The 288358-nt window shown below is 39.2% G+C and overlaps 6 protein-coding genes across 10 annotated transcripts; 3 read left to right on the forward strand and 3 right to left on the reverse strand.

Annotated features, from left to right (window-relative positions):
• Positions 1 to 3456: 3456 nt before the first annotated feature.
• LOC132385199 (galactosylgalactosylxylosylprotein 3-beta-glucuronosyltransferase 1-like) lies at positions 3457 to 19988 on the forward strand. The gene is made up of 4 exons (XM_059957096.1): positions 3457 to 4553; positions 6810 to 6811; positions 8881 to 9395; positions 19588 to 19988. Exons 1-4 carry the CDS (start codon positions 4438 to 4440, stop codon positions 19900 to 19902), a joined length of 948 nt encoding a protein of 315 aa, XP_059813079.1. The 5' UTR covers positions 3457 to 4437; the 3' UTR covers positions 19903 to 19988.
• Positions 19989 to 49950: 29962 nt separating this feature from the next.
• Positions 49951 to 140738, reverse strand: LOC132385201 (beta-galactosidase-1-like protein 2). Of its 2 annotated transcripts, none has more exons than XM_059957103.1 (19): positions 140608 to 140738; positions 116061 to 116258; positions 115709 to 115777; positions 112460 to 112555; positions 107898 to 108006; positions 105997 to 106089; positions 105007 to 105088; positions 104368 to 104429; positions 88254 to 88335; positions 85688 to 85825; positions 80730 to 80810; positions 78720 to 78826; positions 74404 to 74550; positions 69909 to 69980; positions 65979 to 66057; positions 57811 to 57898; positions 56099 to 56210; positions 52605 to 52721; positions 49951 to 51585 (listed from the first exon to the last, which is right to left on the reverse strand). In XM_059957103.1, coding segments are annotated over exons 1-19 (1818 nt in total). In that variant the 5' UTR covers positions 140610 to 140738; the 3' UTR covers positions 49951 to 51501. The 2 variants fall into 2 exon arrangements, with proteins under 2 accessions (XP_059813086.1, XP_059813084.1); XM_059957101.1 differs by lacking the exon at positions 140608 to 140738 and adding an exon at positions 131854 to 132051.
• LOC132385202 (uncharacterized) lies at positions 97657 to 100590 on the forward strand. Its single transcript, XM_059957104.1, has 2 exons — positions 97657 to 99241; positions 99520 to 100590. Exon 1 carries the CDS (start codon positions 97711 to 97713, stop codon positions 98806 to 98808), a length of 1098 nt encoding a protein of 365 aa, XP_059813087.1. The 5' UTR covers positions 97657 to 97710; the 3' UTR covers positions 98809 to 99241; positions 99520 to 100590.
• jhy (junctional cadherin complex regulator) lies at positions 140699 to 208303 on the forward strand. Of its 4 annotated transcripts, XM_059957099.1 has the most exons (10): positions 140737 to 140749; positions 146707 to 146858; positions 149419 to 149954; positions 160951 to 162004; positions 181628 to 181744; positions 184277 to 185073; positions 188227 to 188518; positions 198602 to 198692; positions 199376 to 199512; positions 204556 to 208303. In XM_059957099.1, the coding sequence occupies exons 3-10, from the start codon at positions 149581 to 149583 to the stop codon at positions 204766 to 204768; spliced, it is 3075 nt and encodes a 1024-aa protein (XP_059813082.1). In that variant the 5' UTR covers positions 140737 to 140749; positions 146707 to 146858; positions 149419 to 149580; the 3' UTR covers positions 204769 to 208303. The 4 variants fall into 4 exon arrangements, with proteins under 4 accessions (XP_059813081.1, XP_059813082.1, XP_059813080.1 ...); XM_059957098.1 differs by lacking the exon at positions 146707 to 146858 and having other exon boundaries at positions 140699 to 140749; XM_059957097.1 differs by lacking the exons at positions 140737 to 140749; positions 146707 to 146858 and adding an exon at positions 140929 to 141075.
• Positions 208304 to 226651: 18348 nt separating this feature from the next.
• On the reverse strand, positions 226652 to 231277 carry bsx (brain-specific homeobox). Its single transcript, XM_059957318.1, has 3 exons — positions 231016 to 231277; positions 228002 to 228195; positions 226652 to 226909 (listed from the first exon to the last, which is right to left on the reverse strand). The coding sequence occupies exons 1-3, from the start codon at positions 231275 to 231277 to the stop codon at positions 226652 to 226654; spliced, it is 714 nt and encodes a 237-aa protein (XP_059813301.1).
• A 13585-nt stretch (positions 231278 to 244862) lies between these two features.
• On the reverse strand, positions 244863 to 251643 carry lim2.1 (lens intrinsic membrane protein 2.1). The gene is made up of 4 exons (XM_059957319.1): positions 251466 to 251643; positions 249605 to 249754; positions 249371 to 249505; positions 244863 to 244924 (listed from the first exon to the last, which is right to left on the reverse strand). The coding sequence occupies exons 1-4, from the start codon at positions 251638 to 251640 to the stop codon at positions 244863 to 244865; spliced, it is 522 nt and encodes a 173-aa protein (XP_059813302.1). The 5' UTR covers positions 251641 to 251643.
• Between the last annotated feature and the right edge of the window lie 36715 nt (positions 251644 to 288358).

Here is a 288358-nt window from a genome sequence, read left to right on the forward strand (position 1 = left end):
AGAGAGAGATAGAGAGATAGAGAGAGAGAGAGAGAGAGAGAGAGAGAGAGAGAGAGAGAGAGAGAGAGAGAGAGAGAGAGAGAGAGAGAGAGAGAGAGAACAACCCACATGCGTAGACAACTGCACATGTGCTGACAACAGATTAATTTGTAGTGCTGGAGGGGAATTCATTGCTCGAAAAGAAATAGATCCGTACATTATATTTCCTCTTCCTTTAGATTAATGCAACATTATAGATAGAATGATACATCTCGCGATGCAGTCAGACGCATCATCAGTGATGAAACCAGGCTGTTTCAGATCTTTCAACATCAGACACCCTCGCCAGGATTGATCAGGCCTAGACTTGTGTCTGAGTAGCATTCTGCCACGGATCACTCCTCCCGATCCACAGCCAATTCAATCCTTGCTCTGCTGCCTCTATGGTGTTCCTGATGGCTTTCCTCTTCTGGGCTCCTGAGATGTTCATCTAACAGTCAGCTAGGCAGAGGAATTGACCAGCAAACCCTCTGCAGGCCACCTCTATGGGCATACAGTGTGTCCGCCACCCCTTAATGCAGCACTCTATCAAGTTTTGGTACTTTGTCTTCTTCCTTTCATAGGTCTCCTCCATCCGGTCTTCCCAGGGAATGGTCAGCTCCAACGTGACCACCTGTCTAAATGACTGACAGCAGCACTAAGTCTGGCCTAAGCATGGTCGAGGAGATGTGCTCAGGGAATCTGAGTTGTTTCTCTAGGTCCACTCTCAAAAAACTTTACATGTACAAAACATCCACTTTCCCTTTCATAAACCCATATTTTAAATAAACATGCTTTCACAATGACAGTCCATAACTAACTTCACAGTTCTAAAGATTCAGTCTTTTGGGTGGCACTTTGCTTCTTTCAGGATAGCGCCTCTGGGCCTGTGGAAAGGCACCAAGTTTGGTAGGTGTCTTGTCTAAGACAATGTTCTTGGTTTCTGATGTCTCGCAGACCATTCTCACTCAGCACTTTACCAAGGCTCTGGAGGTGCTCTTCATCATTCTTGCCAGGCATGATAATGTCATCAAGGTAACATTGTGTTCCTGGAGCACTTGTTCCATTGCTCTTTGCCAAGTTGCTGGAGCTGATGAAACACCAAAGGTGAGACAATTATACTGGAACAGTCCCTTGTGAGTGTTGATTGTGAGGAACTTCCTGCTTGACTCCTCAATCTCCATTTGCAGATAGGCTTGTGTTATCAATCTTTGAAAACCTCTCCCCATCTGCCAAATCTGCAAGGATGTCTTCTATTCGTGGCAGGGGATATACATGCACAGTATACAGCATAGGGTTGATGTTCACCTTGAAACCCCCACATATGCGAACGGCTCCAGCCTTCCCTTTCTTGATCACCAGGACAATGGATATGGTCCAATCGCTCCACTCAGCTTTGGAGAGAATTCCAGATGCCTCCAAGCTCTCTACTTTAGGATGTAGTGTGTAAGGCACTGGACACGCTTTGTGGAATCTTGGTGTTGCTCTTGCATTTAATTCAATTCTGGCCTTACTGCCTTTGAGATTACCGATTCTCCCTCTCAAACACCTTCTCGTTTGCATTAAGCAGCTGTGCCAATCTCTGGTTAGCTACCATTTGGGCTGCCATTGCCTGTTGATGCCACACTGAGAGCCTTGACTGAGTGCCAGTCTAGTTGGATTTTTCTCAACCATTCATGTCCAAAAAGTGCTGGCCCTCCACTTTTCAATGCATAAAGCTCTAACTGTTGTGTTTGGCCTCCATTTGTCACATTTACTTTCAGTCTGCCTTTGGGAGACACTTTTTTGCCTGTGTTAGACCTTAGCATCACTGAAGTCTTCTCTAGCGGTATCTTAGAAAACAGTCTATTATAGTCAGCCTCTGGAGCTGACCCTGTATCCAGCTCCATTTTCGGTTTTACATCAGACATCTATTGTGATCCATATAATGCGATCTGCTTCAGTAATACTTTGCCCAGTTCTAGGCATGACAGCTCACCTTTGTCAGACTCTATGTTGTCCGATTCTGTTTTACATTCGGTAACTTTATGCATTTGCATAGTTTTGTGTTTGACTTTCACTCAATTGTGCTTTTTGTCTGCCTTGCACACTCTCTCTGGTCTGTGACACTTTTTGCACACTTTTTCTTTGAACCAACAGTCATTTGCATGATGGCAGGATTTACCACATCGATGACTTTTTGACATCTTGCACCATTCAGGAAACATTTTGTGCATTTCCCTTTTAACCTCCTTGTCTGTAGTTCTGCCGCATCCTTTGCTGCAGTCTCTAAAGATATTGCAATGGTCAATGCCTAATCTAAGGTTAGGTCTCTTTTGACCAGTAGCCTCATTTGGGTGCTTTGAATATGCATGCCACGTACAAGCCTGTTCCTTAATGCATCACAAAGTCCATCTCTAAAGTCACAGTACTGGGAAAGTTTGCGCAGTCCTGCAATATATTCAGTAAAGCTTTCACATTTTGACTGGTTCCTTTTGTAACATCCAAATTTCTCAGTTAATACCATCAGTTCAGGCCTCAAGTGATTTTGTAAAATTGTAACAATTTTGTCGAACGTCTTGCTTGCTGGCTTTTCAGGGGCGACTAAGTTATGTAAGAGACTGTGCGTTCTTGGGTCCATTAAGCTAAGTGTAGGGTCTTTCTTTCACTCCTCCAAAGTTCAATCCTCTCAATATACAACTCCCAACCTTCATTAGTGCTATCAAATTCCTCAACTTTCCTGACTGAAGCTATCGCCATGTTATTTTCACTTTAAATTCAGCGCATCTTTCACCGTTACTGTGCACTGTACTCACGCCTTTGTTAGCGTCTGTGAAGGCCTTCTCTGTACTGCTTAACTTCCGCTGTTTCGTCCCGTAACTATCGGTGCAGTTGGTGATACTTTCTGACATTCTGGTTCATACTTGTCAGCAAGTTGCTGTGTCTGTGCACAACTACATATCAATTAAATAAAAGCATGCATGCGTGAGATGGCTTTAATTGGTGTATTCAGGGAAAGAGAGAGAGAACAATGAGCATGCGTAGACAACAGCACATATGCAGACAACAGGTCAATATGTAGTTCTGGGGGTCGGGGGGGGGTGCTGATCATTGCTCTAACAGGAATAGATCCATACATTACAACTTGGCCTGAAATGTCAATTTTTTATTTATTTCCATAGATGCTGCCTGATCTGCTGAGTTCCTCCAGCATTTTGTTTATGTTGTGTCCCACTCTGCTGCCACCCTTTGCCTCAAAGCTTGATCAAATGGTACTTCAACACCATGGTGTATGATCTGCTATACTGTATTTGTGTCCTACCATTCATGTTGTTACGAACCCCGTAACTGGGTGTCTTACCAGCAAAGATAGAAGTGTCCGTTGGAGTCTGGTGATACTATTTTCAACAGTATTTATTAGTAAAAATACACAAAAATAATATCAATGCAAATATACAGATAATATACGTCATCAATACTAAACCTAAAAGTGCGGGTATAATAATAATCAATAAGAAATAAGCTCTATCATTGTCTATGGGATAATGAATTGTCATATGTGAGTATAAAGTTCAGTTCAATTCATACAGGCTGAGGTAGTTGTTGGTCGATGTGTTGTAATTGTTGGAGAGAGAGAGAGAGAGCAAACAGTAACAGCTATTGTCTTGCATACCTTCCTTTATGATCTTGATCCATTGATGTGTTGTTGTGGCCATTCATTTATGACCCCTCCGTCCTTTAGCTAGACCATTCTTCCGTGGTGGACTCGTCACCCAGGCAAAGGGTGGACACACACACAGGCCCCCACTGGTCTCTCTACAGAACACTGTGAGTTAAAATTTACCGACCCTTCGTTCGGATTCCGATCTCCCACTCTGTCTCGTGGGGGATTCTGATGCTTACTAGCATTCCTCCTGGTGCATCTGAGGGGTGTTTCCCCAGACCCCACTTTTATCCCCACTCACGGGGTCTCAGGTGTCAATCAGGTTGGGATGATGTAACCCATCAAACCAACCTACTCTGGTTGCCCCCTGAGGGGTTTCAATGAATAGAACAGTACCAAGTAAACAATCCTTCTCCAAAAGACAATAGCAGTCATCAATGGTTCCGTCCCTCTTTTGTTAGTAGGAGACATTCCACCTTAGCTGGGCCTCTCTCTCATTAACTTTCAGGAGCTGTTTATCAATAACAACTGTCCTGGCAGCTTTCCTGTGACTCTCTCACTTCCTTGATAACAGCATCGGAATAGTAGCGATTTGCGATTCTCCAAAAGGGGGCGCCTGGGTGACTCTGCACCCTTCTGCCCATCAGAGTTGATAATCCTTCGTAACAATGTATAGAATAGGAATTTCTTGTGTGGAATATCTGTTGAATATCATGTGGCTCTGAATCTTTGGGTTTCGTGTTAGGTGATGAAGAAATGTTGGACTAGCCCTGGAGATGCCGAAGAGACGAGACATCCTCGCAATTGTATTGATTGTTTTACCATGGACGCTGCTTATAACTGTCTGGCACCAGAACACTGTTTCACCACTGCTGACACTGCGAAAAGGTAAGTGATGATCTGACCAAAATGGACAGAGCAATTTTAAAATCGACTGTTTATTCATTTCCATGGATGCTGCCTGACCTGCTGAGATCCTCCAGTATTTTGTGTGTGTTGCAGAAGATACAAAAAGCCTGTAAGCAAGTACCATCATGTTTAAGATCTTCTACCCTGCTGTTAAAAGGCTGATTGGTTCCCTAATATGATAAGATGGACACTTGTCCTCATAGTCTACCATGTTATGACCTTGCACCTTATTATCTACCTACCTGGCACTTTCTTTACAGCTGTGACACTTTATTCTGCATTCTTTTTTTGCTTTGCCTTGTACTATCTCAGCGCACTGATGCAATGAAGTGATCTGGATGAACAGCTGTAATGTTGAATCAGGGTCAAAGGACTGGCAAGTGAGATAGAAAACACCAACTGCAAATAAGTATTTACTCACAAAAACAGTAATAATTGAACCAAACGTTCATGTTCTCCAAGTTACAGAAACTACAAAGCTGAATATTCAATAGACATACTTACTTAAAAGCGTGCACAGAAGATACCTTCCCACTGGTCATGTGCACCACTTCCCTTAAACAAGAGAGAAAGGACCTCCCACATGCGCTCTCCAGATAGCCAGAATATTTGAAACGGAACACCAAGCAGCTAACCAATGGGAAAAGCAGCTGCAGTTTCTAAACTAGCCAATCACAACAAAGCAACTTTTGACAATCAGCATAAGCCGCACCCCCCACAGTACAACAGTATACAAAGCAAGCTTTACACGTATCCTGATATACCTGACAATAGTAAACTAGTTTACCAACTTACATTTCCCAGATATGGGCCCCTCTATCACCAGATCAATATCTGACTGCAATCTATTTTATCAACTAATAATGTTCCAGTTCTCAAAATCATTTGACAAAAATAGTGAAGAAAATCAGCACTAATTGCAATCCTTGAGGGATCCCACTACTCACTAGTGACTGAAATCATTACTGCTGCTTACAGGTTATGTGAGACCTCTATAGATTCCTAGCTGCCTTGAATCAGAATCAGAATCAGGTTTATTATCACCGGCATGTGATGTGAAATTTGTTAACTTAGCAGCAGCAGTTCAATGCAATACATAATCTAGCAGAGAGAAAAATAATAATAATAATAAATAAAATAAAGCATAATTAATAAACAAGTAAATCAATTTCGTATATTGAATAGATTTTTTAAAATGTGCAAAAACAGAAATACTGTATATTTTTTTAAAAAGTGATGTAGTGTCCGAAGCTGCAATGTCCATTTAGGAATCGGATGGCAGAGGGGAAGAAGCTGTTCCTGAATTGCTGAGTATGATTTATGAGCCTTTATTTATGAGTCTTTCATAATGAAAACTCAGCTTTATCAAGGTACATAGGACCAAGAATTTGTTGCAATGAATTTAGAGAAACAATAAATGGCCACTTAATTCCACGGGTGCGGGTTACTCAGTACTTACAGGTCCCAAATATCTGCACAATATCAGCAGGTTATCTTTTGTTTAGTCCCTAGCTCTGTGGTCCTGATAGTTCACAATGTGCTTCTACATTGCACATGGACACTTATCCACTGAGTAAATTATATTTAATACTTCAGTAAACGGTTGATCCCTCCAGCATGGATTATATGAAAATACTAGGATGCTTTGGGACACATCATCTGTGATGTAACCTAGGGTCATCGGATGTTTCAGGTCTTTCAACATCAGACTCCTTCACACAGGGTTGATCAGGCCCCAGCTTGTGTCCCAGCAGCATTGGTCCACAGGGTCACACCTTCATAGCTTCTGGAGGCTCAATCAGCAGCCTCTGTGATGGTCCTAATGGCTCTCCTCTTTGCAGCCTCTGTAATTCCAAGGAGAGAGTAGGTTCTCCAGCCAGAAAATCCTCTACACCCCACCTCTATAGGCTCATATCATGCCTGCCATCCCTGCCTCTGGCACTGCTCTACCAGCTCCTGGTATTAGACTTTCTTATACTCAAATTCCTTCCCAATTCAGTCTTCCGAGGGCACTGTCAGTTCTGACATGACCACCTGCTTTGAGGTTTCTGACAGAATGACCATGTCAGGCCTCAGGAATGATGACAAAATGATGAAGTCAGGGAACTTTAGTTGCTTGCCAAAATCAACTTCCAGTTGCCAGTCAGATGCAGTGACGACCAAGCCTGCTGGTGATCTGGACTGAGGCTGTGGTTGGTCTCCAGCTTTGACAAAGGCTATGGGCTTTCTGGGTTGGCAGAAGTACCTACTGTTGTTAATGGCCAAGGAGATATTTTCTCCCACTGCACCTGGTCATGGTGCCAGCAGTAGCGGCCTTCTCCCAGAGCTTTTAAACGCAGCTGAGGATGTGCTCCAGTGTCCCTCAGCCAGGCAGAGAAGACATGATGGTGTCTCACCTTTGTCCCAAGCAAAAAAAGTTCTCTGGACTAGGCATGATGTTGTTGTTCTCACCATCTCCCTCCCACTACCTCTCTCCCCTCTCCCTCCCTCTCTCTCCTCCCTCTCCCTCTCTCCTCCTTCTCCCTCTCCCCCTCCTTCTCCCTCTCTCTCCCCTCCCCCTCTCACCCTCTGCTCTCTCCCTCTCCCTCTCCCTCTCTCTCCCCTGTCTTCTCTTAATTTATTATCACAGGAAAGGTTGAAAATCACAACAAAAAGCAAAATCGGACAGAAAAAGTAACTCTGAAATCAAACAGGAATATTGAAAATACTCTGTAGATCAAGGCCGAAAAACAACTTGGAATTTAATTTTACTAACATATAACTACCTTTTATTTTGCAATTAAACAGCAATATTGATAATGTTATAGATTTAACCAAATTGATTGTGTTTCAGTCAATGTTTTTAGATAATCAAAATGAGAGTAATCATATTTGTCTAATTTTTAAGTATGTGCATTCCTAATGCTCAGGTTTACAATGGTAATACTCAGTTTATTATCCTCATTATTTATTCTTGAGGGTTAATTTTTGAATGAGTCTTTCAACCGATAAGATCAAAACTTTGCTAAGATATTCAATACTGCACCTGTTCAACAGTCACATTCTCCCATTCTCCATTCTGAGAATTCTCATTCTATAAAGTCTCATTAGCACTCAACTTTTATTAAGATGAATAAAGGAATTCATATCTGCCTGGAACAGTCTAAGTCAGGCATGAATCACTGGAAGCTCCAAGCTGCATGTTAAAGATGGATAACGTAATTGCCTGGGAGTACTGGATAATGAGAGTTGACAACTAGTGTTGGTGATGGGAAGAGCTGCTATATTTTTGGACATACTGTACAGTATGTAATATGAACAAACGCTTTACGATTTTTGCAGCATTAAAGCAAATGGGATACTCCATAAATTAACATACTTTAAACATGTTTGTGCTTTTATAAACAAATAATAATCCTTTGCCGGTGAAATCAGACTCTCACTCCAGCACTAGGTGGCACATTTTCAGCTTACCTATTTTATCCATGGTCTTTGATCAAGGTCTAAAACACTTGGTCTTATAAATGTCTTTAATAATGCTCTGTAACTAATCCCTGTGAACTACATGCAGCCCGAGGTAATTTCCTCCAACTTTTTTGATCCCCTCCTTCTTTTGGGCAGTTCTCAATCTCCAGTCAAGTCCTTGGTTGCAAAGTGAAACAGATAGAAGTGAGCTTGGTGCAAAATGACTATGACAAATCTACACACTTGGCCAAATATAGATTTCAACACTTTGGACTGTAAATGCATTGAACGCGTCATTGAATGTCCTCTTGGCTCTGCTCCTAACTTTCTTCATTTTGGGTCTGAGAATCATGTCATCTGCCCTGTGCCCGCATTGAGTACATCATCCGAACTGTAATGATATCATATAATTGACTGCATTCTGCAATGTCAAGAGCACCAACTTTGATGTGTTATTAACACAACATCCTATCTAATTGTCTGGCTGTATATAGATTTTAAAATGAAAAGTGCAGATTTTCTCAGTGTATCTGGTGACAATACCAAATCAATTAGTCGTTCTTTTGTGTACAATAGCAATTTCTATGGGTAACTATCTTCTAATAATAATTAATTGGATGATGTACAGTGATAAATTTGGCTTGTTAAATACTATATAAATCCAGTTGTAGTCAATGTTGTGATATCATCTTGCATAGTGGCATACCACAGATTTTTAGATGCAATGAAGTAGTAGAGTGCCATCTAGTGTTGGAGTGAGAGCTCGATTTCCCTGGTAAAGGAATTGGATACCTGGACAAATATCATTTTCTGCAAATGTAGGCAAGCAAAACTATGTTGGTGAACTTGTGTCATTTTTCTTTCAGATGATGGGAGTGAGGTTGGCAACCGTCGAGATTTTGGTCAGTCATCAGACTCCAAGGAATATTGCCCATCAGATAAGGATATTGTGGAGGTGATCAGAACAGAGTATGTTTACACTCGACCTCCTCCATGGTCAGACATCCTCCCCACAATTCACGTCATCACTCCAACTTACAGTAGGCCTGTACAGAAGGCAGAACTGACGCGAGTCGCTAACACCCTGCTTCATGTGCCCAACCTCCACTGGATAGTGGTGGAGGATTCACAGAGAAGAACCACACTGGTGACCCGACTCCTCAAAGAGACGGGCCTTAACTACACACACTTGAATGTAGAGACACCGCGCAGTTACAAGCTGAGAGGGGATATTCGGGATCCTAGATTTCCGCGTGGCACCATGCAGAGAAACTTGGCACTGAGGTGGTTGCGGGAAATGTTCAATTTGAACAACACCCAACAAGGAATCGTATATTTTGCAGATGATGACAATACATACAGTTTAGAGTTGTTTGAGGAGGTAAGTTGTATCAAAAAGGGTGACAACAATTAGAACAGGTTATAATTTGTGGCCTGAACTTGGATTGTTATACTGTACTTGTTCATCATTAAAGATGAGGATTTCTTGTGGTGTGAGAATATCAATGATGTTACTAATGAACCTAGTATATCATGTTTGCTCTTGATATCCCTTCAATGTTTAGCTGGTAGATTTATGTCCCGATCACCAATCTTTATGTTGTTGGATTATAGAAGGATCTTAATATTGGTTAAAAGTTTTATTGATTGGGAGTTAACTTCTTGATGTTTAGTATATAATTTAGTCACGTATTCACATAAATAGGTAGATTCTGAGAAAGCTGTCATCTTTCATCAAGACTGCTCACTGAATAATGGATTCAGAAATGGTGCCAATGAGAAACGCTGTCTGAATCCTCGAGTTACAGCCTGCAATACTGTGATCCTATTCTCTTCAATAACCCAAAAAGTTTGCATTTGGAATCTCAGATTATTTGCCTCATTTCTCAGTTCCAAACATCAACTCTACAAAAAGCATATGGCTTTTGTGTAAATGGGCTATTTATCCCACCGAGAAGCATTCTTCTCTGCATACACTCTCGGCCTGGGGTGGAAGAGGAAACTTTTGTACAAACAATGGTGATAGGATACCTACTGAATTGAAAAAGATTTCCCAGTATTAGATATGTTTCTATAATGTCTGTATTCACAACCTTAGATATTGAAGGTGATCCAAAAATTGTGTAAATTGATAACAAAGAGACAAAAAAATTCCTGCTCAGGGAGATGGACTGTAAACGTTGAGAAATGTGAACAATATAAATGTGACCAGAGAACAGTAAAAGTGCATAGTGTGAATTAATGTCTTTAAAAATTCTGAAAATCTTGAGGGAGCATGAAGCAATTATCAATAAGCTAGACTGTCTGCAAGACACGTTAGAACTAGTTATATCAAAATTATACAGAGCAATTGTAATATTACTTGCAGTTTTGTTTCCTCGGACTCCTAGAGATTTAAAAGTTCAAAGTAAACTTATTATCGAAGTACATATATGCCACCATATACTATCCTGAGATTCATTTTCTTAAGGACGTTCACAGTAGATACAAAGAAACACAATAGAATCAATGAAAAACCACACACAATCCACAACCAAACAATCAATGTGCAAAAGACAACAAACTGCAAATACAAAAAAACCCAAAAATAATAATAATAAATAAATAAGCAACTAATATCAAGAGCATGAGCTATAGAGTCCTTAAGAGTGAGTCCATTGCTTGTGGAATCAGTTCAGTGTTGGGGTGAGTGAAGTTATCACCTCTGGTTCAAGAGCCTTATGGTCGAGGGGTCATAACTCTTCCTGAACCTAGTGGTGTGGGACTTGAGACTCCTGTGCCTCTTTCTCGATGGCAGCAGCAAGAAGAGAGAATAGCCTGGATGGTGGGGATCCTTGACGATGGATGCTGTTTTCTTGCGACGGTGCTCCTTGAAAATGTGTACAATGGCTTTGCCCGTGGATGGACTGAGCTGTATCCTCTACGTTTAGTAGGTTTTCCTGTTCAAGGGCATCGTCCTTAAGGGTTGGGAACTTGAATTAAAAAAAAATCAATTTACCAACCCTTAAGAGGGAGCATAATGTAGTCTTCAAAATGGTGACACATGTGAGTTAATCACGGCCATGAACAATGAGCTGTGAGTCAGGCAGCAGAAGAATAATATTCATATCTTTTTGAACTAATATTAGTTTTACCCCATTCCCTACACAGCTCCATCTACCACCTGATAATGACTTTCATCAAAGCCAGTTAACGATTGTTGTTGAGAAAGATATGTTAACGCCATTAGATATACTTGCTTTTTCATTAGTAGAGGAGGGAAGGTAGGATTCCTTGGTTAACCACTGGAAACTATGTATTATAATAATTATATGGTTGGTGAATAGAACACGTTTGCCAAAAAAAAACTCTTTTCAGTCTAGGATCTCATGTCCTTGTAAAACATGACATTTTATGGTTTTGCTATAATTAGGAAAGTATCTCGTTATTATATTAGAAACGAATGAATGAAACAGAATGAAGAGTGATGTATGAAGTTAAATGAAATGAGTTACAAAAATTAATTTTAATTGTGTATCTCAGATGATTTAGATTATAATGAACCTGTCCATTTCAGAATATGACACATTATGTGCTCAAGATGTATTTTGTCAACATTTCTCTATTTAAATGTTTAGTTACAAGTACAGTAACCTCAAATGCTTGTATGCTTTGTTCCCTTCAGTATGTTTTATTTATTGTGGAATATTAACAAACTGAAGTTCCACATCAAAGTGGAATATGTAATTTGGTGTCAGCAGCTGAAGGAAGTTCTGTTGTTTCATCTGATAACATGGCATAAAGGTTAAAGAATTGTAATGTTCAATCAGGTTCACAGGTCTGGCAAAGGAGACAGGAAATGCACTGACTTCAAATAGTTATATTAATAATTTATTTAAAAACAGTGTTGGTGCATGGCCAAGTGGTTAAGGTGTTCGTCTAGTGATATGAGGTCGCAAGTTTGAGCCTTGACTGAGGCTGCATGTGTGTCCTTGAGCAAGGCCCTTAACCACACATTGCTCTGCGACGACACCAATGCCAAGCTGTATGGGTCCTAATGCCATTCCCTTGGACAACAACGGTGGAGAGGGGAGGCTTGCAGCTTGGGCAACTGCCGTTCTTCCATAAAAAATACCTCGCCCAGGCTTGCGCCCTGGAAACTTTCCAAGACGCAAATCCATGTTCTATCGAGACTAACGGAGGCCTACGCATTTACAAACAGTAAAAATTCAACCAAACATTCATGTTCCCCAAGTTACAGACAATACAAAGCTGAATACTCAACAAACACACGTATATTCAATAAACATACTTAGTTAAAAGTACGCACAAAGCATACCTTCCCAATGGCCTCGCCTTAAGCAAAGGAAAAAGAAAGAAAGCCTCTTCCATATGCTATTTCATATACCCAGGATATCTGAAACTGGACACCAGGCATCTATCCAATGGGAAAAGCAGCTGCAGCTTCTAAGCTAGCCAATCACAACGGAAGTAACTTTTGACAATCAGAACAAGGCAGGACAGGAAGACAGCCGTTGCTTACTTGCAGATTTAATGCCGTAAAGTGTGCAGCAAAACAAAATTTCTCACTGAGCTACTTAGTCAATCAAAGAAGCTAAGGAAGTATCTGAAGGAATGGAGTGGTTCAAGGGATTTGGGTCAGCATAGCTGAAGGATCTACCACTATTGGTGGGGAAGTTATTCCGGGGGGGGGGTGTAGAGTTCACTGTAAATGTGCAAAGATCTCAAGGAGTATAATATCACAAAGACGGGTGAAGCTATCGAAAATTTTGAAGGTAAAAAGGAGAATTTTTAAATGAGGGCATTGACTGTATTAAATTATGGAGAACAGTAGGTAATCTGAAAGTAGGATTGTGCATGTTACATAAAATCAGGATGAGATATTAAACAGGTCATTCAAGAAGGACATTTGAGGCTGATATTCACAGGACATTTGATAATGCTAAATCAATATTTAGTTCCTATTCCTATTACCCATAAGAAGACAGCAATCACCCAAGAGACTAGCTTTTGTGGTGGGAAGAGTCCCACAATGAGTACACAAATGGATTTCCAAGATTTTATCCACCATCAGTAAATGGACAAATAACATCCCACAAATCAAAATGGTGGGCATCTTGGAACAGTGCTTTTAAAAAGCAGTATTACCATTGGCCTGCTGTTGTGTTGTTCTTTTGTGTGATAGGATTCTTCAGTTTGTCTGGTGCTACGGAGAAATCCCTGATGAGTTGCTGCAGGGCATCTTGTTGATACTTTTCCTGCTGTTGAAATGCAGTTATTCTCATTTTGCATTCTACAGATGGTAGAAAGAATTGAGGAAATCAGTAGATAGATCACCTACTCCAGAACCCCTCATATCTGACCTGTTCTTTAAGTTCAAGCACAGAGTAATGTTGGAGTTAACATTGCCCTACATCACACCACTATGTCCCTCACACATTCTCTTCCCATTTGCTTCATCTGCTTGATTTTCTCTGTTAATATCTATGAACTTATTAACTTTCTTATATCATATACACTCAGCAGCCACTTTACTAGATATACCCGTACACCTATCCATTAATGCAAATATCTAGTCACCCAATCATGTGGCTGCAACTCAATGCATAAAAGCATGCAGACATAGTCAAAAGGTTCAGTCGTTGTTCAAACCAAACATCAACATAGGAAAGAAATGTGATCTAAGTGACTGACTGTTGAATGATTGTTGGTGCCACATGCGGTGGTTTGAGTATTTCAGAAACTGTTGATCTCCTTGGATTTTCATGCACAACAGTTTACAGAGAATGGTGCAAAAAATATAAAACGTCTGATGAATGCTAACTCTGTGGGCAAAAATGCCTTGTTAATAAGAGAGGTCAGAGGAGAATGGCCAGACTGATCCAGCTGACAGGAAGGTGACAGGAACTCAAATAACCACACATTACAACAGTGGTGTGCAGAAAAGCATCTCTAAACATACAGTATGTTGAATTTTGAAGTGGATGTGCTGCAACAGCAGAAGACCACAAACGTACACTCAGTGGCCACTTTATTAGCTACAGGAGGTACATAATGAAGTGACCATTGAGTATATACTTCCTTATGGCAAAGAAATCCATTAAGACTCTGCTACTCACAGAGCTATCCCATTCCTTCAAGAGTTTCCCTGTGACATATTCTCCCCATTTTCCATTTAACAGCTCCCCCAGTCCCACGACACATATACTGATTTACAGTGGCTAATTCACAGGTCTCTGGAAGATGGAGGGAACCCAGAACATCCAGGGCATTTGATAATTCGTTTCTTATTGTCACGCATACCAAGATGCTGAAGAAAAACTTGGTTTTCTATGCCATCTGTGCATATAATTTCAAAACCTAAGTACTCCAAGATAGTGCAAGGAAAAAATAACCACAAAAATAGTGTCACAGTTACAGGGAAAACACACAACCTCTGTATGGATGGGACTAGAGGTCAGGATGTGGCAGCAGCTCTACCGATACCATCCACGGCCTTCCTCCTGCAAACTTTACATATCCAAGCCTGACATAACCAAATCATTATCATTAATCTTTCTCATCATCACTTCTCTTTCTTTTGACCTCCACTTTACCCCTGACTCTCTTCCAGGATTCTCTGTTAAATTTTCCTGTAACAGCTTTATGCAGCATCCACCAAAGGTCATGATGCAAAATCCTCCGCATTCCAACCTAAATCCAGCACTCTGCCGCATAATGCTTCATAGATTCAATCTTATTACTCCATTTTATAATTGCAATCTTTGTCAGCTAATTCTTGATTCAAATGGTCATGTTTTGGTCCATTGCAAGCAACTTTTAAATGTCCCAGAATTATGATGACTCCAAGCAGTGTCTTAGCTCATTGGAAGGTTGAGAGTCAGCAATGTTACCCCAGGGCAAATTTTTTCCAAGTTGACTTTCAGTCTTACATGGCCCATTATGCCTCAACATGAAAAACAATGTTCAGCCCATTACAATAGTAACAGTATGTAATATAGCTGACATAACTCATAATGCTTGATAGCCCACAGTGACAGTATAATGATAAATATGATAATGAGACAGTGACAGATGAAACATATTTCCACCATTTGTCTTTCACAAGCTTTGCATTTAAATTTGCATCTCTGACAGTTATCATGCTCCTTCAAGCATTATTCCAGCCTGGTTATTATTTGGTGATTGATGACAACCAAACAGAAAGTTATAAGGAATTCTAAGCAACTATAAGTTGGAGACCCTTTGACCAGAAGATTGTTCAATCTTGGAAAATGTATAACAGGAGGCCATTCAGCCCATTGTGTCCTTGCTTGTAGAGAATGAGCTCTGACCTATAGCTTCAAGTACACATCCTTGTGTCATTTAATTGGGATGATATTTTTAACCATTCTTTCAGAATCCCAGCAAAAAACAAAATCCTACAGAAAATCCTTATCTCTTCTTGAGTGTTTGACGAAGTGATGCAGCAGAAAGTGTTGTTGCCTCACAGTGCGAGTGACCTTAGTTCCTTTAGTTGCCTATCATGGTAGAACTTGCAAGCAAATGTAACAACTCGAGGAGAATGATGAGGATGTAGGAAAGAGGTGAGAATAATGAATGTTAGATTAGGGCAGGATTTCCCAACCTTGCGTTCATGAACCCCACAGTTAATGGCAGGGGTCCATGACATAAAAAAGGTTGGGAACGCCTGTGTTACATTAATGTGCAGTTAATGGTAAGTACAGACTGAGCGGGAATAAGGGCCTGTCACTGTATTGTATCTTTATATGACACTATGACATTGAAGTCATCGGTCATCTGCTGCTTGAAAAGGCTGCTGGATACAGAAATAAATAGACTTCCCCAATGATTCACATGCACAAAAGGGAAGAGAGAAGGAGGGAGCCTCACAACAAAAGTGGCTTGAGGATGGGTGGGGGGATTTGAAGGGCACTGAAGAGTGAGGAACATGAATTCAAACTGCCAAATGCTTTCCAGAGGTCTGATCTGAGCAGAGGCAGAGGCTCCATAAAGGGGTATTCAGAAGGATCTGCCACTTACTGAAGGCAGCCAAAGACCAGCTGCCCATGATCTTCACTTTATTTTGCCTCTTGTTCCTTCCGGAAAGGAGCTGCAATCCATACACAGCAGTGCATTGCCAGTGGTAGATCTGGGTGATCTAATAGACCATAGCATATGGACTGCACTGTCAGCTGAGCCCAACACATGGTACTTTATTCAGGAAGAAGAAAAGAAGCCTCCCATTCCTGGACATTCTAGTACAATGGAAACCGGAGCCTTGGATACGGTGTCTGTTGGAAACCCACTCACATGGACTTGTACCTCAACAGTATCAGCCACCATTATGCCCCCCAACATAGAACAGTTCTTTCTACTTTGATTAATTGTGTAAAAACTATTTCGGACCTGGGGAGTCTCCCCAAGGAAATAAAACGATTACCCATAACATTTCTACAGAATGGCTACCAGGTGAAGGAAATCAATCAGACCCTTAAATGGACTGATAGAAAAACCAGGAAACCTGCTGCTACTGTCTGTCTTCCCTGTATTTCAACAGTTTCTGGAAGGATCACCAAGAAATACCAGATTAATACCATCCACATATCTGTAAGGAAGCTCAAATCACAGCTTATGTGGGTCAAAGATAACCTGGGACTCAGGCCAGTGAATGCAGAGTGGCATATATCAACCAGACAGGGCACACAATGCAAATCCACATCAAGGAGGTCTATCCATTTGGGTTACCTGGAGAAATCCGCAGTTGTAGAACATTGCATTTGCAATGGTCATAGGACTGACTTCGACGGCACAAAATTACTATGCCGCACCAGTGGCTTTTGGACCGCCTGATGAAGGAAGCCATTGAAATAAAACTAGAGGAGAAGAATTTTAACAAAGATGAAGGTCTCACTCTAAGTAAAAACTGCAATTCCATTGTAAATAAGGTGGGACAGCGGAAACCTGATTGGATGCAGACTAACTGATCAGGAGGGACGGACGATGGCGGTATATATACACCACCAGACTAGACATGCCCAGGGATCATCCCTGATGACAGTGGCGGAGTTTGTCATCGAAACGTTGATTATAATCGATACCTTTACCCGGCTGGAAGCCCAAGAAGAGTTTGTTTGTCATATATGCTGGGAAAGCACTAGATCCTTTTTTAAGAAATAAGCTTTCCTCATCCTCCACATTCTCCATGCAATTGATTGCCTCAGCATCTAATTCACAACAATTCACAAATTTGAAGTTCAATTCAAACTGTTTATACATCCAGACAAGGTTAAAACCACACAGTCTCTAACCAGTTACCTCTGACCAGTCTCTACACATCTCACTGCTGCTAGGAGTGCTCCCTTTAGACCGACAGCCAGCTTTCAGTTGGCTCCATTGCACAATGAGGAAGGCTATGAGTCCTTTAAGCAACTCTTGGGTTCAAGTGGCCTTGGACTGAGTCATCACAGCATAAGCAGCAATAGCTGAGGATGGTTGGCAGAAGGTCCACACCTCTGATCAAGGGTCGGTGAATGTTGCCACCCTGAAGGACACCCTAGGCACCCCTGTTGGACAGCACATTGCTCGAGTGCCACAGGCTTTCTTCAGAATTTCAGTATCTGCAACCATGAGGGCATCAATCAGAGCTTCGGTACGAGAAGCCAAAGCCCTGAATACATTAGTTTGCATGGTTTCTGCCACACTGCACGATGGCTTCCAGTCTGGCGCAGTGACTCTGCGAGTCCAGGCCCGATCTTCAACATGGTTTATTGCAGACCTAACAGTGCTGAACTGAAGCCAGCCACCAGTGTCACACAGAAAGAAATAGTCTCTAAGCTCTGCAATAAACCATGTTATCCCTGTCTTCTTGGCAGAGCCTCTCAGGCACTCTCTCCGGCAGGTCCCACTGAAGCCCTCATTTGGTTCATCCACTCTCCAATGTCATTACCCCTCTGGGTCATGTTCCCAATAACTCATACTGCTTAAATTCTGCTTCTAAAATATCCTCCAAGTGTGCAGCATGTCTGTATCTGAGCTGAAGGCTATGAGCATCAGATCATGTGATGGGTCATTATCCTGCTTTCCTGTCCTAGAGCTTAGGGTCAAGCCAGGTGGGACAGAAAGTTCATAGACAAAAGCATGGGGTCATAAGGTGGGGGGGGGTGACAAAATGAGATGCATACTTACAACATAGATGAAGTGGGTCACAAGAAGGTGAATTAATGTAACACACACAATATGCTGGAGGAACTCAGCAGATCATGTAGCATCTATGGAAGGGAATAAACAGTTAACATTTTGGGCTGAGATCTTTCATCAGGACTCATCAGAGAAACATCATATCACAGACACAACTCAATCGTGCCACCAACAGAAAGTAAAATGAGGCAAAGTCATATTGTTTTAGTGTTGTTAACTGTTGTTAACTCTTGTGAAGATCAGTGCCTCCCACTGCTGAGAAAGACAGTTCCAATGACATAAAGAATGCCTATAAGTCTACATAGCCCAAAACCTATTGAGGACTTGCATAGCTTGGGTCAGGATCTTGGCAATAATACCTCAAAAGATGCATAGAGAGGAAAAACAGCTTAATATATGCAGAAGAATATTAATTTACCAGTAATAGGATTATATATAATTGTTAAAGAATGTACACAATTGGTGTTTGCACTGAGTGCTGATGTGTAAGTGTCCGTATTATTAGTTTAGTATATAAATGTTTGTGGATGAGTGAATGTGTACGTATGTGCTGAAATACATGTACTTTTATGGTGACAATGGAGACTCATCAATCACTAGACTTGTATTCCAGCAATATCGAGTTAATTCCAGTGATGTGATCCTGATGGATCCATGTCAAAGACTGGCTCTCTGTGAATTCCACAAAAATGCAGTGCACTGGCATTTGTAAGTCAGTCACTTTAGAACTTAAAGAGGACTTGATCTTTCCATAGAAAATACTGACACATAAAAATCAGGGGAGTAACAAAGGAATAAAAATAATAAATAGTGAAAATGAATAGAAAGTACATTCTTGTAAAAAACATCAATGTTCTTACTATATTCTTTTTCAGATTCTTTTTCAGGGAGGTAAGTCTAGACCAAGATAATTTAACACTGTGAATTTCAATGAAATGAAACTATTGATCTGCTGAATGGGGAAAATGTTCCTGTTGTAGTTCTCTTACACAAGAGAAAAACAGATATTAAAACACAATACAGCAATTGCTTTGTGCAGCAATATTTAACTAGTTAATGTTCAGCAGCTGGAGGGATCTCAAATGGTTGCTGATTCTGTCACCCGAATTGTTCACTTCATTTTGATGTAGTCTTCTTCATTGGTGGAGTCAGTCTTTGAGACTTCTACTGATCAATAAAACAGATGCCATGTATCTGTTCAATAACTGGCCTAAGAATAATCGATTACACTGAATGGCCAGACTAGCTCCAAACACAAGGCCTTTGGTCCAAGTCCTCAATCTATATTGATTGAGCAGTCATGTCAAATTTGAAGCATAAAATCCTTGTGAAGTAGGTAAAGGGAATAATTGTTTATTTTTCTTTACTTTCAGATGCGCACTACAAGGAAAGTCTCAGTCTGGCCTGTTGCCTTTGTAGGCGGACTCCGCTACGAATCTCCAAAAGTAAACGCAGCAGGAAAGGTTTATGGATGGAAAACAGTGTTTGATCCGCATAGACCCTTTGCCATAGACATGGCAGGGTTTGCAATAAATCTCCGATTAATTCTGCAGAGACCTCAAGCTTACTTTAAGCTGCGTGGAGTCAAGGGAGGTTATCAAGAAAGTAGTCTCCTTCGAGAGTTGGTGACACTCAATGACCTGGAACCTAAAGCAGCCAATTGCACTAAGGTAGCTCTTTTTGTATAAGTCCCAATCTTGATAACAAAAGGAGCACTATATGATGCAATATTCACATCCATGAGGTATTACTATATGGCCAAATGCTTTCTTCTTGAGTTGTTTTGTAGATAAACACAGCATTTTATAGCAAGTCCTGCAGAGAAAGATGCAATGAATAAGTAGTTAAATTTGAATCTTTAAGTGTTGGCACAGGAATAAATTTTGGTCACATCACCGGGAGTGTTATGTTTTGTAACTCCAAAACATTAAACTAATTAAAAGAAAGATACAGCACCAGGAATATGAGTCTAACTTTGTTTCTACTTTAAGCAAAGTGCACATTTATGATGTGGTGGGATAACGATGTATGGTGTTTTTGTACTTTTACATATAACCCACAATGCGTTATGTAAACAACTAATAATGCTTAACCGAACAATATATTTACAATATTACTGAAATATTAAATACACAACAGGGAGAATTTTCTGTCATTCTCGTCTGGAGTCTTGGGATTTTCATACACACTATAGAGAAAAGACTTGACATTTGATCAGGATGAATATAGGGATGGATTTCCATTTTGACCACAGTCACCAACCCAGATACAAAATGTACCAAGATTGTGTTTGTTTTAAGAAGTATTTATATTCCCCCCAACACCGAGTTTCCAAGCAGATTCACTGATCCATGACTAAATCTGCCATGAGCTATCACAGAATAGAGCACTTTAGATCACAGTATCTTTTTCTTTTAACCTTTGCTTTGCAATATTAAAAAGTAACAACTATGCATTTGGCTTAAAAGTACATTTCACACAAGAAATATGTTTTGGGTCAGAATAGTACTGTCTGTGAGAAAGTTAATTTGAACTGACTAAAATAACTTTGAAAACTACACAAAGTAAAGCCAGATAGAATCAATCATTCGTGTAGTCTATTCCCTAGTAAATTGAAACATTGGTCCATTTAAAGGTGTTTAAATGTGTTCATTAATATCCATGCAACAGAAATAATTCAGGTAAATTTTAGAGCCTCCACAAGGACATGAAAGAAGCAGAATCAGAAACGAGGTAATGATAAATTTTATTAGAGAGAGTGACCAGCACCAACTTTTATTATAAAGTCTTTTAAACAAATGCTGAAGACTTCTGGAATCTCAAATGGCACTAACTTCCAAATCATTTGCATTGGTTTGTGTGAGATTCTTAGGAAATATAAAGTCCAGTTGAGTCCTTTAAATAACAGTACAGCTTTCAGAATTGCAGCAAGATCAGGCAGAATAATATTCGCATGGACCAGATGGGGGTAAAGGGCCTGTTTCTATACTTATATGCTCTATGTCTCTAATAGCTAAGGTTATAGACCAGAGTTTCAATCCATGTTTTTATAAAGAGTAGGTTTAACAACCAAGTGACATTTTCTCCTTCTCCCAGAAAGCACTAGAGTTCAGCCTACATGCTTGCAGAAAATGTACTGCTAATGTGTGTAATAATGAGGGTACGTTCTCATGATTGCTCTATAAGTTATTGCTCTATAAATCATTGGATAGCGATTAAAGTACCTCTGGTACCTCATATCAATTTTAACTGTATTAGAATATTTCCCATACAATTGTATCTAATAAATCTTTCGTACAAATTTGTTAATTTCATACAATGCTGCAAAGTCAATACACTCAAGTAATTTAAAGAAATTTTAATGTCTCAGTTAATAAACTTTACCACACACATGGTCTCTGAATACAGAAAATAAATAAATTTGCTATATATAAAATGTAGAAAAGAACCAGTTTCCATTTTTGAACCCCCTTTTTCTGCTTTTCCCAAGTTAGCAAACCCTTCAAAAGGCAAACATGCATAGGTCTTTTCTTTCATATATTCACTGTGTTTCGAGATAATGATCAGTCATAAAGCTGTCTGTTATTTTCTCCATTAGTTATCAAGTTACCCAAGCAAACTTAAGGAAAATGTGTAAACACTAGATTTTGACAGCATTAAATGAAGGAGGGGAGCTTGAAATAACAGTGTCCAGTGCCAGAAGCCCTTGTATAAATTAAAATGATAATTTTTTTTATATGATGTAGAAATCTATAGCTTGAGATGGTAGTGGGAAAGTCAAGAGGGCTGCTATCAAGCACTCTATAATTTGGCACAACAATCCCAAAGCACTTTGCAAGATGCAAGTTAAAGGGTGAGAAAGAAAGCTATAATTTCAAAAATACAATTGAAAATTGTTTTTATTTTTCAGTAAAATCACTTTGCCAATGATCAATTGCTACATTCTCACTCTGAACCTGAAGGGAATGAATTCTGGTAAACACTGCATGGGTTTCCCTTTCTCCCTCTCATTGTATTTATTAAAAACCTTTAATACTTCAAAAAGATTTCTGTCAAGATGGGCTTAGTTAGTTATAATTTAAGTTCGATGTTCAAATTTATTATCGAAGTATGTTTTTTTAAACTGCCCGTTATGCCACTCCATCTCTGTCTGTCCATACCATCACACACAGATATAGAAGGATTCTTCATTGCTCTTTTCCTGATTGGTTAAAAGAAAATTTTTAACCAGTCAGGGTTGTTAGGATTGAGGTGAACCGCTGAACCTGGACCACTATTAGCTTGGCCTTTACCCTTTGACCTGTTTGGCATAGGTGACCCTACCAAGAGCCACAGCACAAGGCTCTGACTCAAGCCAATACTGCACTCTGGGTCAAAGCCTCCAAACCCTCTTGAAGGATCAAAGTATGTATAGCACAAATAACCTTGAGATTCATCTTCTTGCAGGCACCCACAAAACAAAGAAACGCAATAGAATCCATGAAAAAAACACAACCAATGTGCAAAAGAGGACAAATCGTGCAAATAGTAAAAAATAGTAAGCACATAATACATAGAACATGAGCTGCAGAGTACAGGGCAGCCGGGTTAGTTCAGTACTGAGGCGAGTGAAGCCAGTCCAGGCTTACTAAGTTACTTAATTAGTAACTTACTAAGGATACAATGGACTACATACTGTTTAAATGTTATTTGGATTTATTTATGTGCAGCCATAATACTTACAATAGCTTGATATTAATAAAGAACAGAGTCTAACTGTGAAGGGCAAACTCCTAAGGTGCAAGCAAAGATGGGCATTGGTATGAATATGATATGATAGATATCAAATGATTATATGATAGATATGAAGATAGGAGAGTCTCCATTAAGTTTCCATTGAGTTCAAAAGTCAAGAGGTTATGTTGCAACTTTAAAAATCTGTGAGGCCACATCTGGAGTATTGCATACAGATCTGGTCACCCATTATAGGAGGGATGTTGAGGCTTCGGAGAGGGTGCAGGAGAGGTTTACCAGGATGCTGCCTGGTTTAGATGGCGTGTGCTATCATGAGAGGCTGGACAAACTTGGTTTGTTTTCTTTGGAGCGGCGGAGACTGATGGGAGATCTGATGGTGATCTATAAGACTCTGAGAGGAGGCATCGATAGAGTAGACTGGGAGTATCTTTTCCCGAGCGTAGGAATGTCTACTACCCAGAGGGCATCCATTGCAAGTGAGGAGAGAGTAAGTTCAAAGGGGATGTGAGAGGTTAAGTTTTTTTATGCACAGAGGGGTGGATGCCTGGAATGCGCTGCCTGGCCTGGTATGGTGGTAGAGGCAAATACATTTAACAGAAGTTTGGCTAGCACATGAATGTGAGGAAGATAGAGGGATATGGACATTGTGTAGGTAGAAGGAAATAGTTTTTATGTTTTTTTGATTTACTTTTTAGCATTGTGGGACAAAGGGCCTATTCCTGTGCTGTCCTGTTCTATATTCTGTGTTAATAGACTTTCTTTCATCATATTTCAATTCACTGGGCAATGTTTCTGAGCCTGTGTAGAGTGCTTCTCAGTACTGAAGAGAAGGATTTTTAGAATATTGTACAGAGCGAGCGGAAGAAGAAAAATATGGGCAACATATCAACACTGAGGTACTTATCAATAAAAAGCTGCTGAAAAAGGGCTGAATCATTCTGTCACTTGTGCCATCAAGTTTGGACTGTGCATGAACTAAGGTGGGGAGACTTCCTTTGCGTGAAAATGCAAAGTAACAATTAGATAAAGTGAATGACCTATACTATCCATCTTAAAAAGCAGCCTTTACATTTCAGCAAAATATACTTCAGAGACTGGAGTTTCAAAACATATTAGAGAGCAGCCTCCACTTGTGGAAAAGCACCAAAAATAATGAATAAACTAAAAGTATCCATGTCTTTGTATTTTCATTATGATAGAACTTGTCTAAATTGCCTGGATCTGTGGCATTTGATTGGAAGTACCTCTACAAACATATTAGCTATTCCTATTGTGTAAAGTAGAAAGCGACTGAGCCAAATCTCCATCTGTTGTGTATTAACTGATCTCTGCCAATTGGCTCCAGTGTTTAGATATTAGAAAGTTGGCTAGAGTTTCTATTTATATCATTGTATAATGGCAATTGATAAAGGAGCTCATTTGGGAAGGTTTACGTCTGGCAGTGATGTTTACTGCAGGTTAAGATCCACAAATGAAGGATGATGTCTTGGCATGAGTATCCTGCTCAGGGAGAACTCTATGTCCCTTCAGGAGAAGAAAGAAGAAAACTGTTTAAGAAATAGAGAGTGTGATGAAAGAATAAATTTGGATGGTACATGGAAAGGTACAGTTTAGAGGAAATGTACCAAACATAAGCCAAATAGGACCAGCTTAGATGGCCATTTTAGTCAGCATGGATGAGTGTTGGGGCAAAGGAATTGTTTCTGTGTTGTATTATTCTATGATTCTATAATTAAAAATAAAAGAAAAATATCTCGGAGTACTTCCATGGTGCTCATATAGGCATGTCCATCACTGGATGAACTTTCATTTTTGTAAATCCCCATTTGGTCACTTCAGCCAGAAAACCTTTCCTGGAGGGGATATTTTGTAACCTTGGCTCACCTCAGAATTCTAAATCCATTATTAGACCAGAATTCTTGAAGGGAGAAAAGAAATTATAATAACCTTGCATAAAGAACTATAGATAATGTCATCAATTCTAAAGATGTATTTAAAGCACTGTGCAATAAAGTTCAATTTCTGCAGTTCACATCTACAATATAAATCTTAACACCACAGTGATTCACATTGCCAATTTAAAGCATTAAGTACACAACATAGCTCATAGCAACATGGCCTCCATACAAATCCACCATCTCTTCTCAACATTAGCTCACTTTTCAATAATCTTTCCCTCAAACTTCATGTGACTTTTCTGTGTACTGACCCCACCTAAATTCTGCCCCATTCCCACCACCAATTTTCATTCTGATGCTAAGGAGATTTTTATTTGCCCCATGCTATAATTTTCCAAAGAGACAGTGCTGAAATTCTGATATAAGAAAATTATATGATAAACACTTTTGATGAATACATTTCTATTTGTTTCAGCAAGTACGAAGGTAACATTAATAAGTTTCTTTTTCTAGTTTTTCCTGAGATATTTTCCTCATCTTTTATGATGATTCGTAATTAAACATTAAGTTCAGTTTCATTTAAGAAACTCTGTGAATATTCCCAGACTCTAAGAGATAAATACTTAAAAAATGGTTTGGAGAAGTTTTTTCTACAACTGCTCTAATAGAAGGTTTCCAGAAATTTCATCTCTTCTCCTTCAATAAGTGGCCTGGTGTAGCTTTTACTGTTTAAATTCATTTATTTAAAATTCCTGTGAAGTTGCAATGACTTTTGTCTAGTGCAGGGGTTCCCAACCTTTTTTATGCCATGGACCCCTACTATTAACCAAGGTATCCGTGGACCCCAGACTGGGAACCCGTGGTCTAGAGGAATGAATCGGATGAGCAAATCTTTAACTCACTTGTAGGGAGGTGTAAGAGTGAGGCTTTTAAACTGGATATATGTATATCAGCTTGGTTTTGTATCCATTAGATCTTATTTAACCTCTTGTCAAATCTCTCATCCAACAATTTTTCAAGGACTAAAATAAAAATGTGCACTTTGTTTTTTTTTCCCTTTCCACCCTGTGATTGTATGTTTCTCAAATACATGTTATCTCCTGTACCTAAGAGAGTGGCCACTGAATGTAGGTTCAGAGCTTTCTGCTGCTGTAGCCCATCCACTTTAATTTTCAATCTGTTATATGTTCAGAGCTTCCTTTCTGCACGCCACTGTTGGAACTTGTGGTTATTTGAGTTACTGCCACCTTCCTGTCAGTTTGAAAAAGTCTGGCCATTCTCCTCTGACCTCTCTCATTAACAAGGCATTTTCATCCACAGAACTGCCAATCACTGGATGTTTTTTCTGTTTATCACACCATTTTCTGTAAACTCTAGAGACTGTCGTGTATGAAAATTCCAGGAGATCTGCAGTTTCTGAGACACTCAAATCACAGCATCTGGCACCAACAATCATTCCAAGGTGAAAGTCACTTAGATCACATCTCTTCCCCACTCTGATGTTTGGTCTGAACAACAACTGAAATGCTTGGCCATATCTGCACTCTTTTATGCATTGAGCTGCTGTCACATGATTGGCTGATAAAACAATAGCATTAATGAGCAGGTGTACCTCATTAAGTGGCCACTGAATGTACATCTTTACTTCCGTGCTCAAGAGGACAAAGATCCCAGCAAAATGGTTCCAGATTCTGACCAGTGAATGAGTGCTTAAATTCCAATAAAAATGCATATTAATGACTTTAATTAGTTTAGTAATTACAATTAATGAATCTATCCATGCCTGCTAACATTCAGCAGCTGACGTTTTGCGACAGTCATTGGGGTCACTGAGTGCTTTAAGCGAACAGTTGAATGCTGGGTATCTGTGTGCTATGGTTACCTAAGAACAGCAGTATATTCTTGCGATAAAGAAAAATAACCATAAGAATTTGAATGTCTCCCGTTCCCCTCCTCCACCACACCATCTATAAAAAAGTTTGTTCCACACTGGTGGTAGTTAGTTAAGATAACTTTTTTGATTAATTTGCCAGTTAAATGGTTTATGTCATTGTTGGGCCCACTAAAAATGGAAGTAACCCCCGTTCAATGCAAGCAGTGGGTACAACAATTTTAAAGTTCAATTCAAGTTTAATTGTTATTCAACTATACACTGTGTACAGCTAAATGAAACTGTGTCCCTCTGGGGCCAAAGTGCAAAACCCAGTATATGCAGCCACATATACCACATACAAACTCAGTGGCCATTCTATTAGGTACACCTATACATCTGCTCGTTAATGCAAATATCTAATCAGCCAATCATATGGTGGGATCTCAATGTGTAAAAACATGCAGATATGGTCAAGCCATTCAGTTGATTTTCAGACCAAACATCAGAATGGGAAAGAAGTGTGATTTAAGTGACTTTAACTGTGGAACGATTATTGGTGCCAGACAGGGTGATTTGAGTGTCTTAGAAAATGTTGATCTCCTACAATTTTTATGCACAAGTCTCCAGAGTTTGCAAGCAATGGTGGAAAAAAAATAATGGTGAAACAAAAATAATCCAGTGAGTGGTAGTTCTGTGAGCAAAAATTCCTTGTTAATGAGAGAATGGCCAGACTGGTTCAAACTGCCAGGAAGGTGATAGTAAATCAAAGAAACATGCATTACCATTTTCAGCAGAAGAGTATCGCTCAGCGCACATGTTGAGCCTTGAAGTGGATGGACTACAGCAGAAGACCATGAATGTACGCTCGGTGGCCATTTTATTTGGTACAGGATGTGCCTAATAAAATGGCCACTGAAAGTAGTTACGATTGCACATACAGTCACAAAAGAATTATCCCAAGTCCGTGAGTGGCATGGCATGGTTGTTGGTGCATGGGATGTTGTCCTGGAGCCACGTTTCTGCGAGAACAAGTACGTAGTAGTTCCTTATCATGCGCTAGTGCAGCTGCAGACACCAACGAACCTTGGCTGAATTAATTTGAATCAACTGCTTTGAAGCAAGCTACTGTAGCCAAAGGATTTTAAAATGATCTGCTTTGTTTCCAGAGGTTTAGGTATGTAGCATTCTTTGTTGTTTTAAATCAAGAATTATATAATTCCCTAACTGAATCACAAAACAACTCAGATCAAAGCAAGTTCTAATAGCTCGAGAAACTTATTTGACAACTTGAATCTCTGCATGAGGCATTCTATTACCAACAGATTTAACAATCTTCTTGGCTTTGAATTTTTGGCCATCCAGGGTTGCAGGGGAAGGAATTTCTTTCATAAATTCTTCCATTTATGGCCCAGCCAAGAAGATAAACCATTATGTAATGTATCACATTAATTCAGCAAGTAACGGTGCCAAATTATTAATGAAATTATTAACCAAATTATTAATGCTGGAAGCGCCCATAGATCACACAACAGTGAGGTATGAAGCAAGGTGGAAAATTTGGGACAAAGGTCCTTCAATCAAAATGGAAAAATGAGAAATCATGCCTCTTGAAAGCTATCGAGGGGTTAGTACAGAGAACAGAGGGAATGCCTGTGATAGGGTGCAGGCCAAAGTTGTCAATAATGTTTTAAAACTGGCAATTGGAACAAAATGGCACAGAAACAAACTGAAACAAAGATAAGCCACATATATACAAAGAAAGGATTTACCTGAAATTGTTAAAGTCTCTGTTAAGTCCTGAGGGCTGTAATTCTTTCAGCCTACACTCTATCATAGACACCCACCCATGTTCTCTACCTCCCCCTCTTTGCGACTTTAAACATGCTTCTCACTTACCCATTTCTGATTTTGAATCAAAATGCCAACTCAGTTTCTCTCCCCACAAATGCTGCCTGACCTATTAGTACTTCTAGTATTCTCAGATTTTGTTTCAGATTTCCAGGATCTACATTTTTTTGATACAGAACTCAAATATTTAAATTCTATAGGATCACTGCTCACCTTTATTAACTTACAAGGAGTTCCAGATTAAACAGCTCTGATCCTAGAATGCTATCACCGTGTCACAAACCAGAAAAGACAGATCGAATATGATCGGCAACATTTCACTAAACAATTTACAAATGAAAAAAAAATTAGGCAACATGGTTTAATGATCTGGATCTTTCTGCCTGAAATAATGATGGAATTGGTTTCAATCATGATTTTTTTAACAGAGTATTGTACAAAAAGGGTTGGATATATGAATGAAGGAAATAAGCAGTTCAGGCAATGAGTAAAGCAGGGAAGAAATGGCTGAATGATTCAAGTATTATTTAATTCCATCTCATTTTCAGTGGATCCTTGATGTTCAGAAATTCACACAATGTTTCATAAACAACTTAATTAATGCAATCAGTCCTCCCACCACAACTCACAGTTTCTGTATGTATTTCAATAAGAATGGAGATCAAATTGTGCTTTGGAGATTACATTCCTACTGAACATTATGTTATGATGGATGTTATTTGATTCTAAACTTTACTTTTTCTTTTGTTGCTAACAGATATTAGCATGGCATACACGGACTGAGAAACCTGTACTGGTGAATGAAGGGAAAAAAGGTTTCACGGATCCAAATGTTGAAATATAAATGCACAGGTAATAAAAGTTAGCAGAATTCACATCCTTCTTTCTGGGTTTCAGAATTGTCAGCATACTGAGTGAAATACATAATGTAAATGGAATGCGAAGAGTAACAACTTTCATTTATATAGTAACATAGCAAAATATCTGAAGATGCTATTAAACAAAACATGATGTCAAGCCACATACCAAAGTATTAAGGGATTTAACCAAAAGTTTAATCGGAAGAGTTTTAAGGTCTGAAGGAGACAGAGAGAGATGCTTCAGAATCAGTGTTGTTATAGAGTCACAGAAAACTACAGCACAAAAATAGGCTCTTCAGCCCATCTAAGGCATGCTGAACCATTAATCTGTCAAGTCCCTTCGACCTGCACATGGACCACAGTCCTTCATACCCCTCCAATCTGTGTACCTATCCAAATTTTATTTAAATGTTGAAATCGACCCTGCATCCACCAGTTGAGCTGAAAACTTGTTCCACACTCTCTGGTTGAAGAAGCTCTCCTTCATGATCCCCTTATACATTTCATCTTTCACCCTTAACCCATGATCCCTAGTCCTAGTCTCACCTACCCTCAGTGGAAAAAGCCTGCTTGCATTTACCCTCTTTACCCCTCATAATTTTGTACACTGCTATCAAACCTCCACTCACTCTTCTATGTTCCAGTGAATAAAATCCTAACCTATTTAACCTTTCCCTATAACTCAGGTCCTCAAGTCCCAGCAACATCCTTGCAAATTTTCTCCATACTCTTTCAATCGTATTTACATCTTTCCTGTAGGTAGGTGACCAAAACTGGACACAATACTCCAAATTAGGCCTCACCAAAGTCTTATAAAATTTCAACAAAATATCTCAACTCCTGTACTCAATACATTGACTTTTGAAGACCAAAAGCTTTCTTTGCAACCTTATCTACCTGTGATGCCACTTTCAAGGAACTATGGAATTGTATTCCCAAATCCCTTTGTTCCACCACACTCCTCAGTGCCCTACCTCTCACCGTGTAAGATCTACCCTGGTTGCTCCACACCAAAGTGTGGAGCAACCACACTTCACACTTGTCTGTATTAAATACCATCTGTCATATTACAGCCCATTTCACCAGCTGATCTTGATTCGACTGCAAGCTTTGATAGAGTTCCTCACTGTCTACTACACCCCCAATGTTGGTATGATCTGCAAATTTGTTGATCAAGTATACCACATTATCATCCAGATCATTAATATGCAGTGACTATGAAAAGTATTCATTCACCTTGGAAGTTTTCATGTTTTATTGTTTAACAACAACAGAGGATTTAATTTAGCTTTTCTAACAGGAAAAGACTCTTTTGTGCCAAAGTGAAAACACATCTCCGAAAAGTGATCCAAATTAATTACAAATATAAAACCCAAAATAATTGATTGCATGTGTTCATCCCCTTTTGATATGACTCAACAAATGGTGCAGCCAATTGGTTTTAGAAGTCACATAATTAGTTAAATAGATATCTGTTTTTGGAGACCTGTGTGCAGCCAAGGTGTTTCAATTGATTGTAGTAAAAATACACCTGTATCTGCAAGGTCCAACTGATAGTGAGTCAGTATCCTGGCAAAAACTACATTCTGAAGACAAACGAACACTTCAAGCAACTCCATGAAAAGGTTGTTGAACGGCACAAGAAAATTTCTATGTCACTGAATATCCCTTGGAGTACAGTTAAGTCAATCATCAGAAAATGGAAAGAATATGGCACAGCTGTAAATCTGTCTACAGCAGGCCATCTTCAAAAACTGAGTGACTGTTCAAGAAGGGGACTAGTGAGGGAGGCCACCAAGAGACCAATGACAATTCTGGAGGAGTTACAAGCTTCAGTGGCCGAGATAGGAGAGACCATGTATACAACTGTTGCCCGGGTGCTTCACCAGTCGCAGCTTTATGGGAGATTGGCAAAGAGAAAGGTACTGTTGAAAAAAACTCACATGAAATCTCAGCTGGAGTTCGCCAGAAGGCATGTGGAAGACTCTGAACTCAGCTGGAAGAAAGTTCTATGATCTGATAAAACTAAAATTGAGCTTTTTGGCCATCAGACTAAATGCTATGTTTGGCATAAGGGAAACACCGCACGTCATCAAAAACACACTATTCCTAGCATGGCAGTGGATATATCATGCTGTGGGGATGTTTCACTGCAGCAGGCCCTGGAAGGCTTGTGAATGTAAAGGGTAAAATGAATGCAGCAAAATACAGGGAATCCTGGAGGAAAACCTGATGCAGTCTGCAAGAGAACTGTGACTTGGGAGAAGATTTGTTTTCCAGCAAGATGATGACCCCCAAGCGTAAAGGAATGGCTTAAAAACAATGTTAATGTCCTGGGATAGCCAAATCAGAGTCCAGACCTCAATCCAATTGAGAATTTATGGCTGGACTTGAAAATGGCTTTTCACTTATGATCCCCATGCAAACTGACAGAGCTTGAGCAGTTTTGTAAAGAATGGGGGAAAATTGCAGTGTCCAGATGCACAAAGCTGACATAGAGACTCATCCACACAGACACAAGGCTATAATTGCTGCTAAAGGTGCATTTACTAAATACTGACCTGAAGGGGGTGAATACTCATGCAATCAATTATTTTGTGTTTTATTTTTGTAATTGATCTAGATCACTTTGTAGAAATGAGTTTTCAATTGATACAAAATTGTCTTTTTCTGTTGATCAGTGTCAAAAAAGCCAAATTAAACCTACTGTGATTCAATGTTGTAAAACAATAAAACATGAAAATTTCCAAGGGAGGTGAATATGTTTTATAGGCACTGTAGATGACAAACAACAATGGGCCCAGCACTGATCCCTGCAGCACACCAATGGTCACAGGCCTCCAGTCAGCCAGGCAACCATCTACAACTACTCTCTGGCTTCTTCCATGAAGCCAATGTATCATCTAATTCACTACCTCACCTTGAATGACAAGCAACTGAACCTTCTTGAGCAACTTCCCATGCAGGAACTTATCAAAGGCCATGCAGACAACATCCACTGCCTCTTCTTCAGCAACTTTCCTGGTAAATTCCTCAAAAAACTCTGTAGGATTTGTTAGACATGACTTACCATGCATAAAGGCATGTTGACTATCCCTAATCAGTCCATGCCTATCCAAATACTCATATATCCAGCCCTTTAGAATACATTCTAATATCCTTCCCAATACCGATGTCAGGCTCACTGGCCTGTAATTTCCTGGCTTAGTCATACAGCCTTTCTTAAAGAACAAAACAAAGCTGTCCTCCAATCCTCCAGCACCTCACCCGTCGCTAAGGAGATTTTGAATATCTCTGCTAGGCCCCTGCAATTTCTGCATTAACCTCCCACAGGGCCTGAGGGAACACCCTGCTCTGGGGATTAATGCATCCTATTTTGACTTTAGACAGCAAACACTTCCTCCTCTGTAATCTGTATAGGGTCCATGACTTTGCTGCTGCTTTGCCTCACTTCTATTGATCCCGTGTCTGTCTCCTGAGTAAATACAGATGCAAAAAATCCTTTTAAGACCTTCCCCATCTCTTTCAGCTTTACACATAAATGACCACTCTGATCTCCAGGGGACCAATTTTGTCCCTTGCTATCATTTTGCTCTTAATATATCTGTAGAAGTGCTTAGTATTCTCCTTCACCTTGTCTGCTAGAGCAACCTCATGATTTATTTTAGCCTTTTTTTTTCTGAAGTATTCTCTTGTGTTTCTTATACTCAAGTACCTCTATTGTTCTTGCTTGCCTATACCCGTTATGCACCTCATTCTTTTTCTTCATTTGGGCCTCAATATCTTTTGAAAACCAAGATTCCCCAAACCTGTTATCCTTGCCTTCTATCTTGACAGGAACATACAATCTCTGTATTCTCAAAATTTTACTTTCAAAGGAATCCCACTTACCAAGTACGCCTTTACCAGAAAACGACCTGCCCCAAACCACACTTGCCAGATCCTTATGATACCATCAAAATTGGCCATTCACCAATTTAGAATCTCAACCTGAGGACCAGACCCTTGAAACTAATGGCATTAAGGTCACTTGATGCAAATGTTCCCCTACACAAACTTCTGTCACCTACCCTATCTCATTCCCTAATAGGAGATCAAGTATCGCATACTCTCGGAGACTTCTATGTACTAATTCAGGAAACTTTGCTGAACGCATTTGACAAACTCTTTCCCATCCAGCCTTTACACTATTTGGGAGTCCCAGTCAATATATGTAAAGTTAAAATCACCTACTATCAAAAACTTAAATTGCTTGCAATGGTCTGTGATCTCTCTACAAATTTGCTCCTCCAAGTCCTGCAGACTTTTGGGTGTGCTATAATATAATCCCATTAATGTGGCCATATCTTTCTTTTTCCTTAGTTCTACCCAAAAAGCCTCACGAGATGAGCTCTCCAGTCTGTCCTGACTGAGCATCGTGATTGTTTCCCACAATGTCATAATTCCACATGCTGAACCATGCCCTCTGCTCATCTGCTTTTCCTAAAATACTCCTTACATTGAAATATATGCAGCTCCGAACATTAGTCCCACCATGTCAAACCTTTTGATTTTTGACTTTGTATGTGAGCTTAACAACATCTTACCCCACAACCACTAAACTATCTGTTCTGGCACTCTGGTTCCCATCCCTCTGCAACTCTCCCACAAACCTTCCCACTAGGATATTAGTCCCCCTCCAGATCAGGTGCAAACCAAACCTTCTGCACTGCTCCAACCTTCCCTGGAAGAGAGCCCCCAATACTCCAGAAATCTGAAGCCCTTCCTCCTGCAGCATCTCCTTAGCCACATGCTAAACTGTATGATCTTCCTATTTCGGGCCTCACTAGCACATGGCATGGGTGGCAATCGTGAGCTCAAAACCCTGGAGATCCTGTCCTTTAACTTGAAACCAAACTCCCTGAAATCACTTTGCAAGACCTCATCACCCAGCTTACCCATGTCATTGGTACCGATGTGGTCCATGACTTAAGGTTGCTCACTCTCCCACTTCAAGTTGGAAGCTTGATCCGAGATCTGAGATATCCCTGACCCTGGGCAACAAACCATCTGGGAATCTCATTCTTGTCCACAGAACCTCTTTTTGTTCCCCTAACCAATGAATCCCCTTTCACTACAACTCACATCTTCTCCCTCCACCTTTCCTTCTGTGCCACAGAGCCAGTGACCTGACCAGTGTGGCTTTCCTCTGACTGGCCATTCCCCCCCAACAGTATCCAAAGTGGTACACCTAATTGTTGGGGGGGGGGGGGTGGAGAAATGGCAGCAGGGGTACTTTGCACTGGCTGCCTATCCCCTTTCACCCTCCTGATGGTCACCCAGTTACTTGTGTCCTGCAGCTTGGTTGTAACTACATCTCTGTATGTCCTGTCTATCAACCCCTTAGCCTCCCGAATGACCCAGAGTACATCCAGTTCCAGCTCCAACTCCTTAACACGTCTGTTAGAAGCTGCAGCTAGATGCACTTCTCACAGTAGTAGTCATTGGGGACACAGGATGTCCCCCCACCTTCCCACATCCCATAAGACTAGCATTCCTGCCTCCTGTCTGGCATCTTCACTGCTGTAAATGGACAAAAATAAAGAATAATAAACACAAAAATTTAGCTATGGCCTAGCCTCGATGAATCAAAGCCTCAACTCCCCAATGCAACACTAGCCCACTCACACGATGGCCGCTCCCACAATGGCCACTACGTTTAAACCTAACTTATTTAAATTGGCCCTTGTCAAGTGCCTAATTATACGCAGTCCAATGTCTCCTCGGGACTGTGCCGTGCAATATGTGCCGACCGCCCCGGTCGCAACTTTTAAACTCTCTCCCTCTATGCAATCTCATGTATCCTCGGTAACTTCGACGCGCAAAATGTACCGATTTAACACTCGCTTCTTTTAAGCTCCCTCGCTCTCTCCAATCAATCCGGTGCCTCCTCGAGACCGTGGCACGCAAAATGTGCCGATTGCCCTCGCTCGCAAATTTTAAACTCTCACTTCCTCTGCACAATCAAATGTTTCCTTGGGTACCGTGGCGCGCAACATGTGCCGACTCCACGCTCGCTTCTTTTAAATCCTCTCTCCCTCCAAGCAATCCGGTGTCTCCTCGGGACCGGGGCACGCAAAATATGCCGAATGCCCCTGCTCGCTTCTTTTTAAGCTCAGTCTACCTCCAAGCAATTGGTGTCTCCTCGGGACTGTGGCGTGCAAAATGTACCGGCTGCCCCGCTCTCTCTCCCTACAAGCAATCCAATGTCTCCTCAGGAATTGTGGCGCACAATAATGTGCCGAGTACCCCCGCTCACTTCTTTTGAACTCTCTCCCTCGATGCAATCCCAAGTGTCCTCGGTAACTGTTCCGCGCAAAATGTGCCGACTCCACGCACGCTTCGTTTAAACCCTCGCTATCTCCAAGCATTCTGGTGTCTCCTCGGGACCATGGCATGCAAAATGTGCCGAATGCTCCCGCTCGCAACTTTTAAACTCTCTCTCCCTCTACGCAATCGAATGCCTCCTTGGGTACTGCGGCGCGCAAAAATATGCCAACTTCCCTCGCTCCCTTCTTTTAAACACTCTTTTCTCTGATTGTCGTGTCTGGCTCTCTCTCTCTACGCAATCCAATATCTGCTGGAGTCTGTGGCGCGTAAAATATGCCGACTGCCCCAGCTCACAACTTTTTAACTCTCTCCTTCTGCGCAATCCAACGTCTCCTCGGGAACTGTGGCGCGTAAGAAGTGCCGACTGACTCGCTCACTTCCAAACTCTGCCTCTGCGCAGCCCAACGTCTCCTCGGCAACTGGTGCGCAAAATGTGCCGACTGGCCCGCTCACTTCTTTTAAACTCTCCATCTGCGCAATCTGGTGTTTCCTCAGGACGGTGGCGGGCAAAATATGCTATCCCCGCTCGCTTCTTTAAACCTACTCTACCTCTGTGCAATCCGGCGTCTCATCGTAACTGTAGTGCGCAAAATGTACTGTCTCCGCTTGCTTGTTTTAAAATCGCTCTCCCTCCACTCAATACTGTGTCTCCGTAAGATTGTTCTTATAGATGTTGTTATAATCTTGGTTAATAGACAAGATAGAGCTGTTTTTTCCGTTGACCATCATATCAGTAACTTTGTACGTTAGTCACTGGTTAGAATGTGGATCTAATACAGGTTTCCCCAGGGTTTTTCCAGGGCCAAAACTAACGATGGTCGGTGGCAAATTACCCCTGATGTGTCATTTGATTTCTTAACTGGAGCTCAAATGGACCCGATTCAGCCATTGTTTACATTTTAGGTCAGGGCTCGTTAGATGTCAGAATGCCAAAAATAAAATTAAGGATTTGGGATCAGCCAACAAATATGGGATTGAGGTGGAAGATCAGCAATAACTTTCTGAAGGAACAGCGTGCTTGAAGCGCCAAATGACTTATTTTTGCTTCTTAAATAAGAATGAAATTTGATATAGGACAGCAAGGGCTGTTGTGTTTGTGGATGAAAAGCACATTGGTGAATATAAGTGACACAAATGAATGCTGTTGTTCACTATTTCAGCGGATCTGTTATATCTGTCCACTGGACTGCCAAGAGATTAAATACTTCGTTCATTTTTTCTGCAGTCTCTGATCAACCTATTATTTCACAGGATTTAAAGCTCATTCGCAAGCATTTTCATTCAACTTATTTGCCTTTTTTTTCTTGCAGATGAATTGACCTTAAATCAGGCTAAAATCTGATTGCCCTATTCCTTCACCACACATACAATGGATTTAATGGTAGTGGTTTACTTTTAGCAAAAGCAAAAATTTTAGATGATGTACCTAGCGTAACTGGACAAAGAATAATTAAACTGAAAAAAAAGCACAGAGGAGATCCTTGAGAAATGATCTGTAATAATTGAAGCGTGGACTGCGACGTGTGATTTCACTAGGCAAGGTTCTATGACTTATGACCAAGGATGCTAGATTCCTTTGTATGTGTGAGTATATCCCTGTAAAGTTGGCTCTGTTGCAATGTGTTCTGTTGCATGGGAAGGATGCATGCACTCAGTGTGAATTCTAAACCAGAAATAAACACCAGCCTTAAAAGGCTTCCACAAAGTACAGAAAAGCTGTGAAGAAGACTGGCTTGTAGGAGTGACTTTCTACAAGAAATCCTTTCTACCATTAACCTGAGGATACTTAAAAGAATGTTCTGGTTTACATACCTCGTGAGCCTGTTACTGTTTGTTTATTCTTTACATGTGTACGTATTGTATTCCACCTTCATTTAGACCATGTGAAATTGGACTCAAAGTTTCCACGAGGTGTGTAAAGTTGTCAAACTGTAGTGTTCATCTCCTTTTAGCAAGGGCTCCTTTGAGTCTTGGTAACTTATCAGTCACCACAACTTTAGAGAAAAACACATCCTATTTCTTCACCTTGCTTCCAGTAATGCATATGCATATTCAGAGGGCAACTGCATTCTGAGAGGTGCATACGTGAACCTTGATAACTTTGATCATCTGTGCTAGTTAGCTGAGGGGAAAATGGGTACCAGGGAAAAAAAAATCTGTGACTCAAGTCAGTGATCAAGGAAGGCTACATTCAATGGAATGCAACAAAGATGCCTCCTTTACAGATTAGGGTGACAAATGTACAAATACCTAGTTATGCCATGTAAGTGCCCCCACCTCATATGATATGACCACACTTTTACTGCTATGGCTGCCAGTTTCCCTGCAATTTTTAGTAAGAAAATACAATCCAGATTTAGTGATACCTAGTCTTTTATAGGTTAATATGCACAAGATTTTAGCAGATTCAGCATGAGTTTGATTATATCTCCTGAATATGTTGTTGGAGGGGTGATATTGAAATTGCAAAGGTCATTCTGCTTCAGGATAAATTGATCCTAATCTTGGTGTATAGTATGCATTACACCTTCTTTGCAAAAAAGAATGCAGAGAGCATCTAACCTATAATTTAATAACTGAAAATATGCTTGAAACAGGAAGGCTATTAGTAAGGTCAATTTCTCAAGAAATTATACCGATTTGTAGATAGCGAGTGTCTAATTATTTATCCCACCTAAAAATTATCCTCCAATTTCTCTTATGATGCTTACTGATTAGGGCATGATTTCTATTTCTGTTCAGTTTATATTACTATGGTGCACCTAAATTAGAGGTTGAATGTCAATGAGAGACAAACAGTTTTCCATACCTTTCTTACAGATCCTAATGGTTCCATGAGTGAAATATCACAGCAAGTTTATTTCAGTTTCCTTTCCATCTCCTCCTGATTCAGGGGAGAACATCTGGTCCAATAAACTCTTATTCGAAGTTGTAACATCACTGCATCTGTTACCTGCCTGTCTTCAGTAACTATCGGATATCTGGTGGAAATGGCCTCACAAAATGTATATCAGAATGTTCACTCAAGAGATTGTGAAATGTTTAACTTAGATGGCATGCTGTAACATTTTTGTGTGCATTGATCTAATAATTTCAGTATAGCAATAAAAAGCTGGAAATGCAGGTCAGGCAGCATCTGCGGAAAGAGAAATAGCTAACATTATGGTGAAGGATCTGGGAAGTTCTGCTTCCCTTTTGACAGATGTTGCCTGATCTGTTGATTATCTTTAGCATTTTTTGTCTTTAATTCACATCCCAGCAACTGCCATTATTTGATTTTCATTAACTGTATCATAAAAGCTGTGCAGCAAACGAGTCCAAGTCAGAATCATTGCAAATCTGGTTGAATCAATTGTATTGAAAAGTTTAATTTTGGCTCAAACCCATAAATTGGTGTGTTTTCTTGAAAAAAGTAAAGAATCTTAGCGCAGTATGAAATAAGAACCAATGGACACCTAAAATACTAAGCAATAGGGTGCCACATTAGTTAACAGGTTAATGGTTTAATATGAAATTCCACTTAAATCTGTGTTAACAGGAGCAGTATCATTAGCAATAATGCACAGTACAGTTTTAAGCGTGTCAAGTCTTTTTGATTTTCTTTGCCCTTTGTGTACCAAAATCTAAGAATCAATTACTATTATTTACATTTTATTCAGTAAATAATATATATTTTCTCCCAATAGCAGATTTCTTCCATTCATTTCATGGGGGGAGGGGTTGTATTAATTGTGGCATGTTTAATTCAGCACTGGCTAAGTGTAATCTCCCAGCCTGTTGGCTTGGTAGACTTGAGATTCTCTCATTGTCTCCTTCAACACTAAAGGAGTCCACAGGTGCTGTAAGAAACGACGCTGACTTAGGCTCACACCACACCTCTGGGCAACAGGACTTTCATGTGGCAAGATCTATCATTAGCACCTTAGTGGGAATAGGGGCATCCAGACTTGTACATTTGGATACATTTCCAAGTTAACCAATTATTGTACATTGTAAATAACAACTTACTCCCTTTATAGAGTGCACATATCGAGGATCTTTGTATTCCAGTGTAATCAGTCTGCAGCCTCAGATAATTAATAAACCCATCCAAATGTTACATATTACTGATCATTTCCACTATTGATTTTAGCAATTAGAAAACCACGTGCCACCTATATTTCCAATATGCAATCCAGAATCCTCACTATAATTATGGAACTTGGAAACAATCTCTTAGATTTTAACTGTGAACCAGCTGTGTCTTGTCTTAAAAGAAAATGTGCAGGACAAGAACTGAACCTGTTTTGGTTTTTATGTCTTTGGCTGTCCAAGTGAAACTGCTTACCCAGACCTCAAAACACCGTGGTAAGATTTCCTTGGATTCTGAAAACAACTTACAATAGATATTAGTGCAGGGTTTCTTGTGAGCATTAAACCTTCCAATGTCTACTTAGCAGAAAACCATGGGTGAGGGCACTGTTGTATTACAACAAAACATTTTAAATTAACTTGCTGGACTCCACTGTTATAATTTGGATCATATGACAGCAATAAGCTGGATGAACTCAGCAGCACACAAAAATATTTCAGCACAACCATTTTGATTCAAGGTTATGGATATTTTAGCACCAATAAATCATCAAGGTACATTCTTTCCCCCCCCCCCCAAAAAAAAAGCAAGATATCTCAGCTTATTCAGTCATTGTAACAAATTAACTAAGTGCCAATGGAATCTTGGACTTCATTGCTTTTGTGAAATCTTGTAGACTTTTTACTTTGGTGCAACTAGCAGAACCATTGCCTCTCAGCTCCAATGACCCAGATTCAATTCTGACCTCTGGTTCTGTCTATGTGAAGTTTGCACATTCCCTGTGACTTCATTGATTTCTCTTGGGAGTTCTGTTTCCTCCCACACTCAAAGACACGTGTTGCCAGACTACAAACCCGCAAGAGAACGCAGATGCTGGAATTTGGAGGAAAAAACCTCCAGCGGGTTTTATTTTTGCCTAGGTTAGTATGCTAATTGACCTGGAGATTGTCTCTGGTGTAGAGGTAAGTGATAAAGAGTGTGGGAATTGACAGGAATGTGGAGAGAATAAAATGGTATGAGTATGGAATTAGAGTATGTGGGTGCTTTATGGTTAGTGTGGATCTAAGCTCAAGGGCCTAATTGAGCTTTTCAACTTTATAACTCAAATGCGTGGTTGGTCACACAGGATGGCTAAACAGAAAATCGGTTACTATTTCAGACTGCTGACCTTTAATTAGAACCTTGCTGAAAAACATAGAGGATCAGAGATGTTCTAAAGTAATACTGAAAACATGGCAACAGATAAAATTGAGCAGAGAAATGGTATCCGAGTAAAATGGAACACAGACTGCAATTGTACAAGAATTCAACAGTTGAAGTATATGATTTTTGATGACCAAGAGGAAGAACTAAAACTTTCCATCGAAGGACATAAGACTGAGAAGGATAAAGAGAAGTGTGGGCTAGAACAACTTTGAGAAAGAACTGATCAGGGTTCTTGGGGTGCGGACAAGACCATGCATGTGCATTACGAATGGATCTCAGGATGCAAAGAGAATAGCAATTCAAGAAATAATATCCTTCAACAATAAAGCGTAATCATTGGTGGATCCAATCCTTAAAGCTGGAATTTCATTTGTAAGACTGGAATAACAGAGCTGGAGACAATTTTTAAGAGAAAACACATAGGTCAGTGAGCAAATTTTGATCAACAGCTTATCGGAAACAAGAATGGAAACCAACAAAGGTGAGCAGAGTAAAGAAAACAAATGGAAATTCCACCACACAAAGCAGCAAACCATCTTCGTGGTGGGCATTCGTTCCTGAAAGAAAAGCTGCAGTGAACTTAACAGCAATTAGTTCTCCTCTTCTCCATAGACCTGTTGATTATTTCCAGCATTTGTAATTCAGCAACTGGAGTTATTTTGGACTTTGAGTAACTTTTCAAATTAATTGTATCCTTTCAAGGATAATGCAAGAGAACAGAAAGCCTTTTCATTATGTCATCACTAGGAATTTTATAAGAAATACACTATATACATTAAGCAAACTTTCTTAACGTATTCCCATTATACTAGAAAACATTACATTGTACATTGTTCCTTGTTAAATGAATTGGGTCATATCAAGGTTCTGCTGTACAAAAGTAATTGCTTCTATTTAAACAATAATGAACACCAGGAAAGGCATCTGCACTGGTGCATTTCTTTTCAGGAATACTGTACTTGCCATTTATACATTAAACTATTACCAAGTTTCACAAAATTTCATTAAACTTTAGAGAGGCTATGCAAAAAGGTTTAAGAGTTTTTAAAAAATTTAACATCCACAGACCATTTATTATCCGTAAAATTGCATTTGGAAATTTACTTCCCCGACATACCCTCCCCACATTAACTAATTAGTGTCATAATCAACTTCATCAACTCTTGGCAATAGAAAAGCAAGTCTGGTCTGAATTCCTGCTTTCCATTACTATCTGCTGATCATGTGGCTACAAATTGGAGGACAGGATTAGGTACGGTGTTGAAGTTTCAAAGTTGAAGCCATTGGGCTTCTCATGAGGAATTGCTGTGTGAGTAGGGCACAATAAGGGTTTCCTGCTTTAAAACCAAAGAATATACAAGGTGGGATTGGAGAAGAGAAGTGGGAGATCAAACCCACTCATCAGCAATAACCATCTAAAAAATTTAGTTACAGGTGTGCTAGTGCTCACTCATCACATAATTTTGAGAAATGTGCTTATTCCTCCTGGAGTTGATGAATTTAAATTTTTGCACATACCAGCTTGAAACGATATAAGACCACGGGGATTCCCAACCTGGGGTCAATGGACCACTTGGTTAATGGTAAGGCTCCCTGATATAAAAAGGTTGGGAACCCCTGCACAGCTAAGATGGAGAGAAAAGGAAGAAATGGATGTAGTTCAGAGACCTATGTGAAAGATAATTTAAAATGATAGAATTAAACAACATTAAGTCATAAGGTATTAATTGTGAAATGGCAGAGTAAGGACTTGCATATTGAAGACACAAGAGACTGCTGATGCCAAAATCTGGGAGGGAAGTGTCAACTGTCCATTTCCCTCCATAGATGCTTCCTGACTTGCTGAGTTCCTCCAGTGTTTTGAGTGTGCTCCAATATTTTGAATCAGAAATAATCAGCTTTCAGAATTATCAGGGCAAATTCAGCCTTAGAGACCTGAACTGGTGCAACCCCAGCCTTACAGTAATGTGGCCAACTCTGAAGTGCAACTGGAGATGAGCTACAAATGCTGACTTTACCATCCAAACAACAAACTTTTATTTTTAAATTTAGTTCTACTGCCATATCATGTTATTCACACTGAAGACTCATTAGAAATTCCCCCATTAAAGCTAAAGCTCTCATCATAGGACCCAACATTTAGAACTTCTAGCATAAATATGTGAATCATTCACGTCAGAGGGAAATTAGTTCTTATTTGACACATCATCTCCAGCAGGAGAGATGACCTCAAAAGTGCCATTAGCTTCAGTTGACCACTAGTTTGGTCTAGCAGCATATTTCTTCTTGAGGAACTATTTTAACACGCCAGCTGAAGGATTATCTTGTAAATGCATTACATTGACTGAAGGAGCTGTGGGTGACAGGAAATTAATTACATTTGAGTTCTACAAGTAATTAAGACTGGCTAACATCTTGTACCATTACAGGATGAGTATGTGGGTAGAGTGTAACATTACAGTGACTGATGTTTACACACCTCATGAGGAGCTGGAGCAGAACATGCTACAGTTAATACTGTGGTATCAAATCTAAAATGTGAAGCACAATTTTACTAGATATAATCCTCAACACTTGACAAATGAGTGTTCCTTTTATTCTCTTAGAACTATTAGAATATTGAACAAATATTTCTCTTTATACTTTCTGCTGAATTCTCTAATATGTGCCGCTTGCTACCCTGTTTAATTTATTTCTATTTATAATTTTTTAAAAATGATTAATGATTTTTTAAACAGCAAATCTGAGTAATTTTATCTTGTGATTCAAGTCTGTGCTTGAAAATACATACAGTCCATTGGCAAGGGCAGAGATGATTCCATTACTTACTGTGCTATGCCACCAAACAGAAAATCATCAAGAGATTGTAAGGCAACTGCAATTTGGATAAACATCAAATGCCAACTTTCTGCCTTTTTTTCTGTATTGCTTCATTGCTCTGGTTAAAAAAAAAAAGGGACCTGATGTAATCTGCTGCTTTCAAGGAGACATCACTGGTCAACAATCCTAAAAAAGGATCATGGCAAATCAACCATCTTTCAGTGTTTCATCAGAACAACAGAAGAAGTCAGATGGGAGAATTCACAGGAACATTTATAGCTTTTTTAAAAAATTTCTTTCCAATTGATCTGAACTGGAATTGGAATTGGCTGAATATGTAAAAGTAGCCTTCTAGTTTACACTTGTTTTCTAGGTAACAAGACTACTACATCAACTCTAATATATTGGATTTGCCTTTGCAGTATGTTTAAGCACAAAGGTCACGTTCCCTTGACCAGAGATAGAACTAACTCTGTGACAGTGCGCACCTTACGAGAGTGACACTGTGATACAGCTAGTTACTGTTTGAAAAGCATTGGAGCCAGTTTATCAACATCTTTACCTGAGGTAAGATAATTCATTAATTAGTATATCCAATATTTTCCTTACACTTTTCACTGACATGACCAGATAATTAAGGCAGAAACAAAAGCAAATTAAAACAAGGTGCAAGCAAGTATTAATTATTACTACACAGTAAACTGTACGTGAGAGAGGGGGGAAATGACTGTTGACCAATTTCAGCAGCAGTTTTCAGGGCTTGCTATCAGACAAATCAGTTTTCTGGACAGAGCTTCATAGTACTTGATGGTAAACTGCTTTTCAAGGTACCTGCATGCGAATGATGCAGAGGAATTGGCAAATAAATGCCTGACTCTCACTATGAGGAGAAGTTCACAAAACTGGGCATCATTGGAATAAAAGGAGATATAACTGAAGTATTTCAAGCCATGGTTAATGCCCAGCAGTTTTGAGTGTGAGCGTGTGAAGCAGGGAGAGCAAAAGCAGAAAATGATTTAGTTCAAAACTGAACCAAAGCCTTGCACAGTGCTGGACATGTGCAACAGGCTCCCAATTCAGGGAGAACAGGACATTGATTCCACTGAAGTTTATTCATCACAATAATCTTGCTGACCTCCTTGTTTAAAAAAAAGCAACAGAATATAGAAGGCAGGGTAATTCAAAATAGAAACTACTGAAGTAGCGTTCGCAGATCTCATGTGCTGATGCTGGCTTTAACCAGGACATTGTGTCCCCTTCACACATTCCTTTCCCCCAGTCAGGTCAAATAGATTTGCGGTATGATGGTTCTGACACCAGGATCACGGTTACCTATCAGTTTGAAAATTATTCCTGAGGAACAAGAAGTGATCTGAGAGTCTAATCCATTTACTAGTTTACCTGCCATTCCCCCTGGTGTTTCAGTGAGATGTAGAGAGAATGACAGAGAGCCCTGTCAACAGGTTTCAGCTCAAAACATCAACTGTACCTTTTTCCCCATTGATGCTGAGTTCCTCCAGAATTTTGTGTGTGTTGTAGAGAGAATGGGCTTGAATGTGAAATTTGTTTATTAAAACAAAGGTAAACTAAGTTCTATGATCCAGAATCAACTTGCAGGGCACATAATGCTTCACACCAAACTTATTCAGCTTGCAATACATCTAAAACAATCACAAAGATATACACCATGCACGACAGTTAAAAATAAGATCCACTCCCTTCACTATCATGTTCATCTCGGGGCTCATTAACTATGAGCACACATTTGCTCAGTTTCAACCACACTCAAACTCTTAGCCCTGTAGATTCATTTTTCTAAATGTGATTCACTTTGTTACACATGGGACTGATATTAACCAAGTATAGTCTGTAACCTAACATGAACTCAATAAACCTCAACTCATAATTGGACAAATAGATCCTTGCATTAATAATTTATACACAGACGCCTTGTCAAATTACAAAACAAACGTAGTTGCAAAATAAAAATTCAAAACACAGGAACACTTAGTTGGTCAAGTATCATCTGAAAAGAGAGATCATGAAATCTGAGGAAAACTGTAATTTTTTTTTTCTTCAGGAGGTACTGCTGAATACAGTATTCACATTTTCTGTTTTTATTTCAGATGCCCAGCACCTGCAGTAATTTTGTTTCCAGATTACTACAGGTGGGTCCCCAAGCCTGCAAGCTGCAGCTGAATTTGCAGCTTCTGTTGCCTTCTTGCTTCCACAGCATAGTTTTGTGATGTGCTACACAAATTGATGGAGTCAAATTTTCGATTTACTCCTAAAATGGCCCTCACATTTATGGTCGCTGTGAATTAGAATCACCATGTTAGCCTCTTACTTCTACTCCTCATCACAATTCAAACACTCAGACAAAAGCAAAATACTGCAGATGCTAAAAGTCTGAAATAAAACAGAAAAATAATGGAAATGCTTAGTAGGCCAGACAACATCTGTACAGAGAGAAACAGAGTTAATAATTACAGTTGACTGCCTTCCAACAAAACTGGGAGAATTTAATAATCAATAGGTTTGAAATTAGTGAGAAAAGTGGAAGGACATCTATAACACATTAAAGCTATATTTCTAAAGCATTTCTCTTTCCTGATTCTCAATAAACAACAATTACATCTTGGTTATTGTAAACTATAACATTTACATTTCATATGCACAATCAGTAACGGCAAACATACACTACATGTTAGTCACATTCTTGGCTGTAGTTACCAGATTCTGGTATTCAAAGAGAATAAGACAGACTCAGAGCACCAAACAAGCTGCAATAAATGAATACTACAATCATTTCCTGACACTTTCATTTTAGGAAATTTTTCTTTACACTGTTACCCTAAGTGTTCCCTGTTTTCTTTTTTATTTGAAAACACTTCAAGTTCTCACATTTCACTTTGTTACATTAGCTTTCATATTTTAAGCCAGTAACTTTCAAAACCAAACTGAGCCTCATCCTGCCATTTTCTTTAATACCACCAGGCGGCAAAATAACCATGCAGTTTTGCAGACGGGGCAAAAATACCGTCACAAATCTGTTTTTGATGCTCCACGTAAAAGCTGAAATCATGTTAGTTCTGTTGGATAAAAATTAGATTTGATTAATGCAGCAACTGCAGAGTTGTTTTAGCTGTGTGAGAAAACAAGATTACCAAATAGGCTTCAACCCTGGACTTCAGCTTGGGCTCAGTAGAGGGATTTTAAAATCTAAATGCTCAAGACATACAATGAATGCCAACTTTATTCTAAACCTGCCAGTCACACAATTCCCACTAGAAAAGGTTTCACAATTTTCCCCACACCCAGAATGCCAAAACTGCTACTTCCCTGAGCATTTTTAGGTCACACTGCTGAGAAGGCTGTCCTAATATCAGAATGATTTTTATTTCTATGTAATAAATGTATTTGATTTTTTTCTCCATAGATTGCAACATTTTCTGTCTCTGTAAGGGTTGCACTTTCTTTTGCATGTTAATGTACTGTTGATTGCACACAATTCCTCATCTCGTCATTTTAGTTTAAAAAAAACCCTAAATAAAATCTGACAAAGCAATGCTATCTGCTATAATTGTTGGCAAGCTGATTTTATGACCAATTCTTTGTAGAAAATATCACTGCATGGATTAAATATAATTAAAGCCTGGAACCCAAGTTTCTCAACATTTCAACTGATTTGAAGTAATTGTAGGAGTTTTTTAATTGTATTTATCCAAATTGTTAACGTACAAGGCAAAATGGATTGATTCACTATGATTAACTTTCACCTGCCTAGTTGCTTGCTTCCAACTAATATCAGGTTAATGAAAAAACTCTTCTCAGGCTTCAAGCCAGTTATCGATTTTAACTGGCGTTTCGATGACAAACTGCCATCTTCATCAGTGATGATGCCTGGGTAAGTCAAACCCAGTGGTACTTATACCCCTGTCATCTGTCCCTCCTGATTGGGTGAGAGCTAACCAATCAGGTGTCTGCTCTCCCGCCTTGTTTACACTCACTTTAAGTCATCTGGCGTTTACAGAATTCCCTATCAATACGGAGCAGTGTATATCAGCCAGATGGGATACATGGTGGAAACCCGCATCAAGGAATGTAGGTGTATCTGTTTGGGTTACCCGGAGAAATTAGCGGTAGCAGAACATTGCACTTGCAATGGCCATAGGATTGACTTCGATGGCACAAAGCTACTGTGCCACACTAATGGCTTTTGGGACTGCCCTGTGAAGGAAGCCATTGAAATAATGCTAGAGGAAAAGAATTTTAACAAAGACGAAGGTCCCACTCTAAGAAAGAACTAGAATTCGATTGTAAACAAGAGTGAAAACCTGATTGGATGAGGGTCAACCAATCAGGAGGGATGAACTACTGGGGTATAAATACCACTGGATTAGACTTCCCCAGGCATTATCACTGAAGAAGATGGCAGATTTCGTCATCAAAATGCCGGTTATAAAATTGATACCTGTACCCGTCTTGAAGCCCGAGAAGAGTTTATTCATCATATATGCTGGAAAAGCTCTAGATCCTTTTTTAATATCAGGTTGTTGAAATGATTCAGAATGTTCCTCTGATGGAAGATTAAAGCCTGAATCCCTTAACTGGTGGCTCAGGTTAACAAATAGCATGACACTGTTTGAGTAGAACAGTATTTGCTTCCAACTGTGGATCATGGGACAAGATACCCTACAAGTTTCATTGATCAATGTAGAACAGTTAACAGTTGGTCTTTGGATAAACAGAGCAGAAAGGGACTTTGGATCTTCCTTGCTCATAATGAGCAGTAGTTGAACCAGCTATAGAATCTAACTATATTACCAACTGGATTAGAGCGTAGCACACAACATTTTTGGAGAAAACTTCCACACTACCAGCCTGATCTGCTCTTGTCCAGTAGGAGACAAAGAACCTGAAAAGTCGAATGCCTTTTTTTGTTTTTAATAGTCAGTTTTAAGCTGTCTAGCAGCTTTCAACCTAGTCTCGATTTTCTCATCCATTGAGCAATCGATATCTGGCTCAAGCATAGTGGGAGTGGGGCGGGGAGTATAAAAAGAAATCGATCAGCTCAACACTGAGCTGTCTGCCATGATGTCTGATGCCCAAGTTTATTCACCATCCCACAATTTTCCACATGTAATAAAAAATGCACTTTTTCTCATTAATCTTCCTCAATGACAAATGAATAGATAATTACCAGTACATTAGCATCAATTTGTAATGGCTCGAGTATTCCAAGATAATAAATTTCTAGACGTCAACTAAAAAAAACCTGCTTGAAACAGACCCAGTTTATAGATGTTACTTAAAATAACTGATAGACTTTCTCTTTTTTTTAAAGCTGTAAATCATCTGAGTAAGTTCAAAAAACAAGTGACACTTCTCTTTAGTGACAGTTAATCAGTACTGTTGGACACTATGACTGGCGGCGTTGAAGATTATGACTATTAAGCTTTAGGGCTTGAGGAGAAAAATTCTGGCTTCTCCCACCTCTCCCGCTAATGAAACTGGAGGTCTAAGCTGCAGCCACTCAACTTTATTCTATACACTCTGACTTCCCTCTAAACCTGCAGCATTTGGAAACTACTATACGATGACCTTTGCCTTGGTGAATAAATTTTACATTTGAATCTGTCAGTATTAACAACCTAAATTAGCAACTTAAAGGCCGTGCCAAGTTAAAAACTACTCACAACAGTAATACCCACCAACACAGCCCATGAGAATAGATGTGGACCTCTCTGTCAAAGGTTCAAATGGTTTGTTAACTTCTTTGGTTCTGTCTGCAGAACTTATAAATAATACATGCAGAACATCAGTAATTTAGGCTTACCCATGAGCTGACCCATAAATACAACTTATTTATCTGCACAGCTGAAACCACCCTTTTTCTTCACATTCAGTATAACTTATTTCAGCATTAGGTCTCTTACAGGACCTGGAAGACACCTGATAAAGCTCAACTTTCCCTTTTGCCTCCCATCCCTATTCCAGGAACTAGGGAGAATGAGCTTGAACATTAAAACATTGACAAAACAAACAGGCAGGACAACAAGAAATCAGTGAGATTTAATTCCCTTTGACATCTGTGTTTTGTTCAATTGTGCAAGTTTACAATCTTCCATTAGTTACAGCGCTTCAAGAACATTATGGAACTTGCAGTTACAAATGTTACAGGATCTTGTTTTGATGGACCCAATATCTTCCGGTGGTAGGCATGTAAAATAACATTTAGTGAACCCCCTTAAGTCGTTAAAAGCTGCAAGGATATTAACAGCGTTAGAAAGAAAAAATAATACCAAGAAAATGAAAGGTGAGATCAAAGAACAGTATGTCTTATCAATGCAGTAGTGGAGATAGTGAGAAATGCAGCTTTTAAAGTAATCGAGAAACCATTTAAATGAAGGAAGATGCTGATCTCTGGAGAGTATGGAGGTCAGTTAGGAGAAGTTCAATGAAGCATAGGGCTTCAGATCACTGTCACAAACAAAGCTAATTGCAATTTTGATAAGGCTGATTTCATTGACATTTCTCATGATGGTAAGCATGGTGTGTTATGCCCCTTCACTGCACTGCAATCTACATCACTTTCCAATGCTTCTCCTCAATAAATCAACTTAATAGGAATTGCTCGTGCTTGATTCTGTCCTTAACTATACAATCAGTTTGAATGCAGTCACTTCTCTTTATATCTTTGGGATCAATGCTGGTTTTTGTTTTCTGGGAAGAGCCTGATATTAAAGAGCTTTCCTGGGAATGCTGCAACTACTGGATTCACATGATTTTTTTTCTTTCTGAGTTAGCTAACCAAGAACAATTAACTAGACGTGAAACAGTTCTGATCTCTCTCATATTTGATATCTACCAATGTAGTGCAAGGTGGGCTGTAAACTACTGGTGACATGGTTAGATTTATTGACTAGTTATACTGCTCATAAGCAGCTCAACTGTTACTTTATGACTTGGTTGAGTTCCCTTAATAGCAACAGGGAGAAAATCACACCATTGTTAACAAGCAAAAATAATTATCTACCTGCCAGTTGCTACAAGACCCTATGGCACTGTGCACAACTAATTCACAAGTTTAAGATGTGAGGATAGCTCCTGTATAGCACAAAAACAGTTTGCTACACAATGCTTCCTGAGAAAGCCACAAAGAATTTTAGTGCAATCACCCTGCTTTACAAATTTGTATCCAGTGAATAAAAAGTTCAGTAAAATTAATTATACCCAAACATATTAAATTGATTTTCACCAAATACTATACAAAAAAGTCTTATATTTCTTGATGTTCCACCCTAAGTTGAAACATTTATATATTTATTTCAAACAAGTTAATTCCTCAATTAAAAATCTGACGTAACATTACAAAATACATCAAAAATTTTCGTATTTACTCAGAATAACGTGAATACTTTAAAAGGTGACAATTCTGTTATATTTCTAACCAATTTAACCATAATTTGACCCAGTACATTTCAAAGAAAATTTAATTTCAATATTTAAAATGTAGTGCTGATTAGTCACAGTAACACTTTTCTCCCCTTCATCAGAATATAAAATAAGTCAGGAAGTTACCAAAAATATATTTTTGCTTGTCTTCACACATGTACACTTTGTCCAAGGTCTGGCTGGTCAACAAATTCAATTATTTTTCCAGCTTTACTCTCTTCAAATATTACAATCTAATTTGTAAAAAAAGATAAAATAGTAAAAAAAAACTGGGCAAATAAGGCAGAAGGGTGGATCGTGATGCAGACTTAAATAAAAGACTAATAAAGCATGTCACTTCTTAATGAAAAATCACCTTTGATTTTCTGTCAATAGATCCTGTGCATTAAATTTCCTTTCATTGGACAACACTTAGCAACTCCAAAGACAGGAAAGAGGATTGGTCTGTATTCAACAGCAGCCATTACTGGCTATGATTGGTTACCAACTTGGGCTCTGATAACAGAGCAAAAGCCATAAAGATGTTCCAATTTAAGGCAGCTCTTCCCACTTTTGTTTTTATTGCCCCACACAGAGAAATTTCCATTCTATTTAAAGAATATTCTTTTATTTCACCATTTATACTGCAGATATTTATATCTCAGCATTAGTTTGTACACAGCAAATCCCACAAAAGGCAAAATAAATTATCTAGACTTGGAGGGATTGGCTGAACACAGTTGTAAGTTCAACAGCTGAGAGAACATGAGATTTTTTTGCTGAGCTAGTGTCAAACACCCAAACAGGCTGCGGTTTAACAGTGAACTTGAGAGGCAATGCAGCAGCGTATCAGAATACTAGGTTAAATTGTGCTCTTTAAGTCTCTTAGCCTTCTAGCTCAAAGTGCTACCACTGAGCTAATATCTCTGGCACTGTGCTTCTTCAACACTTCCACAGGGATTAATCAAAGCCTTTTTCACAAAATGCAGAAGGTGCATGAAAATAATACAAAGTTTTTTTTTGTTTTAAAAGTTATTGTTGAAATGTTTTAGCTAAAGGGAAACTGGAATAACCTGATCACCAAATCCTCACATACTTTGAGTTCTGGGCTATTCTGCTCTAAAAACTTAAATGGCAGCGGAAGACAACAAAGTTAGAATCTTGCAATAGGTGTGAAATTTGAATCATCCAATTTCTTGCAAACATGACTCTCAACTGTCACTGCAAAAAGAATCCAACATTTTCAGAAATTGTTGCCATCAGTTTGTCTTACCTCATTGTTGCCATGCTGTATCCATGGAGCAGGCAAGTAAAGTGTCTTTTGTGGCCCTATATCCCAGTAGCGGCCCAAGTTCAATCCATTCACAAACACCACACCTTTTTCCCAGCCCTAAAATGCACATCAGCAGTACATAAGGACTCGGTTGCAGATACTTAAAAAAATGCAAACTGCTTTTGAACTAATGTTGGAGGGTAGTGAACTGAAAAGTACAGAATTACAAAACTTATGTGGCTCACCAGTACTATTTGGATTAGATGGGGGAATTACCTACTGCCCTCACCACCTTTGACTTGTCCACAATCTAAGCACACTGATGTAGTTAAATTTCCCTTGAAAAGCCTTGGCGAGACACTCAATTGCATCAGAATCACCAAAAAGGGCAAATTTGGACTGACCACACAGCATAACTCAAGTGGTGAATTCAGACATGCAAAGGCCACTCACAACAAAGAAATCCTTAACACATTTGAAGACTGGAGTCAAGAGTTATCCCACAGATTAATCCTATATTTGCCTGATATTGCAGATAAGTACACTGTGTGCTGCTCCATCACAATCCCTGGGTAGGTCCTTCCCATTTGCAGGATAGGCCCAGAAAAGAGAATGGAGCAATGGTATACAGATTGGACAGAATAACAGTGGGAGCCCTCAACATGATTCCAGATCCCATGAAGTCTCATGGCACTCGAATAAACAAGGAAACAGCCTCTTGATTCTCCCCAACCATGCTTCTTGAGCAAATATTCCTCCAATTTGAATGACATTTGGAGGAGGAGCACAGAATGTATTCTGGCTGCATGACTTTCATGTCCTTCAACAGTGACTCAGCAACATGGGTTGACAGTGCGTGGACATCGCAGATCAGTGGATGATCAGCGGAAGGAGAAAACTATAAACCTCCACAATCTATAAACTCATAGTCCATCATATCTCTCAAAGGATCACATCTGGATCAAAGGAGGACTGAAGGGCAGGTGAGGGACATCACAAAGTACGTCTTCAATTAAAGAGTCAAGCAGAACCAGCTTACAAATCATGCAACTGACAGGTAAACAAACACACGCATGAGGAATCACATCAAACCTCTGCAGTCCTGCCACAGCCAGCAGTTAATGAAAACAGCTAACAAAATGGGACATTTCTATCTACAATAATGGTGGGGCCCAGCAAAAAGGTGCAAGAGATAAAGCTCAAGCATTCACAACCATACTCAGAGGAAAGTGCTGAGAGAAAGATCTATTTTGGATTCCTTCCAAGATCTCCCCATCAACAAAGTCCTCAGCCAATTTGATTCACTCAATGTCATCTCAAGAAACAGCCAAGAGAACTCCATACTGATAAGGCTGTGGTATCAGAAAATATCCAGGTTCCAGAACTGAAGACTTGCACTGCATAACTAGCTGTTCTTCTAGCCAAGTTGTTCCAATGTAATTATAGCACTGGCATTTATTCAACAATGTAGAAATGTGCCAAGGTATGTCAGGCCCACAAAAAGCAGATCAATTCGAGCCTTATTAACTCCTATCCAATTATCGACACTAAAATCATCAGCAAAGTCATGGAAGATGTAATTGACAATGCTATCAAGCAGCATTTTCTCACCATCAGCTTCTTCATCAACTTTGGTTTCATTCTACCAGGACCACTTAGCCCCAGATTTACAATCTTGCCCAAAAAAGGCACCAAGGAGATGAATTTCAAAAGTGAGGTGTAAGAGACATGGTTGCTGACAAGTGTGGCATCAAGGAGTCCTGATATGACTGAAGACAATGGGCATCAAGGTGGACAAGTTTTCAGTAGTTAGTGCTATGCATCAAGTTGTGTTGTTGGTGGGGAAACATCTTAGCTACCCGGGCAGCACTGTAGCATAATAGTTAGCACAATTGTTTTACAGTACTAGCTGTAAGATCAGGGTTCAATTCCCACCGCCGTCTGTAAGAAATTTGTATGTTCTCCCTGTGACTATGATTCCTCCAGGTCCTCCAGTTTCCTTCCACTTTCCAAAGATGTACTGTTAGGTTTAGTAAGTTGTGGGCATGCTGGTGGTGGAATTGTGGCATACTTGTGGGCTGCCCTCAGCACAATTCTCACTGATTTGATCTGACTCAAATGATGCATTTCACTGTATGCTATGACGTACATTTGACAAATCTTTAAAGCTAATCTTTACTTCTTTCAACCCAAGGACTTAACTGTAGGAGTTCACCTCTGGAAGCATCATACCCTTCCACTGCTTTATCAATTATTTTCTTTCCATCACAAATCAGAAGTAGGGTCGTTCACTCTCAGTTGCATGATTTTCAATTCCATTTCAAATACAGCTCCCTAACAAATCAAACAATGCATGCACATGCATAGGCTCAGGAATTCATATTTCATACTAGGAACTTTCACCTGATATCAGTGATTCATTCAGATCATTCAGTGATTCTATGGGCAGTAGTACTGATCAATATCCTTTGTCAATCATGCTTCCCATCTGCTCAATAATCTCTTTGACCATCTACTATCAGGCAGAAAGTACCGTAGCATCAAGACACAAATTGTTAGGATGGGAAACAGCTTCTTTCCCCAGGCCACAAGTCTACTGAACTCCCTGCTACCTCTCAGGTCTCATCACATATGAAGCGCCAGTAGCTTTATACTGTTTACTTTTTAAACATGTATTATAAATGTACCTTATTATGTGTTAACTTATTTGTACTAATGTTACCTTCCAGCTAGCCTCCTTTTCCTCTCTCCACTTTTTTTTATTCTGGCGTCTTTCCTCTTCAGTTCTGAAGAAGGGTGTCTGCCTGAAACGTTGACTGTTTATTAATTTCCAAAGATGCCGCCTGACCTGTTGAGCCCTCCCAGCATTTTGTGTGTTGTTTTGGATTTCCAGCATCAGCAGACTTTCTCGTGTTTATTACTTGATGTGTTATGTAAAGTATATGCAAGTTATATGTACTGTGCTGTGCATCTTGGTCCAAGGAACGTTGTTTCATTTGGTAGTATACATATGGTTGAATGACAATAAACTGAAACTGAACTTTTCTCCTAGAATGCTAACTTGGACCTAACAGGTTAGACAAGTCCGCAACAACCAATACTAAGCAGGTGTTTTAATGTTACTGGCGAAACACAGACAGGAGGAATGGTATCACATTGGCTTGGCATCTTCAATAAGAATCAGAGACCAAGGTATCCTGATTTCAATATAAGGAAATGTAGGATTTGCACTTTCAGTCCAAGCAAATAGCAGAGGAGCATTACTTAGTTACTGTATAAGACACATCAAAAGATAACTTCAAATTAACTTTAATCTGAATAATGTCATCAATATACCAAAACATCTCCAAGTACCTTCACAAGTTTGAGATTTAGAAGTTGATGCTTTTTCAACTGCTTCATTCAGTCTCAAATTTCATATATAAATCAATAGTCATTCTATAACATACTATCCCAAGCAGGAAGCTATAATTAATAAAACTAATTCTCCTCACCTTGAGTTGTATAAAACTATCATAGGGCAATGACTCCAAGTAGAGTGAGCCATAGAAGAAGGCAGGAAGGACAGGTTTTTCCGGAACACGATTCAGTTTGATAGCTGAGAAACTTCAGTCCAGGGAGACAATAAAAGTGTTATTCCCAATGTTAAGAAATTAACCATTCAATGAATTTAATCCTCTCATATCAGAAACCTTGTGCAGAATTACACTGGCTGATGTCTATAGCCTAAATATTGGATGAAAATGGACCCACAAATTACTTTCTTTACAAAGTATCCGTGCATCTGGGTAATGAGTGAAAGACTAGTTGCTCTGTGAATGCTTTCATGAGTGGAAGAATCTTGAAGTAAAAGGATGAAGGGACATCCACCTAAGATGAGGAGGAATTCCTTCCTTGAAGTCTTTCATGTCTGGAAATGTCGACCCTCCGGAGATGTCATTACGTTGGGGGAGATGGGGGGGGGGGGGGAGGGAGAGGGAGAGAGAGAGAGAGAGAGAGTGAGTGAGTGAGTGAGTGAGTGAGTGAGTGAGTGAGTGAGTGAGAGAGAGAGAGAGAGAGAGAGTGAGTGTGTGTGTGTGTGTATATGTCCACATACACACACATATGCAAGGATAGCATAGCTGAGGCCAGTGAGCTCTTAATTAATCATCAAATGATAACTACGGTCTAGCCCATAATCAATTTGAATGCAATTCACAAACACTAAAGGCTCACTAAAATGGAAACTAATTGAACAGTGTGAGGAGCAAAAATATATCAACACTGATCCAGTGCAGGAGAGCAATGGCTGGCATTGAGAGGATCTGGAGGGTTTAATGTTTGTAGTGTGCAATCAAGGTAAGTCGTCAAGAAATACATAGTGCTGAATACAAAATTCATCTAAACTATATCAGTGATACAAGGAGTAATCTGTGATTTTAATTTACCTGCTGTAAAGACTGTAATAACTTCTCTGGACTATTTTAGTTCTATCTGAACTACAATTACAATCATTCTTGGGTATACTTACTTAAAAACTTATTGAAGCTATGACTTTATAAACTATGTTTCAAATTCAATAAACTGTCGACAACTAAGACAATATTAATATCCAAACACCTTTTGGTTGGTGAGATCGCTCTGCTATGGAGAGGGAAAATGGTTTTCTGCGTTTTGGAGGTGGACGTGGACTGTGGAGTTATGTCTAAATTTTTTTGTATTCTATGTTTTTCACCTGGTCTTTCTTGTTTTTTTTGTGTGTGGGGAGGGGGTTTGGGGGTCGAAGTGCCTGTTCTATTTTTGTTCTTTCTTTTGTGCAGGGAGGAGAGATTTGAGGGTTGATGACCATGCCACTTTTTTCTTTCTTGGTTTCATGGCTATCTGGAGAAGAAGAACTTTGGATGATAAATGAACTTTGTATACTTTGATGATAAATGAACCTTTGAATCTTTGGTCAGGCACCAATATTTTAAATATTTCATGTATGAAATGCTGGGCTATGATAACCTCGGGGTGGGGAACAATGAAAATTCATTATACTTAATGGAGTAAGGGGAGAAAATTCCCACTCTAAATGTTAACCTGCAGAAGCAACAACCGTCTTCATTTCACCCAACACAAATATTTCAAATACCTCCAAAAATTGTAAACCAACTTTACAACATTTGTTTTAAACACAGTGATCAGAGACAGGACAGTTGAAAGCATGATAAATATAATGCCTTACCTCTCAATAAAGTTTGTTTTCATCTCTAGGGGATAGATTATAAAGTCCTTCAAAGGCTGCTTATTGAGAAAGATATCTCCCAGAAGACCTGAAGAAACAATACTCATAAGTGATGCCAAGGGAACAGAACATCTTCAAGTGCCCACACTGTAATCAATTGATTTCATAGCAAACTTTAAAAAATGCACTTACAAAGCATCTTTATCATAGAAAGAACATTACTACATCAAAAATGGATGTCAATCCAGAGGTAATATTAACAGGATGGCTAACACCTCAAAGACGTATGCTTTAAGTAGGATCTTGACAGTAAAGATGAACTTTGAAAGGCAACACACGCAAAATGTTGGAGGAACTCAGCAGGCCAGGCAGCATTTATAGAGAAGAGTAGACAGTCAATGGTTCAGGTGGAGACCCTTCAACAGGACTGGAAAAAGTCAGAGCAAGAAGGTGGGGGGAGGAGAGGAAGAAGTACAAGGTCGTAGGTGAAAGGTGAAACTGGGGGATGTGAGAGGAATGAATTAACGTGTTGGGAAGTTGATTGGTGAGAGAAAGAGAGCTGGAGAAGGGGAAATCTAATGGGAGAGGACAGAAGACCATGGAAGAAAGGCAGAGCACCAGAGGGAGGTGATGGGCAGGTAAGGAGGTGTCAGAGGGAAACAGGAACGGGGAATGGTGAAGGGGAGGAGAGGGTGGGCAATTAGCAGAACTTCAAGAAATCGCTGCTCATGCCATCAGGTTGGAGGTGACCTAGACAGAATGTAAGGTGTCACTCCCCCAACCTTAGTGTGGCCTCTTTGTGGTAATAGCGGGCTGACAGGTTGGAATGGGAATGGGAAATAGAATTGAAATGGGTGGCCACTGGGAAACCCTGCTTTCTGTGGCAGGTGCAGCGAAGGTGCCCAATGTCGCGGACTCCCAATCTATGCTGGGTCTCATCAATGTACAGTAGGCCGCACCAGACACAGTAGATGACCCCAACAGACTCACAGTGAGGTGTCACCTCACCGGGAAGAACTGTTTGCGGCCCTGAAAGGTAGATGGTGTAGGGGCAGGTGTGGCACTTGTTCTGCTTGCAAGGACAAATGCCAAGAGGGAGATCAGTGGGGAGGGACAAGTGGACAAAGGGCAAAGGAAAGAAGGGAAAGAGGTGCTTGATGGTGGGATCACGTTGGATATGGCAGAAGTTAACGGAGAATTATGTACCGGATGTGTAGCCCTGTGGGGCGGTAGGCGACGACAAGAAGAACCTTATCCCTGGTGTGGCGGTGGGTACATGAAATGAAAGAGGTGCAGTTTGAGAGCAGCGTTGATGGTGGAGGAAGCAAAGCTCCTTTCTTTGAAGAAGGGGGGCATCTCATTATTCTGGAATGAAAAGCTTCATTCCAAGAGCAGATGCGGCAGAGACAAAGGAATTGAGAGAAGGGGATGGCATTTTTACAAGCGACAGGACAGGAAAACGCAAAAATTAAGATAGCCGTGAATTAGAATCAGAATCAGGTTTATTATCACCGGCATGTGATGTGAAATTTGTTAACTTAGCAGCAGCAGTTCAATGCAATACATAATCTAGCAGAGTGAAAAAAAATAAATAACGTAAAAATAATAACAATAATTAAACAAATTAAATCAATTACATATATTGATTAGATTTTAAAAAGCTTGCAAAGTAGAAATACTGTATATTTAAAAAAAGTGAGGTAGTGTCCAAAGAGTCAATGTCCATTTAGGAATCGGATGGCAAAAGGGAAGAAGCTCTTCCTGAATTGCTGAGTGTCTGCCTTCAGGCTTCTGTACCTCCTACCTGATGGTAACAGTGAGAAAAGAGCATGCCCTGGGTGCTGGGAGTTCCTTATTAATTGACGCTGTCTTTCTGAGACACTGCTCCCTGAAGATGTCCTGGACACTTTGTAGGCTGGCGCCCAAGATGGAGCTGACTAGATTTACAAGCTTCTGCAGCTTCTTTCGGTCCTGTGCACTAGCCCCTCCATACCAGACAGTGATGCAGCCTGTCAGAATGCTCTCTATGGTACATCTATAGAAGTTTTTGAGTGTATTTGTTGACATGCCAAATCTCTTCAAACTCCTAATAAAGTATAGCCGCTGTCTTACCTTCTTTATAACTACATCAATGTATTGGGACCAGGTTAGATCCTCAGGGATCTTGTCACCCCGGAACTTGAAGTTGCTCACTCTCTCCACTTCTGATACCTCTATGAGGATAGATATGTGTTCCTTTGTCTTACCCTTCTGGAAGTCCACAATCAGCTCTTTTGTCTTATTGACGTTGAGTGCCAGGTTGTTGCTGTGACACCAATCCACTAGATGGTGTAGCGGTGTGCTACACGCAGCGCTAAAATTACGACACGGAGTCGGTAACTGCAGTCGAAGGAAAAAACTTTATTCGAAATCTTCAGCCTCACTTTTAAGCCTCCCTCAACCTGCCCCCCGTGGCGCAGAGGCTCCAAAGCTCTGTGCTCGCAAACCCCCGTAGGCTGTCTAATTGTGAGCCGGTTCGGATGTGCCAGGAAATGGGTCGCCACATAACCACCCCCCCAGAACCGGCGATACACCCCCCAATGTCCACAGTCTGGGCCGGAACCTGCTTGGGAGGTCGGCCTCTGCGCCAAGGTGCCAGAAACTCGGCCGGTTGCGCCAGGTCCACATGGGCCGGTTTGAGGCGGTCCACCGTGAAAACCTCCTCTTTCCCTCCAACGTCCAGCACGAACGTGGACCCGTTGTTCCGGAGCACCATACACGGCCCCTCGTATGGCTGCTGCAGCAGTGGCCGATGTCCGCCCCTTCGTACAAACACAAACTTACAGTTCTGCAGGTCTTTGGGTACGCAGGTCGGGTTCCGCCCGTGCTGTGAAGTGGGTATGGGGGTCAGGTTACCGAGATTCTCGCGTAGTCTGCCCAGGACTGCTGCGGGATCTTCCTTTTGCCCCCGTGGGGCTGGTAGGAACTCCCCGGGGACGACCAGGGGCGCGCCGTATACCAACTCGGCCGACAAGGCGTGCAGGTCGTCCTTGGGCGCTGTGCGGATGCCGAGTAGGACCCAGGGAAGCTCGTCCGCCCAGTTGGCTCCTCGCAGGCAGGCCATGAGGGCCGACTTCAGGTGACGGTGGAAATGCTCCACTAGCCCGTTCGACTGTGGGTGGTAGGCAGTTGTGTGGTGCAGCTGAGTCCCCAAAAGGCTGCCCATAGCTGACCACAGGCTGGAGGTGAACTGGGCGCCTCTGTCGGAGGTAATGTGGGCCGGTAGACCAAAGCGAGATATCCAGGTGGTGATCAGGGCTCGGGCGCAAGAGACCGAGGTGGTGTCGGTGAGCGGGACCGCCTCTGGCCATCTTGTGAACCAGTCAACGATAGTCAGGAGGTGCCGCGCTCCGCACGACACTGGCAGGGGGCCCACGATATCCACATGAATGTGGTTGAAACGCCGGTGGGCGGGATGGAACTGCTGCGGTGGGGCTTTGGTGTGCCACTGCACCTTGGCCGTCTGGCAGTGCATGCACATTTTGGCCCATTCACTGACCTGTTTGCGGAGTCCGTGCCAAACGAACCTGCTGGAAACCATCCGGACAGTCGTCCGGATGGAGGGATGCGCCAAGTTATGAATGGAGTCGAAAACACGGCGCCGGGACGATGGGACGGGGCTGGCCGGTGGTGACGTCACAGAGTAGGGTCCTCTCACCCGGGCCCACGGGGAGGTCCTGGAGCTGCAAACCGGAGACTGCGGTTCTGTAACTCGGAATCTCCTCATCTGCCTGCTGTGCTTCTGCCAGTGCCTCAAAGTCTACCCCTTGGGAAAGGGCATGAACGGTAGGGCGAGAGAGCGCATCAGCCACGACATTGTCCTTACCCGAGACGTGCCGGACATCCATCGTGTATTCAGAGATGTAGGACAGGCGGCGTTGCTGGCGGGATGACCAGGGGTCGGATGCTTTCGTAAACGCAAAGGTAAGCGGTTTGTGGTCCGTGAACGCGGTGAAGTGCCGACCTTCTAGGAAGTACCTGAAATGCCGGATTGCCAGGTAGAGCGCCAACAGTTCCCGGTCGAAAGCACTGTACTTGAGCTCGGGTGGCCGCAGGTGTTTGCTGAAAAACGCCAGGGGTTGCCAGTGACCTGCGATGAGTTGCTCCAGCACCCCACCGACTGCCGTGTTAGATGCGTCCACTGTGAGGGCGGTAGGGGCATCCATTCTGGGATGCATTAGCATTGCGGCGTTCGCCAAAGCTTCCTTCATTTGAACGAAAGCGGCGGCGGACTCCTCGTCCCAGGTAATGTCCTTGCTCGGACCCGACATCAGGGCGAACAGGGGGCGCATGATCCGGGCAGCTGAAGGGGGGAAGCGGTGGTAGAAATTGACCATGCCTACGAATTCCTGAAGGCCTTTGATCGTGGAGGGTCGGGGGAAGTGGCGGACCGCATCTACCTTAGCGGGCAGAGGGGTTGCTCCGTCTTTAGTAATCCTGTGGCCCAGGAAGTCAATGGTATCGAGTCTGAACTGGCATTTAGCGGGGTTGATTGTAAGACCGTACTCACTCAGTCAGGTGCAGAGTTGACAGAGGTGGGACAGATGCTCCTGACGACTGCTGCTGGCTATGAGGATGTCGTCCAAATAGATGAACGCGAAGTCCAGGTCCCGTCCCACCGCGTCCATTAGCCGCTGGAACGTCTGTGCGGCATTCTTCAGGCCGAACGGCATGCGGAGGAACTCGAAAAGGCCAAACGGGGTGATGAGAGCCGTTTTGGGGACGTCGTCAGGATGCATCGGGATTTGATGGTACCCTCGGACGAGGTCTACCTTGGAGAAGATCCGTGCACCGTGCAGGTTTGCTGCAAAGTCCTGAATGTGCGGCACAGGGTAGCGGTCCGGTGTGGTAGCCTCGTTCAGCCTGCGGTAGTCGCCGCATGGTCTCCAGCCTCCCGTCGCTTTGGGCACCATGTGCAGTGGGGAGGCCCATGTGCTGTCGGACCGCCGGATGATCCCCAATTCCTCCATCCTCTGGAACTCCTCCTTCGCCAGTCGGAGCTTGTCTGGGGGAAGCTGCCGAGCGCAGGCGTGGAGGGGTGGTCCCTGGGTCAGGATGTGGTGCTGTACGCCGTGTCGGGGCATGGCTGCTGTGAACTGCGGTGCCAGAACCGATGGGAAATCCGCCAAGACCCTGGTGAAGTCGTTGTTGGACAGCGTGATGGAGCCGAGGTGAGGGGCTGGCAACTGGGCTGCACCCAGGGAGAACGTCTGAAAGGTCTCGGCGTGTACCAGTCTCTTCCTGGGCAGGTCGACCAGTAGGCTGTGAGCCCGCAAAAAATCCGCACCCAGAAGCGTTTGGGCTACGGCGGCCAGTGTAAAGTCCCACGTGAACTGGCTGGAGCCGAACTGTAGCTGCACCTGACGGGTGCCATAGGTCCTTACTGTGCTGCCGTTCACAGCCCTCAGGGGGGGACCCGGTGCCCTGCTGCGGGTGTCGTAACTCGTCGGAGGTAAAACGCTGATCTCGGCACCAGTATCGATCAAAAACCGGCGTCCCGACCTTCTATCCCACACATACAGGAGGCTATCCCGATGGCCAGCCGCCGTAGCCATCAGCGGCGGCTGGCCCTGGCGTCTCCTGGGAACTTGCAGGGCGGGCGACAACGGCGGGCTTCTGCGCCCCACCGCTGGTGGTAGAAGCACCAGTGTTCATTGGGCCGGGGGTTGGCGGGCTCTGCGGCCGGGCCTGGACTGGTTTGCTGCTGGGAGCGTGGCTGGGAGATCCGTGCGATGGACGCCCCGCTCACCTTTTCGGCGTTCCACAGCAAGTCCGCCCGGGCTGCCACCTTCCAGGGGTCACTGAAATCCGCGTCGGACAGCAGCAGGCGTATGTCCTCGGGCAGCTGCTCCAGGAATGCCTGCTCAAACATGAGGGAGGGCTTGTGTCCTCCAGCCAGAGACAATATCTCATTCAATAAAGCCGATGGAGGTCTGTCGCCCAAGCCATCCAGGTGCAGTAAATGGGCAGCCCGCTCGCGCTGTGAGAGTCCGAAAGTCCTGAGGAGCAGGGCTTTGAATTCCGTGTACTTGCCGTCTACCGGGGGCAACTGTACGAACTCCGCTACCTGGGCCGCTGTGTCCTGGTCGAGGGAGCTCACCACGTAGTAGTGGCGGGTGTCTTCTGAGGTGATCTGGCGAACGTGGAATTGGGCTTCGGCTTGCTGGAACCATATGTTCGGTCGCTGTGTCCAGAAACCCGGCAGTTTCAACGAAACCGCATGAACAGAGGCGGCGTCGGTCATTTCTGGTCCAAAAATCGTTTGGACCGTCGGGGTCACCAATTGTAGCGGTGTGCTACATGCAGCGCTAAAATTACGACACGGAGTCGGTAACTGCAGTCGAAGGAAAAACTTTATTCGAAATCTTCAGCCTCACTTTTAAGCCTCCCTCAACCTGCCCCCCGTGGCGCAGAGGCTCCAAAGCTCTGTGCTCGCAAACCCCCGTAGGCTATCTAATTGTGAGCCGGTTCGGATGTGCTAGGAAATGGGTCGCCACAATGGCATATTTTGCTCCTGTAACCCTCTCATCACCATCTGAGATTCTAGCAACAATGGTTGTATCATCAGCAAATTTATAGATGGTATTTGAGCTATGCCTAGCCACACAGACATGTGTATATCGACAGTAGAGCAGTGGACTAAGCACACACCCCTGAGGTGCACCAGTGTTGATCATCAGCGAGGAGGGGAGGATATGTTATCACCAATCCACACAATTGCAGAGGGAGGTACAGAGGCCCAGGTTCTGCAGCTTCTCAATCAGGGTTGTGGGAATGATGGTATTAAATGCTGAGCTATAGTCGATGAACAGCATCCTGACATAGGTGTTTGTGTTGTCCAGGTGGTCTAAAGCCATGTGAAAAGCCATTGAGATTGCGTCTGCCATTGACCTATTGCGGCAATAGGCAAATTGCAATGGTCCAGGTCCTTGCTGAGGCAGGAGTTCAGTCTAGTCATGACCAACCTCTCAAAGCATTTCATCACCGTCGATGTAGTGCTACCAGGTGATAGTCATTAAGGCAGCCCACGTTATTCTTCTTAAGCTTGTGGTATAATGGTTGCCTTTTCGAAGCAAATGGGGACTTCTGCCCATAGCAGAGAAAGGTTGAAAATGTCCTTTAATACTCCCACTAGTTGGTTTGGCACAGGTTTTCAGAGCCCTACCAGGTACTCCATCGGGACCTTCCATCTTGCGAGGGTTCAGTCTTTAAAGACAGCCTAACATCGGCCTCTGAGACAGAGATCTCAGGGTCATCAGGTGTAGCAGGGATCTTCACAGCTGTAGTTGTGTTCTCCTTTTCAAAGCGTGCATAGAAGGTGTTAAGTTCATCTGGTAGTGAAGCATCGCTGCCATTCATGTTTCACTTTGTTGGAAGTAATGTCTTGCAGACCCTGCCAGAGTCGCCATGCATCCGATGTTGCCTCCAACCTCATCCGAAATTGTCTCTTCACCCTTGAAATAGCCCTCCACAAATCATACCTGGTTTTCTGGTACAGTGCTGAGTCAGTAGGTTTATAAAAGATATCAGTGGATAGACAGAGATGGAGCCAGAGAGATTGAGAAAAGTGAGAGAGGTGTCAGAAATGGACAAAGTAAATTTGAGAGTAGGGTGGAAGTTGGAAGCAAAGTTGATGAAGTCGCTGAACTCTGCACTGGTGCAGGAAGCAGCACCGAAGCAGACGTCAATGTAGCATAGGAAGACTTGGGGAGTGATAATGGTCAAACACGAGGCCTTGAAGTTCAGATGGGTTAAAAACTAAATATTTTGCAAGTGATCACGTGAAGTACTCTGTTAACTACCTTAGCTGAAAATAACAATTTATCCTTCTAATACCACCTCGAGCAAACTGAGGCTTGCTCATCCAATTGAAAAATGACCCTCTGGTGCATAACAAGACAGTTATTATCAGAGGGAAAGTCTTCTCATGTCTGAAATTAAATCTAGATAACAATCTAGTTATCTGAGCCCATCAGATATTTGTATTTTTGTTAAACTGCACGATTCTTCTTGGTAGTTAGATTTTATATGTGGGAATTAAAAAGAAATTAATGGAATAGCTTAGGGAATTAGTACATTGTAACCAAGTGCTACACAACACTATGTTGTCAATCGTTTTAGCAAATTACCTTTACGTTGTTCATCAATTTTTATGCCATAGTTCACTCTACCACGGTTTTCCACCAAAAGGCTTAAATTTTGTTTACCCTTGAAGAAAAATAATCCAGTTTTAATAAAGAAACAAGAAAATTTCACAATAAAATTAATTTCTGAAATCATTATGTAAAGTAACTGGGCAATATTAATCTTATTGCAAATTACAATGGAAATAAGCAATTAAAAAAGGGATAATATAAAGCAGGCATAACAGCAATTTAAAAATCACAGAATAGAAGTGGTATATTTCCACAAATGGCCAATTACAACAATAAGACATGTGACCAAATCTCACATTGCTGGAGCTCCACATGCAGATGGAGGAATTGTGGCTTTGGTTTAGCAATAAGACATAGGAGCAGAATTTAGACCTCCGAGGCCACTTTGCTATTTGATCATGCCTGATTTATTTTCCCTCTCAACCCCACTCGTTTGCCTCCTTTCTCACCCCACGAGCTTACATATACACATATCTTTTATCTATAAATATATTTTATTCTGAGGCCCTCTGGTCTTAAGACTACCTCACTACCTGAAACATCCTCTCCACATTTACTCTATCTAGGCCTTTCAATTTTTCCACATGATGTCCACATTTCAAATGTTCTTAAGACTAGGATTTTCCAAAGCCAGCTGGCTGTGTAGAAGGGTCATTCTGTTTTGGGGGTCTCACCACAGTGGGCCAAAATGAAATTCTTAATATAATTAGCTAATGTAGGCATCTCAGACTGGGTTTATTGTAAATCATTTACCTTCTACCAAGATCGTCAAATTAAACACACCACTTGCAAAGTTAGGTGATGCATTTAGCTATAAGGTGTTAGAATCTTCTGCTTCAAATTATTCCCTACGCCAGCCTTCCACTTTGGTCATAATGTGCAATGCCAATGTTTTTGTTTTAAGTCTGAATCCAATTGAAGGTTCCACTAAACAAACAGAGCCCATTCATTCAATTCCAATTACAATGCATGAGTTTACATAAAGATTATATGTTTCAGTTTTTATGTCCTTTGAGATATCAAATATTTCACAACCTACATTCTGGACTTCTTTCAGTGTTACTCTTGAATTTACCATCATAACTGCATCTAAATCATAAGTTGTGCTCCAAATCTTCCTCTTGTGTCAGAGCATAATCTAAGCAAATATTAAAATACAGTACAAAGTACTTCATTGGTTGAGATAGACCAACTTTTAGATGAGAGTAAATCATGTTCAGCTGTTGGAAAAGAACACAACAATTAAAAACACAACAGACGGACAAAGGACAAAATTCACAAATAGGGACAGGGACAGGCACAGAGAGATCAGAGAATATTCATGCAGAGACAAATGAAATGACATAGCAACATTAAGAAAGCATAATGGAGAAAACAAAGCATAAAAATACAAGAACAAGAGAGATTTGACGCACCTTATTTCAGCCACAACTGATTCTTCTGCCTAGTGCTGGGCATTGGACCCCAGGAAAAATGTGAAGACCATTGAGGTAGTGCTGAATCGGGGCAGGGATGAGGGGCTCTGTTTCATCTCCTGCTGATCTGCATTATCAAACAAGGGAAAATCTGCAAGTGCTGGAAATCCGAGCAGCACACACAAAATGCTGTAGGGTTTATGGAAAAGAGTACAGTCAACACTTCAGGCCAAAACCCTTCGGCAGGTCTGGAGATAAAAGCTGAGGAATAGATTCAAAAGGTGGGTGGGTGGGGGGGGAGAAGTTGAACTTGTCGACTTCATCCACTTCACCTCCAACCTTGCCCTCAAATTTACCTGGCCCATTCCAAACACCTCCCTCCCCTTTCTCGATCTCACTGTCTCTATCTCCAGAGACAGCTTATCTACTGATGTCTATTATAAACCCAGAGACTCTCACAGCTACCTGTTATTTGTAAAAACGCCATCCCCTTCTCTCAATTCCTCTGTCTCTGCCGCATCTGTTCTCAGGATGAGGCTTTTCATTCTAGAACAAAGGAGATGCCCTCGGTTTTTCAAAGAAAGGGGCTTCCCTTCCTCCACTATCAATGCTGCCCACAACTGCATCTTTTCCATTTCACGCATGTCTGGTCTTACCCCACCCTCCCACCATCTTACCAGGGCTAGGGTTCCTCTTGTCCTCACCTACCAACCCACCAGCCTCTGCATCCAGCACACAATTCTCTGAAACTTCCGCCACCTCCAATGGGATCCCACCACCAAGCACATCTTTCCCTCCCACCCCATTTTCTGCTTTCCACAGGGATCACTACCTTCATGACTCCCTTGTCCATCTGTCCCTCCCCACTGATCTCCCTCCTAGTACTTATCCTTGCAAACAGAACAAGTGCTACACCTGCTCGTACACCTCCTCCCTCACTGCAATTCAGGGCCCCAAACAGTCCTTCCAGGGACAATTCATCTGTGAGTCTGCTGGGGTCATTTACTGTATCCGGTGCTCCTGGTGTGGCCTCCTGTATATTGGCGAGACCCAACATAGATTGGGAGATCACTTTGCCGAGCACCTACGCTCCATCGGCCAGAAATAGCCGAATCCCCCAATGGCCACCCATTTTAATTCCACTTCCCATTCCGATATGTCCATCCACGGCCTCATCCACTGTTGTGATGAGGCCACATTTAGGTTGGAGGAATAACATCTCATATTCTGTTTGGGTAGTCTCCAGCCTAATGGCATGAACATCAATTTCTCAAATTTCCTGTAATGCCCCCACTCCCCCTCTCCTTCACCATTCCCCATCCCCTTTCCCCTCTCTCACCCTATCTCTTTGCTCGCTCATCACCTCCCTCTGGTGCTCCCACCCCCTTTTCTTTCTTCCATGTTCTTCTGTCTCTTTCACCAACCAACTTCCCAGCTCTTTGCTTCATCCCTCCCCCTTTCAGATTTCACCTATCACCTGGTGTTCCTCTCTCCCCTCCCCCACCTTTTCAATCTACTCCTCAGCTTTGCTTCTCCAGTCCTGCTGAAGGGTTTTGGCCTGTTTACTCTTTTCCTTAGATGCTGCCTGGGCTGCTGAATTCCTCCAGCATTTTGTGTTCAACAGGAGAAGAAAGTTGTTCTCTTTGTAAAAAAAAAGGACATTGTTGATCTAATATAAAACCTTCCTGATTTTTAGGTTCTCAGATCATCTAAGGGCTTAAAAACTAGAGGACATGGAATGCAATAATTTGCAAAATTTCCAAAAGAGATGACAAAGGAAAACCCCTTTCACTCAGCATGTGGTTCAAATCTGAATTCATGTCAGGGATTCAACCATACTGTTCAAAATCAGAACCTGGATCTGTACTTGAAAGGAAAGGGGGAAAAAAGCAATTGTAGGGTCAAAGGGTAGGGGGTGCAACTAGATGAGTGGATCAACTTTGTGCTTGAGCCATTAAAATTCCATGAATCTTCTCCCCATGGAAATTGCTTTATTTATTATGCAAGACTTTCAATTGTCTTATGCATTGTTCATACAGATCAATTCATTACAAAAGTTCATTTAAATAGAACAAAGTAAAACAATAACAAGCTGCAGAATAAAGTATTACAGTTATAGAGAAAGTGCACTGCAGGTAGACAATAAGGTGCAAAGTCAAAAGGGGTAGATTTTGAGATAAAGAGTCCATTTTGTTTCATATTTATCCCCTGGTCTATTGCTTCAGAAAATGATGAACTTGATAATTATCTCATTTGCTGTATACAAACTCCTCTGTCCGTTTGCTCATAACTCAAAGTAAAGGTATCAATGAGCTTTGGATGCCCAGAAGGGATGAAAGGCATGACATGAAAGTGACCTCACCTTCTACTGTAATCAATATTCTTATAATATTGCGATCTTATAGCATGACTTTGTATAGCTGCTACCTTTAAAAGAAATACCCGTTTGTTCCTTGATCTAAAAATATGATATTTTAATGGCATTCACCGTAATGTCTGGGACCATCAATTCCACATTTTTGTAGTCCAGGAATCCAATAGAAAGATCATTAAGGAATACCTGGAAAATGAAATGAACTAAATTATGTAAATAGAAACCAGGAAGCATGGACAATAAACTTCTAACAGAAATGGGACAGAGCAACAAATAGGTGCATGCAAAGTAACAAAATAAACACAACGTGATACCATTTTTCAAGATTTCCCTTAGGTCATAGAATGACCTATCAAATGACCTATCATTCTGCCTATCAAATCTGAAAGCAATTCCCTCAAACTCATTCCTCCACTTATTTCTCCAGTTAACCTATTTTCCCCCCACAAATGCCTCAATTAACTCCTGTCACCTGCATATATGACAAATAATTTACACTAGCCTGTTGATCGACCAGCTAACGCAAGTTTGGGATGTGGGTTCCGCTGGAGTACCCAGAGGAAGTTCCCACTGTCACTGGTAGAACATGCAAACACTACACAGGTTCCACTCGGTACACCTAACCACAGTAAACAGTAGTGATGGTGACAATGCTGGTGATGCTGGCAATTTGTCTTACAAGGTACTGGGCAGAATTATCTGCTCATTATTGTTCAATCTCAATGTAGTATCAGTTTGTAGGTGCCCAAGGCAGAAACTGCAAGTCAATGAAGGTGAATGAGCAAGTGCAACAGGCAGTGAAGAGGGCAAATGGAATGTTGGCCTTTATTAAAAGGGGAATTGAGTACAAGAGCAAGGATGTCCTTTTGCATTTGTACAGGGCTCTGGTGAGACCACACCTGGAATATTGTGTACAGTTTTGGTCTCCAGGTTTAAGGAAGGACATTCTGGCAATTGAGGAAGTGCAGCGTAGATTCACTAGGTTGATTCCTGGGATGGCAGGGCTGTCTTACGCAGAGAGATTGGAGAGATTGGGCTTGTACACACTGGAATTGAGGAGATTGAGAGGGGATCTGATTGAAACGTTTAAGATAATTAAAGGATTTGATAGGATTGAGCCAGGAAATATGTTCCAGATGGTGGGAGAGTCCAGTACCAGAGGGCATGGATTGAGAATAAGAGGTCAGTTATTTAAAACAGAGTTGAGGAAGAGCTTCTTCTCCCAAAGAGTTGTGGAGGTGTGGAATGCACTGCCTCGGAAGACGGTGGAGGCCAATTCTCTGGATGCTTTCAAGAAGTAGCTAGATAGATATCTGATGGATAGGGGAATCAAGGGATATGGAGACAAGGCAGGGACTGGGTATTGATAGTGAATGGTCAGCCATGATCTCAGAATGGCGATGGCGGTGCAGACTTGAGGGGCCGAATGGTCTACTTCTGCACCTATTGTCTATTGTCTATTCTCAGTTACAAAGTCCTCCATCAGGGCCCTGTATTCATTCTCCCTTTATACACCTGACTATTGCTGAGTCATCAGAGAATTTCTGCAGATGACATGGCTCAGTATTGCATCTGAAGTCCAAGGTATACAGGGTAAACAGGAAGGGAGCAAATACCATCCCCCGTGGGGTCCCAGTGCTGCTAGTTGTTGTGTATTTGATATTTCAGTAATATTGTAAATAAATTGTTTGATTAAGCATCCTTTGTTGTTTAAATAATTCATTATGGGTTATACGTAAAAGTGCATACAAACGTAGATTGCATATGTCATCACGTCGTTTCGGACTTGTTTTTCTTTTGAATAGCTTGATGTTTTGGAGTTACATAACAGTGGTGACGAGGAAGTTTTAAACAAACCAGAGATGACTACCTACCTGTTGAAGCACAGCGAGACATTCGAGCAAAAAGTAAAAGCAGAGAAAAACGGTGGAGTAAAAAAAGTGCAGTACTCTTTCTTTGCAAGGGGATAAAGTGGATCAAGTTTAAAAATAAGGCAAGAAATGGACAAATTCAGGGACAAATTCAAGGGTTCATAAACAATGAAGTACCAGGTGATACTGATCATAATTTTTAAAAAAATCAGAATAGGTTGACGACATAGGTTGACTGACACATTTGATTATACAAGAGATAAGGAGCAAACTGATCACTATTTTAAAGCAAATTAAATAGCCAATGAGAAACAAGTACCAATTTTGCAGAGTGCATTAGGTTTAAAGGCATATAGTTTCCTTAGAATTTTGACTGCTCCAACAAAACCAGCCAAAACTAGCTTTGCTGATATCATGAATATAATTGCTGACTGCAAAACAGTTTGGCTTTATAAGCAGAATCAAAAGGAAGCGAAGTTCATTTCAGCTTACGCCACTAAACTGAAGAAGTTGGCTTGAGTATTGTCAGTTCAGTAAAGGGCTTAATGATGAACAGAGAGATCATTTAGTTTGTGGAATCTTACAAGAAAGCACTAAAAATTGGCTCCTAACTGAAGCACGACTTACATTTAAGAGCAGTTGAAATTGCTGTTTCATTGGAAACTGCAGACAGAGTTACAGTCAGGAATGAAAGTGAGGGTGAACAAAATTGCAGCATCTAAACAAAAACCTGCTTGGCCAAATGAACTGTGTTACCCTTGTAGCCGGGGCTCACATACACAAACTAGGACACGTACAAAGAACATGCTGGGCAAACAAAAACAAAATGGACTTTACAGGAAGTGAAAAAGATAAGTTGCAGTTTCAAAAAGAGCACTAATCTACATGCTGTTGATGAAAAATCTGACAATGATGAGAGTGACATGGAACTGAGCAGTCTAGAAATTTAGAATGTGAAAACTAGCAACAGACAAGCAATATGGCTTACACCAGAAGTGAACGTCAAATTAATTAAAATGGAATTGGATGCTGATTCAGCTGTTTCAACCATTCCACAAGATGAGTTTGAACAGCATTTCAAAGATGCTGTACTTAAGCCTGTGGATATCTAACTAAGAACTTGTATTGGAGAAAAAATCATTTCTGTGATCCTTCATAACAGACATTCGTAACAGTGAAATACAACAACCAACAAGTCAAACTGGGCTTATACATGGTAAAAACAGGAGGGCCAACATATGGGGTTGTGAAATGTGGCTTGGTTTTAAGCTGGAAGGGAAATTAAGGTTATTACACGAACTTCTAGTGGGAGTCAAAAAGTTGCTTGTAAACATGGATGCAAAGACCAAAGCCCAGCTGGATGAACGGAAGGCCAAAAAGAAAGGTGTCACAGGAGAGGGTTAGTCAGATGATGTTGTGAATGAAAAAAAAACAAGTCAAAAGATCAGATTGTAAAGGGAGCAATAGAAGGATTAATGAGAAGATACTTCAGTGAACAAAATGTACCTTCCCAAGATCAAAATGCACAAACTAGAAAGAAGAAAAAGGAAAAGAAAAAAGGAGGATTACATAAGTGCTACGGAAACGAAAGAGGATAAACAACACCTAATATAACCATATAACATATAACAATTACAGCACGGAAACAGGCCATCTCGGCCCTTCTAGTCCGTGCCGAACGCTACTCTCACCTAGTCCCACCGGATTTCTCAAGGTATTACACATTCAGAGATACAAGAAACTAGAAGAAAAAGGAAGACAAGAAGTTGAACAGGAGAGAAGCAATGACCAAAGTAGATTCAGTTCCTGCAGTTCCAGAGTTAACTCCTACAACCACCACAGAGGAGGCCCCAGACCCGAGATTGTTTATATAGCCATAAGTCTCAGCTGCCAAGCAGAGTGATCCTCCTCATCAGGAAAGAAGTTATCCCACAAGGGTAAGAAAGCCTCTACAGCAATTAAATCTTTAGGCCTAAATGGGACAATTTAAAATTTACTATGCTATGGATGCCTATATAGCAGTTATTTATTTATTGGGACACAGCACAGATCAGGCTCTTTCAGTCCTTCAAACTGTGTTGCCTAGCAACCCCCGATTTAATCACAGGACAGTTTACAATGACCGATTAACCTACCAACTGATACATCTTTGGACTGTGGGAGGAAACCAGAGTACCTGGAAGAAACCTACATGGTCATGGGGAGAATGTACAAACTCCTTAATGTTAGCGACAGGAAATGAATCCAGGTCGCTGGTACTGTAAAGCTTTGTGCTATTTGGGTCGAAAGATGCAGATTCAAAAAGCAGTGATTTCTGATAATTTTGTGCTAAGGAAGTTATTGTTATATTACAACACTACTTCATGCAAGAAGGCAATGAAGGCAGTCTGGTAGCTGCACTAGTTGTCAGTACTGATTTTGTTCATTTCCAGTCAATCAAAAAAACCCAGCAACGTTCAATGGATGAATTCCTCTGTTGGTAACTATTAGGAACTAATACAGTTTTATAGTACTGTAGTCGGATTGGTAGTGTTCTAATTTGTTCTGCATTTCATTTAGGCACACCATTTGTTACTTGGTTAAATAGCAGTTTTCTTTTTTTTTAAAAAAACATTCTCAACTATTTCCACAAAACTTCAGTTAATTGGGGCAGACACTTACTTCGGTCAAAATGTACTGGTCGCAATGTGTCCCAATTAACTGGAAACCATTGTCTATATAAAATCAGACTTGTTTACCTGTGCTCTGTCACGGACATTCTGGCCAGCATGTAGTACTCCACCACTACTTATTACTGTAGTATATAATGTGTATCCGTAGGACTGCCCACTTCCATTGTTTATTGGCAGGTTCTCCATATTGATTGGTCTTTCACTCCTGATTGGCTACAAAGGCAGATGAATACATAGTAGCTTTAATAAAAACAATCTACATTCAAAATAATAATTTTAGCATAATGAAATCTCCCAAAGCACTGTATTGACATACAGGTGTCCCCTGCTTTATGAAAGTTCACTTTTACCAAAGACCTACATTAGTACCTGTTTTCGCTAACCGAAAGAAATCTGAAGAGGATTTTCACTTTTATGAAAAAGGCGCCTGCTTTAAACTTGTGTTTACCCTGAGAAAGACTACCGTGACCGTGAGGCCTTGCACGGGCAGATGTGTGCACATGCGTGTACGTGCTGATTTTTTTTTTCTACAAATCTGTTTTTGGCTAAATCCCGATTCTGGTAAGTGAAACTACTCTGTACATACATTATTTCTATTTTATGTAGGCTATGTATTTAACATATCATTCCAGTATTTACTATATGTTAGTGTTATTTTAGGTTTTATGTGCTATTTGGTATGATTTGGTAGGTTTTTTTTGGGTCTGGGAACACTCAAAAATTTATGGTAACTGCTTCTTCGCTTTACACCATTTCAGCTTACGAAAGGTTTCATAGGAACGGCCTACTTTCAGACAGCGGGGGAAACCTGTATTATCAAACGAAAATCTGAAACCCATACAGATTGAGAAAAGGGCACAAAGTTCAAAGTATGTATACATTATACAATCTTGAGATTCGTCTCCTTCCAGGCAGTCACAAAACAAAGAAACCCAAAAGAACTCATTTAAAAAAAAAGACCATGAAGCACCCAATGTGCAGAGGGGGAAAAAACAAACCGTGCAAACAAAAGTAAGCAAATAGCCTTCAGAACGAAAGTGAGCCCTCAGACATGAAGCCAGGCAAAGCTGCAGCCAATGCAAGCCACAGCTTCAGTTCAGTGCAGAGCCCGGTAAACACTGCAAAGCAGCGAGCAGAACCGGCCCGACCCTCGCCCCTGGTCCCGACACCCTTCCTTTCCCAAGGCAACGGTTATAGTTATCGAACATCTTAAATGAACAAACAAAACTTCAGAGATATAATTCCCAAGCTCAGCACCAAAGCAATTCCATGGGATTAAAATCTGAAGAAGTGCAAAGGACCAGTATCCAAGATAAAAGAAAGATCTTGAAATATGAAAGCTTGTTAGAAGTTATAGGAATAGCCAAGATCTGGGGCTGGAGGATGGCGGAGAGGTTACAGAGCAACAGAGACATTAAAGCAAGGATGAAACAGGAGCTTCTATAGATCTAAACATTTGCAATTGTTTCAAACCTTTGACTTGTCCGTCATTCGATCCCAAGGGTTAACCAGTAAACCAGTACATTTAAAATATCACACTGAAAACTCAAGAATTTTTTGTAATTGAACCCAATTGGCTTGCATGTTAAGGCCCTTCATGCTGTGGTACTAAGCCAGCTAGAACAGCACACATTCAGTAGGGGAACAAACAGAAACAACCTGAAATAGCTTTACGTCAATCCTCTTCAACAAACCTGGTTAATTGCCAAGTACAAATTGCCAAGTAGCAACAGACAACAAACGCACAAAAACTTTAAAATCACCTGACTTGCTACGTGGTTGAAAACAAAAACAAATGCACTGTAATGTTCCTAATGAGTTGGTTTCTTCATTAATTCTATTGTCCTACTTGATTACAATATCTTTGTATTCTCTTTAGGCCTAAAATTTAGGCATGAATTGACTGATTATCCACAAGATCCTGGGAAGCAGAATTCCAAAAAAATCATGCATTCCAAGTTAAAAAAAAGCCTGACCTCAAACCTGCATAGCTAATACTTTATCCTGAAACTATGGATCTAATACTAAGCTTTCAGCAAGGCAAGATAGTCTCCCAGCAAACAGCCTGACACACTAAAATGATATTGTCTAGAAATTCAACAGCAATATACAACCACATTATACACTGTAAAAAATACATTAATTTCCCCACTCTACATAAATATTTATCATAAATAAGTCTCCAAATGTATAACCAAAGCAAAATTTGGTTATACATTTGGTATATACATTTGGTTTTACTTAATCCACACCACACAAACTGCACTATTTGTCTTGCTGATTGCCTTCTGTACAAGACCGTAAGACACAGGAGCAGAATTAGGCCATTTGGCCCATCGAGCCTCATCTGCCATTCTATCATGGCTGATTTATTGTCCATCTCAACCCCATTCCCCTGCCTAACCAAGAGGCTATAAAACTCTGCTTTAAATATACCAAATGACCTGGCCTCCACAGCTGTCTGTGGCAATGAATTTCACAGATTCACCACTCTCTCGTTAAAGAAATTCCTTCTCATCTCTGTTCTAAGTGGATGCCCCTCTATTCTGGGGCTGTACCCTCTGGTGCTAGACTCATCCAATACGGGAAACATCCTCTCCACATCCACTCTACCTAGGCCTTTCAATATTCAATAGATTTCCCCTCATTCTTCTAAACTTCAGTGATTAAAGCCTTCACTGCTTACTTTGCCTCCATTTCTGATTAATACATTGGCCGATATAACATATCCATCTGTAGACCCTACCAAATTACTTTAAATGTTGATATCTCTTTGCAGCCTCTTTGACCTCCTTACTTTCCCAACAGCTTCCTAATGTTTACAAGCCTGGCTGCATTGCTCAACCAGCCTGTGATGCATTACAATGGATAAAACAAACCACATTTATTGCTGGTAAATGTATTATGTTTCAATGAATCAAGCAAACTATTCACAAAATCAAGGACTTTCTGTTTTGCAAACAAACAGCTGCATTACCAATCATTCAGGTCCTGTATATCCACATATTTAGACTATTCAGTCACCTACATGTTAATTCCTATGAAATATATAGCAATGTGGTCAACTGACTCACAGCAGATAAATGCTACTGGATGTGATGGAAGGTAAGAACTAATCTTAGACTGGGGAATTTAACTTCAGAGCAAATCTAAAAGTGCACATTTCAAGCTTCGTAAAGTTTATTTTTTGTTCCTCTTACATTAGAAAATCCAGACATTAGAAGCTTGAAATATTGATTATATGGTCTGATTTTCAAAGATATAATGCATGTATGTTATGATGTCCCCTAATACTTCCATTGCATTAACTTTCCTCTCAATTTTAGTTTATTCCCCCAAACTGTTCATCATCTGAGAGACCTGGCATACGTTTACATTTTAAAGTGATGTAGTGAGAATGCAATGAAGTTACATGCCAGAGTAAATGTCAGGGCACTTATTAGAAAGTCTCATCTCAGGAGGCACATAGTTCCTATATTTGAAACTCGTTTAGGAAGAACTGATTGGTTAATAGAACACAGAATAGTACAGCACAGGAGCAGACCCTTCGGCCCACAATGTTGTGCTGAATCAGTTAAAAAGTAGATTTGAAAGCCCCATAAACTAATCCCTCCTACCTACACAATGTCCAAATCTCTCCATCTTCCTCACATTGATGTACCTATCTAAATGTTTTTTAAAAGCCTCTAATGTATTTGCTTCTACCACCGTACCAGACAGCACATTCCAGGCATCCACCATTCTCTGAGTAAAAAAACTTACCCTTCACATCCCCTTTGAACCTACCCACTCTCACCTTCAATACAAGATGTCTGGTTTTCCACATTTCTACCCTGGGAAACAGATACCCCCTATCTATCTATGCCTCCTATAATCTTGTAAAATTCTCTGATCTCCCCTCAGCCTCCGCCGTGCCGATGAAAACAATCCAAATTTGTCCAGCCTCTCACGATAGCACATGCCCTCTAAACCAGGCAGCATCCTCTTCTCACTCTCACCAAAGCCTCAAACATCTTTCCTATTGTGGGGCAACCAGAACTGTATGCAATACTCTATATGTGGCCTAACCAGAGTTTTATATAAGTATTTATTTTAAAGCCAAAGCGTGTACAACCTCACCTGTAAGGAACCCAGTGTAAGTGCAATGAACATTCAAATTTCAAGTCTCAGTTTGAAGTGATACTCCATTACGCAAGATGGAAATTAAGTTAAAAGCAACGGTCGCCTCCAACTGGAAAATGCCACCACTTCCAATGTTTATGATCAGGACTGACTTTGTCAAACCTATTAACAACTGCATCTAATGTGTGTCAGCATCACTCACCCTGCACATTTAGGTTTAATGGATGGCTACGTAGTAAACAATAATCAACAAAATGTACCTTTTCTACCTGACCGAGTGCATCCCATAATGAAATGTATTCCTTTGATTGAATAGGAGCATATCGTTGCTTTTTCATCATAGGTGGCATTTCAGGTAATTCTTCACCTGTGAGAAAGTGAGAGAAAATTTTGTCTAATTTTAAAATGCAACCTGTGATCTAACATAATCTATAAAAAGAGAACATATTCTGGCAAAATGCTTGACTTCACCATTAAGGATGCAGTAATATGTCTTAACAGTATGCAGTAAAGACATTGCTTTATGAAGAGAAAATCAAGTTTGACTAAATCATTAGGGTGTAATTAGTAGGGTAAAGAGTGGATTTAGTAACTCAGCATTTTCAAAAAAAAAAAGCACTTGACAAAGCACCATATTAAAAGTAGTTACAGAAATATGGGCTCATGAGGTCCAGTGAAATAGTAATCCAGGTTTGGTTAAGGATGCATAGGAATCAATAATGATCCTTCTGCTTTTCACATGTTCTGTGAATGGCATAGATGAGAAAACAAAATTTTATATGCAACGCACACAAAATGCTGGAGGAACTCAGCAGGTCAGGCAGCATCCATGGAAGAAAGTAAGTAGTCAATGTTCTGCGCCAAGACCCATCTTCAGGACAGTCAGAGGGCAGCAGAGATCACACAGGAGGAGCAGTGAGAGAAGGTTTCACTGAATGTCCAAAGGGAAGATTTAAACTTCTTTGGGGTAGGCATCCCTCAAAGGGACTTTGCAGTAGAGTAGTATATCATAAAAATGAGAAAATCTGCAGACAATGGAAATCCAAAGCAACACACACTAAAATCTGGAGGAACTCGGCGGGTCAGACAGCATCGATGGAAAAGAATAAACAGTCGACATTTCGGGTCAAGAGCCTTCTTCAGGACTTGCATGAACAAGTTTGAAGCACTGGACAATAAGTGTAAGGAAACAGACTACAAGGGATTATGGACAAGTTAAACAAGTTGGCATGAATGGCAAATTTTGAGCAACATGAGAAAACCTGTTTGTTGGAAAGAACAATATGACAGGATACATTTTAAATGATCAAAGATTAGAAAATGCTAATATGTAGTGAAACATTAAGTACAATGAAACATGATGCTGGTTCATGATGTGTAGTAAGTAAATATGCATTAACAGTCAGCACCCAAGAAGGTAAATTGTATTCAAGTTGAATCCTCATAAACAAAAAGGTAGGAAGTCATTCCACGAGGATGATGCAGTATACTAAATAATTAGTCTGTGATATGCAAAAAGTACTGTGATTAGACTGTTGGTGTCAGCATTGTGCAAAAAGCAGCTATAGCATAGAAAAAGTGCAAAATAATTATGCCCCATGCACAGAGTGCTTCTCAGTACAAGCCACCCAATTTCAATTCCTATTGCTGTCTGTAAGGAATTTGCACGTCATCCCTGTGACAGTGTGGGTTTCCTCTAGGTGCTCCGGTTTCCTCCCATAGTCCAAAGATGTACCAGTCAATTGGTCATTGTTTAACCCATGCTTAGGCTAGGGTTAAATCAGTTAATTGCTGGGCATCGCAGCTCAAAGGGCCAGAAGGGCCTACTCCGTGCTGTATCTCAATAAATAAAAATAAATAATGATGTCCAAATTTTCTCTGCTAAAGCTACCTATCTCATACTAGCGACACAGAAAGTCAAGCAGCAATCACTAAGAAAATGGTAAATTGTGGATATTTTATTCCAACATTTCTGGGCATAATTCAGAAACAATTCGGAATTTCTTTGCAATTCATGTTTTAAATAACAAATTTCACTGTTATGTCAATGATCACAGGCAAAGTAAAGGATGTTCTACAGAAATTGCCAGGGTTTTCGGGAACTCAGGAAACCTCTTGTTGAAACATGTACATCTGAATTTGATGATTGAGTTCTTCTCACCCAACATTGAACTGGCTTGTTACTACAGGAAGGAACAAACAAATGCAGTCATAGTTCCACCCCCCCCCCCCAAAAAATGTGTAAATTTCACAAAGTAAAGAGAATTCACCCAAATACTTGCTGTAGAGTTTCCGAATTTGCACGTATTTCTCTGTGTAATCTCCTGCTTCAGACAAGGGTGCATCATAATCTGGAAAAGACCAAAATTAAGGCAAGGTGCAAGAAAATATTGTCTTATTAATTCTAGACTCTATATCAGATAGAGCAATTTCATGTAGTTCACTTCCTTCATAGAACTGGCAGTTCTGCTACAAGTTTATCTGTAATACTAAGTTCTACCTTCTCTCTCCACTCAGGGTCTAACCAGCTGGACATTTCCTGCTGCTCCACATTTCACAGATTTTATATATTCTTCTGTTTATATTCTTTTTCCAATTGCCCTTACTAATCTTTCATCAGCATATCACCACAGCATCCCTGGCCTCACTGTATCAGAGTTGTTCCCTTCATCCTATCCACCTTCCACCCCCAGCACAATCTCTGCTAATTAAAATAACCTGAATACTTTTTCCTAATTCTGACAAAAACATTTCAACTGTTGACTTGTTCTTTTTCCACAGACACTGCCTGTCCTGCTGACCGATTCCAGTGCATTCACTTTTATTTTAGATTTTCTTTTCAGGACTTCTTTTCAGAGCGGGCAGCGGAGTCCGTGGAAGCAGAGTCCTGGGCTTTGGCTAAGTGGGCTTCGGCGTAAGGGGACTTCGGTAAGCTTGTGTGATTGCTCGCTGAGGGGAAGAAGGTAAGGTCGCTAGGTGCTTTTTAGACTTATTCTATTAATCCAGTTCAGGTATGGGGGAGACAGTCAGAGCAGTGGTGTGCTCCGTATGCAGTATGTGGGAGGTCAGGGTCAACACAGTTGTCCCTGATGACCACACCTGCAAAAGGTGCGTCCAGCTGCAGCTCCTATCAGACCGAGTTAGTGAGTTGGAGCAGGAGCTGGATGAACTACGGATCATTCGGGAGGTGGAGGCAGAGATAGATAGGAGTTATCAGGAGGTAGTCACACCAAAAAACCAAGAAGTAGGCAGATGGGTGACGGTCCAGAGAGGCAGGGGGAGCAGGCAGAGAGAGCAGAGCACCCCTGCGGCCATTCCCATTAACAATAAGTATACCGTACTGGATACTGTTGATGGGGATGACCTACCAGGAATGAGTTGTAGTGGTCCTGCCTCTGGCAGAGGTTGAACCCTCAACTAGAAAGGGGAGGAGGGAAGAGAAGAGAGCGATAGTTTTAGGGGACTCTATAGTTAGGGGGGCAGATAGGAGATTTTGTGGGGCAGATCAGGAGTCTCGGATGGTATGTTGCCTCCCTGGTGCTAGGGTCCGGGACATCTCAGATCGGGTGCAGGCTATTCTTGAGAGTGAGGGCATGAACCCAGATGTAGTGGTCCATGTAGGGACCAATGATGTAGGTAAGGTGAGTGAGGGGGTCCTGCTTAGAGAGTTCAGGGAGTTAGGAGTGAAGCTGAAAGGCAGGACCTCCAGGGTGACAATCTCGGGATTGCTACCTGTGCCACGTGCGAGTGAGGCGAAGAATAGAATGATTATGCACATTAATACGAGGCTGAGAGCATGGTGCAGGAAGGAAGGGTTCAGGTTTTTGGATAATTGGTCTTTGTTCCAGGGACATTGGGATCTGTTTCGAAGGGACGGTCTACATCTGAACCAGAGGGGTACTAACATTCTTGCAGGAGTATTTGCCAGTGCTGCTCGGGGGGGTTTAAACTAGATGTGCAGGGGGCAGGGATCCAGATCCAGAGAGTTGGTCAGAACGTGCATGGGGTTAAATGTGTACAAGGTTTGGGTGATCTTGAGAAGGTCATCAAAATTCAGGGTGCAATTTGCCCGATGGAAGTTCAAGGAGCTGGGTTAGGTACAGTAGACAGTGTTTTAAGCAAAGAGAGGAGGAATGGGCTAAGAATTCTATACTTGAATGCGCGTAGTGTCAGAAATAAGACAGATGAGCTTGAAGCTCAGATGAAAATGGGGAACTACGATATTGTTGGGATAACGGAGACATGGCTGCAAGGGGATCAGGCCTGGGAATTGAGTGTACCAGGGTATACGTGCTATCGTAGAGACAGAAATATGGGAAGTGGGGTGGCCCTGTTGGTGAGGAATGAGATTCAGTCCATAGCAAGAGGTGACTTGGGAACAGGGGAAGTAGGGTCTGTGTGGATTGAGCTGAGGAACAGTAAGGGTAAAAAGACCCTAATGGGTGTTGTGTACAGGCCCCCAAACAGTAGCGTGGATATTGGGTACAAGTTGATTAGGGAATTAACATTGGCATGTGCTAAAGGTAATGCAGTCGTTATGGGAGATTTCAACATGCAGGTGGACTGGGAGAATCAGGTAGGTGCTGGACCCCAGGATAGGGAGTTTGTGGAGTGTCTAAGGGATGTATTTTTGGAACAGCTTGTGCTTGAGCCAACCAGGAACGAGGCTATTTTGGACCTGGTGATGTGTAATGACAGGAATTGATAAGTGATCTTGAAGTAAAGGAGCCATTAGGAAGTAGTGATCATAACATGATAAGTTTTTATCTACAATTTGAGAGGGATAGGGGCAGATCAGAGGTGTCAGTGTTGCAATTAAATAAAGAAGACTACGGAGCCATGAGGGCTGAGCTGGCCAAAGTTAAATGGGCAGATGCCCTGGCAGGAAAAACAGTGGATCAGCAGTGGCAGATATTCTTGGGCATAATACAAAAGATGCAAATGCAGTTCATTCCAATGAGAAGGAAGGATTCAAAGAGGGGGAAGGGGCCACAGTGGTTGACAAAGGAAGTCAGAGATTGTATAGCATTAAAGAAAAAGAAGTATGACAGGGCTAAGATGAGTGGGAATACAGATGATTGGGAAAGTTTTAAGGAACAGCAGATCTTAACTAAAAAAGGAATACGGAGAGAAAAAATCAGGTATGAGCTCAGTCTAGCCAGGAATATAAAAGGGGATAGCAAAAGCTTTTTTAGCTATGTGAAGAGAAAGAAGATAGTTAAGAACAATGTTGGCCCCTTGAAGAATGAATTGGGAGAAATTGTTATGGGAAACAGGGAAATGGCAACAGAATTTAATGCATACTTTAGATCTGTCTTCACCAGGGAGGACACAAGCAATCTCCCAGATGTATGGATGGGCCAGGGTCATAAGATATCAGAGGAATTGAGACAGATTGACATTAGGAAAGAAACTGTGATGAGTAGACTGGTAGGACTGAAGGCTAATAAATACCCGGGTCCAGATGGTCTGCATCCGAGGGTTCTAAAAGAGGTGGCTCAGGAAATTGCGGATGCATTGGTAATCATTTTCCAATGTTCCTTAGATTCAGGATCAGTTCCTGAAGATTGGAGAGTGGCTAATGTTGTCCCACTTTTCAAGAAGGGAGGGAAGGAGAAAACGGAGAACTATCGCCCTGTTAGCCTAACGTCAGTCGTGGGGAAGATGCTTGAGTCCATTATTAAGGACGAAATAGTGGCACATCTAGATGGCAGAAATAGGATTAGGCCGAGCCAGCATGGATTTACCAAGGGCAAATCATGCTTGACTAATCTGTTGGAGTTTTTTGAGGGTGTAACAAGGATGTTAGATGAGGGTAAGCCAGTAGATGTTGTGTACCTAGATTTTCAGAAGGCATTCGATAAGGTGCCACATAGGAGATTGGTGAGTAAAATCAGAGCTCATGGCATTGGGGGCAGGGTTTCAACATGGATAGAAAACTGGTTGCCAGATAGAAAGCAAAGGGTAGCAGTGAATGGGTGTTTCTCAGACTGGCTGGAGGTGACTAGTGGGGTACCACAGGGCTCTGTATTGGGACCACAGCTCTTTACGATTTATGTCAATGATTTAGATGAGGGCATTGAAAACTGTATCAGCAAGTTTGCTGACGATACTAAACTGGGTGGCAGTGTGACATGCGAAGAGGACGTTCGGAGAATACAGGGAGACTTGGATAGGCTGAGTGAGTGGGCAGATACTTGGCAGATGTCATTCAATGTGAATAAATGTGAAGTTATCCACTTTGGAAGCTGGAACAAGAGGGCAGAGTATTGTCTGAACGGTGTCGAGTTAGGTAAGGGAGAAATGCAAAGAGACCTAGGAGTCCTAGTTCACCAGTCAATGAAGGTGAATGAGCAAGTGCAACAGGCAGTGAAGAGGGCAAATGGAATGATGGCCTTTGTTACAAGGGGAATTGAATACAAGAGCAAGGATGTTCTTTTGCATTTGTTCAGGGCCCTGGTGAGACCACACCTGGAATATTGTGTACAGTTTTGGTCTCCAGGTTTAAGGAAGGACATTCTGGCAATTGAGGAAGTGGAGCGTAGATTCACTAGGTTGATTCCTGGGATGGCAGGGCTGTCTTACGCAGAGAGATTGGAGAGATTGGGCTTGTACACGCTGGAATTGAGGAGATTGAGAGGGGATCTGATTGAAACATTTAAGATAATTAAAGGATTTGATAGGATTGAGGCAGGAAATATGTTCCAGATGTTGGGAGAGTCCAGTACCAGAGGGCATGGATTGAGAATAAGAGGTCAGTTATTTAAAACAGAGTTGAGGAAGAGCTTCTTCTCCCAGAGAGTTGTGGAGGTGTGGAATGCACTGCCTCGGAAGATGGTGGAGGCCAATTCTCTGGATGCTTTCAAGAAGGAGCTGGATAGATATCTGATGGATAGGGGAATCAAGGGATATGGGGACAAGGCAGGGACTGGGTATTGATAGTGAATGATCAGCCATGATCTCAGAATGGCGGTGCAGACTCGAGGGGCCGAATGGTCTACTTCTGCACCTATTGTCTATTGTCTATTTTCAGCATCTGTGATTTTTTTGATTACCTGTCTTTCAGCCAAAGACTGGCTTAAGCAGTCCAGAACGAATCACAGGCCCCATCTACTGAGTATGACCGAACTGATATCTCCAATTCAAAAAAATCAATTGTGATTCTGATCTCAAAAATGAACAATTGTCATTCCACTGAGAAATCCAATAGCATCTCCCATAAACTTACCATAACTGGTGACATCAGCAATATAGCTGCCAAAATCCTGAGCACCATTCATAAAGCCAAAGTTAGTCCCACCGTGAAACATATAGAGATTGATAGAAACTCCTTTGCTTAAAACAGCCTCAATGGTATTCAATATTCCTGCAGGAGAAATCAAACAAGTCTAAAATCTCTGCACGAGATAAAGATCGGAAGCATACTTTTCAAGACTCAACTACAATCTATTTCTAATGTGCAGAGGGGATTTTGGTACATATTACATGCATAGGAAGCTTAGCATAAAACCTTACATAAAGCCACTGAATTACACAGCAGACATTTGTATAGAAAAACTTATTGAAGGCAGATTGATGGTTGTATTGTTGATTAGACCCAGGCTCACGGCTACCTTCCAATTGGAGCAATGACAGCCTTACCCCATTTATTTATACTTCCATAATCAATGCTTTACTTAATTTTCTTTAATTATTCCTACAAAGCTGTAAATGAGCATGCTGTCTCCAGAGATTTAATACATACCTGCACACCCTAAATCATTTGTTCCCAGGACTTAAAAGCCAACAATTGCTGCTTCTCATCAGTTATTTTCCATTTCTAGCACAATTTACATGTTTTATACATGTAAATCTTGATGGCACCTTGTTCAGATTTCTTGCATGTTGATATTTGCCCAAAACAACTGTCTTTAACGTGAGGTATGTACTAATTGTTTCTTGAAAATATAGCAGTTTAAAACTCACACCATACACAAATCATGAAAGCAAATTAGCAACTTGATAGCAACCGCGGAAAATCTGTTTAAAGTTAACATTAACACAAAGACAGGGAGGAAGAAAGGTTGGGAAATTATTTGTTTAAGAAGGGTCTTTTTGGAAAAAAGGATTGTTTGATCCCATGCCAGTGAGGGATAGCAGATTCCATAAACATCTGTGAAAATGAGAAATTATTGACAAAAATAATTTTGGAAATTGAGCAAGAGTGTCCCCATGTGATTTGGTGGAGGACTTTTTCCAGGAGCCAGTAGTGGAGAGATGAATACTCTCTTTCAGGTCCAATGAAATTCCATAATTCTATTTCAACATATTTCTAGATAGTTCAACTTGTTCTGAGTGGACTCTTGTGTTCTGTCTCTGGCTCGACCCAAGTCCACTCTTGCATAATCCAGATTCACTCTTCAGCTGCATCCGGAGGAACTATCATGCTTCAAGATAAAATGTTACATCAGTTTCCCAACTTCTTTCTCATAAAAGAGCTTGCTGTACTATTTTCTACAGGAGCTATGCAGTTTCCTCTCAACCCCAACCCCCATAACCTGCATAATTTTTACCCCTCAAGTAAAGAGATTAAGCAGTAGTGCCATATTGCTGATAAAAGCACTTGGCAAAGTACAAATTGATACAAGCACTTACAACTCCAAAAAAAGCAGCAGAGTGCAAAACTAGACCAAAAAAAAAAATACCCTCACAGCACCAGACATTGTGGTTTAATTTTGGGAGCAAGTGGGTTTCCTCCAGGTTCTCCACTTTTCTCCCACATCCCCAAAATGTTTGAGCTGTTAAGTTAACTGACATTGTAAATTGCCCCAACTATGAAGGTGATTGGTTGAGTCTGGTGTGGGGGAGTTAATGAGAATATCAGGAGAATAAAGTATGGCTATACTGTATGATCAGTCTGCATGAATGGTTGATAGTGTGGACTAGAAGGGATAAAGATCCCATTTCTGTTGTGCATCCCTCTAACTCAGTGACTTTCTACGTCACATCACCAACTGGATGTAAAGTGATTTAGAATGTCTTGTGTTCGTGAAAGAAGCTACACAAATAAAAATCCTTCCCCGCTTGTTTGCTCTGCCCATGTTATCAGAAAATCTAAAATGCTTCATGCAATCATGCAGAGACAGAGACTGCGGTAATGACACTCAACTCTTCTCTCCTGGAGCAGCTCGAAGGAATTGCATTTGCTCTAGTGACTAAGAATTCCACTAGGATGCACTAAACCATAACTGCTGTACAGGTTTGGGCAAAAATCTCATTTTAAATGTGGTTCTTACCGAGTAAATAACAGATTGCACAAGAAAATAATTCACCTGGGAGCCAAGAGCCAATATGACACATTTTACTTTCCTTGAAATCTGCCAGGAACTTAATGACCAGGGCAAGGATTTGCATGGCCCTTATTGTTTTGACAAATAGGTTGCAGAAAATTCACATAAATCAAAAGCAAACTGAGCAATGGAATTCTTTCATCAACTTCACAAAAACAATTTTTATTACAGACACATGAACCCAGAACAGCAAAAAATAGGCACAGTGAGAGGCTACCTGGCCTCTAAACCCATCCTGCCGTTCAATAGATCATCTGCCCCAGGCCTCTACTTTCCTTCTTTGCCAGGTCCACATGGCTCTCAATTTCCTGATCACTCAAAGATTTATTTATTTCCTCTTTAAATACCTCCAATAATGAACTGTCCACAATCATCTAGGTAGAGAATTCCAGAGAGTGAGAGGAGGGACAGGGCCAGGGAAATTCATTCAAAATACAAGAAAAAATCTCCAACAATTCCATGTACCTTCCCGATAGATGTGATGAGTACTGCCCCAGTGGTCAAACCAGCCACTCCAGTATTCCATTACCATCTTGGGCTTGGCAGGCTAAAAGTAGATGAGAAAAATCTAAATACAAGATCACAATTTAAAAGACATTTTACAAGATATGTAAAATAGGTAAACTAAAATACATAGGCAAAAGTTTTCCCATAGAGCAAGCATTGCTACGGGAGGTCAACTGCTCAGTCTTCCTTCTAATTCTATGATTATTATTCACATTAAAATCTGTTAAATTCTAAAGCTGGGTAGTAATTTGTCCCAGTTTCTTCTTTTAAAATTCGTCGGCTATTTGACTTCTAAAAGCAACATACCACATTCCAAAATATGTTCATTGCGGACACACACATAAACAAAGAACTCCCAGAATTCTAACACACAGCAATTTATTTCCTCTCCGAAACTTCTCCTTGTCCAAGAAACTGAGACCAACTGCAACATCGTTCCTCTTCCATCCTGCATTGTCCAGTAATAATGTACAAGCTACATCCCTGTTGCATCCTTGCTCATTGAGAAGACTGGTCTGTTCTAAAGGCTTTGCTGAAGGAAAGGTGCTTCAGACCTGTAACTATTCTTAATCGTGCTTTGGAAATTGTCATGGGGCGGTGGAAAATCGCAGATCTGGCACATTCTGAATATGCAAAGAGAATGGAACTAATTTATGTTATTTAACACAAATTAGTTCCAATCTAATTGCATATTCAGACAAAATATACAATCATTTGCGCACTAAACACAAGAAACTTTAGCAGCACTACAGAAACGAGATCACGCAAGCTTTCATGCTGCTTTTCTACAAAGGCACTTGCAAAGATGAATAACAATGCACAATTTGAGACCGAGTATTATTTGTCTAATCCTCAATTTCAGTACTGGCACTGATAATCCATTCCATTTTAGTTCTTTAGACCTTGGTCAGATTGAAATTAATTAATTTTATGAATCTTTTATATAACTGGACTCATTTCCCAAAGTGAGCAAACTAGTTACTTCTTTTAAACTTTCTTTAAAAACAATGCAAGGCACTGAACTAAGTTTCCAATTGATTATCCGTCCAAACACAAAATACTGCAGAAGCTGGAAATTTGAAATAAAAATTCAACATAATGGAAGAAGCTCTGATGAAAAGCTATTGATCTGAAACACAACCTATTTGTTTACACACTAAAATGTTGTCTTACTTGCTGAGAATTTTCAAGATTTTCTATTTTTATTGTAAACTATAGTTCAACAAATCAGATAGCCGTTGCCTGTTGAGCAGAGTTTTCAGACTACTGATAGCCCAAAATACGTGGTAGACGTATTGCTGGGGGCAATTAACTCTAGATGTGGAAGGAGAGGGCGGATGTATTAAAAAAAAATCATTCTACGCAGTTTACCATAGAACAGTACAGCACATTGCAGGCCTTCAGCCCACAATGTTGTGCTGACCCTCAAACCCTGCCTCACATATAACCCCCCACCTTAAATTCCTCCATATACCTGTCTAGTAGTCTCTTAAACTTCACTAGTGTGTCTGCCTCCACCACTGACTCAGGCAGTGCATTCCACGCACCAACCACTCTCTGAGTGAAAAACCTTCCTCTAATATCCCCCTTGAACTTCCCTCCCCTTATCTTAAGTTAAGTTTATTTGTGAAAGTTTATCACACCAAATTGTTGAGCTAATTCCAGCAGTCATACTGAGGGAGTGTGCAGTCGAAGTAAAGACAGGTGTGCAGCCTGATAGGTGGGTGGTAAATGGGGCATTGGTTCCTGCCCAAATGTAACAGCAGTCCACTGCTCATCTACGTACTTGCACATACTGAACTTCAAATTGCATAGAAATAAAGTAGCAAGTATAAATTAGGAAAAGGGGATCAGCTGAGTAGCAACTGAGATGATGGATATTCAGCTGGTGGCCTTGAAAAATAGGATGACCCTGGACTGCCTGTAATTGGTCACGAGTGCTGCACCTACATTGCCAATGAGTCTGGGATCATATCCAGCAGAGAGGAAAGTGGGGGGCCAGCTCTGTAAGTTCTACACCCCAGGAGAAGTTTGGTGGTCTTTTGGGGCACCGGGATGCTGTTGGACTACTGTAAAACATGGGGTCATAACTGGTGGGTTGATAATTCTGCGTATTATTGGGTTACCTTTTCTGTATAGTGCTGTGGATGGTGGGGTGGAGATACGATGTCTCTACCAAAGGAGGTAGAAGGAGCTCCTTCTCTCTGCTAGCCTGCAGGTCAACTTTGGACAAGGTGACAAAGTGTAGCACCTGCTTAGCAACAACCCCCCCCCCCCCCCCCCGCAGATCAAGGTCACGTGAAGCCACGAGAGCAGGTGACAGATGGTTGTAGGAGCAGCTGGTGTATGTCACGAGTCCTGATTATGTGAGCACTGACACCAGGGAGACAATCTCTAAAGAGTGTTGATAATGGCAGGGGTCACCCGTCTTGTAATGACACTGCCCAGAAGGTGGCAATGGACAAACCACTTCTGTAGAAAAAATTTACGAAGAATAATCACAGTCTTGCGGGAGTTTCAAGATGGCGACGTAAACATCTGCCTTTTAGGCGCTCTTCATTTTTTAAACTATAATCACCCTTTAATCAAATCTTTTCATCTTTATTACATGGGTTGATACTTACGATTTATTTCTTTTCTAAAATAATACTTGATTTAATCTTTCCAAACTTAAAATGTCTGCACCTAAGAAATCGTCTAAAGAGCCTCTATCTATTGACGCAATTTCTAATCTTCTGGATACTAAACTAGATACTAAACTTGCAAGTTTGGAAAGTAAAATGACAAGTCTGGAAAATAAGCTTACTGCGAAAATGTCTGGGCTCGAAGAAGCCGTTAGATCGTTTGATACCAAGTTACAATCGCAGGCAGCAGATATTGAATGACATGAAGAAAAGTTCGCAGCTCTTGATAAGTTAATTTGTGAAAAAATACGTACAATCCAAACACTGGAGAAGAAGGTACTGTCGACTGCTAAAACAGTAGGGCATTATAAGTTTAAAATCACCGATCTTGAAAACCGATCTCGCAGACAGAATTTGCGAATCATCGGGCTTCCCGAAAATGTTGAATCTGGTGACTTAACTGAATTTTTCTCTAACTTATTATGGGAAGTTTTTGGCGCTGATGTTTTGAAAGCTAAACCTACTATTGATCGTGCCCACAGAGTTTCTTGATTTTCGATCTCGAGAGACAAGCCACGAGCTGTGATTGTTCGCCTCCATTATCCTCGGGAGAAAGAACTTCTAATCCGACTAGCTCGTCAGAAAGGTATGATTTCTTACAGAAGCAACACGTTTCGTATTGTTGAAGATTATTCATTTGAAGTAATGAAAGCAAGAATCGCTTTTAAACCAGTGATGGCAGAGATTCATTCGATTGGATTTAAACAAGCTTTAAGATACCCAGCAAATCTCAGAGTTACGTTGAGTGACGACACTCAGCGCTTTTTTAATACTCCGGAAGATGCGAAGAAATTCGTTGAAGAACATCGATCTTCCAGCATAAGCTGAACTATGTGTTATGTTGAAGAATTTTTGGAGAGAAGATGCCATTTCGTTTTGGGCTTTAACTTATGAAGCTGCGTTATAGCTTTTTACTTTGGTCTGTAGACCCAGTTTTTTTTTTTACTATCATGGTTTATAGATGCTCTTTTAATTTCACTATAATGTCTTTTTTCTTATTTTTTTTTTCTGAATTGGATATACATGTTTATATTCTGTAATAATGATTTCTTTTTTTAAGATGTCGTTTCTTCTTCCCATAAGACTTTGCTTTCCGTAAGCATTCATTTGTTTGCTTGTATTTGAGAATGGGACAAATGTTTTGGATTTTTGGACCCTTTTTTTATATTGTAGTGATTATTGAATCCTTTTTTAATTCTATTTTGATAACCTTTTTTTTTAAACTTTTTTTAATAGATTGGTGAATTTACATTTATATTTTGTAATATGGCTTTTTCAAAATGTCGTTTCTTCTTCCCATAAGTCTTTGCTTTTGAAACGTCATTTTTTTGTATTTGAATATGGAATCTTTTTTTTAAAAGGCATATTACACTGTTTCAAACTTTAACGTCTATCCTTTCTTAATTAATGACCTTTTACTTTATTTTATTACTTTTTTTTTCATTTTGATTGATATATATTCTTTTTTTGCAACCCTGTACTTAAATCTGGGTGTTTTATAATCTCTTTTTATCTTTTCATGGAGTTGCCATCTTGAAATGGGGGTAATATTAGTATTAGTTTGTGCGCCTGCCGCTTGGCTTTTTTTCGTGGGGTTGGGGGAGGGGGTAAGGAGCTTTTTTCACGCTTTTGCTTTTTATTTTTTTGCTTTTAGTTTATGGGCCAACTTTAAATTATTAATATTGTTGAGGTGTCATTTTCTCCGGTTGCTCCTGAATCATTTTTTCTTCTTCCTGAATTATGGGTTATGTGTCTTCTTAACCTTTTATGATATACACAATCAATATTGGCATGACGGATAAGTCTATTAATTTTATCTCTTGGAATACTAATGGTTTAAATCATCCGATTAAACGTAAAAAAATATTTAAAGTATTCCATAGACTGAATGCTAATATTATCTTTGCACAGGAGACCCATATTAGGAGGGAGGATAATCAACACTTTTTTAGGTTCTGGAGGGGCCAACAATTTCACTCGAATTGTACCGCCAAAATTAGGGGTATGTCTATTTTTATAGACCCCTCAATTTCGTTTACACATCATGAAATTATTTCTGACCCACAGGGCAGATTTTTGTTGATTACTGGTTCACTTTTTAATCGAAAAGTGGTTCTACTTAATATTTATGCTCCAAACTTTGACTGCCCTGAATTTTTTAAACGTTTATTTACTTCCCTTCCTAATCTAAATGAATATATGTTGATAATGGGTGGAGATTTTAATTGTTGTCTGAATCCTTTGATGGATAGATCTAAACCTATTCAAACTCTTCCGAATAGATCAGCCTTACTTATTAATTCTTTTATGGTTGATTCGGGAATTACTGAAATATGGCGGTTTATGAACCCTAAAGATAAAGAATTTTCATTTTTTTCACATGTATATCATAGTTATTCTAGAATTGATTATTTCCTTATTGATTATCGTTTATTAACAGATGTTACTGATTGTAAATATGATTCTATTGCCATTTCGGATCATGCACCTTTGAAGTTATCTATCAGGATTTCGGACTCTTCCATTAATACTAGATCTTGGAGACTCAATACTACTTTGCTTCAAGATCCAGAATTTACTACCTTTATAAAACAACAAATTGACTTATTTTTTTCAACAAACTATACCAAACAGATTGACAGAGAAATACTTTGGGACTCTTTCAAGGCTTTTATCCGTGGACAAATTATCTCATATTCCGTTGGTAAAAGAAAACAAAGATATTTAGATATAGCTTTATTGGTGGATAAAATTAAAGAAATTTCTAAGATTTATTCTGTTACTCCTACCAAAGAACTTTATAAGAAGAGAGTTGAGCTTCAAATGGAACATAGCTTATTATTATCTTCTGCAATTGAGAATCAATTAATTAAGACCAGGGCTCAATTTTATATTCATAGTGATCGAACTGGTAAATTGTTAGCTAACCAATTAAAAGCTATTTCGACTAGGCGACAAATTATTAAAATTTGTAAACAAGACGGTAATCTGACTACTGATCATAAAGAAATTAATAATACTTTAAGATTTTTATAAATCTTTATATCAATCAGAATTTGATGGCGATCTGTCCATGATGGATAATTTTTTTTAACAATTTAAATATTCCCAAACTGACAGATGAAGATCGAAGTGTGTTTGATGCTCCTATTTCTATGGCCGAAGTAGGAGAGACTATCTCATCAATGAATTCAGGGAAAGCTCCTGGTCCTGATGGTTATATTATAGAATTTTTTAAAACTTTTTCTTCTTTGCTTTCCCCTTGGTTATGTGAAATCTTTAATGATGCATTTACTAAGAAGAGATTACCTCAGTCTTTTTATGAAGCTACTATCTCTTTAATTCTTAAAAAAGATAAAGATCCTACTTTATGTGCATCTTATCGCCCTATATCGCTATTAAATGTAGACTCTAAGATTCTTACAAAAATTTTAGCTATTAGGTTAGAAAAAGTATTATCACAGATTATTTCAGAAGACCAAACTGGTTTTATTAGGAATCGGTATTCCTTTTTTAATGTTAGAAAATTGATTAATATAATTTATACTTCTTCACCCACAACCTCAGAATGTTATCTCATTAGATGCTGAAAAAGCTTTTGATAGAGTTGAATGGACATACTTATTTAATGCCTTGAAAAATTTTAATTTTAGTTCTAATTTTACATCATGGATTAAATTAATATATTATAAACCTGTTGCTTCTGTTCTTACAAATAATCATAGATCCTCTTTTTTTCAATTATCTCGTGGTACGAGACAAGGTTGTCCCTTAAGTCCTTTATTATTTAATATCGCATTAGAACCTTTAGCCATTGCTATTCGTGAATCTCCTAATATTTTTGGTATTACTCGTGATGAAAAGTTATACAAGTTATCACTTTATGCTGATGACTTGTTGTTATATATTTCTGATCCTGATAGGTCTATTCCCGCTATCCTATCTTTGTCGGTTCAATTTGGTAGTTTTTCTGGTTATAAATTAAATTTGGATAAGAGTGAAATATTTCCTTTAAATGAGCAAACTTTATTGAATGACAGGACACCATTTAAAGTTGTTACTGATAACTTTATTTATTTAGGTATAAAAATTACTAAGAAGTATAAAGATTTATTCAGATTGAATTTTTTACCCATGCTTCATCAAATTCAACAACTTACTACTAGATGGTCTCCTTTATCCTTATCATTAGTTGGTCGGATTAATGCTATTAAAATGATGATTTTACCGAAATTTTTATATTTATTTCAAGCCTTACCAACTTTTATTCCTAAATCTTTCTTCGATAACATTGATTCAAAAATTTCCTCATTTGTGTGGCAAAATAAAAATCCCAGGTTAAGTAAAAGATAGTTACAGAAATCTAAAAAAGATGGTGGTTTAGCTTTACCTAACTTTAGATTTTATTATTGGGCAAATAATATTCGAAACTTAATATATTGGAAACTAGATTTGGATTCACCATTGTGCCCACAGTGGGTAAATTTAGAATGTAATGTTGCACAAGGATATTCTTTATTCTCCATTCTTGGTTCTTCTCTTCTGGTTGATTTAGTTAAACTCAATAAACAGATATCCAATCCTATTGTCAAACACACAATACGAATTTGGTTTCAGTTTCGTAAGTTTTTTACTCTGGTAAAAATTTGTTCTTGATAGCCCTATTTTACTTAACTTCTTTTTTAAACCTTCTTTAACAGATCAAGCTTTTAGCATATGGAAAAGGAAAGGTATAATATGTTTTCGTGATCTCTTTTTTGAAGGTAGTTTGATGTCTTTTGACCAACTTTCCAACAAATTTAATTTACCTAAATCTAATTTTTTTTAGATATTTACAAATTAGAAATTTTTTATATAAAGTTTTACCATCCTTTCCCAATTCAACTTTGATAGACTTTTCAGACAGGATTTTTACCCTGAGTCCTTGTCAGAAAGGATTAGTGGCTTTTATTTATAATAGGATTATGAAGATACAACCAGAAATATCAGGTAGAATTAAACAAGAGTGGGAAAAAGAACTTCAATATATCAACAGAAAAATGGGAAAAAATTTTACAAATGGTTAATTCTTCTTCTATATGTGCTAAACATGCTTTAATACAATTTAAGGCCATACATAGAGCTCATATGTCTAAAGATAAGCTTGCTCGATTCTATTCTTATATTAACCCTCAATGTGACAGATGTCATTCAGATGTGGCCTCATTGACCCATATGTTTTGGTCATGTCCCACTTTACATAACTATTGGAAGGACATATTTGCTACCATTTCCTCAATTTGGAATATTGATTTACAACCTCATTTTATTACTGCAATTTTTGGTATACCAAATGAAGATGATAGTCGACTTTCCCCTTCAATTAGGCGAATGATCGCCTTTGTAACATTAATGGCCAGAAGGTCTATATTACAAAAATGGAAAGAAGTAAACCCTCCTACCACATTTCAGTGGTTTTCTCAAACTATCTCTTGTCTGAGTTTAGAAAAAATTAGAAGTACTATTTTCGATTCATCAATTAAATTTGAAGAAACTTGGGGACCGTTCATTCGACACTTTCATATGAATTAATTTGGCCTCTTCCAGACCTTTTCTCTTTTTATTCTTGTTCTGGTATGGAGTTCCAGAGTTTTTGACACTATCATACTTGTGCTGTCTTTACGACAGTTATTTAGTTTATAATATTTTCGCTTAGTAATTCATTCAATAGTATTTTCTAGTTAGAATTAGAAGTGTTTAAAGTGTATTCATTGCATGTAAAATATATCGGCATGCGATGACGTCACATCCGGTTTCGCCGCGTCTTGTGGGAAAACACCGGTTTGAAATTAGCGCGAGGGTGGGGGCTTTCCACGAGGCTCACCTGAGCACAAGCAGTTTTGCAGGCATGAGAAATCACAGTGAGAGCAACGCTGTAAGTTAATAGATAATCGATATATTGAACTAAGATATTAATGCTGATCCTGTTAGAGGTAACGACGGTAGATAATGTTCATGCTTTCGTTAGTTAAAGAGTCGCGGATAGTTTGCATGGAAGTGTATTTAAAGTAGTCAATGGAGCAGGTAAACTCTCCCTGTATACTGCACCTTAGTGTAATGTAGTTATAGTCACCTTTGCAAGTATTTACACTTGAAATGTGATATTAAGGAAGGAACAAATACTGTATCAATCTTGTATTGTTTTATCAACAGTTTTCACCATATGTTAATGTGAAGAGTGAACAGTAAATGGTTAATCTTACTGCGATCTGGTTCTTATTAACTGTGGTTTATCCGGACGTTAAATTCGGCGTTTCGTTACACCCGAAGGAGAACGTGACAGTGAAAAAGCGGCATTATCAGGTGTTTCAAGTGCTGCAATGTCAGCTCAATCCAGCATCAAGTCGACGCCGCCCAGCGACAGGGGCAGTAAACCGACATCAAGTAAGCCCACCCAGGCGTTATCAGGTGTTCCAAGTGCTGCAATGTCAGCTCGATCCGGGATCAAGTCGATGGCGCCCAGCGACAAGGGCAGTAGAACGACATCAAGTAAGTCCGCACAGGCAAGAGCCAAGGCAGAAGCCGCCAAGGTGCGACTGCATTACGCCAAACAAGAGGCAGTTTTGAAAATGAAACTGGCCACCAAAGAAGCCGAAAGGGCCGCCAGACAAAGAGAAGAGGCTGCCAAAGAAGCCGAAATCCAGAAAGAAAGGGCCGCCAGAGAAGCCGAAGAGGCCGAAACCCAGTTGGAAATGACAAAAATATCGACAGAGTTGCATGTGCTGCAGCTAGAAGGAGAAGGAGAAGCTGCCAGGGTGGAAGCAAAGTACATAGAACAAGCTGAAGGGTCGCGTGATCTGACCGAAGTAAGATCTACTTTAGAAAGGACCAGACTGGAACGCACAAGCGACTATGTACAACATCAAATAGACAGGCAGGCTCGTCTCCCCTCTCCATACGTATTCGATAACTTCCCCAGCTACGAGGAACCTCAGAGAGTCACGATTGCATCACATCCATACGAGGAAGGAAATTTACCCTCACGGCTCCGTGATGAAGTCAAGAATGAAAGAACCGACAACGCTCCTTCACCCCCACAACAGGACGGCGGGGAGGGAGAGGTTCACTCCAGGACAACAATTGTCAGCTCGAACTGTACAGAAGTTTGCGGTCAAACTCAGTCAAGCCGTTCTTGTTCCGAGATCTGCCTCACTGAGGTGTACCCTAAAGAAGCACAACAAGACATTACCAAGCGTAAAGTAACCGACGAGACGCTAGGTCAGTCAGTTTTCGTTCAAACCGAGCACGGAAACAAACTTGCACAATCAGCTCAAGATACCATTTCTTTAAAACCCAAAGACACCAAGGTCTTCAGAGATGAAGCAAATAATGGGGTTGCCCCATTGCCAATCAGAGAACCACGCCAGCGCTCACCAGATAACAAAGAGCAGGCAGTCAAACGGTTCACGTCCTTACGGAAAACCTGGAAAAGGAAACCTGAGATGCAGCAACGCACCCGATTGGCCCACGAGGTACTGTGCACCCTAATGGCAGAGGTCACAGCCATTATAAACGCACAATCATTCCTACCTGTGTCTTCTGACCCAGAAAACCCCTTTATACTTTCGCCATCAACGCTCCTTACGCAGAAGGCAGGAGCACCTCCTCCACCAGGAGACTTCTCAGACAAGAATTTGTACACAAAACAATGGAGACAAGTCCAGGCTCTGGCAAATCAGTTCTGGCCTCGCTGGAGACAAAAATATCTACCCTCGTTGCAACAGAGACAAAAGTGGACAGGACCCCACAGGAATCTGGCCAACGGCCAGAATCACTGCTACATTCCCTAGCGGGGATGGACATGTCAGGAAGATCGAATTGAAGACTACCGACCAAGGCGATGTGAAAATTTACCAAGGGCCAGTTACAGAAGTTATTCTACTTCTACCCAATGACTGATTAAGAGACTAAGTTTTGTACTCTGCTCATTGTGACCTTACGAAGGTCAAGCGGGGAGTGTGCTGTCTTTACGACAGTTATTTAGTTTATAATATTTTCGCTTAGTAATTCATTCAATAGTATTTTCTAGTTAGAATTAGAAGTGTTTAAAGTGTATTCATTGCATGTAAAATATATCGGCATGCGATGACGTCACATCCGGTTTCGCCGCGTCTTGTGGGAAAACACCGGTTTGAAATTAGCGCGAGGGTGGGGGCTTTCCACGAGGCTCACCTGAGCACAAGCAGTTTTGCAGGCATGAGAAATCACAGTGAGAGCAACGCTGTAAGTTAATAGATAATCGATATATTGAACTAAGATATTAATGCTGATCCTGTTAGAGGTAACGACGGTAGATAATGTTCATGCTTTCGTTAGTTAAAGAGTCGCGGATAGTTTGCATGGAAGTGTATTTAAAGTAGTCAATGGAGCAGGTAAACTCTCCCTGTATACTGCACCTTAGTGTAATGTAGTTATAGTCACCTTTGCAAGTATTTACACTTGAAATGTGATATTAAGGAAGGAACAAATACTGTATCAATCTTGTATTGTTTTATCAACAGTTTTCACCATATGTTAATGTGAAGAGTGAACAGTAAATGGTTAATCTTACTGCGATCTGGTTCTTATTAACTGTGGTTTATCCGGACGTTAAATTCGGCGTTTCGTTACACCCGAAGGAGAACGTTACAATACTCATATAAACTGGTATTATTGCCCATGTTAGTTTAGGTTTATTTTTTTTAATATACATTTCTTCGTGCATTTTTACTTTTTTTTTCTTTTGATGACTATTTTTATTCTTTTTCATGTTCAATCAAAATAGGTTTGATTGTTTATTATAAGTTTTTTTTGGTTGATATTTAATAAGATATTGTTATCCTATTATAAATTTAACTTTAAATCTAATGCATTTATAACCTATCTATATTATGTTATGTTTCTCTTTATATATATGAATTTCAATAAAAAGATTGAAAGGAATAATCACAGTCTTGGGACCTTGATCACCTACGTCATGACGACGAGCATCTGCGGGGATTATACTAGCTTGTGACCTGAGTTTCACAGTGTTGCATCTTTCAGGGGTGGAACAACGCAGTAGGTGTCCATCTTACCTTTTAAGCAAAAACAGCTCTCCAATAGTGATTGGCCCGTAGAAGGAACATTGCAGCCCTCCCACTAGCTTCCATTTAGCTGTTAACTTCATGGTGCCCGCAGAGTTTGAATCTAGTGTGTGGTAACCAAACACTCTCTGGGTTATTACGGGCTTATTGCCAGTGCCATGGGAACAGTAAACACTGGAGGTGTGCTGCAGTAAAGAGGGCCCATGTGCACACTTTAGATAAGTATTTGCCACTGTGCGTAGGGTTAGTGTCTATTTTGTCCTGCTGCTTCAGGTGCTCAGTTTAGATCAAAGGGTTTACTGAATGTTTAATTTCTGCCTTGTAAATAAATAGTTAACCTATTTACCAATATTGAGTCTTTTCTGTCCCCACACAAACCCAGAAACCAACGATAAATTATAAAAGGGGCATGGAACAGCTTTTGTTTCAGCCCTATCTCAAGTCCCCCTTCTCAACTGCGCTTCAATAAGATTGTATCGTCAAATACAACTGTACTCCATCCCTCCCCGACCCAACTCGCTTTCCTTTTACAAGTTCCTGGTTCACTCTTTCATCTCCACAAACAACCCCCCCCCCCCCTTTACTGAACTTACCCATGATGCTGCAGAAGAGGCAACACCTGGTGTTTTAACTCTTTCCTCCCACCATCCAGGAACCAAAATAGTCAGTTTAGGTGAAGTAGTGATTCACTTGCAGACACCACCACTGTCATAGGCCGAATCAAAAGTGGTGATGAATCAGCATTACAGGAGGGAGGTTTAAAATCTGGCTGTGTGGTGCCACAACAACAGCCTGTTACTCAATGTCAGCAAGACCAAAGAGCTGATTATTGATTTCAGGAGAAGGAAACCGAGGTCCATGAGCCAGTCCTCATCTGCTGACCAGAGGTGGAGAGGGTCAAGAACTTTAAATTCCTCGGTGTTATCATTTCAGAGGACCTGTCCTGGGCCCAGCGCACGCAGTACAATTGTGAAGAGAGCACGGCAGCACCTCTACTTCCTTAAGAGTTTGTGAGGATTCGGCATTTCATTTAAAACTTTGACAAACTTCTAAAAGATGTGTACTGAAGAGCATATTGACTGGCTGCATCACAGCCTGGCATGAAAACACCAATGCCCTTGAATGGAAGATTGTACAAAAAGTAGTGGATGCATCCCAGTCCATCACAGGTAAAGTCCTCCCCTCCACTGAGCACATTTACACAGAGCACCGTCACAGGGAAGCAGCATCCATCATCAGGAAGCCCCACCACCCAAGCCATGCTCTCTTCTCACTGCCGCCATCAGGAAGGTGGTACCGGAGCCTCAGGACTCACAACACTAGGTTCGGGAACAGTAATTACAGGTGTCCCCCGCTTTTTGAACGTTCGCTTTACGACACCTCACTGTTACGAAACACCTACATTAGTTACCTGTTTTCGCTAACAGAGGGTGTTTTCACTGTTACAAAAAAAAGGCAGCACGCGCGCCGAGCAGCCAAGCTCCTCGCCCGGAACTGCATTCTAGCCGGCATTGCTTAAACACGTGCCTGTGAGCATCTGTGCTTTATGTCGATTTATTTTGTGTGCCCGTTAGCAAGATGAATTCTAAAGTATCGGAAAAGCTAAGGGTGTTACACTTAGCATAAAACTAGACAGAATTAAGCGTTTCGATCGCGGTGAACAAAGTAAGGATATAGTGAGCTTGGCTAAGTGTTTTGGAAGTTGACGAAGATGATGTTGAAGAGATTTTGGCATCCCATGACCAAGAACTGAGAGATGAAGAGCTGATGAAGAGGAAAGGATAACAATTGAAACCGAACGCAGTAGCGAACGTCCCAAAAGTGAAGTCGTCCAGGAACTGTACATGAAGCAACTGAATGAGATTTTTGCTGCGATTGACAACGCTGTACTGATTGCAGAAAAGTATGACTTTAATTATGGAAGGGTACATAGGTTTAGGGCATATTTGCAGGATGGTTTGAGTGCTTACAGAGAGCTATATGATAGAAAAAATGCGCGAGGCTAAGCAGTCAAGCATACTTTCGTTTTTCAAGCCTTCTACATCAGCCACAGCAGACGGCGAACCTCGACCTTCGACATCGAGGCAGGCAGACGTAGAAGGTGACCTGCCTGCCCTGATGGAAACAGAAGACGATGAGATGACACCCCAGTCTCCTCTACCTCCCACCACCCCAACCTCCGACGACTCAGCCTAATACACCATCATCAGTGTGCTCGCTGTCTTCCCGATTCCGGTAAGTGAAACTACACTGTACATACATTATTTCCACTTTATATAGGCTGTGTATTTTTATGTGTTATTTGGTAGCTTCATAGTTTAAAGGTTACTGGAAAGAGTACTTCTGCCGAGAGCGCTTGCACCATGTGTTTCTGCCGGGAGCATTTGCGCCGTGTGTTTTTGCCTCAAGTGCTGCCGAGACCGCTTGCGTGAGATTTTCGCTGCGGTGGACAGTGCTGCAATAATTACAGAAAAGTATTCCTACATTATATAGGCTGTGTATTTATCAGATCATTCCTGCTTTTACTATATGTTACTGATACTTTAGGCTTTTATTTGGCATGATTTGGTAGGTTATTTTTTGGGTCTGCGAACGCTCACAAATTTTTCCCTTATAAATAAATGGTAATTGCTTCTTCACTTTACGACATTCCAGCTTACGAACCGTTTCATAGGAACGCTCTACCTTCGAATAGCGGGGAAACCGGTACCTGTCAACCATCAGGCTCTTGAGCCAAAGTGGATAACTTCACTCAATTTCACTTGCCCTATTACGGAACTGTTCCCATGACTTATGGACTTTCTTTCAAGGACTCATCAAATGCTCTTGATATTTACTGCTTATTTTTTTTTGTATTTGCACAGTTCGTTGTCTTTTGCATACTGGTAGAATAAAAGACAAATGGTCTTTCATTGATTCTATTAAGGTTATTATTCTGTTATTGGATTTATTGAGATTGCCTACAAGATAATGAATGTCAGTGTTGTACATGGTAGCATATGTACTTTGATAATAAATGTACATTGAACTTACCCTACTGCCCACATAGTGTACAGAATTTGGTGCTTACATCATGGTCTCTTTGACACAGGAGATCCACATATAGATTTATTGACTATTTGCATTCAATCCGCAAGGATAACCCTCATCTTCCTTTTGCTTCTGACTATTTTTTCATCCCACTTCCACTCCGTCCCATCAGTCTGTAGCCACCTGCATTGATATAGTGAGGTCCAACGTAAGTCTGAGGAGCAACAACTCATCTTCTGCCTGGGCTTGGTGCAGACTTCCAGACTCGATACTGAGTTCTGCAACTTAGGTGACTCGCCTTCAGAACGGGCCAGCTCATCCATCTGCAATATCAGTTGTTTGCCTTTATCCAGTAGCACAGCCTGACCTTGTGGACATGCCCTGCATTTCACAATATCGACACTCCTTTGTCATTATTCTCCCACACTAACTCCCTTCATTTCATGGTTTTTGGGAATGAAGAATCATCTCCTCCCTCTCTTCCTTACTGCTCCTATTAATGCATCCATCATGACCTTATTTACAGCACATTCCCATGGCAATGTTGGCCTCTCAGATATTCCCACCATTCTATCCACCCCTGCTCACCCTCCATGCAACTTGACACAAGATTACTTTCTTTCCTTGTCTGTTCGTGAATTTAGAAGATTGAGGGAGGATCTTATTGAAAAATATAAAATTCTAAAGGGATTGGACAGGCTAGATGCAGGAAGATTGTTTCCGATGTTGGGGAAGTCCAGAATGAGGGGTCACAGTTTAAGGATAAAGGGGAAGCCTTTTAGGACCGAGATGAGGAAAAACTTCTTCACACAGAGAGTGGTGAATCTGTGGAATTCTCTGCCACAGGAAGCAGTTGAGGCCGGTTCATTAGCTATATTCAAGCGGAAGTTAGATATGGCCCTTGTGGCTAAAGGGATCGGGGGTATGGAGAGAAAGCAGGTACAGGGTTCTGAGTTGGATGAGCAGCCATGATCATACTGAATGGTGGTGCAGGCTCGAAGGGCTGAATGGCCTACTCCTGCACCTATTTTCTATGTTTCTATGTTCTGACAAAGGATCTGCAGTGTGAATTCTCAACTTTGTTTCTCTTCACACGAATGCTGCCTGACCTGCTGAGCATTCCCAACATTTTGTTTGTATTTCAGATTTCCAGCTACTGTAGCCTTATTTTAAATTTGACCTTCATAAATTATACCTGTCAATAACTAAGCACGACTTAAGATGTGTCCAAAGACATACTGAAAAAAATCTTACGTCCAGATCTTTCATTAATGCTAGTCCAGATTCCAGCTTCTGAAAGTTGAAAGTTGGTAAAGCTATAAAGGTATCAAAATGTATTAGTGTTGTCAACAGCAATTACACAAAGAAGAAATTCACTTTTACAAATACTTTGCAGCGCAACAATACTGAATGTAGCTGGCTTGGCAAGACAATTTAGATTACAAGTGGTGAGAGTGAGTTGGTCTAAATTGGCCTAAAGAAATTCATTTCTCTTGTTCCTTCATTAAAGGTAGCTTCACAATCATCTTCTCGCGTACACCTGTTTTCTGCATAAAATCTCCGTATTTCTAATCTTATATGCACAGACCCCACATACAGTTGCATGATAATTGTTGTCAACATGAAAGAGTACCTGGAAAAAGCTGATTTAAATGAGCAATTAGGAACATCATGTTTAGGACATTATACTTTGCTGCTTCAATGCATTTTGGAATGATCCTGGTAGTTTGCAAATTAAAAATTGTTTTCTAATTTCCCACAGAAAAATTAACTGAAGCCATTTCATGCATAGCAGTGGAGGTATGATTTACCTTCTACCTTGTAATCCCTGCACAATAATTATTAAAACTTTATGATATTATTCATCACCCTAATCCCCATGTTAGTGCTTACCTCCTGCAATGGATCCTTTGCTTAATCCATCCTTGTTGTCAGAAGTCATCAATAATTCCACTATTCCTCTGCTCAACAAGGCCTTTCAGGATTAAACAGAAATATCTTTTGCACTGATTATAAATACTGCTAAGTCTTGAAAGAATGGTGCACAGAATAGATGCAAAGTAAAATAACCACTGTTTCAGCCTCAATTGTTTTCGAAGCTCATATATAGTCTCCAAGAAATTCTCAATTGGCAAGTTACACTTTGTCCTGTGCATCAGCATGGAATGTGTGTGGGTAAAGTGACCCAAGACAAACTTAGAGAAGAGGTACTGTTGTTGTTGAGTGCTGTCAAGTTGTCGTCAACTCATGACAACCCTACGGATATAGCGTCTATAGGGTTTTTGAGGTAAGATATAGAAGTATCAGGCCTTTCTTCCAAGCAGAAACTGCTGCTGCATAGGCTGGGAATGGCAAGAATGCCAAGAGCTAGATTTGTACTATATCATAGTTATGTTTCTTTATTCTATTTAGCAAAAATCCACAAAGCCTACTAGAAACTTGCAACAATAAATGATATTGGTTGCTGACACTAAAATACTTTAGTCAATGATAAGAAAACAAGGAAACAAAGAACACAGGTAAAAGTGAGTTACTAAAGGTCATCCTGCACCCTTTTCAGAAATTTCTTCCAGAATTATCAGAATTTCAGGGAATGCCAATCCTTCCTGCCCAATCATTAACAAAGTGAAGAAAAAGGGACAATACTTGAATTGAATTGACTATTTCTTGCATCCTTCACATACATGAGGAGTAAAAATCTTTACATTATGTCTCTGTCTAAGCATGCAATCATAGTAATTTATAATAAATAGAACAGTCAGTGTAACATAGAAATACACTAAAATCAGCATGAGTTAATCAGTCTGATGGCCTGGTGGAAGAAGCTGACTTAAATTACACTAAAATATACTTTCATTCTAAAACATTAAAAAAAATTATTACCTCCTTTACATATTCCATGTACTTATCATCTTTGGCGTAGCCACCATATTCATTTTCTACTTGTACAGCAATAATTGGACCTCCCCGTTTGTACTACAAATCAAAAACACAGGGTCAGAACCTGCTCTAATTTCACTTACTTATTCCTGTTTTAGTTATTTTCTTCAATTCTCTACATCCCGGGAGGTGTTGATCTCTCACTGGTGACATTTGCCAATGCTTTGTTCGACTGACTATCCTTCAGCTAGTAAGGTTAGGTAGGGAGCATCAATAAACAATAGTTCTACTACCACTTTCACAGCCAAGTCTGAGCTATTCTTGACCTTTCTCAGAATGTAACTTGACACATTGCCCATCCAAATTTGCACTGAGAAGCCTGTGGTACATCACCAATAGCAACTGAATGCAATTGAGTAGTTAACTGAACTAGACATTAGAGAAGGACTGGGGTCATTTGTAGGCACAAAGAATTAAAGATATTATGCTCCCTTTCTTGGAGAACATTAGTAAATCATGTGTGTATTTACCATGTAGATGTGCCTCTAAAAATTGTGCACATCACAACAACTAAATAAATGGATTAGAATCCAAAGAAGGAGATATTGGAAAGGTGGACAAAAAAGGTTTGTTCAAACATCTGGGTTCCAAGGTGGGTCTCATGGAAGGTTGAGAGAGTGAAAGGCTAGATGAGAAAATATTCAAATGCAAACACTACTAGCAAGTGTTGCTGTACATGCAAGAATTGGCAAATGCAGCTAATTTCCCATGGCCTCATTAATGATTCATTCCTTTATTTACTCTAAATCTGCATTCTCAGTCACTATTTTTAAATGTTTCTGCTGATGTTTCTAAGAGCACGAAGGACCCAGTCATTTCTGAGTCAACCCCATGTCTCAGGTTACTCTCCATACAACAGCAAACTTTGCAGTTCTGTGGGCAAGCCATGCTCTGGACTCTGTTTTACAGCCAACTCAATCGGCACAGCGATCAACGGGTGCTGATCAGTCCTCAGCTGGTGGATCCCAAGGCCCACCTTCTACTGTCCTTTTGGACTGCTCACCTTTTTAAACTGCTTCCGACACGCAAGTGAATTGGGCCACTCTACAGAACCCAACTATTCCGGCATTAAGCTAAAGGCCGGATATGGGCCTTTTTTGGGCACCCCTGTAGTGTAGCAGTTAGCATGATGCTATTACAGCTCAGGGCGTCAGAGTTCAGAGTTCAATCCCGGCATCCTCTGCAAGGAGTTGGTACGCCTTCCCCGTGGAATGCATGGGTTCCCTCCCACAGTCCAAAGATATATGGGGTTGGTTAATTGGTCATAGTAAATTGTTCTGCAATTAGGTTAAGGTTAGATCATGGTTGTTGGGGGCTGAAAGGCAAGAAAGTACTTTTCTGTATTGTATCTCTCAATAAATAAGAAATGTTTTTGGTTCAAAAGCAGCATGTCTAAGTTCTAATCCTAGATGGGGTGCTGTTGGCACAACTCATGCACTGCACCAAATTTTGGTTGTTGTCATCAACGAACATAAATTTTCATATGCCACAAAGCTTTGCATAAAGAAAAAAATCCTTACAAAGAAATGAGGAATACTGAATACTGTCACATGACTTCTGCCTTAACATAATTAACTTTAAAATTGCAGTGTTCAGTATAAACCTAAGGTACAGGAAACCAATCCAGTCATGTTCATCATCTAAATGTACTTTTACAATACCAACAGACCTACAGGTTGGAAATCAAGCTTAGATGGGGCACATCGAATATCATTTGTCAGAGAAACAATCTGCCAAGTTGGTAGTGATAGAAGAATCTGTCCAATTATTACAAAATATATCACATTTCTGAGAGATGCTGAACATCCACAGAGTAGCAAACTTAGTGAACTGGTCTGACTCACCTGAAAGGGGAGGACTTTAGGAATTAGCACATTGAAAAAAGCATCTACTGCATCAGTAAACCCAGGATAAGTTGTGCGCAGTTTCATGTTCTTGTCTCTGAGCAGCCAACTAAAAGTGAAAGGATCAGATAATAAGTAGAGTAAAATTAAATATCACATACTGATCGGAATTTCCAATGACCCATGCTTTTTCCCCTCAGCATTAATACACTTAAACATAAAGAATCTATATATTCCCCCATATCCATTAACATCATAAAATCAAATATAATTATAGCAGTCAAAATATGGAGAGCAGTCCAGCATAGGATTCCACTACTGGAAAATAGTTAACACTTAAAGAAAGGCTGTTGATTTTTATTTAAATAAGGTTCTAAGAGCCATAATCAAATACAATGAGTTTTTTTTAGTTATGTTAGTGCTAACACAGCCAGTTATCAGTGACCTGAATCTATAATTCCAGTTACTAACACAAAAGATTCTGCAGATGCTGGAAATCCAGAATAATACACATAAAATGCGGCAGGAACTGAGCAGGTAAGGCAGCATCTATGGAAATAAATAAACAGTCGACTTCTTGGGCAGAGATCCTTCATATGGAAGGGTGCTCGCTGGTTGGAATGGATCAGTTCCATTGCAATCAGTACACCCAGTCAAACACAGTCAAATGTATCCTTTGTACACATTATCTACATAGTAAATTCTTGCAAATTATATGCAAACTTGCAGCATGTGAAGTAATACTCTCAATGTACTGCGAGACTCAGGGCCACATATGGAAATTACAATATTGGCATAGGACCATATAATAAACTTTTCTAGTAAAATTTATAGCTCATAATTATTACCACTTTGACTAATTTTAACTAGTCCTTATATAAATGAATGTATTTAGAAAATATGATTACATCCTCTCCTCGTTATATGCAGGGGATACGTTCCTCGCAGTCGACGCATAGTGTGGAAACGCATAATGTGAATGATTATTTAAATAGAGAAAATAGGGATGCGTTCGGGAAGGCTTCTTAAGTATGTTTTATCTGTAATTTATCCACATTTACATACCAATACGACACAAAAGCAGTACCACAAGGCAACATTCATATTATATTTCATCAATTTAAGGTAATATTCAATGTAATAAATCATAGAAAGTTAACATACTAGGGTGTACAGTACTCACCAACAATGGCAAGTGTGTTGGCTCCGGGAGATGAGTGATTTAGCAAGCCAATATTCAAAGATTTGACCAGTGACCCATGCTTTCTTGTTAGCTGAGAAACTAACCTTGAAACCTGACGCAGTCTCTTCATCCTTACTTATGTAAGTGCGTTTCGGCATACACTTCCAAAAAAAGCCCGGTCTCGTCTGCATTAAACACCTGCTTTGGTGTGATGCCTAACTCAGCTATCATAGCCCGCAACTGCACAGGGTTCAGCAGCTTCGTGGTCAGTACTAGCTTGCTCATTACGCACAGCTAAGTTGTGAAGCCTGTGACAATTAACAAACTTAGAAAACCATCCCCTACTTGCATTAAAGCTAACAATACCACTTGACACTTCCTCACTAGCCAGTGAACAAAGGCAACCATAAATTTCCAAAGCTTTCACACGAAGATGATCGGAACTGAGTGTTTTTTTTTTCTTTGGTTCATGCTCAATGTACAAACTCAACATTTTCTCCATTTTTGTCATAATCGAGTGACAATCTTTAGTAACAATCTTTGAAGATGCTTGTGATGAATCAATCACTGCACTTTTTATTTTCTCAGCATTTTTCTTTATGCTTCTGATCGTGGACTCACCCAGGCCGAAGTAGCATCCCAGAGCTGTGTTACCTTCACCTGACGCGGCCCTGTTTATAGTTTCCAACTTTTTTTCAAGTGTTAAAGCGGTTCTCTGCTGCTTGGTTGACAGCCCAGAACTTGACATAGAATGCCTAAAAACATAGAAACATAGAAAACCTACAGCACAATACAGGCCCTTCAGCCCACAAACTTGTGTCGAACATGTCCCTACCTTAGAAATTACTAGGCTTACCTATAGCCCTCTATTTTACTAAAGCTTAGGAGGCATAGTTAAATATTTCAAGCACAAAATCAGTGCACCGCAGGTAACAACAAAAGTTTAAGAGAGCAAGATTGCACATCCACACACATTGCTAAAACCAATGCGAGACTTGCGGGAGAGAGACTGTGAGGCGTGCGCACGTGAGTTGTATTGGCTGGAAAGTGGTGCTTCTCGTCCCAACAGCCTCGCATAACTGTGAGTTTTGGATGTATATAAGGGGAAGTTGGTAGAAATATGTTTGGTGCATAACTGTGAATCTGCATTGTCTGGAGACGCATATAACGAGGATAGGGTGTACTTACACAAGTGATATCCATAAAAGGAAAAACTTCTGTAACACCAACCAAAACACTGAAGCAAACACAAAATACTTCCATTCAAAAGCTTACCAATTCAACCTCTAAGCATTTAGAAATGTGTAGATATGCACATGAATCACTTTGTCAAAGGAGGTTATGGGCCAAGTGCTGAGCAATGGGTCAACATGGAAGGATGCTCACTAGTCAGCATAGATGAGTTGTGCCAAATGGTCCATTACCATGTTACACAATTATAGAACTCATCTTTTGTTATTAAAACAGCAGACACAAAATGCAGGGGGAACTCAGCAGGCCAAGCAGCATCTATGGAAAAGAGTAAATAGTTGATATTTTGGGTCAAGTCCCTTCATCAGGAGACGGTCGACGTTCTGGGTCTCGATCAGAAATGTCGACTGTACTCTTTTCCATAGATGCTGCCTGGCCTGCTGAGGTCCTCCAGCATTTTGTGTGTGCTTCTCAGATTTCCAGCACCTACAGATTTTCTCGTTTGTGATTTTTTATTATCTCCATCTCCACTACTTAGTCTTGCACGAGTTCTTCTTCTATTGCCTTCAACTAAACTTTCAGCATTACTCTTTATAATACAAGAATGTTCTTGCTAATGTTGCAAATACATTTCAAAAGAGAATTATTCTCTCTGAAGAGAAGAATAAGTGTATAACCCAAACAGAAAGGATATGGCTCCTTTCTACCAACAATATTAGACTATACATATTTTATACAGATGGATATAGAATTTCTAGATTTCTATACATTTTTCAGTAGCTTTGATCCAGTAGTTTGCTAATTGTGTGTACATAATCCTTCAATGGCAGAATTAGAAGGTATTTCTGGAACTGAGCCGAGAGTAGGGTGTTCAGGGAGCACAGACAATAATACCCAGTGTGGAAACAATTCCTTCAGCCCAACTGCTTGATGCCAACTACAGCAGCCTCCCTGCTAGGCCATAACTATCGAAAGACCTCCCCTCTACGTACTGTACCTATCCAAATACCTCTTAAATGCTGCAATTGTACCCATCTCTACCACTTCCTCTAGGAGCTCATTCTGGGTACTATCCTCTATGTAAAAAAAAATTATATTTCAGGTCACTTTTAAATGTCTCCTCTCTTATCTTGTACCTTTGCCCTCTACTTTTGGACTCTCAACCCTGGGGAAAAGCCTATGATCATCCACCTTCTTTATACCTCTCATGATTTTATAAACTTCTATAAGGTTACCCCTCATTCTCCTACATGTCAGTGAATAAAGATCCAACGCGGCCAACCTCTCCCTATCCTCATCTGCACTGTCTCTAACTTGAAAATATCTTTCTTATAAAAGGGTGACGAAAACTGTATACAATACTCCAAAAGCGGTCTCACAACTGCAGCAAAATGTCCTTGCTCCTAAAATTAATACCCTGACCTGCTAAATGCCTTTTTCACCACCTGTCTACTTGTGGAGTTGCCTTCAGCAATTTGTACACTTGTACTTCCAAGTCGCTCTGTTCCACAACACTCATCAGTACCCTGCTGTTCACTGTACAAGTCCAAATCCGACTGTGGTTTGACTGTCAAAATTGTATCACTTCAGACTGATCCAAGTTGAAGTCTATTTTCTGTTCCTCAGCCAAACTCCCTAACTGATGAAGATCTCTTTGCAATTAATTGTAACTTGCATCACTATCAACAAGGCCCCTTAAATTAGTATCATTAGCAAACTTGCTAATAATGCCATGTACTGTATATTCATACCCAAAGTCAGGGAAGATAATGGGATTCGATCAGGGAAATTGATTATGTGGATGATTTGTTGAGGAGCATTCATGGAACGAAACATAAACATGTAACCAGGTAAAGGCACACAGGAAAGTAGGTGTGAAGTGAAGAAAAGTTCAGGAATCTCAGTTTTAAAGAATAGTGCATCAGGGAGAAATTTTAATTAAACTGACTCAAGGTTTCGATTCTTGGTTTACTGGGTCATCTGATGCCCAGTTCTTATCCTACCACAAAATGCAGCCTATTTTTAGACCTACCTGTTTACATCAGCATTGATGGTGAGGTTTCAAATCTATTTTCAGCTAAGTGAACAATGCACCTTGGGGTATTATTCTGACGATTTTACTTCAGCTTGCATAACTGCAAAGGTAGCTATTTTGTTTTGTTTCAAACAAGATTCCTGCCACATTTACCTGGGCAAACCACCAAGGTCCCACTCTGAGCAGATATAAGCTCCTGGGCGCAATATTACCCATAAATCCAAATCATTGGCTAATTTGAGATATGCCCTGCAAAAGAAAGTATAACATGTTGAACCATTTTTTTTTTAAAGTGGCACCTTACAAAATGAACTGCACATCCTGCACTTACTGGAGGTTCCTGATCCTTGGTTGTTATCAAAGTGTTTAAATTCTCAAAGCACAGGTCGTGCGGTCCTTGCGCACTACCTGTACCCAAACAGCAAGGAAACAAGCCCTTCTGACCACCTAGACCCATGCCGATTTCATGCACCCAGTTACAAATAATCCCATTTTATTCTCCCCTATTCCAATCAACTCCCTCTACCATCCCACCCCCCTAGATTCAACAACTCACCTGCACAGTATGGGCAATTTGCAGTAGCAAATTATCTACTGATAAGTATGTCTTTGGGGAGCATGGATTAAATTCTTGTCATAAGAGAGAAATTCTATGCAAGGTCAGGAGCAAACCCAAGATCACCAATGCTATGAGGCAGCAGCATCAACCACTGTATAATCGTAAACAGCTGCATGGGATTTTTTTTTGGAGAATTAGCAAAAACAATTAAACATAAGTATTTCAAGCTTCAGTTTGAAAACTGTAACTTGCTCTACTTCTACATCTTTCAGATACTGATCTACTACCAAAAAGACATATTTTGAGTTATAAACTACTATAAATCTAACTCAAAGAAGGCTTGCCTTTCAGTTGCTAGTCCACTTAAAGAGCATGACAGAAAATATAAATTAATCTAGTGAAATATAATTATATTAGGTATGTTAAATAACTGAGAAGTTGAAAAATACAGTACATAAGTATATTTATAAATAGTGCAAGGATACATTAAGATTTTACACAATATATCTTCAGCAATGTTAAACCAAACATTATTTCAACACTATAATTGATAAATTAAAAAACAACTACTAATGCTATTCATTTGAAATAATTGCAAAAAGTGCTGGAAATGCTCAAGTCAAGCGTTGGTGGAGAGAGGAAAATGATGCCAGCTTTCTCAGATCAATTCTCCTTCATCAAAGCTTTATGTTTCTCTCTCCAGAGACGCTGCTTGGTCCGTTGAGTATTTCCCAGCACATTTGTTTTTATTTAGATCATTCTTAGCGACAAGTGAGGTACCTGAGGATAGGATAGATAATGTTCCAATGCTTAAGAAACACTCTAAAAAAAAAACCCAAGAAATTACAGGCCAGTGAGCCTGACATCGGCATCGGGAAAGTTTTTGGAAGGGAAGTTATTCTAAGGGACCAGACATACTGTATGAGTATCTGACTCGCCGTGTACTGATGAGGGACAGTCAGCATGGCTTTGTATGTAGTAGGTTGTGTCTAACCAAACTTCAAGTGTTTTTCGAGGAAGTTACCAGGAAACTTGATGAAGGTGAGGCAGTGGATGTTGTCTACGTAGACTTTAGCAAGGCCATTGACAAGGTCCCACATGGGAGGTTGATCAAGAAGGTTCAGTTGTCCAGCATTCAAGATGAGGTATTAAATTGGATTTGTGGGAGAAGCCAGAGAGTGGTAGCAGATGGTTGCCTCTCTGACTGGAGACTTGTGACTAGCAGGGTGCTGTTGAGATTGGTGCGGGTTCCGTTGTGGTTTGTCACCCATATCAATGATCTGGATGATAACGTGGTTAACTGGATTAGCAATTTGCAGATGACACCAAGATTGAGGGTATAGTGGACAGTGAGGTAGACTATCAAAGCCTGCAGGGGATCTGGACCAGCTGGAGAAATGGGCTTAAAAAATGGCTGTTGGAATTTAATTCAGACAAGTTTGAGGTGTTGCACTTCGGTAGGACCAGCCAGGGTAGGTCTTACACTGGGAACAGCAGGGCACTGAAGAGTGTGGTAGAACAAAGGGATCTGGAAATACAGGTCCATAATTTAATGAAAGTGGCATCACAGGTCGATAGGGATGTAAAGAAAGCTTTTAGTACATTAGCCAAAGTATTAAGTACAGGAGATGACATGTTATGTTGAAGTTGTACAAGATGTTGGTGAGGCCTAATTTGGAGTATTGTGTGCCGTTTTGGTCGCCGACCTACAGGAAAGATGTAAACAAGGTTGAACGAGTGCAGAGAAAATTTACAAGGATGTTGCTTGGTCTGGAGGACTTGAGTTACAAGGAAAGATTGAATAGGTTAAGACCTTATTCCTTGGAATGTAGGAGAATGAGGGGAGATTTGATAGAGTTATATAAAATTATGAGGGGTATAGCCAGGGTAAATACAAGCAGGTCTTTTTCACTGAGGCTCAGTGGGGCAACAATTAGAGCCCATGGGTTAAGGGTGAAAGATAAAAACTTTCAGGGGAACACGAGGGGAAACTTCTTCACCCAGAGAGTCTTGAGAGTGTGGAGCGAGCTGCCAGCGCAAGTGGTGCATGCAAGCTCGATTTCAAAGTTTAAGAGGAGCTTGGATAGGTGCACGGATGGGTCAGGGTATGGAGGGCTATGGTCTCGGTGCAGGTCGATGGGAGTAGGCAGTTTAAATGGTTTGGCATGGACTAGGTGGACCAAAAGGCCTGTTTCATGCTGTTGCTTTTGCTATAACTCAATTTCATGATTGCAGAACATATCACTAACAACCATAAGAAAAATATACAGCCACATTTATGAATTCCTAGCGGCTGGTTAGTTGCTCTAGGGAAGCAATTATAGAATCAAATTGACAGCAGGTTTGACTGCCCATCTCTGATAGACTCATATGGCAATGAGCATGGATACAGGACCTTTGGACCAACAAGTACATACTGATCACGGTGCCCATTCAGTTAGTCCTAATTTCCTGTATTCGGCCCGTAACCTTCCGAGCAGCACCCTTCCACGTGTCTTTTAACTGATATTATAACTGCCTCAACCATTTCTTGATAACGCGTTATTTCTTCTGCACTGACCTGTTGCGTTCTATGACCAAGACTTAAAACAAAAACAAGAAAAAAAACTCAGAGCCAGCATTTTATCCTGAAATGCAGCCGAAAGCCTGTGTTCAGACTGCATGACAAAAGATACAGAAGTGGCTCTGACATTTCTTGCAACAATGTGGTTTATACAGTAGATTTCCACTGATGGGGCCACCAATAGACAACCAACGCCCAGCAACCCTATCTGCAAGAAAGTTCTCAGAGGAGTATTTAAATTAGAAAAAAAAAATCAAGGAAAAATATGTTAGCTACTCACTCAAGATCAAGATCACTTTTAAAATTAAATGTCCCCCTCTGTGGCTCATGAAGATTCCACGGAACATATCTGTAATAAGAACATGGAGACTGAGTATACAAAACAATTAAAGCACACTATAACTGAAGAACAATTTATTTTCCCTCTTAAATCAGACTTGGAAAAATGTAAAAGCAACAGTGGCTATGTTTCCTAATCTGCCATCAGCATTAAAACATCTGGAAAATACAGCCATAAAGCTTTGTGCACTCTAGAAATCCCAACACAACTGCTTTAGGAATTTAAACAAAAATCATAGCAGTTATTAAAAGCCCATTGGAGCAAATCTTTGCATACAATATATATCACTTACGTTGTTAAAGTATTCAATCCCATGGCTTTCATCTTCAACATTCGGTCAGTCCAGTAGGCCCGTGGAATGCGAAAATAGTGCATTGAGCCACCCAGAATTAAAAACTTCTCTTCCTCCAACTGGAAGTATTCTTTGTTGGCCTGCAATCCCAAATTTCTGCTCTGCATTTTTTTTGGAGTGAGCTTTACCCAGTGGAACCTAAAATCAGATGGGAAACATCTTAGTTTAAAGAATGTACGCAGCCAAGCAAACCAGTGATGGAGACGGCACATGGTGAGCTTGTTCAAACGTGGTGTTGAATGCCACACAGCACTGACAACAAATGAGTTGAGACCAGTCAAATGCTTTCAACGTCTGCAACTTTGTGTGATTTGTTGGCAGTCCGAGATCATATGACCAAATCATTGAGCTGGAGTTTGGGATGAAGGGAATGTCACTGCTAACAAAACAAAGAATTTTACTACACACACTCACAAAGTCTTTCTAAAAGGAATTGTTAATAACTACTGAGAATATGCTGCAGTTTGTGCATAGCTCAGCACTAACTCTTGAAAATAAATTGTACTGAGCTTTCTGTCCTTTCATTACATAACAAACATCACAACATACTGCACTCAGCAAAAGCGATCACTTGCACATCTGATCATCACAATCGACTTCTAAAAAGATTTTTTACATCGCTGTGGTGACTAGAATTTCTTGTAATTTTCACTATTTCCACGAGTGCTATTTATTTGGGAACCTATCTATTCAACTAGGCAAGTAATGGCCTGCATTTTGGAGAAGACCTTCATTTTTCAGGACCTCCCAAAGTGCATTAAGGTCCAAGTGCCTTTTGAACTGCAGTAATTCTGTGACGTAGCAAACAGTAGGAAATTTCACATAGCACAAAACATTAAAAATAACTAAATAAAATTAATGAAAATGACTGTGAAAAATCTATTGACCAGGATTTTGAGATTATCAAGATTCTATACATTCAAGAGTCCCATGGCTTTTGTCACCTTAAAGAGTGGGCAGGATTTTTCTGCTGTTATCTGCACCATTTGATATTTTACACGTATTCTATTTATTGTTCTATTTCACATTACCATGTATATTGTTTAAACCTGACTCTGATTCTGACTACTCAGCTCCACGCCAGCAAGGGATTTCATTGCATTCTGGTGTATATGACGATAATCTGAAATCAGGCAGATGACCTGGCCGTTGTCAGGATATTCAAGCTTGCTGTACATCTAGCTGCTTGTTTGCATTTCAAAACCAATCATTCAAAAATACTTTTGGCAAAGGCACTATTTAAATCCCGATCTTTTAATGTCATTGAAGCAGAAAGTAAAATGAACTTCCAGCTGAATGGGATGGACCTACTAGGGGCTGCATGGTAGCGTAGCGGACACCGTAACGCTATTACAGCCCCTGCGACCCAGGTCCAATTCCAGTTGCTGTCTATAAGGAACTTGTATGTTCTCCATGTGACTGTGTAGATTTCCTCCCACATTTCAAAGATGGATGGGTTAGTAGGCGTGAACATCGATTTCTCGAACCTCCAGTAATTGTCCCCCTCCTCTCCTTCACCATTCCCCATTCCTGTTTTCCTCTCTCACCTCATCTTCTTACCTACCCTTCAACTCTCTCTAGTACGCCTCCCCTCTCCCTTTCTTCCATGGTCTTCTATCCTCTCCTATCAGATTACCCCTTCTCCAGCCCTTTACTTCACCCGCTCCGCCGATTTCACCGATCACCTACCACCTTGTACTTTTTCCACCCCTCCCTCCACCTTCTTAGTCTTGACTTCTTCTCCCTTCCTTTCCAGTCCTGATGAAGGGTCTCGGCCCGAAACATCGACTGTTTATTCTTTACCATGGATGCTGCCTGGCCTGCTGAGCTCCTCCAGCATTTTGTACGTGTTGCTCTGGGTTAGTAGGTTAATTGGTCACAAGGGTGTAATTGGGCAGTGCAGGCTTGTTGGGCCGGAAGGACCTGTTACCGAGCTGCATCTCTAAATAAATAGATCGCTCCATGATAAGCTGGACGTGGACTCACTGCACTAAATTACCTCTTCCTATGCTGTAACTATTCCAGAAAATCACTGCCTTTGCCTCAGAAGCAGGAAGGTTCAGATAGATTCCTATATGCAGAGAATCAAGGGTGCTCATTCTTATCCAGATGGCCATCCACAGAAGGCAAGAGCCTTGCCACACGCCCAGTTCATAACATGGGAGCAGGCTTCCTGTTTTGGATGATATTAGCAAACAGTTCAGGATTACTTGAAAGAGTCAGCTACTACACCATTTCATTACATTGGGTATTGGACAGCCATCACTGTGAAAACAATTAAACAAATTTGCAGTCACTGGTAGCTGAAGACACAAATTCACAGACAGTATTAACATATGATGCAACACCACAGATATTATCAGAACTTGGGGCAAATCAGGACTAGACAATATCGTTTCGATAGGGCCAGAACTCAGGGCAAAGTCTACACTGGGTGATTAAAAACATTATCAGCAGAGTGTGTGAAACCAGCCTGAGATAATATACCACAATAGCTCTCGAAGCTGCAGTCAGACCATGTAAATGTTTGACTGAAGTTTTTGAGCTCTGAAGTCATTAGAAGAGTAGAGTACAATTTTCCACTCAACCACCGTCATGCAGGGTCACAAAAACCCACTTTGAAAATTAGCTCTACACTAACTTGAGAAAATAAACATCTCACAGGGAATGGATTTTTTTAATAAAGTATTTTAATAAAGATTAACTTCATGCTGGTTTAAAGTATATATCCTATTTTACTAGACAGAAAGCTGCATATCAGAGATCCCCACCAAGCAGGCCATGCACTCGTCTTGCTTCTGCCATCAGGTAGAAGGTATGAGAGCCTCAGGACTTGCACCACCAGGTTCAAGAACAGTTACTATCTCTCAACCATCAGGCTCTTCAGCAAAACAGGATAACTACACTCAACTTCACTTGCCCCATCATTGAGATGTTCCTACAACCAATTACTATATATCACTTTCAAAGACTATCTCATGTTCTCATTATTTATTGCTATTTATTTATATTTGCATTTGCATAGTTTGTTGCCTTCTGCAGTCTTCTTCCACAGATTTGCTGAGTATGGCCACAGGAAAATTAATCCCAGGGTTGTATACAGTGACATATATGTACTTTGATAATAAAATTTACTTTGAACTTTGAAAATAAAAGTTATTTTATTATTGCACATGGAGAAACCAGCCACAACACTAGATGATCAAACTAAATTGCAGTTCAGAATTTAACTTTGCGTAGAACAAAGTGCAGAAAAAGATTGATAGAGCCAAGACAAGTCCACTACAGTCACACATTTCAAACTTTAGACCATAGATCTTGTCCAAAACATCTTGACATATTTGACCAAGACTGTTTTCACAACCAACTGCTCACCCTTGTCTTTGCCACTATATGCAAATCAAACTTTATTTAGATATTCTGGGGGTTTTGTCTCAAGGTACTTTCAATGTACTTGACAGCATATTTAAATAAAAGCACCTGTTAACCCAGGGCAAAATGTATTTAAACAAGGGTGTTCAATTCCACCATCTAGATTTCTCTGCAAGATGCCAGGATATTGTCATGAACCAAGCTTTCACATGGCAGAAGATATCTGCAGCTTCACAGAACGAAAATCTCAAAATATCTTTCATATACAATGTGTAACATATGAGAGCAATCTGCAAAAAAAAATTGGAAGTGAAGGAAGAGGTACCCAAACATGGAAAACAATAAACCACCTATTGATAACAACCGCCATTTACCAAGAGTTTTCTGTAATCCAGGCTACCTCTAGAGCTGAACCACACTAAAACACTCCCTCCTCCAATTTGAGATTTCCCCCTCCTTCAAGGCCACCAGAATCAGAGGCTGGTCATGGCACACATTAACACCTGCCCCCAGACCAGGCAACAGCGACCCACTGCAAATCACCTACTGTTGAAACAGGTCAACAATGGCAGATGCTATCTCCTTGGCCCAACACTCATCTCTGGAGCATCTGGATTAACAAAGAAACCTACAACGGACGCCTGTTTGTTGATTGAAACTCTGTTTTCAATACCACCAACTCAATGAAAATCATCTTCAAGGTTCAAGATCTAGGACTTAGCACTTCCATTTTCAACTGGATTCCTGATTTGTTTATCAACAGACCACAATCAGTAAGGCATGGCATCAGCACATCTGCCACCATTATCCCCATCACTGGTACCCAGCAAGTCTGTGACCTCAACCTTCTACTTTCCTACCAATATACTCACTACTTTGAGACCAGATTCTGCTCTAACTCCATCCACAAGTGTGCAGATAACACCAATGTATTGCTTAAGTTTGGTTAATGCCATTTCCTGCACACAAGTGTAAGGAGTACAAAATAATTGTTACTCCGGATCAAATGCATCACAAAAAAAACAAATGATAAAGAACACAATAAGAATAATAAAACATCATAAATATAAATACATACACTAGCTTATGCGAAGTGGTTAACTTATACATTACGCAATGGGTAGATCTCAGACAACGATAACAGGAAATACAGGAAAGAGAGAGAGGAGAGAAATTAAGTCAAGTGGTATGGTGTCAAGACAGCAAACTCTTCCTCAGTATCAGCAAAATAAAAGAACTGTTCATTGATTTCAGAAAGCAGAGTGGAGCACAAACCTGCTTGTCTCAATGATGCTGATGAGGAGATGGTTAAGAGCTTCAAGTACTGGGGTGTAAACATTACCCTTAGCTAGAACTGGTCCAACCAAAGATGCTATCGGAGCAAAGAAAACACAACACCTCTACTTCCTCTGAAGGGCCCCCCGTTAATCCTTACCCATTTTTAAAGAGAGCCTATCCAGATGGTTCACAGCTTGGTATAGTAACTGCTCTCCTAAGACCACAGAAAATTGCATTGAGTTGTAAACACGGCTCAGTGCACCACAAAAATCAGACTCCCCTCTCAACTGTGCCTACACACCTTGCTGCTTTGGAAAAATACTCAACATAACCGAACATTTTCCTCTCAGTCATTCGCTTTTGTTTCCTCTTCCATCTGGCAAAAGATACAAAAACATGAAAATACACACTGCCTCGCTTATTATAAGACTCGGTGAATCTCTTGTACGTTAATGAGACCATAAGATCTAGGAGCAGAATTAGGCCATTTGGCCTATCAAGTCTGCTCTGCCATTTCATCATGGCTGATTCAATTTTCCTCTCAGCCCCAATCTCCTGCCTTCTCCTTGCATCCTTTTATGCCCTGACTAATCAAGAATCTATCAACTTCTGCCTTAAATATACATGAAGACTTGGCCTCCACAGCTGCCTGTGGCAAAGAGTTCCACAGAGTCACCACTGTTGAGCTGAGGAAATTCCTCATCTCCGTTCTAAAAGGACACCACCCCTATTCTGAGGCTGTGTCCTCTGGTCATAGACTCTCCCACCATAGAAAACATCTTCTCCACATCCACTCTATCTAGGCCTTTCACCAACTGATTGGTGTCAATGAGGTCACCCCTCATTCTTCTGAATTCCAGTGAATACAGAACCAGAACTATCAACTGCTCTTCACATGACAAGCATTCAATCCTAGTATCATTTTCATGAACCTCCTTTGAACTCTATCCAGTTTCAGCACATCCCTTCTAAGACAAGGGGTCAAAAACAGCTCACAATACTCCAAATGAGACCTCACCAGTGCTTTATAAAGTTTCAACATTACATCCTTGTTTTATATTCTAGTCCTCTTGAAATGAATGCTAACATTACTATGCCTTCCTCACCACAGACCCAACCTGCAAATTTATCTTTAGGGATCCTACACAAGGAATCACAAGTCCCTTTGCACCTCAGTTTTTTTTTTGTATTTTCTCTCTGTTTAGAAAATAGTCAACCCTTTCATTTCTTCTACCAAAGGGTGGGACCATACACTTCCCGACATTGTATTCCACTTGCTATTTCTTTGTCCATCTGAAGCCTCTCTACTTCCTCAAAACTATCTGTCCCTTCACCTATCTTGATATCGTCTGCAAACTTTGCAACAAAGCCATCAATTCCATCATCCAAATCACTGACATACAATGTAAAAAGAATCGGTCCCAACACAGACCCCTGAGGAACACCACTAATCACCGGCAGCCAACCAGGAAAGGTTCCCTTTATTCCCTCTCTTTGTCTCCTGCCAATGAGTAACTGCTTTATCCATGCTAGAATGTTTCTTGTAATACCATGGGCTCATGACTTGTTAAGCAGCCTCATGTGTGGCACCGTGTCAAAGGCTTTCTGAAAATCCAAGTACACAACATCAAACGATTCTCTTTTGTCTATCCTGCTTGTTATTTCCTCAAAGAATTCCAACAGATTTGTCAGGCAAGATTTTCCCTTGAGAAAACCATCATGCACCTTCAAATACCCTGAGACTTCATCCTTAATAATCCACTCCAGCATCTTCCCAACCACTGAGGTCAGACGAACTGGCCTATAGTTTCCTTTCTTCTGCCTCTCTCCCTTCTTGTACAGTGGAGTGACAGTTGCAAATTTCCAGTCTTCCAGAAGCATTTTAGAATTTATCATTCTTGAAAGTTCATTACTAATGCTTCCACAACCTTTCTTTGTACTTGCCTTCTCTTTAGTTTTACCCATTATATCGCCTTTTCTCATTCTTCCAACAAAAACTAGTAAGTACTTCAAACTTCTTCAATGTTGCAACCTATACAACCTTAAATCAAGAGCTGAGCATTAAGATAATAACCTGCTTGGCTAGCTAAATGGCTTTTTTCTGCAAGAAACTTCTAGGATGTCAATCAAGTGCACAAAGTAAGTCAGTAATTATATTCCAAGTTTGACTTCCAATATCCTCATAGACAAGAAAGACCAAACTAACAAAGCCATGGTATATTGTGAATGGATGACTGATAATGGGAATAAATGAGGAACTTCGATACTCATCACCGAGAGTGGTTGGAAACACAACAACAGACAGAGATGGTGAAATTACAAAGAATAAAATGGCCAGATTGGTTTGACAGTGGGAAAGGAGTGCAACAACCAGCTTATCCTTATCAATCTACATGCACAGATATACCAATTCTTTACAACATTTCTTTACACAGCTGCTCCTAGTGGAGACATACCAGTCTTCACAATTCACTCATGTTACCAATGGCACTATAAGAAGGCATTTAATTATCAGAACTTTATATTAAAATCATGTTAAGTGGTAGAAAATGACAGCAGGTCACTTAAAACTTGGCAGCAATGAGGTGGCATAGACTATCAATAGTAATAGCAATGTATACCACCAGTGCTACAGACCGTGGTTCAAAGGGGAATGCAGAAGTGCATGGCAGGAACACCAGACAAAGCTAAAAATCAGGTATCAAACAGATGAAACTAAAATATGGGACTACATAGTAAACCATGTACAATTAACAAAGCTGGTGATCCCACAGCCATGGATGAGATCAAAGCCCTGCACACGTGCCACATATGGTCTTGAATGGTGGTGGACAACTAACCAGATAACAGGAGTTGTCAGCTCTGAGAACAATGGCAGCTAAAGACAAGACTGAAGCACTTGAAGATCCATCTCAACTCTCTCAAGACTGTGGAAGCCAGTCGTAAACCAACTTCCAGGAGGTATCAAGTACCAATTGAAAACATTGGATAGAGAAAAGGTTAAAAGGCCAAGTGACCCAATTGTAGAACTGAAGATCTGTGCTGCAGAATTAGCTACAGCTATAGCTAAGTTATCCCAGCATATTTATAACATTGGCATCTATTCAATGTAAAGAACTGTATAAACCTATTAACAACGAACTAGACAAATCCAATCCAAGTCAAGTCACTTTTTATTGTCATTTCGACCATAACTGCTGGTACAGTACACAGTAAAAACAAGAGGTTTTTCAGGACAATGGTGCTAACATGAACAATACGGAAACTACACTGAACTACGTAAACCAACACAAAAACTACACTAGACTACAGACCTACCCAGGACTGCATAAAGTACACAGAACAGTGCAGGCATTACAATAAATAATAAACAAGACAATAGACACAGCAGAGGGCAGTAGGTTGGTAGTCTGATGGCTTGGGGGGGAAATTCTGTTAACAGCTGAATGGCAGCATCTGGGATTCCGTCCGTTTCTGTACTCCCGCCGAGTATTTCCTTGCCACAGATGTAGTCCAATTTAATGTCCATTGGAGAGCAGAATGGACCGGAGAGCCAGCCAGCTAGGGTTTGCTTTTTACCAAGTAGTTTTTTTTTATTAAACAAAATATACTTCATTTCAAAATAAAATTATATACAATAACCATTCAAAAACTTTCAATTCTTTACAGTTGGTACCATTACTGTCTTTACATTTTCAAAGTTCTGTTTTGCCACCCACGTGGCACTTTGTTCTTCCATATTTACATTCAGGAGGTATACCCCCAACCCCCCACCCCTCAACTCCCACGGCAGAAGGACCCTAGACTGTGGTCCTTCTGCACCGGGCCCTTGTGGTGGCTGCACCGAGTTTGAGTACATCTCTCAGCACATACTCCTGCAGCCGAGAATGTGCCAGTCGGCAGCATTCCCCCATGGACATCTCCGTGTGCTGGTAGACCATCAAGTTTTGGGCTGACCAAAGAGTGTCTTTGACCGAGTTGATGATCTGCCAGCAGCACCAGATGTTGGTCTCGGTGTGCATCCCCAGGAACAGCCTGTAGATCAAAGAGTCCTCTGTTACGCAGCTGCTGGGGATGAACCTCGACACTGCCCCTTCCATCCTCCTCCACACCTTCTCTGCGAACCCCCAGTGTGCAAAGAGGTGGGTCACCAACTCCTCCTCTCTGCAGTCCTCCCGTGGGCAGAGGGGTGTGGAGACGACGTTCCGGGCGTACAGGAGGGTTCTGACTGGGAGGCGAGGCCAGCCAGGCGAGGTCGTGGTGCCTGTTGGTGAGGTCTGGCGATGAGGCATTTTGCCAGATGAACTAGATGGTCTGCTCAGGGAACCACCCCACTGTGTCCATTTCGTCCTTCTCCTGCAGTGCCTGCAGGACCCTACGTGCTGACCACTGCCTGATGACCCTGTGGTCAAAGGCGTTGACCTGAAAGAACTTCTCTACGAAGGACAGGTATGGTGGCAACGACCAACTGACAGGGGTGTTGCACGGGAAAGGGGCCAGACCTATCCTTTGTAGCCAGGGCGACAGGTAGAACCTGGGCATTTGGTGCCCACATACCTGGGATCCACACACAACCTGATGCAGCCACACACGACGCTGGCCATCAGGGTGAGGGCGACATTGGGGACATTTTTGCCCCCTTTGTCCAGGGATGTGCATGGTGGTCCCTCTGACCCAAGTAGTTAATCCAATTAACTACTGCAAAAGTAAAGTGATGAAGAATGACGAAAGGTGGCACAGTACAGTAGTGGTTAGCACAACGCTTTATAGTTCCAGCAACCTGGGTTCAATTCTTGCAGCTGCCTGTAAGGATTTTGTATGTTCTCCCTGTGACCACATGCATTTCTTCCGGATGCTTCAGCTTCTTTCCCCATTCCAAAGATGTACCAGTTGGTAGGTTAATTGGTCATTGTAAATTGTCCCGTGATTAGGCTAGGATTCAATTGGAGATTACTGGGTGGCATGGCTCGAAGAACCAGAAGGGCCTCTTCTGCATTGTAGCTCAATAAATAAATTTATTTATGTATCTATTTATTTCAGACAGGTGGTGTGTCTGAACTCTTTACAAACCATGATTGCTGAAATTGTTGATGACATAAAGGTAGGTAGAGAGGCAAGCTGTGAAAAGGACATATGTAGGCTACAGAGGAAGATAAATATGTTAAGCGAGTGGACAAAGATTAAACAAAATTGGTATAATACAGGAAAATGTGGAAGCATCTATTTTAGCAGGAAACAAAAGCAAAATTCTTATCTGAATGACAAGGGACTGCAGTGCTCTGTGATGGTGGGATCTGGGTGTCTTGAGGAGTGATTCAAGATTAATAGTCTGCACATACAGCAAGTCATTAGGAAGCTAACAAAATATATTTATTACCCCAGGAGGAACTGAATACAAGAAAAGCAAGGTAATGCTTTCATTATATAGGTCATTGGTGGCATTACATCAGAAACATTGTACATAGTATTGATCTCCTAAAATAAAGGAGGGCTTTTAACACATTGGAAGCAGATCAGAGGTGGTTTCCTAGGCTAATACTTAGGCAGGTTGTCTCAACAGGAATAGTTGAGCCAGTTAAGTTTGATTATGCTGGAACAAAGAAGAACAAAGAAGAACAAACAAAATCTTGAGGGGTTTTCACAGAGTAGATATAGAAAGGATGTTTTCTCTTGAGGAAAAGTCTAGAAATGGAGCCCTCCACTTAAGACCCTTCCAGTACAAATTCCCACTCCCAATCTGAACCTGCCGTTCAGATAGGTGCAGTGGTGATGAGGTAGCTGGCCACTTCTTTGTGGACTGTGTGATTGCTTAAGTCTGGAAATGGATGTAACAGTCCTTATTCACATTCTTCCTGAGCAGTTGTGTCATGGAAGACTCTCTGAATTGGGCACTCTCCCTGGGTGCTCTCACTCTCACTTAAACACTACTTGAAATTCATCAGCCCTTTAACCTGCTCAAAACTTATTGGCTTTCAGGTGTAAGAAGTCTAAATGAATGCTGCCAATGGGCACATTATAAGATACGGAATATCCAGAATGACCTGAAGCTTAGTTCAGCCACATGGAAGCTTTGTTAGGAAGGACCACCATGTCAGGTACTGCCGCCACTGGATACTGAGGGGATAGGTCCTGTGTAATAGCCTACCAAACACTTTCAGGAAGCATTGTATAAAGATGAAACATGAGCAACAGTGCTGAATTATAAGAACACGTACTGGCTTCATGGCACAGTAAATGTAACAAAAGATGTGCACTGATTGTATTGTACTTCGTGTACTTATTGTTCGACATCCTTTGGAACTCTTCCCCGAAGTTTGCTGGAAATAGCCGTATTTCTGAGGCAGGATAAAATGATCCTTGATGCAGAGTTGAAAGGCTGGCAGAGTAACTGGGGCTACAGAAGTTACAATCATCCATTATCACATTATTGGCAGTGTAGAGGTGAGGGGCTTTGGCCTGTTCCTGCTCTTAACTTGAATACATATTGTTCCAGTAACTTGAACAACATAAAATTCTTATTATGGGATTGAGTGCTGACACAGCCAATAGAACTGCTTCTTTACAAAGATAGGTGGAGGAGTGGGTAGTGTTGTGCAAACAGATAGCCTGCAGAGAGACTTGGGTAGTCTAGGGGAATGGGCAAAGAAGTGGCAAATGAAATAAAATGTTGTAAAGTGTATGGTCATGCACTTTGGTGGAAGAAATATTATTTAGATGGGGAGAAAATTCAAAATGCAGAGATGCAAAGGGACTTGAGAGTCCTTGTGCAAGATACCGTAAAGGTTAACCTCCAGGTTGAGTTGGCTGTGAAGAAGTCAAATGCAATATTTGCATTCATTTCTAGAGGTACAGAATATAAGAGCAGGGATGTGATGTTGAGGCTCTATAAGGCACTCGTGAGACCACACTGGAGTACTGTGTGCAGTTTTGGGCTCCTTATTTTAGAAAGGATATACTGACATTGGAGAGGGTTCAAAGGAGATTCACAAGCATGATTCCAGGAATGAAAGGGTTACTGTATGAAGAACGTCTGGCAGCTCTTGGGCTGTATTCCCTGGAGCTCAGGAGAATGAGGGGGGATCTCATAGAAACATTCCAAATGTTAAAAGTCCTGAATAGATCAGATATGGCAAAGTTATTCCCCATGGTAGGGGATTCTAGGACAAGAGGGCACGATTTCAGGATTGAAGGACGTCCATTTAGAACGGAGATGCAGTGAAATTACTTTAGTCGGAGGGTGGTAAATCTGTGGAGTTTGTTGCCATGGGCGGCTGTGGAGGCCAAGTCATTGGGGGCATTGAAGGCAGAGATAGATCGGTTCTTGATTAGTGAGGGCATCAAAGGGTATGGGGAGAAGGCAGGGGAGTGGGGATGACCAGAAGAATTGGATCAGCCATGATTGAATAGCATAGCAGACTCAATGGGCCAAATGGCCTACTTCTGCTCCAATATCTTATGGCCTTAACTGCTTCAGCAACTCAAATTCAATCATGACCTCTGACACTGTGGGAGCATGATTTCCTCCAGAAGCTCCTGTTTACACCCACATGATATGTGGGTTGGTAAATTAATAATTAATTAATGAAAGCATCAAGAGAATGTGATACAGAGAAAAAAAAATTGTGGAGTAAATGGAATTACATTGACAGCATAGAATCATTTGGCCAATGGCCTCCTTTTAAGCTGCAAATTAAGAAATTTATAGTCAGAGATATAGAGCACAAAAACAGGTCCCACAAGTCAAGTCAATATCAAGTCAATGCTATCATCAGATCATACAACTCCCTGACACACTAGGGGTAATTTACAATTGCCAATTAACCTAACAATCTACATACTCCTGGGACATGGGAGGAAACTGAAGCTCCCACAGGAAGCCCACGTGATCACATGGAGAGTGTGCACTCACAAGGTCAGGACTGAAGCCAGGTTCCTGGCATCATGAGGCAGTAGTTCAACTAGTTGTACTACTGTACCATCCATTAATATAGCAAGAATATAATTAGAGTTTTCCTCAAGATTCATAACAAATGGAAGTTACTGGGCCTCCAGTAACTTAGACTTGAATAATGGATCAAGGCAACTCAGCATTCAACATGTTCTAGATTTTAAGTTGTCCATTGCAGTGCCATTTTCTACTTGTCATCGTCAGGACCATTTGGCCAAATATTTGTAATTTATGGTTTCAAGGATGTTTGTTCAACAAACAAGATTTGCCACTTTCTAACAGGTCACGTTCCCTGCGTTTCTACTATGCAAAAGTACTGTTTCAGCATTATCATCTTCACAGCCTTTAATATATGAAAAATATTCTATTAACCTTAACATCAAAGACACAGTTACTCATCCTTCCAACACCTCTAAAGAAGTCTTATTACTCTTACAATCCCTCACCACCAACCCGCTGACTCTCAATACAGGAGCCCCGCAGGACTGCGCACTGAGCCCCCTCCTTTACTCCTTGTATACTCACAACTGTATCGCCACCCACAGCTCCTATCTGCTAATTAAATTTGCCGACAACGTTACATTTAATGGCTTCATTTCAAACAATAACAAGGTGGCCTACAAGGAAAAAGTCATCTCTCTGACAGTGGTGTCAAGAAAACAACCTCTCCCTCAATGTCACAAAAACAAAGGAGCTGGTTGTGGATTACAGGAGGAATGGAGATGGGCTAACCCCTATTGACATCAATGGATCTAAGGTTGAGAGGGTAAACAGCTTTAAGTTCCTTGGCATCCACGTCACCGAGAACCTCACGTGGTCTGTACACACCAGCTGCAAGGTGAAAAAGGCACAACAGCGCCTCTTTCACCTCAGACAGTTGAGGAAGTTTGGTATGGGCCCCTAAATTCTATGAACTTTCTACAGGGGCACAATTGAGAGTATCCTGACTGACTGCATCACTGCCTGGTATGGGAACTGTACCTCCCTCAATCGCAGGACTCTGCAGAGAGTGGTGTGGACAGCCCAGCACATCTGTAGTTGTGAACTTCCCACTATTCAAGACGTTTACAAGGAAAGGTGTGTAAAAAGGGCCAGTAGGATCATTGGGGACCCAAGTCATCCCAATCACAATCTATTCCAGCTGCTACCATCCAGAAAACGGTACCACAGCATAAAAGCCAGGACCAACAGGTCCCAGGACAGCCTCTTCCACCAAGCCATCAGACTGATGAACTCATGCTGATTTGAATGTACTCTATATTACATTGACTGGTCTATTTATTATAAGTTACTATGATTGTACATGGCACATTTAGATGGAGACGTAACAAAGATTTTTACTCCTTATGTATGTGAAGGGTGTAAGAAATAAAGTCAATTCAAATTCACTGAAGTCTTACCTGAAAACACGCTCCCCCTGAAAGAAACTCCAATATTTTCCAAAGATCGGCTGCCTGATTTGCATTATCTATCTTTACATGACTTGCCTTAGTTTGTTGGACTTACTAAAATAAAATGAATGTTTTTCTTCCTAAGACTGCTGACAACTGTATTTCCAGTGGTCTCGGAAGCAGGCCTGCCACTTTCAGTGATGTCACTGTTCAAGTTCTTTCTAATAGGAATAGGCATCCGTTAGTCTCGTGAGACCATGGATTTGTGCCTTGGAAGGTTTCCAGGGCACAGGCCTGGGCAGGGTTGTATGGGAGACTGACAGTTGCCCAAGCTGCAAGCCTTCCCCTCTCCACGCCACCGATGTTGTCCAAGGGAAGGGCACTACGACCCAAGCAGCTTGGCACCGGTGTCATCGCAGAGCAACATGTGGTTAAGTGCCTTGGTCAAGGACACAACACGCTGCCTCAGCTGAGGCTCAAACCAGTGACCATCAGATCACTAGACTGATGCCTTATCGACTAGGCCATGCGCCAACTGCACGCAGTTCCACTGCAGCCATCAGCCTTTCAGTTTCTGTAACTACCTCACCCAAGCTGCAGCTTCGGGCCCATTAAATTGATTGTTGGAAGTATTTTGATACCACCCAACCCCACCTGATGCAGCATGTACTCAGTTAAGTGTCACAATTAGCCTTGGAGTATTATATTGAAATAAACTGTACCCTATTCAATGGCAACCGTAAGGTTTGCATTTTTGAATTTTTTTTAAGGTTAATCATCTGGAATGGCAACCACTATTTCCACCAGCACAATCCATATGTCTCCTGCCTTTAGCAATCATTGTGACCTGCCAGTGTCCACTGATAGATCTTGAAATACTCTATGCAAAGCTCTCAAACAGTCTCACCCTGTTAGTTGCACTCCTGTATCCTCCTTAGAATACAAGCACAGTTAGCATTTCTCATCAACTCCCAATGACAGCACATTGCATTGTCTCTTCAAGGTCTACATAATGCTGCCACTTGATATCTCAGCAGTAATTCAAGACCCGCAGTTGTACAGTATGTCATGTGCCTCCAACCTATCGCCAAAAGCAGTATCACCTTCCTTCCCCATGCATTGTTCAGCTCCAATGTTGTGGATCTTAAATGACAGCTTCACACAGTCTACATACGGCAAACTCCAATAATCCATTTCCTGGCTCTTCCTTTTGCATTCGTCTGCTCACTGGGCTCACTTGAAAGTTTATTATAACACAACGTAACAACTTAAAGGAGTGTTCTAGGCATATTACCAAAATGGTCCCCGTCATCCTCCCCACTATGTCATGACCCCTCTAAACTCCACATTAAATCTACTAGGTTTTCATTTACTGTTACTTTTACGTGCAGCAACTACCCCCCTCCTCCCCCGACGACAGTCTCCAGGGTTATTTAATGCTGCTCCATCAGATCAGCTCTGACATCCTTTACTTGAGGTAGCCAATTCAAACAGAAACATGACACAACGAACTGTCAAGGTGATTTTTATCGTGCAGTTTTGAAAAAGTTTTTGAGAAGTCCCCTAACATACATTGCAATTCGAAAGCAGTTTGGGACGTCCCGTGGAATTGCGGGTTACCCTTCCAGGACAGCAAATGCAGCCCCTTAGAGTACACCTGCAAAAGAAAGGTGTACGTGCGTGGAGAAGTGAGGAACGATAAATAAAGAAGCCACCATTACGTTGCAGACTTCCCACTCAGTACCTGAATCTGTACAAAACCAGAAGCACTACAATCAGAAGCAAGAGTCCGAATCTCCGCACATGCTCCCTCCTCACTGCAATGATCTGCATGGGCGCGATCCTTTCTGTAACAACAGCTTAAACATTAAGATAAATGGATTTCCAAACAACACCAACACCACCACAGGCGGAAGAGAGCGCAGCAACAGTGCGCCGGAGCACTTCCGGCTCCCACACCACCCGATAAATCTGGGCTGCCATTGGACCCAATTTAGATCCGCCCTCTCCGGAGTTTGATAGCTGGAGTAAGATATCAATCAGCAGCTGGGTACTGTCTTGATTGGTGGTAAAAGTTGTTACGAAAGTATGTCGTTTTGTTCACCACAAGGAGCAGAAAGTATTGCGCTGGAGGGAAATATGGAAGAGAAACAGAGCGAATGGGGAGTGTGGATTAAGGGCGGTGGAAATAAAGGAGGGTAAATGCTGAAAGGGAGTAGAACAGACAAAAATCTGGGAGGCCGAAAAGAATTAAAAGGGGAGAATGATACGTAGGATGAAAAGAGGAGGACAAATTGAAGGTTGAACGGTTGTCGGTAATAGGGGTGAAGAAAATGGGAGCAGAAAACAAAATGGAGCTGAACATAAAGCTACACCATAAAGTTATAAATGTTTTCTCTTGCACTTTTTAACCCCACTGTCCACCTCCTATTTAAATTTCTGCAAAATAACGTTTCTTTTAAAACAGCATCCTCTTGAAACCATTCCCATTTGGCAAAACACATCACTGCATCACTGATTTCTTCCAAAAACTAAAGAAAATTACACATCAAGAAAGTCACCTTATTTTACGTTTCCTTTTATACTTGGAAGGGATTATGGAGATGAGTGCTATATCATGAGCACTAGCCTCTGTAGTATCCAGGACATCTTCAAGGAGTGATGCCTCAAAAGGCTCTTCTCATTGCTATCATTAGGATGGGGGTACAGAAGCCTGAATGCACACACATACTTAACTCGATAAGATAAAGTAACTAACTCTCATATCTCATTCTCCCTACCCCACATACTTCCTCTCTCCAATCTCACGATCTCCCAATTTCAGTATCAGAATCAGATTTAGTATCACTGCGTATGTCTTGAAATGTGTTGATTTTGCGGTAGCAATACACTGTAATAGTTAACAAAAGCTGTTACTGAATCGTTGAGTGAGTACCATTAAGGGTCATGTACCTCCTTCCTGATGGCAGCAATGAGAACGGGGCATGTAATGGGGGTCCTCAATAATGGATACTGCCTTTCTGAAGCATCGCTCTTTGAAGATGTCCTTTATGCCCATGGAGCTGACCTGAGTTTACAACTTTCTGCAGCTTTTGATCCTGTGTAGTGCTCTCCCCCACTTTACCAGAGTGTGATGCAGCCAGTTAGAATGCTCACCATAGTACATCCGTAGAAATTCAGCTCTGATGACAGGTTTTTGCTTTTATGCTGGGAATGAGCACTGAATGTCATTTCATGGCTTGTTGGCAGAAATAGAATGTATTTGTTGCTGTATTCCTAGATAAAAGAGTGCATCACGTTTCCCATATAGGTGTAATGAAATGTGTGAAAAAAAACAAAGCCAAGAAAACCATTGCAATAGTTCATGTAAAAGACAGCTAAAATAATTTAAACTAGTTACTCTACCACTTCCTCGCTATTCCTCACATACTTGGTAATCCCCCACATTTTCCAAGGCAATAATAATACCCATTGATCAAAAGTAACACATATTTGTAAACCATTTTAGAATGTTGCAGTACATGTTACAGGGCACTAAATAAATTTTTAAAAATCTTTCTACTTGACTATAATCCATTATTTGAGACATCTGAGAAAGGAGTTCTTTATGTTTTCACTGTTCTGTGCTTTTCCACTATTGCTTCTCCTTTGACATATTTCAGCAAAGTAGAATAGTGAGAGCAGCAATTCAGACCAAGTCACTTCTTTGCAAAAGTTAACTGTTCTTGCTTTACCACTGTCACATAACTTGTATTTGTTAATTTTAGCAAGTTACATCTTGGGCTCTGTGGAACCTGAAATAAACAATTTTCTGTGTAAGTACTTGTGTTGGAACCAGAAAAACCTTAGTAGCTGTTTACTATTTTTCCTAGGTATCCGATTGTCTTGAGTAGACTATAGCAGGAAGAACTTGAAAAAAATGAAAGGACAGAAATAGTGTCTTTCAATCTCTGGTTGTTTCTTTATATAAACCAGTGGTTCCTAAAGTAGGTGATATTGTCCCCTGGGGTGGTGAAAGTTTCTAAAAGGAATGATAAAAATAAAGAGGATAGTGGGGGAGGGGGACTTAGTAGGAGGGGTGGCAGCTGAGGGATTACAGGTATAGGCTTAATGTAAGAAATGAATCCTTTATTATAAGCATTTGATCCTCAGTACCACATAATGATCATGTAATCACCTCATCTCTTGCTAACCAGCCATTCTCTTAGACTTTGCTGAAAGCACATTATAGTTGTTGAAAAACAATATGACTCTTCTGTGTTTAGCATATCTTAAGAAATTTGGACTGAAGAAATCATGTTATTTCCAGGCTTGGCTCGGGCATTATTTCCATTCACTACCGTAGTACAATGTTATCTCGTATGATTTCCATTCTTGAATCATGCAGTGACTGAATTCCTGTGAATTAGGGTATGGCATTCAAAAGTGTGAAGTTCAGGATCTGCCTTTTGATTGGTCTCGACTGTGTTACTCTAGACCACGGCCCAACCGAGATATCTCTGCCCCACTTGTGTACCTTCAGGCAGAATCAGTTTTGCTGTGGTCATTAATCCATAATGAAAATAGCAGAAGTAGACCAAAGGAAAAAGAAGTGTACACAGTATAGTGTGGGGTATCTGAAGTATGGATCTATACCAGCATTAAGCAACCAACAACAGCCAATGTGTTTGTTGTGTGGAAAAAGTTTTTTTTTCAAACGATGCAATGAAACCACCCAGGCTCCTTGAACATTTGAAGATGATATATACAATCCGTTAAAACGGACAAGAACTTGGTTTACAGTATTTTCAGTCACTTTGCAAAAATTTCCAGAAATGGAAAACACTTAAAAACATGTTTGCCAGCATTTCACAACAAAACATCAATGATTTGCATGCTTCATACTAAATCTAGAAATCATGGCTAAATCTAGAAAGCCCCATACAGTTGGAGAAGAACTGATTCTGCCAGCAGTAAGGGAGGATCTGAGTAGAGCTTTACATAAGTCACCAGACCAAATAATTAAAGTCAACTCAGTGATAACTCTGTTCAAACACAAATATATATGAAATGTCTAAGAATGTGGAATACACATTGTGCAACATATTTAGGACAACTGAATTTGCTGTGCAGTTGGATGCATCAACTTTGCCAGGCAATGAATCTTTGCTTCTTGGTTATGTTCACTTCATAAAAGATGAAAGCATGGTTGTTATTTGAGCTGAAGCTGAGGTTCAAAAAATCATATTAAGACTTTTGGTTGCAGAAAAAAATCTCCGAGCACTACCCTGCACTATGGAAAAAGGTCAATATGTTCTTTAATGCCTTTCCAACATCATATTTTGTAGAACACGGTTTTGCTGCAGTTGCCCAACTTTATTCAAAGCAATGAAACAGCCTACAAATTACTGAACATGGGGATTTGAGACTCCTCCTGGGTGACATTGACCCTGATGTTGAGAAGTTGATAACCCCACCAAGCCCATCCATCTCACTGAAAAGTGAAAAAGCAATGAAGTATTGAATATTTCATCTACTAATGTGATTAATTACTGTAATTAATCACTTAGTGGATGTGGTGTATATGGATGTCCTATTCTGTTCTTGTGTTCTATTTCAACTATATCCATGAAGGGAAGTGAAGCAGCAAATGAGACAGAATTGAGGAATATTATGGGCAATGAAAGAGTTAACTTTTATATCAAAAAAGCTAAAGCAACTGAAGACAAATAAAAAAACAAAAAAAACACAACTAAGTATACTATAAAACTCAATATATACCATAATCTTTCCCAATAGGTTAAGGGTTCCCAACCTGGGGTCAACAGGCCTCTTGCTTAATGGTATTGGTCCATGGCATAAAAAACGTTGGGAACCCTTGCAATAGATTAAAGTTCTCTGAACAAAAGTATACAAGATATAACAAATCATCAATACAGAACAAAACTTGTACCAAATCCTAATGTGAAATACAGTGTTGAACCCCAGAATGTCAGAGGTTTATTCTATTCACATGTAGAAGATATATCAATTTAAGAGTTAAACCCTCTCAATTACTTTCCATTGTCATAGAGTGTATTTTTTTCCCCAAAAGTAATAGTTACCAGTGAGGTTAGGCAATCATTAACACATAGAACAGGTTCTGCTGCATTCCACAATCAGGAACAAAGTCTCTTATGTCTCTATCTTATTCTGGAACAGCTTCTGTTTGCAGTTTTGGAACTCACGAAAGTGAGAGGTGATTCACATGAACATGAAAATGTCTGTTATATACTTTAACCACATGGGTCAAAGGTGATTTAAGCTTGGCGATCTCTTTGAAAATCCACAGGTGCTTTAGATATCTGAAGTTCTGAAGCATCATCCTATCCCTGGATAGAACCTCAGGACAGGCCTGGCCATCTTATCATGAGCTGTTGACATCTGCAGTTAATGTATGGTAATCGTAGAAGACAAATTAGGTTTGAGCAATGTCATTAAAGTGTAAGGTTAAAATTTTAAAAGCAATGCAGCAGGTATCTTTTCCATGACTGTGATTTGTGCTCCAGTTTGCAAATAAAAACTGAGCTTAATTTTGGAAGGAATGAATAGACTGAAATAAAACTGTTCCATTCAAATCTTCTTAAAAGTATATACAGCATACTCAGCTATTTCCATAGCACAGGGTGATATATGGTGGAGGAAAAATAATGTGGATCCCATTTAATTACAGGAAGATTTCAAATTAGCATGGCACAAATCAAACATCATTGTGTGATACGTAGCTTCTTTGTCATTTATCTGATGCAAGGAGACCCCTTAAATTACCTCCAGTCCAATGAATGCTGGTTAGTTTTGTGGGAACCACTTCCAACCATTTTGAACGGATGTCAATCACAAGCAGCTTAGTCCAAGTGAATGAGGTCCCAAGGTATAGTGGCTGAGGGTCATGGAAGTAGAGGGGATATGCTGATTTCAGCTGATCCATAGGGTGCACAATGATTTGCAAAAGCCTGTATGCCATAATCCAGTCCTCATCCATGTAGGTAACTCTCTGTGAAAAATGCCAGGCTGATGTTCATGCAGGTCAGACATAGGGTGACCTTTTAGTAAATTTTAAAACTCTGTACATACCAGCTTAGATCTCTGGATATCAGGCATAAAAAAGGAAGCAGTGCCCCATATCTTAGGCTGGTCCGGCTTCCTATCAGCATCAGGTAAGAACAAATTTTTATTGTTGGCAGAATTTCAGATGCTGATGAGAAGGCGTACAGGAGCGAGATAGATCAGCTAGTTGAGTGGTGTTGCAGCAACAACTTTGCACTCAATGTCAGTAAGACCAAAGAACTAATTGTGGACCAGAAAAGGGAAGACGAGGGAACACACACCAGTCCTCATAGAGGGATGAGAAGTAGAAAGAGTGGGCAATTTCAACTTCCAGGCTGTCAATATCTCTGAGGATCTAATCTGGACCAACAAGTCGATGCAGTTACAAAGAAGGCACGACAGCAGCTATATTTAATTTGGAGTTTGGGGAGACTTGTTATGTCACCAAAGACACTTGCAAATTCCTACAGATGTACTGTGGAGTGCATTCTAATTGGCTGCATTATCATCTGGTATGGTGGGGGGGGGGGGGGGCTACTGCACAGGATCAAAAAAAAAGCTGCAGAAAGTTGTGAACTCAGCTCCATCATAGGCACTGGACTCCATACCAACCAGGCCATCTTCAAGGAACAATGCTTCAAAAACGTGGCTTCCATCGTTAAGGACATGCCCTCTTCTTATTGCCACCATTAGGGAGGAAGTACAGGAGCCTGAAGGCACATGCTCAATGATCCCCTCTGCCATCAGATCTCTGAATGGACATTGAACCTATGAACACTACCTCATTACGTTTTTGCACTATGTATTAGATTTAACTATATTATATATACTTTAATTCTATTATTATATATTGCATTGTACTGCTTCAGCAAAAACAACAGATTTCACAACATATGCCAGTGATATTAAATCTGATTCTGATTCTGAAAATCACTCATGACTGAGCCAAGGTGCAAATATGAAATCCTTGAAATGTTGTCACTTTTTGCATGACAGTCGAGAAAGAGCAGAGCATTTTTGCAGTCCTGAGAACATCTGTGCTCAATTTTCTACTTCTGAACCAACCAGGTTAAGGCCCAGTGCCTTTATGGTCAAGTTTCTGACCTGTCAGTAAGTTGAATTTTCAATTAGACAAATAGTTGTGATATTTCTTAACAAAAAAGATTATGCACAGAGCTATTTAAATTTCAGCATTATTTCAAAATTACAAAGAATACAGAGCAAACTCTGATTAACCAGATAAAGTTGAAATCCAAATCAATATCAAGAGCAAAATGTATCTGCCTCAAATGTTACAGAAAAAAAGACAAGATAATGGGATTGACAGGGGAAATAAATCAGCCATGGTCAAATGGCAGAGTAGACTCGATGGGCTGAAAGGCCTAATTTTGCCCTCATGTCTTATGGTCTTACACCAAAGTTAAGCAAATCGTTTTGCATTATTCTTGGCTTTTCATTTTTCTCTTCTGAGGCAGTCGCCTGGATTTTCTTGAACTCCAGTTCTGGAGATTCTGCAATGGCTAAATTTTCCACTTAATCTGCTATTTTGTTGGGCTTCTGTGTGTTCCCCACAAATGGGCTTGATGTTCTCAACCCAATCCTATCTATTTTAAGAGGTTATATACCAAAGATTCAATGAATTTGGTTTTTCTTAAGTGTTTGAGAATCTTCAAAACTTTTTATCTGTTCACCGGGTAATCCCTTGCTGTGGTAGTCATCAAAATACAGATGATGACCATGTTACAGCTATTAAGGTAATGGAAGCACACCCTTACAGAATTCTCAAATCAGTAATTAGAAATATGGAACAAAAACTCACTCTCACAGAATCTGTTTTTTTTAAGTTTCTTGATGCATGTGCAGATAATGCAGCTTCGCTGTATGGGAAATTGTGATAAGAATTGTTTTATAGCAATGCAGCCAAACATGAATGCGATACTCGTGTGCAGAATGTTTATTCTGGGAAATTGATAGCAGGCATGCAATCAACATAGTCTGTCCAACAGACATGACTAAATGTAAATAGAGCCTTAATGATGAGGCAATTCGCCCAACATAAGATGCTGATTTAGGTTTGCTCATCCAACCAAAAGTTTGTTTTCACTTTTCCCAATTTTGAATACTATTCAATTTTCACTGTTTTAAGGAGAACAAGTTCATTATCAAGTTAAGTCAAGTCACTTTTATCGTCATTTCAACCATAACTGCTGATACAGTACTTAGTAAAAATGAGACAACGTTTTTTCAGGACCATGGTGTTACATGACACAGTACAAAACCTAGACTGAACTACGTAAAAAACAACACAGAGAAAAAACTACACTAGACTACAGACCTACCCAGGACTGCATAAAGTGCACAAAACAGTGCAGGCATTACAATAAATTATAAACAAGACAATAGGCCAGTAAGGTGTCAGTCCTGTAGCGTAAAATTTTCAGCTTATTCTCAGTCTTCTCATTTTTTTTGTGTTGGTAAACCTGAAAAAAAGTGCTTAAAATATTTTGTTGTATTTTGCTGTTTGGTTTATTATTATTTTAGTGTCTTTTAAAAATCGTAGTTAAAATATAATTAACGTTTTTAATTACAAATCTATTTGAATAGTTTTTAACTCTATCAAGGATATTTAAAAATTATTCAAAATCCTTTTTAGGATAATGAGCTGTCAAATGTCATCTGGGCCTGGGCCTTAGTAGTAATTTAACTGAGGCTTGGTCATTTAACTTCAACCTCTTGTCTCTTGAATACAGATAGTCAGCTTTGTTCAATGATTTACTTATTTGCTTCCAGAAAGAATAGGTTAAGGCCGTGAGAGGAGCAGTCTGCATTAGATTGAACACTATTTGATCTACTGATCTGAAAATATCAACTCTTTCTCTCTCCTTAACCGTTGCCTCTACGTATTTGTATTATACGGCACAGTAGCATAACCATTAGCTCAATTCTTAACAATACCAGTGACCTTGGTTCAATTCCTGTTGCTGTGCGTAAGGAGTGTGTACGTACTTCCTGTAACTTTGTTTTTTTGGTAGGTTAATTGGTCATTGCAAATTGCCCCGTGATTAGGCGAAGGTCAAATCGGGGTTTGCTGGGCAGCGTGGCTTTAAGGGCCGAAAGGGTCTATGCCACGCTGTATTTCAATAAATAAAAATAAATTCCAGGCAGCTATGTTTGCATTTTCTATCTTTATGTCCAACTTAACATATTAATGTCTCCTCGAGGTGCTTCTACTTTTTGCTTTCAATGCAAGTAACTAATGATTTTTCCGATCTTCGGGATTACATATGGAAATAGAACCCGATAGTATTATTGGTAGGGAAAAATAAATATGTTTGCAACAAAGAAGCTGCTGGAGACACCCAGCAGGTCAAACAGCATTAATCAAACAGAATTGTTTCACGTTTAAAATTAGGTGAAGCTTTCATTATCTTACATTTTGGAAGCTTAGACTAAACTCCCCGGAAGCTGCTCAGGAAACACCTTCCGGTCCGCCAGACTCTCCGAACACCGATTACGAGGTGACGCCACGGCGCCGTTGCCATGGCGTTGTCGCTGTGTATAGGTCCAACTTGTTGGTGAGTGTTATGATGGTGTACCGATCCGTGTGCGTTCTGAATTGCAGCTGTGGCAATGAGAGGTTTACCGAATGAAGAATTAGTAAATCGGTCGGAGTAAAAGTCAGCAGAATGGCCGTGATGTGTGGCGTTAGTTAAACTTGAACTCCCGCAGCGAGGATCCAGAATCTCGCCGCCACTTACTGGATGCGCCGTTGCGCCTGCGCACTAACTGCTCTGGGACCGTGAGAGGGTCAATGAAGCGGGGACAAGTTCCTAACTATCCAACTCAAAAGATAAATCACTGCAGTGTTTTGCTTTATGGGTAGAACTGATGAATACGATAGGTATGACCGCGTTAACGGGGCTATATTATAGACGACCCAACAGTTCGCAGAGGAACAGATTTGTAGAGAGATTGCACTCTGTTGCAACAAACGTGTAAGGTTGTTATAGTAGGTGATTTTAACTTTCCACGTATTGACTGGTACTCCCAGTAAAAGGACTAGATGGGGTAGGGTTTGTCAAATGCGTTCAGGAAAGTTTCCTTAATTAGTGCACAGAAGTCCCAACGAGAGACTTGGGATACTTGATCCGCTATAGGGGAACGAGACAGGACAGATGACAGAAGTTTTGCGTCTGGTGATCACAGTGCCATTAGTTTCAAACTAAGATATGTCTGGTCAGTTGATCAAGATTCTAATTTGAAGAAAGGCCAATTCTGATGGTATTAGAAAGGATCACGTAAATGTGGATTGGGACAGGCTGTTTTCTGGCAGAGGTGTATGTGTTAAGTAAGAGGCCTTCAATAGTGTAATATTGAAATGATACGCTGGTCAACATTAAATGTAAAGATAACAGGGCTAGGGAACCTTGGTTTTCAAGAGATAGTGAAACTCTGATTAAGAAAAAAAGGCAGGTAGGAACAAATGAGGTACTTATGGAGTATAAGATATGCAAAAGAACAAAATAAAGAAATCAGGAGGGCCAAAAGAAGGCATGAGGATACCCAAGGAAACAAAGTGAAGGAGAATCCTAAGGGATTCTATAGATGTATTCAGAGCAAAAGGAAAGCAAGGGGCAAAATTGGTCCTGTGGTAGATCAGAATGGTAATCTTTCTATAGAAGCGAAGGAAATGGAGGAGACCTTAAATTAATTTTTTGCATCTGTATTTACTCAGGTGATGGAAAGGGTCTGTCTCCTGAGTAAGTGCAGATGCAAGAAATCCGTTAAGTCTATAGAAGTGAGGCAAAGCAGCAGTGAGGTCATGGACCCTATACAGATTACAGAGGAGGAGGTGTTTGCTGTCTTGAGTAAACTAGGGTGGGTAAATCCCCAAGTCCTGACAAGGTGTTCCCTTGGACACTGGGAGGCAAGTGCAGAAATTGCAGGGGCCGAGCAGAGATATTTAAATCATCCTTAGTGACTGGTGAGGTACCAGAGGATTGGAGGATAGCTAATGTTTTTCCGCTGTTTAAAAACTGCTCTAAAAATCCTGACATCAGTCATGGGAAAGTTATTGGAAGGTACTCTAAGGGAGTAAATGAGTATTTGGATAGACATGGAATGATTCAGGATAGTCACATGGCTTTGTGCCTGGTAAGTCATGTCTAACCAATCTTCTAGAGTTCTTCGAGGAAGTTACCAGGAAAGTTGATGAAGGCAAAGCAGTGAATGTTATCTACATAGATTTTAGCAAGGTATTTGACAAGGTCCTGCATGGCAGGTTGGTCAGGAAGATTCAGTAGCTTGACATTCAAGATGAGATAGTAAATTTGATTAGACATTAGCTTTGTGGGAGAGGCCAGAGAGTGGTAGTAGATGGTTGCCCCTCTAGAGACCTGTGACTAGCGGTGTGCCACAGAGAATCAGTGCTGATTCCATTGTTGTTTGCTAGCTATATCAGATATCTGGATGATAATGTAAACTGGATCAGAAAATTTACAGCTGACACCAAAGATTAGGGGTGTAGCAGACAGTGACAATCAGAGTTTGCAGCGGAATTGGTACCAGCTAGAAAATTCGGCTGAAAAATGGCAGATGGAAGTTAATACAGACAAGTGCGAGGTGCTGCACTGCACTTTGGTAGGACCACCCAGGGTAGGTCTTATATGTTGAATAGTAGGGAACAGAGGAGTGCGATAGAATAAATGGATCTTGGAATACAGGATCATCTTTCATTGAAAATGGCGTCATAGGTAGACTTTATTTCTTAGGACATAGAAGATTGAACAGAGATTTGATCAAGATATAGATAATTATGAGAGGTATAGATAGGGGTATTGGATAGGTACATGGATGGCTTATGGTTCTGGTGCAGGTTAATTGGAGTAGGCCGTTTAAATGGTTCAGCACAGACTAGATGGGTCAAAGGGCCTGTTTTGTGCCATATTTTCTATGAATCTATTCTATCTATAATAAGAGATTTAAATAAGGTAAATAAGTCACCTGGATCAAATGGTGTGCATGCCAGGGCTCTGAAAGAGGTGGTTGAAGAGATTGTGGAGGCATTAGTAATGATCTTTCAAGAATGATTAGATTCTAGAATGGTTCCAGAATCTGGAAAATTGCAAATGTCACTCCACTCTTCAAGAAAGGAGAGAGGCAGAAGAAAGAACCAGAGAGTGGTGAACCTGTGGAACTCTGATACGGGCAGCTGTGGAGGCCAAGGGTAGGAGTGGGAAAGTGAGGGGGTTATCTGAAAGTGGAAAATTCACTGTCCATACCACTGACTTGTTGGCTATCTAAGAGGAATATGAAATGGTGTTCTTTGAGTCTGCATTTGTGTGCACTGTGGGAATGGTAAAGGCCAAGCACAGAATGAGGTGAGTTGAAATTAAATGCCACGGGAAGTTCGAGTGCAGGTGCTCTGTAAGCTGATCACCTAGTCTACACTTGCTCTCGTCACTGTCAAGGAGGCCACATCACAAGCACATAATGTAATTTACCAGGTTTTTTTGTTTTCACAAAATTCCAGCATCTGCAGTCTCTTGCTTTTCCAAACTTTTACATTCTGTCTTGATGTGAAGATGAACAATTAGTCTAACTGATTTATTCCCCTCATACCAGCTAACTATGGATGTGGTGGAGAATTTGAGTTACAAGTGTATGGAAAGCCTGGACAGAGATGTGTTGAAAGTAGCACATCTTGTTTTTTTTTTAAACTTTTTTTTATTGAGTTTTCAAATAATTACAGAAAGAAAAAATATGTAAAAATATATAAACCCTTCCCCCCTCCCCTTAACCCCTTCCCCCTAACATCCCTATAGAAAAAAGAAAGAAAGAGTGCCTGGATATCGGGAGATCCCCACATGCTCCATGGAGTTCATAATAACTTAAATATATATATTTCTTTCTTTCCCCAAATAACCAATTATTTTATCTTCGGAGCACCATTATATTCAATCCTGTCTTTTGTAAATAAGGGTGCCAAATTTTCAAAAATGCCTCATATTTATCTCTTAAATTATAAGTAATTTTTTCAAGTGGAATACAGCTGTAAATTTAATTCTTCCAACGATCTATACTTTAGTATGTATCCGATTTCCAAGTAACTGCAATAGCCTTTTTGGCTACTGCCAGTGCAATTTTTATAAATTCTTTCTGATATTTATTTATTCAATTTTATATATAAAATCTTCTGGTGTATTTTCTCCTATTTTATCTAGTTCTATTCCAATCCATGGCGGTCTATCTCTCTCAAAAAAAGATACAATAAATCTAAGTTGATTTGCTTTATAATAATTCTTAAAATTTGGAAGTTGTAACCCTCCTAGATCAAATTTCCATGTCAATTTTTCCAACGATATTCTTGACATCTTACCTTTCCAAAGAAACTTCCTCACATATTTATTTAACTCTTGAAAAAACTTCTGGGGTAGATGTATTGGTAGTGATTGAAATAAGTATTGTAGTCTAGGGAATATATTCATTTTTATGGTATTTACTCTACCTACTAATGTTATTGGTAATACCATCCATTTATCAAAATCTTCTTGAATTTTTCTCAATAATGGTAAGTAATTTAATTTATATAAGTTCTTTATATCATTATCAACTCTTATACTTAAATATTTTATACCATTTGCCGGCCATCTAAATTGAGTTATTAATCGACATTGACTATAATCTCCTTTAGTAAGAGGTAAAATTTCACTTTTATCCCAATTTATTTTATAACCTGATATTTTCCCATATTCTTCTAATCTATAGGATAATTTATGCAACGAGTGCAATGGGTTTGTTAAATAAAGCAGAACATCATCAGCAAATAAGTTAATCTTGTATTCTTCCTGATTAACTCTGAAACCCTTAATATCTGGGTCCATTCTAATTAATTCAGCTAATGGTTCTATCGCCAACTCAAATAAAGCAGGTGATAATGGACAACCTTGCCTAGTTGACCTTGTTAACTGAAATGATGTTGAAATTTGACCATTTGTCACTACTTTAGCTTTGGGATTAGTATTTAAGGTTTTAATCCTTTTAATAAAAGATACTCCTAATCCATATTTTTCCAATACCTTAAATAAAAAATCCCATTCCAATCTATCAAATGCTTTTTTTGCATCTAAAGCAACTGCCACACTCATTTCCTCCCTCTTTTGCACCAAATGAATTATACTAAATAACCGAGTTACATTATCTGCCGATTGTCTATTTTTAATAAATTCTGTTTGATCTATATGTACTAATTTTGGTAAGTATTTAGATAATCTGTTAGATAAGATTTTTGCTATTATTTTATAATCAGTGTTTAATAAAGAAATAGGTCTATATAATGCTGGCTTTAAAAGATCTCTATCTTTTTTTGGCAATAGTATTAAAATAGCTGTCGAAAAAGATCCTGGAAGTTTATGCATTCTTTCTGCTTGATGTATTAACTCCATAAAAGGAGGAATTAATAAATCTTTAAACTTTTTATAAAATTCAGGCGGAAAACCATCTTCTCCTGGAGATTTATTACTTTGAAGTGATCCTAGGGCTTCTTCGACCTCCTTCAATGTAAAAGGCATATCTAATCCCTTCTGTTCTTCTATATTTAATTTTGGAAGAGTTATTTGTGATAAAAACCTTTCTATCTTGACATTATCATTTTGTGATTCTGATTTATACAATTCAGAATAAAAATTCTTAAAAATCTTGTTGATATCTTGCACATCTTGTTGATAGGGAAGTTCAGTATAATGTGTGATGGTTTTACGATTTGATTCACCCTCAGTTGTTGGCTAGGAAGAAAAATTAAATCAAGATCTGAGTTGTAAATGGAGTCTAACATAATTGGTTTTAATTTTCCTAATTGTTGCAAACATTTTGTCTCATTCACTACTGAAGGGATAATGTGAAAAACTGGATTTGTCAGAGGATTTGACAGATAGTGGTGTGGCAGTTCTAGGTGTTTTGTTTTATTTTTCATGTTACGTTACCAAGACTCAACATACGCATGATAAATAGAAGAGAACACTGTAGATCTTGAGGGATTCTAGACTAGCTGTGGCAAATGAAGTCATTGCGAAGTTTCTTGGCAAAAACTATGGAGGAGCTATAGGAGGAAAATTATGTGACCAATCATGTCAAAGGTTGGGAAAAGAACAGGACACATGACCATGCAATTTGATACCTTGATAAGGTAATTTCAGTTTTGCTGTAGGGGATGAAACTCAGGAACCACATATCCCATTTACTTTAAATACAATTTTTCAGGAATGGGTTAAGCATTGGCACATTTGCACAATGCCATACTCCAGTCATAAAGGCAGTTTTTTTTTATGCAATTTGTGTAAGACTGTATCACAGTGATAAATGTAAGATGGTAACTGATTGTAACAATCCTTTCCTAGCATACTTTTTGATTTTAGCTTTGCAGTGCTTTTGCATGTGGTGTTTTTTGTTTTGTTGATTTTCATCTAAAATTATATTGAACCATTATACCAATGTAATGTAATAAACTACTCTCTTTTTAATATTCAACATGTAGGACACCCCTTTTTTCATACAATGTTACATACAGCAGACAATGCTCCTGGTTTTTCCATGATAGCAACCTGTTTTACTATGAGCAAGTATTGGTACGACCAAGAGAAATACACTGATCTAATGGGCAATTGGCCTTTAACTCAACAGACACAGGTACTATTCTTGTCAGAACTGAATACTCTTGCAGGCTGTCACCCAAATTTTCGGAGCATGGCTTTGTTACTCACAGGACAAATTTAATCATGTTAAAGGTACACATTTCTAGACTAAAATGTCATTGTATGTTAGGACGTTATTATGCCAGTAATGTTGATATTGGTTTCAATAAAATAATTATGAATTGCTTGGTAGTGATAGGTTGACAACTTGTAAGTTTAGTGATGATATTCAAATTAGTTAGTGTACTGCCTAGATGAAATAGCAGCCTATAATAAAGTGTAATGCTTAAGTTTCATAAAGCAATGTACCCCATTCAAGATTTGGCAATGGTTATGTAAATTTCAAAGACTTGAAGTTGTGGAAGTGACATTTTGAATTGGTTTTGAATCTACTGTGATTTTAAAATTTTCTTGAGTTCCTAGTGATTGTAGCATCTTCATATAAACCATACAACTTTTGTTTGCAAATTAACATTAAATTGATAATCTCGTTCAGAGAAGGCATATAAGTATTGAAGTACTGGCAAGGAAAGTTCTTTTGCTAACCGTTGTTAAAGTGTATTGTGAGGGTTGACTGGATTGACACCCAAAAATATCATACTTGTGTAAGTTTAGAGGCGTAAAATGTACTGAGGATGAACTTCAATTGTTTCTTTAATTTCTGCAGAAGTGTCACCACAAGAAGTCAGGAAATCTAACAGCAGAACTTTTATTCTGTTTTGTTTTTGTTTAAAATTCAGTGTTAGATTCTATTATACCAATAGACTCTAGAATTATTTCTTAAGATCTGGTGATACTTATGGTGAAATTCAAGGAAGCAAGCGGTTTTTATTTTAAATAGGGAGAAGAAAACAAATCAGCTGGAAAAAAACAAACCTCTTGGTATCTATGAAGAGAACAGACTGTCACTTAACCTTTGCTAGAACTGATAGATGTTTGTGTCTATGACTGAAACTTTACTGGATCAAAATGTATTAACTTTTGGTGATCCCAGGGAAATTGTTCTTGATGGTCAGTTTACTTCAAAGCTTCCACTGAGGTACTAAAATAGGGAAATCAGAGATGCACGAGAAATCTGTACCCTCCTGCTCCACTGTTGGTCTCACTGCCTGGTCCAACAGTAAAATACAAATCCTTGAGCTGATGGAACAGATGTATTTGCCTCCAACCCCACGGCTGTATGCCAGTCTACACCCATACAACTCACTGTTCCATTTTTGCATTCATCTGTTGTCTTCATGACATTTATTGACCCACAGGTCAACCCTGCCTTGATTCCGAATGATTAAGACTGCAAGTGGTAATAAGTCCTCATGTGAAGGTCCTGAGGCCTTGCTCTCAGAACACTCCAATGACCTTTTTTTGTAGCTCAGGAGTGAATAATGAGAAATATTTAAAAGGCTATTTTAATTCCACTTCCCATTCCCATTCTGATATGTCAATCCATGGCCTCCCCTACTGTCGTGATGGGGCCACACTCAGGTTGGAGGAACAACACCTTATATTCCATCTGGTTGCCTCCAACCTGATAGCATGAACTTCGATTTCTCGAACTTCTGGTATTGCCCCTCCTTCTTCTCCTTCACTATTCCCCATCCCCTTTTCCCCCTCTCACCTTATCTCCTTGCCTGCCCATCGCCTCCCTCTGGTGCTCCTCCCCCTTTTCTTTTTCCTATGGCTTTTTGTCCTCTCTCATCAGATGGCACCTTCCCCACCCCCATTTCTCTTTCACAAATCAACTTCCTAGCTCTTTACTTCATCCCTCCCCCCTATCACCTTGTGTTTCTCTCTTCCTTCCCCCACCTTTTACATCTAGTTGTCATCCTTTTCTCTCCAGTCCTGCCGAAGGTCTTGGCCTGAAACATCGACTGTACTGTTTTTTCCATAGATGCTGCTTGGCCTGCTGAGTTCCTCCAGCAATTTGTGTGTGTTGCATATATTCTAGTTAATTGTTTTCTACTTCATAAATTAAAATGAAAGCCAATGGAGGTAAAAGTACAGTACATGTGCTCTAATGTGAGGGACTCTCTAAAATCTAAAGTTATCTATTCTGGTTGAATGTTATAAATATTATATGTGATAGAATATTTTAGAAAAAAATTACACCTTGAAGTTCTTCCTTTGTTAGTAATGCTAAACACACTATATAGTAGAAGCAGCAGGTTGAAGTCAATTGGAATAAAATTTGGATGTAGTGTATTTTACTACAATTGACTGGGAGGACTTTCTGACTTTTCTTACCATATTAGCTTCCTATTTTAGTCTGCTTTGTAATCACTATTTGAATACATTCACAAGTTAATCAAGGAAACATTCAGCAGATCAAGCAGCATCTACAGAAGGGGAAATAGAGTTAACATCTTGGGACGAGGACCCTTTGTTAAATGTAGGGTTTGACAAAGCTCTTCGACCTGAAATGTTAACTCTGTTCCTCTGCTGTCTGTCCCACTAAATACTTCCAGAATTTTCAATTTCTATTTCAGATTTCTCGCATCAGCATTTTTATGTTAAATTTCATGGTTTAATTTTCTTTTTATTTTATCTTTATTCAACAGCTAAAAACAGTTGCAGACGAATATCTCAACATTACCCAAGATGTGACTTTCCTATGCAAATGATGAAATCAAGAAAATCCTCTTGATACAGGCATTAATTCTGATTATTTCCTGTGATTCTTTACAATGGAATATCAATAAAATTGCTTCACCATCTAGGAAATGATAACAATGGATGCAAATAAGAATCCAACACTGAACAGAATGCATTTTAACCAAGAGACTTTTATACAATCGAAAGAGGTGCCAGCTAGGCCACTTCCACTGGAGGAAGGAGATGCTTTTCACTTAAATTTATATGACTCACTGGAGTCTGATTCTGACAGTTTAATTCAAGAGGAACAATACCAATTGGAGCTGAAACATCGCATTCAGAAAAATGAAGAATTGGTTTTTCGGACTTTTGACATTAAATTTAATATAGAGAATGGAGATGATGATGAGAATCTCTATGATAGTCTGGAAGAAGCAGAAGTTGAAAATAACTTTGATGGAAACAAGTCTGAAACTGACTACAAGAGTAGTGAAGAAGCAAGGTAATTGTACTTTTTGAAAATGCATTTGAACAATGTTTCTTGTACTAGTCACTTCTCTGCTAGCTCTCTCATGGAGAATTCATACTAAACTACGGGAAAACTATAATGTCCTTAGCTACAACTTGTTAACCATAATGTTACCAGGAAAAAGTGACAGAAGGCGACTGTAATAGAAATAGTTTCAGTCGAATGAGTTTTCATTAAGTGAGAGACAATCCATCTCCTGTGGTGAATGATCTGGTAACCAGAGGTCATAGATTCAAAATAATAGGCAAAAAAAATCGAGAAAATTATTTGCCGTTTATTGGGATCTAGAACATTCTACCGGGGGAGAAAGTGGTGAAAGCTGATACAGGTACCTTAAGTATTCTTAATTTTAAAGAGCAATTGAAAAGGTACCTGAATACTATGGATTTCCTGTAGTGCAGAAATAAAGACTGCAAAACTAAATGTGTTTCATCGCAAGACTGATGAAGTAGTAATCGGCCAAATAGTCTCAATCTGGTCAATAAAATCAATGTGTTTCCAAGTATGAGCTAAATTTGAGGTGTACATGATCATTTTGGATGTAGATATTGTGAATGGAGTGAATATAGTCATTCAGGAATTTAAAAATTGAATTGGATTGGCATTTGAAGGAAAATAACTTTCAGAGCTACAAGACCATAAGACATAGGAGCAGAATTAGGTCATTTGGCCCATCGAGTCTGCTCCCATCATTCCATCATGGCTAATTTATTATCCCTCTCAACCCCATTTTCCTGCTTTGTTTTTGTAACCAGTGAAGCGCTTACTAAACAAGGGCCTATGAACCTCTGCTTCAAATATACCCAATGACTTAGCTTCAATGACAATAAGTTCCACAGATTCACCACCCACTAGCTGAAGAAATTCTTCCGCATCTCTGTTCTAAAGGGATGTCCTTGTATTCTAAGGCTGTGTCCTGTGCTTGGTCCCAGACTCCGCCACTATAGGAAACATCCTATACAGGACTATGTAGGCTGAGGAAAGTCCATCCCCATCCCCCCATCCTCACCACATTCTACAGAGGATGTATCGAGAGCATCCTGAGCAGCTGCATCACTGCCTAGTTCGGGAATTGCACCGTCTCGGATCGCAAAACTCAGCAGCGGATAGTGAGATCAGCTGAGAAGATAATCAGGGTCTCTCTTCCCGCCATTACAGACATTTACACCACACACCACACTCGCAAAGCTAACAGCATTGTGAAAGACCCCACGCACCCCTCACACAAACTCTTCTCCCTCCTGCCATCTGGCAAAAGGTACTGAAGCATTCGAGCTCTCACAACCAGACTGTGCAACAGTTTCTTCCCCCAAGCCATTAATTAATTAATTATTATACTGCCCTGCACTGTTTTGTGCACTTTATGGAGTCCTGTGCAGGTCTGTAGTCTAGTGTAGTTTTTGTGTTGTGTTTACGTAGTGTAGCCTTGAGTTGTCTCACATAGTCTAGTGTAGTTTTGTGTTGTTTCATGCAGCACCATGGTCCTGGAGGAACGTTGTTTTGTTTTTACTGTGTACTGTACCAGCAGTTTATGGTCGAAATGACAATAAAAAGCGACTTGACTCTGTCTGGGCCTTTCAATATTGAATAAATTTCAATAAGATCCCACCTCTCCTTATTCTTCTGAACTCCAGTGAGTACAGAGACAAAGCCATCAAATGCTCCTGAAATGTTAACCCTTTCATTCCTGGGATCATTCTCGTGAACCTCCTCTGGACTCTCCAATGCCAGCACATCCTTTCTTTGATAAAGGGTGGAACATAGCTCACAGTACACCAAGTGTGATCTGACCAATGTCTTCTAAAACTTCAGCATTTTTTTTATTGGGTTTCCTCAAATGTCAAAAAGTAGAACGTTGCAGCATTATTTACACTCTATATGATCATTTTTCTATTAATAAAAGCATATGTGGAAGCACTTTTTATTACGGATATGACCTCTGTAGTTCCCTTAACTCCACTGTAATACTGATACACAAACACAAGAAAATCTGCAGATGCTGGAAATCCAAGCAATACAGACAAAATGCTGGGGGAACTCAGCATGGCAGGCAGCATCGATAGAAAAGAGTAAACAGTCAACGTTTTGGGCCAAGCTACAACTGGACTGTGGAAAAAAATGAGAACCAGTTTGAACTGGCAGAAACTGTTTTTAATCTTTATTCTAGAGTTATGACATTATGGATAACATAAATATGGATTAACCAAAATAAGAACCAGTCTTCAAGAAGTAAAACCCATACACAATTGAATGAGACATTCTGAAACAAACTAGGGAAGGCAACAAGTTAATGTTCCTGCTGCACATTATATCCCAGCCTGTTCATGACAGGTTTGTTTTGTCTCAACTCATTGCATTTGGCACTGCCGAGGTAAAAAGATTGCTGAAACGTATCATCTTTGTATCTTTTTTTGTAGTACTTCCACTGCTTGATAAAGGTATAGCCTTACTTTCGATTCTGAAAATATATATATTGTGCTGTAGAATAGCTCGTTATTATTAACTGCTGGCCAACCATGCTTTTGCTATTGTTGTTCTATTGATTAACCTTGCATTTGAATTTTGTGTCTGGTCCTACAATGATGAATGGTGAAACGCTGGTGATTAATATGCACTCTTTCATATAGATACTGTGTACTATTCCATAGTACAATTTCCAAGTCCAAATCTAGTCTTCAGTTTAGAAGATATAACATGAGATAATATTCTTAAAGTCTGAAACAAAAGCATGAAAAGCTTGTAAAGGTGCTATTAGCAACAGTAGAAAAGTACATCACCACAATCTTTGCTCAGCATCTCTCTCATTGTACCAGTTCTATCAAGCTAGGGTATCAACCATAGTTCAGTGAATGCAGAAAAGCCTGCCAAGAGTACTGAGCATATACACAGTGCTTATAAAAAGTATTCATCCCCCTTGAATGTTTTCATGTTTTACAACATTGAATCATAGTGGATTTAATTTAGCTTTTTTGACTCAGATCAACAGAAAAAAGACTTTTGTGTCAGTGTTTTCTGTTGATCAGTGTCAAAAAAGTCAAATTAAATCCACTGTGATTCAATATTGTAAAACAATAAACATGAAAACTTCCGTGCAGGGTGAGTACTTTTTATAGGCACTATACAAGTTGACAAAGTGTAGTTTGACGAAGCTACAATGCAGGAATCCATGCTAGGCAGGAAAAAAGAGTATGCAATAGACAGATTTAAGTGATCTATTTAATCAAAGTACTGCAATCCTAACACATTTATTTGTGACTGGTTGTGGAAAGAGAAGGTTCTAACAATATCTCCATCTTTAAAATGGTGGGGTCCAGCATGTGTGTGCACGAGCCAAGGCTCAAGTATTCACAAGCATATTCATCCAGACATGCTATATAGATTCACCACCTTCCATTGCCTTGGATCCCCACCATCACACAACCCAGCTTTAACTGAATTTGTTTCATCCACAGTGTGTGTGTATCTGCTTGTATTCAATGAAGGATTTGTGACCAAATAATACTTCAGCTCATTTACCTGTTCTAGGTCAGATACAACACTACCACCTACTGGTCCATATGTGTCCAATCAACTACCCTAAATATCTATTACCTCCATCACTGCTATACAGTGACTCCCACAGGGATTGCTCTCAATGTGAATCCCTTGTCCACTCGTCTCGCCCCATTGATCTCATTCCTGTCATTTTTCTTTGCAAGTGGGGCAAGTGCTATACCTGCCCCTACACCACCTCCCTCATCACCACTCAGAGCCCCAAACAGTCCCACCAGGTGAGGCGACACTTCACTGTGAATCTGTTGGGGTCATCTACTGTATCTGGTGCTTTCAGTGTGGCCTCCTCTACATCACTGAGACCTAAAACAGATTGGCGGACCACTTCGTCAAGCACCTTTGCTCATCTGCCACAAAGGGCTGGCTTTCCCAGTGGCCGCCCATTTCAATTCAACTTCATATTCCCATTCCGACATATCAGGCTCTTCTATTGTCACAATGAGGCCGGTCTCAGGTAGGAGGAGCAACGCCTTGTATTCCATCTGGGTAGCCTCCAACCTGAACATAAATTTCTCTAATTTCCCGTAATTTCACCCCCTCCCTCTTCTCTCTCTTCCCATTCCCTATTCTGGCAAATTAATGACCCCTTCTCTTCACCTGTCCATCACCTCCCTCTGGTGCCCCTCCTTCTCTTTCTCCAATGGTCCATTGTATTCTATCAGATTCCTTTTTCAGCCCGTTTCCTCTTCCACCTATCACCTCTCAGCTTCTCACTTCATCCCCTCTCCTCCAACCCACCTTCCCCCACATTTGGTTTCACCTATCACCTGCCAGGTTGTACTCCTTACCGCCCCCTCCCCCCCGACCTTATTCTGGCTTCTGCCTCCTCCCTTTCCAGTTGTATTGCAGGGTCTCAGTCTGAAAGGTCGACTGTTTCTTCCTCTTCATTGATGCTGCTTGATCTGCTGAGTTCCTCCAGCATTTTGTGTGTTGTGTGATTTGCAGAATGTTTTGTGATTACACATTGACTTCAATGTGCACCGTCTACAAGATGCACTGTAATTACTGGCCCAGGCAACTCTGATAGCTTGTATGTTCTCCTTTATGTTTAGAAATGCAATAGCACTAAATCCTGGAATTCCTGAGTTTCACAATTGAGAATACTCACACTAGGACTGCAGGGATTCAAGAAGATGGCTGAGATGAATAGAGTGGTATTGCCAGTGACATCCGGATTATATTTATTTATTTATTTGTTGAGATACAGCATGGAACTGGCCCTTCGAGCCGCGTCACCCGACAATCCACCGATTTAACTCTAGCCTAATCACAAGACAATTTACAATGACCAATTAACCGGCACGTCTTTGGACTGTGGGAAGAAACCGGAGCACCCACATGCACATGGGAGCTAAAATACAGATATGTTTACAGAGGACACCAGCAGTGAATTCCAAACTCCGATGTCCCAAGCTGTAATAACATTGTGCTAACCGCTATGCGACCAAATCACAAAAATGAGGAAAAGAAATAAAAAAGTAGTTTTTGTTTGAAACCTTGCTTGAAATCTTATTGTCAGAATGGATCATTTCAAGTGGTACTAATGACTAATTTTCCAAATATAAACTTCACAAGGTTTATTTCACTATCTCATGGCTAATTTGTCATATTGTGTAATTAAAGTTGCTGTATTGAAACAAAATGAGTGTAAAGTGCTTCTTTGTGGCCCACTTTAAAACATACTTTAAATCTTTTGTTACTAATTGAATAAAAGATTATCAAACAATTGATAAAGAACACTTGTTTAGATATGCAAGAGATGCTGAACAAGTGTTTCAGATTCCTGGTTAACTAATGAGGTTAAGGCAAGAGACTCAAATTTATGCAACAATATTTATGTAGCCTAATGGACTACGTTACTAGTGCTCATCATGGTCACGTCAAATAAAACAAAGTATCTATTTGATATAATACAGCTTCACAAATACTTCATCAATCAGCACGAAAGACTGAATAGGAATAGTTTACTGAAAATTAAACCTTATGCACTTAGGTAGCGCTTTCAATAACCAGGGATCTTTGCTTTTCAATATGGATATGCAAAGTGTAATTAAACATTTAGTTTCCATTTATTCTCTTAAAGCTGTTAATTCATGTTGTGTTTATGGATATATTCTTTGCAAAAATGACACTTCCCTAAGAGACTGATAAGCACAAACACAATTTGCCTTAAGGTAGGCCATGCAAAGGAAAGCACACTTAAATAGCAAAAAAAATGCTGTTATTATTTCTAACAGCTATTCTTTGAGACCTTTGGAAAAACTCTGTGTTGAATGTTCCTGAAGACTTTGTTGCATGTATTGAAATTACTTTTGTTGAACTTTAAAGTGAGAGTTGCCTTTTGCGAATAAGACATTTAAAAAACAACCTGATTTTCCAAGGTGGTAAGCAGTCCCCACATAGAACTCCAGGATGTATGTATTTACTTATAATACTTTATGAATTTAATAAAGTATTCATAAATTTCAACCAGCATATTGGAGTATCTGGTATTTATTCTTGGTTCTGCACCCTAGTAATGCTGGAGTGTATAGAATTGCTAATAGGAGCTTAGTGAAGACTGTATTGAAGATCTTCAGAATGCACTACCAAAGTTCAGATTGCTCATGCAAATGTGAATTTCAAAGTCCAATTTTAATAAGATTTATTAATCCCCAAAGTAGTTTGAAATTAAATTCATAAGGTGGAATAGTGATTTTAAGACTAAGTGCCTGTCAGCAATTTTACAGATGTGCTCTTTTGATCTTAAGGAATATAGTGAAAAGCTGAGGTTTTGTTACAAATGGAAAAGTAAAAATAAATCCAAACCTCCTCCTAATTCTGCCAATTGTTTGGTTCCAATCCCATGCATGCAACCACTCTACCATTATTTGCAGATATTTCAACTGTCACGTACCCCGTGACGGGTTAGAGAACCAGCAGAAATGGAGAACACATTGGAGTCTGGTATTGCTATAAACCAATAATATTTATTAGTAACTATGCAATACTGTACTATACATGCAGATATATTTGAACAGATTAGCAATTATAGATATATGTGTGGAACTAGGAACAAAACTAGGCTCTTTCAAGCCTAGGGGTAAATGGATAGAGTCTTACAATGATGAAGAGAGTTCAGTTCAGTTTGAGGTAGTTATTTTAGTGGCGTTGGAGAGAGAGAGCAAGGTGATGTTGTCAATCTTCCCGTTGTCTTCCGTAGTTATCCGAAATCCCCGTTGTTCTCCGAAGTGCTGTAGAAGTCACCAACTGTGACTATAATAACATGTGACCGTTCTTCAGTGATGGAATTATCACCCAGGCAAGGGAGGACACACAAATAATTCCCCACTAGGCGCACCTTTTCTGCACTGCGAGAGCCACTGATTGATTTCCCTGAATCGATCCTCCAAAAACATAGAAACATAGAAAATAGGTGCAGGAGTAGGCCATTCGGCCCTTCGAGCCTGCACCGCCATTCAGTATGATCATGGCTGATCATCCAACTCAGATCCAAACTGTACCTGCTTTCTCTCCATACCCCCAATCCCTTTAGCCACAAGGGCCATATCTAACTTCCTCTTAAGTATAGCCAATGAACTGGCCTCAACTGTTTCCTGTGGTAGAGAATTCCACAGATTCACCACTCTCTGTGTGAAGAAGTTTTTCCTCATCTCGGTCCTAAAAGGCTTCCCTTATATCCTTAAACTGTGACCCCTCGTTCTGGACTTCCACAACATCAGAAACAATCTTCCTGCATCAAGCCTGTCCAATCCCTTTAGAATTTTATATGTTTCAATAAGATCCCCACTCAGTCTTCTAAATGCCACTGAGTATAAGCCTAGATGATCCAGTCTTTCTTCATTTGAAAGTCCTGCCATCCCAGGAATCAATCTGGTGAACCTTCTCTGTACTCCCTCTATGGCAAGAATGTCTTTCCTCAGATTAGGGGACCAAAACTGCACACGATATTCTAGGTGCATCTCACCAAGGCCTTGTACAACTGCAGTAGAACCTCCCTGCTCCTGTACTCAAATGCTTTTGCTATGAATACCAACATACCATTTGCCTTTTTCACTGCCTGCTGTACCTGCATGCCCACCTTCAATGACTGGTGTACAATGACACCCAGGTCTCGTTGCACCTCCCCTTTTCCTAATCGGCCACCGTTCAGATAATAATCTATTTTCCTGTTCTTGCAACCAAAGTGGATAACCTCACATTTATCCACATTAAATTGCATCTGCCATGAATTTGCCCACTCATCTAACCTATCCAAGTCACCCTGCATCCTCTTAGCATCCTCCTCACAGCTAACACTGCTGCCCAGCTTCGTGTCATCCGCAAACTTGGAGATGCTGCATTTAATTCCCTCGTCTAAATCATCAATATATATTGTAAACAACTGGGGTCCCAGCACCGAAACTTTGCATTGCCTGCCTGCCATTCTGAAAAGGTGCCGTTTACTCCCACTCTTTGCTTCCTGTCTGCCAACCAATTCTCTATCCACAACAATACCATGTGCTTTAAGTTTGCACACTAATCTCCTGTGCGGGACCTTGTCAAAAGCCTTTTGAAAATCTAAATATACCACATGCACTGGCTCTCCCCTATCTACTCTACTAGTTACATCTTCAAAAAATTCTATAAGATTCGTCAGACACGATTTTCCTCTCACAAATCCATGCTGACTTTGTCCGATGATTTCACCTCTTTCCAAATGTACTGTTATCACATCTTTGATGACCGACTCTAGCATTTTCCCCACCACCAATGTCAGACTAACGAGTCTATAATTCCCCTGTTTCTCTTTCCCTTCTTTTTTTAAAAAGTGGGGTTACATTAGCCACCCCCCAATCAATAGACAATAGGTGCAGAAGTAGACCATTCGGCCCCTCGAGTCTGCACCGCCATTCTGAGATCATGGCTGATCATTCACTATCAATACCCAGTCCCTGCCTTGTCCCCATATCCCTTGATTCCCCTATCCATCAGATATCTATCCAGCTCCTTCTTGAAAGCATCCAGAGAATTGGCCTCCACAGTCTTCCGAGGCAGTGCATTCCACACCTCCACAACTCTCTGGGAGAAGAAGCTCTTCCTCAACTCTTTTAAATAACTGACCTCTTATTCTCAATCCATGCCCTCTGGTACTGGACTCTCCCAACATCTGGAACATATTTCCTGCCTCAATCCTATCAAATCCTTTAATTATCTTAAACGTTTCAATCAGATCCCCTCTCAATCTCCTCAATTCCAGCGTGTACAAGCCCAATCTCTCCAATCTCTCTGCGTAAGACAGCCCTGCCATCCCAGGAATCAACCTAGTGAATCTACGCTGCACTTCCTCAATTGCCAGAATGTCCTTCCTTAAACCTGGAGACCAAAACTCCTCAGGAACTAATCCAGAATCTAAGGAGTTTTGAAAAATTATCACTAATGCATCCACTATTTCTTGGGCTACTTCCTTAAGCACTCTGGAATGTGGATCATCTGGCCCTGGGGATTTATTTACCTTTAATCCCTTCAATTTACCTAACACCACTTCCCTACTAACATATATTTCCCTCAGTTCCTCCAGCTCACTAGACCCTCGGTCCCTTACAATTTCCGGAAGATTATTTATGTCCTCCTTGGTGAAGACAGAACCAAAGTAGTTATTCAATTGGACTGCCATGTCTTTGTTTCCTATGATCAATTCACCTGTTTCTGACTGTAAAGGACCTACATTTGTCTTGACCAGTCTTTTTCTTTTCACTTTATCTATAAAAGCTTTTACAGTCAGTTTTTATGTTCCCTGCCAGCGTTCTCTCATAATCTTTTTTCCCTTTCCTAATTAAGCCCTTTGTCCTCCTCTGCTGGTCTCTGAATTTCCCCCAGTCCTCAGGTGTGCCGCTTTTTTTTTGCTAATTTATATGTTTCTTCTTTGGACTTGATACTATCCCTAATTTCCCTTGTCAGCCACGGGTGCACTACCTTCCCTGGTTTATTCTTTTGCCAAACTGGGATGAACAATTGTTGTAGTCCATCCATGCGATCTTTAAATGCTTGCCATTGCATATCCACCGTCAACCCTTTAAGTATCATTTGCCAGTCTATCTTAGCTAATTCACGTCTCATATCTTCAAAGTTACCCTTCTTTAAGTTCAGAACCTTTGTTTCTGAATAACCATGTCACTCTCCATCTTAATGAAGAATTCCACCATATTATGGTCATTCTTACCCAAGGGGCCTCGCACGACAAAATTGCTAACTAACCCTTCCTCATTGCTCAATACCCAATCTAGAATGGCCTGCTCTCTTGTTGGTTCAGAAAACCAACCCGCATACATTCCAGGAAATCCTCTTCCTCAGCACCCTTACCAATTTGGTTCACCCAATCTATATGTAGATTGAAGTCACCCATTATAACTACTGTTCCTTTATTGCACGCATTTCTAATTTCCTGTTTAATGCCATCCCCAACTTCACTACTACTGTTAGGTGGCCTGTACACAACTCCTACCAGTGTTTTCTGCCCCTTAGTGTTATGCAGCTCTACCCATATCAATTCCACATCCTTCAGGCTAATGTCCTTCCTTTCTATTGCGTTAATCTCCTCTCTAACCAGCAATGCTACCCCACCTCCTTTTCTTTCCTGTCTATCCCTCCTGAATATTGAATATCTCGGGATGAAACCCCACTTTCCTTTGGGTGCAACAAAGCTCGTTCAGTGTCCGAACCTGTGTGTCTGTCTGTGTAACAGCGGACCTGGTGTTTTATCTCCACATGTTGGACACCAGTTGTCCATCAACCTGCTCCACCCTCCTCTCTCTGCAAGAACTTTGCAAGCAGGCAAGTGTCCTTGTGGAAAGATAAACAACTTGTAGAGAAACCATAATAATCTTTCGAGCATTATTTGCCTCTCTCTCTTAATAACAAGGTCCCTGCATTGGACTCTCTCTGTAATAACTCAAACAGTGTCCAAAAGCCAGTCTCATTCTCCTGACATTTTAAAGTAATAGCACAACGTCTATTAAATAACACGTCTAAAAGCCATTACTCTTGATGCCATTTTCCCAATGTTCAAAAAATCTATTGAAAGAACTATTGTGTATTTGTGCCATCTGAATGTATGTACCACATTTCTCACTTTCTTATCAGTCTCGTTTCACCTGATGTGATATATCTTAAGGCATTACATAGCCCTATAAATATTTACTGTTGTATTTTTTTGTATTCAACATCTCCAATATATATTTCCTTAATTTGTCACATCTAGCTGTTGCAAGTAAGGATTTTTTTCCTGTTTTGCAACCATTTATAATGTTAGCATTCTCAGAATTTACTGTCTTGTTAATGTATGAACCTAAGAATATATAATAGTCTTAACCTATAAAAACATATACCTTTTCCAATTAATCAGGTTTCATTTCATTTTTATTTTACACTCCTGCAGAAATCACACCAATGACAAATACGCCAGCCTAAGGTATGATCCCAATTGGAGGAATACAAGAGAGGGAGCAGAGATTCTTTTGTCCAAAGACACGCTTCAACAACAAAGCCCGCATGTCAATAATTCACTGATGAATTTGCTCCAGGAGTCAAATGACTCATTAGAGGATAATATTGCAATATCCCAGGAACTTAAGCGCCCAGATTTATTGAAACATAAAAAGTTAACAAATAATTCTCATGGAGCTCGGTTTAGTGTGAAAAAAAATGATAATAATGCGGAGAAGCAATCTAAAAAACAAAGACCACCTTCTCCTTCTCGCAACTGTGACAGCAATCAAGAAGAATGTGATTCTTTTGACTTTGATGATAACAGTACAACTAATTTGCAAAACCACAAGAAAATCACATCAGAAAATACTGCAAAAATGGCACCATGGGTTAAAAATAGGAAAAATAAATGTCACAGTGTTAGAAGTGACAATGAAGTAAAGGACCATAAATATAGACCTGTTAACTTATTGGAGCAAAAAAGGCAAATGGGTAAATCCCAAGGAGTTAGATTCAGTTTGAGAGAAAATGAAAATAATGAAGAGAAACAATCTAAAAGGAAAAGGCCACCTTCTCCTTATTGTAAAAATATTGAAAGCAGTCAAGAAGAATGTGGCTCTTTAGATTCTCTTGGATCTTATGATACCAATAAGAGTGACTTTCAAAAAGATATGAAAATAACAACAGACAACATTTTGGAAACAGGATCCCAGGATGACCAGGGGAAAAATAAGCATCTCCATGAAGAAAATTTTGAAAAATTAAATGATCACTATCAGAAAGAGTATATGCAGTATTGGGAGTGTGAGTCAATACATAGTGATGAAAGCACAAATTGTGTTAAAACCAGAAATGTCCCTGAGATCTCCGGTGACAGGAAATTACAAACAAAAGAGAGATCAGGGAATGACATTGTGGCACGTAATAAGCAAACCCTGGGTGCACGCAAAATAACCTCATATCAACAATTATATAATGAAATGAAGACCAGAAGTACTCAGGAGGTAGGTAATGGTAATTTTATTTTGTTGACCATGCCCTATACAAGATCAGAAACCTTCCCACATTTCAGTGTTGAAGTGCCTGTATATGAAAACTGGTTAATGAGTTCCAACTAAAGTGACCACAAACTATTGCATAATTGGGATTTTGTTATGTACAACAAAGAAGAACGAAAGGTCATCAATTTGAAATATTAACTGATTTTCTCTTATCAAATGCTACCTGAGCTGTTGAGTACTTTCAATATTTTCTGATTATTTCTTAGTCAGAATTTTGCTTTAATTTTCCTATTACCAATTCAATCAAAACTGGATTTGCCCCACTACTTGGTCTTATTTTGGCCAGATGTGGACAGCAGAATGGGCTGACTCTTTGAACCTGGAAGGTATTCGGTATATGCAAGGCTTCAGAAAGGAGTCGTCCTTGGCCAGTTTATTGATAAGATCCGATTTGTGTAGTAGCTGGACAGTCTTTGACAAGAGGCAAAGCTGGCCTTCTAGTCAAATCCGAGATGCTTTTTTTCAAAGGAAAAACAATTTGAAATTTCTATTGTTTTGAAACATTTAAAAAGTATTGAAGTTGCCTTAGTAATAAAATAATAGAAGCTTATAAAATACATTTCAAATTATAAACTAGGAAGTAATTAGCAGCAATAAAATGTAATTAAAGTTGCTTTACTTATTCCTATTTAATGTCTGAGTTGCAAATTCCAATTCATATGATGGGATTGTCACTGCTACACCAGGCCTGCCTTGAGTAGGATGAGTGTTGTGTATTCTCTTGTCTTAATCTGTACAGCCTGGACGAACACTGGGTCTAGCAAATCTGGAACTTCCTTACCTGAGATTGACTGAACATCAGCAGTCAATATGGAACGGCAAACGATACACAGCTCAGTTTCACCCTTTTAGTTAAGTTACAGGTTTTTTCCCCCTGAGGTTGATTGATAAAGATTATGTTTTCTCCTTTTAAAAAAAAAATCAATGTTCATTCTGTGTTTTAGTGACTGAATCAAAGATTTGCTGAAATCTAGTCATTTTCATTCAGAAATGATGGTACCAACAGTAACAACTACATAATATAGAGAATTGGCTTAACAACAGCAAGCAGAGTTTAGAGTATTAACAGGTCTTTTTCAGAATGTGTAAGTACAGCATGCATTTCAAAAGGCAATGGATATAATAACCTGTATTGGAAGCAGGTTGAAATACAAGGTAAGGATAGGTTGCTGAATTCATACAGGACTTTGGTTAAAACCATTTTTGGAGTACTGTGCTCTGTTTTAATTTTAGAACTAGTGGAAGAATATACTACCCTTAGTTAATGTTGATTAGTTAGTTAGTTTTGTGTCAACTTTCAAAACTGATTCCCCTGATGAAGGTTTGTCCTATGTGTTACGTATTCAGGCAACAATAAATATATGAGTTCAGCAAGGGTTTCTTATAACAAACGTTTATTAAACACAGAAAACAAACCCCCCAAAAGTAAACAAACACTACCGTAACTGGAAACAGTGGCTGAGCGGCAGCCCAAACAGTTCGTAAAGTGATATTCCAAAACAGTTCTTTAAAGTGGTATTGCCAAAAGTTCGATATGCTCACAGTCCATTTAAAAGGAGAGACTTTATAGGACGATTTAGGTTCTCTTTCACGTCGCTTGCTTCGATCCCCGACATCGAAACTCCCATGAAGAATTCACGAAACAGAACGGCTTAAAGGCACTGACCTTTCCTTCTCCACTACCTTCAATCCTTTCTGGTTACCCAGGGATTAACATGAAGATAGTCAACGAAATCCTTCCAAATAAGGATCAAACAAAGGTCGCCCCCCCGTTTCACCGTAGAAAGCGATTCTCCTCGATCTTTAACTTCCAACTTCAAATCTTCACTCTCCACTAATTTCCTCGAACTAACAGAATCATAAAGAACCTGCTGGCAATGACCTTTTAAACTTTAGCGTTAAATAAAAACTTCATCCTTCAGCTAAACTGCGTCATCACTTCAAACACGCAGTGGCATGAAGTCTACCTGGCAAATCCAGCCACGAACTGCCCCTCCTCACAGGGTGGGGTCTACCTTTTATAACCTGTAAAAAAAAACCCGTCACATGATCTCTACTGGCGGGAAAATGACGTCATTCCACCATCACAAGACCATCACCTCAAGTCCAGTACAGCTTCAACCCCAGTCACATGACAAGGGCTCCACTGTCATGTGTCACGAGTACGTAACATATGTTGAAGATTCAAGGAACTGGACTAAAGGGGGTGAACATTTAGGACTGAGATTTGGAGAAATTTCATTGTGCAAACCATGCTAAATCTTTCAAATTAACTGCTTTAGAGTGCTGTGGATGTTTTATCATTTGTTATTATTAAAGACTAAGATCAATAGATTTTCAAAATGATGATTGGATTCAAAATTAGCTAGCCATAGAAGATGGGATAGTGGTGGAGGAGTGTTATTCTGACTGGCAGTATGTGATCAGTAATGCTCAACAGGGATCAGTGCTGGGACCCCTGTTTGAGTTATGTGTAAATGACTTGGACGAAAATGTTGATGGGCTGATGAGTAAGCTCGCAGATAACACAACAGATGGTGGAGTTGTAGATAGTGAAGAAGGTTGTCAAATGATACAGCAGGCTGCATGATCATTTGTAGATAGAGACTGAAAAATAGCAGATGGAGTTTAATCCAGGCAAATATGAGATGTTGCACTTTGTAAGGTCAAATGTGAGGAGAAAATATACAGTAAATGACAGGACTCTGGGGAGCATTTATATAGAACATAGCACAGGAACAGGCCCATCAGCCTATGATGCTGTGCCAAATTTATAGGCTAATGACACCTAATCCCTTCTGCCGCGCATGGTCCATATCCTTCAATTGCTGCATACTCATGTGCCTGTCTAAGAGCCTCTTAAATGCCTTTGTCATATCTGTCTCCACCACTACCTTTAGCAGTGCATTTATGGCACACACCACTCTGCGTAAAAAAAACCTGTCCCACACATCTCCTTTGAAGTTCTCTCCCACCCCACCCCAACTTTAAGTCCACACCCTCTAGTATTAAATATTTACAGAGGGATCTTCGGATATGAGTCCATAGTTCCCTGAAAAGAGCAATGCATATTGGTAGGGTGGTGGAGGTGTATTAATTGCCTTAATTGGCCATTGCAAATAATAGCTAGGAAGCCATGGTGCAGCTGCATAAAACAGTTTTTGAGCTGCATTTGGTTTTGTGTGCACTTCTAGTCACTATGTTAGAGGGAGGCTGTGGAGAATTTGAAGAAGGTGCAGAAGTAGTTCGCCAGAATGTTGCCTGAATTACAGAGTATGAGCTATAAGGAGAGGTTAGACAAACTTGGATTGATGTTTCTGGAGTGCTTGAGGCTTAGGGAATATCAGATTAAGGTTTATTAAATTATGAGGTAGATAAAATCTTATTCCCAGATTAGAAATGTCAGATACAAGAAGGCATAGCTTTAAGGCTGACAGGAGGAAAATTTAAAGGAAATATGTTGAATTAAGTTTTTTTTTAAAACACAGAATGGCAAGTGTCTGGAATGCAATGCAAGGGGCAGTACTTGAAGCAGACACAATAGTTGTTATGTTTAAGAGGCATTTAGACAAGCACACACGTAAATAGGGAATGTAGAGCGATAGGCCATTATTATTTTGTTTAACTGCTAAGATTGCTGTTATCTTACAAGCTTCAATGAAAGCTACAGGTTCAGTGACAACTTTCAGACACTAGAGAGCAGAAGAGACTTCTAAATACAGGCCCGAGAAAGACAACAGCCTTCTAAATATCTTTTGAAAGCTACAAGTAATCAGCCAAAATTTGCTTTAAAATGTCAAAGATGCTATCTATCTTTGAGCTCCTATTTTAATCTTCTTCTTGTGTTTCTTTCTACCTCTTGTGTACCTTGAGAACACAGCAGAGGAACAGATCTTCAGCAGTGCAATCTTATTGGCTATATTTCCATTTCTCTCTGCCTCATCTGACAAATGTATATTATGTTACAGGTGCTTATTAATGATTCTGAGAGATACTTAGAATTTAGAATAGCATATACCCTCCAGAGGTCCATGAGCCATTCCTCATAATGGTGGAGTGGGTCAATAGCTTTAAATTCCTCTGTTGATCAGGGGATCTGTCCTGAAAGCAGATACGTGTCATTGCAAAGAAACCAAGATGGTGCCTCAAACTTCTTAGGAGTTAATGGCATGTAGATTCAGTTGTTACCACAAACTTTGACCAACTTCTATAGATGCACAGTGGAAAATATCCTAATTGGTTTTATCATGGCCTGGTGTGGAAACACCAGTGCCCAGGAACAGAAAAGGCTACAGAAATTGATGGGTACAGCCTAGTCCATTACAGGGGAAGCCCTCCCATCATTCAGTACATTTATAAGAAGCGCTGCCACAAGAAAGCAGCATCCATCATCAAAGTCCCTTACCATCCAGACCATGCCCTCTTCTTGCTAATACCATTGGGTAGGAGGTACAGAAGTCTTAGGTCCCACACCACCAGGTTCAGGAACAGTTATTACCTTACAACCATCAGGCCCCTGAAACAGTGTGGATAACTTCATTCACCACTACACAGAACTGATTCTACAATCTACAGACTAATGTATGTTCTCAGTATTATTTTTATTTGCCCAGTTTGCCTTTTTTCCACATTGCATATTGGTGTTTGTCAGTCTTTGTCTGTTAATGTATAGTTTTTTGTAACATTCTATTGTATTTAATTTTTTTCCCTGTAAATGTCTGCAAGAAAATGAATCTCAAGGTAGTTTATGGTAACATATACATACATACTTGATAATAAATTTACTTTGCACTTTAAATTAGGTCTCCCACTAATACTGGTATTTTGTCCAAATGTTTGAGTTAAATTAGATCCAACATGTGACTAATGTTTTAACTTCCACCATGACCTCTGTTTCTGCAGTCTCTTGCACTTTTCTTCCAGCCTCCAAATGAAACCCACATAGCTTTGTAAACAGATTCTTCTTTTCAATTTAGCTATGTTACAACTGTCACGATTCAATAATTTCAATTAACTAGCCTTTCCAGTGTATATGACAACTCACCATTCTGATAAAAGGTTAACAACCTGTAGTATTTAACTTTTCGTTCTTTTTCCAAAGGATACAGCCTATCCACTTGAGTATTTTCAGCATTTTATTTTCTTTCATATTTTTGCCAGCTACAGTGGACATCTAATGGTTACAACCTTCTTTATTTTCTTTCCTTATTTGTCTCTCTATTTAAATCTTTTCCAGACAGATTAACCACAATTCTTAAGGCTACTGACTGCTGGCACCAAGGTGCCCTTGAGTCCTCTTTAGATTACACCCTATCACAGAAATTCTTTTTGTTCTCTCTACCCTTCCCCCTCTCTGCAACCTGAGTTTACATTTTCCAACTTCTGCTGAATAGTCACTAACCTGAAAGTTTACTTTTTCTTTCTTTCTCCACAGATGCTTCCTAACCTGAGTATTTCCACCATTTTATGCTGTTAGTTTCCATCTAATATGTGGGGTGTTTCTTTATTTGCCATTTACTATAAATTTTTGTCTGTTAAGAACCATGTTTACTATTGAGTCAAGTTACATTTTAAAAAAATCAGAATAGTGAAAAATAAATCAAAGGCTATAAAATGATCACACCAGAAATAAATTGATTTGTATAATTGAAACAATGCTAATTTTAACAAAATATACAAATTACTTGAACATAAAAAACAGACTTTTCAACTCCGCAGCTACAATATCTGAACATATTATGTGCCACCAAAGTGCAAACTAACCAGAAAGATACACCTTCAGAAGATAAATGTACTACTAGCAAACCAACATCTAATTCCCATTCTTGACTTAAGAATTAATAACTACATTTTATGCTCACAATCTGGTCTCCTCTACACTGGAGAAACAAAATGTAGGTTGCTTGTGGTGCACATGTATTAAGCTCATTGAGGAGACCATAAGCTTCCTATTGCTTACTACTTTAAATCTTCATCCCATTCCTACGCTGACACTTCTGCACTGTCACACTGAGGCTGGATGCAAATTTGAAGACAAGCAATGATTTTATTTTTTGCCTTCAAATGTTATCTTCTCATTACTCTGTCTACTTTTAACTTACTGCGATTTCCTGAGCTAATTTGAAGGAGAGATTACTTTTTATTGATGCAAAAGTGTGAACTTCAGAAACTTAATTATCAGTGCTGAAATTATTACAGGAAAATGAAGGAATATGAGGATTTCACATTAGTTATGTTCTAAGATGACTGTTTCAGGCTCCCATCTATTCCCAGCAGTGTGATAATGTCCTCTATCACCAATATTTGCATATTCAAGTGCCAATTATGGCTAATGTTGTAAGAAAACATTGCAGTGTGCCTGTGGTTCTACACATATTGATTGGTAAGCAATCCTCAATTTCCTACCAAATTACTACTATTCATGCTATTTAGCTAAGACTAAGCTTATCAAAGCTTCAATATTTGTGGCAGTGAAAGCTACTTCACGTTGTCATAGACAAATTAATTTACAGATTAATTATATTGCACTGCTGTAATAACTAATGGCCATCTCAGTGAACTGCACTAAAGTAAACATTGCATTGATTTCCTTAGATTTTATATATGCTGCTGATCGGAATCTTCATGATAAAAAGGGACTTCTTAAGTCAAGAATGGGAATTAGATGTTGGTTTGCTAGTAGTACATTTATCTTCTGAAGGTGTATCTTTCTGGTTAGTTTGCACTTTGGTGGCACATAATATGTTCAGATATTGTAGCTGCGGAGTTGAAAAGTCTGTTTTTTATTTATTTGCTCATGAGCTGGTACTTATTGTCCTGAACTAAGAAAGCAATTAAGCCCCAACCACACGACTGGGCTTGGAGGTAGAAATAGGCCAGATTGATTTGGATGGCAAATTTCTTCCCCCTAAAGATCGTGGATGAGATTTTATGACAGGCTTATGATATCATTGTTACTGTCATTGCTTACATTTATTTATATATATATATATTCCAAATGCATTTATTTTAAAATCTTCAGATGCCATGTTGGAATTCCAACTCCTGTGTGTGGATCAGTATTCAGAGGTCTGGTTGCTCATCCAGTAATTTAACCACCTAGTTTCCTTACTTAATCTAGTGTGGGATATGAGTAGGAGGATTTCAGAACCATGAAATGTGTTGTGGACCATATGATTGTTAAACATAAGTTTTAGTGTTAAATTACTGTTTGGTAAATAATGGGAGTATGGTAATTCCATTGTATGTTTCATTATCCAGCATGATAACTGCCATTTCTGGAAGTGTTAAACTAGTTCCCAATTGTGTCACCATATGGAATTATTATTTTAAAGCCTGTGTTATGGAGCTCTCCGACAGAACAAAATCATCAGTAATTCTCAATTACTGTATTACTAGAAAATATCATGAAACAATGCCTATCACTACAGATTTCTTGTTGAATTTATCTATTCTGAGAAAATGCTTAAATTTTGGTTTGTAATTGCTTATGTTGCATGAAGTAATGCAAAATATTTCCATAAAATAGATATTCAGTCTATATAAGTTAATTCCTGTTTGGCAAAAGTTTCAGCTTTTTTTTAAGTGATTCTGTAACCTGTTGACTTCTTTTGATAGAAGACGTAGCTGCACTATCTACCTCAGCTGCACTTAAACTAGTTACTTTCCTTCCTGATAACTCTCACTTCAAAGTAGGAAGACATAATGTACTATTTATTAATAGTTTATTGGCTTTGGACCAAAGGGCTTGGGCTCTCAGTGCAGCATGCTTCACCTTAGTATGAACATCTAATCAAGGCAGCCCAAGCTCCCACAATAACAGCCAAATGCAATTCAACAACCCTGAGTCTTTGAAGTCCTATTGCAGACTCTGTACCCTAGATCAGGATAATAGCATTCCATGATTGCTACCTTTGTTGTATATTCTCTGTAGAGAAGTAATTACAGGCTTGATTTAACAGAGAGAACCTAACACAGCTTATGATGCTTAAAATGTGATTTCATTTGATCATTTTCTCAATTTGATTGGTATTATTAGAAAAGTTCATAAAAGATGTTGTAAGGAACATGGACAGAGGTTGAGGCCTGCAACACAGTGAAAGAGATAATGAGGACTGTGTTGAGATTGTGTCTGAACAATCAACACCTCTGTAGTACTTTCCTGCAGTGTACTTATCTCAGTGTTGTACCTATAGTATATTTTGAAATCCTGAACAAAGTGCATCTTTCATTCAGTGGAATGTATTGAATAGATGAGCCATTCAGAAGAATTTTAGTCATTGAGAAAAACTCACTGAGTATAAGATAATATTTAGGAATGATAGCATTCCAAAAATTGTTTGCAATCCTGTTTTCTTATTTGTTATCAATTGCCAGCTTTTACATAATATAATTAATCAACTTGCAATTAATCATACCCTCTCTGCAAAACTTCCTTCCTGAACTCAGCATTTTTATGCTGGATTTTAAACTATAATTTTCCATATGGATAATATTGAGTAATCAACAGAATGGTGATGTATTGCTGATTGGAGGTTAATTGGACAGATCTTACTAAATATATACACACTTTTTTCTACATAATTTGTGCTTTTCCCCATCTTGTTTTTAATAAATGTGGCTAACTAGGTTTCAAGCTAGTCAGTGGTGCAGTGGCATCAGCACTGGACTTCGAGGCGAGTTGTCGCAGTTTCAAATCTGGCCAACTCCTTTCCATCTGTGCTAGGTTGAGCATTGGGCTAACAACTCAGCCTCATAAAAATCAGCCAAATGCTTAAAAAAAAGGCACAGTTGCCACCCAATGCACCACAAGGCACAGAGAGGAATAATTAACTGAAGGCTGATTGTAATGGTGGGTGTTGGAAGACCTTGCACTCAATGTCGGTATGACAAAGGAATCAATTGTGGACTTCAGGGTGGGGAAGTCGAGGGAACACACACCAGCCCTCATCGAGGGATCAGCAATGGGAAGTGTGAGTAGTTTCAGGTTCCTGGGTGTCAACATCTCTGAGGATCTATCCTTGGTCAACAAGTTGAAGCAATTACAAATGAAGGCACAACAGCGGCTATATTTCATTAGGAATTTGAGCAGAATTGATATGTCACCAAAGACACTCACAAATGTTTACAGATGTACCATGGAGAGCATTATATCACGTAACTAGTTACATCGTATCTGGTATGGAGGGGCCACTGCACAGGATCGGAAAAGCTGCAGAAAATTTTAAACTCATCCAGCTTCATCATGGGAACTAGCCTCCGCAGCATCAAGGACACCTTCAAAAGCTGATACCTCAAAAAAGCAGCATCCATCATTAAAGACTCCCATCACCCTGGACATGCCCTCTTCTCATTACTCTCATCAAGGAAGAGGTACAGGAGGTACAGGACACACATTCAATGTTTCAGGAACAGCTTCTTCCCCTCCATCATCAGATTTCTGAATAGACAATGAACCCATGAACACTACCTCAGTATTTTCTCCCTCTCTTTTTGCACTACTTATTTAGTTTTCTTTTTTAATATACAGTATACTTATTGTAGTTTACAGTTATTATGTATTGCAATATACTGCTGCCACAAAATAACAAATTTCACGACAAATGCCAATGATATTAAATCTGATTCTGATTCAATATGCATTGAATTTTCAGATCTCATACTATTAGATGTGCAACTTTTTTGATTGGTTTACCTTTTATATGCATATTCATAAATAATCAAGGAATCAGAGTTGAACGTGTATAAGCCATGTCAAACACTCAGCAAACAGTGATTGAAAAGATTATAATAATAAAGTGCAAATGACCAAAGTGTAGCCAATGGCAGTGACAGGTTAAGTAAAGACATGCTAAATAAAATACAACTTGCAATTTATAAATGCAAAAGTGGACCTGACACATGTTGCACTAGTTCTCGTTCTTAGAAATTAGCAGCTGTCCAACATTTGATCAATATTGGCTGCAAGGTTTGTTGATCCATGACACGGTGAGCTTCCAGTTTAAGATGGCGCTGGTGAAGGCCAGCAACTACTTACTGGCAGCAAACTACACAAAGAATACAACTAAATAATGGCACTTTTTCTGGTAAAATTCATGGTAAATAATCACCAGAAACAATGGAGTGGCAAGCGAAGGTGAGGCTGAATTGTGTGTGAGGCTTGAAGTGAATTGTGTATGAGCTGAAGTGAAGGCATATACGGGGCAATGTTGGGGCAAGCAGAGCAAAGTCGGAGCAGAGGAGAGGCAGATTCAAAGCCCATCCACCTAAATTGAGAGTGATGTTTGATCAACCTAAGCACCAGGCTGATTTGGAAAGGTCGGGTATGGACCAAAATGTGGTGGCAGGGTCCAGGCTCAGAGCATATCAATGTGACAGGGCCTGGGTCCCACTGTGAGGAATATCCTAATATTTAGACAATTTAAACACCAAAGCAGATGGATTGAAAAAGAAAGGCGTTGGGACAAAGACAATGGCTGGGCCAGTTCTCTTCGCTGCTCTGTGACGTTTACTCAGCTCTGCACTGAACTGAGGCAGAGGCTGTGGCCTGCTCTGGGCTTCGTGTCTATGGTCTTTTGCTTACTGTTTGCTTACTTTTATTGTTTGATGATTTGTTTCTTTTCTCTCTGCACATTGTGTGTTTGACGATCTTTTTTTATGGGTTCTTTTGAGTTTCATTATTTTCTGGCTGCCTGTAAAGAGATGAATCTCAAGGTTGTCTAATGTATACATGCTTTGGCCACAATTGTTGGCCAAATCAAAGGTGGTTATGAATCAACATATAGGAGGGAGATTGAAAATCTGGCTGAGTGGTGCCTCAACAACAACATTTTAAGATATTATTGTCATTTTTCTCTTACTGAGTAGTGATGGAATCTAATCTGTGTGTTCACTGATGGCAGTCACTCCTTGAGCACAAGGGCAGTTGATGTCTTTTCTTTCAATGATGCCCATGTTTTTTTCTATGCTTTTTGGCTATCTGGAGAAGACGAATATCAGAGTTGTATTGTACATGCATACTTTGACAATAAAATGAACCTTTGAAGTGGGTAAGGGATGGCAAAGTGAATCATCTATGACAGCCAGAAAGGCTGCCATGAGGCTGTGAGAAAACAGAAAGGTTTGGTTTTGGACATTCTGGCCTCTTTTTAGTGAAATCTTACTGTACTAAAACCATAGTTAATGCATTTGCTGTAGTTAATGTACTCTATTGTACTAAGAAATTTGCTAAATGCTCTCTACGGGTAGAGTTTCAAACTTAGTGCAGGCTGTTTAAATTGACAGTTGCTAGTTGATAAAGAATCCTCTGTCATAGAATCATAGATATGTAGAGAAATACAGTGCAGAAACAGGCTTGTAGAGTGGTCAATAAGCAGTGGTTTAACTCCAGCTGGGGAATTTGAGACCCCACTTCTGAATTACATAATGGTAATTCGATAGTTCATGTTGTCAAAGACCATCAAATTTCTGCTAGTAATCAAGTACCTGTCGGCACATCGTGGGCCAAATGGCCTGTCCAATACTGTGCTGGTCTATGTTCTTTGTTATTCTGCTATAGATTCAATCACTTGTCTACACATGAGTGGCAGTTTACAATCTTTAGTTAACTTACTAACACACACACACATTTTTGGGATGTGCAAGAAACATTAGAACCCAGAGAAAAAGCACGTGAACAGAGGGAGACTATGCCAACTACACACCGACTGTACCGAGGGGATCATGCCTGGCACTAACGCTGTGAGATGGCAGCTCTACTAGCTCATTATATTTGCTTACTTTCAGAAAGCCTGCCAGAAAGTCATTACTTCACCACCTGAAAGAGGGGGATAAAAACTGAAGATTCTGGAAATAAGAAATGCTCAGCAGATCAGAAAGCATTGTGAGGAGAGAAACAGATTTAACCATTCGGATTGATGTCTGTTCGCCAGAATAATTTCCATCTTTTGAAGGATTCCTTCCAAATCCTTTTCCCAATTTCTTAAACATAACTATGAACTTGTGTAGTTCTGTGTCCTGGCACAGTGCAACAGTATAAATTCTGGCTTATCATTAGCAGTACAATATTTGCATGTAGTCTCAGTATGTTTTGTACTTTAATATTATAGTTTATTATAGATACAAAATTTTCTTTACAAAATCTATCACTTGATTTTACACGTTTCTGGCTTAGAGTTGGAAATAAAAATTACGTTCTATTAATAGTTACTTTTTCACATTGGACAATTAAGGCAAGTCTAATTCGTTTGAGGCAACTTTGCTGGTCAGCAAAGGATGCAGCTTTATCTTAATAATAGAGCATATGCTTTCCAAGCTACATTATTTGTCGTCATACAATGCAGTAGGCTGTCTCATTTCTTTTATGTGTAAAATGTTATGGGCAGTCTTGTGTTCTTCCCTTTGCATTCACCATGGCTTCACTACACATTTACAGCCCCTTGGTTCCAATTGAATTTGAGGCTACTGTGCCATGGATGTATCATGAAGTGCAGCGGTGTGTAAGCAGCGATTTGACTCTAGATGTGGATTTTGAGGCTACCCCTCTGAATTGCCTGAATGTCACTTAATGGGTTGTATTGTCAAAGACCATTTCAACTATTTCTAAATGTCTCTGATAATCAAGAAATATAATTAAATAATAAAATTACTTTAACATGTATTTAACACACAATTAAATTGCGCAAGTAAAAATTTTAATATTAATTGCAAGGGAAGAAAAATATTTTTAAGTTGACCATTCAAGTTATTGACCACACTCAGATAAATGGCTGGTGTAATGCTGAGGTGCCAGATATGAAGTGCGAATTTTGGCACAATTGAGCTCTGCTCCAGAATCAAGTATTGAGTCCAGTGGTGCAGTAAGAAGTGAGATGCACTAGCAACACTATATTGTCACTGGTGAAGCTGTGCTCTGGTAGTTGTCTTCAGGACTAACATCTGAAGAGGAGAGTGACCAAATATATGACTGAGTTCACAAAGATTTGCAGTCATAGAAGTTTTTAACTCTAATTGAGAAAGCCCTCCAAGTAATCATACTAACTATGCCAAATTTGTTGCAAGGATGGATAAATATATCTACAATGGGAGTAACCTATATTTGTATTCTTTGATATGTCACAAAAACATCTAGAACGAAGCATATTGTTTGTTCAGCTCAGATGGTTGAGGAACTTCAGCATGAGTCCCCAAATCCTAAGGACTTTCTAAGGGGACACACAATTGAGAGCATCCTGACTAGCTGTATCACTGCCTGGTATGGGAACTGTACTTCCCTCAATCGCAGGATTCTGCAGAGAGTGGTGCGGACAGCCCAGCGCATCTTTGGATGCGAACTTCCCACTATTCAGGACATTTACAGCAACCGGTTCATAAAAAGGGCCCAAAGGATCATTGGGGACTTGAGTCACCCCAACCACAAACCGTTCTAGCTGCTACCATCGGGAAAACGGTACAGCAGCATAAAAGCCAGGACCAACAGGCTCCAGGACAACTTCTTCCAACAGGCTATCAGACTGATTAATTCACACTGACACAATTGTATTTCTATGCTATATTGACTGTTCTGTTGTATATCTTACTGTACATACTATTTATTACAAATTACTATAAATTGCACATTGCACATTCAGACGGAGACGTAAAGATTTTTACTCACGTATGTGAAGGATGTAAGAAATAAAGTCAATTCAATTTATATTTAAAGCATGTATCAAACATAAGGCAAAGATTGGTTTAGTAAACATTTAATCATGCCATTACTTCACTGATAAATGCCCTAGTAATCAGCACTGATGAGTCAAAGGCCATTTTTGCAGTCCTCCACTGATATAAAATAGATAAAGAATACTTCAAAGCAATACATCTTATTGATTTTTCACTAGGTGTACAACCATATTATTCAGAAAAGCTTCCAACATTGGTCTCATGTGGTGAAGAATCATCCTCTTTTTCAATTTATTGACAAGTACTAAAATGGTTTAAAGCCAAGGAATCAAGTGATGGTTGTACATTAAAGCAACTGCAAATTTATTTAAGCATTAGTCAGTATCTATTTCTGTAATTATTAATGGAGATAATAATTCATTGTGTAAGCTATCCTTTCCAAGTTGGAATTCAGTTGTCGGGTTTTAGAAAATGTTATCAACTATTAAACATAAAATAATGTATTCAGTAGAAACTGTTCTCTTGTTAATACAATATAATCAATTTTCACTTTTTCATTTTTAAACTTCAAAGTGAAATAAAAATGCTTATCTAGCTTGTAACCAAAATATTCTTGTGTTAGTACAACTATAATGGCAATGTAATAGGGTGTCAAAATAATTCACATACATTTATTTGTTAGGGATTGATTAAACTTCCTGGGTGGTATTTACTTTGCACTTATTCGACTAACTAATATTAAAGATGCTTCGTACCACATCAAGTATTTTGAAGGTTAGAAAAGAAGGATTCACATGAGTAATTGCACAATACAAATTTTCATTCAAAACCCATACCCATGCAGCAGTCCACTGGAGGAACTCAGCAGATTGAGCAGGATCTGTAGGGGAGATGGATTGTTGATATTTTGGATCAAAAGTCTGCAGTGAGAGTTGAGAGGAGAAAAGGAATGGTGAGACAAAACCCTGAGGCTTGCTGAAACATCTGCAGACCTGATGTCGTGTTTCACCTTAAAACGTTGACAGTGCCTTCATTCCCTGGGGTGCCTCCTGCACATTATTTGTTGCAGCAAATTTTGCATTTCTACCTTAAACTATTAATGTGCCTCAAGTTTTCAGTACAATAAAATCAATGTGTTATAATGCTAAATGATAATCTGATGAAGGGTCTTCAGCCTGAAACTGTAACTCTTTCCCTTAGCACAGAAATGACCTGACCTGATGAGTATTCCCAGCATTTTGTATTATTATATGTGTTATAGTATTAGGTGACTTCTCTGCTGAGCATCTCTTGATCATCCAACATAAAATTAAATGCATTTTGAGAGAGGGAGTTTTAGGGATATTGCCAATTTAATTAACTTTCCAAGCCACCTTTCTGAAGTTATAGCACTTAGTCAATGGAGAAATCGAGACAGTTAGTTCATCCATTTATGTAAATTTTGTGTCCCACAAAACCCAATTCAGATGGTTAGCAGCAGATTCTATGAAAGACTGACATATTGTGGATTATTTTAGCAGAAGGTAATATTATTTGTCCACATGTGTGAACGTAATGTGGCCCTTAAAATTCTTAACTATATTTATAATGACATAAATCCAGTAATGGGAAAAAATGGATATCACATGTGAACAGAGAAATAAAGTTAGTGTTTCAGGTTAACGGCCTGCTAAGTGCATTGTGTGTTTTCTCTCCAAGACAGCATTAATTTTCTTTCAGCGAAATACCCCCAAAATATGTATTGTGTTGGACTTTAATACAATGATTACACATATAATTTAAATTAGCTTAGCTATCTGTAACTTAGAAAATGTTATCATATACAGTAGTAAGTTACTTATATAAAGGTGAAATTCCCTTAAGTGAGAAGAAATTAAGCTTAGAATATTTCCAACTATTTGTTACAATGATTTGATTTTGCTGCTTGCACTAATAATATCATGTTTTTACTGTGTGCCAGCATTTTCTTGGTGGGAAAATGGATTCTTCATAATATTTTCCCAAACAATTTACCCTTTGAATAAGTATCTCCATATAATTGCCCTGTCCAGAAATTACTAACAGAATAGAGCATTTGTATATAAGCCATAGCTGAAATGTAATTCACATATTCTGAATTGGAGTCTATAATATTTTTGCTATTGACAGTAGAATATGCCTTTTCTCTGTTTATGGACAATTTTATTCTTAACCACCCAATGGAAATTGATTAAGTTAGTGGCATTGAACTTGAGGTAATTGGGAAGAAGGATGGTGGAAATTAGATTTCTCCTATTCATTTTCATAAACTTGTATATCACATCTGTGCATATTATAGATTAAATAAAAACAAAAAGTGCCACAAGATCATATTGGTGTGACTTTTATATTTGTATCTTCATTACAAACCAATATCTTTGCTTCAATTATACATTATTGTAATGTGCATTATTCATTTCTGTGAATGAGGGGGCTGATTAAGAGTGCACCGATGTTGCTTCATGCCTGAAGTGCTTCACCTATGCACTCCCTTTATCCTCCAAATTGATTGACCCTGTGACCATCCACATAATTAATTTGCCTTCCTTGATTGTTGCATATTGTGTATGTAATTTGGCAGTACAATTTTTAGGTATTTATACTGATATAATTAACTCACAATTGGCTGTAATGGTGTGAGGCTCTCCACTCTTTGTGCACAAATGGGACAACAGCCTCCAGCAAACATGCATGCGCAGTTAACATGAAAATCACAGTTGTTCTTCACTTCCATCAGCTCCACAAAAACATCACTTTGTCATCTGACTCTCTCTACAAATGTATTGAAAACCCAAACAATCTATGCTGACATCACAGATACTAAAATATCTAGTAGGGAAATGAGGGATTGTCCCTTCTGGTCTAATTTTTTAATATATTTATATAAGTCTTACCTGTTATCAGGCAAACACTAGAAGTCTGCGATCATAATAATCCATGTTACATAACATATGCTGCAACTCACCATCATTTGTAAGAAAGAGATAATAACAATTAATTGTAGGTTCTGTAAATCTGGAGAGAAATACAAAATTAATATTTAAAATCGATCACCTTTCTGCAAAACTGTTTTACTACTGCAGGGGTAGTTGAATATGTGATCTCATTTTTAGTGACAAAGAAGTATTGAGTTTTTATTTCCATTTGTTCTAGGCGTGGTTGAAGGAAAGAGGACAGGATTTACAAAGACATTTTAGTGAATAGAAGCAGGGGTAGCATATGTTTTTATTACAGCAAACTAATCAAATAGCTGTTGAAATTACAATTTTTGTCACATTTTGACAAAATTAACTGAATGGCTTTACATAACTGGTGAAGACAATGCAATAATAACCCAAGTTTTGCAAGAATGGAGCATCTTTTGCAACACCTCACTGAATTTTTTTCCCTAAGTCTTTTAGCTCAAAAGCTCTATGCTGCAAACTGCAGGAAGTGAATTGGTACTGAGTCAGTTTAATGGATCATCTAGCATATGGTATTATTCATCTGCCTCAGTGGAATGGCACTTTTATATTGTTAGACCAGTGACAATTAAAGGATTGTGGCATACAGTATTTTCAGTTTAAGGCAATATTTGATTTGGAGAGAAACCTCTAAGGTTGAAAGTAGTGCTGCTCATAGTTTAAATGTCACAGATTTCTTCTCGTGACAGCTTCCAATGTACGATTCTTTGATTAGTCAATTAATACTGTAGAGCAGTCATCTAGGAATCAGTTATCAATTGTCTTAGCTTTTAACCATTAACTGTAGATATTTGTACACTGTTCTGAGATCATTGTGTTTAACCTGTTGCTCTTTTCACAATTACCTGTTTTTCATGTAAAGTTGATTTCTTTTCCAATTACTGTATGCTTGGTAGAAGTTTAACCATCAGCTATGCAACTACAGAAGTGAATTAAAAATAGTTTTCCCACAATCTTGTCATATTTCTAGTCATTGTTACTAAGACTAATGTTTTCCCAAACTTTGAAGCATTTATTATATAAAATATCCACAGTTGTCATGGTGGAGCTTGAAGTTAGTTCTCTGGATTGTTTGTCCAGGCATCTGAATAATTAGTCCATTGTGCCAAGGTACCAAAGGGTATCACAAAACGATTGTTAATCTTTGAAAAATGTGGTAAGGCTAGGAAGATTGATTCAATACTGCAATCACACTGGAGATGTTGGAAAATGCAGGCAGTTGTGTATCAAATGTAGAACCTGCAGGCCGGAAATGTGAGCCCAAGGTGAAAAGAACAGGAGATGATGGAGATTGTCACAAATGCTAATTACATGCTACAAAGTTTATGTCAGCCCAGTTTGGTGGATAAAGTTGAACAGAACAGAATAGCTTGCAAATGGCTTGAGTGATTGGGGCCTGGAATAATGATGTAATATGATTATGACCTGCAGTCTTCCTAACATACAATACAAGAACATATTGACAGAGAAAATTTGGAGCAGGTGTAGGAAACCAGGCCCCTCAGGTTTTTCAGTATGATCATGGATGATCAATGCTGGCCTCATCACTTCTTCTGTGGCGGTTCCCATGGCCCCCAATTCTTAGAAATTTCAATTGATTATCTATATCCACTTCAATTATTTCCAATGACTCACCACCTTCTGGGACAGACAGTTCCAGAGGTTCTTTATCCACCGAGAGGAGGAATTACTATGCACCTTGTTTTTAAATAGAAGAACAGATCATTGATAAAAATAGGTTGAGAGACTTACATCATCAGGCTAATGGGTGGATGACCATCTTAGACAATAGAAACTGAGTGAACATTAAGCAAATAACCAAAGGTGCAGAGCATAAGCAGTTCAAGTCAACAACTGTCAGGGATGGAAAAGGTGAGCATCCATTGGCATCATTTAAGGATGTTATAGACTCCTCTTATGTAGACACCTGGTAGTGGCAAATGGTGGAAGTGCCAAAGTGTTGGATTCACTGGGAGGCAAAAATAGCATTGCAAATGTGACAAAACCAAGGGAAGGAGGACGTTAAAGTAGATTTTTGGCAGATTGGAGAGTAAGTGTATTTATAGGCTATGGACATTTTCAGTTTTATGTTTTTTATATTCTGTGTTTTTCTCCCATTTCTTTCAATTTTGTTGTGTGAGGGGTTGGAGGTTTGGGGATTGCTGTTCTTGTTGTGTTCTGCTGGCTTTTTGTATGGGGAGGGGGGTTTGGGGGTCGATGATCTTGTATTTTGTGTAGGGGAGTTGGGTTTGGGGAGGGTTCAATGTTCCTGTTGCATTTTGTGTGGGGAAGGGGGTTTGGGGGTCAATGTTGTATTTTGTGCAGGGGAGGGGAGTTGGGGGGGGGTCGATGTCCTTGTTGTGTTTTGTGTGGGGTTGGAGAGTCCGGGGGAGTCAATGCTTTTGTTGTGTTTTATATGCGGGGAGAGGGGTTTGGGGGTTGATGATTGGGATGCCATTCTTTTCTATGCAGGGGTGGGGGAGTTGATGTTTCTTCCTGAACGACTTCCATGTTCTTCCTTTGTTGTGTGGCTATCTGGAGAAGACAAATCTCAAAGTTGTATATGGATACATACTTTAATAATAAGTGAATCTTTGTAATGCTGAACCTCTAAAATTCAGTACTTACCCTACATTACTAACCTGTATCAAGATGGTTGTTATATTGGAACCCGAAAATTTGGAAAGGGATATGCTGAGCATGATACTATAGAACTTCACATACTGTATACACAGACTTTTTACATTTTCTTTGACACCGTAAGTCTTATTCAGGAATCTTATAGGAAAAATGCTGAGGTAGGACAACAAATTTGATACATAATTTACATTGAAATGATCATGTTTAAGTATAACTATATAATCTGATTTTGATAATATGGAGATTTTTTTTGTATTTTCAAACCAATTGTTTATGTTTATAGGTATCCACAACAAAAAGTTCCAAGACCATGACTGTTAGGGAATCCAAACAAAATACTGTGGATGGTCAGGAGAACAGTACTGAAATGAAGTGGATGCAAAGGGCACAGAGATTAGAGGTTAGTTGGATTTTTTGCTAATTTTTACTATTTAATACACTTATTTTGACCAATGTCATTTATAATATAATGATGAAATGGGTCATTAATGTCAGAAATTAATGAGATGCAAATTTAATGTGGTATTTTGAACATAGCTTTAATAATTGCGAGTCATCACAAATAGAATACGGGGCAGATTACAACACATAGTGACTTAATAATTGGTAGATGTGCTTGAGTACAGTTTAAAAGGGGTGTTAACTGGGGCCTTTTACCAACTGTCAGCTCTGGTCCTAAGAAGAATATGATGTTCTGTATTCCTGTGGCTGCAGAACAATGAATACTCGCTGACCTAAGGTTCAACTCTCCCCTCACCCTGCTTATTCTTCAGCAAAGAAGGACAGCCTCGAAAGAGTAAACCAAATAGCTCTTACAAAATGGAGCAACTTGATAACTATTTGTCCAATTATTCCTTACTAGTTCCGATAGAACCAACAGTCCTTTTGCTGCTCGAACTGCATGGACATAATTAAAAACAGAAACTTGGGGTCAGTGAGACCAGGAATTTGAATGTATCATTCAGAGATTGATGTGGGAAAAATGGATTTCAATTCATGAGGCATTTGCAGCAGTGCTGGAGAAAAAAACTGTTCCATTGCGATGGCTTTCAATTGAATAAGTTGGGATCCATCTTAAAAATAGAGAGGCAAATTCTGTGTTGGCTTTCACTGCAAAGGGATTTTAATAGAATGATAAAAGCATGGATTTCAGGCTCTGTTGAGATTACACCTGAACTGTTGTGTACAAATCTGTTATCCCTACCTAAGAAATGACATACAGGCAAACTTCACGTTATAAGAGGGTTACATTCCGAGAAATGGTCTATAATGTGATTTTCCATATAGGAAGTTTATCAAATGTGTATCTATCAAGGAATTGAAATTTTTAAAAACTGTTTTGATTTATTTACTTTTTCTCATACAAATTCCATGAGAGCTAATTTGCTTAGCCCAAATTTTAGATTGTAGTTTGTGAATCTTGAAATGATGAATTTCCATTACTCAAACAGCTGTTATGTGGAGATTTCCTGTCCTTATTATAATGAAAATGCAACAAAGATTCACTAGATTAATTCCTGATGTAATCATTTTTTTATTTTATTATTGTGAAATTTCCTCCAATAATCTCCTCAGTTTAGAAAAATGAGTCGTGACATTATTAAAATATAAAAAATCTTAAAAGGCTTGACAGGGGAGAGGTAGAGATTCCATGGCTGGGGATCTAGAACTAAGTGCCTCAATTTCAAAACAAGGTGTTACAATTCACAGTTAAGATGAGTAAAAGCTTCATCAGCTGGGTCCTAGACAATAGTGAATTTTTGAAATTGTCTACAAAAGAGACCATGGAGACTTGGTCACTAAATATTTTAATAGCTATTTGAATACTAGAGTAATAAACAAAGTTGCAATTAGTGGAGGAACGTGCCACTGCTGTAAAGGATTAGCCATGAAGTTATTAAATGGGTAACAGTTGTGAAGGGCAGAATTGTTTAATCCTGCTTCTTTTTGTCTTATGTTCTTACATATCAGAAGCTTACCAGGTTGACAGTCAGAGATGCAAACCCATCAGTGAGTGCCATCCGTATGTGATAGCACAAAATAATATTGTGCAAGAAGTAATTTGACTCATGGTTGTCGTGGTAAATTAGTAGTTAAATTGGCCTTCAAGTAAGACATTACTTCAACATAAACAAATCACTAACACTGCCTTAAAGGAAAAGATACATACTCAAAATGTAGTACCCTCAGTTATGTTGGATAGCCACTAATTAATCTTCCTTTCTCTTTCTGCACTCTGATGCAGTATTGTGCTTCATCATATGATGGATTTTCTTACCTCCCAATGATGACTTCTCTCTTAGAATTTATCACTAATTGTATTGTATGATTTCAAATTTCTGATGCAAAGTGCAACTTTCAAGTAGAGCCAATAAACCCATGATTCTACAGAGCAGCTAATTTAGAATGTCTAGTTGTTAGATAACGAGAGGCTTATTCATGATGACTAATCCTCTGAAGAGACCTCAAAAGGTTTATGTATCAACTAATCAGCAAGGTATCTGAATATTCTGAGAAGAATGTGGTAGTTGTCCATGGCGAGCAAATAAGTGAAAGATTTCTGACTTGTTTATTGAGAGGCCGACAGCCTCAATAATCTTAAATTATGTCACGGAGCACCTAATACAACAGGGTTGAGCATTTGTTACATGTTGCTTACCTCTTTGTATGCAAAGATAAGAAACCGCATCTAACAACCAACAAAAAGGACCTTGATTTGCACATTTGCTCATTTAACATGAACTGATCCCCCATTTGCAGACATCACAAAAATTTGCATCTGGCTGAAACAGGGAATGATTGGTACCACCAAAGCACCCAAGTTCTTTAATTGCAGATTGTTCATTTATCTAGCAGGAAATGGACAAATGGAAATCATCCACAATATTTTGGTATTGATATTTTGTATGTTTATGCTAATGATTTTTTTCAGAACTGCAAGACAAAACAATTATCTACTAAGAAAAAAGGATTGATGAATATAGTGAGAGAGAAACCTCCACGGCCGCCTGATAAGCCTTCAACTAAACAGCATGCACAGAAAACCCAGAAGGAAGAGAAGATGCGACATATTGAAGATGCAGGAGCTCGTCAGAATAAAAATACTTCTGATTTGCTGATAGTTCATAAAGATGATGACAGTGTTCCATTAACCCCTAGCAGTGACCATACATTTGCATCATCATTACACAGTCAAGTTGGTCCTGCTTTTATTCCCAACCTTCAGCCAACAGTGAATCTCAACATTCATTTAAATACTTCCTCAGATTTTATCCCAGCTATATCTAGTGATACCACACAAACGACTGTTAGGCTAGTACCATCACATCATCCAATGAGCCAAGACTCTTCTTATTACAAAAGCCACAAAGTTTATAATGCACTTCAGCCCCAAAATCCTCTCCCATATTTTCAGGACTCTCAAGGGACCATACACAATTCACACCAATACAGCACTGGTAGATCAAAATTTTTAACAACTTTGAATCCACGAGAAAATGGGCAGCGTCAACTCATGTATAATGTACAAAGTCCTTTTGAAGTACGCCATGCACAGACTCATCATGATCTAATGCTCATTCCGAAATATCACCAAGCTGCATATGCTAGAACATTAGTGCCAGGTCTTTACAATCAACCTCGATTAAATCCGATGCCCTACTCAATGAATCAGGAAAAAACGATGACAGAAGATCACAACTCTTTTGGAAAGGAATATGGGAGTTTAGGGTAAGCAGAAAATAACACTGGCTTTTAAAATTTCAGTAAGCTTTGATAGGCTCAACATCTGTAAAATGAAATCATAATACTGTTAACTAAAACCCATATATGAAAAGTTTTGTTATTGTGAGAGATTATGAAAGATGTATTACAGTTTTTTTAAAGAGCCTTTTAATGTCAATGAAGAATATTTATTCATTTGTTCTGTGTATATATGATCCTTTTAAGGTTAATGAGGCATGTTGAAAAAAAGGATGCTTTGGAATGTATCCAAGAAGAAAATTGTAATTTATCAAGTTTGGGAGAGTCAAAAAGAAAAATAAGTGGACAAACATCAGAATACAGTATAGCCATCAACACATTTCCTCAGTATTGCTGAAGATTAAACATCATATGCAATTCATAAGTACATCAAGGAATCAATTTATGTCTCACTTCTTTTGATGTTAGAAAACATAGTGCTGCCTTCTTCAGATAAATGTGCAATTCTGTTTGCCAGTAATCTGTTTCTAAAATATATAACAAGTTGTCATAAAGGAATTCGAATCTACCAGTGGTTCTTGGGGAAAATAATGATGTAAATCTGCAAGGTCAAATGACAAAATACCTGCAGTGAAGTCAATGCTTCGTGCCTAGATTTTGTTCATTAAATTGATATTGATGTTTCTGAATAGGTTAAACATTTAGTGCTAATAGACTGCATTCAGCCTATGTGATCAAACAAAGTCTTTTTCCTTGCTGAAGAATCAGATTTATTATCAGATTCCATGTCCTTGTCTCCTCCTCACCTGCTTCAGACAATGATGCGTGTATTCCTCCATTTCCGTGCTGTTGCACATTCCCAGCTGTAAATGATTGTCCATTAGCAGCCATGCCATTGTTTGCTTCATTCTTCAAACTCTTGAAATTAACCTCTCTGCTTCTCTACCCACCTCCTGCTCATTTAAGAATCTCCTTAAAACCAATAAATTTGATTCAGCTGTGGCCCTATACCTAAATATCCTAGAACATATTGACATCAAAATTTGATTGCTTAAGTACTTTGTGACATTTTACTAAAAAATTGCTATAAAAATGCAAGCTATTTTTTGGTAACAGGATAGATAAGGAGAGTTACTTTGTATCTATATGCAATCATGTTGTCCGAGAATAATGAGGGGAAAAATTGAGATTCTTCTCCTTTTTGACAATCGGAGAACCTTAGTCACTGGAAATATTAAGTTATTTTAGTACATTTCTCCTGGTGATCAGCAGTACTTCAGTTTTACAAAAGGAATATGGATTTTACTGTCAGTAATTTCACTATCCTCCAAGCTCTGCCTGGTTGTTTTGAGATGGGCAGTCTCTCAACATAGCAATTAATTAATTTCCTGCCTTCTGGTTCCCCCAGTTCCTAGTACAAATCAGCATTAAAGAGCATATGTTGACATTCAATATACAGCTCTTCATATTTACTACTACAGTATATCTCATCAATGTGATTGGTATTTGCTGAAGGCATGTAGAGCTGGCAGCTACAAGTGCTATTTGATTCAGACCATTGCACAGATCACTCAGTGACGGGTGCCACTAAAGATGACTGCTGCCTGATTTAGCTATCAAAAACCACTGAACCATTGGTCAGCAATAGAGATTATCAGTTTCTGCATTGTTGCAATGACAGTGGCTTGTGTGAACTGGCTTTTCTTAGCAGGCCTTGCAAACTGAAGAAACAAGAAGTAGTAATATGTGTTTTCAACTCATTTGGTATGGAATTTGTCTCTCTACTTATTGCCAGATAGTTGATTACTTTGTCTGGTTATCTCAAAATTACATGGCTTCTTTTTAAACAAAGTTTGTTTATTTATCTATTTATTTGATTATCTATGTATTTATTTATTTAGAGATACAGCATGGAACAGGCCCTACTGGCTCAACAAGCTGATTTGCACAGAAACCCACCTATTTAGTCCTAGCCTAATCACAAGGCAATTTACAATGGCCAATTAATCTACTAACTGATATGTCTTTGGAATGTGAGAGGAAATCGGAGAACCTGGAAGAAACCCATGCACTCACAGGAAGGACATGCAAACTTCTTACAGAGGATGCAGGAATTGAACTCCGAACTCTGATGCCCTAAGTTAAAATAACGTTGTGCTAACTGCAATGCTACTATGGTGTCCTGAAAGTTAATACATTCAACTCATAAACACATTAATGATATACTTAAATCTCATTCATTTTAAGATGTTTTATATAGGTTACATTAATCATATACCTGTATATATTTATTATAACTAACATTTTAATTGTTTTCCAATTATTGAATAGAATGGTTTCTGTCATATTTTGAAAAAAAATCAGAAAAATCAGATGAAAGAGTTATTTGTTTTTTTTAACATTGTACATTGTAAGCCCTTTGAGCAAGTTTGAGTGTACTTAACAATTGTTACTTTAACTTGCTGACACTTAGTTTTCATCTGCCAGATGGCTCCTATTCAGCAATCAGGACTGAAAAGAATGTTTTTATGCCCTGTCATAGTGGGTATTCAATGATAGGCCTGCAAAGTGAAGTTGATTGAAAAATTCATCCATGGCTTTCCGACTCAAAGTGAAAGCCATGGGTGATGAGATTAAATAAGGTATTTTGATAAATTAGAATAATCTGTTGTTTCTAAGTACAGTAATTTATAGTGTAAGTTCCTCTTTACTAAACTACATGTTATCATTTTGGCCACGGTAGAAGAGAAATTTGACATTTTGTAACGTAAAGCTGTCCAACAGTTTCCTGAAATCCAGTGTTTTCCTTTATGCTCCAAAGCTAAATAATCCTATATAGTTGTGGAGGGAATATAATTGGAGTAAAGGTAGATAATTTTTTGAAAGAAAGTGCAATTGATGTCAGTAGGTAACTATCACAGAACAGGTGTTAAGGCCTGGGGTAAATCAGCATGATCATTCTGAATGCTGGGGCAGGTTTGGGGGCCTGGGTGAACTACCCATGCTCCTATTTCCTTGCTTTCTGTTCCATGCCATTGCAGGGAATGAGGACTACATCCATAAGTCTACTCTGAATGATAAGAATCTTCACCAAATAATTCCTGTTTGTACAACAATAATGTAGGCGGGTAACATTCAAATGAATGAAAGTAGTTGAATTTTCTTTCTGCTTTTCCCAAGGTTCCCTGCACTTCCCTTTCTATCTTTGCATCAGCAGAATTTGGTTCAGTCTACAAGCACGCGACTCATTCAGCAAATGGAGAACATTTATAAGGATACACCACGTCTGGCTCACACACACCCTGACTCCCACGTGGTTTTGCCCTCCATTTATCCCATGGCAGAGAGTGATTCTGAACTGGATGCAAGACCAAACAAAAAAATACTACCATCAATGATACGCTGTAACTCGGATGGCTACTTGGCACAGATGGAGAAGGTTAATAAGCTCAAGGAAAAAAAGCACTACAAGGTAAAATGAGAAATTACCAAGTATTTATTTGTTTTATTAAATAACTATGAGACCATTTTATGTATACAGAAAAGTTTAGTTCTTATTATTGAAATTATCAACACCCTTCAATACACCCAGCAGAATGTGTAGGCACCAAACCTGAGCTTGCTTCTTTCAGTTTTGCTTTAAAAGAAGAGCAGTACAGTTGTGAATTTTAGACTGACTGATATCTCTTATAGGCTCTTTAGGACAGTACAGATTTTTTCCTGGAAGCAACAATGCCATGACCATAGATTGAATATAGAATATGAAAGAGAGCAGCACTGTACACGCCTCTCAGCCCATGATGATGTGCCAACCTATTAACTTACTCCAAGGTCAATCTAACCCTTCTCTCCTACATGGCCCTCATTCATCCATGTGCCTATCTAAGATTCTCTTAAAATCCCCAATGTATCTGCCTGTATCACCACCCCAGGCAATGTGTTCAATACATTTACCAATCTCAGCATTAAAAAAAATAACTCTGACATCCCTCCTATACTTTTCTCCAGTCACCTTAAAAGTATTTCCTCTCGTATTAGCCATTGCACCTGAGGAAAAAGATGCTGATGATCCACTCTACCAATGCCGCATTATCTTATACACCTTTATCAGGTCTCTTCTCATCCTCCTTCACTCCAAAGAGAAAAACCCTAGCTTCCTCAACACTTCCTCGTAAGTCATGCTCTCTGATCCAGGCAGCGTTCTGGTTAATCTCTTCTGTACCCTCTCAAAATCTTCCACTTTCTTCCTATAATGTAATGACTGGAACGGAATATAATATTCCTATTATGTTCTAACCAGAGTTTTATAGAGCTGTAACATTACCTCAAGGCTGTTGAGCTCAATCACCTGAATAATGAAGGCCAACACACCATACGCCTGTCAACTTGCGCTGCAACTTTGAAATATTTATGGATGTGGACTTCGAGATCCCTCTGTTACTCCACACTGCTAAGAGTACCTCCATTAATCTTGTACTCTGCCTTTGAGTTCAACCTTCAAAGTGCATCACTTCACACTTTTCTGGATTGTTCCCCATCTCCACTTCTTGGCACAGCTCTGCATCCTATCAATATCCCATTGTCACCTATGACAACCTTCTGCACTGTTCACTGCACCACCAACCTTCCTGTCATTTGCAAACTTAGTGATCCATCTACTACACTTCATCATCCAATTCATTTATAAAATTCACTAAGAGTTGGTATCATATAACCATATAAAAATTACAGCATGGAAACAGGCCATCTTGGCCCTGCTAGTCCGTGCCAAATGCTTACTCTCACCTAGTCCCACTTACCTGCACTCAGCCCATAACCCTCCATTCCATTCCTTTCCTGTCCATATACCTCCATTCCTTTAACTTACAAAAATCGAACCTGCCTCTACCACTTGTACCGGAAGCTCGTTCCACAATCCCTAAACAGATCCCTGAGGCACACCACTGGTCACCAACCTCCAGGCCAAATATGCTCCATTTACTATGACTCTCTGTGTTCTGTAGGAAAGCCAGTTCTTAATCCACACAGCTAGGTTTCCCTGGATCCATGCCTCTTGACTTTCTGAATGAGCCCACCATGGGGAACCTTGCCAAACACCGTAGTAAAATTCATATGTATCGCAATTATTGCTCTGCCCTCATCAAGCTGTTTCGACATTTCTTTGAATAATTCAATCAAGCTTGTGAGGCACATCCTGCCCCTCACAAATACCTAATCAGACAATGCTTCTCTAAATGCTTGTAAATCCTTTCTCTAAGAATCTTCTTCAATAGTTTGTCCACCACTGATGTAAGACCCACTGGTCTATAATTCCCAGGATTATCCCTATTACATTAATTGAACAAAGGAAAAACATTTGCCACTTCCATTCTTCTGTTATTACTCCTGTAGCCAATTAGGACACAAGGATCATTGCCAAAGGCACGGCAATCTCTTCCCTGTAGTAACTTATGGTATATCTTGTCCAGCCGCAGAGACTTATCTATTTTAGTATTTTTCAAAAAGCCCCAGAGACTTATCTATTTTAGTATTTTTCAAAAATTCCAAAAAGTTCTTTCTTAACCTCAACATGTTCCAGTACATTAGCCTGTTCTGTGCTGATCTCCAATTCATCAAGTCCCTCTCACTGATGAATGCTGAAGCACCTTTAAATATCTCCCCTACCTCTTCCAATTCCAAGCACATGTTTCCTCCTCTATCCCTGATTGGTCTTGCCTTCAGTTCAGTCATCCTCCCGTTCTTCACATACATGTCGAATGCCTTGGGGCTTTCCCTAATCCGACTCATCTGACTTCACTTCTAGCTCTCCTTTCAATAGGGTAAACCTATCAAGAATCTCATGCAAATACTCCCTAAACAACCTTCACATTTCCATTGTACATTTCCCTGCGAACATCTGTTCCCAATTTACACTCCCAAGTTTCTGTCTAATATAGGTTGAATAACCCTTATCTGAAAAGCTTGAGGCCAGAAGTATTTTAGATGTTGGATTTTGAATATATAATAAGATGATTGTGATTGCCATCATTTCCAACTCTGAATTTATGTACTACCGATAAGCAGTCTGTGTCTTTACATCTGTTCATTACACAGATGTAGTTAACAGTAAAAATTATTAGATACCATTATTATAATGAAAATATAATGTGTGCAGGGTAACAAAAGCATTGGGAGAATACCTGAATCAACTGTTGAACAACAAACATTGACAGGCTTTCAGTCTCCACCTACAATACCATGTTTTGATTGAAAGGTTACAGTACACTATACTTGTAATTTACTTTTTTTATGTAAGGTATAAAAACAATCAACATTGTAGACTTTCTCTGGTGTTAGGTTTTCATCAGCAATGATCTTGGCAAACTCATCAAAGAATTTCTCTGTTGCTTGTGATCAGCAGATGTTTCATCACAACAAATCTTTAAAAATTTAATGCCGTGTCTTTTCTTAAATTTCTGCAACTAGCCTGAATATTCACAATTACTTTTAATTTTCAGTTCATCATGATAGATCTTTGATTGTTTCATGATCAGCATACCGTTGTCATATGTTCACTCAGACGCTTATGAATCCACTCTTTCAATACACGATTGAGATCTTAATTTTTTGCTCTATGCAGTTTTTCTATTTTTCATTCCCTTCTGTTCATTACATATGTGAGATCACTTCTAAGAACTGTCTGTGGTGCACAGAGACCTGCACATCATCTGGGAACCTTGCTAGTGCCTTGTGGAATTTTCCACTTGTGCGTCATGTCAGTGCTCAAATAAAATTAGAATCTCGGAGGTTTTTGGAATTTTGATTTTCGGATCAGGTGTACTCAACCTGTAGTATCATAATGAGCCTGCCAATTAAATACTTCTCCACACCATTAGTTCTTATCCTTCAAAGTTCAAAATCCAAAGTAAATTTATTATCAAAGTTCATATATGTCGCCATATACTATCTGAGATTCATTTTCCTGAGGGCATTCACAGTTGAACAAAGAAATACAATTGAATTACTGAAAAACTCCACGCAAACAAAGATGGCCAAAAAAAAAGTGCAAAAGAAGACAAGCTGTGCAAATAGAAAATAATAACAACTAAATAGTAAATAAATAATACTGAGAACATGAGTTTCAGAGTCCTTGAAAGTGAATGCATAGGTTGTGGAATCATTTCAGTGTTGAGGTGAGTGAAGTTATCCACACTAGTTCAGAAGCCTGATGGTTGAAGGGGAATAACTGTTCCTGAACCTGGTGGTGTGGGACCTAAGGCTCCTGTAATGGTTTACCAAATGCAGCAGTTAGAAGGGAGTATGGCTGGATGGTGGGGGTCCTTGATGATGGACACTTTTCTTGTGGCAATGCTCTTTGTAGATGTGCTCAATGACCGGGCTGAATCTACTGGTTTTTTAAGCCTTTTCTGTTCTTGGGCATTGGTGTTTCCATACCAAGCCATGATGCAAGCAGTCAGGACACACTTCACTGTGCATCTTTAGAAGTTTGTTAAAGTTTCAGATGACATGCCAAATCTGTGCAAACTTCTAATAAGGCAGAGGCACTGCTGTATCTTGTTTGCTTCTTTGTAATGGCGTGTGCTGGTCCCAAGACAGATCCTCTAAAATGATAATGCTAAGTAATTTAAAGTTATTGTTCCTCTCCATCTCAGATCCCCTATTGAGAACAGGTTCATGGACCTTTGTTTTCCTCCTCCTGTAGTCAATAATCAACTCTTTGGTTTTGCTGACACTGAGTAAGAGGTTGGGGTCCTTGTCTAAGGCTATGGTAAAGTTCAGGGAGTTGTGGTCACTGTCTCCGAAATGCTCGCCCACTGAGAATTCTGTCACCTGACTAGATTTCTTGCCTAGTACTAGACCCAATATGGCCTCTCCTTCAGTTGGCTTGTCCACACATTGTTTCAGGAATCCTTCCTGGAAACACCTAACAAATTCTGCCCCATCTAAAACTTTTGTACTAAGGAGATGCCAATAAATAATAGGGAAGTTGAAGTCACCCATGACAATAATCCTGTTATTTTTGCACATTTTCAAAATCTGCTTATTGATCTGCTGTCAATGTCCCTGTTACAATTAGATGTCTATACAATACTCCTAATATTGAATGCTCCCTTCCTGTTTCTGACCTTCACCCACACTGGCTCAGTAGATGATATCGCCATGGTATCCTCCCTTTCTGCAGCTGTGATACTATCCTCTATAAGCAATGCCACTCCCCATATTTTTTATCTCCCTCCCCGTCCCTTTTGAAAATCTAAGCCCCAGAATATCCAGCAATTAATCCTGCTCTTGTGACAGCCAAGTATATGCAATGGCCACAACATTGTAGGTCCAAGCTCTGATACATGCTCTAAGTTCATCACCCTTGTTACTGATACTTCTCGCATTAAGTTAAACACTTTACAACCCATCCAGTTTGACTGCATTTATATCCTATCCTTCCTCTCAGTTTCTCTCATCATTGCATCTGCCTTTACACCAACTGCTCCATCATCTGACCATCCCTGTGGTTCCCATGCTCCTGTCAAACTAGTTTAAATCCTCCCCAACAACTGTAGCAAAGACATTGGTCGCCCTCAAGTTAAGGTGCAGCCAGTGTAACAGCTCATACCTTTCCCAGAGAGATTTTGATGATCTACAAATCTGAAACCCTGCCCCCTGTACCAAATCTTCAGCCATACATTCATATGCCATATTATCCTATTCTTACCCTCATTCATGCGTGGCACAAGCAGCAATCCTAAGAGTACTACCCTTGAGGTCCTGCTTTTCAGCTTCCTTCCTAGTTCACTTTTTAGGACCTCATCCTTTTTTCTAGCTATATGTAGACTCAATCTGAGAAGTCCCTGTGACCCTGGTACCCGAGAGACAACATGCCATCTGGGAGTCTTATTCATGTCCACAGAATTTCCTGTCTGATCTCCTATTGACCCCTATGTCACCATTGCTCTTCCCTTCTACTTCGCACCCCACCCCCACCCCCGGTGAGCCACAGATGCAGACTCAGCACCAAAGACCTGGTTATCGTGGCTTTTCCTTGGTAGTATTAAGTATGTTGCAGATAGAAATGAGGGCCTTCCTGTCAAGCTCCTTATTTACTGATCCTCAAAGAAACCCAGCTATGTTATCCTAAACCTATAAACTGTCCTGGGAGGGGAAGGATTCCCATGAGCTTAGTTCTTTCTAGCTGACTTTACTGTCACTGGTTCTCCAGATATCCTGCCACCTTTCCAAATTAGCATCCCTACCCCCCACCTCCCCAATTCTAGCTAGATTAGAAATGCTAGAAGTTTGCTATTTTGAGTGCACTGTTCTTCTTAAGGTATTCTAGGTTTCCCTTAAGAGTTCAAAGAGACATTCAGGTACTATTAATGTTTTAACATGAAGAAAAATCCTTCTTTGCACTATGAACCATCAGCAACCTACTTAAATCTATTCACAATTTCAAATCAGAACTGATGGAAACCCAGTTAAGTTCCTGTAGTAAGTGAAGAGGTAACACTGAACACTTTATATGACTATACCAATAGATCATCACTGCAGTGCCCCTGTTTTGTAGCTTGGTTGAAAAAAATACTTTGTATTGACTGGCAAAGAGCTTATGTTAAAGACTTGATCTATGTCAACATTTTACTATCGCAATGTAAACTTTAAACATTGGCAGATTGATTTTTTTAGAAAATGATAGATAAAATTATATCCACTATGCTTTGTATTTATTTCTCAAAATTCCCTTTCTAGCTTTTAATTCAAAGCATAAAGTTTTAAATAAATTTGTGATTTTAAAATCTAAATGGTGATCAGTAAGATTTGGGTAGGTGGGAACTTTTTAAGCCTCTTTAAGGAAGTAGTATAGTGATTTTTATTATGACGGTGATGTGGTTAGCTTTAATTCATGAAATGGACATGAGGTAGGAGGGAAAGATTGGTAGGTGGGTTGGTGCACATTGACCCAGTGCAGAAAATGCTAACAGTGATTCCCACTGGCATATTAGATCTAGTATTAAAGTTTATATTTTTATACTGAGTCCAAGTTTTGAAACTATTATGTTATAATTTTTCAAATATTTGAAATTATATTGCATGTAATTTCGGAGATAACAGATGTGCAAAGCTAGGTACCTGATTTTCTGATTCAAATAGTTTATTGTCATTGAGTGCAATGTAATTAATTGCTCTCATAAAGCTCTTAGGGTGAACAGAAAACATGGTAATATCACAGTGATAAATATAGTGATAAGTGCAATACAGCAGAATGGTGCAAAGAGGGTACTGCAAGCTGAAGCAGTGCAAAAGAATTGCTAAAGTGGTAATAATGGGATAGCCAAGAGAGGTAGAGTTGAGAGTGTGATAACGTGGCAGCACCACCAGGAAGGGGAAGTGAAGGAAGAGTACTGATCTGATAGCAGTGGGGAAGAAGCTGTTCTTCAGTCTGGTTTTCTGGGATTTCAAAATCCTTTGTCTTCTCTCAGCAGGTAGAAGAGGCTAAGAGGAAATCCTAGGCAGATGAAGTTAACACATTAACTTTAGTTTTTACATTGTCATATTCCATGAGAATATTGTTTTGCAATGATTTGTGTGCAGTTGTCTAATTCTTTGAATGGTTGAGTAGTTGTTCAGCTAGAATAGAATATTAGTTTGATTATTCAGCAGAAGACTTGAAACTAGTTCACAGTGATAAGTAGATTCATTTGGTGTATTGTTTTATACTTTATTTAATGAAGTGTGTTAGGTACATTTACATCCTATCAATTAATTGATTTTGATAATGTAAATTGAAGTATTGTTTCACAGTTGAGGAGGCATGTGAATATTCCAGTCATGGATCTGATCAACTGATGCCAACTGTGGTTTGTGTATTTCTTTATCTTTTTGATCTTGGATTCTAATTAAGTGTTCCACTTTCTTACTAGAGAGAATATTGATAATGTTGATGGACGATTGAAATGTACCAGTGAAGCAGCCAAAGCAACAAATGGTTAAAGTGATTATCAGAACCATGACCAAACTGCACTTAGAATGTTAGCATAAAGCCTAGAAACAGACTTGGTAAACTGGGGTAATGTGTCTTTCACTTTTGATCTAGCTGTTCTCAGCTCCCTGCCCTGTAGACTGGCTTTGGGGATTAACCTCTGCCCAAAACACAGATCTGTCTGATTCATTCATTCCCCCTATGCTATAATAATTATTTCTCTTTGTGTTTATTAATTCTCTCAGTTGTAGGCCCTTTAGGTATTTATTTACTCATTAAGAAGTTGTAATCTTGTTACTAAATGGTGCAAGGTAAGAATGGGTAGAAGTTGCTTAGAACTGACCCTTTGATCTGATATCTGTTGTATTGCAAGCTGAAGTGTGTCTCAGGAATCTCCTCCACTTAATCAGTATTTATACCAGAAGTAAATATGGCATCACACTTCAACTGTTAAAATTTCGTTGCTAGACATGGCCAAGGACCAGATATTTTTGATTGTGACCATCAATCTTATCACTGTTCAGGTGTGCATTTATTCTTGTTTTTGCGCATTTATATTGCTTTCTTCAATTGCCTTCTTTGGGAAATTGTCTTAATTGTGCTCTTCATAAACCAAAAAGGTAATTGTGCTTCCTCTTGATTTTAATTTTGCATTTGAATTTTTCACATTTTACCTGTGAGAACTTTATCAAATTTCCTCATAATCTTGAAGCTGTCTATGAAAAACTTTACAATAGAAAGTAAATACTTGTTTTCTCAAACTGAATTTTGAAAATGATTAGTTGATATTATCAATTCTGAAACTGCAAGACTTTAAAAGAAGAATCTGTGATATCTGGCTGGCATAGCTCTTGAGTCTTGTATTCTTTCCTTTTCAGGGAGAATTAGTGACTCCTTTATCGTGAATTGTTATTTAATCATTGAGGTAGTCATATATGTGAACATATGCTGAAAACACTTTTCTGAGTAAATTTATAGATTGGTTCTAAACTTCTGAGATTTAAACCCTTCTTCAATTTATTATAGTTTTCTTTAAGCTTTATGGGATCACCAGTACAATCCTCAACTAATTCTAGATGTTATGAAGATGATTCTGTCACAAGAATTGTGTTTGTGAATCCTGGAACATCACAAATTCTTTCCCTCATTCTAATAGAACTGAATAGTTTTTTTAAACATTGCATGTTGTTTCTCTGAGCAACTTGTATATAAATATTTTAATAACATATGTTTTTAGCAAAATCGTTGACTTAATTTTAAACAAACAGTTCATAAATCTAGTTTTTAAATTCTGTTTGCCAATAAAACTTGAAGTAATCCTTCAATTTAGAATCCATACCCTTATTTTCAGTTCCTTCCATTGCTTTATCCCACACCAGAATTCTTTATGACTTCCTCCAGCAATACGTCCTTCCCATGCTCTTGATTGCTAAATTGTAAAGTCTAATAACTGTGGATATTAAAAATCTGAAAGCCATAAGTACTCATTTATTTAGCAATACAGCATGGAGTAGGGCCTTCCGACTCTTCAAGCCATGCTGCCCTAGCAACCGCAATTAAGCCTAACCTAATCACGGGTCAATTTACGTTGACCTATTAACATACCCAGCCATTTTGGACTGTGGGAGTAAACTGGAGCATCCGGGGAAAACCCACACATTCCATGGGGGGAACGTACAAAGACTCCTTACAAAGTCGGCACTGGAATTAAACTCCGAACTCTGACACTCAGAAGTGTAATTTCATTACGCTCACCGCTACACTACTGTGGTCCTCATCAACTCAGGCGCTATTTCCAGAAAGAGAAATGACTTTCACTTTTTTCCTGACCTAATTTTTTCTTTGCTATATTGAGTTGGGTATTTTCTACACAAAAGGTTCTGCGTGAATGAAATATATGCTTCTCATAAAATGATCAGTAAACAGAAATGCATCACTCTTTGCTAGTCAAGAACCGTAGATGGATTGAACTAATCCTTTCTTTCTATGTCCATCTTAATGAGTAAGGCATTTATGATAGCTATGGCCCCAGCTAGCAGTAAGTTTGGGGTTCAAGATTTTTCCTCCAAGTTATTTGCATTACAATACCATATTTCACATTAGATTTTAGAAGTAATGGAAGTATGTAATTTCAACGAACTTCAAGTGTAGAAGTTTATAATAATTTTTTATTTTGAGTTCCATCTGGTTATTTCCAGAAAACAATTTTCATTCCATGATTACTAAACCTTGGTTGTTGTCCATCCTGTTGGGTGTGGTCTTTCACTGATTCTATTGTGTTTCTTGTATTTACTGTGATTACCCCCAAGAAAATGAATCTCAGGGTTGTTAATGGTGACATATATGTACTTTGATAATAAACGTACATTGAACTTTGATTCCTTAAAGAATTCACCTTCCTATCACTCAACCCCTGTTCGCTTCCAAATACCTTCAGCTCTCACTATCTGTAAACTCTTCACAACCCCTTTGATGAAGTTTCTGATTTTCCCTGACCTACAGTTCTCTTCACTCTTTGGATTGTGTGTTTTCTACACTACAGGTTGAAGTATGTTGATCTGAATCCATTTGTTTCTTCTGCAGCCTTATACGATGAGAGACCACAATAACATAAAACAGGATGTGAAACTTGGAGGTTTGGGTCCTGATTACAAATCCATTCAGGAGAAGGCAAGTGTTTTCAGCATTTCTGTATATCACAAAAGCAGGGATTTGTTATAATGGAGCCATGTGTTAAACCACTAGTGTCCATCCTCAATCTGGAAAATTTCAGAATATCCCACATTGGTGAGGTATTCATTACATACAGAGGTTGGTTTGGGCTCCAAACTACCATTATCCCTTTGTGTTGAGCAGGAAAGCAGTGATGGTTGTCTTGCCAGGTCAGAAGAGCTGCTGAAAACCATAGCTATGGCCCAGTATATTTTTAAGTTTCTTTTTGACCTGGAGGTATTCCTCTGATCCCTCAAGAAAACCTTCACCCATTTCCATCATCATTCATTCCCACCCTGAATTCCCCCTTCATTCCATCAAATGGCTTTACATTCAACAAGCCTCTGCATCCCCCCCCCCCCCTTGTTCTGGCAACCATCCATAGAACCAAATCAACACCTAAATTTCTACCCTCATTCTGTGTCCAGCTGTCAATTCTTGCAACATCTGACCAGAATCTGATTTTGCAAACTGTGGTTATGAAAATCTAGTGTTTTATACCTGGTGGTGCTGTAAACTTGGTACATCATGGGACTGCCTGAGAATGGAAATGTCAAACTCATTCTTTGTATTTTTCTTTCTTCAAATCACAACAATGTTGGTTTTCCTTTTAATATTTATTTATGTGTTTATATGTGAAGGCAGAGAAAATGAAACGGCAAAAGGAATATGCAAAGCAAATTAAAGAACAGAACCTGAGAGATGGATGTAAATCATCATCTTCCCCACAGAAACAGCCAACAAGCACTGAGAACAAAAATATTAATTCAAGCTGGAAACTGGTGTGTCTAAGTAAATTTAATTCATATTTTATTTCCATCATTGGTGATACATACTGTTTAGGTAATGATAAGATTTTGAAGGAATATCTTACAATGAACCAGCAAGAAGATTTAAATTGAACCTTTCAACCCTTCATGGAGATCTATTCAAATAGATGTAAAATACTGTGACACAGTTATTGAACCAAATGCATTTTCTTATTTTGGAAAACCTAGCTGTTGTAATGTGTAGAATTCTATCAGGAAACAAAGTACTGGAGATGGTAGTTATTTACAGCATCTGCTCTGCAGTTTGTCATGTCTCTCCTGAGTTCTCCATGCATATAATGCATGAAAGCACAATGGGATCTACTTTCACAACATTTATTTTGTGGCCTATTCATGCATAAATAGGCATTTATTCCAAGTAGCCCTTCCTTACAATAGTGAGTTCTTCATAGGTACACTTATACTGAGAATGTTCCTTAAATGGTCTCAGTCCATGCAGTCCAATGCCAAGAACCAGCATCTCACATTGAGTTTTTTTTGGTACCCACTACTCCTCTTGCCCAATCCCCCCCACCAATATGATTATGACTCCAATCCTATCCCACCTTAAAGCTTTCCACTCTTACCCTGATCAAGATACTGACTCACTATTCAGCAGTCAATCATGATCCCTGCTTTGATATTCTACTCCAGATGTCAAGCTTCCTATCCACCTCATCTTATGCCTGCACTAGTGTCCAGGTCTTTTTCCTGGTAACCTTAACCTTCTTCACCAATATATTTTAAATTATATTATACAGTGGGTTCCAGTTAATTGGGATGCATCAGGACCAATACATTTTGGCCCAATTAAGCGGCTGCCCCAATTCACTAAAGTTTCATGGAAATAGCTAAAATGGTATAAAAAAATAAGTAGAGTTCCTAATTATGTATTTAACTGAAATACAGAATGAATGAGAACACTATCAATACTACTACAGTACTATAAAACTGCGTATTAGTTATCGACAGAGGAATTGATCCAGTGCACGCTGCCGTATTCTTTTCAAGTGGAAATGAAGAAAATCAGCGCAGATACCTAGAGAAGATAATGAGCTACCTTCATACAGTACTTTCAAAGAATGCATCCTCAAAATCTTAATTTTCATTGTAAAATTCAGGATAATTGTTGATACTTTCTAGTTCTTGATAGTTCTTAATTTCTTAAAGTAATGAAGTTGTTTCATTTTCACTCCCAGCCATTTCTAGCATCTCCCAGCCTGAGTACTTGAATCCACAGTGAGCAAAATAGTTCTGAATTGTCTTACTATGTATTTCTCGTAAGGTATCAGTGACAAATATCACTGCTTTTTTAAAACATAAAACGCATTTGATGCTATTTAAAAGCTGTTCGCTCTAAGCTCAGTGTAGCATCTAGCAGCCACACAAGTGCACATGACTGATACTAGATAGACCCTGTTCAGCAACAGTCTTCTTTCCCAACTAAGCGGCATATTGTCCCAAATAAACAAGGGGAATCCCAGCAATTTCCTCAATTAGTTTTAGTTCTTTAAGATTTGTCCCAATGGCTACCCCAATGGCTGCCCCAATTAACCAATGGCTCAATTAACTGGTATCCACCGTATATTATTTTTATAAGCGATAAAGTACTTTTGGGCATCCTGTGAAGTAGAACAGCAGCAGTGGACTCTCTCACTCAAAACATGTATCAGCCTACTGCATACCAAGTAGACACAATAGACAATAGACAGTAGGTGCAGGAGTAGGCCATTTGGCCCTTCTAGCCAGCACCGCCATTCACTGTGATCATGGCTGATCATACACAATCAGTACCCTGTTCCTGCCCTCTTCCCATATCCCTTGACCCCACTATCTATAAGAGCTCTATCTAACTCTCTCTTGAATGCATCCAGAGACTTGGCCTCCACTGCCTTCTGGGGCAGAGCATTCCACATATCCACCACTCTCTGGGTGAAAAAGTTTTTCCGCACCTCTGTTCTAAATGGCCTACCCCTTATTCTTAAACTGTGGCCTCTAGTTCTGGACTCACCCATCAGTGGGAACATGCTTCCTGTCTCCAGCATGTCCAATCCCTTAATAATCTTATATGTTTCAATCAGATCCCCTCTCATCCTTCTAAATTCCAGTGTATACAAGCCTAGTCGCTCCAATCTTTCAACAAATGACAGTCCTGCCATTCCGGGAATTAACCTTGTGAACCTATGCTGCACACCCTCAATAGCAAGAATGTCCTTCCTCAAATTTGGAGACCAGAACTGCACACAATATTCCAGGTGGGGTCTCACCAGGGCCCTGTACAGCTGCAGAAGGACCTCTTGTTATAAAGGCCAGCATGCCATTAGCTTTCTTCACTGCCTGCTGTACCTGTATGCTTGCTTTCATTGCCTGATGTACAAAAACACCTAGATCTCGTTGTACTTCCCCTTTTCCTAACCTGACTCCATTTAGATAGTAATCTACCTTCCTGTTCTTGCCACCAAAGTGGATAACCTCACATTTATCCACATTAAACTGCATCTGCCATACATTTGCCCACTCACCCAACCTGTCCAAGTCACCCTGCATTCTCATAACATCCTCCTGACATTTCACACTGCCACCCAGCTTTGTGTCATCAGCAAATTTGCTAACGTTACTTTTAATCCCTTCATCTAAATCATTAATGTATATTGTAAACAGCTGCGGTCCCAGTACCGAACCTTGTGGTACCCCACTGGTCACAGCCTGCCTTTCCGAAAGGGACCTATTAATCCCTACTCTTTGTTTCCTGTCAGCCAGCCAATTTTCAATCAATGTCAATACTCTGCCCCCAATATCATGTACCCTAATTTTGCCCATTAATCTCCAATGTGGGACTTTATCAAAAGCTTTCTGGAAGTCCAGGTACATTACATCCACTGGCTCTTCCTTGTCCATTTTCATAGTTATATCCTCAAAAAACTCCAGAAGATTAGTCAAGCATGATTTTCCCTTCATAAATCCATGCTGACTCAGACTGGTCCCTCTACTGCTATCCAAATGTGTCGTAATTTTATAATTATATTTATAATATATAATATATAATTTTAATATATATTTTAAATATATAATATTTATAATATATAATCTTTTATAATTGACTCCAGCATCTTTCCCACCACTGACGTCAGGCTAACCGGTCTATAATTCCCTGTTTTCTCTCTCCCTCCTTTCTTGAAAATTACAAAATACATTAATATAGGCCATATTATTTATAAAAAAATATTATACATGTCTGGATTTTCAGTCTAATAAATGGGGAAAGGGATAAAATCTAACTTGAAATCATAGTAGCGTTACCTTGATTTTAGTAGCTGTATGTCCACTTGTTAAATTATTAGATCAGTTACTTTGGCCTTGTGTATTTCTTTTACTTTTCTAAAACCAATATGTAGGTACTGTATATGCAATTTTTGATTTTAAAGTTACGATTGAATTTGCTTCCTCTCTCACATATACAGATATTTTCTAACAGGGATATTGTGATTCCAATGACTGCAATCTTCTGCATGTATCTTTCAAGTTTTTTTTCTGTAAACTTATATTGCACTTCAATCTGCATAATATTTCCAAGTGAATCATTTTTTGCAGCTGCTATGGCTGGAAAGTTTACTACAAGCATGTTGATATGGACATCATAAGGGTAATATTACTAAGCCACTTACTGAAACACTTTTAAAAGGATACTTTTTCATGGTTTCGGTAATCAGTGTTGTTTGATGTCTTTGTGAATGTGAGGGATGTTTCCATGGATCTAACAACATATTTTCTCTATTATCCTTGCCAGGCCTCAAAAATCAATTCTTATACAAAAGAACCACCTTTGAGATTTGATTATATCTTCATATGATAAATTGCTTTAGCCCAGTTTCACAATCAATAGGCTAAAAATTGTAACACATCCATTAGGGTGTGCTAAGAATGAAATATTGCATAATAGTTCCTCTGTGGTTGAAACCATAATAAAAGTATGCCTCTCAAACTTCCTCTCTCAAGGCTCAGATTGTGAGGTTAGCCTACAGATCCAAATCCTCCTTTAACAGGACAGCAACAGAGCTCAGCGACTGGGAATGGGAGACTGAGATTAGGAATGAGACCAGCACTTTTTTATTGAGGCAAGGAAATCAGAAGCTGAGGGATTTTTCTGATAGGAGGAGATCAGAGGCAGCAGATGGCCCAAGGCTGACTTAGTAGGGTAGGGTAAAAATGGGAGATGCAGATTGGAGACAGAAGCCATTAGATTGTTTGGAAGATAGCAGTGGTCAGCCTCTGGGTATATTGTAGGGTTGGGGAGCTACCTAGAAATCAAGACTATTGGGGAAGTTAAAGTCTCAGTAGGGATGGGATTATGGGATTATAGGCATTATAGGGAGAGTATAAAGGACGATTCTAGTTCAGTGTTGCAGTTTTAAAAACACTTTCCTTCAGTAGTGTCCATGATGGGTGTCTAGAGGGTAAATTGGATAAACTTACATGTGTTGTTCCAAAAGAAATAGTGTGATCACTTGAGTCAAGTATGATGTTCTCTTAAAGGCTTGTCTCTGGGATGGTAGTGTGGATTCCCTTAATGGGGAATGCCTCTGTGTGATTTTGTTTAATGTGGAGGGGCTGTTGCATGGGAAGCTGCCACATGATCCTTGACAGATCATGGTCAGGGTCCAGTGGGGTGTAATGTAAGTCAAATGGGAACCCATTGTGAAGTGTCATCATCTTCCACTATCTCCACCATTGAGGTCTTGGTTCTTGTGCTCCCAGAAGAAGTATAGCATGGGTAATGATATTATCATATGCTGATACGAAAATCCCATTCAGGATGCAGGAGTGACTAATGATGAGGAACTACATTATTCTTTCTTAATGATGCAAATTAACCTGAAAATGGTCATTATTGTGTTTCAGAAAAGACTATTCTCAGTTTCACAATGCAATTGAATTTACAAACCTTGTTCCAGAACACAATGAGTCATACTGTACATTAAAATAGACTTTTTCCTGTTTTATTTTACAAAATCCTAGGCAAAAGAATATGCCAAAAACATTCATAAGCCAAAACCACTTCCAGCTAATTCCAAGGTGGCCAACGAGACGCTGGGTAAGGAAAAGTTAACAAAACTTGGTCAATGTGTACAGCTGGACCCATCTGAAAATACAATGCTTGAGATGATGCAGGATCGACATAAAAAGGAGAAGCAAATTGTGGCAGCCTTTAAGGCAATGCACATGACCTAAAGATAAGAAATATTTGAATGTTTCGTATATATAATGAATCATACTGAAAGGTCTTATAATGTCACATTAACAGCACTCTAAGTTTATATTGCCTTTTTAAATTATCACAATTGCATGAGTTATGTCAAAGAACAATCATTCTGTTGTTGAGAAGCAAATAATGCTCTGTGCAGTCTACACAAAGATGGTGAAGGGAAAACTATGTTTAACTTTTCTAAAAATATCTTCCAATGCATTTCTTTGAAATATCAAACTTATTTGAAATATCAGAATATCTAAACACTTATTTAAATCAGATTAAAGGCCATTTGGGAACCAATATTTGCTGTTGTTTCCAACAGTTTTCAACCCCACCTACAGCATAGCCATTAATCATTTTTAGGCTATGGGCAAAGTGCAGAGAGAGGATATAAATAGAAGGATCTTTTTTAAAACATGACCAGGCACAAAGGGCTTAATGACTACCTTCTATTCCCCCGATCCTCTGATTTTATAATATACAACTAAACCAAAAACCTTCACTGAGTAAATTACTTCCAATAGTAATTTAAAAATTATTTGTCAAATTAAAGTGGGCAAATTGTTTGAAAGATTAATCATCTTTGTGATTGATCTCACGGTTAGTAGAGATAACGTGCATAGAAATAATGATAGAGGCACAGGGTTACTCTGAACTTGTAACTGAGTTCAACAAAATTAAATGAGATATTACACTGATGATATAACCCTACTATTGTAGGTAGTTTTACATTTTTTCCAGCTTATATACATGTGTGTTTTCCTTTGTTAATTTTAGTGAAAAAGTAAATTAGAATATAAAATGTATTCTATACCAGTGTTAATCTCTAATGATTATTTTATTGTAATTGTAAAATATTATTATTTCTGTTATCTTATTATTTCAGTTAATAAGGGTAAAAGCAAGGTACATTTAATGTTGTTGCTTTCAATCCTGCCAGTCCTCGAGGCAGCACTGACCAGTTAGTAACCCAAATATCAAATGTGCACAGGCCTAAGAACTAATACTTACAACTGGTGTCCTCTCAACCACCCCGAAGTGAAGAAATATAATTAGATTTAATATAATCACAAAGTGAGTGCAATACATATGACATCAGATAATCTAAAAGCAACTCTCATCTGTAGACCAAATAATATGAAAACACACTAGACATATCACTGCCCCATTATTTATTGGTTTGAAGCATGAGCACTTTTATACACATTTTGTTCTACTTCCATAGGTGCTAAATGTAATTTTAACTTACAGTTTTACATTTCTTTTTAAATCCCAACTAATTTCATAATGTTCAACTGCAAAAGGTGCATGGACATATATTTATCAGTTAAATATATGATAAATAGATCTTAATCTTTTCATCTTCACAAACATTGATCATTCCAATGATCCTTTTTGGATTTAGTAGCCTCTGAATCACAAAGTCTTAAAACAGGTCACATTCTATGACCTTAGGATAGAAATTGAGATTGACTCTTCAGTGTAATATTGAGATAGTGCCATCCTGTATTTTGGTTGAGATATTAAGGCAAAGCCGCATCTACACTTCCATTTAAGCATAAAAGATCAATGCACTATTGAAGATGAGCAGGAGATGCATCCAGTCCTCTGGCCAATACCTACCTCTCCATCAACATTACTAAAGTATTTTATATTATTATCACAGTGCTGTTTTGGGAGCATACTGTGTAATGATTTGTTTTCCTATTTCTGCGTTATTATAGTGACTAGACTTCAAAAATACATCATTAGTTCTAAGTTGCATTGGGTTTGAAAGACACTACTGTATATGAAAGCATTCTTTTAAAAAACATTTTACTTAATTATATAAATCAACTTACTTGATATAAAGGATCTTTTGCAACCTTGTGTGAATAGAAAACACATCAACCTCATTGATACAGACTAATGACCCATACAATTGAACAAGATCACCATTTCATGAACTAGCGCAAGGTTATTGCTTACTGTTGGTATGCCAAATGGAACAGTGAGAGAAAGTAAGAGAAACTGAGACAAAAAAATGTTTAAGCACATGTGTATTACAATCTCTAACATTCATTAAATACCTAAAAAAATCTATTCTGTATTTTAAGTTATTAAAATCAGCCCATAATCTCAATGTGCCTGGACTTTTTTTCTGATAAGACTACTTAAAGTATGATCCATTAAACTTTACATGGACCGGATTGATTCAACTCTAATTTCATATACTATTTCTTGATGAGAAGTGTTAATGTTTCAAAATATATTTTTATGAATTATTGTATTTGTTCATTATTTTAATGTTTAAAATACTTTTAGTTTTTTGCTATGTAATTAAAGAAAATATGATCAGATTGTGAACCCTTCTCTGTATTTCAATTAAATTAATTGTACTCTGTTTTCAAAATGGTCTCAAATTATATTATTATTAATTTGTTGAATAATTTAAGTTGTTACAGACATCATTGATTTTGGCCGGAGCCAAAATGTTGTAAAGAGTACTTCTATGATGATGTATGACTGGACTGGTGTCAGAAATATCAGGGGCTGCGAGAATTTGGATTTTGCTTTTATAATGTATGGTGTTATGACTTTTACTTTGGATAACATTATGTGATCGTGTCCAGCTTTCTGACTGTGTAAAATCCACTGACCCTCAATGCAACATTGAGCATTCACTTGCTTTTGTAGACTTTAAGCAACGTATCTGGCCTTTTAACCTCTCTAATATTCTGTGCTTTTCATTGCCCGTGACATTTAAGGAAATTCACTGAGACAAGTTAATAGTCTTAACTTTTCTCCCCTGTTCTTCTGTTATAGATGTTCTCTTCTTTCCCACTTTCTGTGTGCCTCTCTAGCATTAAATCTGGTACATCTTTCTCGCCTATTTTCTATTTCCAGTGAATTATCATCAGCATCAGATGCTGACTGTTAAACCCTTCACTGATTTGTCTTGACCTGGTGAGTATTTTCAGAGTTTTCCATATTTTGCACTTCTAAATTTTATTTTATTTAGAGATACAGTGTAGAACAGGCCATTCTGGCCCAACAAGCCACACTGCCCTGCAACCCACCTACTTAACACCAGCCTAATCACAGGACAATTTACAATGACCAGTTGACCTACTAACTACACAGTCACAGGGAGAATGTACAAACTCCTTACAGATGGTGCAAGAGTTGAACTCTGAACTCCGGAACACCCTGAGCTGTAATAACATCACACTAGCCACTTACTACCATGGTGCCTCAATGTTTTGGTGAGCAATCACATGTATTTCACCACATCAAGAGACATGCATTGCTTAAGTCACATTTTAAAGTAGACTGATAAGTCAGAGAAGTCAGATAAGTAATATGAAGAAAGAATGTAATTTTTTTTAAATAATGAAAATCACAGATGCATGAGCGTAAAAACTATTTCAGTGGATTTGTGAACATAGAACTTTAGATTCTAATCTCAAATAAAACTGCAGTTTAGATTTTTTTCTCTGCTTGTCTAAAGCAGAAAAGGGAAAATGTTGTGTATTCTTCAATAAAAGAGCTCAAATGTAATCCCGAAGTGGCACCAATCATTATAAAAGTTATTAGTATGTAGAATGCCTTGAAGTGACTCAATTATTTTGTTACTTCAAAGGATAGTAAAAAATAATGGATTACATTATTTGTGTATATCTGTCATCTGGCTGTACTTAATTTTGCATACTAGCTTTGTACAAAATATACTCTGTATCTAAAATAGTGTGCATGCAAGTATTCTACCAGGACAACTAGGTAACATAGTGGCATATGGAATGATCCAGTTTTCTGACATGCAAAACATAGGGTTTGTTCTTAAAGCATTCTGTATGCGAAAGGTGGTGTGAGGCCAATTTTAACAGAGCATTGTGATGATTTAAAATAGATAATGCTTCATGAATTTGGAATATACCTTTGTACCAGGGCCCAAGCTAATTTCTTCCTTTTGTTCCAATGTGCAATCAGTTACTGAACGGCAGCTGGCACATCACAAATAGAATGCAACCTGTTGGCCTCCCATTTTTTGACTCTATATTAGTGTATAATAAGTAAAGAGAATGGTGGTTTGTGCATGGTGGTTATCATTAACATTTTAATATTACACTGAGTTTTGAAAACTGCCTTCTTTGAATTTTCATCACAACCTAGTCCAGATGCCTTAAGCAAAGGATTCAATGCTCCTGAACAGAATTGTGTTTGCTCTATGCATGGCCACTGGGGTTAATTGACAGACAACCTGGACAAAATCATAATTTGAAAATTTCACAAAAAATTAGGGACCTCATCAGATTGACCCATCCAGAATCCAGTATAAGCAGAGCCCTATTGCAGGAAATGACATACAAGTGCAACAAGTCCAAAATTCATCAGAAGTGGTAGGAGGTCCAAAAATATTAACAGCTGAAAAGAGCATTTTTATTGCCAATTTGCAAGGTCAACCCATGCAATCACTATATGAATGATTGAATCTTGATGTGTACATATACACAGATGGATAAATATATATACTGTATAGTCATTGGTTTTATCCTGTTCTTTTCAACTGTTGAATTATGCTGTCTTCCTTTATCTATCTTCTCTTTCTGCACAGCCTCTGTGATTGGTGCACCTGCTGCTACATTGCGCCACTATTAAGTGGTCTTTCTTAGCCCAGATATCAGTATATTTTCTCATTCTTGGCTGCTTCTGCAAATGGGTCACAAAATGATGACACTTTGAAGCAGTTCTGATTAGGCAGAAACTTGTTGTCCGTACTTAAAAGTGATAATCCCCACCATAATGCAAATCTGAAGCACCTATTTCTTTAATGGAACCTTTAGATGAATATCAAAGAGCTATTTACTCATATGTAATATTTTAATTAGATTGCATTCCCTATTTAACCCATCACGGACCCTTTGATGCTCTGTGTGTATTTAGTGTTTAGCCTCAGATGCGAGAGTTAATGAATGCCGGACCTTTTGATTTAATGAGAACTCTGCCTTTCCAGTTCGACTCTGTTTGCATCCCTTTATTCTCTTACTATAGAATTCAGTTAATTGAAGGAGTCTCTTACCACCACACATTAAGAAGGCCAAATTAGCATCCCTTCTCTGATTAAATAGCACAGGCAGACATTGGGTCTTTGAAGTGAAGCCTGCACTGAAGTAGACAACAGTGTTCTGAAAATGAGCTGATGGCCTTGTTATTAGGAGAAAATGCAGATGTGCCCCATGTGCTGCAAAATGCTTAATCTCTTAATTGATCACCTTCCGCACTATCCGTACACCAATGCTTTCCTTTTAAATTGGCAGCATATCAAAGTGACATTTTGGAAAATGAACTGGTTTACCTTATAAGATCTCCAATGCACTCCATTTTCTTCTTTCACATATAATGTTCACTCTAAATGATTGGCTTCCTTACATAACCATTTAAAAATTTTCACCAGAATTATTTGTCAATTTTCATGATCTGTGATACGTTTAAAAAGTGTTACTGTGTATACTGTTAAGTGCCTTACAGGGAAAGGGGATCTTTTGATGTTTTGCAGATAAATAATAATGCAAATGCTTTTCCTGACTGAATATGTGCAATATGCAGAAAAAAATCTGTAGAAGGAAATGACTAATATGCACCTGTGAAAAGCAAAGGCTAATGAATTTTATAAATCATGGAAACAAGTAGATACTTTCCAGGCAGGGTATAAAACCGTGAACTTTGTGCGTTCTTTTCTTTGGTGAGACTGAAATTCCCAGTGCCTTCCCAGCCAACCTGCTGATTTGAGACCCATTAGATATAATTCCACTGGAACTAAATTTAAAACATGGTGTCATGGTTCCTTGTTAATGTACTGATAATATTCACAAAGCAGCCCTCAGATAAACACGGGAAAGCATTAGAAGTTACAATAGAAGCATTACACCTTAGGGGATATAGAATATGGAACTGAGTCCATGCCATTACTCAAGTTGGAGAAAGCAATGTACAATTAATGTCAAATAAGGTCAAGAAATGAAACTGTTTTTTATAAATTCTTTCTGATATTTATTCAATTTGGGTTTTGATTTTATCCCTTCAATATCGCCTAATAAAAATAATATTGGATTATGTGGAAGTTGTGTTCCAATAATTTGTTCCAATAAAACTCTTAAATTTGTCCAAAAAGGTTGAATTTTAGAACAAGACCAAGTAGAATGTAAAAAAGTACCAATTTCTTGGTTACATCGGAAACACTGATCAGATAAATTTGGATTTAATTTATTTATTTTTTGTGGCGTAATATATAATTGATGTAAAAAATTATATTGCACTAATCTTAACGGGACATTTATTGTATTTGTCATACTATCAAGACATAGTCTTGACCAATTTGTTTCTTCAATTTTAATATTCAAGTCACTTCCCCATTTTTGTCTTGACTTATGGACTCCTTGTTTAATTGCCTGTTTTTGAATCAAGCTATACATACAAGAAATAAGTTTTTTAGTTTTTCCTTTTTGAATTAAAGTTTCTATTTCATTAGATTTTGGCAATAACATTGTTTGACCTAATTTTTCTCTTAAGTAAGCCCTTAATTGGAAGTAACAAAAAAGAGTGTTGTTTGATACTTTATATTTATTCTTTAATTGATCAAATGACATTAATATACCTCCTTCAAAACAATCTCCTATATATCTAATCCCTTTTTGAAACCAATTATATAAAAGTTGATTATCGATTGTAAAAGGAATAAGTCTATTTTGAATTAATATCAAAGAATTTATAAAAATTGCATTGGCAGTAGCCAAAAAGGCTATTGCAGTTACTTGGAAATCGGATGCATACTTAAGTATAGATCGTTGGAAGAATGAAATTTCCAGCTGTAATCCACTTGAAAAAATTACTTATAATTTAAGAGATAAATATGAAAAGTTTTTGAAAATTTGGCGCCATTATTTACAAAAGACAGGTGCTCTGAAGATAAGATAATTGGTTATTTGGGGAAATAAATAAATATATATATATATACTAAAGTTATTACGAACTCCGTGGAGCATGTGGGGATCTTCCAATATCCAGGCACTCTTTCTGTCTTTCTTTCTTTTTCTATAGGGTTGTTAGGGAGGAGGGGCTAAGGGGAAGGGGAAGGGTTTTTTGTCTTTCTGTAATTATCTGAAAATTCAATAAAAAAATTTAAAAAGAAAAGAAATGGAACTGACAATAGTAACAACTGTCTAAAATAATATAGCCAATTTACTAAAGGTGATTAGTTCATTTATTTTAATTTAGTAGCATTATTAGCATAGATGTATAAGGGAATGACACAAAAGTTGAAAACTTAGATTGCAAACATGCTTTTCCAACCTCATGGTGATGGGGCTGAGAGGGGAGATTGAGGGGGCTGGTTAAGAAATGATGGTTTGAGGTAGGTAGATGTCAATTGTGTTCCTATAACCTTTATTTATTAATCTAAGGATCACATATCAATAGTGCTCAACATGGTTGGCCATCTTCAATGTCCTGTGCTTATGTTTTAATTGTACACATTCTTTAAAATTGCATAGTTTGACATATATTGTCTCTCCTCAATCCCCCTACCAAATTAAATCACTTCATATTTCTACTTGACAACTTTCATGAATTTTTTCTCTGTCCTCTTGGAGTAACCACTTGCCATTCATTTCCTTTCTCAGCTTTGAGACATCTGCATGCTTTGAATGATGTCCTACTTGCTAAAGGGCAATTAAGCCACTGAAATTTTAAAAAATCTTCCTGACACAATCATTTTTGCATATTCCACCACCATTTTGCCATGCTCATGTCCTCTGATTTAATTATTTTCTAAGGAGCACACAGGTAAGTTGTTACAGTTTCCATCTGGCAACAACCAAGGAAGTAATGTCAATGCACTACAGGCCCTTCAGCCCTCCATGAACTGTTAATAGATGAAATGCACTGTTATCTCATCTAATTCCTTTGTGGCATCCAAATTCAATGTGAGTTATCTGATGCTTATTAATTAGACAGACAAGAAAAAAATACTGTGATGAAGTATCTGCAAGCGTTATCTGAAATTGCATATTCAAGAAAGGAGAAGAAAAAGAGAAATACTTCAAATCTGTGTTAGAGTAAAGCTCCAACAATCTGCAGTCTGATTATTTTTAAGCCCTGTTAGATCAGCAGGCCCTGCTCATCAGTCACTACTTTTAAGCTTCCTCTAAACTGACCTGCATCCTATTTACCTAACATTGTGAAACTGACCAAAGCTCCAGTTCCCCAACATCCTTTAAACTTCCTTGGTTCACTGGAAAATGTGTCTAAAAAAAACTTTGTAGATTCTGAAAAAAAGTGCAAGTGTGCTGGGGTATTAATAATACCATCATTTAGTCAGGAAAATCCACCAGTGGGCCACCAACAAATCCCAAGTGTGTTGATTACCAGAGTTTTATAGTTCTGGAATAATCATATTGGTTTTATTGAAGTCTTTACCAATGTGTAACACATCTGCAGCAAGTATGCTATTGCATCGGAAAGAAAATGAAGTTGAGAGTATTTATGTTTGTAAGTTTGTTCTAAACTTCAATTAATATCAAATTCATTCTCACACATTATGGAAGAATTAAAAGAACAATGGAAGTGTTATAGCCATGTCAATCATTAACATTTCTCTGACAGCTATTAACTGGATTTACATCTGATTAATCTATTTCTGAGTGCATCAGATTTTCCCCTTTAATTCTTATAAAATAGTTTTAATTGTCAAACCCAGAATATCCAATGTGACTCATCAGTTACAATTTCATCTGTAGATTATTAGTGGATAACAAATTAATAGTTATCTTAAATTAATTATTGTGGTGTAAGATATTACTATTATTTCATAATTGAAATGACATTATGTACAAGTAATACACAACAGGACTGATGAAGGGTCTCAGCCCGAAACATCAACTCTTTTCCATAGCTGCAGCCTGGCCTGCTGAGCTCTTCCAGCATTTTGTGTGTGTGTTGCTTGGAATTCCAATATCTGCAGATTTTCTCTTGTTATGCACATGTAATTTATCTACAAATTCAAAATGTAGGGAAAAGGTAGACACACAAAACTGGAATTATAATTAAGTATGACTAGTTAACAAACAGATAAATTACAAAGATCATTAAATGACAGGTACTTGTTCTAACAAAATTGCAGCCAATAACTAGTTGCAGTCTTGTTTCAGCACAAGATACCAAAATTTGACAATCAGCAGAAAAATAAAGGAGTTCTGGATAAAAAGTGAATCCAACTGAAATATTGAAACTTAGTGCGATAACTAAAGAACAAAAAATAACAACCTGAAGCAATGAAAATAGAAAATGGAGTCTCCTTCTTAGGCATTCCCTGCTGAGTAAAATATTAATTCTAATAAAGAAATGTTTGGAAATGCATTAGATAATTTTACCATTTTATGTTACTTTATGTGGCAAGGGCACACTGTCAAATGCAGGATACTTAAAAGTCATTTACAAAACTTCCTGTTTGAAAAGGCAAATTTTCAATGTCTCTTTCATCATTAAACAGTACTGAATGATGTGATGTTGCTATATTTGAATGATAGCCACAAATTAAACATCTCAGAAAACTATGTGTCTTTACTTCAAATTTATCAAAGTTTTGACATTTTCCTCTCTCGTTCCTTTCTTTCAATCCAATCATGCCTTCTTCCTATTTTTCTGATGAAATGCTCAAATGTGCAGTAGTTCTAGAAAGACAAAGGTGCTAACTTTCAGACTAAACTAGAATGTAAATGTAAATCCAACTACCAGCAACAGTAACTTCAATGAACAGCGTGGTATTGATGAATGAATATGCTCTGGAGAATGGAGGTGTGGGGTGTATGAAGTGATTATTTTGATCTCTCAATAGGAGCAAATTTCAGCCTGTAATATTTTTTCCATTATCATTTTGTTAATTCAATACAAAATAAAGGTTTTGAAGATCCTGGACTCTAATACAAAATTAGATAATGCATCACCTGGCTAGAGGTTTAAGTGTAAAACAGCCACCCATGGTGAAACTGCCTTTGCTGTATTTGAAAACATATCAATAAAAGTCATAAATCACATAAATGACCATATTCTCAACTCTTTTTGCTGTCTGATAATTATAGTAACAACAATTTATTGAAGGTTCAGTTACTATCCTTTTTATCCTTTGAATTCATCCAGATAATTTAGTTATTTTCTTCCTTTGCAGATGGCTGTGATACAAATAGGCAAGAACTGATCTTTAATTGTGAAAAGCTTTTTAGATGTAATGGTCATCTTTATGTTTCTCCAGTAAACAGCACTGCCAGCTCCCAGTCCTGTCTTTATTACAGGATTATAAAAAGCCACCAATCTACCATCAGATACTCATTGCTGAAGTCTACCCCTAGTGAGTGGTTCATGCTCTGAATAAAGGCATTAATAAAAAAAAGTTTATTGCAAGTGAGCTCCAAAAAAATCTTAACCAATTTATTTGGATTTTTATTTTACGACTATTAAAATACTTTAATACTGACTGTTTAATCAGTGTTAGACAAAAGTAATGGAACAACATGATGGCTCTGATATTATAAGGAGACCAGATATAAGTAATGGGAACAGTAAGCCACTCAGCCTCTTGAACTTGCTGTGATATCCCACAAGATGTATAAGATCTTCTACCCTGTCCAGTTTTATGCTTGATAGCATATTTTTTGGTTTCTCTGGATTCCAAAACTCAATTTCTGCTTGAATTGTACTCATCCACAGAACATCCAGAACTATGTAGCACTGGGCATTCAAAAGGTTCATAATCATCAGAGTGAAGAAAGTTGTTCGACTTCAGTCCTAAATGTTTGACGCCTTATCCTGAGTTTATAAACCCTGGTTCTAAGTCCTCCGGCCAAGGAAAAGGCAAGAGATTCTGCAGATGCTGGAAATCCAAAGCAACACGCAAAATGCTGGGGGAGCTCAGCAGGTCAGGCAGGGAAGGGAAGGGAGAGCATCCAAGGTGGGTGGGGCTTTGATTATGCTGACTGTTTTTTTTAAGGCAGCAAGAAGTGTAGACAGAGTCAATGGAGGAGAGGTTTGTGTTCATGATGGACTAAGGTGTTTCCACAATTTGCTGCAATTCTGTGGTTTACTGTATCTGGATAGCAAGCTATCAATGATGTTGTTCGTTATGTGCCATATTGTATGACGTGGGCAATCATGGACTTCCCGTGTCCATGATTGTTCTTGGCAAATTTTTCTACAGAAGTGGTTTGCCATTGCCCTCTTCTGAGCAATGCCTTTGCAAGACGGGTGACACCTTACACACCCTTTGATAGAGACCTATCTCCACCCTGCCACCCCTTCAATGATGGTAATATAGAAAGAGTAGAAAGTTCTAACAAATAAAATGGCATAATAGCATTTTGGTTTATATAACCATATAACAATCACAGCACGGAAACAGGCCATCTCGGCCCTCCTAGTCTGTGCCGAACTCTTAATCTCACCTAGTCCCACCTACCTACACTCAGCCCATAACCCTCCACTCCTTTCCTGTCCGTATACCTATCCAATTTCACCTTAAATGACACAACTGAATTGGCCTCTACTACTTTTACAGGAAGCTCATTCCACACAGCTATCACTCTCTGAGTAAAGAAATACCCCCTTGTGTTTCCCTTATACTTCTGCCCCCTAACTCTCAAATCATGTCCTCTCGTTTGAATCTCCCCTACTCTCAATGGAAACAGCCTATTCACGTCAACTCTATCTATCCCTCTCAAAATTTTAAATACCTCAATCAAATCCCCCCTCAACCTTCTACGTTCCAATGAATAGAGACCTAACTTGTTCAACCTTTCTCTGTAACTTAAGTGCTGAAACCCAGGTAACATCCTAGTAAATCGTCTCTGCACTCTCTCTAATTTATTGATATCTTTCCTATAATTCGGTGACCAGAACTGTACACAATATTCCAAATTTGGCCTTACCAATGCCTTGTACAATTTTAACATTACATTCCAACTTCTGTACTCAATGATCTGATTTATAAAGGCCAGCGTTCCAAAAGCCTTCTTCACCACCCTATCTACATGAGACTCCACCTTCAGGGAACTATGCTCTGTTATTCCTAGATCTCTCTGTTCTACTGCATTCCTCAATGCCCTACCATTTACCCTGTATGTTCTATTTGGATTATTCCTGCCAAAATGTAGAACCTCACACTTCTCAGCATTAAACACCATCTGCCAACGTTCAGCCCATTCTTCTAACTGGCATAAATCTCCCTGCAAGCTATGAAAACCCACCTCATTATCCACAACACCTCCTACCTTAGTATCATCAGCATACTTACTAATCCAATTTACCACCCCATCATCCAGATCATTTATGTATATTACAAACAACATTGGGCCCAAAACAGATCCCGTCACCGGCCTCCATCGCGATAAACAATTATCCACCACTACCCTCTGGCATCTCCCATCTAGCCACTGTTGAATCCATTTTATTACCTCAGCATTAATAACTAACGACTGAACCTTCTTAACTAACCTTCCATGTGGAACTTTGTCAAAGGCCTTGCTGAAGTCCACATAGACTACATCCACTGCCTTACCCTCATCAACATTCCTCATAACTTCTTCAAAAAATTCAAGTTAAAATTTATGATTATGATTTAAATTAAATAAAGTAAATTAAAGTGATTTAAATTAAATCATTTAAATTATGATATAAGTTGTTGCTTAGGATTCAGTCAGAATGAAAGATCATCTGGCATTGACTGTGAAAGCCCATTCTAGAAGGTATACAATATGGGACCGGGGGGAATCATGGAACAGTACATGATTTTAATTCATCATCAGTTCCTCTGAAAAGCTGAAGCAGATTTGAGCTATAAGGAGGAGCTGATGTTGTCAGGTAATATCTGCAGCTGTACTTAAAGTAAAATAAAACTTATAGAATGAAAAATGCAGGGCAATGTGCGAGGAAAGTGTTAGATTAATATTAGAGTTTGTTAAAGTGTCAGCACAGTATTGTGGGCCAAAGGACTTGTACTGTGCTGCAGTGCCCTATGGTCTGTAATTTAAACTTCTAGATGCAGTTGACAGAACTAGTAGATAATGAGACCAGATGTCAGCCTAACTCCATACTTTGGACTTATGTAAAATTGCTTCTGTGGCAGAACTCATTTTTTTTCATTTCACCCATCACCCCCGTGTTTGTTGAGCCCCAGTAGATGTCATTCTAGAAATGCCTTAATTATTTTACTTCATTATCCATTCCTAAGTGTCTTTTGACATTAATTTGAATAAAGCAAAACTCTGTCTTACGAACACACTTTGACAATCTTGCCTTTTACATCCCGCAACAGAATGAAGTTTATTTCTCATTTCCATGCCTTAACAAGGTTGCTTAATGAGATTTTCTATACCAGTCAACCAGCTATGCAGAGATCTTTTTAAGAGAAAATGGCCATCAATTTTAAATCAAAGGCAATGTTGTCCTTTGGAGCTACACCATGAATGAAATGATCAAAAAAGAGCCATTGTTGACTAAAGCCACTAGAGAATGGATTTGAACCCATACTTCATCTAAACATTAGGATCCTAGAAGATCACATATCTTAAAAATAGACTTGGTACCAGCTGGGTGGGTACCGTGGTCAGCATGGATTTGTTGAGCTAAAGTGCTTGAATCCATGCTGCTTTGCTCTTTGACTCTATGACTCTAATTATTGATTTAAAACCTTAAATGATAAATGTTTAGATTTTTTGATTTATTTCAATAACAAAATGAGAAGTATGCAATGCACACAAAATGCTGGAGGAGCTCAGCGAGCCAGGTAGCATCTATGGAAATGAATAAACAAATGACATTTCGAGCCAAGACCCTTCTTCTGGACTGAAAAGGCATCACGGCCCGAAACATTGATTGTTGTCTATTCATTGCCATAGATGCAGCCTGACCTGCTGAGTTCTGCCAGCATTTTGTGTGTGTTGCATTGGATTTCCAGCAATGCAGACTTCTTGTGCGCTCATGAGAAGTATACAGCTATTTCTAATATTTCTCCATATAGTTTGAATCTCTAAATTAAATTCCAATGTGCTTAATTTCACAAGGTCAATGTTTTGGAAAATTACTTTTGATAATAACTTTGCTTATTAAATCTTAAAAAAAAGCTCAGCTACTAAAACTGTCCTGATGAAGGGTCTCAGCCCAAAACATTGACTGCTCATTTCAACGGATGCTGCCCGACCTGCTGAGTTCATCCAGCTTATTTGTATGTGTTAAAACTGCCTTAGTATTTTAACACCTTTATTTTTGTCTCACCTAGAATATTATATAAAGTCTGTAAGGGAGCTTCTTCATATCTTTTCAAGCTACTGTCTAAACAGTAATAATAGAATTGATATTTATCAGGGTAAAATACTACAAAGTCTGAACCAGCTTCTAATGTATTTTTATCATTGCAGAACATTACATAGCCCATTCTCTGATTCACTGAAAAGTATTATTAATTGTGTTATTACTTCAGGCTACTGGCCAAGTAGGGGAACATAGGAACAAAAGAGAGGGCAAATTTAGTTGCTTAAGCTTGTTCAACATACAATTAAATCATTGCTGATCAGTACCTTAACTCCAATTATCCACCATAGCTCCATATGTCTTCATATGCTAAACAAATGAAAATGCTTTGACCTTACACTGGAAAGGCCAAATGTTCCAGCAAGCAGAATATTTTTGGTGAGATAGTTTTAGATTTTGGCTCTGTTTTATTTTGTCTGAAAGTGTTTCCTGATTTTGCTTCTGGTGTTGACTAAAATATCATGTTAACACCATTAGAGTACTTAGTTATGCTACATTGTCAAGTCTTTTTATGTTTTAAATTATGAGAGAAAAGAAAATGTGTGTGCCTTTATGTATGAGAATAGTAGAGAGAATGTGTGCTGTGCTTGTTTCATGTGATCATGTGACTGTGATGCACTCAGCATGGCTCCCTGACATCAATAAATAACCTTGAATTCAGTTCAGTTCTGCTGTGTACTTTGCTTCATGGAAACATGGCTCACACCCACTATTTCAGACCCTCTGCAGCTTGACAGCTTCATCATTCTCCACAAAGACAGGACAGCTGAGTCTTTTAAAGGCAGTGGAGGTGAAGTTTGCTTTATGATAAACTCATTGTGGTGCAAAAACGTTGTGTTTCTGTCTCAGTCCTGCTCAGCTGACCTAGGACTTCCAGCGGTCAGGTGTCATCCATTTTATCTGCCAAGGGAGTTTTCCGCCATCATCCTGGTAGCTGTGTATCTTTCATCTCAGGCCAATGTCAGGCAGGCTCTGGAGGAGCTGAGCAATGTAATCAGCAGGCACGAAATTGTGCACCATGACGTCTTCTCTTTCATTGCAGGAGATTTCAAGCAGGCTAACTTGAAGAAGTCTCTGAACACCTACCACCAACATATCACCTGTGGAACCAGAGGAGCCAACACACTTGATCACTGTTATACCACCATCAAGAATGCTTACTGTGCCATCCCACACCCACACTTTGGAAAGCCTGATCACCTGGCTGTATTTCTACTCCCAGTATCTAAACAGAGACTGAAGGACCAGTGTTGAGGACTATAATAGTATGGGCAAAGGAGGCAGAGGAGTGGATATAGGACTGCTTTGAATCTGTGGACTAGACAATATTCAGAATTCATCTTTGCGTCTGAATGAATATGCCACAGTTGTCACTGATTTAATAAAAACCCTATGGAGATGAGTGTGTGCCTTCCAGAACATACCAGGCATACCCAAATCAAAAGCCGTGGATGAACCAGCAGATTCGTGGTCTGCTGAGAACTAGATCTGTGGAGTTCAAGACCAGTGATCCAGAACTATACAAGACGTCCAGTTATGACCTACGGAAGGCTACATTAAGAGCGATAAAAACAATTCTGATTGAGGTTAGAGACGGAATTAGATGCACATCAGCTCTGGCAGGGTCTGCTTGCTATTACTTCCTACAAAGTGAAACCTAACATCATGAATGGCAGTGATGCTTCACTTCCAGGTGAGTGCAATGCCTTTTTATACACGCATTGAAAGGGAGAATAAAACTATGCCTGTGCAAATCCCTCCAGCATCTGGTGACCCTGCTGACACCTTGGAGGCCAATGCCATAACGTCTTTCAATAAGATGAACCCTCACAAGGTATCAGGCCCTGATAGTATACTTTGTAGGGCACTGAAAACTTGTGCCAACGAACTGGTGGGAGTGTTCGAGGATAACTTCAATCACTCACTACTGCAGTCAGAGGTCCCCACCTGCTTCAAAAGGGTGATAATCTTACCAGTGCCCAAGAGGAGCAGGTTGAGCTGCCTCAATGACTATCGCTCAGTGGCCACTCACATCTACTTTGATGAAGTGCTTTGAGAGGTTGGTCCTGGTTAGAATCAACTCCTGCCCAAGCAAGGACCTGGACCTGCTGTAATTTGCCTATTGCTACAACAGGTCTACAGTGGTTGGAATCTCACTGGCTCTCCACTCAGACTTGAGTCACCTGGATAATAGTAATACCTACGTCAGGCTGCTGTTTATTGATTACAGCTCAGCGTTCAACACAATTGTACCCTCAGTTCGAATCAACAAACTCCAAAACCTGGGCCCCTGCAAATGGATCCTTAACTTCCTCATTAGCAGACTACAGGCTGTGCAGATCAAAAATAACACCTCCTAGTTGACAATCAACATTTACACACATCAACATTGGAGCACCCCACTACTCTACTCTTTCTGCACCCACGGCTGTGTGGCTGGGCACAGCTCAAATGCCACCTATAACTCTGCCAATAACATGTTTTTTTGCACTTTGCACTTTACATCTGTAAGACTAAAGAAGTGATTGTAGACTTCAGGAAGGGGAAGTTGAGGGAAAACACACCAGTCCTCATAAAGGGAGCAGCAGTGGAAAGGGTGAGCAGTTTCAATTTCCTCAGTGTCAACATCTCTGAGTATCTGCCCAGGGTCCAACATATTGATACAATTACAAAGAAGGCGTGACAGTGGCTATACTTCATTAGGAGTTTGAGGAGACTTGGTACGTCACTAAAGACACTCACAAAAAGACTACTCTGCCATCAGAGTAATCTGAGGCAGAGTAGTTAGGCTTTGGCACAACAGGGCTTCAGCAAGAACAGGCAGAGGCAAGGGAAGTTCATTCCTTATTTCTTATTTAACTGTTGAGAGAATAGGGGGTATGTCTACAGAACCAGTTCTGGGTTTCTGATGTGTGATTTCCAGGAGATTCCCAACCTCCCCAATTGCCATATCTGCTCCAGGTGCATCAAGATGCAGCTCCTTAGAGACCATGTTAGCAAGCTGGAGTGATCATAATACATTTGAATTCATACTGCAATTTGAAAGGGAGAAGCATAATTCACATGTATCAGTTTCGCAATGGAATAAAGGGAATTACAGGGGCATGAGAGAGGAGCTTGCTCAGATAGATTTGAGGAGGATACTGGCGGGGATGGTGGCAGAGTACAGCTGGCTGAAGTTCCTGGGAATAGTTCACTAGGTGCAGGATAGATATGCCCCACAGAGGAAGAAGTTCTCAAATGGCAGGGGTAGGCAACCATGGCTGACAAGGGTAGTTAAGGACTGCAGAAAAGCCAAAGAAAGGGCATATAAGGTTGCAAAAGTGAGTGGGAAGTTGGATGATTGGGAAACTTTTAAAATCCAACAAAAGGCAACAAAAAAAGCTGTAAGAATGGAAACCATGAAATATGAGGGAAAACTAGCCAATACTACAAAGCAGGATACCAAAAGCTTTTTCAGTTACTTGAAGAGTAAAAGGAAGGTGAGAGTTGATATTGGACCACAGGAAAATGATGCTGGTGAGGTAGTACTGGAGGCCAAAGAAATGGCAGATGTACTTGATGGGTACCTGGCATCTGTCTTCACTGTTAAAGACACTAGCAGTGTGCCAGAGGTCTATGAGTGTCAGTGAGCAGGAGTGAATGGTATTGCTACTAAAAAGGAAAAAGTGCTAGGCAAAGTCAAAGGTCTTAAGGTGGATAAGTTACCTGGGCTAGATGGACTACATCCCAGAGTCCTGAGAGAGGTTGCTGAAGAGATAACGGATGCATTAGTCATGATCTTTCAAGAATCACTTGATTCTGGTAAGGTCCTGGAGGACTGGAAGATTACAAGTGTCACTCCACTATTTAAGAGAGGAGAAAGGCAAAAGAAAGGAAGTTATAGGCCAGTTAGCCTAACCTTAGTTGTTGGGGAAGTGTGGGAGTCTATTATTAATGGTGAGGTTTTGAGGTACTGGAGACAAATGATAAAATAAGCCAAAGTCAGCATGGTGTCTGTAAAGCGAAATCTTTGAGTTTTTCGAGGAAGTTACAAGCAGAATGGACAAAGGAGAGGCAGTGGATGTCATTTACTTAGATTTTCAGAAGGCATTTGATAAGGTGTCACACATGAGTCTACTTAACAAGATAAAATCTTATGGCGTTACAGAAAAGATACTGGCATGGATAGCTGAATGGCTGATAGGCAGGAGGCAACAGGTGGGAATAAGATGGGCCTTTTCTTGTTGGCTGCCAGTGACTAGTAGTGTTCCTCAGTATTGGGACCACTGTATTTCACATTGTTTGTCAATGATTTGGATAATGGAATTGAGGGCTTTGTGGCAAAGTTTGCGGATGATACAAAGATAAGTGCAGGTGGGTAGTGCTGAGGAAGCAATGCAATTGCAGCAGGACTTAGGCAAAATGGAAGAATGGTCAAAAAAGGTGACAGGTGGAATACAGTGTTAGGAAATGGATGATAATGCATTTTGGTAAAAGGAGCAATAGAGTGGACTATTATCTAAATGGGGAGAAGGTGCAAACATCAGAAGTGCACAGGGACTTAGGAGTCCTCGTGCAAGACTACTGGAAGGTTAATAAACAGGTTGAGTCTGTGGTAAAAAAGGCAAATGCAATGTTGGCAGTTATTTCAAGGGGAATAGAATACAAAAGCAAGGAGATAATGCTGAGCCTTTATAAGACACTAGTCAAGCTGCATTTGGAGTATTGTCAACAGATTTGGGCCCCATATCTCAGAAAGGATGTGCTGTCACTGGAGTGATTCCAGAGCAGGTTCACGAGAATGAAGGGGTTAACATATGAGAAACTTGTGGCAGTTTTGGGCCTGTAGACTGACTGGAATTTAGAAGAATGCAGAGAGATCTCATTGAAACCTACTGAATGTTGAAAGGACTAGATAAGGTGGATGCGGAGAGGATGTTTTCTATCGTGGGGCTATCCAGAACTAGAGGGCACAGCCTCAAAATTGAAGAGTGACCCTTTAGAACAGAGGCAAGGAAGAAGTTTTTTAGGCAAAGAGTAGTAAATCTGTGGAATACTCTGCCACTGACTGTGGTGGAGGTCAAGTCCATGCGTATATTTAAGGTGGAAGTTGATTGTTTCCTGATTGGTCAGAACATCAAAGGATATGGCAAGAAAGCAGCTGTATGGATTGAGTGGAATCTGGGATCAGCCTTGATGGGCTGAATTGCCTAATTTTTCTCCTATGTCTTATGTTTTATGGTCATACCATGGAGAGCATTCTAACTGGTTGCATCATGGAGGGGCCACTGCACAGGATCAGAAATAGCTGCAGAAAGTTGTGAACTCAGCCAGTTCCATCATGGGCAGTAGCCTCCCCAGCATCCAGCACACCTTCAGAAGGCAATGCCTCAGAAAAGTGGCATCCATCATTAAGGACCCCCATCACCCAGGACATGCCCTCTTCTCATTGTTGCCATCAAGGAGGAGGTGCAGGAGCCTGAAGACACACACTCAACATTTCAGGAACAGCTTCTTCCCTTTCACAATCAGATATCTGAATGGACAATGAACCCATGAACACTACCTCTCTCTTTTTCCACTGCTTAATTTAATTTTTCTACGTATTTATTGTAATTCATAGTTTTTATTATTATGTATCGCAATGTGCTGCTGCTGCAAAACAACGAATTTCATGACATATGCCCATGATTTTAAACCAGATTTTGATTGTGCTTCATGGGTACAGACTCGCAATTGTTGATGAGGTCTTTATAAAACTAAGTAGAATGGCAAAATTTCCATACCAAAGGAATTAAAATAGCAGCAAGAAAGTTAAACTAATTGGATTATTTGTTGTGAACTGTTTTTAAAATGTGCTCCATTATTTAGGTAATACCTTAATGTGGCTGAATTCTTTCTTTATATTTTCACTGAAAAATATATCACAATTGTTTTAAATATGTTCCAAGACTAATTCAAGTATATCTCATTCCATACTGGAGTTTCAACATGCTTAAATGAGTTCTGATTAAAGTGTGATTAACAGGTAGTGATAACAGGTAGTGAGTACTATTTTGGAACTTAAAGGAATGGTCATTATTTGAATGATATTTGCAAATTCATTCATGTTTTCATGCATGTTTTATCATAAACCTGCTGAAGTGGTGGAAAATTTATCTTAAAACTGAAAACTGGAACTTTTAAGGAGATAACACTAAAGTTAAAATATTTTGGAAACCAGCACAACATGGTTTGTACATATTGATGTCTTATTCTGATCATTATAACCACTGTTAACAGAATAAAATGCACCTTTCCTGACCCTAAGTGTTCCAAACTGTTTCACGTTCAATGATATGCAACTGAATACAATATGATAGCTTTCAAAATGACATTAAAAGACAGCAATTTTAATCCTATTTGATTTCATATTGACATCAAGCAAGTGAATTTAATGAATTTAAAAGCATGTTCTGAAGCTTATACAATATTATAGCCTTTAACTGATTGTCTTTTTCTGAGTCGTAATTTGAATTTTGTGATTAGAATAAATTCTCTAATACTATTAATGGACTGACTGCAGGGAGACATTATGCAGACAAAGGAAATAAAAAAGATTGACTGTGTTGAAACAGATTGTGAGCAACTCAAATGTTAAAACCCCTGCCCATGTTATTTAGCTTTCTGGCAAATAACACACATAACAATATGTATGGTACAGTACAACACATTATATATGTTATGTAGAGAATGTTTCATAATATACTGTATATTATACATAGGATAACACACACAGTATAGTTAAAAAGCATATACCATATAATTAAGATTACATTTACCATATATTATATAGAAAATACCATATACAATATATACTATGAAGAGAATAACACAATCTAATTTATCTCCATGTTTGAAAGTCTAGTTACTGAATTGTTCAAACTTTCTAAGAATACAATTAATGTAGTGAACACTGTAATAATCTGGAGCATAGTATCAATTAGTTTCTATCAATAATTAATAATCAATAATCAATGCGTAATAAATAAGTACGCATTATATACACAAATCCAACACCGTGTTTCTTTGTACAGGGTTTAGCTTCAAACCTTATTTATCACTGTTTTAAAGTTACGCTTACATCAAACTCTAGGGAAATCGGTTGACAACAGATTGAATTCAGACGGACTTCACAAAGTTAATTCCGTATCTTTTAAATGCTTAACTGCAGTAGGCAATGGTTTAAAAACTATTTGCTTGTAAATTATTTTATTAATATCAATATAACTTAAAATTATTGACGAGATGCATTCTACAAGTGCTACTGAAGTGTCAACATTAACAATATAGGTAGCATCAAGATATTTCGTTAGTTAACTATATACAGGAAAGAGCTTCCGATTTGGAAACAATCAGAAGCTACTGTCGGGCGATTGGCGCGTAAGATCGGTAGGGTTGTTGTAGTCTTCGCCCAGCCCCCTCACAAATCCAACAGTCTCAAAGTATTTCCCGTGTGAACAATAGCTCTTTCTGATGTATTTCGGGATTTTAAGTTTTAATCTAATTTTACGCTATATGTTCAGCAGAGCAAATATCATCGTCTTCAATAATATCCACATCATCTTCGTGGTTCTCTAACAGAAAGGTGTTCTGGCTGCTTAAAGACTTTATCTCTATGGAACTTTTCGGATTTATTTCCGTCTCACTGACACTGGAGTCGAGGCGCTGGTCGCCGGTGGGTGAGTTTTTCTGGCCGTGATCATCCCGAGACTTTCTTAATTGTTTTTTATGCTTCATTCTTCGATTCTGAAACCACGTTTTAACCTGGAAAACACACCAGCCAGAAGCACAAAGAATTTGACCGAAATGAGAACACCACTGACCCAAATGAGTTTAAAGATGAGCCCTGGCGCACGACGATATTACTGTCGGGCAAGGATGACACTAACAACCGTTGACCATAAGATAGCATTTTAAAATAATTCCTCAAATCGACGGACGCATTCCCAAATATAAATTTCGCAATGTCAAATCAAATGTGTTTCCGTGAGACTTATAAAAATATTCGTAGTGACTTATTTCTGTAGAAACATAACAATATGTTTTTTAATTGGAATTTATACTTAATCTCAAAGGGTTAAAAACAAATTGGACGCTTTACGACCGGAAGCTTTATTCAAATAATATTTATTTTAAAAACAAACTGCTAACAGTGTTTCGCTGTCAGTTGGATTTGACAAAGTGTCAGCATCACAAATCACAGCATGAAGAAAAAGAGGGAAGATTAGAAATTTCATAGGGAGCACTTTTGTTGCTACAGGTGACTTGTTATTGACTGGCTATTGAACTAGGTGTAGTGAATGAGCTGAATGAGTGTCAGTGAACATGTTTTAATTAAGGATAGTCCGTCACTCCACTGCATCACTTTCACTTGACAGACAATATACCTTTACTACTACAATATCTGCTCACAGCTGATTCTATTCGAAAGTATTTTGATTTGAGAAATAGCTCTGTGAATAGGTCTTGTGAATTTCGGCGTGGAATTTACAATATAAAGTTTTCAGTGATGGCAAGCGTGTTTGCGTGCGCTTTGGGGAGACGAGCGCATTGAAGCCTTGGGAGAGGGGTGATTTCATCGGTAGCATTAAGATTTTGGAGTTAAATACAACTAGGCCCCGTAGGGACATAAACAACGTAATCAGTGGACTCACAAAATTTGAAATGCCCGAATTAAACTTCGTTCCGTGAGTTTATTTGAAAACCTCGATGTTTTTATCGCTCATTGTATGTCTTACATCGATTAGGTCGATCTTGTGTAATGAGATTATTCTGAAAAATGCTAAAGGACTCTGTATAAACCAAAAAAACATTTGAGTCAACATGGTTTTAATGTAATCACCCTCCCAGCTGTACCTGGGTCTCCGAGAGACTCAGCGCTGACGCCAGTTCCACCCTCTCCGGGGTTGACAGATAGCGCTGAATCTCGAAGCGTTTCTCCAGTCCCGAGAGCTGAGAATCCGAGAAGACGGTCCGGGCTTTCCGTCGCCTGCAGTGTTTACCTGGGAGTTCGGGGGGATGCTGGAAGAGAGCTGGCACGTGCATCCCTACTGATAACAAGGGCACAATGTTTAACTTGAATGTTTTCTCAAATCAGCACTCACCGTTATCGCAGATTCCTTAGCGCGATAAAATATCCCATAGTGATGGTATCAGCGGGATGCCGAATATTCTCCTCCATCATCACCATTTGTCAAAGAATTCTAGTGGGCGTTTACTAAGGGCAGATGTTTCGAATTACCCCACTAAATAGCAGCCTATCTACTATAGCAGCAACCCATTGGAACGTTTCCCTATTTATACATTTCATTAGAGGTAGATTGAAAATCAATGACTATCTCATTAGGCGCCAAGATGGTACGAAAATAACAGAAGCATTTAAGAGCGCAAAGCGTAAACATTTGGCTATTTACTCGTTAAACGATTACTTCTGTAAAACGTCTTTTCATTGTAAATTTTGAATGCGACTCAAAATGTTCTTTGATGTGATTTTCTATATATTAACAGGACAGTCTTTGTGAGATTGGGTTATCTATTTAAAGAACGGGTAAATCTTTGCCCGTTCTGATCATTTTCGATTCTGTACTGATTCATGGTAGAACTGGCGTTTGTTTTGAATCGTTTGGTGCAGGGCAATAAAGGAGGCTTGTATCAGACCGGCACCGTAAGGCACGGTAATAAATAACGACCATGACGGCCTTAGCTGAATATACCTGATTTTTCCGCGCCCTTTTAAAACAACGAAATATGATGTAGATCTCTGAGATTTGTTTATATGGATAACAATTAAAACGTTGTTAACAGCATATTGGCACATCTTTACTCGTCAGCGAAGATCCACTATGAAGTTTTAAAACGCTTACTTTTTTTTCAAACTCTGGTTTTGCTTTGGGTCATGAGATAACAAGTAAATATCGGATATACCTTTAACAGCTTTGAACCATTTGAAAATAATCTTTATGTTTTACAAAGATTATGGTTAAGACACAAAATATATCACGAATTCCTTTAAAATTCCAGAAGGAGATGAAGTCTTTCAAAACGTGAAAGCCAATGTGTAGTGACGGAGGGGAACATATTCGAGTCACACTTTTGTCCTATTTAGTAGGTCATAATCCTTAAGACATAAATTGGCATATAGATATTTATATTTGCCAACATCCCGAATGTAAATCGGGATTCATTGTACTTCGATTTAAAGATGGTCGTTATATATTATATCCATGATTATATGTTCCAGAGCAAGTTACAACTCTCACTCGGCAGTTTCCTAAATATCGATTTCAAGGTATGTTAAATGTATCTTCAAACCTCCCACTTTGAGCATGCTCTGGCCATTTAACCGCAAGCCTTCATGGGCCGGGGACATTTGTTTTGTTTGATAGTGCTCCTTTTGAAACGTTGAACTGTGCTTTAAAGGTGCTAACTAAAGCTGCTGAGTTATTGTGGAAGTCCAGATCAATAAGCGGTAGAGTGAAAGAGTTGTAGAAGAGCAAATAGGCCTCTCGCCCCATCTCGTGAGTGCCGACTTTTTTGTCCATTTACCCTAATGTCATTCACATCCTTCTGTGCCCTGCCCATAAAAGTGTCTCTTGAAATGCCTAGTAAGCTAACAAAGTAGGTAATATTGGCACGAGTCTGCCGTTTACAATGTTAATAACCATTTCATATATTTAATAGAAGGAATGTATTGGTTTCATTTTACTCTAGATAATTGCAATGGATTTTTAGCAATATTTCAATATTAATGTCACTTAGAGTAAGATGAAGAGTTGTTAGAGCTCAGTTTTGGAAACCTGTTTTGTATTTTATTGTGGCGAAAAGGTACAGTTTATGTGTTTTATAGGATTATCAAGAATATCAAGAATATAGAATGGATGTAAGTCCGAATGCGGGAGCAGGAGATGAGTTTAATAAGTGCTTAAATTAGCTTAAACCCTCAAAAGAAATCGCAAAGTAGTCGAGAAGAAAATGTGCCCTGCTAATATCCCACCGGGAGTTGAAGTTTGAAAAGACGTAACTAAGCGCTTAATACAACTCCTTAGCAGAAACTGTAGCTGAAGCTTATTAATTTAAAATATGCTTTTAAAAACAAGGCCTTAAGAATTAAAGACCACAATACATTCAGATTTCTTAATAAACGGGGGACTTTGAAGCGGTGATTAACACCTCTTTAAAACGAGGCTTTTATTCCCCGGGACTGGATAAAACAAGTATGAGTTTGCTAACTTACATTCATTAAATAAGTTGATAGAACTGTTTATTTGCCTGCAGTCAGTCGACATTCCATTGCAACAAAGTACTGTAAATCAGCTTTAGCAAGGGGTCCCCTTTAAACAAAGTCTTCTAAAGAAGAAACAGCTGTATCGTGAGGTTTGAAATAAATGTTTGAAACTTAACCCGCCAAGTTCTAATTTGCAGTATGACAGAGAGGTTAGCATTAAAATCCATTGCATTCGCAAAATCATTTTAACATTGCTCCTAACGCCTACGACTTACTTATGACCTGAATACTTGATTAAATTTCCTTCATTTATATCACAGTGCTGTCTAAGACTTTCGTTCCATTACACTGCCACGCGGTTTCTCCGAACCTGAGCAATTGCAACCAGTTGCCAGAATGCAAATGTTGAATGTTTGTAGGCTGCGAAAATGTATATTTAATGCGTTCGATTAAATAATAGGAGTGAGGTAACTAAATAAACGTAAAGTGTGAATGTTTGGACGCTGCTCGCATGTTCAGTGATGACAGCGCTGCACCTACCGAGAAATACATTTTAGAGTTAAAATTCCTCCCTCGCCTTCCTTCCACTGGAAAACACATCCTTTTACTGATTTACTCTAGCTTATAAACTAGCAGATGGACTTACCAGGCGATGTGAGAAAGTAAGGGTGATGATGCTCCGGTTTGTGGAGTGGGTGATGAGGATGAGGTGCCAGTATCGTCGGAGTAGGCATTATAGGGTATCCATATTCTAGCAAAGGGACACGGGATGCCAAGGAACTGGCATAGGAAACGGGAGGGGCTTCTCTCACGGGCTTGGGTTTGTGGAGTAAAATATCTTCGATGAAGAAAGACGTTGGCCGCTGGGCAGAAACCTGGTGTATCGGGGACGTAAAATTCAGATTCATCATTCCAACTTCTCTGACTGGCAGTCCAAAGAGGGTTTCTTTCGTTTTCTGTTTGTGCGTGGAAACACCACTAACTGGTCCGACTGGTCTTTTATTGGCGAGACTCTTATTTTAGATGCAACAGGTTTGTAGGTGGCTGAGAGACTATTTACTGAAGTAAAAGATTTGCACTTCTCAAGGGAATATGACCGCGATTAGCCAATGGGGAAGCTCTGGGCGGAGGATAGGAATCAATGACTCTGCTTGCTGGGCATGTTGGCGCAGATAGCGTTTTTTTATCAGGAGCTGGCCCGGGTACTGAAAGAAGCGCGTGATGATACACATCAATTATAATAATTACTGCCGGCGCTTTGCGTTTCTTTTAACCAAAAAAGTTATCTTATACGCAAAAAGAAGTACATTATCAATTTCTAAAATATACCCCATCCACCAACCAGGCACATTGTAATTGTAACAAAAATCAATGTAACTATAAGAACACGATTTTGTGGATATGCCCAACAGGCTGGCAAATTTCATTTAGAAGATAAATATGACGAGTAGTGGTTCTATGTCAACTTTTCTGTTCTCTGGACAGATATGACCAGATATAGTAGCTTGTTCGCCATCTCCGAAGCTTCTTTCCTGTAGCTCAATAAAACTCACTCCGGTGCAATACCTTAACTGTTCCTGTACAACATCCGTTAAATGGACATTTTTGCTCTCCCTATTCTATTGATAATTATTTCGTCCATTCATATGTTCATATTTATTTTAATTTGGCCATTGGCGTCTCCGCTAATTGTTGATTGCTCAGGGCTGTTTGCGCTATTGTATGTAAATTGTTGGGTGCTATTGTGTTCTCCGTTGTAGTATTGCTGTGATTTATGCTTGGCACCGAACCACAATAAAATAATGGTACATTACGTTTTACATACAGGCAATAAAATGATTCTGAGTCAGTTTTCCAGTGTGTCTGTGATCGAACAACAATATTAAAATCAAAAATTTCATATAACTGGCATCCCAGTTTGTGGTGGAACTGGTCTGCTTTTCTCAGACCACGTATACTGTGCAGCCTGCTGGATATTTTGGAATTCTCTTTTACTTTTGACTTTCAGTGACTGTTGTGTTTTGAATCCCCCAGTTCCAGAATTTGGTCTGTCCTTATCTCCGTGTCTTCCTTCATTTCCTTTTATCTACACCTTGTAGAGAGCAACGATTAAAGAGCCCTTTCTCAGCAACGCACCGTCTTTATAACCAGTTAACTTTTGCTGTTCTCTACTCGATCTCAGTCAGGTTCTTTTATCCTCTAGCGCTCCGCTCTTATTTGCAGGTTTGAATTTCTGGCTCTGACCAAAGGTCATCGACTTGAAGTAGTAGCTCATACAGGGAACTCCGAAAACATCTCCCATTCTCACCGACTCTACAACTGAGAGCCCCGCAAGGACAGGGAAACATCAGCACAAAAAGCTGATGGAAACATATCACCATTCTTTCTGGATCTAATTCCCTGAAATTCTTACCAACAGCATTGAGGAAACACCGTCATTGAAAGGACTAATGTAGATTACGGCAGAATGAATGGGGATAGATAATAAATTGCCAAAGACATCCACATACCTCTATAATGGATTTACCAATTCTGCATCACTTGTTGATAAACGAGAATGAAATCCTGTTCGGTGTTTTGTATTTTGAAAAATTATCCACTGACTAAATATCAAGGCATGAAAAATCTAACGGGCAGCTTTCAGATAAATGAGGACATAAAAGATGCTGGAATTCGAAGCAAAAGAAAAGCAGAACTGCTGTTTCGAGTCTAAGTGTCTCGGGTTCTTCCAGCGGTTTTTTTTCCCTCAACTTTCGGATAAGAAAAAATGTTTTAGGACATAAAGTGTTACTTGGCGTCGCGCGCGCGCGTGCAGCGGGGATATAGTATCATGAAATGGTTATAAAATTAGACACCATTCATCCCATTATAAACATCCCAGAGCAAGTTAATAGCCCCTCACTCTACCCCACTCTTTGCAAACGTGAAGGCTACTTCGCCACCCACCATCGTGTATAGGCAGTGCAATTCAGACCCCAAACCTTAGGTTGCAGAGACAATTTTTTTTTCTTGTGTTACTTTTAAAATTCTTTTCTTTTACGTGAAGTTTAGTCCTCGTACTCTATCACCATCGCTAACAACCACCCAAACTATTTTATGTAATAGCGATCCGCCGGCTAACTCCATATGTAGTGGAAGCTTGGCCGAATATCCTCAATGTTGCAGAGATAAAAAAAAAGCAGATTTGTGATAATAGGTCTGAAACAAAAACTTCCCAAGCACTTTTAATTGATTGGAGTTTGGGATGTAGTGGTGGAGGGTTTGTTTTTTTAAAATTTATTTTGCATCCGCCAGGGGTGTCAGGGTGTTCACGTTTCTGAGTAAGAACCGGACTTTAATCTACACGGGTTTCCTCTAAGGGTCCCAGTAATGTCAATCCTTGTTTGTAATCGACAGCATGAAATTACAATTTGTTAGGAACCAACTGAGTAATCACATCCTGAGCCCAATGAAAGGATGTGATACTACTTCTGGTTGAGCAAAGAGCTTCACATCGCATTCCCGTCGCGCGAAATCTACCGCCTATTCCACTCCAATGCCGAGTCCATGGTGGTACAGTGATGGTGAACTGAGTCAACTGCACACTTCAAATTTACACTCCGATTAAGACGATGATGACAACTCTACCAACAACAGAAAATAAACATTAACGAAAATCCCTTAGTCACTCAGCTTGCAAAATGTAGCCATCGGGGTAATATCCAAACGGGTTACATTACATTATGTGCTCGTTTGGGACGGGGGTTGGGGCGGGGTTGCCCGTTACAGCGTCAGCTTGCCCTCTTCGTTTCTTTGTTCGAGGTGAGTGTCACCACACCGGTCGGTACAAACCGCCGAAGTCCCTGCGAACTTCTTCTTACAGGAAATCTTAATTTAACTTTGAAAGGTTCTAGGACCACTTCCAAGATCTTAACACTGTTGGTCGCAGATATGTTGTCATGCAAGTGCATTATTTTGTTTAAATAAAATATTTTTGAAGTAAATATATACCGTAGTTAGTTTTTTTTAAGGGAAAAAAAACATCTTTAATTTACACTTTCTAAGATCGCGACTGATTTAATTCGCTCTCTTTCTACACACAACAAAACATTCTGAACATTTTGGCTGCTTGCAATTTGTCCCGTTCTCGAATCTTCTCAGGTGAAGCTGACCTACAAATCGATCGATTTATCTGCGCTAGATACTCTTAAATCTCAAATGCATAAGGTTGTTTCAGTATGTGTTTTGTTTGTCTATCCTATTCAGTAAATTTGCGGTGTTTAATTTTACCGAATCTATATGTCTACGTCCTTACTCCTACATTAGATCCCTGGACTTGAACATGATCGAAGCGATGAGAAAAGTTACAAATTATTTTTTCATCAAAAGCTTAACCCCGAACCACAGTGATTAATTGCATGTTCCTGTGCCGGGCCCTTCTTTTATTTATTCTTCTCTCTTTTGCTCATGTTTCTTCTTCCTTGCGCGGCAGCGCTAAATAGAGCGGCGGATAATTTCAGCTCATTTCCCATCAAATTGCGGTAATTATTGACATTAAGCTCGGGAAATTTACGAGAAGGTACTTCTGGTCCCTCTCCCAGTGCCCGCGCTAATTTGCTGAAATCGAGTTGCCATCACAGTTTCAATCTTTTTATATTAATGCGGAAAGTGGTTGAACAGTGGCAGAATTCTCGCAGCCCATGCTATTAGATAATTAGGGAGGATGTTAGAGAGGGAAGTGCTAATCCTTGGGCACGAGGACAGCCTTTCCATCCGATCAGGCAGGTAGGAGAAATTAATTTCTGGAATCAATTAGCGTTAAAAGACTCGCCAAGTGCGAGTCGCGTCTTCCATATGTATGAGGCGAAGAATGAAAATCTAAGAGAGCACGGTGCGCGTAAACAAGTATATTTCACACATACCAAGTTGTCTACAAGCACAGTGCAGGCAACTTGTGGATGTTAAATGTAAGAAAGGTTTTCAGAGTCTGAGTCTGAATATAAAATGAATCAAAATAAATTCATGTCTTGTCACAGATTATTTATCTAATCTAGTATCTTGTCTATCCTGTCGGTTATTCTTTACACAGGCAGTAGCGATGTTGAATGCGGCTTGACCAGGATCATTGAAGCACACACCGCGGCAAGTAGTTGTGTGTGTGTGTGGGGGGGGGGGGGGGGGGGAAGGGGTGGTTGCAAATGGGAACTTAAACGAATTAATGGCGATGAAATGGTCCTAATGTAGAGCTCGGCGATGCCGTCAAAACTGAAAATAAGAGGTAAGCTGCTTTATTGTCCATCTCATCAAGTGAGACGTCTGCTGTAAGGCTTTCAGTTCACAGCTCCTATTCTGTGTCACAAGCTTCTAAGAAGCTTCTGGGATTAGTGGCAACTCTAGATGCCCATCCTTCCAGTTCACTGAAACGATGCAACAGGCAGCCTTGGTCAGATCTGCTTTCTCCAACCTTCCATCTTTTCCATACAGATTCAAATAAATCCTAACGTTACACTGTGAAGCGTAGTTCAATTACTCCCAAAGTTGGCGAGCCCTGCTGACCGATGAAGTTGTTCCACATCTCAAATGAAATAAAGAGGCACGCCTCTCTCTCTCTCTCTCTCTCTCTCTCTCTCTCTCTCTCTCTCTCTCTCTCTCTCTCTCTCTCTTCCTTTCAAAATATTTAGTTGTTCAATTGAAGCAATTGTGCGAGTTGTTAGCAGCATTAACTGCCGATTTCGTATTCATTTAAAATCTCTGCTATGTGTGCTAATGGAACTGGGGAATGGGCAGGGTGGCTGGAACAGTGAACCGAGGTTCACTCTTCTTTTCTGAAGTCTAGCCCGCCATTTGACACACGATAGAAGGCACTTCAAGAACCACAGCTGTTCACAATCCGCATATTGTACATTGATACTAATTGCAACAGATTTGGTGGAAAAAATATCTCCACACAATCGGAGCAAACGCGCTTAAAGGCAACAATGCGAGAGGTCGCGACTCCATCTGGAAGGTCTGAAAACATGATTATGTTTTGGGTAAAAGGCACTAACCGAATGACATTATACATTGAACTTGAAGAGATCCCCTTAAGCTCTAATTGCTTTATTTCACTGTGAAAGCGAAATTCGTCACTTGGGTTAAGAAAAGCTCCGTCATTATTGAAAGACCAGAAAACAAAATCACTTGTCAGAATGTAAACGCCGTCGAAAGCCAATAATGTTTCTCAATAATACTTCTGCTACTTGTATACACTTCCGTGGCCTCCAGACATTTGAAGCGGGGAAACAGGGCAAGATGTTAGCTTTGTCGGAACCTTGTTTTTGTCAGACTTGCTGAGTGCTTTACACAGTGCGATGTCTTATTAGAAATACAAATGCGTTCCATAAAGGCGAAGATCTTTCCCTGGCCTTTGCACATATCCCTTTCCTGTATGTGTGTATCTCGAGAGGAAATATTTCAACATCTTGCTCTGTAATTTACTCGGTCACAAAACTGAACAAAATCATTTATTATTTCCAGCACAGGCATATTTTAACTAGAACCTAAAAAGAACGAGTAATTTTCCTACCATCTAGTGAAATGAAAATGGATTAAATCTGCAAGATTATTTGTCAAGACGTAATCACGTAGTTTCGCTAACTACCTGCTAAATTTACTATATATACCCCATTTCACATACATATGGGCACGTGTACGTGTGCTTCCATTAGGTTTAATTTTATGTAAATTATATTGTATCATGTTGAATGCAATTAGAAAGCATCAACATTAATCTATCTCGATATTGTGAGAATGGCTATGGTACAAAAGTACTTCATTGACTGAATAAAGCTTTGGCAGGAGGTGGGATTGCGAGAAGGATGTAAATTAACGTATACAGTATAGTCAAGATTAAAACAGATTTCTAGCTTTGCTCATATATGTGTTATCTACATGTGCAGGCTATGAAAGAGCTGCTGCCAACACCAACATTTACAGGGAAAAGTAGTTTGCAAGATTTTGTGTGTGTGTGTGTGTGTGTGTGTGTGTGTTCGCCATAAATGAATAGAAAGGCAGGTCTTGGATTAAAGAGGAAACAACTCTGTTCCTTTTGGTGACTACTACAAACCAGACAGCAGTGCAAAGCAGTCCAAGGCCACACTCAGCTTGGAGCAGGGTTGGCCAATACACCCCAATCCACATTCCAGATGTGTTCAGAGGGATTTGGTGCCATTATACTTGACTACAAGTTGGAAGGTTTTTTTTCAGATCAGACAAACTGGCAGATAAGCAAATGAAGCTCTCGAGGGATTGCAGACAGACAATTGGCCGTCTACAAGAACAGGGGAGAAAGGGTGGAAACAATACAGCAGATCAACAGTAAATGATTCCTCATTTGCTGGGGTGAATTGTTATTTAGTGATCAGCTGTGTGGTTATACATTAACTAAACACATCTCTGAACAGTTTTTCCAATCAGAAACCAATTAAATAACTTGATTCTTGAAACTCATTCTTGATGTTGAAAACTATTGTCAGAATTTGGCATCACTGACATTGCAGTAATCAAAGGTTATTTGGCAGAGTCTGCCCACGTTTGTGTTTCGATGTTCGCTCAGGATGACTCTAAAGTATAGTTTTGAATGAGGATGGTTCAATATTCAGATGAAACAACCAATGATTTTGTCCTTTCATGAAGGTTGCTCTAAATGTCTATTCTTCAAAAATCAGACACCAAAACTTCAACTGTTAATTCCTCTCTGCCTGATGCTGCCTGATTTGTTGAGCTCCCCCACCATTTTGTGTGTGTTGCTCAAAATTTCCAACATCTGCAGAATCTCTTGTGTTTACAAAATTGTGTATGTTTTATTGATTTATTTTAAACTGTTATCACGTAAAAGGGGAGAACCGGTAAAAATAAAATAATTGAAAATAATTGTAACTCTGTATCCCTGCAGCACATAAGGAGACATACAAATACTATCACAAAAGAGGTGAGCTCACCTAGACATGGAGAGCGCAGATAAATGATAAAACAAGGGAGTGATTGACAAGCAGGGAGAGTGTATGTGAGGAAGGTTAGACATGATAAATTTCATGTGTGATTTCTGCATGATTTTATTGTATTCATTCTGGTAAGACTCAGTTACACTTGCTTTTCATTATCTCTCTGCTCAGGAAAGGCTTGAACTTCAGAAATATTGTCATCGAAGAGTTACTTACTTGAGTTCAGGCTGCTGCATTGTACAGTCTCTTCTCAGAACATTTGACAGCCAATGTCTCTCTTCTCCCCCTTTTGGACTTAAGCTTATCAAAACTGCGCAATAGAAGATATTTATTTGGCTATAAATGTAACAGAGAATTATTGGATGATGACCCATCTGAGGACTCTATTCAGAATCATCTAAACTGAGGGACTGAAGAAGGGAAGGATTGAATTTAACTGCCATGCTTCATCTAATAAATAATGTGCATTAAGCAAATTAATTTCTTAAACTATGGTTAGTATTGCAGGGTGACTGTAGGAGACTGCAGTGGTGCCCTGAATTTCAGATGCAGGAAGGTTTTGGCTTAACTGATATGCAAACAAACAGATTTAAGCAATTCAACTCAGTGTATGGCCTCCCCTTCAGTCACGGTGAGGCCGTCCACAGGTTGGAGAAGCAACACCATATATTCTATTTGGGTAGCCTCCAACCTGATGGCATGAACATTGATTTCTTGAACTTTCAATAATTGCCTCCACCTTCACCATTCCCCATTCCTGGTTCCCTCTCTTACTTTATCTCCTTACCTGCCCATCCCCTCCCTCTGGTGTTCCTCCTCCTTCCCTTCCTTCCATGGTCTTCTACCCTCTCCTATCAGATTCCCCCTTCTCAAACCCTTTATCTCTATTAACTTCTCAGCTCTTTACCTCAGCGCTCCCTCGCTCCTCATTTCAACTATTACCTGCCACCTTGTACTTCTTCCTCCCATCCCCCACCTTCTTACTCTGACTTCTCATCCTTCATTCGAGTCCTGATAAAGGGTCGTAGTCTGAAATGTTGTCTGTTAACCCTTTTCCATAGATGTTGCCTGGCCTGCTGAGTTCCTCCAGCATTTTGTGTGTGAGGTTTAACCAATCCTCAGTCGACCACATATTGGTGCAGGGTGCATTTAAACACAGCCATCAGCTTCAAAGCAACAGGTAAGTTCCAGCCATATTCACAATGCCTGATTCTTGCTTTCTGGTTAGGACCTTTGGAATGTTTGGATATATGTAAAAAATAATTTGGATTTGCGGAGGGCGGTTTTGATTAAGAGCAGAAATGGCCACTTTTGGCACAAAGAGGGCAAGATAGGCAAAGCTGAGAGATTTGACAATGAGCCTGGAAGGCTCACTGGAATTGTGCACTGGACAGATGGTGAAATGTTCTTCATTAACTTTGCATGAGGGCATTGTAAGAATGCAGGAGACCACAGACAGGTAGGTCAGATTGAGAATGGGAAGGAGAAATAAATTAATAGGCAACAAGAAATTTAAGGTAATCTCTACAGACTGAAGCCAGATATTCACCAAATCAATCATCACACTGCATTTGGTTTCTGTAAAATAGATCATGTTGTGAACACCAAATTCAATACAATAGATTGGAAGAAGCACAAGTGAATCACTACTTCATATGGAAACTCTTTGCATCCCTGGGTGGGGTGGTGGGAAGAGAAGAGGTGAAAGGACAATTGTGGCATCTCCTGCAATTTGGTCTGTTTGGCAAATGAAGTATTACCCTTGATTATGGAAATGTATCATTGGAAGTTATATGACCCATCAGTCACCTTCTTTTTGGCAGTTGTTTCTATAGGTAGTCTCCACCACTTTTCTCTCTCCAACTCCCTCCCTATCCCCACTCCAGCTCACCAACTCGAACATATTTTTCTCTGGTTGTAGCTTAGTCTGAAGCATCTATCCTGCTTTTTTTTCTCCTTCCGTTCACTGAGCAGAAAATCCAAAAGTTTCAAGGACTTCTTCTATCCAGCTGTTACTAGATTATCCTTTTATTAAATTATTATTTATTTATTATTTTTTTAGAAAATTACAAAGAATAAATGTAATAAAAAAAGAAAAATAATATTGATCCTTCCCCTCCCCTTAACCCTCCCCCCTTAACCCTTAAAGAAAGAAAGAAAGAAAGAAAGAAAGAAAGAAAGAAAGAAAGAAAGAAAGAAAGAAAGAAAGAAAGAAAGAAAGAAAGAAGGAAGAAAAAAGATTGCCTGGATATCGGAGGGTCCCCACATGCTCCATGGAGTTCAAAATAATTTTAATATTTATTTTTACTTTCCCCAATTACTTTATAATTTTATCTTCAAAGGACCTATGTATTTAATCCCATCTTTTGTAGGTATGGGAGCCAAATTTTCAACTAGATTATTCAATCATTCCCTAGTACAACAAGATGGATTCTTGATCTCACAATCTTGACCTTGCACCTCACTGTCTGCCTGCACTGCAGTTTCTCTGTACCACAACACTTTATTCTGCATTCTGTTATTGCTTTAGCCTTGTACTATAATGCACTGCTGTAGTAAATTGATCTGTATGGACATTATGCAAGACAAGATTTCCTTCGTACCTCAATACAGATGACAATAATAAACTTATTTACAAATTGAATTTTATGTCTTTGAGTCAATCATTGTGGATTAAAATTCTATTCCAGTGACTTGTGTACACAAACTTAGATTAATTTGCTCATGCACTACTGAAGTAGTGATAAATGGTCAGGAGAACAGCTCTTCAAACAAGGCTTTAAACCTAGGTCTCATTTACTTCTTAAGGTGAACATAAAATAGTACATAGTATCTAAAGTAGACTTTCTCATGAGATCACACTGCTACAGCTGGTTATGAAAATCTAGTGGCCACATCCCTTGCAATAATACTCTTAGGTCAGAATGTATGTCATTGACTGTGAAATACTATGAGACATCCTGAGAAAGGCATGTTAGGTCCAATTTGAATCCAGGCTTTTCTTCCTTTCTCTTTTCCTTTCATTTTATTTATCTCATCTTCTTGCTAGTTTATATTCATTGAGGCTTCGGAGGGGGGGGGGGTGCCATCCTTAGCCAAGCTGCCAGCAATGAAACCTGCTTACCCTCTGAGTCCATTATGAGCAGTTTTTTTTGTAATAAGTTAGGAGGAAATATTGTCAAGGATATGTCATATTCCATTAAGTTATCAGGAAATCTTCCAAATTAATTAAACAAAATACACAGGAGCATAGTTTACCATCAATATATTCATTGAACTGTTAACTAATGTTATTAGCATATAAGATAATAACGGACATATTTGAGAAAAATTAGGGCTAAATTATTAAAACACTTCGTTTTATTATCATTGCCTTAAGGTTGTTATAATTGGTGGTGGTTTGGGGACAAGCTCCCAATGGCGTGTGCCTCAAATAGCCTCTGACAACTAAGACCAGCTCCTGGCCTTCATGTGTGGCTCAGCTACTAAGCCCGACAGAACCGTTTCTACCTACAGGCGCCTTAAACCCATTCAATTTGGGCAGATGGAGCTCGTCAGCCACAGCTGGCAGCTCATCTATTAAAGGAAAACTCTGATCTCAGTCATCAGCAGCCTTGCTTCTATACCCACTCTTGGGGAAAGCTTCAGGCATAAACCCGGAGGGAAAAATCTGGAGCTGGAGTCCCTAAGGCAGTCCTACATTGAGTTGAATGGTGATCAGCAGCTCCTGTGATGCTGCTGGGACCAAACTGTATCGAGTCTCTGCCATTCCTTTGGGTTTATCAGATGCATGGAGAGAGGAGGCTTGCTACATGGACAACCACTTGCTCTCCTTATCATACTGCCCAGGATCGTGTATCTAGACAGCTAGGACCCAATATCCATGGTCAACTCTGACCATCAGAGGCCCTCACCTCACTCACAATACCAAGTATTTGAATCAATGAGATGAAGAAATGATGAAATCAATCATTGTCGATTGTGCGTGGGGGTGCCCTCCCCATTTTTTAAGATCATTTCATAACGGGGAACAATATTTGGTACTCAACAAGTAAGAAGTGGCCCTCTGCTGTAAAGGGACAAATATACTTATGTATTTTTACACAAACATTTATATACTGATATTATCTTTTAGTTATCTATTGGAAAGACTCAGAGAATGTACATCTTTTTGCTTTTAATCTTTTATCTCTTTACTTAATCTATTTATTTAGAGGTGCAGCGCAGAACAGACTCTTTCAGCTGTTTGAGCGATGCCCAACAGCCTCCCGATTTAACCCTAACCTAAACATGGGGCAATTTACAATGACCAATTAACCTACTAACCAGTATGTCTTGGGCTGTGGGAGGAAACCGGAGCACCCAGTGGATACTCATGCATTCCATGGGGAGGACGAACAGACACCTTACAGAGGACACCAGGACTGAACTCCGAACTCTGAGACTCCGAGCTGTAATATCATTGCACTAACTGCTACACTACTGTGCCTGTTTCTCTTCATTAAGAGAAAGTCAGATGCTTAGCAAGTGTGAGTTCAAACCATATCCAAAATGGTAACCACTGTAATGCAAAAGAACAAAGTCTGCAATTTTCTTCTGTGACATTTCAATTCACATTTCACTAATTTATAGAAAAAGTGGATTGGAATTTATATCTGTGCATGGAACTCTATAAATAATGGCTACAAATATCTATTTCTTAACTTAACTAATGTAAACCGACTTATTAAATAACATGAGTACAATGAAATCAGTACTGTCAAATAATGCTGGGTAAATTTGTGAAACCTCATTTCTGCCAACAATATCAATACTTGAACTTGATCTGAGTTACCTAACATAAGAAAGCTGACTCCATTGTCAAGTTCAATGTTAATGATGACAATGAAGGTAAATGAAGCTTTGTAGAATTTACACATTCTATATTAATACTGGGACAATGATAAATGTAATTATGATTATAGTATGTTATCACTTGTGGGTTTCAGCCAATAACAAAAGAATTTACAGAAGAATATCCAATAGTGAAAAATGATTTCACAATCTATAGTGAGGGTCTGATAACATTTCAGTGTTAGAACTGCAGAAAGCTATCTAAAAGTTCTCCTTGGGGAGCAGTCTAGATTAGGTTAGCCTCTGCCCCTTGATGAGTTATTTTTGTTTCCCTAATGAATATGTCTGTCAGGGTGTTGATCCGCATGTTCAATATTTGGAGGATTTCTGAAAGTATTATCAGCAGGCAGCATATAAAACTCAAGATTTTTAAGAGTTTCTTTGGAGATTTTATTTTAATCACAGTTCAGTCATTTGTTCAGCCTTTGTCAGAAACTAGTTCACACAAACACTTAGGCTTTAGAAAAGAGTGTGGTGTTAAACATAATATGCTGAGCACCAACTTCGTGATAATCATAGAAAAATATGCTTAGACGTGTACACTGTATTTAAATGAGTTGGGATTTCTATTCACTGTGAATGGTTTAGTCCAATGCAATGTGAGGAGAGAATAGCGAGAGCTTTAGTCTCCATGGGTATCAATATAATGGGAATGGATTGTAAGCAGTTGGGATCATCAAAATTCAATTAAATGTGGATAGCTGGAATTCAATGTGATGGAAAGTAGTCTGATCTGCAGAATTAGGACTGTACAATTGGAATGAAAGGACAATAGGTCTTTGAAAATTTAAATAATGCCAACTAATGAAAAATAATTCTGAGCTTAATTAGTGTGACGGGTTAAATTGTGATAAAAAATTGAAATTAAGCCCTGTATTTTTAAATAACATTGAAATAATATTCTATTTCGTGTGAGATTAAACTTATCCAAGTGTATACTCGTGAATCTTTGAGATGAAAACTGCTAAAACTCATTGAACTCTTACTAGTTTACTGATATTTTTTCAGTTTTTAAAACCACTTTCCTCACCTGATATAATTTATATGTGACTCCAGTTCTACAGAGACTGCTTACTTCTTCAGAAGTGATCTTGCCAGCCACCTACTGCATCATAGCATTTAGTCACCCCTTCAGAGCAATAAGTGAACAATATATGTTAGCTTTGACAGACTGTCACCAAACTTAAATTAAACAAAACAAACCATTAATAAATATTAATAAGTAACAATCCAGTAAAATTTTAGTTCTGCTTAATGCTAATGGATTTTCAAGGAAACTTTATTAAGTAAAATAAGTGGATGCACTAAATTCAAATTAGTTTCAGGTTTTTCTATTTCTAATATAATAAGCATGTACAAAATACTAATATTTTCCATTATTTTACTATTTTGAAGAAAAACTCATGCAACATTCTTGAAAGTTGTTGAACTTTTTTGTCCTTTTGTAACTACTCAAATGAAGTGATTAGAAATCTATAGCCAAGTCCTAAAAGTACAACTTTAATTTTGCTTAAATTTCTACCCACATTTCACTAACTTATTTAGTTAAGAGATAAAAAATGCCACTTCATAACATGTGAGTTGATGCAAAATGATGGTCCAGTATATTATTCCATCCCTTAAGGTGCAGTCTTGGGTGTTAGCGAGGATTTGAGTTTTGCGGGCTCTCATGCAAGCGATAGGCACACATGTAGAAGATACCTAAGAAAGAAATGATGTAATATATTTGTGTTTTCTATTCAACTCAGCATAACTGAAGGATCTAGTGAGGAAAGATACAACACTGAATAAAATTCAAGTAAAATTTGATATCAGAGGCCAAGTAATTATAATGTAAACCGCCAACACAGAAATCTCAAGTTCTCTGTGACCAACTGAAATCAATTAATAAGAGAAATCAAAAAATATGAAAACTACTGTAGTCATTGTAAAATACAATGAGACTGTTAGCACTATTAAGGAAGTTTATGCTGCTATAAGACTCTTAAATGGACTTCTTATTAAATGAAGGTGATCTCCTGATTTCTCAACCTATCTCATCATGGCCCTTGCACTTTATTTGTCAATCTTCTCATGCATTTTCTGTGACTGTAACACTACAGTATATTCTGCAGTCTATAAACACAAGCGATTCTGCAGATGCTGGAAATTCTGAGTAACACACACGAAATGCAAGAGGAACTCAGCAGGTGAATGGCCCAAAATGTTGACCATTCATTCCGCTCCAATAATGCTGCCTGGCCCGCTGAGTTCCTCCAGCATTTCGTGTGTGATAATCTACATTGATGTTTTTCCTTCTGTACAACACTGATGAAGCTACATATGGAGTGATCTATCTCAGAGGTTCCCAGTTTTTTATGTCACGGGCCAATGCCATTAAGCAAGGGAACCTCTGATCTATCTGGATCAAACAAAAACTTTATATTATGCCTCAGTACATGTGATGATAATAAGACAATTAACAGATCCAACTTCCATTGTGTGCAGAATGTGGCTGATATATAGGCACTGGATTGCGGCAGCATTTAAGAAAACAAGGTATCCCTACAAAGGAGATCAGATGACTGAAAAAAAAATGGTAGACCTGGACCCCCTGCATTATATGTTCTTACTAGATGTGATAATCATAGTATGAGCTGTAGCTTCCACATAGCAATATTTTTCTCAGTTTTTACATATGGTCACTCTTGCACTGCAAATGCAGATTTCCTGATTCAGAATCAGATAATACATTGTATATTAATTACTTGCGCATTTGCTGCAACAATGGGAAATATATGGCATGATTTGCATTTCCCATAAATGATTGTCCTTTATGAGATTTCAATATATGGCAGGTATTCAGATCTTTTGCGCAGTGCGGCAATAAATGGTAGCAAAAGGAGGTTTCTGGCTGGAACTGTTGATGGTGAAAGGTTGATGCGGCCAACGATTGCTGCCAGGTTTGCTGTTTGCAAGGTGTGCAGCTACCGCCGGAAAAAAAAAGCCTGGAGGAAATTACATTATCTTTTACAGCTTTCATCTGCTTAACGCAGCCGAACCAGCTCTTTAACATATCAATCAATTATTGAGAAAAAGATAGATGAATCAATGATTTGGGTTCCGTCTAACATCTTGTTACAAAGAAGAGTAAAGTGATGGATACACTGATACAATTCGCTCTTCATTGATTTTCCCAGCTCTTCATATTTCTATCATTGTTAGATTTGTGCCTTTTACTTACTACTTCCCTTTATCTCTTCTGCAGTTGAAGTGAAATTGGGTCATTGTTTGTGTTCTCAGTATCACATAAGCACGCATTCAGTAAAGCCTGTTGTTCCTCGTAGAGATTTATTACACATAACTGATACATTATCAGCAACATTTCTAAACTGAAGCCACCATTAATTTCAGCAAATGTTATCAAGCTGCATTTGATGTGATTTCAAAGTAATGGATGACCAGCCGAGATCCTCCACAAAATATCCACTGCTGTGATTAGTTATCTAAATCCTTCTCCATCCACACAACCTCCTCATTTATATATTTTTATTTCATCAACCCTGACCTCCTCAGTTTTTATAATTTGTCAGTAGATGTCTATGCTTTTGAGCTGGATAGATCCTAAGTTTTGAGATGATCTACAAATTCAAGCTCTTGATCTTCTGCATTAATATCATCTCTTGTGGCTCTCTGAAGTAGTTTGTTTAATGACATCCCCAGGAGGCACTTAAAGAAAAGTCATTGAATTAGTAATGTGTCATGAATCTGACTAGTTTAGTTATAAAGTCATGGCATGGACAGCCCCCCACGTGCCCATTCTGACCAGCAAGTACCTATCTATACTAATCCCATTTACCAGCACTTGGTCTTTAGCTTTGGCAATATTTGCCAATATTCATCCAGATGTTTCTTAAATGTTCTGACAGTATCTTCCTCTTCCACCTCTTCAGGCAGTGCACTCAGATTGCACACATGGTCTGGGTGGAAGAAGAAGAAGAAAGCTCCAGTGGAGTCTTCAGGACACCATTGTGACAGCGTTTTTTTAGCAGGCTTTCTTGTTTTTGCAAGGCCGAGTTGCTAGCTTGACGCTCAACCCAGTACAGATGGAAAGTATGCAGGGAGCCACCTGGATTCAAACTCAGGAGCCTTTGCTCCAAAGTCCAGTGCTGGTGCCACCACACCACCAGTCGGTTGATGCTCAAATTATTTCTTAGATCCCTTCTTTTTAAAAAATTTTTTATAATAGTTTTTTAGTGCATTTTCTATATCGCTACAGATAGAAAAAAAACCCCAAATCAAAATGAAGAACATTAATACAGTGCAAAAATAAACATACAATAATAATATAATACAAAAAAGATAATTGAGAAAGCACCCAAATTGAAGACATGTAAAATTAGTATCCTCCCCAAGCCCCGCAACAAAAAAAAACTCCAGACCAACCACAACACAATATAGAGAATATAAATCAGGACATTCAAACCCCCAAAACTGTAAATACACTTAAAAACAGAAGATAATAATGCCTACTACCAAAAAAAAGAGCTGAAAGCAAGGGACCGAAAAAAAAGGTCCCCAGACCTTATGGAACTTTATATCCGAATTAATAACTGAATAATGAATTTTTTCAAGGTCTAAGCAGGACATAATATCATTAAGCCATTGAGCATGCGTGGGCGGGGCAACATCTCTCCATCTAAGGAGGATTAAATGTCTAGCCAGGAGAGAAGCAAAAGATAATATTCGACACTTAGTTCAACTCAAACGTAAATCTGTCTCACCCAAAAAACCAAACAGAGCGATTAAAGAGTTAGGTTCTGAGTGGTGATTCAGAATATAAGATAAAGTTATGAAGACATCTTTCCAAAATTTCTCCAAGCAAGGACAGAACCAGTACATATGAATAAGAGAGGCCTCGCCCCTTTTGCATTTATCACAAAGAGGACTAATATTAGGGTAAAATCGAGATAATTATGAACAATCTTAAACTGTAAAAGGCAATGGCGAGCACAAAGAGAGGTTGAATAGATCCCTTCTAAAGCACTTTTCTCCTCACCTTAAATCCATGCCTTCCCAACCCAAGGTCTTATGGGCCACTTGCTTAATGGTATTGGTCCATGGCATAAAAAAGGTTAGGAGCCCCTATTTTAGACAGTTGTGCCATGGGGAAAAGTTGCTTATTATGCAGTGCATCTACTTATGGGATTATTTTACCATTCCAAGCCAGTTTAGGTGTTAGCAATATTAGCTTTCTGAAGAGCTGAACAAGCTTGGATTAACACACATACAAAGTGATGGAGCAAGTTAGCAGGTCAGGCAGCATCTATGGAAATGAATAAATAGTTGATGTTCACGCCGAGACTCATTTTCAGGATTCCTGAAGAAAGGTCTTGGGCTGAAATGTCGACTATTTATTCATTTCCAGCCTGACATGCTGAGTTCCTCCAGCATTTTGTGTGTGCTGCTCTGGATTTCTAGAATCTGTAGAGTCTCTTGTGTTTATGCTTGGATTGAGTATATATATTTTTGCAACACTTTCTGTTGGTGATTTTCAGAGTTGGAAGACAAGGATTGTCCCATCCCTCTTCTCATCTATTTCCACACTATTGACACTGCCTTATACTCACAATCCTTCACTGACATGGGAAAAGAGATATCCCAAAAATAGCAGAATAGAAAAGCTAAAGTAGTCATAATATTTCTTTAGGCTTATTTTGAAATGGAACCATTTGCCTGTGTATAATTGTCTCATCATTGACTCGTACCAAAATGAGCCATCCACCTTAGGAAGGGCGCACATCAATCTTGATTGAGCTAATTTATCTCTGTTAGTTCAGCATAATTGATCTCAGCCCCTATGTACTTTGGAAGGGAAGATCATCCCGTTCCAAATCCTAATTACTCTCCACTGATGTGTGTGTATGTGTTTGTCTGCATTGATGTGAAGATGATTAGATGTGATTGTGACAGGCCTCCCTGGTGAAATGATTTGCCAGCAGTCACCATTGCAATCTATGCAAAAAAAGCCATGCTACTTCAGTGTCAACAAACAACTATACCTCTCTATATTCGTGTGAAATTTGCATTTGTTAATTAATCAAAATGTCCATTTTTAGTGAGAATTAGTACAAAGGGAGTCACTTCTCATATAACACGATATTTTACCTGCAAAGAACGTGAGCACCACAGCCACCCATCCAATGATATACGACCAGGAAAAGCGCCAATTGCCGTAACGCTTACCATAATAGTTTACTGTGACTCCTGTATAAATAGCCATGGCTAGCAACACAAATAAAGCTGCAAAATAAAAAGGGCATAACTGTGGTAATAAAAGTTGAGACTTTTCAGAACAAAATTGTCAGCAGTGTAATGGGTCAAAACCATTTCAATACTTACATGAAATAAAGTACAAGATGCCTGCAGCAAAAGTTCTATCAAATTTGGTGAAGGAAGAATATTGTAGGAATGCCATGAAGCCAATAATGATTCCAATGAAGCATGCCAGTAAGGAGAGGATCATGAATACTCTGGTGGCGTCCCAGTAGGCTAGAATATTAAGATAAAACAAATTATCATTATATGTCAGCAAAAAGGCAATGTAATTTCTACTTTAACTAATGAGGGAAGACAATAAAGAGCAAACAAGAAATAAAGCATCAAATAAATTCAGTTGTCTTCTCTTCCCTCATGAAAATGTTATGTGAGATCATGACCTTTGTCGTACTGAGTGGAAAAGTTATCACGTGGATACCTTTGTGTGGCTCTCGCAGGATAGACAGCAAAAACAAGGCATTCCCGCTAATGCCAATGGTTCAATTTGTTGCATTTATGTTGATGGAAATTTAAGAGTCCTTGACTGCAGCAAGCACCATTGCAGAGAAAGCAACTGCCTAATCTAGGCTGTAAGCATAGCACAGTGAAAATTTACAAGTGATTTATTTATCAAGAATGCTATTAATGTGAGCTATACAAAGTTAGTAATTCATTAATAATAAGCAAAATATAGTAACAAAGCTAAATTGCTTATTTGCTGAACAGATGTTTGCTGGATAACCAATTAATATAACATGTCCTTTGGTGTTCTTCGGTTATTAAAACTAGTACAATGAACATTGGAGTTTTTTTTCATTTTATCATATTTCCTTTCTGACATAGAAGGAGGCCACTTAGCCCATTGAATCTACACCAGTACTTTCTTGTATCCCAAGCTCCTACTATAACCCATCCTCTGACACTTGCCCATTAACCCTTGATTCTTTTTGCCACCCATTTACTCCAGGAATAATTTGGATTAGCAAATTAGTCCACAAGTCAGCATGCCTTTGGGATGTGGGAGAAACCTGTGCACCTGGGGAAAGTCACAGAGAGAATGTTCAAATTCCATACAGATGGCATCCAAGGGAAGTTATTTCATTCCATGGCAATAATACATGCTTGAACGCTGAAGTAATTTCTCCAGAAATATGCTTTTTTATTAAGATAATTGTTGAATGTTTGAATTCAAAGTGCAGACTGTTAATTAGCAAACACTGCTCAGAGATTGCAAATAAAATGCCCTTAGAATGATTAATAAAAATGCAAGAAATGTAGCAAGTGTTGAGTAAGTCAATATTATCCAAACATAAAGAGCAAACACACTCAAAATATTACCTGAAATACTCTGGACATAATTTCACTTTATTTCAATATATTTTTTAATTATTTTCATGCAAAAACAATCATTTGCAGATTGAATTAAAGTATTTGTTTTGCCAATCAGTGTCCTAATGTATTAGCTCATGAGATGGATCTGCTTTGAAATTCTGGTTTCTCCTGTTCCACATTTTGCTTCTGTGCTCTTCAGATTCCCCTCCCGCTCTTTCCTTTCCTTCCATCTCTTCATGCTTGCCTTCAACTATGAAGTTTTTGATGTGACTTTTAGCCCTCTGTATAGAGGGCAGTCTCTGTGAGGTAGTGCCATGTCTAATACAGTTGTGCATTCTAGACTTTTTTGTTGCTCATGCATCCATCTCTCTATATGTTTGTGCTTTCTCCATCTTCTTAATGGTACCTCTTATTTGAAGGCTATTTTTCAAACAATTTTTGAAAATATAATTTGAATATCAGCTGTGATTAGTTCACTTTGGAGACCTCAGGAACTGAATCAAGCAATGATTTTGTCTTCCGTCTTAACATCTGACCTTTAGCAAATCACTTTTAGTACATACAGTATTTCCCTGGTTGTTATGAACTGTATCATTGGCTTCATTCTCCTTACCAACACTGTCCGTGTGCAGGTAGCATTTCCCTGGCACACAATATCTCCACAGGCCTTGGTGCATAAAACTGCCAGAATGGCGATACTGCATCCAGTAATCTGTTGCCGTGGAAACAACAAGTAGGATGTTGCCTACACCAGCACAGAATAAACCTCCTCCCATAAAACTATACATCTTGTTGGCAATACGATCTGTAGAAGGAAACACATCAAAATGTTCAAATTATTATTCACTTTCAATATTTTAAGCTCCTAAACCAATCAATAAATCAAATATCCATTTGTTAATTAGGTCTCAGTGCAATGATGTATTAAAAATTCCAGATCATAGGGAAAACAATTTTCATTTTCTCTTTTATTGATTGTTGGAGTGTCAAAGATCAACTGTACCAGGAGGTATGTTTTCTGTGACTTTCAAAGTACATACAGTTGTAGAGTAATACAGCACAGAAACGGGACCTTTTCGCCAAATGGTCCATGCCACTTAAGATTCCCATCTATGTTAGTCCCATTTGCCTGCACTTGGTCCCTATCCCTTTAATGATTTTCTATTCATATACCTGTCAAATTACCTTTTATATGTTGTTAATATACTTGCTTTCTCTGGAAGCTTATTCCACAATCTGACCACCCTTCAGTTGTAAAAGTTGTACTTCAAGTTCCTATTCAGTTTTCCCCTTCTCACCTTAAACCCTCTAGTTCTTAATTCCCCAAATCTGAGGATAGAAAGGGTGCTCTCACCCAGCCTACATCCACATGATTTTACACACCTCTATAAGATCAATCCTTATTTGCCTGTGCTCCAGTGAAAAATGTTCCAACCTGCTCAAACTCTCTCCCTCGAGTCCCACCAACACCTCCATAAATCGCCTCTGGACTTTTCCCAGCTTAATGTTAACTTTCCTGTAGTAGGGTGACCAAATCTGAACAAAATATTCCAAATTGGTCTTAAAATTCCTGTGGCCATTCCCTATCACAAACATGGCAGAAACCTTGCACTGAGAAAGCTAGGAAATTGCTTTGCAATCATGGACCCATCATATCCATAGCTGTACTTGGATAATCTCTTACTGAACATAGGAGTATCCCCATGTTCCTTTGGCAGAGTGGTAGCCCAAATAGTTTGAAGAAATTCACCATATCATTTCTTCTACTCAAATGCTTTACCTTAAAATTCTTTGTTAAATCTTCTGAAATTTCAATTGAAGCATCTTTGGGGAATAAAGGGAATAAAAGTTATTGTTATGAGAGTAATATCTTAATATAATTAAGGGCATACACAAAATTTCAAAGGACCTTCTCAATAGAAATTGAATAGAATTCTAGAGAGTTCAAATTGTTATGATCATATATACTTGTTCTTTGGTAAATTGATTCAATTAATTTTGCTTTCATTGATCTTATCAGGAGAATGGGGCTGATAGGGATAATTAATCATGCATGATGGAATGGCGGAGCAGACTCAATGGGCCAGATGATCTAATTCTGCTCCTATGTTCTTTATCTTATGGTCTTATATTTACCCAGAGCTCTCTCATTTCTTTTCCCCTGCGACATTTATCCCATTTTTTGTCTCTATTTTCACCATCCATTCGGGTAGGGCATTCCAGATCATAACAGTTTTGTCTGTAAAATAAAGCACCATCGTGCCCCTTCTGGCTCATTTGAAAATCAACACAGTTGATTTACATTGTTACTAACCTTAACCAGCAGAAACACTTATCTGTCGTTCATCAAAATTGTTCCAGTGTTTGAACTCTCTAATGAGCTTCCTCTGAGCTGTTCTTTCGAGAAAACAACATATCGTCTCCATCGTTTTGGTCCCTCATCACTGCTCATTTCCAGTAACTTCCTTGCACACACTCCCTTTGGCCTTTGTGTACACAAATGCTATAAAGTATTTGTCTATTTATACTCCTTATCCTCATAATTACCAACTGGTGGTGTCATGGCATTAGCACTGGACTCCGGCCAGGTCCCAAACTGGTCCCGCGCAGTATCTTGCCACAAAAACCCTATAGATCAACTACACTATCCATAGGGTCGCCATGACTTGACAGCACTCAACAACAACAATAACCCTCACAATATACAAATTGCTCGAGGAACTCAGCAGGTCAGGCAGCATCTATGGAGTGAAGAAACAGTCAACTTTTCAGGCTGAAACCCTTTATGATTTGCCTTCTATCCTCATCTTGGTTTCCTACCATATCATGAATCTTAAAATTGGTCTAGACTTCCTTTCCTGCTCTATTTTAATGCTTTACTTATCCACGAGCTCTAGTTTTGAATTCTTTTTCTTACCATCTCATAGAAAGAATTTCCATTTCCTCTCCAAATATCTACACTATAGTCCTGTACTGTTCAATTACTATGTTGTCTAGCCATTTTCATTTCCATCCATCTGGCTACATCTCCTTACATCTTCTTCCAGCTTCTCTCACAAATGATTACATCAAATCCTTTCTTTGACTGTCCTAGATATCCTCAGATGCTCTGCCATGTCCAACCTGAGTTAATATGGACAATACATATATTTTCCCATTATAATGAAATTTTGTTTTGTCCAGTAGACAATAGAATGACACGAGTACATCAATAATATTTTAAATATAAAAATAACATGTATTCTTGAGTATATCTTATGGGATGCACTTAAGAAAACATACTATTTTTATGATTTAAATGTTAAAGACATAACAAATTCAAATCTCAATTTCTGATTCACCTGATGTAGTAAAGATCCCATCAATAAAATAAAAGCTGTATCAGCCCTTGCCCTTCCCTTGGACAACATCGGTGGCATGGAGAGGGAGACTTGCTGCCTGGGCAACATCCAGTCTTCCATACAACCCTGCCCAGGCCTGCACCCTGGAGAAGACTTTCCAGGCGCAGATCCATGGTCTCGCGAGACTAACGGATGCCATACGTAACAACATTTTGTCTTTGTCTTAATACGTTAACTGAGTTGCAAAGCAAGTAAGTGTCCCTTTAGTGCATTTTAAGTAACTTTTTCATTATCATTTCATGTGAAATATTGCAGAACAATTTCCCCTGAATGTTATGTGTGAATGCGATTCTCTATACGGTTTAAAAGTTTGCCACCAAGTGCACTCAAGATCCATTTTTTCTTCTAAATTGTTTCATTGTCATAAAATAGTGAATTTAACAGGCATAGTTCAAATAATATTTTGCTCCTCAAAGACAGGTTACCATCAATAAACCAGTGTATTTAGGATAATGGGGAAGACATACTCCACAGGAAAATTTAAAGTAAACATATTAATTTGAGAAAGATAGAACAAAACTTCTGTCAGACATAAATACTGCTATAAAAGTCATGTTATTCTAACAGTATAAAATAATAAGTTAACCATGGATCAAGTTGATTGAACTCTTTCTGAAAATGAAGTAACATAAACTCACTCCCTTACATTCCTCATTGCTCAATGTACTGTGTTCTTTTGCTAAAATACTAGAGCAGCTATGTTTTTGAATGTAATTGTTTCAACTACAGGACAATTAATGACCTAAGTTTTTTAGTTAAGTTTTAAAGGCCAGACATTGGAACAAATAAATCATCATTAAGCAGATTTTGCAAACTGAGGATTAGTTTGCAACCAGGGTGCCAAGAGCTCCCTTTTCTTTCTTTCTTTTTCAATCTTTTTATTGATTTTCATATATACACAAAAAAAAATAACATAGTAATAAGTAAATTATGAATACAATAGACTTGAAATCACATTGATAAGATAACAATATCCTACTAAACATCAACAGAAGAAAATACCTTAATCAATCAAGTCCACATGATTATATGAAAAAAAACCAAAAATAACCATTAAAAAAGAAAAAAAAATATTAAAAATATGTGAAAAAAAATATATATTAAAAAAAAATAAAACACTAAACTAAACTAACATGGGCAATAATAACAGTTTACAAGTATATGATAGTGTCAAAGAACTCCGGAACTCCATACCTGAACATGAATAAGCAGAAAGAAAGTCTGGAAAAGGCCAAATTAATTCATATGAAAATGTCGAATAAACGGTCTCCAAGTTTCTTCAAATTTAATTGATGAGTCAAAAATAGTGCTTCTAATTTTTTCCAAACTCAGATAAGAAATAGTTTGAGAAAGCCATTGAAATGTGGTAGGAGGATTTACTTCTTTCCAATTTTGTAATATAGATCTTCTGGCCATTAATGTTACAAAAGCAATCATTCGTCTGATTGAAGGGGAAAACTGATTACCATCTTCATTTGGTATGCCAAAAATTGCAGTAATAAAATGAGGTTGTAAATCTATATTCCAAATTGAGGAAATAGTAGTAAATATGTCCTTCCAATAATTATGTAAAGTGGGACATGACCAAAACATATGGGTCAAGGGTGCCAAGAGCTCCCTGCATGAATATATAGTATATAACACCTTTTTACAATGCATGTTGATCGGGACAGATTCCGGAGAGAATCTGATGTAAATGAAAGAAACTTGCAGTGAATATGTCCTACCCCTGTGCAGATTTGAGTTTGCAGAATCAGAATTATATTTATTATCACTGATATTTGATGCATGTTGGTTCTCGATATGATTAACTTAAACATGGCTCTCTTTAAAGTTAAATGATACATCTAAGTATAAAACATTTCCATTTGAATGAATTTCTGAGTACAGGAAACATTATAAAGTGAAATTCCAAATTTATATTTAGAAACAATGTGTTGATTTCAATGGAAACTCTCCTACCTGTAGTTCTGCACTAGTGTTGATCCAGCCTCTGGTACAGTTCTGCAGTCCCGTAGCCAGATATCACAAGCCCAGAGGAGGCAGAGTTAATCCTCAGCAGAACTATGTCAGTAGAGTTCGAAAAATAATCATAGAGAAGTGCATCACGTGAAACAATTGTGCTCACTACAATAAGCGGCATCAAACAGACGATTAGCTAGAGTCAAGTTTGTAAAGGCAGGAATTTGCTGAGTATACACTGACATTGACTGAGTCACATGCAGTATGGAAGAAGATGATGGGTGCAGTTTTTCCATTCAAACTTGATCATTGTCCAATGCAGATAAAATTAATATATACTTTGGAAATAATGCTTGTGATCCCCTTTTATAATATTATAATCGCAATCAGAATGAAAATCTGGTTTAATATCACTTGCATATGTCATGAAATTTGTTGTTTTGCAGCAGAGTTCAGTGCAATACATAATAAAAACTGTGTATTACAATAAGCTATATATACTGTATAATTAAATTAAATAAGTAATGCGAAAAGAGAGGGAAAAGTAGTTAGGTAGTGTTCAGGGGTTCATTGTCTGTTCAGCAATCTGATGGTAGAGGGCAGGAAGCTGTTACTAAAAAGCTGAGTGTGTGTCTTCACGCTCCTGTACCCCCCCCCCCCCCCACCCGATGGTAGCAATGAGAAGAGGGGTCTTCGGTGATGGCGGTCCTTGATGATGGATACTGACTTTTTGAGGCAGCGCCTTTTGAAGATGTCCTCGACACTGGGGAGGCTAGTGCCGATGATGGAGCTGGCTGAGTTTGTAACTTTCTGCAGCTTTTTCTGATCCAGTGCAGGGGCCCACCCACACCAGTTGGTGACACAACCAGTTAGATTGCATTCCACAGTGCATCTGCAGAAAGTTGTGAGTGTCTTTGGTGACATACAAACTCTCCTCAAATTCCTAATGAAATATAGCCACTGTCAGGCCTTCTTTGTAAATGTATTCATATGTTGTACCCAAGATAGATCCTCAGAGATTTTGGTACTCAGGAACCTGAGACTGCTCACCCTTTCCACTGCTGACGCCTCAATGAGGACTGGTGTGTGTTCCCTCAACTTCCCCTTCCTGAAGTCCACAATCTATTCCTTGGTCTTACTGATGTTGAGTGCAAGGTTGTTGTTGCGACACCACTCAACCAGCTGATCTACCTCACTCCTGCACACCTCCTCGACACCATATGAATTTCTACCAGCAATAGTTGTGTCTTCGGCAAATTTACAGATGGCATTTGAGCTATGCCTAGCCACACAGTCATGGGTGTAGAGAGAGTAGAGCAGAGGACTAAGCACACATCTTTGAGGTGCACTGGTGTTGATAGTCAGCATGGAGGAGATGTCATTTCCGATCTGCACTGACTGTGGTTTCCCAAAGAGGAAGTCAAGGATCCATTTGGAGAGGGAGGTACAGAGGCCCAGGTTTTGGAGCTTTTTGATTAGTACTAAGGATATGATAACATTGAATGCTGAGCTGTAATCAATAAACAGAAGCCTGACATAGGTATTACTACTGTCCAGGTGGTCCAAGGCCAGGTGGAGAGCCAGTCAGATTGCATCCACTGTAGACCTATTACTGCTTGGGCAATAGTTGATTCTGGCCATGACCAACCTCTCAAAGCACTTCATCACAGTAGATGTGAGTGCCATTAGATGAAAATTATTGAGGCAGCTAACCCTGCTCTTCTTGGATTGGCGTCCTTTTGAAGCAGATGGAAACCTCTGACTACAGCAGTGAGAAATTGAAGATGTCCTTGAATACTCCTGCCAGTTGGTTGGCACAGGTTTTCAGTGGCCTACTAGGTACACTATCAGGGCCTGACACCTAGTAAGGGTTCACACTCTTGAAAGATATTCTAACGTTGGCCTCCAAAACAGAGATCATAGGATCACTAGATACTGCAGGGATTTGCACTGGTGTAGTTTTATTCTCCCTTTCAATGCGTGCATAAGAGCTGTTGAGCTCATCTGGGATTGAAGCATCACAGCCAAACATGATGTTAGGTTTCACCTTGTAGGAAGTAATGGCCTGCAAATGCTGACAGAGCTGACGTGCATCCGATTCTATCTCTAACTTCAATCCAAATTATATTTACTCTCTTAAAATAACCTTCCATAGGTTGCACCTGGGCTTCTTCTATAGTTCTGGCACTGAAGGCAAATATGGAAATATTATGTTTTATTATTAAAAATAGAATTTTAAAATATTAACTGTGCCACCTTTCAGAAGTGTCATTTAGAACCTGATCCAACACCAGTATATTATATCTTTAATCTGTTTCAAGATCAATATGGGAAGAAATGACAATATTGAGGAGAATGGGGGTGAGATGGAAAATAAATCAGCCATGGTGGAGTAGACTCAATTTGCCAAACGTCTTAATCCTGCTCCTACGTTCTTAGGGTCTTATGTAAATGTGCTCACACACAGCCATAGATGATACAGTAGAAAATATAGGAACGTGATTAACAATTAATCACCTAACTAAGTAAATAGGACCTATTGTTATAATGTTATTTATAGAATCAAAGTGATTGGCGAACATCATTTTAACTGCCAGCTGATTGGCTTGATAAGAGTAAAATAGCATACTTTGGCTATTGGAAGCCTGTTCATTGGAGGCCAATGCTTTGGCATTTCATTATCCACAATTTTAGTTGTAATTATCTTGTAACATGTCATTTTGTTGCATTAGCACCCTAGGCATACCCTAATCAATTAGCAGTTACATTTAAACATGCAATTTGTATTTAATTTATTCATTTGATAACATAAGTAAGCAAGTAGGAAAATAGATACTAAATTTAATTTAGGGATTAAATTTAATTCAAAAATTGCATATTTGTATGAAACTAGTTTGTAAATGTTTTGGAAGGGCAATCAATCTGTGTTTATTCAAGGGGAAAAATTACTTGAAGGGTAAATGAAAAAGCCATAAAGAATATATATTAATTCTGTAAATAAGCAGCAAATTGGACAAATCACGTGCAGCTTGGCATGTTTTGATAGCACCATCAGTAATTGGGTACAGATGTCCTTGTTCCTTATTTCAGTAAAGACACAAATGGGCACTAATTGTCAGCTGAATAGACATGGAGATGAGGCAGGGACAAGAGTGCCTGCATATATTAGAATTTGAACAATAAAACTACTTGCTAAATGCAGTTGATTCCTACTGAGGCTGCAGTTCCATTGAAATGAGCCAGTATTACTAACTAGAAAATATCAATTACGGTTACACAAAGACAAAAAAGGTTTTGCAAACACCATATAAAACAGAAACAGATAATCTGTGCAGCATTATGCAAAGCAGATAAACTTGCATTCTGCAAATGAATCACATACATGGAATTAGAGAACAGGAATATTTCTTTAATTGTGAGAGACCTATTTTAAACATCAACTTGTGATTCAGGTGCTGAGTATACGACAAACTAACTCTCATTGGCATTGCACTCTTTATGAGAAACTGCCCAACTTCAGAGCTTACACTCATTAAGTAGGTTTTAAATTTGATCTAGAAGCGTAGTTATGTATATGGTTGAAGGTATGAGCCTGATTCTCTTTAAGACTCAATTTATCAACACTTTAAAAATAGTGCATGACAAATTGTACAACAAACTGAGAATGATGTAGTTATGTGGGGAATTATAAATGATGAAATTGGGTATCATAACATATATCATAACATTGAAAAATTCTCAATTCCTTGTATAAAAATGAAGAATGTAGTCATATGCATATGATACGTAAAAAGCTTTATATATGTTGTACAGCAAAAATAGAATGTAGATATTCAATACTGTAACCACAAAATAATACAAAATTAATTCTGTTAATATTATATGAAATTTCAAACTACGTTGGATTAATTCTCATTTTTGCATAAACTTAGAGGTAGCAACTGTGGAGAGGAGTGGAGCAAGCATTTCTTTGATTATTTGCTTGTTCTACATAATTCTTAAACCATTGTTAATATGTTCATTTCCCCTAAGCTCAACATTAGCAATGTTCATAACTTAATGAAGTGAAACATAACACTGGATGGTGCTGTACTATGTTCACTCCTCTGATATGTATTTGTAAGGCCAGTAAACATCGAGAAATCAAGAGCAATTCTGTGTTCAAAATGTGGCTCACTCATTAAAGTGACAAGAACAAAAATGACCATGCTATAGTCATTTTAAAACAATGATAATGTCTGAAGTGATTTAGTATAGACCTTGCTGCTTATGTGGCATAGAATGAATAGGGTTGTATCAACAGAAACATGAGAAGGATAGATGCTATGGAAATGCTTTCAGCTGTTGGAGTGAGAACATATTACATTGAACATTTCTGGCATGGTGTTAGGTCATAAGCCATCAATCTCACTACAGATTTGAAGAGAGAATCTATTTGTGATTTGAAAGTTATATCAAATTATCTCATTTTCATTTGACTATAATGTTTAAGAAGCTGTGTGTTCCATTTTGTTTTAATATATTCCAAAATGTTTTGGTAGGTTTCTTGTGATAAAATGACTATTTGACCTTGTTATTTCACCGCTCTGCTGATTGCTTTACTGTATTTTCCATTATTTCTCATCCTCATATTTATTGTCTTTGAATCTTAGCAGCATATTGAGCATTATTATAGTTAGAGAAACATGACTATGGAAAGAACTTATTCATCCAACTTTCCTGACGCCAAATAGTACATTTATCTCTTTCCATTTCTATCCCTACCTAAGCATCATATTACACTTCTGTAAGGATTTTAGTTTAACAAATGGTCAGTCATAATGACATGTTTCCATGCATCTGTGATTTTTTTTTGCAGAATATTTCAGAGTTTATCAATGTGATACTATACAACATTTAGTGCATTATTCTTCTGTTGTATGAATCAAACACTAAGGTATAAAGTTAAATGGTAAAAACTACATTGCATAGTCACAGATCATTTTAAATGTAAGAGATGTAGGCTGCGCAAACCAGATTTGCCCTTGATAAGGAGGTGGTGAGCTACCTTTAAACCGCTGCAGTTTTTGATGTGAGAGAAAACCTACAATGCTCTCAGTGAAGGAATTCCTGGATTTTGACCCACCATGGTAAAGGAACAGTGATCTATTGACAAAATGGTGAGTGGCATGGAGGGCAACTTCCTGGAGGTGCTGTTCCTCATGCTTTGGTTGCTCTTGTCCTTCTAGCTGATAGAGGTTGTGGATGTGGGGCATCCTGTTGGTTTGGAAGGTGCATTGTCACAATTGCGGACACTGCCATGGAGGCTGGTCACCCTTGTAGGCAGGCAGTTGAAAGAAATTGACAATCATGCATGTGAGAATGCATATGTTCTAGCCAATTTGTGTTTCTTTGTAATTATATTTAACTCCCTTCCTTTTGTTTCAGTCTTGTTAAGTCTTGACTGAAGCATAGCGATGGCAATGCTCCTTGTTTACCTTAGTCTGTGAAAGAAAATTAGTGATTTAGTTAGACACTGTTAAAGGAGCAGTATTAATTTAGTCACAAACAAGAGAAAATCTGCAGATGCTGGAAATCCGAGCAATACACACAAAATACTGGAGGAACTCAGCAGACCAGGCAGCATCTATGGAAAAAAAGTACAGAATTTAGTTCTCAGATACTGCTTTTGAGCTGCAGGTTGGTATTAGCTTATAGTCAGTGGCCATGTTGGCCAAATGTTCATTATTTCACTTTGTTCAGTTTTTATGAAAGCTGAGTGAACTGTTCAATCTGTTCCTCTGCACTTGGGCCTTCACTGAATTCATGTCAATCATGGTTTCTGCAGTGCATCCTACAGATGGTACAAACTGCTGCTAATGTGGTTTGGTAGTGAAGTGAGTGAATGGTCGAGGTTGGAATGCCCCCCTAGTGCTCTGTTTGTTGTTAAGCTTATTGAGTGTTGCTAAAGCTGCAGATAGAGAGTACTGCATCAGATTTGAGCCTTGTCAATGGTGAACAGGCTTTGGAGAGTGAGGAAGTAAGTTACTCACTGGAGGATTCCAAGTTTCTGACCTGCTCTTGTAGCCACATTGTGTATATAGTTACATAATATTCTTGGTCAATGTAACTCCAGGGCTATTGGAGAGAGAAGCTAACAGATTCTATCACCTGATTTTTAATGCAGTGACTCCTGTGGAACTGTCCTTCTGTGGACATCAGATGAGAACAAGTTTGAGTTGTAAAATTCCCTATGAACAGGAAAACCATGGACTTTAAGGTTTAGAAGTTGAATTAAGTCACACCTATTTTTCAGACATCAGTGCTCTAGGTAAGAATCATTGTTTGAAAGTGGGTCTTTCAGTTCCCCACCATTTGCAATTAATGATGTATATTATACCTATTCTGGACTTAAAACAAATTAAAATTTTACATTTTGAATATCCTGGCATCATCCTTACTGAATTGTATGCATAACCGACACACATACATACCTGAAGAAAAGTTTTATTGTCTGATGTATACATCTGTTTCATCCTTTTATTTAATACAAGTAGTTTACACTCACACAATCCACACTATTCTCATTTGAGATCCAAATTGGATAGTTTGTTTCTTCTTTTCACCTGCACAGTCATTTGATCAAAGCCATTTTGGAAGGATTTGTAAATGCCACCTTCTGGGAATTGCAGTCCTCCCAGAGTCAAAGTTCAAAGTAAATCTATTATCAAATACATATATGTCACCAGCTACAACACTGACATTAATTTTCTTGGGGGCATACTCAATCAATCCATAATAGAATAATAACCTTAATAGAATCATTGAAAGATGGCACCATCTTGGGCATTCAAAAAAAAAAAAAAAAAAAAACAAATTGCAAATACAAACAGAAATAAAATGATAATAATAAATAAGTAAGCAATAAATGTTGAGAATAGGAGATGAAAAGTCCAGTAATGGGGCAAGTGAAGTTGAGTGAAGTTATTCCCACTGGATCAAGAGCCTGATGGTTGAGGGATAATAACTGTTCCTGAATCTGGTGGTGAGTCCTGAGGTTCCTGTATCCTCTCCCTGAAGAGAACATGACCTGGGTGGTGGGGTTCCTTGAAGATGGGCGCTGCTTTCCTGAGACAACGCTTCATGTAAATGTGCTCAATAGTGGGGAGGGCTTTACCAGTGATGGACTGGGCTGTATCCACTACTTTTTATAGGATTTTCCATTCAAGGGCATTGGTGTTTCTGTGATGCAGACTGTCAATATACTCTCCACCACACATTTATAGAAGTTGTCAAAGTATTAGATGCCATGCCAAATCTTCACGAAACTCTTAAGGAAGTAAGGGTGCTGCTGGGCTTTTTTTGTAATTGCACTTACATACTGGGCCCCGGATAGGTCTTCCAAAATGATAACACTGAGTATTTAAAGTTGCTGACCCTCTCCACCTCTAATCCTCTGATGTAGACTGACTCATGGACCTCTGGTTTCCTCCTCCTGAAGTCAATAATAATCTCCTTGGTCTTGTTGACATTGAGTTGTTGTTGTGGCACCACTCAGCCAGATTTTCAATCTGCCTCCTATATGCTGATTCATCACCACCTCTATTTCAGCCAACAACAATGGTATCATCAGCAAACTTGAATATGGCATTGGAGCTGTGCTTAGCCACACAGTCATAAATGTAAAATGAGTAGAGCAGGGAGCTAAGCACACAGCCTTGTGGTGCACCTGTGTGATGGAGATCATGGAGGAGATGTTGTTGCCAATTTGAACTGACTGGGGTCTGCAAGTAAGGAAATTGAGGATGCAATTGCACACGGAGGTATTGAGGTCAAAGTCTTGAAGCTTATTGATTAGTTTTGAGGGGATGATGATAGTAACTGCTGAGCTGTAGTCAATAAAGAACATCCTGATGTATGTATCTTTGCTGTCCAGATGTTCCAGGGTTGAATGAAGAGCCAATGAGATAGTAGCTACTGTGGACCTGTTGCTCCAGTAGACAATTTGGAGTGAATCCAAGTTGCTTCTCAGGCAGGAGTTGATACGTTCCATCACCAACCACTTAAAACACTTTATCAATGTGGATGTAACTACTACTGGATGGTAGTCACTGAGGCAGGTTACGACATTCTTCTTAGGCACCAGTATAATTGAAGCCTGCTCGAAGCAGGTGGGTAGGTCAGTCTGCCGAAGCGAGAGGCTAAAGATCTCAGTGAGCAGCACTCCAGCCAGTTGATCAGCACAGGTCTTTAGTAATTGGCCTTGTACCCTTCTGGGCTGGAAGCTTTTTATGGGTTCACCCTCCTGAAGGCTGCTTGCTCGTCGTCCTCAGAGACTGAATTCACATGATCATCGGGGGCTGTGGAAGTTTGTAATGGTTTGTCCAAGTTTGATGGTCAAAGTGAGCATTGAGCTCATCTAGAACCAGAACACTGTGGTCGCCTATGTCGCTTGATTTAACTTCATAAAGAGGAGACAGTATTCAAGCCCTGCCACAAATGTACTGTTGTCACTGAGGTGTTGTAACATCCAATTACACAGTCAGCCAAACTCCATTCAAAAATGACATGAGAGTCAGGGAAAAGCCTCCCAACTCCTTGGTTTTATTTCAGGCTCAATGGCATGATAGAGTGAGTAAGGAGTGAAACTGAAAAACAACAAAATACAGTGCCATCACCTCGCTGTTCCATTCCCACAAGTAAATATACACAGGTAAGTACGAACTTAGCTCAGTTTCCTGCATGCGAATATTATAACATTCCAACAAGTAAATTTTACAAATAAATAGTATGTGTAAACTATTTAGCATCTAGGTTAGTGTCTAATAAACTCCAAGTAACATTCTATTTCAGTAAAACCTTACTGATAACTTTAAATTAATGTCTAAACAATAAAACATCACCCTACAAACAATGCTTTTGCTGGAGAAACAACACTAGAAATGACCTAATAAAGACCTGAAACAGCTCATTACAAAATAATAGGTGAATGTGTTTAATCACATAGTAAAAACAATCCAATTGCCCAAAGGACAGAACAACTACTGTTGAGCATCCTTCATTCCACTGAGTCTCACTGTTGTAGGAAAATATTAAATGTGTCCTGTAAATACTGTTTAAGAACCAACAAGCTTATCTGGAAAGATTCTGGCATTAATATTGCAATTTCTGTACAAATAATACAGTATGTGACACTGACCATTTGAAAATAAGTAGTCTTGTTAGGATGCATGTAACGCCATTGTCATTCATCCAAAGCAAGTTTAAAACCTTTAGCTGCATAGAAGACAACACCTGATCTTAAGCAACAATACTCTGTTTACTGTGATATTAAATATAAAGAGAAGTGTCTGGTTTGCTGAATTGCTCCATATTTTATGTTCCATATTACAGCAGTTGTAGAGAAAAATGATGTCAGCTTATAAATACAACTATTGGGCAAACGTTAGGATGTTCAAAAATAACAATTTCCAAATGTTCCACTTTCAGTTGTGCTGTTTACCCGTGTGTGATGCCCATTTCAGAACCTTACTCAAGACCAGATATTATCAATAAATGTTAAATTTAATCTAGTATTGAAATACTGTGAAAAAAGTGTAAAAACTCCAAGAAAATAATGTAACAGGTAGTCATTTAATATTCCTTTTACTTGGTAATGGGTGTCCTTTTGGCTCCAAAAATACAATGAAATTTAGCATCTTTTCTAAACGATGAGCACAGCTTTGTACAGGAAATCTTGCTTCTAGTTACATCAAAGGCTGACGAGAGCCCTCATGGTTTTTTTTCCCCTGCAGTACCTTAGGCTCCAGAAGAATACAAGATATCACTTATTAACCTTCACATGCTGCATTATTTTATTAAACTAATTAGTGGCAACTTTTTCAGCCTTCAAAGGTGAGCTGACAGGAGATGACTGAAAATAAAAGTAAATACAAACCCTCTAATGCCATTAATTGCATTTGCAAATTGAATTCTATAAAATAACATGCTTTTCAGTGGAGCAGAGAATACAACTTAAGTGACAAATTATTGTAAAATGTTACGCATTTTATTCATGCTGCCAAAATATTAAAAGTGTGATTATTCAATATTCCTTTTTATTTGCTTTTATGAACCAATTAAAATGGTACATTCAACTAAATAATGAGTATGATCATCATACAGTGTAAGATTATTAAAAGCACTCATGCCAGATAAAACACTGAAAAAGAAGTACAGAGCTAAATGAAACAGTTATTGATTAAACAGATGATAATGAACACCTGCACTAGAATTGCACAATGGTAAACCAATTAAAGGAGAGGGTGGGATTATGACAAGTTACTGCAGATTTGCATGGCCAACCTGATCAAGGGGAGTGGAGTGAGGAAGAGGCTCCATTTCATGCTGACCTGGAATAGAAATAATGCTGTGTTCGGCAGCAGGTAGGAAATTAGTGTTCCATGATGTAAATCAGCCCTGCAATTAAGTCCACCTGGTTTGAACCTCACACTTCTTCATGAGATTGGGTTTTGCTCCTATTGGCTTTCTGGGATTGAAGTCCATTTTATAACCCATAGATCCTGATGTGTCCTTCCTTCCTCACAAATAAAGAATGGCTCTGCAGTCACAGAGTGCCACGGCACAAAATAGGTCTCTGAGAGAAAGCTCTGACTCAGGCTGTGAATGTTACCAAGTGGGTCTTTGAAAGAAGTGAGTAGAAAATTCACATACCCTGCCAAACGGCAGCAAGAAATTTACCCAAACTGATCAGACAGGAGCCAAACAGATTTGGGTTGCATGGTTATTTTATAAACATTATTTTATACACCACACACCTTGGCCACTCCCTGTTGACCTGCTGCCATCCAGCAAAAGGTTCAGGACACTAAAAGCCAAAACAAATCGACTGAGGAACAGTTTCTACCCCAGAGCTGTGGCCTCCATCACACCACTCCCACAGAACAACGACTGAAACTGTGAGCACACACAAGTTCTCAAATACTTGCATTAACGGCACTTTGTGCATTACTGTGATATTCTGGTGTTGCTGCAACATATTTTCTGCTACTTATTTAGCTAATACTGTTTTTCTATTACTGTCTTGTTTTTATCTACCACTTTGTTTGATTGCCTGAGAGGAAGCCAAAGAGAGTTTCATTGTATCTATGTATAATGACAATAAAGATCATTCATATTTTATTTGACTTTAACGGAGAATGAGATCTGAAATTATGAATTTGTGTAGGTTGATGTTATTGGGTCAAACATGAATATCATTATTGTAGTAATGTTATGCCTCACTATGGAGTTTGTTTGTGTGGTCAGTATTCTCGAAGTGTTCCCTCAATAGGAATTGAAAGCCTGAATACTGTATCAAGCCAATGTATTGTTTGACACTGTCCTCACTTTACATACACAGTTTCTTGACTTTTTATGCCAAAGGGAACAACTTCACTTCAACCACTCTGTCTAGACCTTTTCTGTACTTAAATGCCTCTATCAGATTCTCTCTCAACCTTCTCTATTCTAAGAAGAATGAACCCAATTTCTCCGCTCTTATTCTCATTAAGTCTGTCATTCCTGGCACCGTTCCTGTAAGTCCCCTCTGCTCCCTTTCCATGGACTTCCCTCTTTCTATTTACAAAGCCTAAGATCTAATGCACTTTTTTGCCACTCTCTCGAACTGTTCTACCAAATTCAGTGATTTGAGAATTTTATATTGCCTCTCTTCTGAACAAAATATAATGTGTTATACACAAATATCCCAGCTATTGATTAATCATACATGTGACCATGTTTGTAGTGCTAAGTGCTATAACCCCATTTTTTATGTTTAGCTAATACAGACAAGAACTCTCATGGTCACATCAGTATGCAAACCAGTTTTCTCTTGAGCAGCCATGTCAGGTGTTATTTTAACTTCAAACTGATTAGTGCTTGTAATTTACATTAAGAATGGAGACTGGTTCTTTTTTATAACAAGAAGCTGAGCAAGGAATATTTATTAGAAGTTTAACTTTGTCACAAGCAACTCTGACCCTTTGGAAAGGTCATGCTACTGTGCTAGAAAGCTAAGTTTAGCAATAAGTCTCTCAGGTCCTGGAAAGTGTAGTGAGCTCTATTACACCTGATCTGATTCTGAATTGGCCATAATTACTTCGCAAATATTCATCAATTATAAGTTGACAAGATGCATGTTATGTATGAATTGGCCAGGTAATAGTTTCTGCTCATGATGTTAATTGTTGGCCTGATTGCTGTTCAGAGAATCAAGATGACATTGATTTGATTTACATTTTCTTTTGCTTCAAGTCTGTTAAGGAGATATTGTGGTGATGACACCTTTCTGCTGGCTATAGGAGGGTCAAACTCAATAATTTTAGTCTTATTACAGACACTGGGAGAAGACCGGAGATTGGGGCAGAAAAGACTTGATGGGCCAAATAGCCTGATTCTGCTCCTATATCTTATGGTCTTATTTCTTCTCACTTGCTTCACTAATCTCCATGTTTGCTACGCTACAAGTTTACTCAAAGAATAAGAATTAACCCAAAATAGTTTGAAAAATCATACAATATTAACAGTATTCATTTTTGTACAAATGCTTCTGTTTAATGGCAGCCTCCTTGCTTATCAGCCAGGCACTTTATTCTTGCATCATATATATTTGGTGCCTGGGTCAAATGGATTTGTAAATGTTGCCTAATTCAAGCAGTGTTTGCACCTCAGGGGTGTGTGCTTAGCCCACTGCTCTTCTCTCTATACCCATGACTGTGTGGCTAGGCAGAGCTCAAATACCATTTATAAATTTGCAGATGATACAACCATTCTTGGTGGAATCTCAGATGGAGATGAATGTGCATACAGGAGCAAGATATACCAGCTAGTGGAGTTGTGTTGCAGCAACAACCTGGCACTCGAGGCCTGTAAGACGAAAGAGGTGATTGTGGACTTCAGGAAGGGTAAGATGAAGGAACACATACCAATCCTCATAGAGGGATCAGAAGTAGAGAGAATGAGAGTGAGAAGCATCAAGTTATTAGGTGTCACGATCTCTGAGGATCTAACATATCGATGCAGCAATAAAAAAAGGCAAGACAGTGACTATACTTTATTAGGAGTTTGAAGAGATTTGGTATGTCAACAAATCACTCAAAAATTTCTATAGATGCAGTGTGGAGAGCATTCTGACAGGCTGCATCTCTGTCTGGTATGGGGAGTTGGGTGGGGGGGGGGGGTGCTATTGCACAGGACCGAAAGAAGCTGCAGAGGTTCGTCAAAATACCCAGGACATCTTCAAGGAGTGGTGTTTCAGAAAGGCAGTGTCAATTATTAAGAACTTCCAGCACCCAGGGCATGCCTTTTTCTCACTGTAACAATCAGGTAGGAGGTACAGAAACCTGAAGGCACACACTCAGCGATTCAGGAACAGCTTCTTCCCCTCTACCATCCAATTCCTAAATGGACATTGAATCCTAGGACACTACCTCACTTTTTAAATATATATTATATCTGTTTTTTGCACAATTTTTAATCTATTCAATATTGATTTACTTATTTATTTACTTTTATTTATTTTTTTTCTTCTATATTATGTATTGCATTGAACTGCTGCTGCTAGGTTAACAAATTTCAATAGACAATAGACAATAGGTGCAGAAGTAGACCATTTGGCCCCTCGAGTCTGCACCACCATTCTGAGATCATGGCTGATCATTCACTATCAATACCCAGTCCCTGCCTTGTCCCCATATCCCTTGATTCCCCTATCCATCAGATATCTATCCAGCTCCTTCTTGAAAGCATCCAGAGAATTGGCCTCCACCATCTTCCGAGGCAGTGCATTCCACACCTCCACAACTCTCTGGGAGAAGAAGCTCTTCCTCAACTCTGTTTTAAATAACTGACCTCTTATTCTCAATCCATGCCCTCTGGTACTGGACTCTCCCAACATCTGGAACATATTTCCTGCCTCAATCCTATCAAATCCTTTAATTATCTTAAACGTTTCAATCAGATCCCCTCTCAATCTCCTCAATTCCAGCGTGTACAAGCCCAATCTCTCCAATCTCTCTGCATAAGACAGCCCTGCCATCCCAGGAATCAACCTAGTGAATCTACGCTGCACTTCCTGAATTGCCAGAATGTCCTTCCTTAAACCTGGAGACCAAAACTGTACACAATATTCCAGGTGTGGTCTCACCAGGGCCCTGTACAAATGCAAAAGAACATCCTTGCTCTTGTATTCAATTCCCCTTGTAACAAAGGCCAACATTCCATTTGCCCTCTTCACTGCCTGTTGCACTTGCTCATTCAACTTCATTGACTGGTGAACTAGGACTCCTAGGTCTCTTTTCATGTCACATGTTGATAATAAACCTAATTCTGATTCTGATTCTAATGGATTTGTTAACTTGCCAAGATTAGAGGACTTAACAAATATATTAAGTTGAGAAAGAAATTAATCTGTAAGAATTTCACAACTTCTGCAGACCACCATCTCATGCTTCCTCTACCTTGCTGCCAACCCCATTAACACACTTGTTTCTATGTAGCTGCACATTGCTGGCTTCATGAATGTTCATAGTCTGATTACCAAATCACACATCAAGTGGTGGCAGCAGACACTTGAATATAGTTGCCTCTTCATTTGAACTTGAAAAATAAGTGAGCAATGAGCTTTCTGATCCACACACCAATTCAAGTGAAGAATAAATCAAATGTAAGCAGGCAATAAGTAAGCAAAGCAATCCTGTAAAATGTCCTCACAGGTAACACACACCAAATGATGGAGGAACGCAGCAAGTCAGGTAGCATCTATGGAGAGGAAAAAAACAACAAAGTTTTGGGTCAAGATCCTTCATCAGTACCCATAGATGCTGCCTGACTTGCTGAGTTCCTCCAGCATTTTATTTGAGTTCATCTGGATTTCCAGCATCTGCAGGAGCTCTGGTGTTGCTGTTGTTGAAAGTACAGTATATTGGAAGTGTAGCTTTATGATTTCTTTCACCTCTTATGTATGTAAGGCATCACAGGATCTGACTGAACCTTAACATCAACAAATTTTTTTTAATGCTGAATCTGACTGATTTGGTAAACTTTTCCCAAATTATTACCTATGGTCCCTCAACTTCCCTATTCTTGCACTTACCTCATGGGGACATAAAGATCCAGCATTGCTGGCCTAAGACAAACAAGCACATGGTCTCACTGTTGTAGAGCCCCTGGCAGCTCTATGCAGAGGTCCTGCCTCTGGCAGTGTCCAGACCACCAACAAAGCACATCTAAATGTGCCAGCTGTGAATCTGCAAAACATTAGATGTCTCAACACTATTAAAGTTGAAGTAAATAATTAAAATATGTTATTAAAAACAAAACTTACAGATAATTAAAACTTGAAATTAAAACTTTTTAAAGAATTTTCTTTAAATTATCTTACCTTCTCCAAATGTAATCCTACACATCCCTTTTAACTCCAGAGTCCAGTATCCTACTCTGTTGTGTACTAATTATTTAAGCAATATTTGGGCAATCTTGTGTGTGTATATATATATATATAGTTTGATTAAGCATTCTTGTTCATTTGAATAATGCATTATGAGTTATATATATAAATGCATGAATTTCATATTTCATCATGCTTCCACAAGATATTTGAGCACCTTACTTAAAGTAAACATGAAGTTTGACTAGCATTCCTGGACACCTGTGTCTTCCTTTGAATTAGTTTAATTTTTTAAAGTTACAAAGCATAACAATGGCGATGATGTATTTTTTTAAACCCAAGACAGCTATTGAGCTGTTGAAGTGCAGTGAGAGATGGTTGAGTATTGTGCAGAAGGGAAGATATGATAGAGCCTTTTTTTTAAAAGATAAAGCAGAAAACGGGAGAATTCAGGGTTCATGGAATTCAGAGTAGCTGGTGATGACAATCACTAAAAAACCCCAGAAATGGCTGGCTACATTGGAAATATGTATACTGAGCTAATTCAACAATATTATGAAACAAATTAAATAGCCAATGAGAAACAAGTGTCAATTTTGCTGAGTTCTTTGGTTTTAAAGCCATATAGTTTGCTTTGAAGTTTGACAGCTCCAAATAAACTATTAGAAATTAACTATGCTCATATTGCCAAAGTAATGCAGGAACATTTAGAACCAAAGCCATTGTTGATTGTAGAATACTTTAGGTTTCATAAGCGGAATCAAAAGGAAGGGGAGTCCATTTCAGTGTACGTGGCTGAATTGAAGAGATTGTCTGAACATTGTCAGTTCAATGGTCTTCATGATACACTATAGATTGCTTGGTCTGTGAAATTTTACAAGAAAGCATTCAAAAATGGCTCCTAACTGAAGCACAACTTACATTTAAAAGAAGAGTTGAAATCGCTTTTTTAATGGAAACTACAGACAGAGATGCGATTGAGTTGCAGTCAGGAATGAAAGTGAGCATGAACAAAATTGCAGCGTCTAAACAGAAACCGGCCTAGCTGAACAAATTGTATTACTATTGTGGCAGGGGCTCACATACAACAGGCCAATGCAGGTTTAAAGGCAAAACTTTCAAAAATGCAAGCAAGTAGGGCACATACACAGAGCATGTTGGGCATAAGTGGACTGCACTGGGAAGAAAAAAAGATAAAAATTCAACTTGCATTTTCAAAAAGAGCACTAATCTGCAGGCTGCTGATGAAAAAACTGATAATGATGAAAGTGATACAGGACTATGTAGCCTTGAGATTTTAAATGTAAAAACTAACAATTGACAAGCAATATTGCTTACACCAGAAATGAATCACAAATTAATTGAAATGGAATTAGACAATGTTTCAGCCATTCCAGAAAATGAAGTTTGAATGACATTTTAAAGATTCTAAACTGAAGCTTGCGGATATCAAACTGAGAACTTGTGTATGCTGGAGCGAAGATAACTCCTGTGGGAATGAGATCCATAACAGTGAAATACAACAACCGACATTCCACAATGAGCTATAATGTGGTAAATACAGGAGGACCAGCATTGCAGAGATGTGATTGGCTGAGACAACTACAACTTGATTGGAGATCCATCCACATCTCCTGTAATGAAGTCATGTGAAAACGATTTAAGAAAGATACTGGAAGGCGCCACAACTGTCCCCATGTTGTATACCATGAACCAATGGCCAACAGAGTGCAAGTAGCTACCTTAGTGCCTCTAGTTGGAGAGCAGATTGGACCATGCTGCTCAGAGGAATCGTGAAAATGATGATAGCACTGGTCCGACTACAACAGTTTTTATCCGCAACATATATGAGAAAGCATCTGACATGTTAATCAGGCAGTTACTTGCGAAATATGGCTTGGTCTTAAGCTGGAAGAGAGTTCAAGGAGCTTCAGGAAAGTTGTAAGCATACGGCTTTTGTGAGTGTAAAGAACCAGAATCTGTTCTGCGTGCATTAAGGTTATTGCATGAAGTTCAAGTGGAAGACAAAATGTCGCTTGTGAAAGTAGATGCAAAAACCAAAGCCCAGCTGGAGGAATGGAATGCGAGAAAGAAAGTGTCAATGGAGTTGCGAAAACAAAGGATTCATCAGATGGATGAGGAATCTGAGAGGAGAGATTAGATCATAAAGGGAACAACAGAAGGATTAATGAGAGAATACTGCAGTGAACTAAATGTACCTTCCCAAGATAAAGATGCACAAACCAGAAGAAGAAAAAGGAAGGAGAAAAAAGATGTCCAGAGCTGTCAGAACCACTTCCTGCAGTCTCAGAGTCAACTCCTATAACTGCCAGAGAGGAGGCCCTAAAACCTGAAGTTGTTTCTCAGCCACAAGTCTCACCTGCCCAGCAAGTCATCCCAGTTGTAAGGGAAGACGCTACCCCACAGGAATAAGAAATTATCCAGAGCAATTAAATCTTTAGACGTGAATGGGCCAATTTAAAATTTATGACACTGTGGTTGTCTGTAGAAAGTAGTTGTATTATATAGTATACTGTGTATATAGTTGAGATGCATTCTCAATTGAATTGAAGTTTATAGCTAAGTAGGGAGGATTGTTGCGCATATAATTCTTAAGTAGTATTTGAGTAATCTTGTATATAGTTTGATTAAGCATTCTTTTCTGTTTAAATAATTAATTACAAATTATATGTATAAATATGTGAATTGCATACTTCATCACGCTACCGCGTGATGTGTGCATGCCTCACTTAAAGTAAACATGAAGTTAGACCTGCATTCCAGGACTCCCCTGTCCTCCCTTGAATTAGTTTAATGCTTTGAAATGACAGAACATAACACACTCCAAGTCTAAACTGGTGAAGTATCCAAGAGGAAACTCCCTGGCATAACACTGGGGGTGGGGGGATTTCAGCAAGTTTAGATACTGCCACATGAGAGTGAGGGTAGAGGAAACTGACAGATCAAACATATCAGCATCTTCATGTGTCCAGCATTTGAAATGGCTTGTATGGGACTCCTGTGTTTATTACAGATTACATGACTATATGCCGGGATATTCAGTTAGAACCTCTGGCATTAGCCAGTAAAATTCCAAAACAAAAATCAGATGAGATGTAAAATAGGCATCTATGTTGCAATCGTCCAATTTACTCCATTGTATGGTCAAGATCAAATCAATTTTACTTGACACTTAGATGACATCAACAAACTAAAATATACTTTGACCAATCAGCTTATTGAGTACATTGAGTAAATGAAAATCTCAGATCAAATAAATATAGAAATTCAGCCCATCAGATTCAACTAAATTAAAGCTCGAGCTGCTAGAAGTTAAAAGCCCACATTTAGTGGGCTGAGGCACCCAGATTCCCTGCAGAATCGTTCTTTTATTACTCATGTTATGAAACTCGCACGGAATTTAACTGAAGGTGTACAGCTTCAATCAAAGAAAAATTAACATCAAAACAGCTAATCTGAGAGTTTTCCAATTAGGAGCTGAAATGAGCCAGATGGTGCAGTATGAAACTCTCCATGATTTAAGGGCATTGTCAAGTGTGAAAAAATAGATATTTACCTTATTTAGAAAGAAAATAAAAGTGTCAAATGAATAGAAGGAGCCGCCTTTTTTCTCCATCCTGTGCGTTTGGTTATTTTGTTTTGAACAATAACTATCTTGAAGCTCAAAGTCCAGAAGTAAGTTGAGCACATGCAAAAGGCAGAGACCAATGGAAGCCTTCAAAACTGGGTCCAGACATAAATGTAAGCAAGTCAGTAAACAAGTACTTTAAACATTTTACACCTTGCCCAAGGATGGCCTGCAGGCTAGCAGAAGAAACGAGCACCTTACACCTCCTTTGAAAGAGGCACATCTCCACCCCACCACCCACTGAAGAGACTAGCAGTGTCAATCACGTCAGTCCTGACAGTGCCCCAATCACAATGAGTGATTGAGTATCCTCAGGATAGTTGACAATACAGAAGAACTTTGTTCCTTGCAGTTCAGCCTCAACATAACATCTTTTCCTGCAAGAACTGTAACAAAACCAGCCTACAGCAACTGCAAATATTGTAAATGATTATAATAAGTAAAGAACTGAAGTTTGAACTATAGATTACCCCTTTCACTCTAAATATATATAATAAGTAAAGAGAACAGATGTTGCCTGCCCAAATAACTTGCACAATTATTACCAACTGTACATGATTGATATCAAATTTTATTTGAAGCATCAATTTTATTTTTAGCTGTATTCCCCATTTGACTGTCTCCTTTGATTATTGGCATGGCATCCTTTTAGCAAAAGAGTTTTTAAGTTGGTTTAGAGGGAAGGTAATTGGCCAACCTGCTCCAGCTTGCTCTTTTATCTCAGGCTTTGGTTAGGCTTAGATAATGGGATCTAATCAGCAGCAGCAGGGAATTGCCAGAATCACTGAATTCTGTATCGGCCTTACTTTATTGCAGTATTCAATGAATAAAGTGGATTAGCTGCAAGATCAATAACCAAGTTTCAAAATTGCAGCTGCTACTCCATGCTCTCCTGGTTTAAGGAATTTTCATTTATGTGTTGGAGTTTTTAACCTGTCAACACCACAATGAACAAAGTGCAGATTAAGGTAGATAAAATAACTTGAATTAAATTGAACATAGTTAAAAGAAAAATTTTATATAGGTGACCCAAAGCACCTTCCACTCATAGAAGTACTATGAGTCATTAAAGCATTATCACTGTTTTAATTTGGAAGGCAGTACAGGGAGACCTTACAAACAATAATGTGCCCACAAAGGAAGATGATTGTTTTGGAGACCAATCACCTCCATCTCAGGACGATGCAGTAGAATTACTCACGGCAGTGTCACAGAGACAACTTGCTATTTCAACTATGCTCTTCAATCCAATCCCTACACCCTTCCTTGCCTGAGCCAGAATAATGTTAGATGCAGAGATGATTACTGAGAAGTGTTCCAATAATGCTCCAATAATCCAGAATCTAATGTTTCAGGAATTCAGCTTCTGGCTCACTCAGTAGTCCAGAATGTGAGCTTGAGGTCTGGAGTGAAGTGGGCTTGTAAGGTGGGCTGGGTGTGTGGCTAGAGCCAGGGTCCAAAGAACTATTGGTTAAGACCATGAACAGGTTTGTGGATGGAGCGGGGAGTCCAGAGTAAAAACTTATTTGCCACTCCCTTTAAAAATTACTCTGTTCACTGAAAATATATGATATTGATGCATAACTTTTTTAAAATGTGAAATAGAAGTAGACATGCAAAAGTCTATAGATACTGGAATCCAGAACTTAATGGTTCAGTCAGCATCTGTGGAGGGAAATGGACAATTGATGTTTTGGGCTGAGACCCTTCATGTGACTGATGTCCAGATGAACTGAATCCACAAGCTATGGATTCACTTTCAAGAACTCTACATCTCATGTTCTCAATATTTATTACTTATTTATTTAATATTATTATTGGTTTGTCAGGACTCAACCTGAAATGTTGTCTATCCTATCTGATTGAGTTTCTTCAGCAACATGTTTGTTGAAATAGAAGTATGTTTGGGTATTCATAGGAAGAAGATCCAGTAACCACAATAATCAGCTCATCCAGCACAATCAAAGTCCCAAGGGTGTTGGATTATTGGGCTTTACTTTGTTCAGATAATAAGGTGGTCCTGCATGCTCACTGAGGGATGTGGGTAATCATAAGGCTTAGTCTAAGAACCAGCAGGTAATGTTCGTGTCAAATGTATGTAAGGCAATGGTCTTCTCCAAGAGGAATCTAATCAATTTGAGATTCATCTTCTCGGAGTCCCCAGCATCAATAATTTAATTGTCATAATTGGCCAGTTGATCAGCTGGAATACTGAGGCAATAAGAGCCTGGATATTCTGTAATGAGTGACTTATCTTCTGATTTATACTTACTTACTGTCCGTTATGCCACTGGCATTTAGGGCAGCAATGAAGGCCCTCCATCTCTGTCTGTCTTGGTCATTTTTATTGGTCATGTGGAAGGATTCTTTATTGCTGTTTCCATAACAGTATGTTTTGACCAGTCAAGGTTCTTATCCCTAAGTTGAACACCTCTCCCCCCACCCCCCAACCTGGAGGACTGGCAGATCAACCTAGTCTGGCCTCAACCCTTTGACCTGTTTAGCATGGATGACCATGCCAAGATCCAAAGCATAAAGCCCTGACTCCATCCACTCTCTGGGTCATTGAGGTATGTGAGCCTCCAAACAACAATAAGGTTGTGGTCCTCTTGGATACATCTTCTGATTCTACGGAGATCTTATACCATTCATGAGGTGAATGATAAATGTGATTGAATATTCTCCAGTCGTCTGGAGAAGTTCATCTCCAACTGCACACAAGAATCTTAACGCCATCCACGATAGAGTGTCCCAATAGAATGGTATCATATCCACTTCCTGAAGTATTTATTCCACTCACACTTGTATTTCATAGTATCTTCACAATAAACTTACTACAACTTCTTTAGTGGCACCTCCCAGCTGTTTCCTGAAGCTTGTGTGGGATCACAGAGGTTCCCTCTGTCATACACTGGAAACCTCATTATTCCAAAACCTTTTTATTCAAATTCATTTCCTTTATAGAATGCAGACAACTCTGGTGAGGTGGTGGAAGGGCAATTTCATTAACTCAAGGGAAAACCTAGCAAAGGTAGATTGGGAGCAACAACATGCAGCTAAGTCCACAAACTTGTATCTGCATAGTAGGAAGTATTCAAAGGAGAAATAACAAGAGTTCAAGGCCACCATGTTTCAGTAAGGGTAAACCCAAGGATAACTTTTATTAAGGAACTAAGAGCATCTAGGGATTTTGAAAAATGGGCTAAGAGTAAAAATGAAGCATGTGATTGGTGTAGGGAACGAATGACAGGGGAGGCCAGTAAAGAGAGAAAAAAAAACATTTGTATGAGGATAGCTTTCAAAATAAATTAGAAAGGTTCAATGAAATCATGAAGAATCATTGGTAGACATTGGTAAACCTGGAGATGTTACAGATCCTGGACCTTGCCACATATTAGAATTGGTGAAATACCTTCACCACATGACTGTGGTGGTTTGGTTGGTATCTAGCACCACCCTAAGGCTGATTAATGGTGGCAGTAAATGTTGTTCATGTCAATGATACCCATAATTTTTGAGGGAAAACTTTTTTGTTTTGTTATTGAGGGACGAATATTGACAAGAATATCAGTGAAAACATGCCTCCTCTTCATCTTAAGTGGGACATGTAACAGCCATCTGAGATGTTCTCAGTTTTCCACCTCAGGAAAAGAAAGCTTCCTTTGGTTCTGCAGTGAAGCATCCACCTGGTATGTGGGCCCAGCTCATCTGCAGAGCAAATTGAATTCACAATCTTCCTAACTTAGATTTGAGGCATAGCTGAGATCTCTGAGGAAGGCATGTTGTTCAAACAATTTAAGGTTCTAATGTTGTCAACACTAAGTCCAGGGAACTGGATTTTGAGCTTCAACTCAGAGCTGACTAACTATCAGCCTGTACAAAGTTACATCAAAAGTTCTGCCACTCTTGATTTTGGAGTTTTATTTCACTGCCATTTCACATTCCAAATAGCTTGGAGAGGATGAACAAATGCAATGAAAGAGAGAGGAAAATGTTTCTAAAATGCTCCAAGGGTGTTTCATGGTGAGCAGTTCTTTATTTAGAGAGTGGGGATGATTAATTCCATCAGATTTATTGATCCATGAAAAATTCCTGTTCCTTGAAGGAGATGGAGCAGTACTTTGACTCAAAGGATAACAATTTCATTTGTAGATCTATTGGTGCTTGGTTAAAATCCTACACTAGAGATTAGTGCACTAAAGTCCAGTTTGATATCCAGTGTGATTTTTGAGAAAGTCCTAAATGATTGGGCAGGATGCAATGAAGAAGGGTCTCAGCCTGAAACATCGACTGTTCATTCACTTCCATGGATGCTGCCTGACCTGCTGAGTTCCTCCAACCTTCTGTGAGTTTTGCTCTAGATGCAATGATATTATGGATAATCCAGAGAACTGGACTAATAATTTGTTGATATGGTGCAAACCCCATCTCCACCAATCTATATTTAAATCCAAAATTCAGGAAACGAAAGAAATAGTAAAATTATTAAGACATAAACAGTAATCAATAGCTGGTCTTTTTCCCAGGATCAAAGTGTCATGCATTTAAGGTGAAAAGGGGAAAGTTTCTAGGAGATGTATGTGGTTATAGAGAAAGTGGTGGACACCACAAATGCACTGACAGCGATGGTGGTAGAAATGTTTAACCGGCTATTAACAGATACACGAATATGCTGCAATTGGAGGGATATGGACCATGCTCAGACAGAAGGGATTAGTTTAATTGGGCATTGCCACCATTACTAGTTTGGCACTCTATCTTGGGCCACAGTTCCTGTGATATCTGGAAACCCACAGCAGATCAAGCAGTATAACTAGAGGCAGAAACTACCTCCATAGTTTGGGTTAAGCACCCTCCATAGAACAGGAAAATTATGCTTAAAGTGCAGAGAAAGAAGGGGTAAAGCGAGCACAAGGAATGACTTGCGCATAGGGTGAAGTCTAAAGTTGCCACTATCATAAAACTGGTGAATTTGGAGACAGAAAAAAAAGAAACAAAATGAAAGGTACAGTCACATCCATGAAGGGGGAAGGTGGAGGAAGATTTGCCGAAAATTGTCAAATCTAATATTAAGTCCTGTGATGTACCAAAATTAGAGTTGAGATACTGTTCCTCAAGATTGTGTTGGGCATCATTGTACTGCATGGTAACTTAAAAAAAATACATAAAACATAGAACTGTACAGCACAGTACAGGCCCTTCGGCCCACAATGTTGCGCCAACCTTTGAATCTACACCAAGATCAATATAACTCTTCCCTCTCACATAGCCCTCCATTTTTCTATCATCTATGTGCATATCTAAGAGTCTTTTAAATGTCCCTAATTTATCTGCCTCCACCACCAACTCTGGCAACACATTCCATGCATGCTTTGTGCTCTGGGATGAGTTCAATTGATAATGCAAAATCCTCTTAATACATCTACCATTAAGAAATAATTGGTTTAGAACTGTAGCAGACTGTGGTATATATATATATATATATATATATATATATATATATATGTATGTGGATTAGGGAAAAAACACAAGTGTTCTTGATTATATATGTGCGAGCAGTGAGCAAGCTCATCATACTTTTGTTTCTGGACTGGAATCATGATTAGTTCAAAGGACCTCTATGATTCTCCAGCATCATTGTAAATCAGAGTCCTCGTTGAGAAGAGTTTGTGACTTTCTATTGTATTAGTTATTCTGTATTCTGTTCTAGACTTGTTGTTTTGATAATCCCTTGCACCACTTAGTAAAAAGTTGTTGGACTTGTTCTTTTATCAATTATTTTGTATATTGTTTTGGACTTTGTGTTTTGTTTATCTTTATATGTCCATATTATATTTATTATACTCTAAGAACAACAACCTTGTGTTCCTACTCCCTCATTAATAGAAATCTTTCCTTTGCACTCTTATATTAGCCACTTCTGCCCTGGGAAAATGTCACTGGTTGTCCATTTTACCTATTTCTCTTATCATCTTTGTCATTGTCCTGGCTATCTCTCAAGGTCGAGGATGATGGTCTTCGTTCGGTTGATCTATTTATGGGTTCTCAAGCAGCTTATGAGTCCAATCTTGGCTTTGAAAGTTCTTCTGCATCCAGGACAGGTAGTTCCAGATGGCAGATCGGGCTTTGGTTGCTGTTGCTTCTCTTTCTTCTCGTCTTCTAATTCTGCATATCTGTTGGCGTCAAAAGTTGCTGTTCCTTCTCGGATGATGGTTTGCCAGAGTTTCCTGTCCTTTGGCATTGGTTTCCCAATTGCTGATGTCGATGTTACATTTCTTCATGTTGGCTTTTAAGACATCTTTGAATCTCTTCTGTTGTCCGCCTCTTTTACGTTTGCCTTCTTTAAGCTGGGTGTAGAAGATTTGTTTCGGCAGACATTCGTCTTTCATCCGAACAACATGACCGCTCCATCTTAGTTGGTTCTTGATGACATAGGCTTCAATGCTCGTTGTTTTTGCTTCATTTAGCACGCTGACGTTGGTTCTTCTAACTTCCCTGCTGATACTTAAAATGTTTCGAAGACAGCGTTGATGGAACTTCTCAAGTGCCTTCAGATGTCGTCGGTATGTTGTCCAGGTTTCTGATGCATACAGGAGCATTGGGATCACCACTGCTTTGTACACTAACATTTTGGTGCCTGTTCTGACATCATGATCATGAAAGACTCTTGTTTGGAGACATCCAAAAGCTGTTCCAGTGCATTTAAGACGATTTTGGATCTCGTCATTAAGGTTGACATTGGAGGAGAAGTGACTTCCAAGATACGGAAAGTGGTCCATGTTTTCCAGGGTTGTTTCACCAAGTTGAATTGTTGGTTCAATCCGATTTGACTGACTGCCTTCAACCATGCATACACGAAACTTGGACTTACCATCATTTCCAAGAAGACTCAGATCATCTACCAACCATCATCTTATACACTTCTATCAAGTCACCTCTCATCTTCCTTCCATAGAGAAAAGCTCTAACTCCCTCTACCTATCTCATATGACATGCTGTGTAATCCAGGCACGATCCTGGTAAATCTCCTCTGCACCTCCTCTAAAGCTCCTAAGTCCTTCCTATAACGAGGCATCCAGAAATGAACACAATGTTCCAAGTATGGTCCAACCAGAGTTTTATAGAGCTTCAACATTACCTCGTGGTTCTTGAACTCAGTCCTCCAACTAATGAAGGCCAACACATCATATGCCTACATAATGACCTTATCTATCAACTTGCACAGGAACATTGAGGAATCTATGGATGTGGACCCCAATATCCCTCTGTTCTTCCACACTTCTAAGAATCCTGCCATTAACCTTGTACTCTGCCTTCATGTTCAGCCTTCCAAAGTGTACCACTTTGCACTTTTCCAGATTGAACTCCAGCAGCCCGCTCAATATCCTATAGTAACTTATGACAACCTTCTTCACTATCCACAACAGCACAAACCTTCATGTCATCTGCAAACTTAGTAACTCACCTTTCCACTTCTTCATCCAAGTCATGTATAAAATTCACAAACAGTATGGATCCCAGAACAGATTCCCAAGGAACTGATTTGGTCACTAACCTCCAGTCAGAATGCTCTCCCTCTATTACCACCCTCAACAATGTGGTCTCTCCAGTATCTTGCTGGTCTCTGCAACTATGGAGATGCAATACTGAAACTCAGTCCCTTTAAATTACTTTCTAACAGGATGAAGAGAAAAATCTGATACACTAGGCCATAATTTTAACTTATCCTAGAAAGAAAGCAATTTAATATTTAACAAGACCTTATTTAACCTTTTGAGAACAAGTTTTTGTGTTTTGTTTTATTTCAGACAAGAAAAATAGCCACCAATTTATTTCTGGGCTTTTTCTCTAATATAGTCACTTCTTTTTTGTTTGATTCAACAGAGGAAAATGTATTTCCAATTATGTCTACTCTGCTTACAAAGTTCAATGTGACCCATTTTAAGTAAAATTAATTTAGTGCTGATATAGAGAAAAGGAAACAATTTCAATATCTACTCTGCAGAACTAATGGAAAAGGCATGCAGACATGATTTTCTGCCATGTTGTTCTACTACATTAGCAATAAAACCTTCCACTTAAATACTTAAATGAATATATCAAGAAACTAATTCACCATTTGTGATCCCACAATCTAAGTAGAAGCCTCTTTAATTTTCTCCATATTTTGCATCATTTCCAATTTGAGTACACATTAGATTGCACTGTGAAACAGCAGACTGAAATTGCAACACTTAAGTCCTTTCATTTCCTTCGTAATTAAATAATTGAAATTCTTGTCAGTGCCAGCGCTTTAAAGATGATAAAAAATTGCCTTTTTTATTTTGATTTGAGAGTTGCCAAGATTCTTGTTGTCAATGCCTGTCAAAAATAGATAAACACTCTATTCATCTGCTTCTGAAAGGTGTCCTGGAGTCATTAGCTTCAGAACTGATGGGAGGCATTTCTCACTGCTCCTCTGGTGTGATTGCTTTGCCTAATGTTTTGCAGAAATAGAACTATCCACTTGTGTTCCATTTCCTTCCACCACAGGGCAGTCCATTAACACTGCAGCTTTCAAATTTCCCATTATCCACCTTTGAAAAGACTCACCTTATATGATTTTTATTTCTCCTTTTAGATAGCAGTCTTATAACTTAAACCGATTGAACTGAGTTAGCTTTTAAATATATGATTCATGTTGCTATAACAATGTGGAAACCAATGTTAGAGATGTTTCCATTTTCTTTAAGGTGAGTAAACTATTTATTGGTAATCTGTATAGACTGTTCAGACTCATTCCAGCTCTGGAAACAAAATATAGAGCGACACATGATTTACTGAGCCCATACAGCCCATACAGACCCTTTGGCCCATAGAGTATGTGCTGACAATCTACCATACAATAATACATTTTTTTTTTCCCAGTTTTGAGGTGTAAGGGGAAAGGGGAGAGATTTTATAGGAACAAGGGGCAAATTTTTCAGCTAGAGGGTGGTTAGTATATGGAATGAGCTGCCAGAGGAAATGGCTGAGGCAGGTACATTAACAGCATTGAACAGATACTTGGGCAGGTACATGGATAGGAAAGGTTTGGAGGGATTTGAGTCAAATGCGGGAAGAGTCTTGGCTCAAAACATTGTTGTTCTTTTCTGCGCTTTGTGATGCATTGGGTGGCAAACTTGCCATTCCTTTAGCATTTTTATCTGTTTTTTTTTGCACAAGGCCGAGTTGATAGCTCGACACTCAACCAGATTCAAACACCGGACCATTTGCCTCAAAGTCTGGTGCAGATGCTACTACACTACTGGCCAGCTACTGGCTCAAAACATCAATTCCCTATTCCCCTCCATAGATGCTCTCTGACCTGCTGAGTTTCTCCTGCATTTTCTGTGTATTGCTGAAGAATTCCAGCATCCGCAGAATATCTTTTGTTTTTGTGGGCAAATCGGACTAGCTGAGATAGAAATCTTCATCAGGTTGGACCAGTTGGGCTGAAGGGAGCGTTTCTGTGCTGTATGACTCTATTAGGCATTAGTGGAATTAATACAATTAATGCTATATCAATCACTTGATATCCCACTTAATTCTTTGCAAATTTGAATGACAAACAAAAATTTTAAGGCGATAAAAAATGGACTAAATTTAGCCAGCTGTGTGCCTGGAAGGATCAAACCTTGAAGGTGAATTTACAAATGACATCATGGGGTACCTTGAGATAATAGGCCCAAGTACTGTATTTCTACATTTGCTGGCAATTCAGTATACAAATTCAGGGGACAGCTTCCTTGCCAATCAGCTTCCTGCTGAGGTCAGAGGTGAACTGGATGGTAACTGTCCCTCTGGCCTCTTGCTCAACAGGTAGGCTCACCATTTAAGGATCCTGAGCTGAGGGACAAGGTGACTTACATCTGTATGGCGTTACGCCTGTGCTCCCCCCCCTCCTTTTTGAGAATTGCAAGATCGCTATTAAGTCAGGTCAGGAGACCCAGGAAATGAGAGAGAGACGTTTGGAATGTCCTGGCCCCAGCGATACAAAGCCACGGAACAGGTCATTGTCTCTTGGAGACGGAATTGTGTATTGAGTACTGTGCTTTGTGGAAGCCCTCGGGCAACGTGGTCTGGTTAGGGGATGTCATCATTACACCCTGATTGACATCTGAGACCCTGTGAGTGGGGATAAAAGAGGGTCTGGACCAGGAGAAACGCTAGAAGTCCCGTGACAGCGTTTAACAGCGACAGCCGGTGGAGGGCCCACGTGTGTCCTTTCCCGTTGCCCCGGGATTGAGGCCCTACCATGGAAGGCAGCTTAGCTAAGGAAGAGATCACCACCGACGCCATTTTGAAGGATCGATATCATAAAACGGAAACCGGGCAAGTTCTAAACCTCCGTCTCTCTCTCCAACCAATAGCTGCAGCTTGAATGAACTAAAGTGGCTTTTATATTTCCATCGGACAATACGTTATCCCCTAGACAACAATAGAGCTATTTCTTATTGATTATTATTATACCTGCGCTTTTAGATTTAGTATTGATGACGTATATTATCTGTATGTTTGCATTGATATTATTTTTGTGTATTTTTATCAATAAATACTGTTAAAAATAGTACCATCAGACTTCAACGGACCTCTCTATCTTTGCTGGTAAGTGACCCAGTTACGGGGAATGTAACAATGGCAGGTATAATTTGTGAAAGTCACACAACCTCAATTGTGTGAAGTGGAGTCACCAAACTTAGTTGGAAGGTTAATTGCTGCTTTATTTTCTTTACTCTTTTGTGTTATTAATTCAATCAGAATAAATCTAGGTATTTTTCAGAATGCCTTCAATATTTTTAATAAAAAAGGATCTGAATGAAGTTGGTCTTTAATAGTCAAATAATTCAAAAGACTTTGAAGCAGGAAGTTGATAAAAGGCTATCAGAACATCCTGGGATAAGGACCGCAAGTTTCACTACCTGAGGCCAAGTCGTCACACACAGCTTGCCCTGTACCTGGGAGCAGAAGTCAAACCTCCATTTTTATTGGTCTCACTGGGCCACAGAAATTAAGTGTTGTCATAGGACAACACTAGAATGACCTCACAAGGTGGTATTGGATGAGATACAATCTTAATTGTCAACATTTCTAACAGCATTTATTTCCTCTTAGCTCTTATTATTAGATCTACAGCCAACATACTCCTTGAAGTAGATTTGTATTTCAAATTATTAAATAATTAATTTGGGCCTAACAATCTCTAGTAGAAGAATCTTGTTCTCAGGGTTCTTGCCAGTGCAAAACCTTTTCTGAGCAAGGCCAACATGCATGTAATATTAGGCTGTGTGGAAGGAGACAGTTAAAAGTAGGGTAAGAAAACTCTGCAACACCAATAAAATGAACAGTACTTTAATTTTTGTGTGGTGTTAGCTTATAATTTAAGAATGCCTTTAAGTGCAGCCTGCTGTGAATTACAATAAGTTCAAGATCTAGCTCAAATTTATTGTCATCTGACTGTACATATACTATATGTACATATATATGTAGTATATACTACTATATGTACTACATATACATAACTCATCAGTTAAAAACATCGGGGTGATTGATAAGTTTGTGGCCTAAGGTAGAAGGAGATGAGTTATTAACTTCAAACTTTCTGCATAATCACTGAAAGAGTTGAACTGCATGTGCATGTAACGAGAGCTGTATAACTCATCTCCTTCTACCTTATGCCACGAACTTATCAATCACCCGTCTGTGGACACTTTCTGGAGGTCCAAGATCCGTATGATCCACGACCGCTGGACCAAGTGTGTAAATGTAGGTGGGGACTATGTTGAAAAATAAATTTGTTAGGTTTTCTAAAATTGACTCCTACCTTAGGCCACGAAGATATCAATCACCCCTTGTATATCACACACCAAAATATTATACTCTGAAAAAGTTAATAAAATATCATTCAAAATGCATATAGTGAAGCACAGCGCAGGTAAACAGTAAACAATAATGCAGTAAACAGTAAACAGCTCGCTGTCCTAGTGACGAGACCTCGGTGGTGGCAGGGTATTCATTAGTCTTACAGCCTGAGGGAAGAAGCTGTTCCCCGGTCTGGCCGTCCTCGTCCTGATGCTTCTGTACCTCCTCCCGATGGTAGCGGGTCAAGGAGATTGTGGGATGGGTGGGCCACAATGCAACACTCCTGGTAAAGGTCACAAAAAGAGGGGAGGGAGACCCTGATGATCTTCTCAGCTGTTTTTACTGTCCTCTGTAGGATCTTACAGCCCGATGCCTTGCAGCTTCTATACCACACAGTGAGGCCACCAGATAGAACACCAATCTCCTGTTTGGTGCTCCTATAGAAGGTTGTTAGAATAGGGGTGAGGAGCCTCAACCTCCTGAGAAAGTGTAGGCACCGCTGTGCCTTCTTGACTAGTGAGGAGGTGTGGTGGGTCCTGGTTAGATCATTTGTTATTTGCACACCAAGGAACATTGTGCTCTTCACTCTTTCTATGGCAGAACCATTGCTGTGCAATGGAGAGTGGTCAACCTGTGCCTTCCTGATGTCCACAGTCATCTCTTTTGCCTCGACCACATTGAGACTCAGGTGGTTGTTCTCACACCATTTGACAAACCTCGTTACCTCCTCTCTGTATACCAACTCATCTTTGTTGCTGATGAGGCCAACCACCGTGGTATCATTAGTGAACTTGATGATGCAGTTTGAGTTTGGATCTGGCTCAGTCGTGAGTCAGCAGCAGACTGAGTGCACAGCCCCAGGGTATCAGTGTGATGGAGCTTGAAGTGTTGCTACCAACTCAAACTCACTCGGATCTTCCCATCAAGAAGTCCAAGATCTTGTTACAAAGTGGGGTGTTGAGTCCCAATGAGGGCAGTTTACCCATCAACCTCTGAAGGATAATCATATTAAATGCCGAGATGAAGTCGATGAAAGTGCCCTGGTGCAGCGGTGTGCTACACGCAGCGCTGAAATAACGACACGTAGTCGGTGAGTTGCAGTTGCAAAGAGGTTTATTCAAACTTCACAGCCTCACTTTAAAGCCTTCCTGTTCCCGTCCTCCCCGAGCGTATTCACAGTCCTGTCCCGCGCGCGGGTTTTCCCCCTT

The sequence above is a fragment of the Hypanus sabinus genome, chromosome X2 (genome assembly GCF_030144855.1).
Source record: "Hypanus sabinus isolate sHypSab1 chromosome X2, sHypSab1.hap1, whole genome shotgun sequence".
Taxonomy (NCBI): domain Eukaryota; kingdom Metazoa; phylum Chordata; class Chondrichthyes; order Myliobatiformes; family Dasyatidae; genus Hypanus; species Hypanus sabinus.

Bases quoted from the DNA above. Each gene is read 5' to 3' on its own strand.
- LOC132385199 (XM_059957096.1), top strand. From the start codon at position 4,438: ATGCCGAAGAGACGAGACATCCTCGCAATTGTATTGATTGTTTTACCA. The intron at 9,396-19,587 runs GTAAGTTGTATC...CTTTACTTTCAG, and splicing joins GTTTAGAGTTGTTTGAGGAG to ATGCGCACTACAAGGAAAGT.
- LOC132385202 (XM_059957104.1), top strand. From the start codon at position 97,711: ATGACAAAAATATCGACAGAGTTGCATGTGCTGCAGCTAGAAGGAGAA.
- LOC132385201 (XM_059957101.1), bottom strand. From the start codon at position 131,942: ATGCAGATCATTGCAGTGAGGAGGGAGCATGTGCGGAGATTCGGACTC. The intron at 66,058-69,908 runs GTGAATGCCATT...TTTTTCTTCAAG, and splicing joins TGATGGTCCCAGACATTACG to GGTAAACAAAATTTAAGCCT. The intron at 51,586-52,604 runs GTAAGACAAACT...TTTACAAATTAG, and splicing joins TACAGCATGGCAACAATGAG to ATTGTAATATTTGAAGAGAG.
- jhy (XM_059957098.1), top strand. From the start codon at position 149,581: ATGATAACAATGGATGCAAATAAGAATCCAACACTGAACAGAATGCAT. The intron at 181,745-184,276 runs GTTAGTTGGATT...GATTTTTTTCAG, and splicing joins AAAGGGCACAGAGATTAGAG to AACTGCAAGACAAAACAATT. The intron at 188,519-198,601 runs GTAAAATGAGAA...TTTCTTCTGCAG, and splicing joins AGGAAAAAAAGCACTACAAG to CCTTATACGATGAGAGACCA.
- bsx (XM_059957318.1), bottom strand. From the start codon at position 231,277: ATGAATCTGAATTTTACGTCCCCGATACACCAGGTTTCTGCCCAGCGG. The intron at 228,196-231,015 runs GTAAGTCCATCT...CCTTGTTATCAG, and splicing joins TTACTTTCTCACATCGCCTG to TAGGGATGCACGTGCCAGCT. The intron at 226,910-228,001 runs GTACAGCTGGGA...TGTGTTTTCCAG, and splicing joins TGAGTCTCTCGGAGACCCAG to GTTAAAACGTGGTTTCAGAA.
- lim2.1 (XM_059957319.1), bottom strand. From the start codon at position 251,640: ATGTATAGTTTTATGGGAGGAGGTTTATTCTGTGCTGGTGTAGGCAAC. The intron at 249,506-249,604 runs GTAAGTATTGAA...TTTATTTTGCAG, and splicing joins CATCTTGTACTTTATTTCAT to CTTTATTTGTGTTGCTAGCC. The intron at 244,925-249,370 runs GTAAAATATCGT...TTTCTTTCTTAG, and splicing joins GGTGCTCACGTTCTTTGCAG to GTATCTTCTACATGTGTGCC.